This window comes from Papio anubis, chromosome 9 (genome assembly GCF_008728515.1).
Source record: "Papio anubis isolate 15944 chromosome 9, Panubis1.0, whole genome shotgun sequence".
NCBI lineage: Eukaryota > Metazoa > Chordata > Mammalia > Primates > Cercopithecidae > Papio > Papio anubis.
Window position 1 is genome coordinate 18435747 of NC_044984.1, and position 288358 is coordinate 18724104.

At 40.2% G+C, this 288358-nt stretch overlaps 1 protein-coding gene, 2 long non-coding RNA genes, 1 other non-coding gene and 2 pseudogenes across 9 annotated transcripts; 3 read left to right on the top strand and 3 right to left on the bottom strand.

Moving 5' to 3' along the window:
• The first annotated feature begins 2190 nt into the window (after positions 1–2190).
• Positions 2191–118733, top strand: AEBP2 (AE binding protein 2). Of its 5 annotated transcripts, none has more exons than XM_009180334.4 (9): positions 2191–3068; positions 25283–25490; positions 36327–36434; positions 58496–58682; positions 65409–65533; positions 77614–77681; positions 79963–80076; positions 83674–83700; positions 84261–87155. In XM_009180334.4, exons 1-9 carry the CDS (start codon positions 2401–2403, stop codon positions 84304–84306), a joined length of 1551 nt encoding a protein of 516 aa, XP_009178598.2. In that variant the 5' UTR covers positions 2191–2400; the 3' UTR covers positions 84307–87155. The 5 variants fall into 5 exon arrangements, with proteins under 5 accessions (XP_009178598.2, XP_031506187.1, XP_031506184.1 ...); XM_031650324.1 differs by lacking the exon at positions 84261–87155 and adding an exon at positions 117941–118733 and having other exon boundaries at positions 2197–3068; XM_031650325.1 differs by lacking the exon at positions 84261–87155 and adding an exon at positions 117944–118072 and having other exon boundaries at positions 2197–3068.
• LOC116269123 lies at positions 8652–8757 on the bottom strand. Its single transcript, XR_004176428.1, has one exon. It is a non-coding gene; the product is annotated as a U6 spliceosomal RNA (small nuclear RNA).
• LOC108580917 lies at positions 19064–20323 on the bottom strand (annotated as a pseudogene).
• On the top strand, positions 71718–75044 carry LOC108580918 (annotated as a pseudogene).
• A 91453-nt stretch (positions 118734–210186) lies between the features above and the next one.
• Positions 210187–269292, bottom strand: LOC103875659. 2 transcript variants are annotated; one of them, XR_004176018.1, is made up of 4 exons: positions 269116–269292; positions 267150–267304; positions 214317–214365; positions 210187–210268 (listed from the first exon to the last, which is right to left on the bottom strand). It is a non-coding gene; the product is annotated as an uncharacterized LOC103875659 (long non-coding RNA). The 2 variants fall into 2 exon arrangements; XR_004176017.1 differs by lacking the exons at positions 210187–210268; positions 214317–214365 and adding an exon at positions 238452–238488.
• Positions 230562–256504, top strand: LOC103875658. Its single transcript, XR_001892542.3, has 4 exons — positions 230562–231317; positions 231813–235940; positions 253556–253816; positions 255925–256504. It is a non-coding gene; the product is annotated as an uncharacterized LOC103875658 (long non-coding RNA).
• Positions 269293–288358: the final 19066 nt, after the last annotated feature.

Sequence of the window (288358 nt, forward strand, 5' to 3'; positions counted from 1 at the left end):
TCACATAAGACTGCCATTAAATTTATTTGTTACACTTTTCTCTTGTTAACCTGTCTTTGTTGTAGAAGTGTTGGCCATGACCCTTATGTTGGGTGAGGAAATGTATGGAGTGCAGGGGCATGATCATGGCTCACTGCAACCTCAACCTCCGGGGCTCAAGTGAACCTCCCACTTCAGCCTCCTGAGTAGCTGGGACTGCAGGTGTGCCGTAGAGACAGGTCTCGCTATTTTACCCAGGCTGGTCTCAAACTCCTGGGCTCAAGTGATCCTCTCACTTTGGCCTCCCAAAGTGCTGGGATTACAGGTATAAGCCACCCTGCTGGGCTTCTGATAGTTTTAAATTTACAGTTTACAGTGTATTTCACTTTAATACATTCCTTATCTAAGATTGCCTTTGAGGTTTAAAACGTTCGAAGTTAATACCTTACATTGTACGTGCCTCTGAAGGTATCTGTAAATGATAATGTCCCATGTAATTTATTATTTTTGCATTCCCTTAGAGGCAACATTTTATATAACAGCTGTCCAAAGGCCTAAGGCAGAGGATGTAATACTGGGTCTCACGGTATATGAGGACTTCCTCAAATGGGAAATGAACATGGAGGCTGTTTTCAGGCAGTCAGTTCTATCCTCATTTTCCTGGAGTAGAAGCATCCCTAAAATTGACCTGTCCGAAAAATGTATCCTTGGGTCAGGGTGTAATGTGGACTCTTTTCCAGTCTCCTTTATTCCAATGACCTCTACCCTACTTTACAAAAGAAAGGCATAATTCTTCCTTATGCTAAATCTTAGTAAGGTGCAATACCCGGGTATGCAAAAATCTCCAGGACACCAAAGAAAGGCACAATTGACTGGTGAATAAGAATGAGTAACACATCCTTTCACAAGTCAGGTGGTTTTCAGTTGCTTGCTTTCAACAAGTTGAAAGAGAACCTAATCAGAGTTGTCAGCTGACAGATCATTAAAAGTATTTTTTCTTTGTTAGATCTTTATGCGATTTTTGGGCATATAATTTGAAAGGCATTCAAAGAATTGTGTGGCATTACTATAACAAAACTCCATTCATTCTCATCTGCTTTTTTATGCGAACAAATTTTCTCAATACTTACATCCATGGAATTGAAAACTTGGAATAGAACTGATGCTGAACTGTTTCTCAAAAAAAATCCATCCATTGAAGGTCATAATGTATATTAGAAAAAAGTCCACCCAAGTTCATTTCTGCAAGATGCATTGCCAATAAAATTTTGCTTTTGTGTTTAGTACTTACAAACATTTGAAATAGATGTGTTTTGATCAGTTGAAATAAGAGCTGTATGATCACAGAAAATGTAAAAAACAACCCAGATACTTCAATTTATGTACACATTTTTATTACAAGGAAATGTAGTAAGACAACCAAAATAGAGTTCAAATATAAAATATATTATTAGGATAAAATTCTAGAGGGGATATGGAACGTCAATATGAGTTCCAGAAGACAATGTTTGGAAATTGTATTTTCCAAACTGCATTTTTAAAAAATGGATATTAGTGGGTATTAAATCCCTACGGTATTTAGAATCCATTGGCTATACAGTCTTTAAAAAATGCGACAGATGAAATATTTATAAGCCGGAAGAAATGTAGCTGTCATTTTAAACTGTTTAAGAACATACACGGCTTTACAAAATTGTTTTCGAAGGCTCATGAACTAAAAAGTTTGAGGACCTTGAACCAAGATGTTTGTTCTGGGTTCAGGATGTCAACATCCCCAGGGGTATTCAAACATAGGGTGTATTAAAACCTGTCGCCCTATGTTGCGCATATAAATTTAGTACCTTACACCCTAGTGTTTTTTGCCCATTTTAAACGGCTCTCTTCGTAGACTGTAGGCTCGTTCTATTCCTGGCTCAGCGCCTGTACAGAGGGGACACTCCCCAAACACCCCCGGAATGAATGAGTTTATCGTGAGAACTCGGAAGGCTGCTAAAATCCCCGGCCAGCGTTGGAGTTTTCAGTCCGCGTGTCCCTGGGCTTCGAAGCCCAGCACGGCGTGGGAAGGCCCCGAGGAAACGCTGAGCACTTGCCGGGGCCGGGCGGGGGCGGGGGCGGGCGCGGGGCAGCGGGGCGGGCTCCGGGCGGGGGCGCGGGCGCAGAACTCGCAGCCAGCTGAGGTGCCGCCTCGTGCCGCCGCGCAGGCGCGCAGCCGTCTCCGTGTGAGTGCGCGTAGTCGCGCGCCTGTCCCCGCGCGGGCTCCGTAGCGCGTGTGCAGGCTGACGCAGCTCGCGGGCCCTCCTCCTGCTCTGCAGCGGCGTCGGCGGAGTTTTGGGCGTTTGGGAGGGGGGCGAGAGAGCGAGAGTCGAGAGAGGGAGGCGGCGGCGGCGGCAGGGAGGAGGAGGAGGAGGAGCAGGCGCCGCCATGGCCGCCGCTATCACCGACATGGCCGACCTGGAGGAGCTCTCCCGCCTGAGCCCTCTGCCCCCCGGCAGCCCGGGTTCGGCGGCGCGGGGCCGGGCTGAGCCCCCCGAGGAGGAGGAGGAAGAGGAGGAGGAGGAAGAGGAGGCAGAGGCAGAGGCGGTGGCGGCGCTGCTGCTGAACGGCGGCAGCGGTGGGGGCGGCGGAGGCGGCGGCGGAGTGGGGGGCGGCGAGGCGGAGACGATGTCGGAGCCGAGCCCTGAGAGCGCCAGCCAGGCCGGGGAGGACGAAGACGAGGAGGACGACGACGAGGAGGAGGAAGATGAGAGCAGCAGCAGCGGCGGGGGTGAGGAGGAGAGTAGCGCCGAGAGCCTGGTGGGCAGCAGCGGCGGGAGCAGCAGTGATGAGACCCGGTCGCTGAGCCCCGGCGCCGCCAGCAGCAGCAGCGGGGATGGGGACGGCAAGGAGGGCCTGGAGGAGCCCAAGGGACCGCGGGGCAGCCAGGGCGGCGGCGGGGGCGGCAGCAGTAGCAGCAGCGTCGTCTCCAGCGGCGGCGACGAGGGCTACGGGACTGGGGGAGGCGGAAGCAGCGCGACCTCCGGGGGCCGGCGAGGCAGCTTGGAGATGTCGTCGGATGGGGAACCCCTGAGCCGCATGGACTCGGAGGACAGGTCAGTGCTCTGAAGCGTTTCCCTTTCCCTTCCTCCTCTTGAACTCCCGAGCCCCTCAAAGGGGGACCAAGGCGACTTTTTGCCGCGATCCCCCTGCTCCCCGAATCCTCGGCCCCTCCCCCAGGCTCTCAACTCGGAAATCTCTCGCCGCCGCCGCCGCGCCCCTCTCGCAGCGCATCGCGGCTTCCAACTCAAACCGTTCCCCCCCAACTCTCCTTTCCCCGCCCTCTTTCCCCTCGGCGCTTCGCTCCTCACGGACCTCAGGACGGCTCTAACTCGGAAACAGTCCCCAAACGGGCCCAGATCCTCTGGCGGAGCAGAAGAGGGCCTTGACGTACACACGTCGGTACTCAAGGTTAGCTTCATCCAACCGTGTTCGGGAACACTTGTCAGAACTATAATTGACAAGTGTTTCCAATATGGCTGGTCTCGCCTGGATTTAACAGAACTTCCTTGTCCAGAGGGGAGACCCCAGCTATCACTTTTCTCTACTTAAACAAAAAAGGATTGTTCTTTTGTATTAAATCATTGCTTTCCAAATCCTTCATTTGTAGTCAGTCATGTGGTCTCCAACGTGATTTTAACAATCTTTTCTGTTTTGGGAGCATATCTGGGAAAAAGTTTTAAACACGTATAAATGGTTGTGGAAAAGAATAGTGAATTGATGGCCTTTTAAGATAACTTTGCGGAATCAGAGAGTTGGAATCGTAACAAAATACAGTCTGGAAGGTGCAACGTAGTTTGCGGCTTTATAGTAATGCTTCAATGTGAGAGTCATGATTTTACATGATAATATTTAAAGTCATATATTGGAGAGATCTCGGAAGGAATGAGTATTATTTTTCTGACTAAAGCTTGTTAGAAGTAACTGGAGAGTGACAAAAATGCGCATTTTTTCAGAACATTTAAAAAGTGTGATAGTATACGTTTCAGTTGTCCTGTCATTACTTTTGGTCTGTTTGGGTTGGTTTTTAGTGTACTTTTAAAAAAACGAGAATCACATCATGCGTATTATGCCACTTCTAAAGTGTATTAGCATTTATTTTGACCATTTGCTTATGTTTTGACAATCAGTAAGATTTTTTTTTTTTAAACATGCTCCCCAGAAAAGTATAGCAATGGAAAATTTAGTGGTCGGTAGTGATTTTCATTTAAGAGTTTAATATTCTGAAGTTCTAGGAATTCCGATTAATTGATTAAAAACGAACATCTTAGTATTTAATGCTACAAGTAAGACAGAGTCCTGGAGATTTTGAAAATCTAGCATTAGATTCTGTTTGACATTAACGTCTAGTTAAGAAAGTATCTTGGGGTAAAGTAGACTGTACAAACCTTAGGAAAATTGTGTTGAACTGTGTAGGCATGAGTAGGAAGGAGAATGTCTTCAAGAAAATTAAAAATTGATGTAAACTGCACAATGAAGCATGTGCTATTTTTACCATTTTATTCTCCTCTAATACCATTACATATCTGAAAGTTGACATTAGTTTATAAAATCAGTGTTTTTCATTTACCCAGTATACACGTATACTTGCCTACCACTGTACAAATTCGATGTCTTCCATTTCTTTCCCACAACTTTGGTGCAAGATAGGTATTATTTTGACTTCGGTTTAACAGATGAAGCAGCAAGTTGAGTGTCTTACTCAGGACAGTAAATACAGCATGGAAATGGTGGGCTGCATATGAACAAAGGTTCTCAAGTCCCCTGTTACTTCCACTTAAGAGTTAGAATAATTCACCTTAAATAAGTGGAGGCCGGGCGCGGTGGCTCACGCCTGTAACCCTGGCACTTTGGGAGGCCGAGGTGGGCGGATCACCTGAGTCGGGAGTTTGAGATCAGCCTGGCCAACACAGTGAAACCTTACCTACGTTACAAATACAAAAATTATCCGAGAGTGGTGGCATGCGTCTGTGGTCCCAGCTACTTGGGAGGCTGAGGCAGGAGAATCGCTGGAACCCGGGAGGCAGAGGTTGCAGTGAGCCTAGATGGTACCACTGCACTCCAGCCTGGGCGACAGAGCGAGACTCTGTCTCAAAAAAACCAAGTGATGATATGTGTCAGAGTTTTGTTTTTAGTTAGTTTCTATTTACTACATCACTTCAGGAGACAAATGAATTATTGGTTAAGTACATTTAGGAAGTGGAATTTTGGCTTTTATTTGACATTTGTGAGATATTTACTTGAGTATATAATTTTTACGTCTTATTTCAGGATAAGAAGTAAAATATGGCTGTCAAATCCAACTGAAGTTAAAACTTGATAACCAAGCAAACTTGGTTTTCTTAATGCTTAATTTTAGAGACTACAAAATACTGTTTTAATGTCACTGTTTCAGGGTAATAGATTTGTCACTTGTATGAAGAAGTCTTACTAGTGAAACTGACTTGTGGTCTTAATAATCTTAATTCTGAAACACCTCTTTGTTGCCTTTGAGATTTTTCTCCCAGTTATTTTGAGTTTGGAAAGGATCTATAATTATTATAAATTACATCAATCTGTGGATTTTATAGATGGATATCATGGTAAGAAAACTTCATTTTTGTAACTAATGGAAGGATAATCTTAGTTTTAAAGTGCTCTATAACATTTTTAGGCATTCCTATTACAAGGATTCCATTATCATAATGCCCATTTACCTTCCTATTGTTTTGATTACATTATACTTTTTAGTTTATCTGATATGCCATAGAATTTGTTGAACCTCTTTGTTAAATATCTTTTTCTTTTTTTTTTTTTTGAGACGGAGTCTCACTCTGTCACCCAGGCTGGAGTGCAGTGGCACAATCTCGGCTCACTGCAGCCTCTGCCTCGTGGGTTCAAGCGATTCTCCTACCTCAGCCTCCTGAGTAACTGGGATTACAGGTGAGTGCTACCACCTCTGGCTAATTTTTTATTTTTAGTAGAGATGAGGTTTCACCATGTTGGCCAGGCTGGTCTCGAACTCCTGACCACAGATGATCCTCCCACCTCGGACTTCCAAAGTGCTGGGATTACGGGAGTGAGCCACCACCACAGGCCATGTTAAATATCTTAAGTGTTACTTTTAAAAAGATAATTAGGCTGGACATGGTGGCTCACCCCTGTAATTCCAGCGCTTTGGGAGGCCGAGGCTGGTGGATCATTTGAGGTCAAGGAATTCCAAGACCAGCCTGGACAACATGGTGAAACCCCATCTCTACTAAAAATACAAATAAATAAGCCAGGCGTGGTGGTGCAGGCATGTAATCCCAGCTATTCAGGAGGCTGGGGCAGGGAAATTGCTTGAACCTGGGAGGCGGAGGTTACAGTGAACTGAGATTGTACCACTGTACTCCAGCCTGGGTGACAGAGCAAGACTCCATCTCAAAAAAAGATAATTAAATATAAAGACATAGGTATTAGAGGTTGTGACCTGAGATGTCATTTATGGTATTGGAAGGTTTTGTGGTAAAAAGTGACTAATTTATGAAATGATTAAATACCACTTAGTACAAAAAGTTGATTTTTCTCCCCCCAGGAGAAAGTTATTCAAAACCAGTGTAAGTTTATAGCGTGTTTATTTTGGTAAATTTACAAAATCTTGAAATTTTATGTAATTTTATTTTTACTCTGATTATAAAGATAGGAGGGAGAAGTGTTTTGGTTTTAAAGATAGTAGGGAGAAGTATTTAGCTATGTGAAACTACTAAAACGTAGCTTTTTTTTTTTTTTTTTTTTACTTTGAACTTTTTTTCTCTTCAGTGAAACTGAGGTACTTTTTAAAAAGTTACGCTCTTAGGTTAATTTCAGAGGCTATGGTAACTTAAAAACAAAAAGAATAAAATTTTTAAACATAATTTTATTTTCATTCTTCGAACACAGTATCATGTAAAAATAGTTTAAAATATAGTTGAATGAATGAGTCATCCAACAAATGATCAAATGTCAACACTTGTTACTGAACGTGTATTTATGCTAAAAAAGTTAATGCCAAGAAAATAGAAGACAGTCTCAATTTCACGTAGTAAATTAGCTTTTAAATGGAATTTTAATATTTAAAATGCCCGTGGAATTAGTTTACAAATTAATACTAGCTATTGAATCAGTTAATATATGAAAGTATATATTGTCCAGGCATGTGGCTCACACCTGTGATCCCAGCATTTCGGGAGGCCGAGGAGGGCAAATCACATGAGGTCAGGAGTTTGAGACCAGCCTGAGCATGAGCCACCACACCTGGCCTAAATCTTAATATTACTACCTATATTTCGATGTTTGAGTAGTATCTTTGAACTTTAGTTCCTCAACTACAAAACAGAGTTAGGTATTACTCTGAAGTGTTGTTTCGTGGTTTAAGTGAAATAATTTGTTAAAGAGTGCTGTGAACTGTTTTGAAGAATCCATCCACGTTGCTTGAATGTGTGCATCTTTTCTGTTGTAGAATGGTATTTTGGAGGGCAGGGACATTTTTGCTTTTTTAGGATCTTTGTAAGTACCTAACATGTCTTGGGTGTGGTGAATACTCCATTAATTACTAGCATTAAATTGAAAATACCAAAAGTAGTATGTATGTATGCATTTATTTGTTTATTTTGAGACAGAGTCTTGCTCTGTCACCCAGGCTGGAGTGCAGTGGCGCGATCTCAGCTCACTGCAACCTCTGCCTCGCAAGTGGCTGGGACCACAGGCACATGGCCCAACAGTAGTATTTATTTAACGTCTTGCTACTTCAGGTCTGTGAAAGGGGGACAATAATGGTTCCTATCCTGTATGATTGCTATGTGAATTACTTGTAGAGTATTTGGTACACATTTATTAAGTGTTTACTATGTGATGGGTATATTCTGCAGATGTATATGGAATCCCTGTTACGTGACAGGTGCTTTATTTGTTTTGATATAGGGTCTCACTCTCACCCAGGCTGGAGTGAAGTGATGCGATCTTGGCTCACTGCAGCCTGGGTGACAGCCCAATGCAGCCTCTGCCTCCCGGGTTCAAGCAGTTCTCCTGCCCAGCCTCCTGAGTAGCTGGATTACAGGCACATGCCACTATGCCTTGCTATTTTTTTTTTTTTTTTATATTTTTAGTAGAGAGGGTTTCACCTTATTGGCCAGGCTGATTTTGAACTCTTGACCTCAAATGATCCGCTTGCCTCGGCCTCCCAAAGTGCTGAGATTACAGGCGTGAGCCACCGTGCCCGGCCTCATGCCAGATATTCTTCTAGATGCTGGGGATGCAGCAGGGTATAAAACGAAGCCCTTACCTCATGAGTGACAGAGAGAATCACTGCACAAATGAATTGATAGTAGTTAGCAACGTCTATTATTATGAAGTGCTATATGATCTGGAATGCCCAAAAGTACTGTATCAATCAGGTGTTAGATGTATGGCAAGAGTCTGCAAATGAGTGTTGCAGAAATTTGCAAAAGGATATGGTAGACTAAAATATTTGATTACAGCATGTACATTTTAATCAGTTTTCTGTGACTGTTCTGTGGTGGGCCTAAAAGCCTTCATTTTAAATTGTTTTTAATATGTATGTGCAGCTAGTTATAAAAAAAGATAACTAATTTTTTTTTTAGGCAATAACTAGCTGCACGTACATATTAAAAACAATTAGAAAAGAAATGGAATGCTTCATGAATTTGCGTGTCATCCTTGTGCAGGGCCATGCTAATTTTCTCTGTATTGTTCCAAGTTTATCATGTGTGCTGCTGAAATGAGCATGCCTGTTATCTATTGGTAAAAAGTTTTGGAATAAGTTTTCTAGTAATGGCAATGCATAGCAGTGGTCTAATCCATGATTAATTTATTTTTATGATGAATAGTTTGCATTTGTGAAAGTAATAATTATATTGGTCTTAAAAACTAAGACCCATTGCACCCCATTTAGTGATAAGAAATGTGATGGTATCTCCTCAGATATTTAGTGTTTAAAGAGCAGGCTAAAGAGATTATTGTATTCTGTTTTTTCTGTAAATTGTGACATGGTGCGTTCAAATTAGAACTGGAGGCAGGTATGGTTACTCACATCTGTCATCCCTGCACTTTGGAAGGCTAAGGTGGGAGGATCCCTTGAGCCTAGGAGCTCGAGACCAGCCAGGACAACATAACAAGATCCTATCTACAGGCTGGGCATGGTGGCTCACGCCTGTAATCCCAGCGCTTTGGGAGTCCAAGGCAGGCAGATCACGAGGTCAGGAGATCAAGACCATCCTGGCTAACACGGTGAAACCCCGTCTCTACTAAAAATACAGAAAAAAATTAGCCGGGCATGGTGGCAGGCATCTGTAGTCCCAGCTACTTGGGAGGCTGAGGCAGGAGAATGGCGTGAACCCAGAAGGCGGAGCTGGCAGTGAGTGAGCAGAGTTCGCACCACTGCACTTCAGCCTGGGTGACAGAGCGAGACTCCGTCCCAGCTACTTGAAAGGCTGAGGCAGGAGTATCACTTGGGCCCAGGAGTCTGAGGCTGCAAAGAGCTATGATCGTGCCACTGTAGTCAAACCTGGGTGACAGAGCAAGACTCTCTCAAGCACACACAAAAATAACAAAGCAAAAAAAGTAGAGTTGGAACGTGTTGTATAGTCAGTGACTAAGGATTTTGTGTGGGAAGGGGGCCAGATTTTAGGCTTGGGTAAATGATGAGAGAATTCTAGAAAGCCTAACTGAAACATATAGGCAGGAATGAGCATAGCATGTTCAGGAGAATAAAAATTCTTTTTATTCTCTTCACTTTCTGGCTGTATAACTCCCTAGTTCACATTCAAGTCTTACCTCGAACAGGCTGGTTCCTTGTTAGACGTATTGTCAACATTCCGAGTTCTTTATTACCCTCACCCCAATATGGGTAATTGTTTACCATTTATCTCCGCTGCTGGGTTGTGTGCTCCCTGAGAAGAAAAACCATGTCTGTCTTGATTGGCACTTTATCTGTAGCACCTGGCTATGTAAATGTTATTTATTTCTGAATACGTTTTCTTGAGGATTTAATTTGAACAATAGTTTGCATCGTTTTTCCAGACACAACTGTCACTAGAATAACTAAAGGAACATTGAGTAGTGAAAGAGCATGGATGTAATCTAACTTCTCAGAAGTTGCTTCTTTATCTGTAAAATAGGAGTAGTGCTAGGATTAAGTGAGATGACATGCAAAGGGGTTATGTATTTACTTCATAGAGTCATTTATATCCCCATTTCTCATGCAGAGAAGGTGCAGTGGAAAGAATACTCCAGCTGAGGATGAGTGATCAGTATTGTAGTCTTGACTTTATTGCCGTCAGGAAATGTGGCAAATCATTCATTTCTGTGAAGCTCAGATTGATTCTTTTTCTTAAAAATGAGGGTTTTTGACAAAACAGTATAAAGTAATTTGGAGCTCAAATGTGAGGGTACTGTTGTAGGGTTGGCAAGTACTTTAAATACAGTTAAACAAATAGGTAATGTATTATCTTCTTTAGACAAACTCGGAATATTGCCGTGTGTGGCTTTGTTATATCCAAGATCTCAAGGATATTTTAGGTAGGTTCTTTTGGGTTTAAAAGTCACCATATTTCTTTAAAAATTTTTTTTTTTATTTTTGAAAATAGAGATTAGGTCTTGCTATGTTGCCAAGACTGGTTTTCAACTCCTTGGCCTCCCAAAGTGCTGGGATTACAGGCATGAGCAACCGTTCTTGGCCAGAAGTCATCATATTTCTACTTCATATTTATGGCGTTGTATTGAAATATCCATTTGTGTTTATTTCCTCTAGGCTATAACATTTTAAAAGTAAAGATCCGGCCGGACATGGTGGCTCACACCCATAATAAAAATACAAAAATTAGGCGCATGCCTGTAATCCCAGCTACTCGGGGGGCTGAGGCAGGAGAATAGCTTGAACCTGGGAGGTGGAGGTTGCAATGATCTGAGATCGTGCCATTGCACTCCAGCCTGGGCAACAGAACAAGACTCCCATCTCAAAAAAAAAAAAGTAAAGATGAGGTCTCATTTATACTTGCAGAACTTGCCTTCTGCACTCACTTAGTATGTTGTTGCCTGTATTCATTCTCAGTAATTGGTTGAATTCAACTGAATGTGGAAATACCTGATTACATATTTCTTTCTCAGTTTCATTAGTGTGGCTGATGAAAGAAAAAGAAAACAGCTGTTTTTGTTTTGTTTGTACTTCGAGACAGGGTCTTGCTCTGTCACTCATGCTGGAGTGCAGTGGTACCATCACAGCTCACTGCAGTCTTAAACTCCTGGACCCAAGTGACTCTCCTGCCTCAGCCTTCCAGATAGCTGGAGCTACAGGCATGCACTACCATGCCCAGCGAATTTTTTCATTTTTTGTACAGATGGGGTCTCCCTGTGTTGCCCAGGCTGGTCTCGAACCCCTGAGCTCAAGCAGTCCTCCCACCTTGGCCTCCCAAAGTGCAGGGATTACAGATGTGAGCCACCACACCTGGCTATCATTACTTTTCGTAAATATTTTTTAAAGTACAAAGAGTAGATGAATTGGCCATAGATTTTTTTAGTGTTTTAAATTAATCTCGGAAATTGTTACTTCAACATGTGTTTTGAGGTGTTGAGTCAAGAATGACAGTAGTCATTCTTGTCAGAAATGTATACTGAAGTTACCTGATGTTTTTCCTCAGAATTTCCTTAGTAAAGTTCTTTTTATGATTTAATACTAATTAAACCTTCAAATGTAATTGCTTCTTTATTAAATGAGTGTTCTTCATAGTGGATTCTTTTTTTAAACATACCATCTTTGTGTATATACATTTCTCTGGAAATGTTTGTAAAAAGGTAAAGATAACTTCCTTAGTGTAATTGTGTTGAAGTGGAATGTTTCTAGTGTTTGTAAAGATATCAATGGCTGGCTGATACTTTAAGCTGGATGAAAAATGTGGGTGAAGTAATCTTAAAGGGTGATAGATTTGATAGGACAAATTTAAAGTAATGTGCTCAGTGCATAGTGTGATAAAAGAATGTAGCCTACTTGTTTTCCATAGACTATATTTCATCATTGTTGCATAAAGTCCCTTTTGGCCAATTTAATGAATGCTGCTGGGTCTTCAGGAAAAAAAAAATCGTTTGTCTTTAACCAGAGAAATAATTGTGAGGATAGAAAGTAGTCTTTTTCTTGATGATAAAAATTCATTCTAGCTTTTTAAATTACAGTGATAATAGCTTGTAATAATAGTGATAATATCTTGGTTTTGGCTAATGATTTTTAGTGTGCTTCCAGTTAATTTTTTTTTTTGAATTATTTTAGTGTGACAAAGCCATATATTTTACTTGCCTTAAAAAATACTACTTAAGTTTTTTGCTAAAAATGATGAGCATTTACTGTGTGCAAGGCGCTAACTAGGTTTGGGAGTTTACTCTGAATAGAAGTTTATAGGTGACAGTACAAATTAACTGGATCATGTGGGAGCAGAATTCCTTCCACCTTAGATGAATAGGAAGGGCCTTAGGGAAATTTGACTTATTTGTAACACACACACGAAACACATGTAATAAAATAGGCACTTGTCTTTACTTTTTTTTTCCTAATTGTTTGAGTTTATAGACCAAAAAGCCTACAGCACCACCGCAGTTTTGAAAGCAAAATCAGGTGGCCTTATAGAATCTGTTGTGTCTAAATTCCTTAATCCTGTTTAAGACCAGTTTTATAATTTGCTCTTTGTCCTTCGTAAATAGAAAAAGTGACTACCCCATTGCCTTGGGAAGGAATGTTTGGAGTTGGATTTGATGTTGTCATTGTTAGGCTCAAATCTGTTTCAGTGACCTAAGTTCTAAATTTGGGACAATTTCTTTGTACCCTCAGTATTGCTTTCTATGACTGACCTTGAATTTTTATGAAGCTAATTGACTTGTGGGAATCAAAATTTAATAGTTTATCTTGTTAGTAAAACTATCTGCCTGAATGGGTCAAATTTTATGTAGATGTTAAATATCTTTTGTATTATGCACTATGAATGTACAAAACCAAAGAACTTTTGCTTGTGTGCTACACTAGATGAAAGTTTTGCATACTAGATGAAAATGTCAGCCTGGCACAGTGACTCATGCCTGTAATCTCAGCATTTTGGGAGGCTGAGGAGGGAGGATAGCTTCAACCCAGGAGTTTGAGACCGGCGTAAGCAACATAGTGAGATCCCATCTCTACGAAAAAAAAAAAAAGAAAGAAAACAGCCAGATATAGTGGTGCATACTTGTAGTCCCAGCTACTCAGGTGGGAGGATCACTTGAACCTGGGAAGTTGAGGCTCCAGTGAACTATGATTGTGCCACTGTACAGAGTGACAGAGTGAGACACTGTCTCAAAAAAAAAAGAAAATGAAAGAAAAGAAAAATATGTCTTTTTTTTAGTTGCACTAAAGAAGTATTAGTGCCATTTTGATGTATACTATAGGCTGTATTTCAGTTATTTCGTCATTCAAGTTTCTCCTTTGAATGTATAGTAGTATGACAGTTTTTTTGGCATTACTGTTTTGCACTTGTTTGACTATGGGCAAATCTTAGTTTATCTGAAAGAAAAGGATATGAATAACAGTTTATTAGAGTTGTGAGCATTACAGAGTTAATACACATCGAACATTGTTCCAGTTATTTCGGCTGCCTGGCAGCCCTTTTCCAACATTTAGTGGTTTAAAACTACAGCATTTATTTAACTTACGAATCAGTGATTTGGGCCGGGTTCTGCAGGGTCAGCTCATTTCTGCTCTACTAGGTATCAGCTTGTGGAAGCAGCTTAAAGACTAGGGACTGGAATCAGAATGCCCACTGACTCATGTCATGTATCTGTCACATGTCTGGTGCCTGGGCTGGGAAGACTCAAAACAGCTGGGACTCAGAAACAGCTGGGGCTTCTCAGGCATCCCTCTCTAGCTCTGTGTATGTTCTTCACAGGATCTCTTTAACTTTGCGGCTTCAGGGGAGCCAGATTTCTTAAATGGTAGTTGAGGACCCCCAAGCTGAGTGTTCCAAGAGCGAGCCAGGCTGAAACTGTATTCCCTTTTGACTTAGCCTTGGAAGTCTGGCAGAAGTCTTAGGCCTCACCAAATTCAAGGGGAGGTAATACAGACAACACCTATTAGTGCTGTGTAATAAGAAGAGGAATAAGGATGCGGTCTTTCAAAAGTGACCATCTTTTAATTTTTTTTTATTTTTGAGAGACAAGGTCTCGCCTGCTGGGTTGACCAGGCTGGAGTGCAGTAGCTATTCACAGGCACAATCATGGCATACTGCAATGTTGAGCTCTGATACTCAAGCCGTCCTACCACCTTAGCCTCCTGAGTAGCTGGGACTACAGTTGTGCATCACTGCACCTGGCCTAAAAGTGGCCATCTTTTATTTTATTTATTTATTTTTGAGATAAATTCTTGCTCTGTCATCCAGATGGGAGTGCAGTGGCACAATCTTGGTTCACTGTACCTCCACCTCCCGGGTTTAAGCGATCCTCCCGCCTCAGCCTCCTAAGTAGCTGGGATTACAGGTATACTCCACCACACCCAGCTAATTTTTGTATTTTTAGTAGAGGTAGGGTTTCACCATGTTGACCAGGCTGGTCTCGAACTCCTGATCTCAGGTGATCCACCCACCTCAGACTCCCAAAGTGCTGGGATTTTTATTTTTTATTGAGATGGAGTTTCACCATATTACCCAGACTGGTCTTGAACTCCTGGGTTCAAGTGATGTGTCTGCTTCAACCTCCCATAGTGCTGGGATTACAGGCAAGAGCCACTGCTGCTGGCCAAAAGTGGCCATCTTTAAAAAAATACAATCTGAGGCCAGGCGCGGTGGCTCACGCCTGTAATCCCAGCACTTTGGGAGGTCGAGATGGGCGGATCACGAGGTCAGGAGATCGAGACCATCCTGGCTAACACGGTGAAACCCCGTCTCTACTAAAAATACAAAAAATTAGCCGGGCGTGGTGGCAGGCGCCTGTAGTCCCAGCTACTCGGGAGGCTGAGGCAGGAGAATGGCATGAACCCGGGCGGCAGAGCTTGCAGTGAGCCGAGATTGCGCCACTGCACTCCAGCCTGGGCAACAGAGCAAGACTCTGTCTCAAAAAAAACAAAAAAACAACAATCTGACACAAGCACATAGAACAATTCAGGATATATAGCAAATGCTCAGTGTTAGCTGTTAATATAAAAAGTGGAAACACGATTTAGAGTGCCTTTTGCTATTTTATATAGTAGGTTACATAACTGCTTTTTTTCGTTAATAGTCATAACTTGTAAGAGGCAAGGTTGTTCACGGTTTTCTTTTTCTTTTTTTTTGTTGTTGTTCATGGTCTTCTTGAAGTACATGTTTGTTTCATTTGGTTGTTTTAGCTTTTAATCCCTTTGTCAAGCTTAGAATAAATATTAGGGCAAATAATTATAATCTGTTTCAATGAATGGAGATGAGAAATGGTAACTCAAGTAAAGAATTTTTACTCTTAGAATTGTGCATTAGGTGTACAATTTCAGAGTTCTTAAGATATAGGGGATTCTTAAATGTTTTTGCAATGTTTTGAATTTTACCCTTTAAGAAATTGATTATAAGGGCGGGAGAGACATAGTGTAATTTTTCTAGTATAAGTGGCAGTTTTATAGATGAAAGGAATATCACCTGTTAGCTGAATGATAGTTTACCTGTTAATATGATTAGAATAGGATTTCCTTTGTATTGTTGTAATGTTTACCTAGTTGGATAAATAGGTTTTGAAAAACTATATGGACTTAACGTTCCTTTTTTAAAGTTTTTTTGTAGAGATGGGGGTCTTGTCATGTTGCCCAGTCTGGTCTCCAACTTGTGGCCTCAAGCAGTCCTCTCACCTTGGCCTCCCAGCGTGTTGGGATTATAGGCATGAGCTACTGTGCCTGATCTATCTATCTATCTATCTATCTATATATATATATATTTTTTTTTTTTTTTTTTTTTTTGAGGAGTCTTGCTCTTTTTCTCAGGCTGAGTGCAGTGGCTCGATCAGTCTCAGCTCACTGCAACCTCCGCTTCTTGGGTTCAAATGATTCTTCTGCCTCAGCCTCCTGAGTAGCTGGGATTACAGGCACGTGACACCATGCCCGGCTAATTTTTATATTTTTAGTAGAGATGGGGTTTTGCCATGTTGGCCAGGCTGGTCTCAAACTCCTGACCTCAGGTGATCCACCCACCTTGGCCTCTCAAAGTGCTGGGATTATAGGCGTGAGCCACCTCACCGGAACAAATGAATTTAAATTTGAAGTGGATGTTTGTGGATGATACATGTTTATGTCAGTTTTAGCATCCAGTTTCTTTCTTTCTTTGTTTTTTGAGACAGTCTTGCTCTGTCACCGGGGCTGGAGTGCGGTGGAGGTGGGATCACACACAGCTCTCTGCAAACTGCACCTCCGTGGCTCCAGTGATTTACCCCACCTCGGCCTCCCAAGGTGCTGGGATTACAGTCTTGATCCACCGTGCCTGGCCCCCAATTTATATTTTTATTCTGTTTTGGCTGCTTGGTCCTGCAAATCTGATTTGGAGATGTGGACAGTCTCCATGTGTATCTTAGTTTGTTCTTTTTTAAAAATAGGGGTGGGGTCTCGTCATGTTGCCAGGCTGATCTCCAATTCCTGAGCTCAATTTGTTTGCCGCCTCTGCCTCTCAAAGTGCTGGGATTAACAGGTGCGAGCAACTGCGCTGACCACATTAGTTCTACTGATTTAGGAACAGGGATTAGTAGTAAGGACATTTTATTTGGAAGACAACATTGCTTAATGACCTTAATTGTTTTTACTTCCTGTCACAAATGCAAAAGTGACTAGAACCTCACACTGAGACTCTTAATACTGTTTCATGTCAACTTGTAATTGTTACCCCCCCCCACACACACACTTGTCTAGACCTGTAAGTGAAGGGACGATTCACAAAGTAATTGTGGGGAAAGGCCTTTAGTTGGTTAAGGTATAAGGTATATGATTTGCAGGCATGATTTTATGTAAATGAAGAAGTGAAGGCGTAAATTAGGGTGGTAGAAACACCAGTGCAGCAGAGCCGTAGCCTTTTTATTCAGTGATGTAGAAAATTCTGAAATTCGTAGATTTTAGTTTTTTTGAATGTCAATAAATTATGCTTGATTTCAGGTTATACACTCTCAATCCTTCAAGTCCTTGTCCTCTACCTTCCTTTAAAGTTAGACATTTCAGTGTTTGCTTTGGTGGCACGTATACTAAAAAAAATAAAGTTGGACATTTCAGTAGGCTAGACCTCACTAAAGGTATGACAGGTGGGTGGAGGGGGGAGAATGACCCAAAATTACCAAGGAAAATCTACAACACAAATAAATTTGCTCATAGAACTGAAAAGAGGACTGCCAATAAGGCTTGCCCCTATCCATTTGACCTCAGACTGAATTTCAAATTCAGCAGTTAACCTCAGAATAAAATAAAAGTATTCCTGTTTAGAAACATATTCTTTTGATCTGTTTTAGGGAGATGCTCAAGCTTTGGTGGTTCTCAGATTTTTGTTGTTTTTTTTTTTTGAGATAGAATCTTGCTCTGTCATCCAGGCGGGAGTGCAGTGGCACAATCATAGCTCCCTGCGGCCTCGGACTTCTAGCAATCCTCCCACCTTAGCCTCCTGTGTAGTCGGGATTACAGGCACGTACCAACATGCCCAGCTAATTTTTCCTTTTTTTTTTTTTTTTGAGACGGAGTCTGGCTCTGTCGCCCGGGCTGGAGTGCAGTGGCCGGATCTCAGCTCACTGCAAGCTCCGCCTCCCGGGTCCACGCCATTCTCCTGCCTCAGCCTCCCGAGTAGCTGGGACTACAGGCGCCCGCCACCTTGCCCGGCTAGTTTTTTGTATTTTTTAGTAGAGACGGGGTTTCACTGTGTTAGCCAGGATGGTCTCGATCTTCTGACCTCGTGATCCGCCCGTCTCGGCCTCCCAAAGTGCTAGGATTACAGGCTTGAGCCACCGCGCCCGGCCTTTCCTTTTTTTTTTTTAGAGACAGGCTCTTGTTATGTTGCCCAGGTTGCTCTTGAAGTTCCAGCCTCTAGAAATCCTTCCGCCCCAGCCTCCCAAGTTGCTGGGATTGTAGGCGTGAGCCACTGCGCCTGGCAGAAGTCGTATTTCAATAGTCCTTTAAGAAAATGTGTTGCTGTTTGGTAATGAGACAACACTTGGGAAGCGGTAGTTTCTTAAAGATTATTTGCAGTGTGTATTCAGAAACCATATTAGTGAACTTTTCTCAGTTACTTTAAGATCATAGTTTTGTCCTTCTCAGTCATGGTAACATAAGCATCCATGTATTGTTTCCTATGCTCATGCACCTTAGCATTTAGCAAACTGATCTTTATAACTTTCTCAATATTGGCAACATTCAGAATCAGCCCTGGTCACATCCACCAAGCAGATACTTGCCTGGAAGTAATTTGAGTCTCAAAGATGGGGCTGTTCTGGATGTATGAGTGAGACAGTCTTCGAATTTCCAAAGGAAACTTTTTATAAAATCATGCAGTTGGTTGCTCTAGCTGTTGGGTGGAAAACTGGTCTGCTAGATAGTTTCTAAACTAAGGGAAAAGAGGAAAAGAGAATGTTGTTGATGTTGAAAATATCTCAGGTTGCTCCCTAAATATTCTACTGGCATCTCTAACAACGTGTGTGTACGTGTTTTTTAAACTTAAAAATTCGGTTTACCATTTTACCGTATGAAACAATTTCTTAGATGGTTTGGTCAGTTTCAGTTGGGTAACGACACTAGTCAAAGAGATTTTTTTTTTTTTTTCTCATTAAACTTTTTAAATGGGTCTCAAAATTCCATGACAAATTTTTGGTCAAGTTGTTTCCATTAAAAGGTACTGATTTTAAAAACTAATAACTTAAAACTGCCACTTGCAAAAAAGAAAACCAAAGTGGTCCACAAAACATTCTCCTTTCCTCTGAAGGTTTTACGATGCATTGTTATAACCAGTCTTTTACTACTAAACTTAAATGGCCAATTGAAACAAAACAGTTCTGGGACTGTTCTTCCACCACTGATTAAGACCAGGGTGGCAGATATTAGGGATAATATTCATTTAACCTTTTGAGCTTTCTGGGCAGATTTGGTGACCTTGCCAGCTCCAGCAGCCTTCTTGTTCACTGCTTTGATGACATCTACCACAACAGTCTGTCTCATACCACGAACAGCAAAGTGACCCAGAGGTGGATAGTCTGAGAAGCACTCAACATACGTGGGCTTGCCAGGAACCATATCAACAATGGCAGCATCACCAGAGTTCAAGAAGTTAGGGCCATCTTCCAGCTTTTCACCAGAACGGCGATCAATCTTTTCCTTCAGCTCGGCAAACTTGCATGTAGTGTGAGCCGTGTGGCAATCCAGTACAGGGGCATAGCCAGCACTTATTTGGCCTGGATGGTTCAGGATAATCCCCTGAGCAGGGAAGCCAGCTGCTTCCATTGGTGGGTCGTTTTTGCTGTCACCAGCATCGTTGCTGTGATGAACATCCTTGACAGACACATTCTTGACATTGAAGCCCACATTGTCCCCAGGAAGAGCTTTCCTCAAAGCTTCATGGTGCATTTCGACAGATTTTACTTCAGTTGTAACATTGATTGGAGCAAAGGTGACCACCATACCAGGTTTGAGAACACCAGTCTGCACTCAGCCAACAGGAACAGTACCAATACCACCACTTTCTGTAGACATCCTGGAGAGGCAGGCGAAGGGGCTTGTTAGTTGGACGAGTTGGTGGTAGGATGCAGTCCAGAGTGTCAAGCAGCGTGGTTCTACTGGTATTGCCATCCTTACGAGTGGTTTTCCATCCCTTGAACCAAGGCATGTTAGCATTTGGCTCCCACATGTTGTCACCATTCCAGCCAGAAATTGGCACAAATGCTGCTGTGTTGGGGTTGTAGCCAGTTTTCTTAATGTAAGTGCTGACTTCCTTAACAGCTTCCTCATATCTCTTCTGGCTGTAGGGTGGCTCAGTGGAATCCATTTTGTTAACACTAACAATGAGTTGTTTCACCCCCAGTGTGTAAGCTAGAAGGGCATGCTCCTAGGTCTGTCCATTCTTGGAGATACCGGCTGCAAATCACCAACACCAGCAGCAGTAATCAGGACAGCACGGTCAGCCTGAGATGTCCCTGTAATCATGTTTTTGATGAAGTCTCTGTGTTCTGGGGCATCGGTGATACTCACGTAGTACTTGCTGGTCTCAAATTTCCGCAGGGAGATATCAATGGTGATACCACATTCACACTCAGCTTTGAGTTTATCCAAGACCCAGGCCTACTTGAAAGAGCACTTTCCCATCTCAGCAGCCTCCTTCTCAAATTTTTCAGTGCTGCTTTTGTCGATGCTACCACATTTGTAGTTCAGATGGCGAGTAGTGATGAACTTGTCTGAATCTACGTGTCCAATGAAATCAATGTTGATATGAGTCTTTTCCCGTTTTGGCTTTTAGGGGTAGTTATCACGACACCTGTGTTCTGGCGGCAGCCCCCATTGCGGAAAAAAAAAAAAGCTAGTCAAAGAGATCTTTTCAGTTCCTGCTACTCAAAATGTCACAGCAGCATCAAGTGGGCACTTGTTAGACATGCTTTATCTCAGGACCTACCCTAAACCTACTGAATCAGAATCTGCAGTTAATAAGGGCCCTTTTGATTTATATATACATGAAAGTTTGAGAAATACTGCTTTAGATTAAGCTATCTGCATAGTGTGAGTGTATTGTCTGGCTTAGGTATTCTTCCAAATATCAGGCTGTATAGGTGTTCACGTTTCGTGAAATCAGTAGATGTTCATTGAAAAGGAGAATTAACTATGTGAAAAAATTTAACATCTATATGGTCCTAGAAATACTGTAAATTTAGGTGAGTTGTCTCTTGTTATGTAACGTATTATAGGAGGAAAGGCACTGCTTTCTGTGAAATCTCTATCTACCTCAGGGTCCTGTCACAATCAGAAGTTACCTGTCGTTTGTGTTTTCTGTCCTCTACTGTTGCATCAGGTCTATTGCCTTCATCATGAGAATGGAGAGGACCACTGGTGGCAGCATGGGGGGGGGGCCAAAAGGGAGCCTGGAGTTTTAGGATTGGATATTTTGTAGAAGTGGGAGGAGCCTAAGAGGGGTTGTGAAGCAGAACTTCTGTTGGCCCTTATCAGCTTGAGGGAGACTCTGTGTGTGGGATGTCTTGAGTGTCCCAGGACCTGCCTCTCACCTTGTCTACCATTGTATTCACAGCTTAGTCCCCAGTGGTAGGCAAAGCTCATGTTCTTAACATTTGTATTATGCTGTCTTTATCAGGAGCTACATGCACATGAAGTATTGTTTCAAGTATGTGATATCACGCATAGACTCAACAATGCTTACTCTTCCCAGATTTTGGACTTTTTTTTACGGTTCCTTTTCTTTGGTAAAGGTAATGAGCAAAAGTACATGAAGTACTATGTAGATAGATTCCATAATGATGTTTCACAGATGTTAAGAGATGTTATACATCTCTCTTAACCTTACTTTGTCCAGTTAAAAAAATTGATTTGGTTTTCAACTAATTTTGGACTTTTTAATAAAAGCAGTATAGGTACAACATGGTTAAAATGGTATAAAAAGGGTGTATACAGTGAAAGATAAGTTTCTCTCCCACTCATCCCTTCTCCCATATATTCGCTAGGTTTCATTTATCTTTCTGTGCCCTTGGAGACTAGCTATATCTCTGTCTCCCTCCCCCACTTAGGTATGCAAATTGGAACATTACTACCCTTCACTTGTGTTTGTTTTACTTAACTATACCTTGCAGATTGTTCCATGGTAGTTCATTGAGTTTTTATTACTTTTCCTGAGATTGTTTATAAATTGGTTATGATTGGTTGTTCACTTAGAATTATTAGTATTTGCCTTAGAGTTAAATTAGTATGGTTTATGTAAGTATGTGCTTTATAGTTGAATGTTTTAAAATATATAAAGCAAGCGGTAGGGAAAATAGGTAACCATTTCAGGATTAAGGGCCTCATGAAACTTGAAATTTTCTCACTCTGTCGCCCAGGCTGGAGTGTAGTGGTGCTTTCTTGGCTCACTGCAAGCTCCGCCTCCCGGGTTCACGCCATTCTCCTGCCTCAGCCTCCGGAGTAGCTGGGAGTACAGGCGCCCGCCACCACGCCCGGCTAATTTTTTGTATTTTTAGTAGAGATGGGGTTTTACCGTGTCAGTCAGGATCGTCTTGATCTCCTGACCTCGTGATCCACCCTCCTTGGCCTCCCACAGTGCTGAGGTTACAGGTGTGAGCCACCGCCTGGCCAGGGGAAACTTGAAATTTCTAGGGTTTAAATAAAATTTGTATTTCGGTGTAGAAAACCACCATACCCAAGGTTACTCCTGCAACAACAAACAATATATGCATATTCAGATATTCAAGAACTGATTCACATTTGAGAGTTTTACAGAGATTACAGAGTTTTAGAATGAAGCCTTAGAGATGCAATTTAGAATCTTATGTTGACTAGGCAGGTAAATATATATTTATTGCATTTAACTAACTAGGTAGATAGTTAGATGAGCTTAGATACTAGAATATCCTTTAAAGGAAAACCCAAGACATTTTTCATATCTGAAGCATCCTACAAAAATATCTGCTTTTAAAAATGGATATGTTTCTAGCGTGGGCTACAATACAAGACTCCGCCTCTACAAAAAAAAATAAAAAAATTAGCTGGGTGCAGTGGGTTATGCCTGTAGTCCTAGTACTTTGAGAGGCCAAGGCAGGAGGATTGCTTGAGCCCAGCCTGGGCAACATAAAGAGACCTTGTGTTTACAGAAATTTAAAAAATTTAGTCGACCATCGTGGTGCACACCTGTAGGCCCGGCTACTCAGGAGGCTGAGGTAGGAGGATCACTTGAGCCTGGTAGGTCAAGGCTGCAATGAGCTGTGTTAGCACCACTGCACTATAGGCGTGGCAACGGGGTGAGGATCCTGCCTTAACATCCCGCTAATCCCCCACAGTGGGTATGTTTGATGTTAGACACAGATCATTATAAAGCTTACTTAAGCTAACAAAATCCATGTAAATTTTCTCCGGTGTGAGTGAATAGGTTGTATTGGTATATAGGTGAATGTTCTTTTTAGTTTTTGAGACGGAGTCTCGCTGTGTCACCCAGGCTGGAGTGCAGTGGTATTATCTTGGCTCACTGCAACCTCCTCCTCCCAGGTTCAAGCAATTCTCTGCCTCAGCCTCCTGAGTAGCTGGGATTACAGGCATGCGCCACCACGCCCTGCTAATTTTTGTATTTTTAGTAGAGATGTGGTTTCACCATCTTGACCAGGCTGGTCTTGAACTCCTGACCTTGTGATTCACCCACCTCAGCCTCCCAGAGTGCTGGGATTATAGGCGTGAGCCCCCGCACCTGGCCTGAATGTTCTTTTTTTGTTGTTTTTTTGAGATGGAGTCTAGCTGTGTCGCCCAGCCTGGAGTGCAGTGGCACGATCTCTGCTCACTACAATCTCCGCCTCCTGGGTTCACGCCATTCTCCTGCCTCAGCCTCAGGAGTAGCTGGGACTGCAGGCACATACCACCATGCCTGGCTAATTTTTTGTATTTTTAGTAGAGACGGGGTTTCACCATGTTAGCTAGGATGATCTCAATCTCCTGATCTTGTGATCTGTCCGTTGCAGTCTCCCAAAGTGCTGGGATTATAGGCATGAGCCACTGTGACCTGCCTGAATGTTCTTTTTTTTAAGAAGGTATGTCCTGTGATTGACTGTCATGATGCCTGCAACTTTGAAATGATTCAGAGAAACAGATTATAGATAGCAAATACGGTAAAAATGTTAATTGAATTCAGATTTAGCTATATTTTGTGTCTTTGAAATTTTCCATGATAAAAACTTGGCAGGAGGGAAGCATACCTCTTTAAAGTTAATACAATTTTCACAACTTGACTTGTGTTATTTCTTAAATTGCAAGCAGATACACACCTTTTCACAGATTTAGTCTGAAAACATTCTTCCTTTTGACCCTTATGATTGAAGTGACTTTCATGTAATTTATTTATTGAGAAGATTGTGAAAAAAGAAAATAAGTGAATTGCTTTTAAAATTAAGGAAAAAGTGTGGTACATTTTATTAAGCTGTGAATTTTTGAGCATTTTGACCACTAATAATATAATTTTTTTAAATAAAAGAGTTACTACTATGTAATACTTTATTTTATTTTTTGAGACAGAGTTTTGCTCTTGTTGACCAGGCTGGAGTGCAATGGCGTGATCTTTAATTTAATTTAATTTAATTTTATTTTATTTTATTTTTTGAGACAGAGTTTTGCTCTTGTTGACCAGGCTGGAGTACAGTGGTGCGATCTCCACTCACTCCAACCTCTACCTCCCGGGTTCAAGAGATTCTCCTGCCTCAGCCTCCCGAGTAGCTGGGATTACAGGCACCTGCCACCACACCCAGCTAATATTTTGTATTTTTAGTAGCAATAGGGTTTCACCATGTTGAGCAGGCTGGTTTCGAACTCCTGGCCTCAGGTAATCTACCCGCCTCGGCCTCCCAAAGTGCTGGGATTGCAGGAGTGATCCACCACGTCCAGCCATATGTAATACTTTAGTAAATAAAAATTAAAAGGAATTGATTGACATTTTCAGTCTTGTTTTTATGGCTAGAGATGAGTTAAAAAAATAAAATAAAATTTTAGGGTCAGGAAAAGATTTTTTATTTGGACTTTAGAAAAATCAGAGACCAGTTTTCTCTCTTCTGCTTTTTTATTTAGCAGGGAAAATACTGCAAAATCTCCCCAGTTCTTTGATATGAAAAGGGAGTAGGATGTGGCAGCAGTTATATTTTCAGATTAATGATTAGAAGAGATTTCAGGTCAACAAGTGATTTGCAGAGCCATAAAGATAATGCTTTGATTATGTATTATTTACAGCTGGAAACGCTTACTTTCTCTTGCTGCTTTGAACTGTGGAAGGGATGAGATGTGATAAGCTATGTGTGGGTGTGGGTGTGGTTTGTTTTCTGTAAGATATAGTATTGAGTTCATGCCTGCCAAAAGTTGCTTAAATTATTCCATATCTGATTTTGAGGTACTGTCATGTTTCTGTCTTGATTTGTACTTCATTGCCAACTAATTAATATCAAAGCATTGTTGTTTTCTAATGGAGAATATGGTTACTATGCTTTGCTTACATGGAGCAGAATGTCAAGTGGTAATCTTAATTAAGTATTTATAAGATCATATTCATGTTAGTATATTTCTAGGAATAACACAGCCTTTTTTCTTCTTTTGTAGCATAAGCAGTACTATAATGGATGTAGACAGCACAATTTCCAGTGGGCGTTCAACTCCAGCAATGATGAATGGACAAGGAAGCACTACTTCTTCAAGCAAAAATATTGCCTATAATTGTTGTTGGGACCAGTGCCAGGCTTGCTTCAACTCTAGCCCAGATCTGGCAGATCACATCCGTTCCATACATGTAGATGGTCAGCGAGGAGGGGTTGGTTTTGTCATTTCTTTTTTTCACTCCCTGTTTTCGTTAGTTTTATTATAATTGCTAGTTAGGCTTTTTTGCTGAAAGTAATTTGGGATTAGTTTTACACAGGCTTAATTTTTTCAAGTGAATTTTTAATAAGTATTTCCCATATACTTGATAGAATCAAATAAAAATAGGATATGTGTTGGATTTTAGTTTGCTTTTAGATACGTTATTTTGAAGAAATTAGACTTTTAAAAATATAGTAGGTGACAGTATTATAAATGAATACAGTGTATTCCAGGGTTCTGATGTTTTGAGTTGAGAACATTTAGAATTAGCACTGTCTTGGTTTTCCTTTGTTAGAGGATCCTAAATTATTCCTGATGCTTAAATTAACTGGGGAGACTATTGGTACCAGGATTAGTATATGCAATTCTATTAAATGACAACCTGAACTCATTATTTGTGAGTGAGAGTTGATAATCTTTCCCAGGTCTTGACAGAACTGATTTAGATGGAAAGTTCTGATTCGTCAGTATTGACCTGTATCCTTTCAGGAATACATTTAATTGTGTCAGTTCATGTAACTTCTATTAGGTACTGAATAAAGAGCTAAGCAAATGGGTAAGCCAAAAGTAATGTGCCAGAACATTAATTTATACATTGTTTCAGCTTTACCTAGATTTTTGTTGAATAGTTATCACACTTAGTGCATTTTTCAGAAATTAATGTCACAGTGTAAGGGCAGGTAATTTATTAGTATTAGGCCACACATTTCTTATCAGCCTGCCATCACTATTGAAGAACAGATAACTAACATAGTAAAAACCATCATGGTTTAAGTTAGTGGATAACTGTTTCCAAGGTTCTGTTGATACTTAGAGTATAGTACTGATCTTTTTTTTTTAAACATCCAGCCAAGTCAACATTTCTAACATTTTAAGCAGTGATATCATACTTGAATTTTTTTTTTTATTTTTTATTTTGAGATGGAGTCTTGCTCTGTTGCCCAGGCTGGAGTGCAGTGGCGTGATCTTGGCTCACCATAGCCTCTGCCTCCTGGGTTCAAGTGATTCTCCTGCCTCAACCTCCTGAGTAGCTGGGATTACAGGTGCTTGCCACCATGCCTGGCTAATTTTTGTTTGTATTTTTAGTAGAGATGGGGTTTTGCTGTGTTGGCTAGGCTGGTCTCGAACTCGTGAACTCAAGTGATCCGCCCGCCTTGGCCTCCCAGAGTGCTGGGATTATAGGCATGAGTCACCGTATGTGGCCGAAATTTCTTTTAAGACATATTCTTCCCTGTCACAATATATTATAATGTGTCAGCAGTCTTTTGATTACTCAAACTTGATAAGTAAACACTTGTACATTTGTCTTCTTGTTAGAGTTAATAGGTATGATGTCTGAGTAACCAGTAAAATGTTATACTTAGCTATGATTTGTTAATTAACTGTGTCCATCATATGGTATTTTCAGTGTAAAACCCAGCTCAGTGGTTAGGCTACTTTGGTAACCCAGTCTTCTCCCCCAAGCCGTATGTCAGATACTTAGAGTGAAATATCTTAGCAAGTTGGTTTTCTGGCTTTTGTAGATCTGCTTTTTGTAAGCCAGTGCTTGATGTCTCTTGGTATATACCATTTTTGAGCATCATGGCATGATGCTTTTTTGTCACTTGACTTAGCAACTGTATATAGAATCATGAGCTATTTGGAAGATCACTGGGCTTCGCTTGATGTGGGAGATGTGGGAGCGGTAGATGTGGGAGCGGGAGAATTTCACATTTCTGAGTCTTGGAATCCCGCAAGTCGAGTTGGCATACAACCTGATGAGAATTTCACCCCTTTCCAGATTTTTAGAAAAAATGCAATTACAGTCTGATTTTTATTTTTTTTTAAATTAATTACTTTTTTTTTTTTTTTTTTTGGAGACAGAGTTTGGTTCTCGTTGCCCAGTCTGTAGTGCAATGGTGTGGTCTCAGCTCACTACAACCTCTGCCTCCTGGGTTCAGGTGATTCTCCTGCCTCAGCCTCCTGAGTAGCTGGGATTACAGGCGTGAGCCACCATGCCTGGCTAATTTTTTTTGTATTTTTGGTAGAGACGGGATTTCACCATGTTAGCCAGGCTGGTCTCGAACTCCTGACCTCAGGTGGTCCACCCGCCTCGGCCTCCCAAAATGCTGGGATTACAAGTGTGAGCCACCGCACCTGGCCAAGACTGATTTTTAAAATAAATACATCATGTAATCACAGTAACTATATACATGTACATTGCTGATATTATAGAATTAGACATGAAATGTTGGCATTTGTCCCGTAAGTGTAATATTGAAATGAAAAATCTCCCATGTCATTTCTTGAACCCTTATTCAAAATATCACTTGATTACCAATAATAAGATTCTGTAGCTGATTTTAAGAGTAATGCTGTTTGGCCAGGCGCGGTGGCTCGTGCCTGTAATCTCAGCTCTTTGGGAGGCTGAGGCAGGCGGATCACGAGGTCAGGAGTTTGAGACCAGCCTGGCCAATATGGTGAAACCCCATCTCTACTAAAAATACAAAAATTAGCTGGGTATGTTTGTGTGCCCCTATAGTCCCAGCTACTGGGGAGGCTGAGGCAGAAGAACCGCTTGAACCCGGGAGGCGGAGGTTGCAGTGAGCTGAGATCGCACCACTTCACTCCAGCCTGGGTGACAGAATGAGACTCTGTCTCAAAAAATAAAATAAAAAGAGTAATGCTATTTTGACCAAAGATAGGAGTCCTGATCTTTGAAGGACATTATTTGCTAAACTATAAATGTGAAGGATCAAATAATGTAGAAAATGCATCCCAGTTTTTTCCTACACACCAGTCATTAGGATATAGACTATGGTTTGTTTGTTTGTTTGTAGAGATGAGGTTTCACCATGTTGCCCAGGCTGGTCTCCAACTCCTGGACTCCAGCGATCTGCCTGTCTTGGTCTCTGAAAGTGCTGAGATTACAATAGACTATGTGTTTTGAATGATAAAATATGAATGAGAATTTGAAAACTTGATACTATTATAAAAGACAAGAAAACTCGATCTGATTTTGTGCTTTGAGATTGACTTTTGTGTTTGTTTTTTCTTTTCTTTTCTTTTTTTGAGATGGAATCTCTGTTGCCCCGGCTGGAGTGCAGTGGCACGACCTCAGCTCACTACAACCTCTGCCTCTCGGGTTCAAGCAATTCTCCTGCCTCAGCATCTCAAGTAGCTGGGATTACAAGTGTGCACCACCACGCCCAGCCAATTTTTGTATTTTTAGTATGGATGGGGTTTCACCATGTTGGCCAGGCTGGTCTTGAACTCCTGACCTAAGGAGTTCCTGAGGAGGACCTGATCATCCTCCTCAGCCTCCCAAGGTGCTGGAATTACAGGCGTGAGCCACCATGCCTAGCAGGTTTTGTGTTTTGAAGAGTAATTGTTGGTTGGAACATCAGATTTTTTTTCTTTGAAATGAACTTTAAGAAAACAAAAAATTTTCGGCTGGGCACAGTAATCCCAGCACTTTGGAAAGCTGAGGCAGGTAGATCGCTTGAGCTCAGGAGTTTTCAGGCCAGCCTGGGCAACATGACAAAATCCTGTCTCTACAAAAATTAGCTGGGTGTGGTGGCACACGCCTGTGGTCTTAGCCACTCAGGGGGATGAGGTGGGAGAATTGCTTGAGCCTAGGAGGTTGAGGTGCTGTGAGATCACGCCACTGCACTCCAGCCTGGATGACAGAGTGAGATCCTGTCTCAAAAAAAAAGAACAAAAAACAATTTTAATGTACAGTTCAGGGGCTTTAAGTACATTCACCTTATTGTGTAATCATCACCCATTGTCTCCAGAACTTGTAAATTATCATCCCAAATTGAAATGTATATCCATTAAACAAACTTACTGTCTGCTCCCACTAGCTCCTGGTAACCACAGTTCTACTTTCTATCTCTTTGTGTTTGACTGTTGTAGGTATCTAATACAAGTAGAAAACACCTGATTTTGTTGGCCTAATTATTTTTTTAGATTTCTTATTTCTTCTTTCTCTCTTAAGTGTTAAAGTGTCATCATGGAACAGAAACAGATGAGGAAAAAATTGGTAACCCTAGAATTTATGCTTCTGATTATTGAAAGATGACAATTTTACTGGAGCAGTAAGTTAGCAAGATGTAAACTATATTAATTTATGTTCTTTTTCTCATTCCACTATAATCTTTGCCCTGGGGAGAAAAGCAAAACCATTATATAACCACTTAGCATTGTTTTTTTCCCCCTTTTAAGCTGTTTATGTTGCTATGTTCATGTGGACTTCTTTGGAGGCTGAAGTCAAGTGGAGTTTAGATTTTCCTGGCCTGATTTCTACATTAAAATCAAACTAATCATTTAAACACCAAATTATGAATACACTTTTTTTTTTTCTTAGAGATGAGGTCTCACTGTGTTGCCCATGCTGGTCTTGCCTTGGCTTCCCAAAGTGCTAGGATTACAGGCGTGAGCCACCATGCCCCGACCAGTACACCTTTTTTAAAAAAAAATCATGAGAGTGCTTTCTACAATTTCAAAAATAAAAACAAAACAGGCAAAAAGAGAATCAAACTTATCTTTAGTGTTAAAGATGATAGAATTTTGCTCTTGTTGCCCAGGCTGGAGTGCAGTAGTGCAATCTCCGCTCACTGCAACCTCCACCTCCCAGGTTTGAGTGATTCTCCTATGTCAGCCTCCTAAGTTGCTGGGACTACAGGTATGCTCCACCACACCTGACTGACTTTTGTATTTTTAGTAGAGATGGGGTTTCACCTTGTTGGCCAGCCTAGTCTCGAACTCCTGACCTCAGGTGATCCACCTGCCTCTGGCTCCCAAAGTGCTGGGATTACAGGCCTGAGCCACCGTGCCTGGCCTAGGTCCGTTCTTCTGTGTGTGACTGATTTCTGAAGATTAGGCTCTGAGTTATCTTACTAATCAAATTTCAAATCCCAATGTCCTCTTAATGTACACCTAAGTCTTGGAAAGTGGGGAACTTATAGGACTTTAGAGGCTCAGTGTAAAATATATTACTGCTCTTTCTTTCTCAGCTATTTCTCACATAAAAACAATTTCTGGAAAGCTGTTTAGATTTCTTGATACAGGATTTATTTTCTGTGTCATTTCAGGTTTACTTTTGCATATATTCTTTGGTGTGTTTTTTTGCTGAGAGGCAAAGCGAGGCGATTTTGGGCAAGGGAGGAATATGATACAATGTTATTGGAAGACTTGAATGAGTCCAGTTAACTATAGCGCTCAGGAAGTCAAGGTTGCAGTGAGCTATGATTGTGCCTCTGCCTTACAGCCTGGATGATAGAGCAAGATTCTGTCTCATTTAAAAAAAAAAAAAAAGAAAAGAAAAATAAGGCTTGATGGTATCATGGAATCATCCGTCCACCCCCTCTGCCTGACTTTTGTGTTTTTTTTTGTTAATGAGACAGAGTCTTACTATGTTTTCCAACTCCTGGGCTTAAGCAGTGCTCCCACCTCAGCTTCTTGAGTTCCTGGGATTCCAGGCAAGTACCACCACACTCAGCTGGCCTACCTGACTTTAGATGGTGTCGCTCTTTTCTTTTTGTGTCATTTTACTGAAAACAAGACATTTACTCAGTATAATTAGGCCTTTATTTTGGCATGTAGATTATTCCGTTAACTTACTCTGCGTTTATATTTGGCTGATTTTAATTTACTGGTAATAACTGAATTTCCTTGTGCATACTTACTCAGGCAGGTTAACATTGCATTTTTTTGCAGTGGATTTTTCATTTATTTACAGAAAGATTTCATGGATTCATTTGTGCTCTTCAGGTGCATAGGTGTTTGTGCGTTTGTCTGTACTATCATACAAGCCATTTTAAGTATAGGCCATTCAAATACATTCAGATACATACACTGGTACAAGGATGCACTGGTTCATACACTGGTTCAAGGATATTGACCAAAGTGAAGGAGACTCAGACAACTCTTGGCTCCCAGGTTTGTACCGTCCTTACTCACTTTGGGTGTTTTGGAGAAGATTCCTGAAGGTAAAACCTATTCTGATAGAAACTCAGTACTTTGTAGAGTTCTTAACAGAAAGCCGAAACCTCCCTGTAACACTGAAATTTTAGACATCTACATCTCATGTGTGAGGCCCTTGTAAACTTGAAGATTTCTTTGGCAGTCCAAAATATATATGTATGTTTTTTGAGATGGAGTCTCTTTCTGTCACCCAGGCTGGGGTGTAGTGGGGCCATCTCAGCTCACTGCAACTTCCGCCTCCTAGGTTCAAGCAGTCCTCCTGCCTCAGTCTCCCAAGTAGCTGGGATTACAGGCATGTGTCATCACACCTGGTTAAGTTTTTGTATTTTTAGTAGAGGTGGGATTTCACCATGTTGGTCAGGCTGGTCTTGAACTCCTGACCTCAAGTGATCTACCCACCTCGGCCTCTCAGAGTGCTGGGATTATAGGTGTGAGCCACTACACCTGGCCCAAAGATACTCTTTTAATGGCTGTGTGAGTTAAAAATTTTTTTTCTTAGACATTCTGGCAGGAAAACCTGATGGCAGTTATTTTGAGAAGGAACCTTCGGTGTCTAATATAAACCCAGTTATTTCATTGACTGATCTTTCTGAGATAATATAACTTCTATTTTCATAGTGTTTTGGACTTACCAAATGTGTGCTCAGAGTATTTCTGATGAAAAGGGAAGTAGATGATTCTTCCAAGATTACATAGCTGCAAAGTGAAAGAGCTGGACTGAATTCAGTTTATCTTCTTTCAAAAAAATATTTATCTAGGATCCCACTGTTGGCTCCAGTCGGAGTGCAGTGGCATGATCTTAGCTCACGTAGCCTCAAACTCCTGGACTCAGGCAGACCTTTTACCTCAGTGTAGTAGCTGGGACTATAGGCATGCATCACTATGTCTGGCTACTTTAAACGTTTTCAGAGTTGGGATCTTGCTGTGTTGCCCATACTGGTCTGAAAATCTGTCTTGTAGCCATCATCTTGCCTCAGCCGCCGGAGCAGCTGGGATTCTAGGCACGAGTCACTATGCTCAGCAGGTTGTTTTCTATTTCTGTTATGTCTAATACAGCCTAATACGACACAATTTGCTGTATCATGAGAGACTAGACTTTGGACCCCTGTGTCTTATTCTGTTAAAATAGCCAGACCTTAATTCATTTCAAAATAGAACCATGGCAAATTATATTCTTGAACATACTCCTTCCAAATTTGGATATAATTGGAATCCTATGGTATTTGATTTTTCAGAGTTAATCTTAACAGTAGGAGAGTTTCTAAAAATAGTATAAAAATATTTTTCACATGTTATACATCTAAAAAGTCTCAGGTTTGAAGAAGACCCTTTCGTCAGATTTGGGAATATTTTTATCAAAACGTCATCCTAATACAGGTTAGGAAAGGAAATAATAGCCTCGAACAGTTTTGTGTTGTTTTTATTGTGGATCTTTCTTTTTTCTTTTTTAAGATGGAGTTTTGCTCGTTTCCCAGGTTTGAGTGCAATGGTGCAATCTCAGCTCACTGTCACCTCTGCCTCCCGGGTTCCAGCGATTCTCCTTCCTCAGCCTCCTGAGTAGCTGGGATTACAGGCGTGTTCCACCACACTCGGCTAATTTTGTATATTTACTAGAGACATGGTTTTACCGTGTTGGTCAGGCCAGTCTCGAACTCCTGGCCTCAAGTGATTCACCCACCTCGGCCTCCCAAAGTGTTGGGATTACAGGCGTGAGCCATTACACCAGGCCTTTTTTGGATCTTTCTAAACATTTCACCCCAATATAGCTAAACACAGTTAACTTTGATCTCTTTACACCTACTTCATTTGGTATAAAATTCACTAGGTTGAAGATTTTGGTTTTTCTTTGAATCTGAAGGTGTTGTCTTAATTGTGTTACTAGAGATTATTCCATGTAGAGTCTAGACCATAGTTACTAACCAAGGCCATATCAGATGTAATTTCAGACCTGCCATTATCTCTATAGTCATGTTTGCTCATAGGAAAAAAAAATAGAAGCCGGATACTTCTGTTTTCACGAAATTTAGTGATTGAGTATTGATAGGTAGAGGCAGTGCTTATTTCGAAGGAACTAAATTCTATCTTTAAGAGTATTGCAGAGTGGGGCGGGGAGGGGTCACTTAAGAATCCTTTTAACGTGGGCCGGGCGCGGTGGCTCAAGCCTGTAATCCCAGCACTTTGGGAGGCCGAGGCGGGTGGATCACGAGGTCAGGAGATCGAGACCATCCTGGCTAACATGGTGAAACCCCATCTCTACTAAAAATACAAAAAAAAAAAAAACTAGCCGGGCGTGGTGGCGGGCGCCTGTAGTCCCAGCTACTCGGAGGCTGAGGCAGGAGAATGGCGTGAACCTGGGAGGCGGAGCTTGCAGTGAGCCGAGATCGCGCCACTGCACTCCAGCCTGGGTGACACAGCGCGAGACTCCGTCTCAAAAAAAAAAAAAAAAAAAAAAAGAATCCTTTTAACGTTAAGGAGAATCCTTCTGTCACAAAAGTTGTTACAGGAATGATGTTGATATTGTTCCCAAATACTTTCTTTAAGGCATTTCTGTTTATGTATTAGGTTGGTGCACAAGTAATTGCCTTTTTTTCAGTTACATTAATGGCAAAAACAGCAATTACTTGCACACCAAACTAATAGTATGATTTCTGAGAGAATTTTAAACCAACCCCTGATTCCTCCTCTTTATTACTTGGATTGAAAAATAAGACTTTGAGTCTAGTGGTAGGTGTTTTTTTGTTTTTTTTGTTTTTTTTTTTTTTGGAGACAGGATCTATCTCTTACTGCCCAGGCTGGAGTGCAATGGCATAATCATAGCAGCTCACTGTAGCTTTGCCCTCTCTGGCTCAAGCGATTCTCCCACCTCAGCCTTCTAAGTAGCTGGGACTACAGGTGGACACCACCATGCCTGGTTAATTTTTGTATATTTTGTATAGACAGGGTTATGGCATGTTGCGCAGGCTGGCCTCATTCCTGGGCTCAAGCAGTCCTCCTGCTTTGGCCTTCCAAAGTGCTGGGGTTAGAGCTGTGAGCCACTGTGCATGGTGAGTCTAGTAGTCTTGATTTCAAAAATTGATAGCATTAATTACCCATGTGTGATTATTAAACAATATTGAATTAATTTCTATAGCATTTAAGTTTTTTGTTTTTTGTTTTTTGCTTTTTTTTTTTGGGAGAGAAGATCTCACTCTGTCACCTACACTGGAGTGCAGTAGTGCCATCATGGCTCACTGCAGCCTTCATCTCTTGGGCTCGATCAATCATCCTGCCTCAGCTACCGCACCCCCCCCTCTACCGCCCCTGAGTAGCTGGGACTACAGGTGCATATGCCATTATGCCTAGCCAATTTTTTTTGTTACTTTTGCAGAGACAGGGTTTTGCCATGTTGCCCAGGCTGGTCTCGAACTCCTGAGCTCAAGCCCTCCCCGTCGGCCTCCCAGAGTGCTGAAATTGCCGGTGTGAGCCACCACATCGGGTGCATATAAGTATTGCTTTGTATTTTTTTCTGTTCCTAGATTTATTTTTAAAAGTTACTTTTAACTCTGAGAACCTTGGCCATTAGTTTATAAACATGTTCTAGGGTTGGGAATTTTGAGTGTAAAGGAGGTAATGTTATGAGTTCCTTTATCTCATACTTAAAGAAACTAGCAAATTCGTTGTGGAGTCAGGATGTAGTGACTTCTCTAAACAGTCTTGTCAAATGGCAGTGTTGGTATTACCTTGTTATACCTATTTGACATAAGATGATATTGTTTTTGAGTAAAAATTGACCTCAATTATTTGTTTATAGACTGTCAGTTTTTCTAGTCTATTAAAAATTTTTATTTTAGGCTGGCTGAAGAAAGATTGTATATCTGTCTTGTGTTCTATATGTATGTAGTGTATTACAGTCTTCAAAGTGTGACTCTATGATTGTTCTTACCTTAGAAAAGAACAGAGCCTTTAAATGGTTCTTTCAAGATAATGATTGTGGTAGACCCTTTTTTTCCTGATGTTGGGAAGCAGTTTTCAGTGTTTGGTTTGATGGAAATATCATCAGTTAGGAAACTGACATGTCACTGGTAGGAAGATGATAAAGATTAGTTTGTTAGTTTTGGTGCTTTCCACACCTAGTTATACTTAGTACCCTGAACCTAGAATGTGGATCTGTGATGAAATTATGGTAGCTCATGTCTGTTGTTTTTATTACTATATTAACTTAATATTTTGTATTCAATTTGTTTCATAACAAAATTTCATATTTCAGACAGGGTCTCGAATATGTCTCTATGTCATAATCGAGATAGAAATAATTCTTCATGATTACAACAATATAAGAACAAATATTGTTAGTATGCTTGTGAGACCAGGATATCACCAGTAAAAAATTGTAATTTGATAATTTTCATTCATTCTTTGAAGTTGAAAATACCAGTGTCTTCCAATTAATATTTATTGGTCATTTCATTAATTTTTTATGCCTTTATATTTTCCTGCTATTTAAAATTAATAGATGTTTGTTCTTTTGTGCAGTAAATACAAAAATGTAAATAATGGCCCATGGTCTCAGTTCCGAGGGATATATTGCTAATGTTATATATGTTTCCTTCTGAATGGTATTCTGTGATGTGTTCCTATTCCTTACTGAAGGTGTGGTCAGTAGCATTAAGGGTGGCTCATACTAGGATGTTTTGACAGTTTATATTAAGCATTTTGATTGGCTTGTACATTCTATAGCTCTTGTCAGTTGAAGACTTGTAACATGTTAATTTGAATGTATGAGGAATCAAACTCTTCTTGAGATAAGTCATGAAAATTAATATGGGTTTGTTTTTCTTAACAGGTATTTGTTTGCCTGTGGAAAGGTTGTAAAGTATATAACACTCCATCTACCAGTCAAAGTTGGTTACAAAGGCATATGCTGACACACAGTGGAGACAAACCTTTCAAGGTAAGGATGTATGTGTATAAATTTTATTTATTTATTTGTTTATTTATTTATGACACAGAGTCTCACTCTGTTGCCCAGGCTGGAGTGCAATGGTGCCATCTTGGCTCCCTGCAGCCTCCACCTGTTGTGTTCAAGCGATTTTCCTGCCTCATCCTCCTGAGTAGCTGGGACTACAGGCGTATGCCACCACACCTGGCTAATTTTTGTACTTTTAGTAGAGATGGTGTTTCACCATGTTGGCCAGGCTGGTCTCAAACCCTTGACCTCAGGTGATTCTCCCGCCTCGGCCACCCAAAGTGGTGGGATTACAGGCATGAGCCACTGCGCCTGGCTGGCTTTTTTTTTTTTTTTTGAGAGAGTCTCGCTCTGTTGCCAGACTGGAGGGCGGTGGTGCGATCTCAGCTCACTGCAAGCTCCGCCTCCCAGGTTCACACCATTCTTCTGCCTCAGCCTCCCGAGTAGCTGGGACTACAGGTGCCCGCCACCACACCCGCCTAATTTTTTGTATTTTAGTAGAGACAGGGTTTCATCATGTTGGCCAGGATGGTTTCAATCTCCTGACCTCGTGATCCGCCTGCCTCGGCCTCCCAAAGTGCTGGGATTACAGGCATGAGCCACCACGCCCGGCCTGTTGTTTTCTTTTAAATGTTAGCTTAAGCTGACATGTTTCCTAATAGGCATAATTTTGCTCCTCTAAATTTTTTTAAAAACAACCATTTGTTTTAACATTCTTGTACATACATTGAATTTCAAAAGTAGATGGAGATTAAGCTCGTTTGATCTGTTTTTTTCTATTTGAAGTACAGAAGTGTTGCTGTTGGATTAGGGTCTTGAAAATAGCTAGTGGTAGACTAATGAATGGAAGCCATGTTGGTTTTTTTTAATACTTGGTGGTCTGGTTATGTTTTCTTACTGTCAAAGGTTTTGACATTTTCATTAGCAAACAACATTGACTATCATATAAAATAAATAAGTTGTAGGACATTAAAGGACTTGATTCTTTTCACTCAGTTTTGAGGTCACACTACTGAGTTTAGTTGTAATTAGTTGTAAATCACTTTTGTCAAATTAGATGTATTCTGGGAAGTCTTTATAAAGAGCAAGTTTCTGCAAAAATCTTTTCCATTTATCTTTATGAAAAATATTTTGGTTTCTATTTATGGAAAGTAGCATATACCATAGAGATTAAAAGTTTGTGTTTAAAGGAGTTTAATAGTTATTAAAACCACATTTACTGGAATGAATACTGTGCCAGTAACTTCCCTTGGGTTTTGTAGAGAGTGAGGTAATTCTTATGGAGTTGCTTTTAAAAACAACTTTTTTGGAAAAAACAATCAACAAAACATTATAACAAAAGTTTACAGTAAGAATTATTTGTCTCTCTCTTGTTCCTGTTTCCCCCCTTCCTCCCAAATATGTATTTATTATTTGTTTCTTGTGATTTTTTCTGGTACTTCCTTATGCATCCACAAGCAGATAAATACGTAGTCTCATTCTCCTTTCTTACCCAAAGTCTAGTAAATTACTGTCTGTACCTTGCTTTAAAAAGAAACAAAGTTAATTTTAGAGCAGCTTTAAATACACAGATTACTTGTTTTTCTATAAACCAAGTTTCTTCCATTCTTGAAATATTATATGGTATATATGTACCTTGCTTCTTTGTTTTAATTTGAATAGTCTCCCCCCCACCACAAGATGGAGTCTTGCTCTGTCGCTCAGGCTGGAGTGCAGTGGCATGATCTTGGCTCACTGCAACCTCCCCCTCTTGGGTTCAAGCGATTCTCCTGCCTCAGCCTCCCGAGTAGCTGGGATTATGGGCACATGCCATCACGCCCAGAAAATTTTTGTATTCTTAGTAGAGATGGGGTTTCACCATGTTGGCCAGGCTGATCTTGAACTCTTGACCTCGTGATCTGCCTACCTCGGCCTCCCAAAGTGCTGGGATTAACCACATCTGGCCCTAATTTGAATAGTTTTTGGGTAGCAGGTGGTTTTTGGTTACATTGAATAAATTCCTTAGTGGTGATTTCTGGGATTTTGGTGCACCTGTCACCTGAGCTGCGTACACTGTACCCAGTGTGTAGTCTTTTATACCTAACCACCCCCACCCTTCCCTCCTAGTCCCCAAAGTCTATTATATCATTCTTATGCCTACTCACAGCTTAGCTCCTAATTACAAATGAGAACAAAATGATACTTGGTTTTCCTTTCCTGAATTACTTCATTTAGACTAATGGTCTCCAACTCCATCCAGGTTTCTGTGAAAGCCATATTTTGTTCCTTTTTATGGCTTGAATAGTATTCCATGGTGTGTGTGTGTGTGTGTGTGTGTGTGTGTGTGTGTATCTATATCACATTTTCTTTATCCACTTATTGATTGAAGGACATTTACACTGGGTCCAGTTTTGCAGTTGCAAGTTGTGCTGCTATAAACATGTGTGCAAGTGTCTTTTTCATATAATGACTTTTTTCCCTCTGGATAGGTACCCAGTGGTGGGATTGCAGGATCAAATGGTAGTTCTACTTTTAGGTATTTAAGAAATCTCTGTACGGTTTTCTATAGTGGTTGTATTAGTTTATATTTTCACCAGCAGTGTAAAAGTGTTCCCTTTTCACCATATCCATGCCAACATCTATTGTTTTTTGCCTTTTAAATTGTGGCCATTCTTCCAGCAGTAAGGTGGTATTGTGTTGTATATCTTCTTTTGAGAAATGCTTATTCATGTCATTTGCCCACTTTTCGATGGGATTATTATTCTTTTTTTTTTTTTTTTTTTTTTTTTTTTTTTGAGACGGAGTCTCGCTCTGTAGCCCAGGCTGGAGTGCAGTGGCCGGATCTCAGCTCACTGCAAGCTCCGCCTCCCGGGTTTACGCTATTCTCCTGCCTCAGCCTCCCGAGTAGCTGGGACTACAGGCGCCCGCCACCACGCCCGGCTATCTTTTTTTCTTGTTGATTTGTTTTTAGTTCCTTATTGATTCTGGACACTAGTCTTTTGTTGGATGCATAGTTTGCAAATATTTTCTCCCATTCTGTGGGTCGTCTGTTTATTCTGCTGATTATTTCTTTTTATGTGCAGAAGCTTTAGTTTAATTAGGTTTCATCTGTTTATTTTTGTTCTTGTTGCATTTGCTTTAGGGTTCTTGGTCATAAACACTGTGCCTAAGCCAATGTCTGGAAGAGTTTTTCCAATGTTATCTTCCAGAATTTTTATGGTTTAAGGTGTTAGATTTAAGTCTTTGCTCCATCTTGAGTTGATTTTTGTGTAAGGTGAGAAATGAGGATCCAGTTTCATTCTTCTGCATGTGGCTTGGCAGTTATCCCAGCAGCATTTGTTGCAAAGGGTATCCTTTCCCCACTTTATGGTTTTTTGTGTTTATTTTTTAGAGACTCAGTCTCACTCTGTCACCCAGACCAGAGTGCAGTGGCGTGATCTTGACTCACTGCAACCTCTGCCTCCCAAGTTCAAGCAATTCTCCCGCCTCAGACTCCTGAGTAGCTGGGATTACAAGTGCCTGCCACCATGTCTAGCTAATTTTTGTATTTTTAGTAGAAACAGGGTTTTACCCTGTTGGTCAGGCTGGTCTCGAACTCCTGACCTGAAGTGGTCTGCCTGCTTAGGCCTCCCAAAATGCTGGGATTACACGCGTGAGTCACCAATATTTGACTTTAATTTTTGGGATCTCTATTATGTTGGTCTATGTGTCTATTTTATTCCAGGACCGTGTTGTTTTGGTAACCATAGCCTTGCAGTATAGAAAGTCAGATAATGTGATGCCTCCAGATTTATTCTTTTTGCTTAGTCTTGCTTTGTCTATCTGGGCTCTCTTCCGGTTCCATATGAATTTTAGGATTGTTTCTAGTTCTGTGAAGATTGATGATAGTACTTTGATGGGAACTGCATTGAATCTGTAGATTGCTTTTGGCAGTATTGTCATTTTTGCAATATTAATTCTACCCATCCCTGAGCATGGGATGTGTTTTTCATTTGTTGGTGGTGTTGATGATTTCTTTCAGCAGTGTTTTGTAGTTTTGTTTGTAGACATCTTTCACCTCCTTGGTTAGGTGTATTCCTAAGTATTTTATTTTTTTGTAGCTGTTGTAATAGGGGTTAAATTCTTGATTTTTTCTCAACTTCGTCATTGTTGGTGTAGAGCAGTGCTACTAATTTACGTTGGTTTTGTATCCTGAAAGATTACTGAATTTGTTTGTCAGACTACAAGCTTTTTGGATGAGTCTTTAGGGTTTTCTAGATATACGATCATATCATCAGCAAACAGCGACAGTTTGACTTCCTCTTTACCTATTTGGATGTCCTTTATTTCTTTTCTCTGATTGCTCTGGCTAGGACATCCAGTCCTTATGCTGAATGGAAGTGGTAAGAGTGGACATCCTTGTCTTCTCATTTCTCACGGTGAATGCTTTCAACTTTTTCCCGTTCAGTAGAATATGGGCTGTGGGTTTGTAATATATGCATTTTATTACGTTAAGGTATGTTACTTCTATGCCAGTTTTGCTGAGGGTTTTAATCATAAAGGGATGCTGGATTTTTTTGTTACATGCTTTTTCTGCATCTGTTGAGATCACATGATTTTTAAAAAAATTCTTCTTATGTGATACATCACATTTACTGACTTGTGGATGTTAAACCATCCCTGCATCCATGGTATGAAACCCGCTGATCATGGTGGATTGCCTTTTTGATAGGCTGTTGGATTCGGTTAGCTAGTATTTTGTTGAGGATTTTTGCATCTATGTTATCAGGGATGTTGGTCTGTAGATTTATTTTTTTGTTATGTCCTTTCCTGATTTTGGTATTAGGGTGATACTGGCTTCACAGAATGATTTAGGGGAGGATTCCCTCTTTCTCTGTCTTTTGGAATAGTTTCATTAAGAATGGCACCAAGTCTTTTTGAATGTCTGATAGAATTCATCTGTGAATCCAACTGGTCCCAGACTTTGTGTTGACAATTTATTATACTGTTTCAATCTCTCTACTTGTTATTGGTCTGTTCAGAGTTTTTATTTCTTCTGATGTAATCTAGGAGGGTTGTATATTTCCCGGAGTTTATTCTCTCCTTTAGATTTTCTAGTTTGTGCATGTAAAAGTATTCATAGTAGCCTTGAATCATCTTTGTATTTCTGTGGTATCGGTTGTAATATCTTTCATTTTGTTTCTAATTGAGCTTATCTAGGTATCTTTCTTCTTTTCTTGGTTAGTCTCATTAATGGTCTATCAATTTTATCTTTTCAAAGAACCAGCTTGTTCATTTATCTTTTGTATTTTTGTTGTTCTTTTGGTTTCATTTAGCACTGTTCTAATCTTTGTTATTTATTTATTTTCTTCTGCTGGGTTTGGGTTTTGTTTGTTCTTTCTTGTTTCTCTAGTTCCTTGAGGTATGACCTTAGATTGCCTATTTGTGACCTTTCAGACTTTTTTTTTTTTTTTTTCTTTTTTTTGAGACAGAGTCTCACTCTATCGTCCAGGCTGGAGTGCAGTGGCATGATCTCAGCTCACTGCAACCTCTGCTTCCTAGGTTCAAGTGAGTCTCCTGTCTCAGCCTCCCAGGTAAGCTGAGATTACAGGTGTGGGCCACCATACCCAGCTAAGTTTAGTATTTTTACAGGGTTTCACCATGTGGCCTAGATTGGTCTCAAACTCCTGACCTCAGGTGATCCACCTGCCTAGGCCTCCTAAAGTGCTGGGATTACAGGCGTGAACCACCTTGTCTGGCATTTGATGTAGGCATTTAATGCTTGAACTTGTCCTCTTAGCACCGCTTTTGCTGTATCCCAGTGGTTTTGATAAGTTGTGACATTATATTATTGTTCAAATAATTTTTTAATTTCCACCTTGATTTCATTGTTGACTCAAGGATTATTCAAGAGCAGGTTATTTAATTTCCATGTATTTGTATAGTTTTCAGGGTTCCTTTTGGAGTTAATTTCCAGTTTCATTCCACTGAGGTCTGATAGGATACTTGATATAATTTAGATTTTCTTAAATTTATAGAGACTTGTTTTGTGACCTGTCATATGGTCTGTCTTGGTCTATCCATGTCCTGATGAAAATAATGTATATCCTGGCCAGGCATGGTAGGTCTCACACTTTGGGAGGCCAAAGCAGGTGGATGGCTTTAGCTCAGGAGTTTGAGACCAGCCTGGGCAACATGGTGAAACCTTGTCTCAACAAAAAACAAAGGATTAGCTGAAGATGGTGGTGCATACTTGTAGTTCCAGCTACTCGGGAGGCTGAGGTGGGAGGATTGACTGAGCCTGGGAGGCAGAGATTGCAGTGAGCCAAGATTGCGCCACTGCACTTTAGTCTGGGTGACAGGCCTCAAAAAAAAAAAAAGTATATTCTACAGTTTTTGGGTAGAATGTTCTGTAAATACTTGTTAAGTTCATTTGTTACAAGGTGTAGTTTAAAATCCATTATTTCTTTGTTTACTTTTGGTCTTGATGACCTGTCTAATGCTGTCAGTGGAGTATTGAAGTCTCCCACTATTACTTGGAAAACTTACTTGAGGGGAATAACTGAGGAAAACTTACCCTGGCCTTGCTAGAGATGTAGACATCCAAATATAAGAAGCTCAAAGAACAGCTGAGAAATTTATCGCAAAAAGATCATCACCTAGGCACACAGTCATCAGGTTATCTAAAGTCAAGATACAATTATTATTACATTATTATGTTGCTAGGATTGTTATTTGCTGTGTTTATTGTGTTGCTGTCTGTCTTATTTCTTAGGTCTAGTAATTGTTTTATGAATTTGGAAGCTCCAGTTGGATGCATATATATTTAGGATTGTTATTTTCCTATTGGACTAATTCTTTTATTATTTAATGTCCCTCTTTGTGTGTGTGTGTGGTTTTTTTTTTGTTTTTTTTACTATTGTTGCTTTCAAGTCTGTTTTGTCTGATACAATAATAGCTACGTCTGCTTGCTTTTGGTTTCTATTTGCATGGAGTATCTTTTTCCACCCCTTTACTTTAAGTTTATGTGAGTCCTTATGTGTTAGGTGAGTCTCTTGAAGACAGCAGATACTTAGTTGGTGGAATTTTATCCATTCTCCCATTCTCTATCTTTTAAATGTAGCATTTAGGCTATTTACATTCGGCATTAGGATTGAGATACGAAGTACTGTTGTATTCATCATGCTTGTTGTTGCCTTAATAGCTGTTTTTTTTTTCCTTCATTGTGTTATTGTTTTATAGGTCCTGTGAGATTTATGCTTTAAGGAGATTCTTTTTTGTCTTGTTTTTGTCATGGAGTCTTGCTCTGTTGCCCAGACTGGAATGCAGTGATGCAATCTTGGCTCTCTGCAACCTCAGCCTCTCGGGTTCAAGCAATTCTGTCTGCCTCACCCTCCCAAGTAGCTGGGATTATAGGTGCCTACCACCACACCTGGCTCATTTTTGTATTTTTTAGTAGGGACAGGGTTTTGCCATGTTGGCCAGGGTGGTCTTGAACTCCTGACCTCAGGTGATCTGCCCACTTCGGCCTCCCAAAGTGCGGGGATTACAGGCATGAGCCACTGCGCCCAGCCGAGGAGGTTCTGTTTTGGTGTGTTTTGAGCTTTTATTTCAAGATTTAGAACTTCTTTTAGCATTTCTTGTAGTGCTGGCTTGGTAGGGGCAAATTCTCTTGGCCTTTGTTTGTCTGAAAAAGACTTGATTTCTCCTTCATTTATGAAGCTTAGTTTTGCTGGATACAGTATTCTTGGCTGATAATTATTTTGTTTCAGGCAGCTGAAGATGGGACCCCAGTCTCTTCTGGCTTGTAAGGTTTCTGCTGAGAAATCTGCTGTTAATCTGATAGGTTTTTCTTTATAGGTTATCTGATGCTTTTGTCCCATAGCTCTTAATATTCTTTACTGCATCTTGACTTCAGATAACCTGATGACTGTGTGCCTAGGTGATGATCTTTTTGCGATGAATTTCTCAGCAGTTCTTTGAGTTTCTTGTATTTGGATGTCTACATCTTTAGCAAGGCCAGGGAAGTTTTCCTCAGTTATTCCCCTCAAGTAAGTTTTCCAAACTTGTAGATTTCTCTTCTTTTTCAGAAACACCAGTTATTCTTAGGTTTGGTTGTTTGATGTAATCCCACATTTCGTGGATACTTTGTTAATTTTTTTAAAAATTATCTTTTCTTTGTCTTTGTCTTTGATTGGGTTATTTTGAAAGCCTTGTCTTTGAGCTCTGAAATTCTTTCTTCTACTTGTTCTAGCCTGTTGTTGAAACTTTCCAGTGCATCTTTTTTTTTTTTTTTTTTGAGATGGAGTCTCGCTCTGTCGCCCAGGCTGGAGTGCAGTGGCCAGATCTCAGCTCACTGCAAGCTCCGCCTCCCGGGTTCACGCCGTTCTCCTGCCTCAGCCTCCCGAGTAGCTGGGACTACAGGCGCCCGCCACCACGCCTGGATAGTTTTTTGTATTTTTTAGTAGAGACGGGGTTTCACCGTGTTAGCCAGGATGGTCTCGATCTCCTGACCTCGTGATTCGCCCGTCTCGGCCTCCCAAAGTGCTGGGATTACAGGCTTGAGCCACCGCGCCTGGCCCCCATCTTTTTTTTTGGGGGGGAGACCAAGTCTCACTCTGTTGCCCAGGCTGGAGTGCGGTGGTGCTATCTCCACTCACTGCAGCCTCCGCCTCCCAGGTTCAAGTGATACTCTTGCGTCATCCTCCCGAGTAACTGGGATTACAGGTGCCCACCACCACGCCCAGCTAATTTTTGTATTTTTTTTTTTAGTAGAGACAGGGTTTCATCATCTTGGCCAGGCTGGTCTTGAACTCCTGACTTCACGTGATCCACCCGCCTCTGCCTCCCAAAGTGCTGGAATTACAGGCATGAGCCACCATGCCTGGCCTCCAGTGCATTTTCTGTTTCTCTAAGTGTGCCTTTTATTTCTAGAATTTGCAAGTTGTGATTGTCCTTCCTTCCTTACTTTCTTCCGTCCGTCCGTCCTTTTTTAAATTTTTTTTATTTTTTGAGGCAGAGTCTCATTCTGTCACCTAGACTGGAGTGCAGTGGCACAATCTTGGCTTATGGCAACCTGCAACCTCCACTTCCTGGGTTCAAGTGATTCTTGTGCCTCATCCTCCTGAGTAGCTGGGGTTACCGGTGCACCCCAACATCGCTGGCTAATTTTTGTACTTTTAGTAGAGATGGGGTTTCACCATGGTGGCAAGGCTAGCCTTGAACTCCTGACCTCAGGTGATCTGCCCGCCACAGCCTCCCGCAGTGCTGGGATTACAGGCATGAGCTATGGTGCCCAGCCTCCAGTGCATTTTCTGTTTCTCTAAGTGTGTTTTTTATTTCTAGCAGTTGTGATTGCTGTTTCTTTATGATGTCTTTTTCTCTGGAGAATTTTTCGTGCATATCCTGTACTGTTGTCTTTAATTTAGTTTTCACCTTTCTCTCATATTTCCTTGAGTAGCTTAATAATCAACCTTCTGAATTCTTTATCTGGAAATTCAGAAATTTCTTCTTGGTTTGGATACATTGCTGGGGTTATAGAACCCTGTTTTGTTGTATTACCAGAATTTCTTTTCTGGTTCCTTCTCATTTGTTTAGAGTATTTCAGTGGAAAAGACCAGATCTCAGGGCTTGCTGTCTCCCACTTCCTCTAGGGATGGGGCTTCCTGAGAGCTGGACTGCGGTGATTGTTATTCCTCTTCTGGGTATAGCCATCCAGCAGCAGGGCTACCAGGCTCTGGGATGGTGCTGGGGAATGCCTACAAGGAGACCGGTGATGTGATTCATCTTCAGGTCTCCAAGCTTGTGGATACCAGCACCTGCTCTGGTGGAGGTGGCACAGGGGAGTGAAGTGGACTCTTTGATAGTCTTCGGTTGTAGATATGTTTAGTGTACTTGCTTTCTTGAATACTGGTTATGCTAGCAGTGAGCTTGTAATGTGGACACACTCAGGACCTCTGGCTGGCCAGGATGTTGCAGGCAGTGGAATTAGCTGCTGTTTTCCCCTTCTTGGGATCTGGGTTATTCTGTCATGAGTTGCTCTAATGGCCTCAGTTGGTTGGCCTCCAGCCAGGAGGTGACACTTTGAAGAGAGCACTAGCTGCAGTAGTAGTAAATAGGGAGATTGCTTGCCCTAAGTTGGTCTGGGCAAGTATTTTGGTTTCTTGGGAGATGGGTGGGGCTGTGTTTCCTGTTCAGCTAAAGGGGCAGGTAGAGAAATACCATCAGGTGGGAGCAGGGTTAGGTGGAATTAGGCTCAGACTCACTTTCCTTGGGTTCTGCTTGCCACAGCCACTGTGGGAGATAGGGTGTTGGTTCTCAGGCCAGTCGGGTTATGTTCCACAGGGGATTTTCGCTGCCTCTGCCGTGTCATATAGTTTACCAGCGAAATGGGGGATTGTGAGAGACCTGGTTGCGAGAGACCTCGTTCAGCTCCCACGCAGTGGGTGAAGCCACTCACTCCCTTGGTTTCCCGCTCAGACCTTGCCCCAGGCTTCCCTGCTGAGAAAGCAAGGCCTTCAGACCTCGCCCCTTCCCATCCGCCTACTCTGTGAGCAGCTCTGGCTGGTAACTGTTCCCACCCACCTCCCTTTTTTGCTCAAGAAAATCCATGTCCAGCTGAAATGGTTACTAATCTCATTTGAAGCTTCTTTTGCCCTGTGACCCTTCCCTAATTCTACTGGCTGTCTTCTGCTAGTACCCTTGTGAGATACAGTCAGGGATGGCTTCCCTGGGCTCTAGCTAGAGGCTGGGAATGCTTACAAGGCATTTCCCACTGCTGCTTCTACTTTTGTATTTTGCACGGTTCCCTTAAATCTATTTCAGCCCTAGGTAAGGTTGAATCCTTCTCCCATGATCTGGATTTTCAGATTCCCCAGTGGGGATGTGTGTTTGGAGGCAGGTTTTCCTTCTCTTACGTTTTGGGGACTCACAATTTTTTACCTGTCTCATGAAATTTGCAGCAGTGTACCGCTTCTTTCAAAGGATCTGTGAATTTTTTCAGTTTGCCTGATATATTCCTGGGGTGGTTCTTGAAGCAAAAGTTCACGGTGTGCGTCTCTACGTGGTGTTCTCTCTGCCAAAGTGGGAGCTGCATGGTAGACCTTTCTTCTAAATCCATCTTCCTCCTCCCGATTGTTTGTATCTTGCTTTTTGAATGTACTTTATGCTAGGATCTTTTCGTATCAGTTCATAGTGAATAGTCTCATTTTTTCAGCTGGAAAAGGCGACGAGCCTTCCATTGTGTGATTTTAGGACTGTACCCAAACTTTGTAGATACACTTGGGTTGCTTCTTTTCTTGCTGTTGGAAATAGTGCTATAGTGATGAATCCTGAATATGTGTCATTTTGTATATGTATAATTATGTATGTAGGAAATATCCCCTAAAATGATGTGAGTAGGTGGATCAAAGGTTAATGTAAACATTGGCAATTTTGATAACTTGCCAAATTGTCATTCCCTAGAGCTAGTGCCATCATCAGTAAAGTTAGAGTGTCTGCCTAATGTTGGAGTGTCTCCAAGGCTTTGCTGAGAGGGGATTGTCAAACTTTGGGATTTTTGCTAATCTCATGGGTGAGACATTATATCTTTTTTTTGTTGGTTTGTTTTTTGTTTTTTGTTGGGATACAGAATTTGGCTCTGTTGCCCAGGCTAGATGGAGCGCAGTGGCACGATGTTGGCTCACTGTAACATCCATCTCCTCAGTTCAGTTCATTCTCATGCTTCAGCCTCTGGAGTAGCTGGGATTACAGGCAGGCGCCACAATGCCCAGCCAATTTTGGGTTTTTTTTTGGTATTTTTAGTAGAGATGGTGTTTCACTACGTTGGCCAGACTGGTCTTGGACTTCTGGCCTCCAGTGATCCGCGCCCCCCTTGGTCTCAGAGAAATTACATCTTAATAGTTTTTTTTTTTTTTTTTTTGAGACGGAGTCTCACTCTGTTGCCAGGCTGGAGTGCAGTGGTGTGATTTCGGCTCACTGCAACCTCCGCCTCCCGGGTTCAAGTGATTCTCCTGCCTCAGCCTCCCGAGTAGCTGGGACTGCAGGTACCCACCATCACGCCCAACTAATTTTTTTATTTTTAGTGGAAACGGGGTTTCACCTTGTTGGCCAGGATGGTTGTGATCTCTTGATCTCGTGATCTGCACGCCTTGGCCTCCCAAAGTGCTGGGGATTACAGGTGTGAGCCACCATGCCTGGCCCATCTTAATAGTTTTAATTAGTATTTCTTTCATTATGGGTTAGGTTGAACATCTTTTCATATGTTTAACCATTCAGATTTTTTTTCTTTATTTTTTTAAAATAAGTGGTCTTTGAAGAAAAAAATGAAGCAGGTAGTAAATGAATGAATGAATAAATAAGTAAATAAATGGTCTAATTAATTTTCTGGGGCACAGGTCCTATTACTTTAACACCCCAGTGTTTCTTGTAGTCATACTACAGATCTTGGCCATGACATTTGCTAGAAATGTGACTGCGAACTGCTTTCTTAACTTCCTGTCTAATGTGTAGTTGGTAGTACTGTTTACCTCATGAAGTTCTTGTTCAGTGTGTGCACAATAAATATGAGGTTATTTATTAAAGTAAAAGAATCTTTTAAATCATTTACATCTTCAGTGTATTTCCATGTGTGTATGTGTGTGTAAGTATATTTTAAGGCTGCCATTCTGCTAGTTGATGATGATGTATATGCAGGTTAATTTCAAAGCCTGTACAAATGTTTTTTGTTTTTTGTTTTTTTCCAAATCCTCTTCTTAGAAACCGTAGATGTTTCCTATTGCAGAGGGGAAAGAAATTGTCTTTGAAAGAAAAAAAGTTAAGGTATATGATTTAGTGAGGTATTGTTCCATACATGAATCATAGGAATTATTTAAATCAACGAAACATTGATGTATAAAGTACATGGCACTATGCTGGGCATTATGGAAATGAGGTAATGAGAAAAACAGAGTAGGCAGGGTGCCATGGCTCATGCCTGTAATCCCAGCACTTTGCGGGGCTGACACAAGCAGATTGCTTAAGCCCAGGGGTTTGAGACCAGCCTGGGCAAAGTGACGAAACCTTGTCTGTACAAAAAAAAAAAAAATACAAAAATTAGCCACGTGTGTTGGCGTGTACCTGTAGACCCACCTACTCAGGAGACTGAGGTGGAAGGATCACTTGAGTCCGGGTGATTGGGGCTGCAGTGAGCTGAGACTGCACTCCAGCCTGGGTGACAGAGACAGACCCTGCCTCAAAAAAAAAAAAAAAAAAAAAAAAAGGGCAGGCCTCTATACTCAGGGAACTTGTAGTCTCTGGGTTTATACAGATCTAAAGAAACTTAAATAATGAAATGTAAGTTATTTAATAGCGACCTATGAAAGATTCTCTGGGTTAGGGATCAATTAAATTATAACAGGGGCTGGGAAAGGATAGTAGAAGATGAGTGGCAGGTGACTATAGAGAGTGGAAGTGATAAGGTGATGTTTGAGGTGAGTCTCTGTTTTTTTTTTTTTTTTCATTTTGTTTAAAGATATGTTATAATGTATAGTTGTGTCTAATGCACACTTGTTTAACAGTTTTAACGATTTGTTTCTTATGTTTGTGTGCACATTTGTAACTACCATCCTGATGGAGAATATTTCAGTAAGACAAGATTTCTAAGGTCCTTTGCTGCTCTCTCTCTTCTGCCCTCCACCCATCTGCGCAGACTATATTCTAATTTCTTTCATACTTACTTTATGAACTCAGTCGTGTGAACTCTTGTATCTGGCTTTTTGTTCAGTCAACAAAATATCAGTGAGATTTGTACAGATTTTATGAAGAAGTCATTTAAAAACATTGCTCTGTAGTATTCCACTGTACAGATAAATCCATTCACTTGCTGTTGGGCATTTGGATTGTTTCCAATCATTGGTTGCTTTTTTTTTTTTTTTTGAGATGGGGTCTCCCTCTGTCACCAAGTTTGGAGTGTAGTGGCTTGATCTCTACTGACTGCAGCCTCTATCTCCCTGGCTCAGATGTTACTCACACCACAGTCTCCCAAGTAGCTGGGATTACAGACGTGTGCTACCACATCCAGCTAGTTTTTTGTAGAGACGGGATTTTGCCTTGTTGCCCAGGCTGGTTTCGGACTCGCAGGCCCGAGCGATTCTCCCGCTGTGACCTCCCAAAATGCTGGGATTACAGGCATGAGGCACCATGCTCGACCATCTTTGGCTACTATTAACCAAGTTGCCCCATGGACGTTCGTTTTTAAATGTCGTCTGATTACACACACATATTCATTCCTCTTAACTATATAGTATCTTAATACTACCAGTCCTTTATTTTCTTTCTTTCTTTCTTTTTTTTTTTTGAGATAAAGTTTCTGTAACCTAGGCTGGAGTGCAGTGGTGCGATCTCAGTTCATGTAACCCACACCTCCCAGCCTCAAGCGATCTACCTGCCTTGGCCTTTCAAGGTGCTGGGATTACAGGCATCTACTGATCCTTTTAATTTTGGCCATTCTAGTGGATGAATAGTGGCATCTCATTGTGGCTTTAATTTTTGTTTCATCATTTTGCAGTGATGTTGACCACATTTTGTGCTATGGGTATCTGAATATTCTATTTTGGGTGAAGTGCCTATTCAAGTCTTTGCCAATTGTGTTAATTGGTTGGTTTGTCTTTTAATATTGACTTAATAGAAATTCTTCAGAAATTTTGAATATGTCTTTTGTTAGATATATGTATTGTAAATAACCTTCTCCTAGTCTTTGGTTATCCTCTTCCCTGTTTCTAATGGAGTCTATTGTGTTACGGTGACAAGGGGGATCATTTCAGGTATTTTTTTTTAAGTACATAATTTATACACATAAAATTTAACATTTTTAAGGTTACTACAGTTCAGTGATTATTTAGTATACTCACAGTTTTGTAAAATTATTACCACTGTCTGGTTATAGAAAGTATGTAGACTTTTGAAAGAGAAAAAAGGGACCAGGCACAGTGGTTCACGCCTGTTATCCGAGCACTTTGGGAGGCCAAGGCGGGTGGATCATTGAGGTCAGGAGTTCGAGACCAGTCTGACCAACACGGTGAAATCCTGTTTTTTCTAAAAATATAAAAATTAGCTGAATGTGGTAGCACGCACCTGTAATCTCAGGCATTTGGGAGGCTGAGGCAGGAGAGTAACTTGAAGCTGGGAGGCAGAGGTTGTGGTGAACTGAGGTCACGCCACGACACTGGTCTGGGTGAGAGAGCGAGACCCCACCTCAAAAAACATAAAAAATAGCAAAAAAGGGAGCATTTTAAAAAGTGAACTATTTAGGGAAGAGCATGTAGTTTCATATATATAAGCGATTATGGTAGCAGTTTGAAAATATTTAAAAACAAATATTTCTGATTAGTGAGTTTTGACTCTCTAGAAGTTAAATGTTAATGCAATTGGTGAAAAAATTTCTCATGTTTGTTTTGTGGTGAGCAAGATGAAGAAAGGGTCAGAAAGAATTATAGCAAATGATTGATGCATTGCAGAGCCTTTGACATTGCATATGTATATTATTATATTACATATTTTAACTAAATGAATTCTTACAGTAATTCTTTGAGTTAATTACTCTTGTTGCCCTCATTTTATAGATATGGAACTGAGGCAAGAACAGATTAAATTTTTTTTTTTTTTTGAGGCATAGTTTTGTTCTGTTGCCCGGGCTAGAGTGCAGTGATGCAATCTCAGCTCACTGCAACCTCTGGCTCCTGGGCTCAGGTGATCCTCCCACCTCAGTCTCCATAGTAGCTGGGACCACAGGCACATGCCACACGTCTGGCTAATTTTTGTAGTTTGTATATGTGTGTGTGTGTGTGTGTGTGTGTGTATATATATATACATTTTTTTTTTTTTGTAAAGACAGGGTTTCGCTATGTTGGCTAGGCTGGTCTCGAACTCCTGGGCTTAATCTTAAGATCCACTCACCTAGGCCTGCCAAAGTGTTGGAATTATAGGCGTGAGCCATCGCGCCTAGCCATATTAAATATTGTTTGTGGTCGTGGTCAGTGGCAGATTCCGAATTTCAGAGGCAGAATCTGGGGTCGTTAATTATGTTACTCTGGTGTATTTGTCGAAACCAATAAATCAACATTTCTATTTGGAATTTTTTCTTCCTTTGATCACCTCATTATCTGTAAAACTGGTGCTTTCCGATTTGTGTTCTGATAGCCCCTTGTTGATCTTCCTAGGACTTCTGGGAATATGAATACGATGATCTTAGTACTAACAAAGACAGTCTTAGGATTGCTTCATCCAAATAAATTTGTTTGGAAAAAGAAAAAACCAGTTCAGTAATTCTGTGTTTCAAATTTTAGAAAAGCTGCTTGGCCACTAACATATTTTTTTGTTGTTGTTTGAGACGGACTCTTGACTCACCACAACCTCCGCCTCCCAGGTTCAAACTATTCTCCTGCTGCAGCCTCAAGGTTGCTGGGATTGCAGTCACCTGCCACCACGCCCAGCTAATTTTTGTATTTTTAGTAGAGACATGGTTTCATCAAGTTGGCCAGGCTAGTCTCGAACTCCTAACCTCAGGTGATCCACCTGCCTCGGCCTCCCAAAGTGCTGGGATTACAGGTGTGAGCCACCATGCCCGGCCAACGTGCATAAATATATAGGGTATTTCAGTGGGAGATCACATTTAAAACAGTCAATGTTTGTATTAGTCTGTTTTTCGCACTGCTATAAAGATACTACCTGAGACTTAGTAATTTGCAAACAAAAGAGGTTTAATTGACTCAGTTCTGCATGGCTGGGGAGACCTCAGGAAAATTACAATCATGGTGGCAGTAAAGGGAAAGCAGTACCTCTTCTTCACAAGGTGATGGCAGAGAGAGTGCAGGGGAACCTGCCATTTTTTAAAACCGTCAGATCTCGTGAGAACTCTCACACTATGACAAGAACAGCATCGGGGAAACCACCCCCCATGATCCAGTCACCTGGGAGGTTTCCCACTCAACACATGGGGATTATAATTCAAGATGAGATTTGGGTGGGGACACAGAGCCAGACCATATCAGTGTTCAACAACCAGCTTTTCCCTCATCATTGAAATCGGTTTCTTTTTCATCATAACACCATGTGTAGTGGCTTGAGTTCAGTGATAATTGATATATTTATGAGTGAAAATATAAAACGTATTTGAAAACTAAAACCATACTCAGCAACATGAAATGCTCATGTAAAGAGGATGGTACTAGACTATTTGAAGCAACAGCAGATTTGTCTCTGCCTCATATTCTGTAGCATGTTGATTAATTGATGCCTAAAATTATTTTTTCCTTTAGCAGAGAAGAGTTTGTATTTAAGTGAAATATGTGTGATTCTATTACATTTTTCTTTAATATAAGCACTCTTTAGTTCTAAATTTTACTTCTTTTTAAAAATGATTTTTGATTGATAAATGACCAAAATAAAAGATAAAACAATTTTCTGTTAGAATTCTCATTACTGATTTCATTTCCAGGGACTGAATGATTGATGATTAAAATAAACTTTTTTTTTTTTTCCTGTTGGGGGAAGGTTAGAGATGGAGTCTCCCTTTGTTGCCCAGGCTAGTCTCAAACTCCTGGGCTCCAAGTGATTTTCCCACCTTGGCCTCCCAGAGTGTTGGGATTGTGTGTGCACTTGGACTAAAACTCTTGATGATTACTCTCTGAGTTCTAGGTGCTACTAGGGCCTATTCTTTGGTGTCTGGAAGGATGCTGGGACAGAATGACTCTAAGACCCTATGGGGACCATATACAGATAATCCTGAGTGGAGTCATCGCAGAATCCCTCTGAATAGTATACTGGAGGGTTTAAGTCTGAACTGTTGTTACCTCGGCCTTAATTGTAGTCAGCCATTCTAATATTGGAAATGTAGAGTTTTTTCAACAGATTTAGTTGAATAAACCAATACTAAACTAGGAACCCGGTTGCAAAGATTTTCTTATATTAATGTACAGTTATACAATAGGAGATAGAAAATACAGGCATAATAACTTCTAAAACAGTGAAGTAAGGAAAGTGAGTATTTTATGGCTTATTCTGTGGTAGCACTGGGTAATAGAAATATATGTGAACCACATGTCGTTTTAAATTTCCTAATGCCACATTAAAATAAAAAAACAGGTGAAAATAATTATCTTTGGTTTTACCTAATATATTATTATTTCAGCTTTATCAATTTACAAAATCAGTAAATTGTACTTTTTGATGCTAAATCTTACAGATATGGTGTGTATTTGAGACTTATAACATTTCTCGATTCAGACTAGCCACGTTTCAAATGCTCGGAAGTTACATGTATCTAATGGATATATGTATTGGATGGTACAAAACTAACCCATCAGGGTAAATAAACACTCTCAATTCAAGTATCAAGCAATTTTGAGTATCAGGTTTTATGTATTTATTTTTTACTTTTTTTTTTTTTTTAAATTGTGACTGAGTCTCACTCTGTTGCCCAGGCTGGAGTGCAGTGGCACGATCTTGGCTCGCTACTCTGCGTCCCAGGCTGAAGTGATTCTTGTGCCTCAGCTTCCTGAGTATCTGGGTTACAGGCTTGCGCCACCATGCCCATCCCAGCTAATTTTTTTTTTTTTTTTTGAGACAGAGTCTCACTCTTTTACCCAGGCTGGAGTGCAGTGGCATGATCTCAGCTCACTGCAGCCTCCCCGGCTAATTTTTATATTTTTATTAGAGATGGGATTTCACCATGTTGACCAGACTGGTCTTGAACTCCTGGCCTCAAGTGATCCACCCACCTCAGCCTCCCAAAGTATTGGGATTACAGGCGTGAGCCACTGTGCTTGGCTCAGGCTTTAAATTAAAAGTTAAATTGATCATTACAGAAATGCAGTTGAAAACCACAAAAAACCAACACCGCATGTTCTCACTCATAGGTGGGAACTGAACAATGAGATCACTTGGACTCGGGAAGGGGAACATCACACACTGGGGCCTATCATGGGGAGGGGGGATAGGGGAGGGATTGCATTGGGAGTTATACCTGATGTAAATGACGAGTTGATGGGTGCTGACGAGTTGATGGGTGCAGCACACCAACATGGCACAAGTATACATATGTAACAAACCTGCACGTTATGCACATGTACCCTAGAACTTAAAGTATAATAATAAAAAAATAAAAATAAAAAAAAAGAAAACCACAAGATACCACTTCACACTCACTAGGATGATTTTAATAAAAAAAATGAAAATAGTGTTGGCGAGAATGTGGAGCTGGTGATTATACAACATCGTGAATACACTAAATTCCACTGAATTGTACACTTTCAAATGGTTAATTTTATGTAATATGAATTTCACTTGGATGACTAATATTAATTTAAATGAAATAAAGTTAAAAATTCATTTACTCAGTAACAGTAACAATATTTAAAGTGTTGAGTAGCAGATATTTGGCTAGTGGTTCGTAGGGTTGCAGTGACCTTGGCAGTGGACCATGTAGTTCTGTGGCAACGTTGGTATTCCACAGAAGAGATGGCGACTCTAAAAAGCGTTATTATTTCTTGGTACTCAAAATATGTGGTAAAATTTTAAATTTTATATATAGAAATCATTAAATGCTGACTTCTCATGGTCAGAATCCGTAGGTGAAAATTCTTGTTGCAGCCTATTTGAGGACCATGCCATTCATCAGGTTGTTGTATGAATTAAATACTAATTTCAGAGCAATGAATATGGCTAATTGCCTCTATTCAGGGGTTCCCATAGCCCTGTGCTTTAATTAGGCCTTACTGTACTCCTTTGAAGTTACTGCTTTATATGTATGTTTTGCTGAACATATAGAAGCTCCTTTAGTATAGTAACTATATCATACTCATCCTTATACTTCTAGCATATTGTGTAATACTGGACGTAGATAAGTATTTGAACTAAAGTCTTGAATCATTTCTATCTCTTTTTTAACTTAGTATGCACCATAGAGTAAGTAAACATTTTTCATAGAGATGCTGAGGGCCGTAAGGAGCCCGCAGAATATATTTTGTATGTCAAAATAAAGAGAGTAATTATTAATGGATACCATTTAAGAAGAATGATTTTTTTTTTATCAGCATCAGTAAACATATAGCTGTTTAGTTCTGCTAATATACTTAGTAATATCTATGATTTGCAAGATGCTTCTGGAAATATAAATATTCATAAATATACATCTCTGTGTTCAAAATGGAAAGTGTGAGTTGGGATAAGCATATAGATATGCAGTTAAGTGTGAGGGCAGCCTCAAGGGAGAATTAGCCCTTGTCCATTTGGGGCAGATTTAGAGAGACTTTATGAGGAAAGTTACAATTTTTACAAATAAAGGGCTGTGTTGTGATTTTAGCAGCTTACAATTGGTAGAGGTACCTCAATTAAAGGAAAGAGCCTGAGGCATCCGATTTTTTTTAATGCTGTTATCTACATGAACTCTTACAAGATAAACCGCCTGGGGATAACATGATGAATATATTTGTTTTTTAACATGACAAATTTATATGCTTAGAGTTTGGTAAGTCAGAAACTAAGTAAATTGGTTAAATGACTAATAGAAAAGTTGTCATCCATCCATCTGTGGACGTTTCTGTTTTGTTTTGTTTTAATTACCAGGGTTCATTTGTTAGAAGACCTGCAAATTTTTTTCCCCCAAGATATAATTAGAAATCACACACTTACACCGTGGTTAATTTGTATATATTAATTCTGGTGCTACCTGAACATTTTGCATTCTTTGGCAAAATAGCACATCTGTCAGGTGACTCGGGTAGTTAACCTTTTGATTTCTTAATATTGCAAGTACAGAAGGCTAAAGAGGCAGTATTTGAAGGATATTGTAGAGCGCTGCATATGACCAACACTGAGCATGTCTTTTCTAAGAGAAAGGCTGGATCTAATTGTTTAACAAATTAATTTTATTTATTTTAAAAATATTAAATGTAGTCCGTATGGGTTTTCATCTGAAGCTTAAGAAATTTGGAAGAAAGTAATTTACAAAGACAAGGCAGGTGTGGTGGAGCACACCTCCTAGCTCTGTGGGAGGCCAAGGCAAGTGGATGGTTTGAGCCCAGGAGTTCAGGACCAGCTTACCCAACATAGTGAAACCCCCTCTTTACAAAAAATGCAACAACAAAAAAATATTAGTTGAGCGTGGTGGCATGTGCCAATAGTACCGCAACCTGGAAGGCTGAGGTGGGAGGATTGCTTGAGCCTGGGAGGTCGAGGCTGCAGTGAGCCGAGATCATGCCACTGCACTTCAGCCTGGGTGACAGACTGAGACCCTGTCTCAAAAAAAAAGAAAAAATACATTAAAAAGTCAATATTGAACTTTTCTGTCACCTGTTTTAATAGTGTATAACGCTAGGAAGTCGACTGAAGGTTTTGAAGTAACACGTATCATAAGAAAAATACTTCAGAAATCCAGGAATCCAGCTTGGCATGGTGGCTCACACCTGTAATCCCAGCACTTTGGGAGGCCGAGGCAGACAGATCACATGAGACCGGGAGTTTGAGACCAGCCTGGCCAACGTGGCGAAACCATATCTCTACTGAAAATACAAAAATTAGTCAGGCATGGTAGCACACACCTGTAATCCTAGCTACACAGGAGGCTGAGGCACAAGAATCACTTGAACCCAGGGGGCAGAGGTTGCAGTGAGCGGAGATCGCACCACTGCACCCCAGCCTGGGCAACAGCAAGACTGCATCTCAAAAAAATAAAAATAAAATTCAGGAATCCAGTCATTGTCAGGATATCTAATTCTTTGTTGCAAACACAGCTTAGTGCTCCTGCTATAAAAATGATTAATTCAAAACCAGATTTTTCTGGGAAGAAGATCCCACTATTTTTGTATTGCATATAGTGGAAATAGCAGTAAACTGGGAGGTCGTGAAACTTGTTGCATTTTCAAGCTTTGTCTAATGTATGTCATCTTACTTGGCAACTTCATAAAGTGAAAAGACTACTAGTCCCTTATGCTTCCTTTCTGGAATTAGTTCTATTGTACTAATTTACTTCTGAAAATACTAGATACTCATTTAGATTTTTCTCGTGCCCTACACAGTATGCCTGACATTATTTCTGTTTTATATTCTTTTAGTGTGTTGTTGGTGGCTGCAATGCCAGCTTTGCTTCTCAGGGAGGGCTAGCTCGTCATGTACCCACACACTTCAGTCAGCAGAACTCCTCAAAAGTTTCGAGCCAGCCAAAGGCCAAAGAAGAATCTCCTTCTAAAGCTGGAATGAACAAAAGGAGGAAATTAAAGAACAAAAGACGACGCTCATTACGTAAGTGTTACATTAAGAAAATCTGATGTATTTGATGGTTTTAAAAGATATCTTGGGCTTTTGTGCAAATCCACTTGGAACTTCAACTCCTCTTCTATTAAAAGTAATAAACAGGTAGGATGCCCATCTTTCAGTGTGAGGGAGAATTCAGTGGCACATGTTTATAGTAGCTAACGGAGTATATGTGGCCTTCAAATATAAACTATAGAATTAGATTTGGGGGCTTCTCTGATTCTCTTCTAAAATAACATTTAAAATATGGTAACATTGGTATTTCTAGAAATATTTTAGAAAATTTGAACATGTTAAAAGTAAATATCAAGTAAAAGTTAAGTAACCTGTCTACTCTAAAGTAGTGTGAGTACCTGAGCTATGAGGTAGAGGCTGCAGTGAGCCGTGATCACGCCACCACACTTGAACCTGGGAGACAGAGTGAGACCCTGTCTCAAAAAACCAACAACACAAAAACCACAACAAAGCAATGTGTGTGGATAACAAAGCAGTATTTTTTTTTTTTTTTTTTTTTCCTGAGATGGAGTCTCATTCTGTCATCAGGCTAGAGTGCAGTGGTGTGAGACAGGGTTTCACTATGTTGGACAGCCTGGTCTCAAACTCTTGATCTCAGGTGATTACCTGTCTCGGCCTCCCAGAATGCTGGGATTACAGGCGTGAGCCACCGCACCCAGCCCATAGCAAAACAATTTGAATGTAATGTGTGTCATAGTACCTAGTCTGTTGTAACATATATGTACAATGTTTATGTGCTTATTTGCCAAAATGTGTCCTTGATGTTTAGGATACAAAATAATTAGATGTTAAGGCTTGTAAATGCTGGGAGCAGGAACAGACTTTGAAACCTCGGAGTGTAGCTGGTCACTGCTTCTTTGCATCAGCTGGTTAGTTTGTGGCCTTTTTTTGGATGGAGTCTCACACTGTCGCCCATGCTGGAGTGCAGTGGTGTGATCTCGGCGCTCTGCAACCTCTGCCTCCCGGGTTCAAGGAATTCTCTGTCTCAGCCTTCAGAGCAGCTGGGATTACAGGCACCCGCCACCACGCCCGGCTAATTATTGTATTTTTAGTAGAGGCGGGGTTTCACCATGTTAGCCAGGCTGGTCTTGAACCCCTGACCTTGTGATCCACCCGCTTTGGCCTCCCAAAGTGCTGGGATTACAGGTGTGAGCCACTGTGCTCGACCAGCTGATTAATTTTAACTATATATCCTCAATGAAGAACTACCAATGGGTGAATGAGTGAATAAAGCTGTCATTGAAAGGAAGTCCACTCCAGGGGTGAATTAGAAAGAAAAAATAGATTGTACTTTACCCTTTCTCTGGGGATTGATTAGTATAGACAAGACTCCAGACACTAATTCCTGACTGTGAAATTAGTCTGTAAAATACTGAAAATCTTTTTGTTACTATAGAATTATAGTGGACAAATGAACAGACCAGAAAACTGTTTTTTTTTTTTTTCCTACCTCATTAACTGAGAAAAGCAAACTTTCCTAAAACTCTTAGTTTCATTCTTGCTTTTTTTTTTTTTTTTTTTGGATGCAGGATCTTACTCTTGCCCAGGCTGGAGTGCAGTAGTAAGATCATGGCTTACTGCAGCTTCAGACTCCTGGGCTCAAGCAGTTCTCCCACCTCAGCCTCCAAGTAGCTGGGACTACAGGCCTGAGACACCATACCTGGCTAGTTTTTATTTTTTGAAGGGATGGGGATCTCTCTGTGTTCTCCAGGCTGGTCTTGAACTCCTGGGCTCAAGTGATCTTCCCACTTCAGCCTCCCAAAGTGCTAGGATTACAGGCATGAGCCACCACACCTGGCCTTAAGTTTCTTTTTTGTTTAAGTAATCATGTTTATTTTTAGTCAATGTTGGCTATTTATGGTACCATTTTCATTTTGACCTCCTTTATAAAAACAGAAATTTAACATTGTAATTTTACTTGTGTTAATATCGAGTATCTTGCAGTTGCACACAGAAAATTGCTAAATATATATTATGGTACTCAAAAACCAGATAACTTCTCCACCAGTTTCACCTAACCTCATTATTATTTTAGTCTCAGTGTATACACAGTAATCATTTAAATTTTCTGACTTTTCACATTATATACTTGGCAATATCTATGCAATTTGCTACGCTTTGTCTTGTAAAGAGAAGACAGATTCAGTTAAATACCCAGTTCTTGCTTAGAAACAAAGTACTAGTGCCGGCTTAAGTATATGTTTCTTTTGACGGTGGTGTTTTTCCTCATACTAACTTAGCTTGTAAGGCAGGCTGCATAGGGAGAGTTGGCAGAGAGAGGTGGTGGATGAAAATACCTTTTTGGCGTCTGTTTTATTGAGGAGAATGGGGTTAGTCCTGAATATATTACTTTATGAACTTTAAACAGGATCTAAGGCCTTTTCACTGTGGGGAGCCATTGTTAAGACAGTGCTGTGATTTGAATTAGCATGGTTGTAGCTGCTGCAGTTCACTCTTTTTTTTTTTTTTTTTTTTTTTTTTTGAGGCGAGGTCACCAAGCTCTATCGCCAGGCTGGAGTGCAGTGGCCAGATCTCAGCTGCTGCAAGCTCGCCCACCTCGGAGTTCACGCCATTCTCCGGCCTCAGCCTCCCGAGTAGCTGGGACTACGAAGCCAGCCACCTGTGACTAGTTTTTGTATTTCTTAATAGAGGCGGGGTTTCACGTGTTATGGATGGTCTGAATCTCCTGACCTGCATTGATCCATGCGTCTCGGCCTCCCAAAGATGCTGGGATTACAGGCTTGAACTGCAGCGCTTGACCCGCGGATTCGCTCTTTTCTTTAAGTATACATATCTGTAGCGGTTAACTTTACCTAGTATCTTCCTCATGTAATTCAAGAAGATAGTTTTTATGTAACTGTGAAAAATATACCTTATAAATAGCAGCATGTAGTAAATGTAATTTTCTGTTTGATAAAAATTTTTTTTTTAACCTTTTTTTTTTTTTTTTTTTTTTTTCTTTAGACAGAGTCTCACTCATCACCCAGGCTGGAATGCAGTGGTGTAGTCATGACTCACTGCAGCCTCGACCTCCTGGGCTCAGGTGATCCTCCCACCTCAGCCTCCCAGGTAGCTTGGGCTACAGGCACACACCACCACACCCAACTAATTTTTGTATTTCATTTTTGGTAGAAATGGGGTTTTGTCTTGTTGACCAGAGCTCTTGAGCTCACATGGTCCACCTGTCTCAGCCTTCCAAAGTGCTGGGATTACAGGTGTGAGTCACTGCACCCGGTCTGATAAAATTTAAATAAATATATATATATATATATATTTTTTAATTTTTATGTATTTTTTCATTATTTTAAAACATCTTTAAAAAGCATTTTTAATGCTTTTCAAAATATACTTTAAAATGGAAAGAATAGTATAATAAATACTTGTATTTCTCTTCACTTAGAGATTTACCAATATGGTACATTTGTTTTATCTTCCTATCTATATACTTTTTTGGTCATGGACCCAAAATTCTTAAGATGCATCTCCTAAGCATAAAGATATTTTTCTACATAACCACGTCATCATCATTGCACCTAAGGAGAAGATAAATCATACAATATATGTAATTTTGAACCACGGGAAAATAGAGTTTCTATTTTTGTCGTTTCCAAAGTTTTTCTTTGAGGCAGAGTCTCACACTTACTGCCCAGGCTGGAGTGCAGCGGTGTGATCTTGACTCACAGCAACCTGTAATGTTAGGTTGTCAGTTTGTGATCTTTCAACCTTTTTGTTTCGTTTTTGTTGTTGTTTTTTTGAGACAGGGTCTCACTTTATTGCCCAGGCTGGAGTGCAGTGGTACAATCTTGGTTCACTGCAACCAGTGCCTCCCAGGTGCAATCAGTTCTCGTGTGTCAGCCTCCTCAGTAGCTGGGACTACAGGCACACACTACCATGCCCAGCTAATTTTTGTATTTTTAGTAGAGATGGGGTTTTACCATGTTGGCCACCAAGTCTCAAACTCCTGGCATCAAGTGATCTGCCTGCCTCGGCCTCCCAAAATGCTGAGATTACAGGCATGAGCCACTGTGTACAGCATCAAAGGTTTTAAATTATATATCTTATTAGTTAAAAAAATACCGAGCACACAGTCTTAACATATGTAATTTATACATTGTATACGGGTAATACTACTAATGTGCGTTATGCAAAATTGCCAAGAAGGAATATTGAAAAAGAATGAGATGAAGAAATTAACAATGGTGTTATATTCTTTAGTTACTCTGATGGATCATGACACACACCTACTTTGGAGACTACTGTTCTAGTTTGGTATTCGTGATATATACAGTGCAGATAGTGTGGTTAAGGTCTGAATGCACAGGCTGAAGATTGAGGGCTCCTTTCATTATTGTGAATTTAAGTGATGGCTTCAGTGTTTAAATTTGAGTGAGGAGTGGTCAATTTGAGTGATTTAGAGTGATGAGTTATTATTTTCCCCAAGTGTTTATTCTTCTTAGGAAAAAGCATGTATTTGGAGAGCTTGGAGAAAGTACACATTTTTTTTTCGAGTAGCCACTGATCTAACAGGAAAGTGATGTATTTCTCAGAACTCTCTCCTGCCCAGCCCTGCAAATGTCAAGTACTTTTTTCTTTCTGATTTCCCATTGTCACTGCATTCTTAGTCTTTTGGGTTCTGCTCGTTTTTTTCTTTCTTTCTTTTTTTCTTTTTGAGACGGAGTCTCACACTTTTGCGCAGGCTGGAGTGCAGTGGCGCAATCTCAGCTCACTGCGAGCTCTGCCTCCTGGGTTCACGCCATTTTCCTGCCTCAGCCTCCCGAGTAGCTGGGACTACAGGAGCCCGCCACCACGCCCGGCTAATTTTTTGTATTTTTAGTAGAGATGGGGTTTCACCGCGTTAGCCAGGATGGTCTCCATCTCCTGACCTTGTGATCCGCCCGCATCAGCCTCCCAAAGTGCTGGGTTTACAGGTGTGAGCCACCACACCCGCTGGGTTCTGCTCATTTATTACTAGTTGGTGTTTTGTTTTCTCTTGAGGAAATATCCAGAGAAAAGAGCTGTTTGTTTAGGTATGTTCTATTTAATGTGCCAACTGGTGAAAATATTCCCCCATAAAAGCTGTGGTGAATTTGTGTAGATGTTTTGAGAACTCTTTGAATAGCCATAGTGTGGGAAATCAGCATATATGTAATTCACAATATGCTGTACCAGGGAATCAAGCCAACCCTTTTATTAGTAAAATTGAATTTTCAATTACAGATCTTGAAAAATTACATGTATTAGTAGGCTCCACAAATGTAAAATAATCAACGTATGTATTTTGAGCAACTTTCTTATTAGGAATAAGAATAGAACAATGTATAATAATAATTAGTGGGATGAAAGTTGAAATTTGAAAAATGTTCTTACCAAATTAAATCTTCAGTGTATAATTTTTTTGATTACACTAAAATATTGCCTACTGTATATTTGTGAAACAATTTATTCTTTAAAAAAAATTCCATGGTGGAACATGCCTGTAGTCCTAGCTACTCAAGAGGCTAAGACAGGAGGATCACTTGAGCCCAGAAGTTAGAGACTGCAGTGAGCCATGATCACACCACTGGTCTCTAGCACCTTGGGCAGCAGAATGAGACTGTGTCTAAAAGAAAAAGAAAAACACCAGTGATATAAACTTATTAATATAAATGGCCTTATGATTTATAAGGCATTTTTATATGCATTTGTTTTATTTAATTACAATTGAAAATTGTTAACGATAATTTACATTTTACAAATAATGCACAGTGTAATGCAGGTTAAGTAGTTTGCCTGCAGTCACACAGCTGATAACTGGTGGAGTTGATTGGCAGCTTTGGTGGACTGATTGGTGTCTGAAAATTTTGTTTGTAATTTTATTAGATCATTGTTCGAATAGTTGTTCATAATCAAGAAAATACTTGTCAAAAACCTCAAAATAGGCTGAGTGCAGTGGCTCATGCCTGTATACCCAGCACTTTTGGAGGCCAAGGTAGGCAGATGACATGAGGCCAGGAGTTCAAGACCAGCCCAGCCAACATGGTGAAAACCCAGCTCTACTAAAAATACAAAAATCAGCCGGGCTTGGTGGTGTGCGCCTGTAGTCCCAGCTACTCAGGAGGTTGAGGCATGAGAATTGCTTGAACCTGGGAGGCAGAGGTTGTAGTGAGCTGAGATGGCGCCACTGCACTTCAGTCTGGGTGAAGGAGTGAGACTCTGTCTTTAAAAAAAAAAAAAAAACCTCAAAATAATATTATTGTCTTGTCAGATTTGTACAACTTGAAATTACATGGTAATACAGAATGTTCATGAAATTTATTTTGTATGTTTGGCAGTGGTGAGTTTGAGATCCTGATACGTAGATGATGTTCCTTAGATTGCTGAAAATACAGACCTTATGCTGAGGAGAGATGTTGGGGAGATGTTTATCTTTATCTACTAAAGATAAAGTTTTATGAAAAATGAAGTAGCTGAGATGTGGAATCATGAGGTTTAAGGTTAGAACTTAACTCACCAAGGGTCAGAATTAACCCACATTCACTCATTAGTTGAAATAATGCTTTTGCGTATTAGTCTTCTTATCTAGAGTCCATGTTTTGTCAGCAAATAATATCTTGCATTTAAATACTATTGATAGGTACATATTTGTTAATTGTGTCAGTCTTTATTGTTACTGTTATGTTTTTCTAAATATTCTTTACTTTTTTTTATGTTGACTTTTAGCACGGCCACATGATTTCTTCGATGCACAAACACTGGATGCGATAAGACATCGAGCCATATGCTTTAACCTCTCAGCTCATATAGAAAGTTTAGGGAAGGGACACAGTGTTGTTTTTCATAGTACTGTAAGTATTCTTTTATTTTTTCAAATTAAATATAAAGCTTTGCAAATTATATTTCCACAGTCATTTCTAAATCTCTCAAAATCTAAGAAAATACAATTTAACAAAAATCACAAAACCTTTTGTTTTATCAGTATTTAAAGTATTGTATTATTGGTTATAAAGCACACATTTCCTGTAATTTTACATATTTGTGATTAAACCGAATATGTTAGCCTTTAGTTTGAGCTACTTAGGAATAATGGGGTGACACATCATATAGTGCTACTAGGCATTACTGGACTCTGACATTAGGTAAACCAGGTGTCTTTTCTCACCTGGTTTCCTCATTTGCAAAATTAGAACATGAGACTCCTTTTACCTCTAAAAAGTTTCATTCACATTTCTGTGTACTGCATGGAGCCACCCCTTACCCCACGCACCCATCCAGAGTTTATGTTAAAGAGAAAATAAGATTATATTTGCTATCAGAGTTTCATGAGGGAAGGGATTTTAGTCTCTTTTGTTCCACTGATCTAGCCCAAGTGCCTAGAAGTTTGCCTGGCACATGATAGGCACTCAATATAGTTATTGAATGACTTATGTTGTCAACATAGAAGAAGAAAAGTACCAAATTTGAAGAAGAATAAATGCAGTTTATTTTTTGTTTTATTAGAAGTTGTAATAGAGAATTGTTCTTTCTTCCATGCCTCTTTTCATTTTGTTTTTCAGTCATTTTTAAATTGGTGTAGTTTGGTGTAATTAAGTTAATAAATGTACATTGTAGATCATACTTTTGGTGATTTGAATCTCTGAAAAGTATGTGTTTAATTTTGGCTGACAAAATACAGGCTGGGCTTGGTGACTCACACCTGTAATCCCAGCATTTTGGGAGGCCTAGGCAGGCAGATCACCTGAGGCCAGGAGTTCGAGACCAGCCTGGCCAACATGGCCAAAACCCTGTCTCTACTAAAAATACAAAAAATTACCCAGGTGTGGTGGGCACCTGTAATCCCAGTTACTCGGAAGGCTGAGGCAGGAGAATTGCTTGAGCCCAGGAGGCGGAGGCCGCGGTGAGCCGAAATCACGCCACTGCACTCACAATTGGCCTGGGCAGCAAGAGCGAAACTCCTTCTCAAAACAAACAAACAAATACAACCAGGCTTGGTGGCTCACACCTATAATCCGAGTACTTTGGGAGGCTAAGGCAGGCAGTTTGCTTGAACCTAGGAATTCAGTACCAGCCTGGGTATTGGCAAATCCCTGTCTCTACAAAAATATGCAGAAAATTAGCCAGGCATAGTGGTGTGCACCTGTAGTCCCAGCTACCCGGGAGACTGAGGTGGGAGGATTGGCTGAGCCCGGGAGGTCAAGGGTGCAGTGAGCTGTGATCGCGGCACTGTACTGCAGCCTGGGCTACAAAGTGAGACCCTGTCTGAAAAAAAAAAATTGTAAATACACTAAATTTGGGTTACTTTTATTTTTTATATTTCAATTGAAAAATGCATGAGAATTGAAATACAAAAGGTCCTTGTTGATATCAGTATCTTGTTTGGTTTGAATCTCTGTTTCCTTCATCTCCTATAATAAAGAGTTTTCTTTTCTTTTCTTTTTTTTTTTCTTTTTTTTTTTTTTTTTGCATTTTTATGTTTTCTTCTACATGCAGTCATCCCTCTGTATCCATAAGTTCTGCGACCATGGTTCCAACCAACCACGGATTGATAATATTTGCGGGGACAAGAACCACAATAAAAATCATACAAATTAAGAAGTACAATGTAACAACTATTTATATAGTATTGACTTAATTATATGGGAGATTTTGCATAGATCATATGCAACACCCTGTTATTTTATATAAAAACCTTTTAGAGCATCCTTGGATTTCACTATTCAAGGCAGTTGGAGATGTCCTTGCTAACTTCCCAATTATATATAGCTTTCCTGTTATTTCTACCTACTTGTTTTTCTTTTGAGACAGAGTCTTGCTCTGTTGCCCAGGTTGGAGTACAGTGGCATGATCTAGGCTCACTGCAACCTCCACCCCCTAGGTTCAAGCGATCCCCCTCCGTCAGCCTCCCAAGTAGCCAGATTACAGGTATATGCCACCACGCCCAGCTTCTTTTTATATTTTTATTAGAGATGGGGTTTTGCCATGTTGGCCAGGCTGGTATTGAACTCCTGACCTCAAATGATCTGCCTGCCTTGGCCTCCCAAAGTGCTGGGATTACAGGCATGAGCCACCATGCTCGACCCATCTTGAGTTAATTTTTTATATGGTGAGAGCTCAGGTAGAGGTCCAGTTTCATTCTCTGGCATATGGTTAGCCAATTTCTCCAGTGCCATTTATTAGGGAGTCCTTTCCTCACTGTTTATTTGTGTCAACTTTTTTGAAGATCAGTTGGTTGTAGGTGTGCAGTTTTATTTCAGGGGCTTCTATCCTATTCCATTGGTCTGTTTGTCTATTCTTTTTTTTATTTTTTTATTTTTTATTTTTTGAGACGTACTTTTGCTCTTGTTACCCAGGCTGGAGTGCAATGGCATGATCTTGGCTCACTGCAACCTCTGCCTCCTGAATTCAAGCGATTCTTGTGCCTCAGCCTCCTGAGTAGCTGGAATTACAGGCGTGTACCACCACGCCTGGCTACTTTTGTATTTTTAGTAGAGACAGGGTTTCTCCATGTTGGTCAGGGTGGTCTCGAACTCCCAACCTCAGGTGATCTGCCCACTTCGGCCTCCCAAAGTGCTGGGATGAACAGGCATGAGCCACCACGCCTGGCTGTTTGTCTGTTTTTGTACCAGTATTACACTGTTTTGGTTACTGTAGCCTTATAGTGTAGTTTGAAGGCTGGTAAAGTGGCGTCTCTGGCTTTGTTCTTTTTGCTTAGAATTGCCTTGGCTCTTTGGGCTCCTTTTCATTCCATGTGAATTTTAGGATACTTTTTTCTAATTCCATTAAAAAATATTGGTAGCTTGATAGGAATAGCATTGAATCTGTAAATTCCTTTGTGCGTTGTCACCATTTTAATGATACTGATTCTTCCAGTCTGTGAGCATGGCATGTTTTTCTATTTTATGTCATCTATGATTTCTTTTAGCAGCCTTCTGTAGTTCTCCTTGTAGAGATTGTTTACCTCCTTGGTTAGATGTATTCCTTGGGGGGTGTGTGTGTGTTATTGGTAAATGGGATTGCATTCTTGATTTGGTTGTCAGCTTGAGTGTTATTGGTGTATAGAAATACTACTGATTTTTGTACGGTGATTTTTTTTTTTTGTATCCTGAGACTTTGCCAAAGTTATCAGGTTTATGAGCTTTTTGGAGAAATCTTCAGGTTTTTCTAGGTGTAGAATCATATTGTCAGTGAAGAAAGTAAATTTGATTTTCTCTTTTCCTATTTGGATGCCTTTTATTGATCTTACCTGATTGATTGCTCTGGCTAGGACTTCCAGTACTATGTTGAATAGGAATGGTGAGAGGGGACATCCTTGGGGGGTTTTTTTTTTTTTTTTTTAAACATTTATTTTTATAGAGACAGGATCTTGCTGTGTTGCCCAGGCTAGTCTTGAACTCTTTGCCTCAAGCGGTCCTCCTGTCCTAGCCTCCCAAAATGTCAAGATTACAGGTGTGAGCCACCATGCCCTGCTAATATCCTTTGTCTTTCTTCCCCTTTCCAAGACAGGGTCTTACTCTGTCACCCAGGCTGGAGTGCAGTGGCACAAATATGGCTCACTGTAGCCTCAATCTCCTGTGTTCAAGAGAGCCTCTCACCTCAGTCTTCTGAGTAGCTGGGACCACAGGCATGAGCTACCACACCTGGCTAATTTTTTTTATTTTTGGTAGAGGCAGGGTCTCACCATGTTGCCCAGGCTAACCTTGTCTTGTTTATGGACTAAATTTAAATGGAGGCATGCTTGACATAATGTAGGTTATTAAATGTATCTTGTAAATTAATTTATGTTTTTAGTTACCACATAACCAGTGTTGTCCCCTAACTTGAATTTTTCAGATAATGAAACTAGGGACTAAAAAGGTTGTATTACCTTTCCTAGTGTGATCTAGTATAGTTGTGTATTGTTGTTTGTTTGTTTGTTTGAGACGGAGTCTCGCTCTGTCGCCCAAGCTGGAGTGCAGTGGTGCGATCTCGGCTCACTGCAAGCTCCGCCTCCCGGGTTCATGCCATTCTCCTGCCTCAGTCTCCCAAGTAGCTGGGAATACAGGTGCCCGCCACCATGCCCAGCTAAATTTTTTTGTATTTTTTTTAGTAGAGACAGGATTTCACCGTGTTAGCCAGGATGGTCTCGATCTCCTGACCTCGTGATCCGCCCGCCCCGGTCTCCCAAAGTGCTGGGATTACAAGCGTGAGCCACTGTGCCCGACCAGTTGTATATTGTTAATACATAGGGTTTATGGACCTTTACCCCCACGCCATTCTTGGATTCTAGGATGAGAACTCTTGTGGTATTTAGATTGATATGTGTGATACTACAGGGAAGATAGGTCCTGCTTGATGCTTGCATGGGAGCCTTGTTAGCAGCTCACCCTTTTGTTCCTCCTGTGTTGTCAATTTATTGACAGCAAATATACCAATTAAATGGACACTATTAAATAACTTTAAAAAAAAGGCAAGATAGAAAATGGAGCAATAGTTAGGTATCAGTACAACAAGTTTTAGAATATTTAAGGGTAGAATTGTGTATTTTGGAAATTAGATAAGGATATAAAGGAGAGAGTGATACAACAAAATTTGGAGTGAAAGGCAAGAAAGTGGAAAATTAAATGCAAAGGAAAGGAAACTTTCTGAGATTGGGAGACACGAGAGACATGAATTTGAGGAAAGGTATCCTTATTCTCTTTTAAAGAACATAGGAAATACATTTATCTAAACAAGGATGAAAGAGTTGAGGGGGGGAAATACAGGATTTGGAGACCAGAAACAGTTATTATGGCTGCTCTGGGGATTTTGTGGGGATTCAGCAAGGTTAGGGCCTTGCTCAGCAAGGCTGGTTGAAATCCTCCTTTGAAATTCGGGAACATAGTTTTATGATATGGTAGGTCTGTAATTAGATTTTTTTTTTTTTTTAAGAGGTCAGTAAGATGTTACCATGTCCAGAGTGTGGCATTAGAGCTAGTTCATTCACTTATTAAGTGTTTTAAATATTAAGGTGCTCATTAAAAATTGAGCACCTACTGTGAGCCAGGTACTAATGACATAGCAGTGAACAAAACAGATTAAAATCAAACAGCCAAACAAAAAAATACCATGCAGTTACTCTAATGGAAGAGACATGATAAAACAAGATAAATTAGTAAAATTGTAAAAACTTGTAATGAGAGCATGAACCATTCAGTTATTAGTGGGGGATAAGTACTTTAGCCAGAGGGAAGATGAGGCGTAACCTCCTGAAGTGGGACTATGTCAGGTATATTAGAACAACAGTGAGTAGGCAGAGTAGGCAGTGTAGCTGGAGGGAACAAGGGAAGAAGAGAGAGTAGGAGTTAAGTTTGAGAGGTATTAGGGAGAACCTTGGTGGACTAAGACCTTAGCTTTTATTTTGTGTGAGATGGGAAGCCATTGAAGGGGTTTGAATAGGCATGGTCTGATTTTATTTGTTTGTTTTATTTTTTTGAGTCAGAGTTTTGCTCTGTCTCCCAGAGTGGAATGTGGTGGTATGATCATGGCTCACTGTTGCCTCAAACTCCTGGGCTCAAGCAGTCCTCCCTCCTCAGTCTCCCAAGTAGTTTGGTCTGTAGGAGCACACCACCATGCCCGGCTAATTTTTTGATTTTTTTTTTTTTTTTTTTTATAGAAACGACGTCTTGCTAGGTTGCCCAGGCTGGTCTCAAACTCCTGGGCTCAAGTGATCCTCCTGGCTTTGCCTCCCAGAGTGCTGGAGTGAGCCACCGTACCTGGCCTGGTTTTTAAAATAATATATATAATATTTTTTTGAGACAGAGCCTTGCTGTGTCGCCCAGGCTGGAGTGCAGTGATACAATGCCGTCTCACTGCAACCTCTGCCTCCCAGGTTCCAGCGATTCTTGTGCTGCAGCTTCTTGAGTAGCTGGGACTGCTACTAAATTAGCGTCCCCATGCCCAGCTAATTTTTGTATTTTCAGTAGAGACAGGATTTCGCCATGTTGGCCAGGCTGGTATCGAACTCCTGACCTCTAGTGATCCACTCGCCTTGGCCTCCTAAAGTGCTAGGATTACAGGCATGAGCCACCGTGCCTGGCCCTTTTATTTTTCTCTTAGTAAAGAAACTTGCTGTCAATAATTTTTATTGAGGTATAATTTATATATAATAAACTGAACCCATTGAAAGTATACATTTCTATGAGTTTTGAAAGTTGTACTCACTGAGGCAAGCACCATCACAGTTAATAGAATAGTCCGGCACTCTGAAGTTTTCTGGTGTAGCTTTGTAGTACATTCCTACCTCCACCTCCTGCCCTAGAAAACCTACTGTTGTTCCTTTCCCTTATGCAGGCTTTAACATGTTCTCTTTGATTTCTGTGTTGAGAACAAATTGTTAGAAAGTCAAGGGTGAGAGTAAAGGGGAATTTGTCTTTTCAGTATTTCAAGAGAGAATGATAGTGGCTTAGACTGGGATGTTTGCAGTGGAGATAAGGGTTGGATTCTGTTTATCTTTTGGAGTTAGTGTGGACAAGAATTATGGATGGATGAGATACTGGATTTTAGAATAAGAGGCGATAGAAAATATGGGAATTTTTAGTGTATTTGTGGTATTTATAGGTATTAGACTGGGTGAGATTACCTAGGAAATAAGTGTAAATAAAGAGAAAGCATAAGGATTGAAGTGTTTGGGGCTCACCAAACATTTAATGATTTAAAGGGCAATAGATTTGGTAAACTGGTGATCTGGTAATGAACTAGTGTCTCTACAGATAAGGGAGTAGTGATGTAAAAGGGAAGCACTAACTTGCATACGCTTTCATTAGAGCAGCTCCTTTTGATGAAATCCTTAGCCTCACCGTGGAGGAATAGAGATGGCTCCAAAAAAAGGAAAATGAAGGAACCAAAAATAGTGGTAATAATATTAGAAGTCTAGAAAGAAAATAAAAAATTTGCTCAGAGTTAAAGTAGTCCATGAAAATGAAAAGTTTTTGAGCTATAGAAAACATCTGAGAGGACTTAAGAACATTGAAACTTACATATATTGTAAGCTTAAAAACCTAGGAATGAGCGATGTGCACCCTTAAGTCACAGTGAGGAGGCAGAGGCACCTTAACTGAGGAAAAGTCACAAAGGTGGAATGTAATCTGAAGAATGATTTTTTTCCTGGGGAAGGAAAGTGGAAGGAAGAGACATCCATAATGAGATAAGGTCTTCATTGGACACAATAGAAAGGAAAGGAGCTAGATGAGCAAATTCTCCGAAGTTCTATAACTGGGAAGGTTTTGATGGAGGCAGTACATGTTAAACAGAATCAATTCTGTTAGTAGTAAAAAACATTCAGTACTAACTGCAAATTTAAGTTACTTTGTTATCAAATTAACTTTTATAGAAAAGAATACAAATAATGAAACAATTGGGTAAAAGAAGGATGTGAGGTACTATACTGTTTGGTTTGCCTAATTAGCCTTATTTCATTAATTCTTTTGAGCGTTCTCCAGAAGAGGTCAGCAAAATCCTAGTTACCAATCAGTTGGCTTGCTGTGCTTGGTTGGCTTGCATTGTTTTTATGTATTATTTCATTGTAGAGGTATTTTGTTTTAACAGCTCTAGACCTGTGTTTGGGCTTTTTAATGTTGTTGCCAAGTGTAAAATCAGAGTATTTATTTGACTACAGACTTTTTTTTTTTGTTTTTTAAAAAAACATATTTAAAAAAATGAAAAATAGAATCAGGGATTCATCATGTTGTCCAGACTGGCCTCAAACTCCTAGACTCAAGCAGTCCTCCTGCCTCAGCCTCCTAGAGTGCTAGGATCATAGGTGTGAGCCACTGCACCTGGCCTGACCACAGGTTTTTATATAGTGGAGACAGTGTTTTATTTTTGCTTAAAGCTCTGCTTTCACTCAGTCCTAATATGTTTTCAGGATGACATTATAACATTATTTTGTTTGGGTGGTTGGAACTTGATTTAAAAAAATTGAGATTGAGATCATTAAAACACTAAAGTTCTAATTTTGTTTATATGGAAATTTTAAGTGTTCGACATTATTGTTTTGCCTGATTTTATTTTATTTAAGCATTACCTTAATTTTCAGAATTTGGTAATGAAAGGAAAGTATTGCTTTTCTTATACTTTTTTAGGTCTTTCTGTTCAGATTGATGTTAACTTGCATAGATTCCTTAAGCTTAAACCTAGACTGATTGGCCTACCTTTCATTTAAAATAAAACCAGCTACAACAAAAAACTTCAGAAGATAACACGTGCCTTAAGTCGTAAATTAGAGACTTTTCCCTCTCATTAGTATTTTTTCTTTACTGTTTATTCATTTGAAAATATTTCAAAGACTTTCTTCTTTCTCTTCTGGGATGTTGTCTGCAGGCACTCAGAATGGTCCAGCATTTGACATAATGTCATAGGGTTTTTTACAATACAGCCTCTAACAAAACAAGGCTGTCCCGGACCCTTGGTAATAGAGTTGTTTACCTTTTTATTAAGAACGTTGGGAAAGCACCAAAATCTGCATGTGGCATGTGCCCAGACAGACATTGAGGGGTTCGTGCTGTAAGAGCTAAAGTTCTCCATGAGATTGTCCAAAACAAAGAACATGTCAGCAGGGCCTGTGGTGGTTCCATGTGTGCTAAATGTGTTTGTGACAGGATCAAGCATGCTTTCCTTATTGAGGAGCAGAAAATTGGTGTGTAAGTGTTGAAGGCACAAGCACAGAGTCAGCTAAATTAAAAAATGCAACTTTTTTGAGTAATAGAAATGAAAAGACTTAAAAAAATTTCATCCACTATGAATGCTTTTGATTGGCTGAGCTAAGCCACATACTTAGATAGTAAAACAAATGGCATTGTCATCCCCTTAATTAATAATAACATGGCTTTGGCTTGATTTTTTAAAGCTTCTTTAATTATTTAAGCTCCTTTAGTTCACATGTGTTTCTGAAAATACATGATTAAAAGTGAAGTTGAGGCTAGGTGCTGTGACTCACACCTGTAATCTCAGCACTTGAAAGGGAGGCTGAGGTGGGCAGATCACCTGAGCTCAGGAGTTTGATACCAGCCTGGGCAAAATGGTGAAACCCTATCTCTAGAAAAAATAAAAAAGACATAGCTAGACCTAGTGGCCGTGTCTGTGGTTCTGGCTACTCAGAAGGCTGAGGCAGGAAGAACGCTCAAGCCTAGGAGACCGAGGTTGCAGTGAACCGAGATTATGTTACTGCACTGCCTGGGTGACAGAGTGAGACTTCATCTTGAAAAATAAAAGTGAAATTGAGACAAGGTTGTTGAAAAACCTTTTACTTTGATAATATCAGTACCATTGCTACTTTTTTTTTTTTGAGACGGAGTCTAACTCACTTTGTTGCTTGGACTGGAGTGCAGTGGCATGATCTCAGCTCACTGCAGCGGCATGATCTCAGCTCACTGCAGCTTCCGCTGCCCTGGTTTAAGCAATTCTCCTGCCTCAGCCTCCCGAGTAGCTGGGATTACTGACGTGCACCATGACGCCTGGCTAATTTTTATATTTTTAGTGTAGGTGGGGTTTCACCGTGTTGGCCAGGCTGGTCACAGATTTCTAACCTCAAGTGTTCTGCCTACCTGTTACTTGTTTTCATTAGTGTGTGTGTAAACCCAATGTTAAATGACTGCATAGTATTCCATTATATTGCATTGCATTCTCCATTTATTGGAAATGTTTGGGTTAGTACCTAGGGTAGAAACTGAATTGTCTACCATATTCTACACTCCACACTTGGCGAGGGAAGGTAGGCACATAAAGCAATGACAATATGGTGTGATACATGCTAATGTAGAGTAAGCACTCAGCATTTTGAAGACATGAACTAGAGACTTTTCACCCATTATTGGAGTTGTCGGGGAGGGGCAACGCGGAAAAGGTGATAACGCATGTGTCCTAAAAAGGAGATGTGTAATTGTGTATGCGCATGGGCAAACACGGCATATGCCAGGCAAGAAAGTGTTGGGATTGTGGGAGTAAAAATTTGGTATAAATTTTATTCGACTTAACCGAGACCTATATTTGCCTAGGTCTAATTGCCTGAGTTAAAATGAGTAATCAAAAAATGAAGCATACATAACTTAAATATTTTTGCTGAATATATAAATGAATGTTCAGTAATTTGTTTTATATAGAGCCAAAGTCATACTTTGGAGTCTAGATACGTTAATTGGGGTTTCTGGTCACATTTCTTGAATAAACCACATTTAAACGTGTACGTAATCTAATGGTTTGCAGCTTTTATTTATTTAAAGCAGAGCCAGAACTTGTAGACAATTGAAAAGCTATTAGAGATACCCTAATGAGACATGTTACCGTTTTTGTTCTCAATTTTTACTGTAATTCTGCAGTACATTGCTTTTTAAGGAAGTGACTTTTTTTTTTTTTTTTTTTGAGACCGGGCCTCACTCTGTTGCTCAGCCTGGAGTGCATTGGCACAGTCACAGCTCCTGGGCAGGTGATCCTGTCACCTCAGCCTCTCAAGTAGCTGGGACCACAGGCAAGCACTGCCATACCTGGCTAATTTTTTGTATTGAGACAGAATCTCCCTATGTTGCCTAGGCTGGTCTAGAACTCCTGGGCTCAGGTGATCCTCCCACCTTGGCCTCCCAAAGTACTGGGATTGCAGGCGTGAGCCACTGAGGAAATGACCTATAGTAAGCCTTCCAAAAGCTGTGAGCTCCGATTTTCATTTAAATAAGTGTGTAGTTTTAGTAGGGTGGGATTTGTTTTGTTTTACTGTTGTGTGCCCAGCACTCTAAAACGGTATGTGAATATGATAACTGTTCTTTTGTAAGACATTAATGCTGCTGGTGCACAGAAAGCCCCAGAGAGTTGGTTGTTTAAGTTAGAGATCAGGACAGTATTTCTATTATATGTTCCATAGTTTGGGAAACTGTTCTAAATATAATGCTAAAGGAGTTCAAGGCAGAAAACCATGAAATAGCTGAGGCCTAGAGAGGCCAGATCCTGAAGAGTTTTCTGCACCATACTAAGAGTTACCCTTTCCTAAGTGCTAGGGGGAACTGTTGAAGAGTTTGTCGGGAAAGTGATACTACCGAATTTGTCCTTTGGATAAAGCCTTCTGCGTACTGAGTGGAAAGTAGCTTTGATGACCTGAGGAGGTCCAGAAGAATGGAGACCTGAACTTGGGTTATGGCAACTTGGATGGAGAGAATAGGTATTAATGAGTACAGTTCCTAGATCTTAGTGTTGGAATATTTGCTGTCCCCTTTTTGGGCCTGTAGTGCTCAGAGGTGTTCACTGTAACACAAACATCCTTGGCCACAGAGTTTTTACTGAATCTAGGTTTATTTTTTTTTTAGGATAGATTTCCAAACATTTAATTAATTCATTTTATAATAAACACCACTATAGGTGGTATGACACAAAGGTTCATGGGGTAAGAAATATTCCTATGTCATTGAGTTTTCAGTCTTGTGGGAAAGACAGAGGTTTGAGTGCTACAAAGCAGGGAAGAACTACAAAGCAGACAGGATATAGTGGTGGTACTATCTCTTCCAGGGTATGAACACTTAAGTTCTTGATTAGAGGTAAAAGGTTTTTTTTTTTTTTTTTTTTTTTTTTTTGAGATGGAGTCTTGCTCTATCGCCCAGGCTGGAGTGCAGTGGCGCGATCTTGCTCACTACAGCTTTCACCTCCTGGGTTCAAGTGATTCTCCTGCTTCAGTCTCCTGAGTAGCTGGGACTACAGATGCCCGCCACCACACCCCAGCTAATTTTTGTGTTTTTAGTAGAGACAGGGTTTCACCATATTGACCAGGCTGGTCTCAAACTCCTGACCTTGTGATCCACCTGCCTTGGCCTCCCAAAGTGCTGGGATTACAGGCGTGAGCCACCGCACCTGGCCCCAAAAGTATTTTTTAACAATACATGAAAAATGATGTTTTACACATTGTTTTTATGATTTCTTTTCATGTCATTATCAGGTAATAGCTAAGAGAAAAGAAGATTCTGGGAAGATCAAACTTTTGCTTCATTGGATGCCTGAAGACATGTAAGTATTTGAAATACTATGCGTAAGTAATACGTTCATGTTTTAGTTTAAGTAATAAGTTCATGTTTTAGTTTTGTTAAAATCTTATGCACAAAAATTATTTGTTAAGTTCAAATAAAAAGAAATTACATTGTACAACGTTTTGAGGTTGTCAGGATTGAAGAGATAATCTGAAAGGTCTTAGACTATCTGGCTTATGTATATTACGCTTCAAAACTTAAGCCTTTTTTATTTTTATTTTTAGTTTTATTTATTTATTTTTTGCTGGAGGCAGTGGCTCAAACGCCTGTAATCCCAACACTTTGGGATTATAGCACTTTGGGATCAGAAAGTTGGGAGGCTGGGAGAGGCCGGGAGAGGCCGCCAGTTTGAGACCAGCCTGGCCAACATGGTGAAACCCCGTCTCTACTAAAAATACAAAAATTAGCTGAGTTGAGTGTGGTGGTGTGCACCCATAATCCCAGCTGCTCGGGAGGCTGAGGCACAAGAATCACTTGAACCCGGGAGGCAAAGGTTGCAGTGAGCCAAGATCATGCCACTGCACTCTAGCCTGGGCAACAGAGCCAGACTCCGTCTCAAAAACAAAAACAACAAAACAAAAATCTTAAGCTTTTTAAATCTTGTGTGGTGTTTTTTTGTTTGTTTGTTTGTTTGAGACAGGGTCTCAACCTGGGCATCAGTGAGACTCTGTCTCAAAAATGAAAAAGTATAGAAATTTTAAATCATTTTTAGCATTTTTAGTGACCTCCAAACAGTATGCAAGCAGCCATAGCTGTGCCTTTGTTTGAATCTTTTATTTAAAAAATTTGTAAATGTTCTCTAGTGCATAGTGAATGGTATTTTATAGAAAAAGCAATTGACTAATTTTCTAGCAGTGATTACATTTTTCTTTAAGCTTTTGTGCCCATTTAGAGCACTTCTGACCTAGATGTTCCTTAGTTCAGATATTTCATGTAATTTTCTTTTTATCTTTTTATTAAAATTTTCTTTTTATAAAAGAAAATGAGGATATGTTATAGAAATATTGGACAAAATTTATAAGCATCAAGAATATAATAAATTTCATTGAAAGAGATTTTATTATGTATGCCTAATTCACATATGTGGCCAATGGCTGGGCACAGTGGTTTATGCTGGTAATCCCAGTGCTTTGTGAGGCTGAGGCAGAAGGATTGCTTTTAAGGCAAGCGTTTGAGATCAGCCTGGGCAGCGTAGTGAATCCTTGTCTCTACAGGAAAACAAAAAACAAAAAAATTAGCTGGTTGTGATGGTGTCACCTGTAGTCCCAGATACTCAGGAGACTGAGGTGGGAAGATCAATTGAGCCCAGGAGGTTGAAGCTGCAGTGAGCCATGATTGCACCACTGCAACTCAAGCTTGAGGGACAGAGTGAGACCCTGTTCAAAAAAATCAAGTACAAATGTGTATATTCCTAATGTTCTGGAAATGGATTAATCCAAGTATCAAAATACATTCATTTGAATTTTATTGTAGAGTTGAATTTCTTTGAATTCAGTGTTAATGGCCACATGCATTTTTTTTTTTTTAATGGAGTTTAATCTTACAGGGGTTTTATTTATTTTGTTTAATGGACTTTAATCTTACAGGTTTTTTGTTTTGTTTTGTTTTTAAGAGACAGTCTCGCTCTGCCGCCCACGCTGCAGTGCAGTGGTGCACTCTCGGCTCACTGCAACCTCTGCCTCCTGGGTTCAAGTGATTCTTGTGCCTTGGCCCCTGGAATAGCTGAGAATACAGGCATGTGCCACCATGCCCAGCTAATTTTTGTATTTTTAGTACAGATGGGGTTTCACTATGTTGGCCAGTGTGGTCTTGAATTCCTGGGCTTAAGTTATCTTCCCCCCTTGGCCTCCCAAAGTGCTGGAATTAGAGGAATGAGCCACTGCACTGGGCCCTTTTATTTCTCTCTTAGTAAAGAAACTTGCTGTCAGATTTCCAACAAGTCAAAATCAAGTATGAATTTCACTAATTGAGTTAAAAGCTAGCCAGTGTGTTCTGACAGATTTCTAATTTGATAAGATGTTGCCACTGAAAATGTTTAATTTATTCCTGAATTCATGTTTAAAATTTAACACTGCCATTTCTTATCTGGAACTCCACGTCCTACTATTAAGGTTGATAGCTGAACTTCCCTGGCTTCTGGGAAACTTGTTCACTTAACGTGGACTGAGGAGAGTAGCAGAAAATGCCAGAATGTGAAGGCACATGAAGTGTAAATCTAAAATTAATGTTATTTTATTATTGACTTGTTTTTTAATTCATAGTCTGCCTGATGTGTGGGTGAATGAAAGTGAACGACATCAGTTAAAAACTAAAGTAGTTCATTTATCAAAGCTACCCAAAGATACTGCCTTGCTTTTGGACCCAAACATATACAGGTAATTTAATGCTTGCCTTTATGTTTTACTTTTTGATTTGTAATTTTCTCTCCCCAAATTTTGGATAAATTAGGACTTAGTTTTAAGTGCTGAATTTTGATACCAAGTATATCTCATTACTTCCTGGCTTGTTTTTTGTATGTGGACTCAAAAAGAGTTAAAAATTGTAGAATCCAGAAAAACAGTATTTTGCTAATAAAGTTTATATGCTTAATCCCAGATTTATCTTAAGTATGTTAGATTGTAATATACTTAGTAATTTGAAAATAAGTGCCCCAAACTTTTGTGGACCTAAGAATATGTTGCATGAGTCTGAAACACCAAAATTGTTTGATTTTTTTTTTAACTTACCCTTTCTCCAAACTTTCCAAAAGAGCAATTCAAATATTATTTGTTTTTTAAGACATAGCTTAGAGTGTTCACATTTCTAGTAATTTTATGTTTTGAGCTTTTTTTAGTGTGCTGTGCTTATGAAGGTATGTGGGGGAAGGAGAAGAGACCAACATTTCTCTTCTGTGCGCTGAGTCACTTTGCTAGGTGCTTTGCATATCCGTCATCCTCACGGCTGCTCTGTGAAGTAGGTTTTACTGTCTCTGCTTTACAGATTGGAAAACTGAGGCAAGAGGTTAAATAGTTAATCCGCCCAAGTTTCCACAGAATGTGGTTGAACTCCATAGTGCCTCTATCCAAATGATGTACACGAGAGTGATTAAAAAAGTGGTGGAAATGCTTAAAACCAGCTTTTAAAAGGCACTCTTACGGAAAGGACTTTATATCTTTTTTCAATGAAACTTTGTAAATTTTAGCTATCATAAAGATAGCTAATTTTACATTAATTAAATACTTTGAAGGACATATTCATTCCACGATGCACCGTTTTGGGGTGCTATTCACCTGGAGATTTCCTGTAATTTGGGACATTATTCTGTGAGTAAAATTCTAACATAATAGGCATTGCCATCTAGAAGCATAGTTTTCCCTATTACAAAAAAGGTGTTTTTTTTGGCTGTTCCCAGTGGCTCATGCCTATAATCACAGCATTTTGGGAGGCTGAGGTGGGCAGTTCGCTGAAGTCTTAAGAGTTCGAGACCAGCCTGAGCAACATAGTGAGACCCTGTCTCTACAAAAAATACACAAATTAGTCAGGCATGGTGGCACATGCCTGTGGTCCCAGCTACTCAGGAGGCTGAGGTAGGAGGATTGTTTGAGCTGGGAGTTCGAGGCTGCAGTGAGCCAAGATTGCACCACTGTACTCCAGCGTGGCTAACAGAGTGAGACCCTGTTTCAAAAAAATTTTTTTCTTCTCAAACATCTTTTGGTGAAAGTGCTAATTAATACAATAAAACTTGTTCTTTGTGGATTGAACTAGATCATCAAGGAGAAGATTGAGAGTAATCTACTACCAAAAATTTGGGAAGGTTGCAAGTTATCTCTCTCTTTATAAAGAAAAATAATTGAATGTTCTTGATTTACTTGTACCTAATTTAGAGTTATTTAAGTTTACTCTTTGGAGAGATGAATTAAAATTAGCATCCTAAAAGAGTGATATTTTGGGAGAGCCACTCTGCCTTTTAGAACTAGTTGTAAACCTCTCTTAGAGATCTTAAATTAAGATTAATCTGGTTTTCTGCCTGCATCCTATTTCCTTCTTTCCAACAGTTTTGCTTTCTCACCACATCAGCTTGGTTTTTTTTCTGTTTCTGTGCTATATAGGAAGCAATTTAGATATTTTAATGAAAGTGACTTAAATTTTAAGCTTAGAACTAATGTTCTGAAGTGCATAGGAACAGTGTTGCATATTCTCAAATTTATGTGTGTGATTCCACAATTCTTGCTGATTTTATTCTTTGAAATGAGGATGTTCTTAAGATATATTAGGTGCTTCTGTGGATTTGATTTTCCCTACTTGTGTCAAAAATGCCATCTTGGCCTGGTGAGGTGGCTGACGCCCGTAATCCCAGCACTTTGGGAGGCCGAGGTGGGTGGATCACTTGAGGCCAGGAGTTCGAGACCAGCCTGGCCAACATGATGAAACCCTGTTTCAACTAAAAATGCAAAAATCAGTCGGATGTAGTGGTGCACGCCTGTAATCTCAGCTAGTTGGAAGGCTGAGGCATGAGAATCACTTGAACCCAGGAGGCGGAGGTTGCAGTGAGCTGAGATCACGTCCTACACTCCAGCCTTGACTACAGAGCAAGACTCTGTCCAAAAGAAAAAAAAAAAAAAAAAAAAAAAGGCCATCTTAAAACTTATTGGCCGGGCACGGTGACTCAAGCCTGTAATCCCAGCACTTTGGGAGGCTGAGACGGGCAGATCACGAGGTCAGGAGATCGAGACCATCCTGGCTAACCCGGTGAAACCCCGTCTCTACTAAAAAAAAAAAATACAAAGAAACTAGCCGGGTGAGGTGGCGGGCGCCTGTAGTCCCAGCTACTCGGGAGGCTGAGGCAGGAGAATGGCATAAACCCGGGAGGCGGGGCTTGCAGTGAGCTGAGATCCGGCCACTGCACTCCAGCCTGGGCGACAGAGCGAGACTCCGTTCCCCCCAAAAAAAACAATTTTGACTCTAAACCTCTGTGCTTTCACTATTCTGGAAATCAGAATTGAGTGTACTGTAGAGTGGTATAGAGTCATAGAAGCCCCTACATTTGTCCTAGTATAGCAGTCTTTTCTTAAATTGCTGGATTTTGACTGGGAAAACTTGTGAAATTAATTAAAAGAAGAAAAACAATTATTCTTACTTGTTTTTAGGAGAAATAACTTCCTGCTTGTACATATGTCATAATGAAAGTATGGCAAACCTTCTGCAAAATAAACATATTCCTTCAAAATGAGACTGAAAGGAATATACAGTTGGCCCTCTGTATCCGCAACTTCCACATCCATGGATTCAACCAACTGTGTATCAAAGCTGTTTAGGGGGAAAAGATAGCAATACAACAATAAAAAATAATACAAATAAGACCAATATAGTGTAACAATGATTTACATAGCATTTACATTATATTAAATATTATAAGTAATCTAGAGATGATTTAAAGCATACAGAAGGATGTATGTAGGTTATTTGCAAATCCTGCTGTTTCCTTGGATTTTGGAATCTGCGGGAGATTCTGGGGATCCCCTACTCCCACTGTGCATGCTGAGAGACAACTGTATTTATTTGGGATTTAAGCATTGGGGTTTGTTGTTGTTTTTGAGACCACTTCTCTCTATGTTCCCAGGTTCATCTTGAACTCCTGGGCTCAAGCAGTCTTTCTGCCTTGGCTTCCCAAAGTGCTGGGAGAATTACAGGCATGAGCCTCTGGGACCCAGCCAAGCATCAGTTTTAAAGTATTAATTGGCTAAAATATATGTATTACACATGGAATTCTGTCTTAGAAATGCACTAGCAGGCTAAATTTAAAACTTTTATTAAAAACAACTGTATTATGTAACTAAGTATAGCTCCATATGTGTAAATGTTTTGGAAATAACATTTTTATTATAATCTATGATCATCACATTGCCTGTATCTTAATATTTTCAATGTCTCTTGAAGCACTCACATGTGTTTGATTCAGTTGAATAAAAGAATTTCTTTTTCTCTTTTTCTAGAACAATGCCGCAGAAGAGGTTGAAGAGGTAAAAAATAAATAAATACATAAAAAGCAAACAAGCGGGGACACCTGCAGTCTTAGTCACTGACAATGGGTTTAGGAAAAGTTGCACATTAGAGTCAACCCCTTCCTTTTTTTTTTTTTTTTTTTTTAATCCAGTATTTAGGATAATATTTATGCTTAGTGTAAACATTCTGTGAATGAAGTAGACTCTTCGGTGGAATATATTAATATATTACTGTATATCCACGTTTTCATGGAATGGTACTGTGGGAGACTGAGCAAACACTCTTTTGGCAACTTAGTAGAACAGCTTCTTAAAGGCTTTGCATGCTTGCTGCTTTAAGCTGCTTTTTTTTTTTTTCTTCCCTTTAGTGATTTCAGTAGTTTATATTGGAAAGAAAAACAATTACAACATGTGCCCTTACAAATACCAAAAGCACTGTAAGGATATTTGTCTTGACAGTGTTTATTGATTTGAAGTCATATTAGGAAATATTTAGACAATGAAAATTATCAAGAGATAATTTACCTTTCAATTATGATAAATAGATGTGATTGGTTGCCATTTGTGTTCTTTTGCAGAACTCTGATAAGAAAAGTGTTCAATTTGTATTTAAGCAAACAGTGAACGACGTTTGCAATCAACTAAAAATTCGTCTATCGAATTAGGGCTGAAAATTACTGTTAAAGAGTGTTGCAGTATGTCTGGTGGCTCCCTTTTCAGGACTAGGGCTTTCTCATGGAGTACAGTATGTTAATATTTACCTATATAACTAATCTGTTAACGGTTTTTGAAAAACCTTTCAAATTATTTGAATAATCTTCATATTTTCATTTAACCTATATGACTCTAATTTTTTTTCTGAGGAAATCATTTGGTTTTTGAGTTGTTTTTTCTTAATGTAAGAAAAATTGTATTTTTTTTACAAGTATCTTCAAACTGAATCTTTTATGCACCAAAGTTGGTTTTGAAAAGGAAAATAAAATCACTTTCTTGCTTGGTAAGCAAGAAGCCATATCGATTTTTTTTAACGTACAGAAATGGAAATATGTGTAACTTGTTAGTATTGTATTAAACAAATGTTGCATAGAGATAATAGAACATTGCTTGTAAATAATTCAGCAGATTTGTAATATATTTTTATATTTTGAAATGTACTGTAGATGTTTTTCTAGAGGCATGAAAGTTAAATGTATATATTATGGTAGAAATAATATTGAAGGATATTGTAATTCACTAGTGCTGCCAGAGGAATTGTTAATAAAAGCACCTTCTTTAACAATAAATGTCTTTCACAGACTTAAGGGACTATGTACTACTGTTAATATCTATAAGAACAAAACACATTGAACATCCTTCCAGAAAGTCTTTGAGGGAGGACCTATACCCATAATAGAATTATGGCACTCTTTTCTGACAGTGATCAAGAAATCAATTACTTCCTTACTGTTGGAAGGACATTGTAAAGTATGTGGTTATATGCAGTGAAACTGCAGAAAATACTCCTGATTGAGGAGTTTTCACTTTACTACAGTGATATAAAAACCAGCAGTTTTTACACTAAATTTTTTAAAGAAATATAGACAAAAATATAGAATTAAACCTTTGGTTCCAAAATGGGAAAGGTTCCATGATGCATAAATCGTTTCTCATTTGCTTTAAAAAAATTTAAAAATGTAAAAATTATGAGAGACTTTATTCGTTAACAATGGGGTAAAGAGCTATATACATGAAATGAGTCTTATAAAATTAAGTGAAGTGCAAATAAAAGCACTGCTACTATAAGACATTCTGGAATGGTTGTTTAATAAGGGTATTATCCATTTGATCTATAGCAATGTGATTTTATTTTTAAAAAGAAAAGCAGTGTGTTTTCTTTTTTTGTTGTTTTCTTTTGCTTAAGCACTTCATCAATTGCTTTCTTCTGTATCTGCGAAGTAATCTGCAATCTCTTTTGTTCTTTTTAAAATTTGATTTGTTATAAAATTGCCAAATAGAAGTGTTTCAGATACATAGTTTGTACCTGTATTTTTATTTTATTGCCTCATGTTCTTGTAAGTCATTCTTAATTGACCAATGATTGTAGACCTTGCTTGAGTATTTTTTCTAATAAAACAAAGCAAATCACATTTAGCTTCAAATTGTAACAATTCAATTAAATTTTCAAATTACACCTGAAAAGATACATCTGATATTTTCTATGTAGAGCACAGTAAATAAGTTTTTTCGTTGTGTAGAAATAATTAGATGTGAAAACCAGATTTCGTGATCGTTGATTAACTTCTGAGTACTCAATCAATCATAATCCTTTTGCTGCTTATCTGATGTTGGTTTGATACTGTTGATTAACACACCAAAAAGAATATGGAATTGAAATGAGCTAGCTTTATAACTTGTATGTATACATATATACACATAGCATCCAGTTATGACTGGGTAATAAGTGTGAAAATTTTAATTTGTGGTTTTCATTTATTAATGTCTACCCATCTGTATTGTTGCTCCTACCTTCAAATATGACATACGTGTAATATGACACCTGAAATAAGTCTGTTGTCCAGAATTTATGTATTGTTCAGCATCAAGCAAACTGCAGCTCACAAGCATACCCATTTATATGTTGTCTGTGCCTGCTTTCTCCTGCAGTGGCAGAATTGAGTGGTGAGACCTTAGGTCCTGCAAGCCCCCAATTTTTACTACAGGTTGGCAATCCCTAATCCAAAAATCTGAAATAAAAAATGCTCCAAAGTCCAAAACTGAGTGCTGACATCATGCCGCAAGTGGAAAATTCCACGCCTGACCTCATGTGACTGGTCATAGTCAAAACAATTAAGACTTTGTTTCATGCACAAAATTATTAAAACTGTTGTGTAAAATTACCTTCAGTCTCTGTGTATAAGGTGTATGTGAGATATAAATGAACTTTATGTTTAGTCTTGGATCTGATTTCTGAGTCTCATGTATATGCAGATACTAAAAAATCTGAAAAAATCAAAAATCTGAAATACTTCTGGTCCGAGGCATTTCGGATAAGGGATACTCAGCCTGTCTCTGGTCCTTTAAGAAAAAGTTTTTGGTTCCTTTGTCTAGTTGACAAAAAGTTTGGAAACATAAACTTAGACCACACAACTTGCATTTTAATATGATAATGTTGATCTTGGTAATAAGCCAGTACATTAAATTTTAGTGAAAGCTGTTTCATGTATTTTACAGTAAATATCGCCATATTAGGTACCTACAACAAATGGTGGTTTTTGGAAACTTTTATGTTGGGTTTTTTAAGTTATTAGTAGTCCATCATTTCATCATTTGTGTTTCTGTATTTATTTTACTAAGAACTAAGTAAGATTTTGTACATCAGATTGTGTTGGAACCATAAGGCACATCTGCTTTATCTAGAAGAATCTTAAGGTGAAAAATAGTGTAAAATTTAAAAATTTTTATATTTCTAATAAACTTTTTATATATAAATGTTACCTAAAGTGGACACATGTTACTTGTGAATTTCACGTAAGATGGACAGTAATTATCTCTCAATGAATATTTTAAGATTTGTTTTACTAATTGAAAACATTAATATGTCAGTAAATCTTTGGCCTTAATGCTTTTCTCCCCTTTTACACATTAATAAAATGTTTTAAATATGGTATTACTCTTAAAAAGGTAGAAATTGCCAGTTGTTTAAAGCATTTTTATTTTTTCTTTGAATTCTTAATTCATGATGAACAGATGTTGGATTATTCAAATATAAAAATGGGAAAATATGTATTAAGAATACCTGATGGAGGGTTTTCTCTTTAGTCACAACTTAAAAAAAAAGAAAACTTTAATACCTCTGCATAAGTTCTCTAAAAGAACTTCTTAGTTTATATGAAAACTGATATGTATGTCTGTTTAACAAAGCCTGTTGGGTACAGGTCTATAAGGAGATACTTCATTTCTAAAAAAGGAGTTAAATCGTATCATTTGAAAATTTTTTTTTGAGATAAGTGGACATTTTGGGAATTCTGGTTAAAACATATTTCTCTATTCTAAAAAATAATAGGATATGTATTCATAAAAGGGAAGAAATTGTTAGAAAATTTCCTGTGTACAGGGTTTGTTTTAAGAATCTTGGGACCTGGTGTAGGACATTTAGCAGTTCTAACACTGCAGTTTTAATATATTTGCTGTTTTTTTTTTTTTTTAAGATTAGAATATGTTTAAAATTTAATGGTTATGAGGCTCTGTAGCCTTAAAATGTGTTATAGTAGTAGGCCGGGCGCGGTGGCTCAAGCCTGTAATCCCAGCACTTTGGGAGGCCGAGACGGGCGGATCACGAGGTCAGGAGATCGAGACCATCCTGGCTAACACGGTGAAACCCCGTCTCTATTAAGAAATACAAAAACTAGGCCGGGTGAGGTGGCTGGGCTTCAGTCCCAGCTACTGGAGAGGCTGAGGCCGGAGAATGGCGTGAACCCGAGTGGCAGGGTGAGCTTGCAGTGAGCCTGAGATCCGGCCACTGCACCAGCCCTTACAGAGCCAGACTGCCTCAAAAAAAAAAAAAAAAAAAAAAAAAAAGTGTTATAGTAGTAAAATGTATTCTTATTTTTATCTTAAAAAACCTAAATATTTACATTGCATAATTTATTTATTGAATCAAGTTTGCGTGGTCTCACATGGTTCTGTTAATCTAAAAATTAAAAAGGATTTGTAAGCAGGTTAGAGCAGGAATTGCAACCCAGGTGTTTTTTTTCTAGGTCAGAATTCTTTTCACTGTACCACACTGCTGCTCTCAGTGTGAGAACGTGAATGTACATTGTGATACCACTGTGAAGTTGTGTCCGGTGTTTCTGCCACAGCCAGTCCCTAGCATGATCATTCGTGGCACAAAATAGTCTGTAAAATTTGTTGAATGAGTATTATAGGTGAGTAATTTTTATAGTAGAATACTTTGGAGAATGAATAGTGATAAAACAGTAGTAGGGTTGAAGTGACCTGGCTTAAGCCACATCTTGTGATAATATCAGATATGTTTTCACAAGAACCTTATATACTGGATATAGTGGCTCATGCCTGTAATCCCAGCTACTTGGGAGGGTAAGAAGGGAGGATTGCTTGAGGCCAGGAGTGCCACGCTACGGTGAGCTATGATCAGAGCACTGCACTCCAGTCTGTGTGACACAGCGAGACCCCACCTCTTTATTTTTCGCTAGGGAGTCTTGCTCTGTTGCTGAGACTGGAGTGCAGTGGTATGATCTCAGCTCACTGCAACCTCTGTTTCCGGGTTCAAGTGGTTCTTGTGGCTCAGCCTCCCAAGTAGCTGGGACTACAGGTGCGTGCCACCATGCCCGGATAGTTTTTGTATTTTTTAGTAGAGATGGGGTTTTCCATGTTGGCCAGGCTGGGCTTGAACTCCTTACTGCAGGTGACTCTCCCACCTCTGCCTCCCAAAGTGCTAGGATTACAGGCATGAGCCACTGTGCTTGGCCCCTGCCTCTTTAAACAACAACAAAAATCCTTATAAAAGGAACTATGCTTCAGTTTGTTTAAACATTCTTAGTGTAAAGGGTTATTGATGTTATGTTTTTATATACTTGGATGTAATATTTTGGCTTATTTGATTTTATTTAAAAATGTTTCTTTTTGTCAGAGTCATGTTTTATGATATAAATAACTTTTTTTTTTTTTTTGAGACAGATTCTTACTCTGTTGCCCAGGCTGTAGTGCAGTGGTGGAATTGTAGCTCAGTGCAGCTTCAAACACCTTGGGCTCAAGTGACCCTGTCGCCTTGGCCTCCCAAGCAGCTAGGCCTCCAGGCATGCGCCACGACACTGGCTTTTTTAATGTATTGCCCAGGCTGGTCTTCAACTCCTGGTATTACAGATGTGAGCCACTGCACCTGGCCCAACATTTTTTTTAAACACTATTTTGAAGGAGCTACCCAGTATTTGGTTTCTTGTTTTTTGAGATGGAGTTTCTGTTACTCAGGCTGGGGTGCAGTGGCGTGATCTCTGCTCACTGCAGCCTCCGCCTCCCAGATACAAGCGATTCTCTTGCCTCAGTCTCAAGCGATTGCCCGGCTAATTTTTGTCTTTTAGTAGAGACAGGGTTTCACCATGTTGGCCAGGTTAGTCTCGAACTCCTGACCTTGTGATCCATCCATCTCGGCCTCCCAAAGTGCTGGGATTACAGGCATGAGCCACCACGTCTGGCCAGTTTCTTTCTTTCTCTTCTTTTTCTTTCTTTCTTTCCTTCCTTCCCTCCCTTCCTCTTTTCTTTCTTTCCTTTCTTTTCTCTTTTTTCTTTCTCTCTCTTTCTCTCTTTCTTTCTCTTTCTCTCCCCCCCCCCCTGTTTTTTTTTTTTTTTTTTTGGACAGAATCTCACTCTTTTGACCAGGCTGGAGTGCAGTAGCACAATCTTGGCTCACTGCAACCTCTGCTTCCCAGGTTCAAGCAATTCTGCCTCCACCTCCGAGTAGCTTGGAGTACAGGCACGTGTTGCCATGCCAGGCTAATTTTTGTATTTTTAGTAGAGACTGGGTTTTGCCAGGATGGTCTTGAACTCCTTACCTCAGGTGGTTTGCGCCCCTCTGCCTCCTAGAGTGCTGGGATTACAGGTGTGAGCCACCGTGCCTGGCCTGGTTTCTTTATTTGAATGTTTTGTCTTGATCCCAGAGTGTTGCTGGTTTCAGATTACCTTTTTTCCTCTTCAGTGTTCAGATGCTTTTGCTGAAGAATACCTACGTTTAACTAGTTTTTAAGTTTATTATGAAATTGCAATGGACTTACATATATCTGTTGAAAACGGAATTTATATTTGGATGCCTAATGCATCTTGTGTATACATAAGATTATTATGTTTTGGGGCCTTTTTTGTTAGAAAAACTGTTTTTAGAGGAAGATGTGTAGCTAGGTAATAGCAATAGATTTAAAACCGTGATAGCTTATTCTTGAGAGCTGGGCTCAGTGCAAATAATTTAGTATAGACATCATCGAGCATTGCAGGAGAGTGGGTCATAAGGTTCCCAGCTTCTGTCCCCTTGAATTTCATAAATGAAAAGAGAGCCTAGTTATTTTTTTAATGCCAGCATAGTAAATGTCAATCCAAATTTGTAGAAGTTAGCTTATTTAAATTTCAGACTTCTATCTTCTTATGTGGCCACCCCAAATCTGAAAGATCTGATTTCCTTTTAAATGTAATTTCAGAAGTCCGCAGTTTTTTCACAATTTGTCCTAAGGATCAACAGTATTTTTTAAAGTAACTTTTTATATTAAGTTATAATGACCAAATTGAAGAAATTATAAATGTAGAAAATAGGAACAAAATGGGAGTCTTTACTTTCAATTAGCCACACCTTCCTGGTCTCCTAATTAATATTTTTCTTTTGTCCTTTTTAAAATCATTACATACTCAGTTACTATAATTTGGCCCTTTTTTTGGTCTTTTTTCTTTCTTTCTTTCTTTCTTTTTTTTTTTTTGAGACAGTCTTGCTCTGTTTCCCTGTCTGACTTGAGTGTGGCGTGATCTCGGCTCACTGTACCCTCCGCCTCCTGGGTTCACAAAATTCTCATACCTCAGCCTCCCGAGTAGCTGGGACTACAGGCACGGCTTACTCAGGGCATTGGCATAGATCTTTCTTCCTTTCCCTTTCCCTTTCCTTTTCCTTTTCTTCCTCCCCTCCACTCCCCTCCCCTGCCATCCTTTCCTTTCCTTTTTTTTTTTTTTTTAAGATACTGTCACCCAGACTGGAGTGCAGTGGTGTGAATATGACTCATTGCAACCTCCACCTCCCTCATTTAAGTGATTCCACCTCCCTCATTTAAGTGATTCTCGTGCTTCAGCCTCCTGTGCCTCAGCTGGGATTACAGGCATGTGTCACCATGTCCAGCTAATTTTTGTATTTCTGGTAGAGATGAGGTTTCATTGTGTTGGCCAGGCTAGACTTGAACTCCTGACCTCAGATGATGTGACCGCCTTGGCCTCCCAAAGTGCTGGGATTATAGGGGAGACACTGTTAACTGACTTAAAGAGTTTTGTTCATTATAAGTTGTGAGTTGATGCATTATAATTTTGGTATTGCCTAAATGTTTTCCTTAAAAGGTGGTACCAGCATAAACTTCCATCAACTGAGTGTGAGTAAATATTGCTGCTCATGCTGTGTTAATATTACTGTAGTCAGTCTAAGGTGGACAGATGACATCAGTATCTTTCAGTCCATTTAAGTTGTACAGTTAGATAAGTTTTGACAGATGTATATGTAATCACCAAAAAAGATATATAGAACATTTCCATCACCTTGCATAGGTTCCCCCATGCTTCCTTCCTTCCATCCTCAGCCCCAGGCAACCACTGATCTACTCTGTGGCACTATAGATTGGTTGCATTTTCTAGAATTTTATATAAATGGAATAATACAGTGTATACTCTTTTGTGTATGTTTTCCAGCATAAATGATTTTGAAATGCATCAATAATACTGTAAAAAAATTTGCATTTTTTATTTCTCCAGTGACATTGAACATATTTTTTCTGTAGCTTTTAGTTATTTATACTTGAAGTAGATACTGGAGACACTAAACATTATCTAAACTCTTCTGACTTCAGATTGCCCTTTAAGATTTACTAAATAAATAAAAAAAACTTCTTGTTCTGGAGTATGGCTGGGTAGCATTAAAGACATTAAGGCAGCTTAAAAAATGAATTTTTGTCTGTTTAATCAGTTTCAATTTATTATCAGTTTTTAAGGTATTTGTGTGGCTTATGATGGTCTTTATATGCTGGAGATGTTAAAACAAGTATAATTTGTTAACTGTTGTACCAGCAATGTTATTAAGTCAACTTTTAGCCTACAAAATAAAAATCGTATTAATAGAAAGAAAAATCTTATAGGACTTAGAAATACATTTGAAGACTTTCCAGAAAGATAATCCTCAAACTACCCAAATGGTAAATTGAAATATACATAGAAAAATGTACCCATTCAGTATCAAGCATCTGCAAATTGCAAGGCACTGCTCTAGATGCTACAGATTCAGCAGTTGCATCAAGAAATAAACATTCTTGATCTCATGGACCTTAGAATTGTGTGTATGGGAGATGGCAGACAATATGCAAGTGAGTGAAACATACATGGTGTAAATGCTATGAAGAAAAAACGGGGACAGTGAAAGGGGAAGTGAATTTGTGATAGAATTTTAAGTAGGGTACTTGGTAAGACCTTACTGAGCAAAGCACTGAAGGAGCCGAGTGAGAGTAAATGCAGGTATCTGAGTAGAGAACCCTCAGCTAAGAGAACAGCAACTATAAAGCCCCTTGAAGCAAGAACATTTATTAAAATGCTTTATGCTTGCTGTTCTCTTGTACTGTCCCAAGCATGATTACAGGTACTGGAGATGCTGCACTGAACAAAACGTTAAAAAATAATTCCACCTTTTTGGAGCTTAACATTTCATCATACTTGATGTGTTTGGTAAAGTTGAGGTTGATGTGAAGAGACTTTGAGGAGATGGAAAGCCTTAGGAGAGTTTTGAGGAGAGAAAGGTTATGATCTGAATTATATCTTAAAAGGATCACTGATTACTCTGAAGAATTAACTAATAATGGGAGCAAAGGCAGAAACAGGAAGAGCAGTAAAAAGGCTCTTAAAAAAAAAAATCAGTGGCTTGAACCAGAATGGATGGTGGTAAATAGTGGTTGGTTTTGCTGTGAACGTAAAACTGCTGTAAAGAACAAAAAAAGCGGTTGGGATTTGGATTTTCATTTGAAGGTAGATTTGTTGATAGTGTGGTTATAGTATGAGAGAGTCAGGGTGGCCTCCAGCGTTTTTGGCTGTAACTAACTGGTAGGATGGAACTGCTGTGAGATAGTGATGGGAAGGACTGCAGTGTGGAGCAGGTTTGGGGAGGGATGAGTTTCGGAATTAAGCTTTGAATGTTTTGTGATTGGGGTGCTTATTAGACATCCAAGTGGGGAGTATCATGAGTCAGAGATATATAATGGAAATGATGTCAGGAAGGCTGAGGATGTAATTTATATATATATTTGAAATCTGTGGTAAGTCATTACACATGCATAAAGGTAAGTTTATCATTTCAGCTCCAGTGAACAGTTTTAACTGCTTGGGAGTCAGCTTGAGCAAGAGCAGGACGCTAGACACTTGAGTTGCAAGCAGTAGGGGTTTAACCTAAGACCTAGGAGAAATATACTTTTGATAAGCTTATCAACTGCCAAGTGGTGGTCAGGAATGATTGGTCCATGGTTCAAGTTGCTGGTGATAAAAAAAATTAGGAATGGAAAGAAAACTGCTGAACTTTTATTTCCTGTGTACTGAATGCCAATTTAAATCAGCCATTCTGCCAGGCGCAGTGGCTCATGCCTGTAATCCCAACACTTTGGGAGGCCGAGATGGGTGGATCACTTGAGATCAGGAGTTGGAGACCAGCCTGGCCAACATGGTGAAACCCCGTCTCTCCTAAAAAATACAAAAATTAAACTGGGCGTGGTGGCTCAAGCCTGTAATCCCAGCACTTTGAGAGGCTGGGGCGGGTGGATCCGTACTTTGGGTAGTTTACAGGCGCCTGCCGCCATGCCTGGCTAATTTTTTGTATTTCTATTTTTATTTGTTTTATTTTTTTGAGACAGAATCTCACTCTGTCTTCCAGACTAGAGTGCAGTGGCACGATCTTGGCTGACTGCAACCTCCGCTTCCCGGGTTCAAGTGATTCTCCTGCTTCAGGCTCCCGAGTAGCTGGGATTGCAGGCATGCGCCACCATGCTCGGCTAATTTTGTATTTTTAGTAGAGACAGGGTTTCTCCATGTTGGTCAGACTGGTTTCGAACTCCCAATCTCAGGTTATTGGCCTGCCTTGGACTCCCAAAGTGCTGGGATTACAGGCGTGAGCCACCGGCCCGGCTAGCAGGAAGTAATTTTTCAAAAGATGTAGGAAGAATAAAGTGAAATTTGCAAGAGGAAACAGCAAGTGTAAAAAAATATAAAAAGTTTACTACAATTTTATGAAATTTTAGTACTCAGCATATACTTGGTTCTTGGGATATAAATGAGTAAGGTGTTTTGTTCACATGCAGATGTGGGCATAGGAAGAGCATAGTGACGTTAGCTTAATTTTTATACAGTGTGAAGTGCTCCGTTGGAGGTACGCCTGGAGTAATGTGGAAGCACAGAGAGCACTTGACCCAGCTCTAGAGCATTCAGGCAGGCTCCCCTCAGGTTACCTTTGAAGTAATACCTGGGACTCAGTGATGGAGAATGGAGGGGAAGATGGAGGCATTTAAGATGGGGGTTTCTGTGTGCTGTAGAGTGGAACAACAGCTTTGTGTCTAGGTAACGGCCAGGAGTGGTGGGAGCTAGGTCTGAAGAGGTAGAGAGGACCAGTTGTTGAGGGCCTTGTGTTCCATAAACTAGAGCTTGGGCTTTATGTGAAAGATTTACTGATAACTGTTTTGATGTACCTACGTGAGTGGTGATGGGGAAACTGGCCCAAAGGCTGCTGTTCTGCCCTGCTCCCCAGTGAGGGAGAAACATAAATCACTTTTCGAAAACATTCAAGACTTACTGAAGAGCAAGATTTGAAAATATTAGAATTCATTACTGTAGGAATTCATTTTTTTTAACAGTGCTTAATAAAATATGTTACCTATGAAATCAATTCCGACTTCCTTGGGTATGGTGGGGGGTACCTTAACTTACTCATGAAGGTGGTAGCCTTTCTAGCTATGTATTGGTCCTATAGTACCCATATATGTGTTCTTTTTATGTGGGATGTAAAAGTACTAGAATAAAGTACTAGAAAAAATTCCCCATTATATCTTTGTGAGAAGTAATAAAACACCAAAAACATCCTTAAAACACTAAAAAATACAAAAATTATGGTATGCCATTGTGGTATGTCATATTCAAACTGGTAGAGAAGTCCAGCCTACACATATTTCCAAACTGGGGGGAAACAGGCTCATTAACATGGGACTGAGCCAACAATTATTTTTTTTTCCGCCAGCATGATGGATGGTTTATTTTGTGACGTAGTGCAGATATTGCATAGGAACTTAGCAACATAGGAGATATTTCCTGAAATAGAGAATGACTTTTGGCATAGAGAGTTAGTTGATATTTACTGTTTATAAGGAAATTTGAACATTAGACATGTATTCCAAGCAGATTTTACAAATAGGAAATAATTGGTTTTTTTTTTTTGGTCAGAAAAGGGAAAAAGTGAAAGTACAGAAATGAATCATACAACAAATATGTGTGTACCAGGCACTTCCTGTGGCTGGGAATATGGACTAGCAGGCCTGCATTGGATACTTGATTATGAAGATTAGATGTTGAGATACTTCTAGAAGCCTTTTTCTGGGATTCTTTCATCCAGCTCTTGGAGAAAATTTAAAACATTAATTTGGTATCTTACCTTTTAATCTTCTCCCACCCCGAATTCAAAAAGGCTTCATGATACAGCAAGATAACAATTTAAAAAATGAAATAAGAGAAGAAAAAATTTAAGGCACAGCTGGAGTGATCTCCACGAAATGCATGCTCTTAAATTTTATATGCTTCTCAGAGGTTGGCCATAAACTTGTTAGCTTTAAGCTAATTTATGAGGAGTGCAAGAGGATGTTGCAAGATTCATGGTATTTATAACTGTAGTAAGCATTTAGAATTAGCTGGACAGTGGGCTAGGGGAATTTGTTTAGCCTTCACGTTTAGTCTTTACAGTTAATGTATGAAATGTGGGTTTTATTTTTTTGGTTTTACAAATGAGTTACTTGGGTAACTTGTCTAAGACATACAGCCAGCACGTGACTGAGCCCGGAGTTTGAACAAGTTCTGCTTGACTATAAATCCAGAAATCTTACTATTGTGCCTCTTTGATAAATAGTTAATTATTTGAATGTATTTTGCAAGGCTGTGTTAAAAGAATAAGCAACTTTGAAAGAAAATATATTAATCAGTGCCATATACATTTTAACCAAGCTTTGCTCATCTCTCTGTATGTTTGAAACTTTCCAGTTGTTATGCAACTGATTGCCTAGAGATTGAAATGACTTTTAGTTGATGACAAGATAAATATGTTGCAAAATCATTAAAAATACTTCCCTTTCACTGATTCCTTCTCTACTGCTCTTTTTTCCTTTATACAGACCTGAGTTTCTCACCTGTATCATTATCCTTCTCTCTGAGATACATCTTTTAATATTTGTTGCATGGCATGTCTACCGGCAACATATTCCCTCAAATTTTGTTTGAGAAGGTCTTTATTTCTCCATAATTTTTGAAGGATAATGTCACGAGATACAGGATTCTAGATTGGTGGGTTTTTTTCCCCCTCTCTCAACACTTTAAGCATCTCAGTCTCCTTGCTTACATGTTTTCTGAAAAGGATGATGTTGTTCTTATCCCTGGTGCTCTATAGATAAGGTGGATTTTTTCCTCTAGCTTTTTCCGAGATTTTTCTTTATCTTTGATTTTCTGCAGTTTGGAGATGAAATACCTACTTGCAAGTTTTTGGCGTTTATCCTGCTTGGTGTTCTCTGAGCTTCCTAGATTTGTGGTTTGTTGTCTGATATTAATTTTAGGAAATTATCAGTTATTATTGCTTCATGTATTTCCTCTGTTCCTCTGTCTCCTTGTATTCCCATTACATGTATTTTACACTTTTTAAATTAGGTTGGTGCAAAAGGAATTGCGGTTTTTGCCATTACTTTGAATAGTTGTCCCACGTCTTGGATATTCTGTTTCCTTTTCCTTTTCCCCTTTCCATTCCTCCCCACCGCCCCGCCGCTTTCTTTTTCTTTTCAGTTTTGGAAGTTTCTTTTGGCATAACCTCCAGTTCAGAGATATTTTCCTCACCTGTGTCCAGTCTCCTAATGAGCCCATGAAAGGCATTCTTTATTTCTATTATAGTGTTCTTGCTTTCTAGCATTTTTTATTCTTTCTTAGAATTTCCATTTTTCTGCTTATATTACCCATCTCTTCTTGCACATTGTTCACTTTCTCCATTAGCGCCCCTAACATATTAATTATAATTATTTTAAATTCTTATCTGATAATTCCAACGTCTCTGCTATATCTGAGTCTGGTTCTGGTGCTTGTTGTGTTTCTTAAAAATTTGTGGTTTTGGCTAGATGTGGTAGCTCACACCTGTAATTCCAGCACTTTGGTAGATCGAGGCAGGTGGATCACCTGAGGTCAGGAGTTCAAGACCAGCCTGACCACCATGGTGAACCCCGTTTCTACAAAAATACAAAAATTAGACAGGCATGATGGCGGGTGCCTGTAATCCCACCTACTTGGGAGACTGACACAGGAGAATTGTTTGAACCCAGGAGGCAGAGGTGGCAGTGAGCCGAGATCCTGCCATTGCACTCCATTCTGGGCAACAGAGCGACACTCTGCCAAAAAAAAAAAAAAAAAGTAGTTTTTGCCCTTTGGTTTGCCTTGTACTTTTTTGTTGAAAGGTGGACATTTGTTGAAAGGTGGTCATAAATAGGCCCTTAAGGTGGGGAAGTGTTGGGGGTGAGGAAGCATTCTATAGTCCTATGATTATGTCTCAGTCTTTTAGTGAACTTGTGCCCCTGGGCTGTGACCTTTACAAGTGCTTTTCAGTTTTTCCCCCTCTTTAATTGGGATAGGATGACTCGAGGGGGCTGCGGTTTAGATGGCCAAGTTTCAGTGTTCCCATCTGCAGGACTTTTCCCAAGTTGGTTGGTCTAACGTTAGTAAGTTAGGCTCTGGTTAAATAGTTTCCCTTAAAATTAAAGAATTTTTTTTCTTTGAGGGCAGGCCTTATTAAGAACAGAATGCTCTGGGTATATTCCAAATGGCTGGTTTTCCCATCCCTCTGCTGAAAATGTGTGAGGTTTTTTTTCTGTCTTCACTGTGAGAACCTGGTAGAATTTCTGGAGATGAACTCACAAAAGTATGTGGGCAGAGGGGGATGGTAGGCTCTAAGACTGGGCCCTTTGGGTTTTTAAACTTTTTAGACTTGTCCACATTGAGCCTCCAGCAATTTGACAGATTTAAGAAGAATTGTTGCTGGACGTGGTGGTTCATGCATGTAATCCCCAGCACTTTGGGAGGCAGAGGTGGGTGGGTTGCTTGAGTTCACGAGTTCCAGAGCAGCCTGGGCAACATGGTGAAACCCTGTGTCTACCAAAAAATAGAAGAATTAGCCAGGTGTGGTGTCATGCGCCTGTAGTCCCAGCTATTCAGGAGGCCGAGGTGGGAGGATGGCTTGAGCCTGGGAGGTAGAAGTTGCAGTGAGCCAAGATTGCGCCACTGTGCTCCAGCCTGGGCAATAGAGCCAGGCCTTGTCTCAAAAAACACAAAAAGAGTTGTTGATTTTCGGTTCAGTTTTTTACTTGTCGGGATAGATTGATGACTTCCAAGCTCCTTACGTGCTGGACTGGGAGCTGGAAGTTCACACCATTAGAAAGAAACAGTAGTCTGTTAACATCCATTACTGTGGCTTCACTAGTGTGAATGAGAGTTAAGCAGATACAAGGATCAGGGATGTATTTTCAGACTGTATGTTACGCAATTTATATCAGCTTAGATTAAGCATTCTCAGGCAAAATTAAAGTACAGTATTTCGGTTTTTGTGGTTGTTTTCTTTTCCACTCTTTAAAATACAGGAACTCGAAGAAGAAGGAGGAATCAAATGAGGAAAAAGGAGAAGTCAAATTATCTTAGGTAGTTTGAGCTGCCATAACAAAGTAGCATAGACTGGGTGGCTTATAAACAACAGAAATGTATTTCTCAGTTCTGTAGATTGAAACTCTGAGATCAGGGTGTCAGTATGCCCGGGTTCCAGAGAATGTCCTCTTCCAGGCTGTCTTCAGACTGCTATCTTGTAGTCTCACATTCTAGAAAGCTTATGGGAGAAGAGCTCTCTGGGGTGTCTTTCATGTCGCTAATCCTATTCATGAGGGCTTTACCCTCATGACACCTCCCAAAGGCCCCAGGAGGGCCTGCCTATCTTACTACTGTTACATTGTGGGTTAGGATTGCAACATGGCTTTTGGGGAACACAAACAGTCTATAATATCCCACCCCCCCATTCATGTTCTTGTGTGCAAAATACATGAATTCCGCCCAGCAACCTCAAATGTCTTAACTCATTCCAGCATCAGTTCTAAAGTCTAAAATCCAAAATCTCATCTAAATTAGATGGTAATCAGGTGGTAATGTCGGAGCAGGGACCTGAAGAGCATGAGGGAGCTAGGCCTGGGCTACATGCCAGAGTGAGTTCCAGGCAGGTGGTGCGAGCGCAAAGGCCTGAAGCGTGGGGGTGGGGGCAGGGGTGGTGGCTGGTGGTGTGGCTGGAACACAGCCAGTGAGGCACGACTAGGGGCACACCATAAAGGGCAGGCGTTGGCGAAACTTCTCTGCAAACTTTTTTTTGTAAAAATGCATTTTTTTTTTTTTTGCCAGGTATGGCTGGCAGGTAGATTGTAAAAGGGGTCTGTCTCCAGTACTCATTTCTGTCGTAGTGGAAAAGCAGCTATAAATGTTATATAGAAAAATGAACATGGCTGCATTCCAGTAAAACTTATATTTACAGAAGTAGAGAGTGAGCTAAATTTGGCACATTGGCCATGGTTATCTGCTTGCTGATTATAGGGGCTCATAAGCCATTGGGAAGCACCTTGGATTTTATTCTAAATATGATCGAGGTTTTTGGAGGGTTATGAACAAGTGAGTGAAATGACAGGATTTGTTTTGAAAGGATTGGCCAGGCACAGTGGCTCACACCTGTAATTTCAGTGCTTCGGGAGGCCGAGGCAGGAGGATCACCTGACGCCAGGAGGGTTTCTTTTTTTCTTTTTTTCTTTTTTTTTTGAGATGGAGACTCACTCTGTCCTTCAGGCTGGAGTGCAATGGTGCAATCTCAGTTCACTGCAACCTCCGCCTCCTGGGTTCAAGCAATTCTCCTGCCTGAGCCTCCTGAGTAGCTGGGATTACAGGTGCGTACCACCACGCCTGGCTAATTTTTGTATCTTTTTTTTTTTTTTTTTTTAATACGGGGTTTTGCCATGTTGGCCAGCTGGTCTTGAACTCCTGATCTCAGGTGATCCACCTGCCTCAGCCTCCCAAAGGGCTGGGATTACAGACATGAGCCACCGTGCCCTGCCAAGGCTAGGAGTTTGAGACTGCCGTGGGCCATGATAGTGCCACTGGACTCCAGCCTGGGTGACAGCGAGACCCTGTCTCAAAACAAACAAACAAACAAAAAACACCAAAAACCCCCAAACCAACAAAGGATTGCAAGTTGCTTTGTGGAGAACAGAACATATCCTCCACACAAATGGAAAGAGGAAAAGCCGTTTGAGGTTTCATATGAATCTAGGAAAAAGACCATGGTGACTTGGACTCAGGTAGTAGCAATGGAGTTGGCAAGAATGGGTAACAGTAGATGTATTTGAGATGAAGTGTTTGTGTATGGGCTAGCTAAATATGATGCTAACATTAGTGCAACTGAGTGAAAGATGGTGCATCTTACTAGTTTAGAAAAGACTTTACAAGAATGAGCTGTGGTGGAGAAATTAAGTTTGGTTAAGTTCGAAATGCCTATTAAGCATCTAAGTGACAAAAGGGAGCATGCAGTTGGGTGTATTCCAGTCTCCTCTCTTTCAAAGAAAGAGGAGAAGGTATGAAAAAGAATGATCTGGAAGAGTGAATGGAATAAGGAAATCTAATTGAAATATTGGACAGTTCTGAAATAACACATGAGGTTTGCTGTCAAATTTAGAATGAGAGTAAATACCATTATATGTTTTTCCCCTAGTTATAATGAGCTGTGTCGGTACAAGTATGGAGTAGGTGGAGAGCTGGGTTTAACTGGAACTGAGGTTTTATTAGGCAGATACAGTGAAGGGAAAGAGGTCCTAGGAAAATATGTGCATTGTACCAATTTGGATGAGGAAGGAAGTGAGGTCATGATAGTGAGACTGAAAGAATGAGAGATATTACGTACTGATGGGGTTGAAGAATTGCTGGACTTACTAGAGGAAGTGAAATGGAAAGTCAGAATTTTGGTCAGAGATGCTTAGAATTAAGATTTTGCTCATGATACATCAATTGCCAGCACAAAGATCCAACATATGACCGTGAGAATGGGTGATGGTGGGGGCTGAGCCTGTGATCAATGGATTTAAGGGAGTTGAGTAACTGAGAGGTCAGAGTGTGGCATTAATCCCCTTAATGTGCATTTCAGAATCAGCAGAAATGATTGTAAGAGTTGTAGAGATCAACACACAAAGCTTGGAAGCAAGTGTAAAATCTTCAGTGAATATGAATGATCGGGAGTGAGCAGGAAGATGGTTGTAAATGCTAATTCCAAGCAGCCTTGTGACTTTAGGCCAAGTCACTTAACCACTCAGGTGTCTGTTTCCTTGTGTGTATAAATGATGAGTGAAGACCCATTTTTTTTAAACCTGAAAACCTGGACTGTAGTATGTATTGGAGGAAGCAAGAGTGGCTTGGGAAAGGAAAGACGGGGGATTTTCTTCGAGTGCTGTGATTACCTCTGTGTATTCTTTACCTCTGGCATCAGTTTAATAAACCCTGATCCACGATGTTCTTCAGTGGCACAGTCACAAAGTTATCACCAAAGTCAAAAGACCACTTGCCAAAATCATGAATACTTTTCTGTTATAACCAGCTATGTTAAATTTGTCTATATTATTTGGTCTTTACTGTTATATTTTAGCAGATCTTTACTAAATTAAGTGACTGTAAAAGACTTCCTAAAATAGCTGTTTTTAGGAATGAATTGATCACCCTTTATGCAAATATGGCATGATGAAAGTAGAAAGTAGTGGTAGTAATTCTGCATATTAAGCTTAAAGCGTGGGGCATTTACTATATTTTTTATGCAAATCTAATGGTTATAAAGTCTTTCAGTTGTTAAGGATATTGTAATCGATTCATCAAGCAGTGTGTGTTTTAGCTGAGATTTATTTATAACAGGATATGATAGTAGGAAAATGAATCCATTTCTGATGAGATTTCTGCAATTTGTCCTTCACTCTTTAGAAAATATCGCAATCTCAGATATAAAGTATTTCTTCCTTTAAGTAGCTTCTAAAAAGTGATTTCTAGCTGGGCGTGGTGACTCATGCCTGTAATCCCAGCACTTTGGGAGGCTGAGGCAGGTGGATCACCTGAGGTTGGGAGTTCGAGACCAGCCTGGCCAACATGGTGAGACCCCATCTTGGGTGTTCTTGGGGGGGTGTCGCTTGAGCCCAGAAAGTCAAGAATGCAGTGAGCCATGATCACGTCACTGACCTGCAGCCTGGTCAATGGAGTGAGACCCTGTCTCAAAAAAGAAAAAAAAAACTATAAAAGTAACAAAAGTTAGACAAATGCCGTTTGCAACATATGACAGAAAAAAAGGATTAATGCACTTACATAGGGCCAGGCACGGTGGTTCATGCCTGTAATCCCAGCGCTTTGGGAGGCCAAGGCGGGTGGATCACCTGAGGTCAGGAGTTTGAGACCAGTCTGACCAACATGGTGAAACCCAGTCTCTACTAGAAATACAAAAATTAGCTGGGCGTGGTGGCGGGTGCCTGTAATCCCAGCTACTCAGGAGGCTGAGGCAGAAGAATTGTTTGAACACGGGAAGCAGAGGTTGCAGTGAGCTGAGATTGTGCCATTGTACTTCAGCCTGGGCAACAGAGCAAGACTCTGTCTCAAAAAAGAAAAAAAAAAAAAGAAAAGAAAAGAAATACACTTACATAGATGAATAGTAAAACCAAGCACTGTGGTTCATGCCTGTAGTCTTAGCACTTTGGGAGGCTGAGGCAGGAGGATGACTAGAGCTCGAGCATTCATGACCAGCCTGGGCAACATAATGAGATCTTGTCTCTACAAAAAAAAAACTTTAAAAGTTAGCCATATGTGGTGGCACGCACCTGTAATCCCAGCTACTCGAGAGGTTGAAGTGGAAGGATTGCTTAAGCCCAGTGGGTAGAGGCAGCAGTGAATATATATATACACACACACACACACACACACATATATATATGCCAATAAACAATATATCCAGCCTTTGTTGTAATAAAATAAATATGAATTTAAAAAATGAACTGCACTTTTTACCTGTCAATTTTTCTTTTTAATGGTAATATTCAGGGTTGGAAATGGGACTTAAAACAATGCCACATAACATTTCTAGAAAGGAAATAACAAAAGACACTAAAGACTAAAAAATGTTTCTCCTTTTTGAGTAAATATTTTTCACTGTAGGAAATTAAATACAAATACAAGGATGTTTATTAAATCTTTATTGATACTGGGAGACACTGGAAACTATAATATTCAACAATAGATAACTGGCTAACTATAGCACACACACACAATGGAACACCTCATGGATATCAGGAGTCCAGTGACGTGCGGATGCTCAACACATACATTATATGTTATGAACCCAATTGGGGAGAAAAAATCTTGTCTGTACATGAAAGGAAATATCCTAATATATCACATACTAATATATTAATATGTATTATTAAGACATGATTATGATTATATATATTTTTTGAGACAGAGTCTTGCTCTGTTGCCCAGGCTGGGGTGCACCATCAGACAGCAGGCACCATCTGCTGTCTGAAACCTCCGCCTCCTAAAGTGCTAGGATTACAGGCGTGAGCCACCGTACCTGGCCATCTTTATGTGTTTCTATGTATAGAGTTTTGTTTGTTTGTTTATAAACAGGGTCTCACTCTGTCACACAGACTAGAGTGCAGTGGTACAAACAGCTCACTGCCTCCTCTACCTCCTGGGCTTAAGTGGTCCTCCTGCCTCAGCCTCCAGTGTTGCTGGGACCAGAGGCATGCACCACCACACTTGGCTAATTTTTTTATAATTTTAAAGACAGGGTCTTATTTTGTTGCCCAAGCAGGTCTCGAACTCCTAGGATCAAGCAATCCTTCCACCTCCCAAAGTGTTGGGATTGCAGACGTGGGCCACTGAGCCCAGCCTATAGAGAGATTTTGAAGAATACATTTTAGAAGTGGGATTCCTGGGTCAAAATTGATACATACAGTGCTGGCAAGTTACCCTCCCAAAGGGCAATACCCATTTGTAGTCTCAGGAAAGGGAATATTTATTTTTTTACACTTTCATCAATCTTGGATATTATCGGTCTTTTAAAAAAATTTTTTTTGTTAAATATGAAGGTCAGAGATTTTTACTTCCTAAAGTCTATGAAAAGAAAAACCTTAAAAACAGTCACCACGGGTAGGTGGATTGTAATAATCAGCTGTGATCCTTACTGTAGCTGCTTGATGTTTTTAAAATGAATTCTGTTACAGTCATCTCCAAGCATTTTTCCAGTTAGATAGGCTATGCATTTATCTCTTTTCCCCGTATCCCTCCCCAAAATTAGAGATTCATATCATTTCGCTTCATCTGGGGAGTGTCAATTATCCCGTTAGACTTTCATTCATTCCCATGATGAATACGTCAGCCAGCTCAGTGCTGCTTTGCAGGAGGAGGACTTGAACGGGATTTTGGCCTCTTCCCCATTTAGGCTAGGCCTGCAGTCAAATTCAAAGTACAACTGACAGAAATTTCTTGCGTATTTAAATTCCAGGCCTTGTGCTAGACATTAGGGTTATGGAAGTAAACAAGACACACCATACTGTCTTCATTGGAGTTATAGTCTTGTCAGGAAGACATACATATTGAAGTAATTAAAGTCGGGTGAGTATGAACAAAAGGGAAGTTAGCAAAAACAACTATGGAGTTACAAAGCAAGGACAATAACCTAGTCTCTGATGAAGGGATTAGCCAGGCGGAAAAACAGTGTGTGCGAAAGATGGGAGTGACCATGGCAAGAGTGAGAGTGGCACAAAGCCTGGCTGGAAAGTTAGGTGCTAGATCATGCAGGGCCTTAGAGGTCACAGGATTTCAGCCTGAGACAGCCATTGCAGGGCATTTAGTATGGTGGGGCATGATCAGATGTTACTTTACAATGTTATGAGAATAGATAGGAGGAAGTGTGTGGATACAAGGAGGCCTGTGGGATGGCCATTGCCATGGGCCAGGTGAGGGAAGATGTTAACTTAGACTGGTAGCAGTAATGATGAAAAGAAATGAATGGATTTAGGAAATACTTGGGAAATATATCACTAGGATTAGGTGAGGTTTCTGGCTTGAGCAACTGCATGACTTGGTCCCATTGTATTGAGATAGGGAAGCAAGCTCTGGAGGACTAATCCCTAGGTTTGGCCTACATTGATTGTTTGTAAACAGCGACCAAGAGACAGACTAGTTGGAGGATTTTTTCCATTGTCCCTTTGTTCTCTACTTAAGGCAGAGAACCTTAATCACCAATCAGATATTACCTGACCTGCTTTTCAGCTCTCTGACAAAGATGTATGTGAATTACAGAGTGGGTGGTTTTTTTTGTCCCATTTGTTTTTTCTTTCTCTCTGACTCAGTTCCCCTCATTATAAAAAAAAAACTCTGATTGATACTTAATAATTGTACATATTTGTGAGGTATAATGTGATGTTTTGATATATGTATACATTGTGTCATGAACAAATCAGGGTAATTAGCATATCCCTCATCTTAAACATTTATTTCTTTGTAAACATTTGAATAGCTGTCTTCTAGCTGTTTTGAAATATATCATGCATTATTGTTAACTCTAGTTATTCTATCGTGCAATAAAACTCCAGAACTTATTCCTCCTATCTTACTATAGCTTTATACCAGTGGACCAACCTTCCCCGCACCTCCGTATCTTCCGGTAACCACTATTCTACTCTGTACTTCTGTGAGAACAACTTTTAAGATTCCACACATGAGTGAGATTATACAGTATTTGCCTTTCTGTGCCTGACTTATTTCACTTAATGTAGTGTCCTCCAGATTCATTCCTGTTGTCACAAATGACAAGATTTCGTTCATTTTTTTTATGGCTAAATTGTATTCCATTGTTATTTTCTTCATCCATGTATCCCTTAATAGACATTTAGTCCTGATTTAATATCTTGGCTATTGTGAATAGTGCTGCAGTAGACATAGGAATGCAGATATCTGCATACTAATTTCATTTCCTTTGGCTATTTACCCAATAGTGGGATTGCTGGATCATGTGGTAATTCTAAGTTTTTGAAGAATCTTCATCTTGTTTTCCATAATAGCTGTATTAATTTACATTCCCACTAGCAGTGTGTAAGTGCTCCCTTTCTTCATGTCCTCACCAGCACTTGTTATAGTTCATCTTTTTGATAGTAGCTGTTCTAACTGGAGTGAGGTAATATCTCAGTTGTAGTTTTGATTTGCATTTCCCTGGTGATTAGCAATATGAGCATTTTTTCACATATCTGTTGGCCATTTATATATCTTTTGAGAAAAGTCTATTCAGGTCGTCTGCCCAATTTTAAATCAGGTTATATATTTTTTGTTGCTGAGATGTTTGAGTTCCTTATATATTTTGAATAATTAACCCCTTATCAGGTATATAGTTTGCCAATATATTCTCCCATACTGTAGGTTGCCCCTTTACTCTGTTGATTCCTTCCTTTACTGTATAGAAACTTTTTAGTTTGATGTAATCCCACTTATCTATATTTGCTTTTGTTACCTATGCCTTTGAGGTTTTATTTAAAAAAATCTTTTATGCAAATGGACTAAAAAATAAAAATAAAAATAAACTCTTGCCTTGGTCAATGTGATGGAGTTTCCCCTTTATGTTTTCTTCTAGTAGTTTTATTGTTTTAGGTCTTACATTTATGTCTTAAATCCATTTTGAGTTAATTTTTTTTTTTTGAGATGACGTCTCGCTCTGTCGCCCAGGCTGGAAGATCTGGGCTCACTGCAAGTTCCGCCTTCTGAGTTCATGCCATTTTTCTGCCTCAGCCTCCTGAGTGGCTGGTACTACAGGCACCTGCCACCACGCCTGGCTAACTTTTTTGTATTTTTAGTAGAGACGGGGTTTCACTGTGTTAGCCAGGATGGTCTCGATCTCCTGACCTTGTGATCCACCCGCCTTGGCCTCCCAAAGTGCTGGGATTACAGGCGTGAGCCAACGCACCCGAAGGAGTTAATGTTTTTTAGTATGGTGAGAGATTGGGGTCTAATTCCATTCTTCTGCGTGCCCTCCCACATATTTTGTTGAATAATTTGAGTGTTAGTTGTAGATATCACTCCTAAATGCTCCGGTTTGTATCTTGTAAGATACAATTATCACATTCACAAAGTTTAATATGAATACCACACATATCTAGTGAGTAGCTCATGTTCAAATTTCCCTTTCTCATCCTAATGACCTTTATAGCTGTTTCCCCCTTTATTTTTTTGAGACAGGGTCTCACTCTGTCATGATCTTGGCTCACTGTAACCTCCACCTCCTAGGTTCAACTGATTCTTGTGGCTCAGCCTCCCAAGTAGCTGGGACTACAGGTGCGTGCCACCACTCTCAGCTAATTTTTGTATTTTCAATAGAGAAGGGTTTCACCATGTTGCCCGGGCTGGTCTTGAACTGACCTCAAGTGATCCGTCCACCTTGGCCTCCCAAAGTTCTGGGATTATAGGCATGAGCCATTGCCTCTGGCCTATAGCTGTTTACAAAATGAGGACCCAATCAAGGAGGAAGTGGTATATTTACTTACTGTATCTCTTTAAATCTCTTTTGATTTATCTAGGACAGTTCCTTAAACTAATTATTTGTCTTTTATGACATTGATAGTTTTTGAAGTATCCAGGCCAGTTGTTTTACAGAATATCCCTCAATTTAGTTTTGTCCAACAGCTTTCTCATGATTCAGCTAGTAGTACATAGGCGATACTTTAGCCATTTCGGTGTAATGCAAGAAGAGGCACATGATATCAAGTTTGCCCAGTTATTGTTGGTGCTAGTTTGACGATTTGGTAAGCTGTTTTCTGCCATGATTCTCTATATCCTGTTCGCCATCAAACTTAAATCCAATGGTTTTAGTGTCCATTGATAATTATAGCCTGAATCAGTTATTATTTTTGTGATTATAAATGGTGATTTTCTATTTCTATCATCTTTCTATACTTATTTGTTGGCGTGCTTTCATCTTCCTTTCCCCCTTTCTGACATATCCCCATTAGTTTTCTGAGCACTTCCTTTGTGGCACGAGTTTTTCTAGGCTTACTGTCTACTTTCCCTCTTCATTTTTATGCTTTCTCTGATGATTTCCAAGGAGGAGTCTTGATGACTTCTTAAGTGAGAAGAGTATTTAGAAGCCAGTGTTTAGATCTGGGTGTAGAACATTTCCATCATTCCAAAAAGTGTTCTTATCTCCCAGTCTATCCCTCACCCCTGATCCCCAACAACATCTTATCTCCTGTCACCATAAACTCATTTCTAGAGTTTTGTGTAATTGGGATCAGGTATTGTGTACTCTTTTGTGTCAGACTTCTTTTGTTCAGCATGTTCTGAAATTCATCTATGTTGTTTTCATCAATATTGCTGCATAGTATTCTGTTGTCTGGATAAACACAATTCACATGTAGTGGACATTTGGGTTTTCAGTTTTTGGCTATTATGAATAAAGCTACCATGAACATTTGTGTATAAGTCTTTGTGTGGACATATGTTTTCATTTCTGTGGGGTAAATACCTACGTTTGGAATTGCTGGGTCATATGGTTAGTGTAAGTATTTTGTTGTTATTGTTTATTTGTTTGTTTGTTTTTGAGATAAGGTCTTGCTCTGTCACCCAGGCTGGAGTAAAGTGGTGCAATCCTAGCTCACTGCAGACTTGAACTCCGGGGCTCGCTCAATCCTTCCGCCTTAGTTCACTGAGTAGCGGGGCCAACAGGCACATGCCACTATGCCTGGCTAAGCAAAAAGAAATTTTATTTTTGCAAATACGGAGTCTCACTATGTTACTTTGGCTGGTCTTGAATTCCTGGGCTCAAGTGATTCTCCTGCTTTGGCCTCCCAAAGTGTTGGGATTACAGGCATGAGCCACCATGTCTGGCTGGCCTGCATTTTTTATTTAACCATTCTAACTGTGTAGTGTTGTCTCATTGTGAATTTATTTTGTATTTCCCCAATGACTAATGAGGTAGTGCATCTTTTTACATGTTCATTGGCCATTAGCATGTCTTTCTGAAGTTGACGTTCAAATCTTTTGCTGTTTTAAAATTAGCTTTTAAAAAGTTATATTGTAAAAGTTTACTGTATGTATTCTGGATACACTTTCTTTTTGGTCAGATCTATCTATATATCTGTTTGTCTGTCTGTCGGTCTGTCTGTCTGTCTTATCTGTCTGTCTGTCTTTATCTATCTATCTATCTTGAGTTTGGTTTTTCATTTTCTTTACAGTGTCTTGAAAGGCAGAACTTTTCAATTCTTTTGAAGTCTGGCTTTTTCTTCATGATTTGTATTTTTTGTGTCTTGTCTAAAAATATTTTTGCCTACCTCAGCATCATAAAGATTTTCTTTTATATTTTCTTGTAAAGTTTTATAATTTCAGCTTTTGTATTTAGGTCTTTGATCCATTTCAAGTTAACTTTTGTGTGTGGCATGAGGTAAAGATTGAGGTTTCTACATTCTTTTCTTTTTTTTCTTTTTGAAACCAGGTATCACTTTGTTGCCCAGGCTGTAGGGCAGTGGTGCAATCATGGCTTACTGTAGCTTCTACTTCCTGGGCTTAGGCGGTCCTCTTGCTTCAGACTTTTGAGTAGCTGGGACTACAGGTGTGCGCCACTACACCTGGCTAATTTAAAAAAATTATTTGTAGAGACAGGATTCCCCTGTTTTGCCCAGGCTGGTCTTGAACTCCTGGGCTCAAGCAGTCCTCCCGTGTTGGTCTCCCAGAGTCCTAAAGTGCTGGGATTACATGCATGAGCCACCATGCCCAGCCTTTAAATTTTATTTTTATTTTTATTTTTTGGTTTATTTTTTCTATTTGTCTACCCAATTGTTCTAGCACCATTAGTTGTAAAGGCTATCCTTTCTCCATTGAATTACCTTAACACCTTTGTCAAAAATCAATTGATCATATATTCAGATGCTTCTTGACAAGATGGGATTATTTTCCATTGTAGGTTGAAAATATTGTGAATTGAAAATGCATTTAATACACCTAACTTGCTGCACATCAGAGTTTAGCCTAGCCTACCTTAAATATGCTTAGGACACTTATAGTAGCCTACAGCTGGGCAAAATTATCTAACACAAAGCCTATTTTATAATAAGGTTTTGAGTATCTTGTGTCATTTGTTGAATACTATACTAAAAGTGAAAAACAGAATGGCTGTATGGATGCTCAAAGTACAGTTTCTCCAAAATGTGTATAGATTTTGCACCATCATAAATGTGAAAAATTGTAAGTTGAACCAGTGTAAGTTGGGGACCATCTGTATGTGGATCTCTTTCTGTATAGTCTATTCTGTTCAGTGATCTCCATGCCTATCTCTTTTCCAATACTGCAGGTTTTGGTTACTGAAATTTTCAAGTAAGTCCTGAAATCAGGTGATAAGTCCTCCAACTTTGTTACTCTTGTTTAAAGATTGTTTTTGGCTCTTGTTCCTTTGCATTTCCATATACATTTTAGAATCAGCTTGTCAGTTTCTATAAATAGACACTGAGAGTTGGATTGAAGTTGTCCTGAATCTGTAGGTTAATTTGGAGAAAGTTGTCAGTTAACGCTATTGGCTTCCAATCCATGTATATACCGTATCTCTCCATTTATTTAGGTGTTTAAAATTTCTCTCAGCTATACTTTATAGTTTCTTCTGACAGGTCATGCAAGTATTTGGCTAAATGTATCCCTAGGCATTTCCTAGTGCTTTTGTTAGTGATATTTTTAAAAATTCACTAAAATTTTAAAATTTTTAAAAATATTTTTAAAAATTCTGGCCAGCTGTGGTGGCTCATGCCTGTAATCCCAGCACTTTGGGAGGCTGAGGTGGGAGAATTGCTTGAGCTCTGGAGTTCGAGACCAGCCTAGACCACATGGTGAGACCCCATTTCTACAAAAAAATACAAAAATTCGTCAGGTGCAGTGGCTCACCTGTTATCTCAGCACTTTGGGAGGCTGAGGCAGGTGGATCACAAGGTCAGGAGATTGAGACCATCCTGGCTAACACGGTGAAACCCTATCTCTACTAAAAATACAAAAAAATTAGCCAGGCATGGTGGCGGGCGCCTGTAGTCCCAGCTACTTGGGAGGCTGAGGCAGGAGAATCGCTTGAACTGGAGAGGCAGAGGTTGCAGTGAGCTGAAATCGCACCACTGCACTCCAGGTTGGGCGACAGAGCAAGACTCCGTCTCCAAAAAAAAAAAAAAAAAGCTGGGTGTGGTGGCGTGAGCCTGTAGTTTCAGCTACTCAGAGGCTGAGGTGGGAGGATTGCTTGAGTCTGGGAGGCAGAGGTTGCAGTGAGCCGAGATTGCACCACTGCACTCCACCATGAGTGAGAACTTGTCTCCAAAAAAACAAAATAAATAAATAATTCAGTTTCCAGTTGTGTGGGTTTTAAAAGAACCTACTTTTATTTAATTTGGAATATATAAAATTTAACATTGTTCAGTCAAAACTAATATTTTAAAAAGTAGTAATTGGTCCCATTTCATTCTTTTTCTTTCTACCTCTTTCCCATCCATTGCCTATATGTAATAATCTTTGAAGGTAGACTTACTTTGAAAGTTTAAACACACTAGAAACTCTTGGTCTCGCATGGCTCACTTGATTTTGAAGGGTAGACAGTTTGGACTCAACATGTAGCTCTTTGGAAAAAAAAACATTGGGAGGGTTTGGTACCTTTTCTGTCTCCTTTGAGGTAGAGGTGATGACCCAATACGACAGGTTCAAATAATAGGCTTTTAAAAGTATACATATACATATACAGGAGGTGAGCATAATTTCTGGACAGAGAGATTTCTTTTTTTTTTTTTTTTTTTTTTTTTGAGACGGAGTCTTGCTCTGTCGCCCAGGCTGGAGTACAGTGGCCGGATCTCAGCTCACTGCAAGCTCCGCCTCCCGGGTTTATGCCATTCTCCTGCCTCAGCCTCCCGAGTATCTGGGACTACAGGCGTCCGCCACCTCGCCCGGCTAGTTTTTTGTATTTTTTAGTAGAGACGGGGTTTCACCGTGTTAGCCAGGATGGTCTCGATCTCCTGACCTCGTGATCCGCCCGTCTCGGCCTCCCAAAGTGCTGGGATTACAGGCTTGAGCCACCGCGCCCGGCCTGACAGAGAGATTTCTTACAGGAGTTTTGGATGCATTTTGTTTTCATCTTTGTGGCAAATATATATATAATATAAATTGTATATTATATATAATAGATTTTATATATAGATTTATAAATTTGCTATATAATATACAATTATATTTTATGTAACTATAAATTATATATTATATATTATATTATAAAATATATAATTATATAATTTTATAATATAATATATAATTATATACATTATATATTATAATTATATTATTATATTTTATTATATAATAATATATAATAATATAATTAATTAAATAAATAATTATTTTGGCAAAATAAATAATGAAATAAAATAAATGAATAAAATATATAATAAGTATATATATAGTATATAATTTAATCCTCACAAAGTATATAATTATATAATTTATAATATATAATTATATAAAATATATAGCATACATATTATATATAATTTATTATATATTATATATTTTTAGTATTTTATATATCTATTTTGTATATTATATATTATATATAATTTTTATATCATATATAACATAAATAACATACAAATATATAATATATGATATATATTATATATCATATATTATATATATATATGAAGACATACTTGCTTCCTTTTCACCTTCCACCATGATTGTAAGTTTCCTGAGGCTTTCTAGCCATGCTTCCTGTACAGCCTGTGGAACTGAGTCAATTAAACGTCTTTTCTTCATAAATTACCCAGTCTCAGTTAGTTCTTTATAGCAATGTGAGAGTGGACTAATACAGTCAGCAAAATATGAGTGGAGGGACATATACTTTCAGATGGAAACATTTAAGAACTGGTGGAAATTTTTCCTTTCTTTCACTACATCTCATTTTCACTGCTGCTATGACTAATACTATTCCAAATGGCAGAGACTCTGTCAGCCTGGGGTCCTAATTGAGGAGACATGGAGCAGAGGCCTCACTAGCATGCAAAGGATATATAAGTTGAGTAAGAAATAAATCCTATTGTCTTAAGCAATTGACAGTTAAGGGTTATTTGTTGCTGTAGCATAACCTAAAGAAAAATTGAACCAAGAATCTCAGAACAGTGGTATGGAGATCTTGAGTTCAGTTTTGGATAGTAACCATTAAGTAGCAACAGTCTGTCTAAAAGGTGAAAATTGTATGTATTTAAAATATAGGTTTATTATTCTAGAAATATAAATGAGCCTAAAGTTTAGTTTCTCATGCTGGTAAGGAGTGAATGGAGAGGAAAAGATTGAGATGGAGTCTCTCTCTCTGTCACCCAGGCTGGAGTGCAGTGACACGATCTTGGCTCAGTGCAACCTCTGCCTCCTGGGTTCAAGCGATTCTCTTGCCTCAACCTCCTGAGTAGCTGGGGACTACAGGTGTGCACCACCATGCCCGGCTCATTTTTTATATTTTTTAGTAGAGACAGGGTTTTACTTTATCGGCCAGGTTGGTCTCGAACTCCTGACCTCAAGTGGTCCACCTGCCTTGGCCTCCCAAAGTGCTGGGATTACAGGCATGAGCTACCACATCTGGCCAGAAATTCTTGGTGAATTCACTTTTCTCTTAGAAATTGGAGATTAGGTCATCTACTGAGATTGAAGATGGAGGTGAAGTGGAAATAGCTTTTCCAAAACTCATCCATCCTCATCCTCAAAACCTCTTCAAATTGAAAAAAAAGAAAAAACACAAACATATTTGACAAGGGCAATGAACATATTCTCAAACTTATGTAAAGTACAAATGAAAATGCCTTTCAAAGGCATTATTTTAGTTGGTCTGTAACATACAATCTCTGTACAAATCGTGTGATTCCTGTGCAAACTCTGCTCAAGATAATTCTTTTAGCCTCTCCATCATTCACATTGGTGGTCCTAAGTCCCTCTTATGACCACATTTCTGAGCTATTACTAGTGGAGAAGGTGTGAAGATTTGGAGAGATTGCGAGTGAGCGCTAACCAGGAAAAGCCAGGGTTCTCCTCACACACACAAGGCTTCTCAGCCCCTTCCTTTAAAGTTCTCTCCCTAGAAGTTTTTATAAGGTTGCCCATGTTGATAAGAAAAGTCACTCTCAGAAACATCTTTTTATTCCTGGTTAATCAAAGCTTCCCTCTCTCGGCATAAAAATTTGTGGTTTTTAAGTGCCTATGTTTTCTTCCTTCCTTTCTTCTCTTTTCACAGTTGAACGTATTTCATTTTTTTTAATTTGGTTTTTTATCTCCTGCCTCAGTGGTTATTTCTTTAGAAACATAGGATGGCCCACTTTCTGCTAACTAAATGGATCTTATGTGTCTATTAAGGAAGTGAACATAGAAGGAGAATTTTGGCTCCAGCAATATGACATATTAGGCCATCCTGCATGTCCTTCTTAGCATAAGTTGATGTTGCCCTGGAGAATGACAGTGGTGATGGTTTCCGTGGCTGTGTGTATGCTTGTCTGTGTGTTTGTGTGGGGGTGGAGTGCAATGGGATGGTGAGTCAGTCTTGATGATTTGAACAGAAGTCTTATCTTAGTTTCTTTTTTCTCTTTTTCTTTTCTTTTCTTTTCTTTCTTTTTCTTTGAGACAGTCTTGCCCTGTAGCCCAGGCTGGAGTGCAGTGGCATGATCTCAGCTCACTGCAACTTCCGCCTCCCGGGTTCAAGCAGTTCTCCTGTCTCAACCTCCTGAGTAGCTGGGATTACAGACACACGCCACCAAGCCCAGCTAATTTTTGTATTTTTAGTAGAGACAGGGTTTCACCACGTTGTCCAGGCTGGTCTTGAACTCCCGACCTCATGATCCGCCTGCCTCGGACTTCCAAAGTGCTGGGATTACAGGCGTGAGCCACCGCGCCTGGCCAGAAGTCTTAGTTTCTACCATCCTTTGAGGGCATAGGAGATCAAGAAAGCCTAGATGAGTTTGGGAATTAGAAATGAGACCCTTGCATCCAGGTAGAACTCCTGAAGGGAGTTGGATGAGTCTCATAGGATTAATTCAGTCAGCTTACATGTGGCATGAATGGGAAGAATGAATACAAATAGGCATGGAGAGCCACGATGGAGAGGGAATGAAAACGAGTTAATGTTTATATTGAACTAGTATGTGACCATGTGTTTGTGGAAATAGTTTTTGGTTTATGGAGAAATGTTTCTGTAAAGAGATGTTGGAAATACCTCTGTCACAGCTGTGAATTATTAAGGAAATTAAGAAAATAAGTAACTGACATTTAAAATTTTAATTTTGCTGCTTTGTTTCTACCTAGGAAGCAGAATGCATCTCCTGTTACCATTCTTATCCCTAAGGAAGGGCACAGCATTGTGTCTTAAAGGTTTGAGTAGTTGTACAACCTGTTTTTACCTCAGTCCCAATGGAAAAAGTGTTGGGTTTTGTATTTCAAGCCCACCGATGTGGTCCAAAGTGATGACTCAGAGAATAAGAGGATGGAGGCAGGGCTGGTTGAAGGCTTATTCTAGGAAGACACTCCCTTGATGTTGGGAAGGGTGGTGAAAACCTGTAACCATTGGCCTGTGGCCCCCATGATTGTGTGTGTAAGAATGACTGTAGGAAGCCTGTGGAGGCTAGACATGGTGGGCCTTGGTTTTGAGGATGTTTCTGAATATCTCTCTATAGAGCCTGAGAGAAGAGGAAAGGACAGCTGGGACTACATCTCAGAGGCCCCTGACGTGATGGTGGGCAGTGCTTGTAGTATCTTCAGGTGCAGGAGAAACAGTGGTAACCATGACAAGCACCACAGTCCCCTATTTTCCAAGCATGATGAACTCCCCGAATTCTTATATGATCCTGGACAGATTGAATGACCTTACTCCAAATAACAAGAGAGAGAACCCCTCCTTCTACACCATGTTAAACTGAGTTTTCCATTAGCCCTACTAGCTAAGGGTAGATTGGGACCAAAGTTAATTTGACTAATAAAAATACAGAAATGAAACATTGTCTTATTACCAAATATCATGAAGCAAATTCATACCTACTCACCTTTTTATAATTAAAACCTACGGGAGTCAAATGAAAACTGCTTTGCAAATGATGCTTTGCAAAGCACTTTGCTTTTGAAGTATTTTTTTAAATGATTAATTTCTCTCATTCCTTCTCTAATTAAGAAAAAAAATCCCACCCTCAAATATATAACATGTTCATTAATTTTCAGCCTTAGAGTGAAACCAGATTATTCTGGTCTCTTTTTGGAAATATATCTTTTTTTTTTTTTTTTGAGATAGAATCTCATTTTGTCGCCCAGGCTGGAGTGCAGTGGCACTGTCTCAGTGCACTGCAGCCTCTGCCTTCTGGGTTCAAGCGATCATCCCGCCTCAGCCCCCCAAGTAGCTGGGATTACAAGTGCGCACCACCATGCCTGGCTCATTTTGATATTTTTAGTAGAGATGGGGTTTCATCCTGTTGGTCAGGCTGGTCTCAAACTCCTGTCCTCATGTGATTCGTCCACCTCAGCCTCCCAAAGTGTTGGGATTACAGGCGTTAGCCACCGCGCCAGGCCAGAAATCCAACTTTTGATAGAGGGGCTGTCTGTCATATTCATTTGCCAGGTGATGGCAAGTGTTCCTGGCTGAATGATGCCTGCCAGAAATGTATTTAGGCATTTATTTGTTTACTTATTTGCACTTTTATAGCACTTGTTACGCTCCTTATAAAGTTGAAAATCTTCATCTATCTGGGCATATGGGTTATGTGGGGATTCTTGCTTCCTCCTTTTGTCCTCCCTATATGAGTATTTAGCTAGTGGAGAGAAGCCATATTGGATTTGTTTCTGTTCTTCCAGCATTTTCTACCCTTCTGCTTTTTTTTTTTTTTTTTAAATTTTTAAGAAAATACAATGATATTTGTTGATGGTAAATACATTGTTATGCTTCTGCAGCTTTGAGCATGCTCTTCCTTCTGCCACTCTCCACAGCCTTTCCTTCTGGAAACCTGGCCTTGATCATTCATCCTTCTGATCTTGGCTTGAGTGTCGCTTCTTCAGAACAGCCTTCCTTGGTGCCCTTTTGTCTGGGTTAGTCCCCCTGTTTTAGGTTAATGTCTTGTGGCACCCAAGTACCATATTTGTTTCTATCTGTCAGCAGTCTGAGTGGAAGAGAAAGCCCCCCTGGGCAGAAACGTACAACCATGGCTCTTTCCGGGCAATGTGGAGGACGCTGGGCTTTGGGCCAACATCCTGGCATGGCACAGTGAGCACGGCCTCTTCCTAGACCGTAAGTTCCATGAAGCCAAGGGCCTATTTCTCTTGTCCTCCCCTCCCCTTTCCAGTGTTTGTGTTGTCTGGCACTCAGTTGGCATAAAACAAACTGAAGTGAAGTTGCCAATAAATGTTATTTTCACCGGTATTCTTGCCTTTTATTATGGAGACCTTCAAAACTCAGTTTTCAGTTACCACAATGGCAGATAGTTTTTGACCCATAAGACAAAGGTGGAGATGGGTGTGACCTGGGCCTTGTTCACAAGCGTGGGATGTGATTTGATTCTGAGCTCATTGCAGGTGGTAAGTTCATTGATGAGGTTATTGGAGCTCAACTCCCTGATCACTTGAGCAAAGATAACACTGTTGAGAATCTGTTATTAGTTGCTGTGGTGAGAAAAACCAATCGTGTCTAACCAGTATTCTGGTTTTACTAGGGCAGGATATATTTTGGTGTCTCCTGAGTATCTGAAGAACTGGTCTATTTCTCGATAATGGGATCATCTAGGAATTTAGTCAAAGTATGGTCAGCATGGTCTGGGAGCTTATTAGAAATGCAGAATCTCAGACCCCACCTCAGACTTCCTGACCCAGAATATGCTTTGTGTTTGTTTGTTTTTGGTTTTAGACAGGGACTAACTCTGTTGCCTAGGCTGGAGTGCAATGGCACGATCATCGCTCACTTCAGCCTCAATCTCCCAGGCTCAAGTGATATTCCCACCTCAGCCTCCTGAATAGCTGGGACTACAGGCATGCTCTACTGCGACCAGTTAATTTTTTTAAAAGTTTTTAGTAGAGATGAAATCTTCCTATGTTGCCCAGGCGAATTCCTGGCCTCAAGTGCTCCTCCCACCTTGCCCACAGAATGTGCATTTTAACAAGATTTCCAAGTGATTAATGTGTCCCTTAAAGTTTTTAGTATATTGATTATATTTCACAGGCAATTGAGGGTCCCCAAGGAGAAATGTTTGTAAACATTCATTCATTCATCCACAAAGCAAATATCTTTTTAAGCATGTAATTTTTATTAGGCATTAGTAGTACTGGTCATAATAATAATAATACAAGGAGAGTGATATAATGAGCCAGGCATTTTACGCAGTATATTATTTCTAATTGTCACACCAACCTTGAAAGGAAGATGATATTAATTTTATTTTACGGTGAAGTTCCTGGGGGTTAAGTATGCATGCCCATAACTCAGCAAGTGCATGACGGAGCCATGATTTCAGCCCAGTCCCATCTCACATGACCCCTGTCTTTCTACCAGTTCTGTCCTAGAAACAGAGGTTGTGAGATCTTATGCTGTGAATTCCTTCATAAGCACACAGCTCATTTTTGGTATGTGTGTATGTGTGTGTGTGTGTATATATATACACACACACACACAAAGATGAAACATGATCTGTTTACTTATGTTCCGGGCTAAGGCTTCAAATAGAAAGGAAGTAGAGAGGAGAAAACAAACTCCTATGTAAAAATGTTAACACTTCTGTGTCCATACCAGATGTAATAAATGGCACAAAATACCCATTTGCCTCACAATCTTCTTGTGGAGGAGTAAAGTATTTCAAAACATTGCATCTGAAAAGTCCCTAGAGAACTTTGCATTTCTCAATGTTTTGCAGAAAATCCTTTGTTTGACCTTAAAATCTCAGTGGTAATTTCAGGTGAAAATCAGAACAGAGAGCAATGTGATACGTGATAAATTCATCTGCATGACTATGAGCTGGTCACTGATTTCTCTGGCTCTCGGCGCATATCATTCACTAGGAGGTAAATAGAGAACACTGCTCTGGATGCATCTCCGTGAAGTGAGACAAGATTATACTTTTTATTACCAGTCACAAATCAGCTTGCTTCACATCCTCAGAATGCTGCCTGAGATCCTGCTCTGTGTCTTCATCTCCTTGTTTGCCTGCAGAGATTCCAGCTACAGGCCATTCACGCAATGAAATGCCTTTTATTTCTATTCCAGAGTATTGGGACATGCATGTTTGCTGGACAGTAAGCATAGTTTTCACAGTTATAGTCACATTTGCCAATGCTACAAGAGAGACCATTTATGGTTTTAGCACCAAATACCCAAGAAGATTGTTTTCTTATTAGCCTTATTAGCAATAAGAAAAAAAAAGAAAGAAAAGAAAAAAACCATTACAAAATATTGGCTAGTTCAGGTGAAGATGTTTGAGGTAAAATCATTCTAATTGTTTTAAAGCTAAAGCTGAGGAATTGGGCTATGTAAACGTAGCGTTAGCATTGCCGTCGGTTGCACGAGGTTGCTTTCTGTTTGCGAAGGAAAACTTGCGTGTTGAAGAAATGCGGCACACAAGCTGTAACATAACAGGAAAGGAAGGCTTTTTGTGCCAAGAAATCACTCACGTGAGCTGGGATCCTTTTAACAAATCTGGTGGCAAGCTCTTTCTGAAAGCTTGAATGAAGAAGGAGATAATCTAAAATTGTGTTCATGGCAACCACCCCTCAGCCTTTCATGTGGAGTTCGCAGAGCCTGTCTAAAGCACTAATTCAGCCCTTGCCGTTCTGCTTTTGTGCAGCCAAATGATGGTACAAAGACCATCTGGCTAATTGGAATAGCTTCCAGTGGGTGGTGATGGTTTTGACATTTATAGCAAGTTCTAGATCTGACTAGAGATACAGCACGCCCCCCAAAATGTGCCGTCACTTCTTCTGGGGTGGAGTTAACAACCAGTGCCTCTCGGAGTCAGGTTCAAGTTCAGACCTGCAAGAGCATGTAGTTCAAGGAGGGGAACAAGCTCCCTCAGAGTTGTTTCTTCCCCCTACAACCAAGGACTGAACTTTTTCCTTTATCACATTTGGCTCCAGACCTTTTTCTTAAGTAGTGGCCGCATTTGCAAATAATGTTTTACTTAGGATATTTTTACGTTGCTGGAAACTCAAAAGCTTGCAGCCTTTAACTCCCTGAGCCTGGGTAAACCTCCACCCTTCTTCATATTTGCAAGTCTGTTTTCTCATCCTGTTAACATTCCTCTTTGAAAGGGAAACACACTGTTTCCCTCTCAGCCCTGCATACTTGACCTTCCATATCACTGATGATTTGAGAAATAAAAAAGGAATTGCTGCTCCTGCATTCTTTTCCCAATTCCAGTCCTTTCTCAGTGAGGTCCCTTTGACCTTGACCTCTGGAGAGAATTCAACAAAGGCAAGAACTGGGCCAAGCATTAAGTTGGATCAGACTTCTGAACAGTGTCCAAAACACTATACTGGGGCTTCTATCATCCTGAATAAGGACCAAAATGACCCCTAAAATTTACTGTCCTCAGCAGCACAAGCATGATAGGAAATATGGGGGGGGGGGGTGTTACTACTTTTTTCTTCCTTTTAAATAAGTATAATATCCCAGGGTAAAAAAAAGTATTATTTTGTTCATATAGAAAGTGGTAGAGATAAATCCTCCATTTCTGCCTGCCTGCCTGCCTGCCTTCCTTCCTTCCTTCCTTCCTTCCTTCTTCCCTCCCTCCCTCCCTCCCTTCTTTCTCCCTTTTTTCCTGGAGCAACAGAACAGTTTTGTTTGAAGTTTGCTTTTGCCATCATGAGAGGCAGATTTTAACTCTTCATCTGAATAAATAATACATAATTTTAGATTTATGATAAATTCTAGACCTGTCTAGATGAAAATTGATGGATGGCACTTTATGAACTTTTAATTTATCTTTTGATTCTGAAGCCGACCTGAGGTAGGACGAATCCAACTGGCGTCCGAATCGACTCATTGACGCGTGCGCGAAGCGCGGAAGCCGCCGCGCCGCCTCTTTTTTCCTTTCCTTTCCTTCCTTTTCGCTCTTTCCTTCTCTCTCTCTCTCTCTCTCTTTCTTTTTTTTCCTCCCAAGTCTCACACTCTGTCACCAGGCTGAGTAGCTACATTATCTCAGCTCACGGCAACCTCTCTTTCTGCTTCCCCGGGTTCAAGTGATTCTCCTGCCTCTGTGCTTTTCCCTCCAAGTAGCTGGGGAGTACAGGCATGCACCACCATGCCCACAAACTCCTGCCTGCAGATGGGGTTTTACCATGTTGGGCTTTTGTAGCTAGTCTCAAAATCCTGACTCAAACAATCTGCCTGCCTAGGCCTCCTAAAGTGCTGAGATTACAGATGTGAGCCACCACAAATTTTCTTGTGGTCTTGGGCAAGCCATTTTCTCTCCCTTTACACCTTAGTGAACCAATAGGTAAAATGAGGTGGTGTAACTATGCAGTGAATGTATTTATTTATTTTGAAATTTCCATTTTTATTTTTAGGATTCAGAAGGCATGTGCAGGTCTGTTACATGGGCATATTGTGTGATGCTGTGGTTTGAACTTCTTTTACATATATATTATACTTAAGTTCTAGGGTACATGTGCACAACGCAGGTTAGTTACATTTGTATACATGTGCTAAGTGTTATGTGTTGCACCCATTAACTCGCCATTTACAATAGGGTATTCCTAATGCTATCCTCCGCTCTCTCCTTCCCACAATAGACTTGGTGTCATGTTCCCTTCCTGTGTCCGCTAAGTGACCATTGTTCAGTTCCCACCTATGAGTGAGAACATGCGGTGGTTTGGTTTTCTGTTCTTGCACAGTTTGCTGAGAATGATGGTTTCCAGCTGCATCCATGTCCTCCTGCAAAGGACACAACCTATCCTTTTTTATATTGCATAGCATTCATGGTGTATATGTGCTTACATTTTCTTACTCCAGTCTGTCACTGATGGACATTTGGGTTGATTCCAAGTCTTTGCTATTGTGAATGGTGCTGCAATAAACATACGTGTACATGTGTCTTTAAAGCAGCATGATTTATAATCCTTTGGGTATATACCCAGTAATGGGATGGCTGGGTGAAATGATATATACTTTAAGTTTTAGGGTACATGTGCACAACATGCAGGTTTGTTACGTATGTATACATGTGCTATGTTGGTGTGCTGCACCCGTAACTCGTCATTTACATTAAGTATTTTTCCTAATGCTATCACTCCCCCTTCCCCCCACCCCACGACAGGCCCCAGTGTGTGATGTTTCCCACCCTGTGTCCAGGTGATCTCATTGTTCAGTTCCCACCTATGAGTGAGAACATGCGGGGTTTGGTTTTTTATCCTTGTGATAGTTTGCTGAGAATGATGGTTTCCAGCTTCAACCATGTCCCTACAAAGGGGATGAGCTCATCCTTTTTTATGGCTGCATAGTATTCCATGGTGTATATGTGCCATATTTTCTTAATCCAGTCTATCATTGATGGACATTTGGGTTGGTTCCAAGTCTTTGCTATTGTGAATAGTGCCACAGTAAAATAGTGTGCATGTGTCTTTATAGCAGCATGGTTTATAATCCTTCGGGTATATGCCCAGTAATGGGATGGCTGGGTCAAATGGTATTTCTAGTTCTAGATCCTTGAGGAATCGCCACACTGTCTTCCACAATGGTTGAACTAGTTTACAATCCCACCAACAGTGTAAAAGCATTCCTGTTTCCCCACATCGTCTCCAGTACCTGTTGTTTCCTGACTTTTTAATGATCGCCATTCTAACTGGTGTGAGATGGTATCTCATTGTGGGTTTTGATTTGCATTTCTCTGATGGCCAGTGATGATGAGCATTTTTTCATGTGTCTGTTGGCTGCATAAATGTCTTCTTTTGAGAAGTGTCTGTTCATAACCTTTGCCCACATTTTGATGGGGTTGTTTGCTTTTTTTCTTGTAAATTTGTTTAAGTTCTTTGTAGATTCTGGATATTAGCCCTTTGTCAGATGGGTAGATTGTAAAAATTTTCTCCCATTCTGTAGGTTGCCTGTTCACTCTGATGGTAGTTTCTTTTGCTGTGCAGAAGCTCCTTAGTTTAATTAGATCCCATTTGTCAATTTTGGCTTCTGTTGTCATTGCTTTTGGGGTTTTAGTCATGAAGTCCTTGCACATTCCTATGGCCTGAATGGTACTGCCTAGGCTTTCTTCTAGGGTTTTTATGGTTTTAGGTCTAACATTTAAGTCTTTAATCCATCTTGAATTGATTTTTGTATAAGGTGTAAGGAAGGGATCCAGTTTCAGCTTTCTACATATGGCTAGCCAGTTTTCCCAGCACCATTTATGAAATAGGGAATCCTTTCCCCATTTCTTGTTTTTGTCAAGTTTGTCAAAGATCAGATGGTTGTAGATGTGTGGTATTATTTAAGAGGGCTCTATTCTGTTCCCTTGGTCTATAGCTCTGTTTTGGTACCAGTACCATGCTGTTTTGGTTACTGTAGCCTGGCAGTATAGTTTGAAGTCAGGTAGTGTGATGCCTCCAGCTTTGTTCTTTTGGCTTAGGATTGTCTTGGCAATGCGGGCTCTTTGTTTTGGTTACATATGAACTTTAAAGTAGTTTTTTCCAATTCTGTGAAGAAAGTCCTTGGTAGCTTGATGGGGATAGCATTGAATCTATAAATTACCTTGGGCAGTATGGCCATTTTCACAATATTGATTCTTCCCATCCATGAACATGGAATGTTCTTCCATTTGTTTGTGTCCTCTTTTATTTTGTTATTTCATTGAGCAGTGGTTTGTAGTTCTCCTTGAAGAGGTCCTTCACATCCCTTGCAAATTGGATTCCTTGGTATTTTATTCTCTTTGAAGCAGTTGTGAATGGGAGTTCACTCATGATTTGGTGCTCTGTCTGTTATTGGTGTATAGAAATGCTTGTGATTTTTGCACATTGATTTTGTATCCTGAGACTTTGCTGAAGTTGCTTATCAGCTTAAGGAGATTTGGGGCTGAAACAATGGGGTTTTCTAAATATACAATCATGTCATCTGCAAACAGGGACAATTTGACTTCCTCTTTTCCTAATTGAATACCTTTTATTTCTTTCTCCTGACTGATTGCCCTGGCCAGAATGTCCAACACTATGTTGAATAGGAGCAGTGAGAGAGGGCATCCCTGTCTTGTGCCAGTTTTCATAGGGAATGCTTCCAGTTTTTGCCCATTCAGTATGATATTGGCTGTGGGTTTGTCATAAATAGCTCTTATTATTTTGAGATACATCCCATCAATACCTAGTTTATTGAGAGTTTTTAGTATGAAGGGCTGTTGATTTTCATTGAAGGCCTTTTCTGCATCTATTGAGATAATCGTGTGTTTTTTCTCTTTGGTTCTGTTTATTTGATGGCTTACGTGTATTGATTTGCATATGTTGAACCAGCCTTGCATCCCAGGGATGAAGCCAACTTGATCGTGGCGGATAAGCTTTTTGATGTGCTCCTGGATTTGCTTTGCCAGTATTTTATTGAGGATTTTTGCATCGATGTTCATCAGGGATATTGGTCTAAAATTCTCTTTTTTTTGTTGTGTCTCTGCCAGGTTTTGGTATGAGGATGATGTTGACCTCATAAAATGAGTTAGGGAGGATTCCCTCTTTTTCTATTGATTGGAATAGTTTCAGAAGGAATGGTACAAGCTTCTCTTTGTACCTCTGGTAGAATTTGGCTGTGAATCTGTCTGATCCTGGACTTTTTTTGGTTGGTAGGCTATTAATTATTGCCTCAATTTCAGAACATGTTATCGGTCTATTCAGGGATTCAACTTCTTCCTGGTTTAGTCTTGGGAGGGTGTAAGTGTCCAGGAATTTATCCATTTCTTCTAGATTTTCTAGTTTATTTGCATAGAGATGTTTATAGTATTCTCTGATGGTAGTTTCTATTTCTGTGGTATCTGTGATGATATCCCCTTTATCATTTTTTTATTGTGTCTATTTGATTCTTCTCTCTTTTCTTCTTTATTGGTCTTGCTAGTGGTCTTTCAATTTTGTTGATCTTTTCCAAAAACCAGCTCCTGAATTCATTGACTTTTTGAAGGGATTTTTGTCTCTGTCTCCTTCAGTTCTGATCTGATCTTTAGTTATTTCTTTGCCTCTGCTAACTTTTGAATGTGTTTTGCTCTTGCTTCTAAATTCTTTTAATTGTGATGCTAGTAGGCACAATTTTAGATCTTTTCCTGCTTCTCTCTCTTTGTGGGCATTTAGTGCTGTAAATTCTACACACTGCTTTAAATGTGTCCCAGAGATTCTATATGTTGTGTCTTTTGTTCTCATTGCTCTAAAGAACATCTTTATTTCTGCTTCATTTCATTATGTACCCAGTAGTCATTCAGGAGCAGGTTGTTCAGTTTCCATGTAGTTGAGTGGTTTTGAGTAAGTTTCTTAATCCTGAGTTCTAGTTTGATTGCACCGTGGTCTGAGAGACAGTTTGTTGTAATTTCTGTTCTTTCACATTTGCTGAGGAGAGCTTTACTTCCAACTATGTGGTCAATTTTGGAATAAGTGCGATGTAGTGCTGAGAAGAATGTATATTCTGTTGATTTGGGGTGTACAGTTCTGTAGATGTCTATTAGGTCCGCTTGGTGCATAGTTGAGTTCAATTCCTGGATATCCTTGTTAACTTTCTGTCTCGTTGGTCTGCCTAATGTTGACAGTGGGATGTTAAAGTCTCCCATTATTATTGTGTGGGAGTTTAAGTCTCTTTGTAGGTCTCTAAGGACTTGCTTTATGAACCTGGGTGCTCCTGTATTGGGTGCAAATATATTTAGGATAATTAGCTCTTCTTGTTGAATTGATCCCTTTACCATTATCTAATGGCCTTCTTCGTCTCTTGATCTTTGTTGGTTTAAAGTCTGTTTTATCAGAGACTAGGATTGTAACCCCTGCTTCTTTTTGTTTTCCATTTGCTTGGTAGATCTTCCTCCATCCCTTTATTTTGAGCCTGTGTGTGTCTCTGCATGTGAGTTGGGTCTCCTGAATACAGCACACTGATGGTATTCAGTCAGCATGCTGACTCTTTATCCAGTTTGCCAGTCTGTGTCTTTTAATTGGAGCATTTAACCCATTTACGTTTAAGGTTAATATTGTTATGTGTGAATTTGATCCTGTCATTATGATGTTGGCTGGTTATTTTGCTCATTAGTTGATGCAGTTTCTTCCTAGCATTGATGGTCTTTACAATTTGTCATGTTTTTGCAATGGCTGGTACTGGCTGTTCCTTTCCATGTTTAGTGCTTCCTTCAGGAGCTCTTGTAAGGCAGGCCTGGTGGTGACAGAATCTCTCAGCATTTGTTTGTCTGTAAGGATTTTATTTTTCCTTCACTTATGAAGCTTAGTTTGGCTGGGTATGAAATTCTCAAAAGAAGACATGCATACAGTCAACAGACACATGAAAAAATGCTCATAATCACTGACCATCAGAGAAATGCAAATCAAAACCACAATGAGATACCATCTCACACCAGTTAGAATGGCAATCATTAAAAAGTCAGGAAACAACAGGTACTGGAGAGGATGTGGAGAAACAGGAACACTTTTACACTGTTGGTGGGATTGTAAACTGGTTCAACCATTGTGGAAAACAGTATGGCGATTCCTCAAGGATCTAGAACTAGAAACACCATATGACCCAGCCATCCCATTCCTGGGTGTATACCCAAAGGATTATAAATCATGCTGCTTTAAAGACACATGCACACGTATGTTTATTGCGGCACTATTCACAATAGCAAAGACTTGGAATCAACCCAAATGTCCATCAGTGACAGACTGGAGTAAGAAAATGTGGCACATATACACCATGGAATACTGAGCCACATAAAAAGATGAGTTTGTGTCTCAGGACATGGATGCAGCCGTTCATCATTCCCAGCAAACTATTGCAAGAACAGAAAACCAAACCCCATGTTCTCAATTACAGTGGGAAATGAACAATGAGATCACTTGACTCTGGAAGGAACATCACAATAATCGGCCTATTATGGGGAGGAGGAGGATAGCATTGGGAGTTATACCTGATGTAAATGATGAGTTGATGCTGGTGCTGGACGAAAGTTGGATGGGTGCTGACGAAGTTGATGCAGCACACAACATGACACAAGTATACATATGTAACAAACGTACTGTTCACATAAAATTCTAGAACTTAAAGTATAATAAAAAATAAAATAAAATAAATTAAAAAAATTTCTTTAAGAACGCTGGAACATTGGCCCCCACTCTCTTCTGGCTTAGAGTTTCTGCCGAGAGATCCGCTTGTTAGTCTGATAGGCTTCCCTTGTGGGTAACCTGACCTTTCTCTCATTGCCCTTACTCCTTCATTTCAACCTCTTTGCTGAATCTGGACAATTATATGTCTTGGAATTGCTCTCTGAGGAGTATCTTTTGTATGTTCCTCTGTATTTCCTGAATTTGAATGTTGGCCTGCCTTGCTAGGCTGGGGAAGTTCTCCTGGATAATATCCTGAAGAGTGTTTTCCAACTTGGTTCCATTCTCCCCATCAGTTTCAGGTACACCAATCAGATGTAGATTTGGTCTTTTCACATAGTCCCATGTTTTTTGGAGGGTTTGTTAGTTTCTTTTTTTTCTTTTTTTTGAGACGGAATCTTGCTCTGTCGCCCAGGCTGGAGTGCAGTGGCCGAATCTCGGCTCACTGCAAGCTTCGCCTCCTGGGTTTACGCCATTCTCCTGCCTCAGGCTCCCGAGTAGCTGGGACTACAGGCGCCCGCCACCTCGCCCGGCTAGTTTTTTGTATTTTTTAGTAGAGACGGGGTTTCACCGTGTTAGCCAGGATGGTCTCGATCTCCTGACCTCGTGATCCGCCTGTCTCGGCCTCCCAAAGTGCTGAGATTACAGGCTTGAGCCACCGCGCCCGGCTTGTTAGTTTCTTTTTACTCCTTTTTCTCTAAACTTCTCTTCTCGCTTCATTTCATTCATTTGATCTTCAGTCACTGATACCCTTTCTTCCAGTTGATCAAATTGGCTGCTGAAGCTTGTGCATGCGTCACATAGTTCTCGTGCCATGGTTTTCAGCTCCATCAGGTCATTTAAGGACTTCTCTACACTGTTTATTCTGGGTAGCCATTCATCTAATCTTTTTTCAAGGTTTTTAGCTTCTTTGCGATGGGTTCAAACGTCCTCCTTTGGCTCGGCGAAGTTTGGTGTTACCAATCAGCTGAAGCCTTCTTCTCTCAACTCGTCAAAGTCATTCTCTGTCCAACTTTGTTCCGTTGCTGGCAAGGAGCTGTGTTCCTTTGGAGGAGAAGAGGCTCTCTGATTTTTGGAATTTTCAGCTTTTCTGCTCTGGTTTCTCCCCATCTTTGTGGTTTTGTCTGCCTTTGGTCTTTGATGATGGTAATGTATATATGGGGTTTTGGTGTGGATGTCCTTTCTGTTTGTTAGTTTTCCTTCTAACAGTCAAGACCCTCAGCTGCAGTTCTGTTAGAGTTTGCTGGAGGTCCACCCCGGACCCTGTTTGCCTGGGTATCACCAGTGGAGGCTGCAGAACAGCAAATATTGCAGAACGGCAGATGTTGCTGCCTGATCCTTCCTCTGGAAGCTTCGTCTCAGAGGGGCACCTGTCTGTATGAGGTGTCAGTTGGCCCCTACTGGGAGGTGTCTCCTAGTTAGGCTACTTGGGAGTCAGGGACCCACTTGAGGAGGCAGTCTGTTCGTTCTCAGATCTCAAACTCCATGCTGGGAGAACCACTACTCTCTTCAAAGATATCAGACAGGGACATTTAAGTCTGCAGAAGTTTCTGCTGCCTTTTGTTCAGCTATGCCCTGCCCCCAGAGGTGGAGTCTACAAAAGCAGGCAGGCCTCTTTGAGTTGCAGCTGGCTCCACCCAGTTCGAGCTTCCCCACCCCTTTGTTTACCTACTCAAGCCTCAGCCATGGTGGATGTCCCTCCCCCAGCCTCACTGCCACCTTGCAGTTCAATCTCAGACTGCTGTGCTAGCAGTGAGCGAGGCTCTGTGGGCGTGGGACCCTCCAAGTCAGGCATGGCATATAATCTCCTGGTGTACCATTTGCTAAGGCCATTGGAAAAGTGCAGTATTAGGGTGGGAGTGTCCTGATTTTCCAGGTACCATCTGTCACAGCTTCCCTTTCTAGGAAAGGGAATTTCCCGACCCCTTGCACTTCCCGGGTGAGGTGATGCCCCACCCTGCTCTGTGGGCTATCTGACAAGCCCCAGTGGGATGAACCTGGTACCTCAGTTGGAAATGCAGAAATCACACATCTTCTGCATCACTCACACTGGGAACTGCAGACTGGAGCTGTTCCTATTCGGCCATCTTGGAACCTCTGTGGTTTGAACTTGTATTGATCCCTTCTCAGAGATAGTGAATATATTACTCAATAGGAAGATTTTCAGCCCCTGGCCCCCTCCCTCCTTCCCTTCCTCCTTTTAGAGTCCCCAGTGACTATAGTTCTCATCTTTATGGCCATGTATGCCAAAGATTTAGCTCTCACCTATAAATGAGAGAATGCGGTATTTGGTTTTCTGTTTCTGTGGGAATTGGCTTAGGATATGGCCTCCAGCTGCATCCATCTTGCTCTAAGGCAGTGAACTTAAACTCTCTTTTTTAATTTCATTGTTTTCATTATAGTGTCCTCTTGTCAAATGCAATTTTACATAAACTCTAGTATGTAACAGATTAAAAACTATATTTTATTAGATAATTTATGAATTCAGAATTGTGTATTCAAAAGTTAGGCAGTGAGAACAGAGGCTGTTTTGATGTTCATAAACAGTTGAAATGGAAGTTGCATTCATTTCCCAGGGCTGCCCTAACAAACTACCACAAACTGGTGGCTTTAAGCAACAGAATTTTGTTCTTTACTCATTCTGGAGTCTAAAAGTCTAAAATCAAGGGTTGTCAGGCCATCTGCCATCTAGAGTCTTAGCGGGGAATCTTTCCTGGCCTCTTCCAGCATCTGGTAGTGCCAGACTTGGCATGTCATGTGGCAGCAAATCTCAGATCACTGCCTTTATATGGCTGCCTTCTCTGTGTGTCTGAGTTATCATGGCATTCTCTCTGTGTCTCTGTTTTCTCTTTTTTTTTTTTTTTTTTTTGAGGCAGAGTCTCACTCTGTTCCCCCGGCTAGAGTACAGTGGTATGATCTCTGCTCACTGCAATCTCCACCTTCTGGGTTCAAGCAATTCTCCTGCCTCGGCCTCCCAAGTAGCTGGGTTTACAGGTGCGCATCACCGTACCTGGCTAATTTTTGTATTTTTAGTAGAGACGGGGTTTCACCATGTTGGCCAGGCTGGTCTCCAACTCCTGACCTCAAGCGATCCACCCGCCTTGGCCTCCCACAGTGATGGGATTACAAACATGAGCGACCGCGCTTGGCCCTGTTTTCTTTTCTTATAAGGATACCACTCATATTGGGTTAAGGGCCTATCCTAATTGACTGTCACCTCATCTTAACTTGATTATATCTGATTCAAGTTAGGAATGCAACATATTGTTTTGGAGAACACAAATCAATATACAGTAAGAGTTATAGATAACAACTGCAGTGTTATACTAACATTATTATCTGACTTATTTTGGTATTTTGTTTGGTGGTACCATATTGAGAAAAATTTTGGCCCACAGTGATAATTTAAAATGGTAGTTTTGTTTTTTTTTAAAAAACATTTAACCATGTCACTTTGCAATCTCCATTTCAATTCCTTCAGTCAGATTGATCCAGAAGTCTGAAAGAACATTAGGGAATTTATATACCAGTGTTAAATTACTGACAATATCTTTAAAAACACTCTCCTTCCTTACTGGGGAGTATTCACTTTTTAAAAGGAGTTGATGAATGGATTCCCGGGGAAGCTTAAATCATCATCGTATTTGGCCGACGCTGTGTGTTCAAATGTCATAATAGCCTGAGTTATTCAATGGTGACTTTTTTTTTGAGACAGGGTCTCACTCTGTTGCCCAGGCTGGAGTGCAGTGATGTCATCTTGGCTCACTGCAACCTCTGCCTCCCAGGTTCAAGCAATTCTCCTACCTCAGCCTCCCGAATAGCCGGGATTACAGACACACACCACCATGCCCTGCTAATTTTTGTATTTTTGGTAGAGATATGGTTTCACCATGTTGGCCAGGCTGGCCTCAAACTCTTGGCCTCAAGTGATTCACCTGCCTCGGCCTCCCAAAGTGTTGAGATTACAGGCGTGAGCCACCGGGCCCAGTCTCAATGGTGACTTTTGAAAACATCTTGTTAGTGGCATGTTCTGTCAGACGTTCCCTTGAGATTTCAAAACAGCAATAATAGTTTTGTATTTTGAGTGTAAACTTGGTTTCAGTTGTGTTGCCGACACATTCCTGCTGTTGTGAGCAGTGATGTGGAAACCATGTACTGCCAAATGAGCCCATCTGCTGAATTGAAAATAGCATCTAGGTACTTCACCTGGTACAGCTATGTTCCAGAGATGTTTACTTACTGGGTTTTTTTTAAAAAAAACAAAAATGTTATTTATATTTTTATTTGAAATATCTGTACCAGAACCTTGTCTTGAAACTATTAAAAATTTCAATATTAAAACATACATTCTAGAACTGACCATCCTTATCAGTATAAATAACTCTGAAAGGTGCTCAGTTTATAGGCAATGCCTTAATAAATTTAACAATTATGAAGCTTTACCCAACATCTTTAAAAATGTTGCAGAGACAACTATTCAGCACAAATACAATGACCATGAGCGTATTTCAGCAACTGCTTTATCTGAGCAAGTCTTTTCACTCCACCGGAATAGACTTGGTTACATTTTCAACAAGTTAGTCAATGGTATATTAAAACTGAATCTAAACACTTTTTACCCCTCCAGTTTTATTTTAAATAATAACTCTTCTTTATGCTCATTTGTGTGGCTAAATATAAAAACAAGCAAAATACAGACATCAGCAAATCCACATTTTCATCCAGGTGAAGTGAAATTTAAATTTTATTTTTTGAAAAAAATTAAGTTTTAAAGGAATTCATTAGATACGTATTTTTGTTTTGTTTTGTTTTCAGATGGAGTTTCACTCTCGTTGCCTACGCTGGAGTGCAATGGCACAATCTCAGCTCACTCCAACCTCTTCCTTCTGGGTTCAAGCGATTCTCCTGCCTCAGCCTCCCAAGTAGCTGGGATTACTGGTGTGTGCCACAATGCTCGGCTAATTTTGTTTTGTTTTGTTTTGTTTGAGATGGAGTTTCGCTTTTGTTGCCCACACTGGAGTACAGTGGCACAATAGCTCACCGCAACCTCTGCCTCCTGGGTTCAAGCGATTCTCCTGCTTCAGTCTCCTGAGTAGCTGGGATAACAGGCATGCACCACCACGTCTGGCTAATTTTGTATTTTTCGTAGAGACAGGGTTTCTCCATATTGATCAGGCTGGTCTCGAACTCCTGAACTCAGGAGATCCGCCTGCCTCGGCCTCCCAAAGTGCAGGGATTACAGTCATGAGCCACCGCACCTGGCCTGTATTTTTAGTAGAGACGGTTTTTCACCATGTTGGTCAGGCTGGTCTTGAACTCCTGACCTCAAGTGATGCACCCACCTGAGCCTCCCAAAGTGCTGGGATTACAGATGTGAGCCACTGCACCCAGCAGATATTTATTTTGGATGTGTATTTTTGGATTAGATCAGTGATACCAGCCAGTATGATATGGTCTCTCAAGGATATTTGCAGATACGTGGGGGCAATTTTGGTTGTCTTAATACCTAAAAGTGCAACTGGGGCTTAGTTTTCTAGCACCAAGGATGCTGGGTGACTTGTACTTGTCCCACCTTAAATGCCAACAGAGCTTGGACTTTATCAGAAAATGAGAGTAATTATGTTTTTGTAAATGTCTGTTTATTTAACATAGCCCAGATTTTAATAAGTTTTTTTGATAGAATAAAGAGCTTTCATTTTCACATTTAAATTTTGTTCATATAAAATTTTTGTTGATAACACTGAGTAGTTCAATTAGGCAGGAACATCTGAGTTACTTACTTTTGAGCTTACTGTGTTTTGTTTGAAAATCATGTAATTTGGGGGGACTATGGAACTACTGTGTAAGATTTCACTGCATGAAATACAAGTTGAGCAGTTTTAGTCACACTAAAAATGAAACTGCGTGACAGATCATTCTCATTTACTTTCTTGCCTTCAAAAGATTTTCTGTGAAACTTACAGGCACTTGCTCTCTTAGCGTATGATTTGTTAGAGTGGTGTGGTTGGCCAGTAATTGAGTAACAATGCCAGATTGCATTTCTCATCAGGAGGTGCAGTCTTGCTTTATTTATCATCATATTTCTTCATTAACTTTAATTTTCTTTTTCTTTTCTTTTGTTTTTTGAGACAGAGTGTCACTCTTGTTGCCCAGTCTGGAGTGCAATGGCACGATCTCGGCTCACTGCAACCTCTGCCTCCTGAGTTCAAGCGATTCTTCTGCCTCAGCCTCCTGAGTAGCTGGGATTACAGGCATGCACCACCACACCTGGCTAATTTTGTATTTTTAGTAGAGACTGGGTTTCTCCATGTTGGTCAGGCTGGTCTCAAAATCCCGACCTCAGGTGATCCACCCGCCTCAGCCTCCCAAAGTGCTGGGATTACAGGCCTGAGCCACCTCGCCCGGCCAAGTTTAATTTTTAAACCAATGATTCATTTCTGCTTTTACAGGTGATTACTTTATCTCACTAGAAAAAAAAATGTAAACATTCAAACAAAAAGTATCTAAAACTTATGATAAGCCTTAATCTTGAATAATTATCGTGACATGTGTTACTTGTGTGCTTATTGCTGTACAGCCTTCCTTGGCTTTCTGACAAGAGCAACTGCTAAGCAGAAGTACTTGAGCCTCATCTGGCATTTGATGAATTTGATTAATGTGTGCTATGGTGAGTCTACTCCCCTGTATAATTTTATGGGAGAGGCCATGTGCAAATCTGAATTTAAAAAAAAGAAAAAATGGCTCGTGCAGAATTATTACCTACTCAATCAATACATTATATCTATGCCAGAGATGGCTAAAGCAGCTATATTTCAAGGTCTGCAAAAACATGAAGAAGCTGGCATGGAAATTAACACGTTGGTAGTCTGCAATGTGTTCAAAGTTGGTGTTTTTAATGACACTTAAAAAATAGCTAAAATATATAATGGCAGATTTCTGACCAGACTAAACTCTCAGCCTGTCTAATGTTAGACAGCTTGATCTCATCAATTTCATCCTTTTCTTTTCCTCAGTCCAATCTTGCAATTGCTCTGTCAGTTTCAGTTCACAACAATACCAAGCCCAGACATGGCTCCCTACGATTTTCTCCTTTTCCCTCACGTAGGTCCCAGTTCTAAATTCCCAAGGGCTGACACAATTGACATTTGCCATCGCCTGAGGAGGGACCACTTCCTTCTGTGGTCTTTCCTTGGTTTGTTTTATTGGGCAGTGAATGGCAAATCTGTCTGTGTTTCTTTGCTTCACCCCAAACACCTTGGCAAAAATGAAAGCCTTCTAATTTAGCTGTGTCCTCCTTTACTTATGTCAGGAGGCCTGTGCCACAACCTTTGATTTAAAAAAAAATTTTTTGTTTTTTGTTTTTGAGACAGGGTCTTGCTCTGTCACCCAGGCTGAAATGTAGTGGCATGACTATAGCTCATTGCACCTTTGACCTCAGTGGAGTGTAGTGTCATGTGCAGTTCACTGCAGTCCCAAGTAGCTGGCACTTACAGGCAGGTGCCACCATGCCTGACTAATTTTTACATTTTTTGTAGAAGCAGGGTCTTGCTGGCTGGGCATGGTGACTCACACCTGTAATCCCAGCACTTTGGGAGGCCAAAGAGGGCGGATCACGAGGTCAGGAGTTTGAGACCAGCCTGGCCAACATGGTGGAACTCCATCTCCACTAAAAATAAAAAAATAAAAAAAATAAAAAAAAGCTGGGCGTGGTGGTGCATGCCTGTAATCCCAGCTACTCTGGAGGCTGAGTCAGAGTCAGGATAATTGCTTAAACCCAAGATCACGCCACTGCGCTCCAGCCTGGGTGACAGAGCAAGACTACGTCTTCAAAAAAAAAAAAAAAAAAACCCCAAAACAAAAAACAGACAGACAAAAAACAGGATCTTGCTACGTTGCCCAGGTTGGTCTCAAACTCTTGGGCCCAAACAATCCTCCTGCCTCAGCCTCCCAAAGTGTTAGGATTACAGGTGTGAGCCACTGCACCTGGCCTTTTAACAAAATTTTCAATTTTAATGTTTGTGAATACATAGTAGATACATATATATGGGGTACATGAGATAGTTTGATACAGGCATACAATGCATAATGATCACATTATTATGATTATGTAAATGAGGTATCTATCACCTCAATACATTTATTGTTTTGTTATAAACAATCTAATTATACTCTTTAGTTATTTTTAAATGTACAATTAAATTATTATTGACTATAGTCACCCTATTGTGCTATAATAAATACTAGATCTTATTCATTCTTTCTGTTTTTTTGTACTTACTACCCATTCCCACTTCCTCCCCAATCTTCCCCCTCTACCCTTCCTAGCCTGTGGTAACCGTCATTTACCCTGTTCTACTCTATATCTCCATGAGTTTAATTGTTTTAATTTTTAGCTCCCAGAAATAAGTGAGAAGGCAGAGTCTGTCTTTCTGTGCTTGGCTCATTTCACTTAACATAATGACCTCCAGTTCCATCCGTACTGTTGCAAAAGACAGCATCTTGTTCTTATTTTATGGCAGAAGAGTACACCATTGTGTGTAAGTACCATATTTTCTTTATCCATTCATCTGTTCGCAGACACTTTGGTTGTTTCCAAATCTTGTGAATAGTGCTGCAGTAAACATGCAAATGCAGATATCTCTTTGATATACTGATTTGCTCTTTTTTTTTTTCTTTTTTTTGAGACAACGTCTTGCTCCACTGCCTAGGCTCCTGGAGTGCAGTGGTGTGATCATGGCTGACTCAGGCCTCAACCTTATGGGCTCATGCAATCCTCCCGCCTCAGCTTCCCAAGTAGATGGGATTATAGGTGTGCAGCACCACGCCCAGCTAATTTTTTATATTTTTTGCAGAGATGAGGTTTTGGCATGTTGCTCGGACTGGTCTTGAACTCCTGAGCTCGAGCAATTCTCCTCCCTTGGTCTCCTACAGTGGTGGGATTACAAGCGTGAGCCACTGCGCCCAAATGGGATTTCCTTTCCTTTGGATAGAAAACTAGCAGTGGGCTTGCTGGATCATATGGTAGCTCTATTGTTAGTTTTTTGAGGGCTCCAAACTGTTCTCCACAGTCGTTGTACTAATTTACCTTCCCACCACCTGTGTACAAGGGTTCTCATTTCTCCACATCTTTGTCAGCATTTGTTATTGCCTGTCTTTTGGAAAAAAGCCATTTTAACTGGAGTGAGATGATATCTCATTGTAGTTTTGATTTGCATTCTCTGGTGATAATGATGTTGAGCACTTTTTCATATATCTGTATACTTTTTGTATGTCTTTTGAGAAACATTGATTCTGATATTTTGCCCATTTTTAATCGGATTATTAGATTTTTTCTTATAGAGTTGTTAGAGCTCCTTATATATTCTGGTTATTGATCCCTTGTCACATGGGTAGTTGAAAATATTTTCTTCTATTCTGTGGGTTGTCTCTTCACTTTTTGTTGATTGTTTTCTTTGCTGTGTAGAAGCTTTCTAACTTGATGTGATCCCATTTGCCCATTTCTGCTTTGGTTTCCTGTACTTGTGAGGTATTATTTAAGAAATCTTTGCCCAGACTGACGTCCTGGAGAGTTTCCCAATGTTCTCTCTCTCTTTATTATTGTTATTATAATACATCACAGTATTTAAAATATTTTCTTTTAGTAGTTTCATAGTTTGAGATCTTAGATTTCAGTCTTTAATCCATTTTGATTTCATTTTTGTATATGGAGAAAGATAGGGGCCTAGTTTCATTCTTGTGCATGTAGAAATCCAGTTTTACCACACCATTTATTGAGGAGCTTGCCCTTTCCCTAGTGTATGTTCTTTGTACCTTGTCAAAAATGAGTTCACTGTAGATGTATGGATTTGTTTTGGGATTCTCTGTTCCGTCCTATTGGTCTATGTGTCTGTTTTTATGCCAGTACAATGCTGTTTTGGTTACTGTAGCTCTGTAGAAGTCAGGTAATATGATTCTTCTAGTTTTTTCTTTTTGCTTAAAATTTTCTGGTTTTTTTTTTTTTTTTTTTTTTGTGGTTCTGTATAAATTTTAGGATTGTGTTACTTTTTTTGCTCTTTTTGAGACAGGGTCTCACTCTGTCACCCAGGCTAAAGTGCAGTGGCATAATCTCGGCTCACTGCAACCTCTGCCTCCTGGGCTCAGATGATCCTCCCACTTCAGCCTTCCAGATATCTGGGACTACAGGCCTGTGCCACCATACCCAGCTAATTTTTGTAATTTTTTCTTTTAGTAGAAAGGAGGTTTTTCCATGTTGCCCAGATTGTAATTTAGGATTGTTTTTTCTTTTTCTGTGAAGAATGTCATTGGTATCTTGATAGGGATTGCACTGAGTTTGTAGATTGCTCGGGTAGTATGGACTTTTTAACAATATTGATTCTTCCAATCTATGAACATGGAATATCTTTCCACTTTTTGATGTCCTCTTCAATTTCTTACATCAGTGTTTTATAGTTTTCATTATAGAGATCTTTCATTTCTTTGGTTTAAATATTTAATTTTATTTGTGGCTATTGTAAATGGGATTACTTTCTTGATTCCTTTTTCAGATTTCACTGTTGGCATATAGAAATGCTACTGATTTTGGTATGTTGATTTTGTTTCCTGTAACTTTATTGAATTTATTTAACAGTTTTTTGGTTGAGTCCTTAGGCTTTTCCACATATAAAGATATCATCTGCAAACAAAGGTAATTTGACTTCTTCCTTTCAATTTGGATGATCTTTCTTTATTTCTCTTGTCTGATGCCTCCAGTGCTATGTCAAATAACAGTGGTGAAAGTGGGCATCCTTGTCGTGTTCCAGATCTTAGAGAAAAGGCTTTCAGTCTTTCCTCATTCAATATGATACTAGCTGTGTGTCTGTCATATATGACTTTCATTATGTTGAGATATGTTCCTTCCATATCCAGTTATATAAGGGTTTTATCATGAAGGGATGTTGAATTTTATCAAGTGCTTTTTCAACATCAGTTGAAAGTATCATATGGTTTTTGTCTTTCAATCTGTTGATATGATGTATCCCACTGATTGATTTCTATATGTTGAACTATCTTTAAATCTCTGGAATAAATTGCACTTGTTAATGATGAATGGTCTTTTGAATGTGTTGTTGAATTAGTATTTTGTTGAGGATTTTCACATCAATGTTTATCAGAGATATTGACCTATAGTTTTCTTTTTAAATGTGTAATTGTCTGGTTTTGGTATCAGGGTAATACTGGCCTTGTGGAATGAGCTTGGAAATATTCCTTCCTCCTTTGTTTTTTGGAATAGTTTGAGTAGGATTGATGTTAGTTCTTCTTCTTTTTTTTCTTTCCTCCCCTCCCTGTCCCTCACCAATCCCCTGCCCTACTCAGATGTTAATTCTTCTTTAAATGTTTGGTAAAATTCAGCAGTGAATCCACTGGGTCCTGGTCTTTTCTTTGCTGGGAGACCTTTTATTACGAATTGCTTTAATCTCATTATTTGTTATTGGTCTGTTCAGGTTTTGGGTTTCTTCATGGTTTAATCTTGGTAGGTTGTAAGTATCTAGGAATTTATAAATTTCTTCTAGGTTTTCCTATTTATTTATTTATTTTTAATTATTTATCCAATTTTTTTTATTTCCATAGGTTTTTAGGGAACCTACGGTATTTGGTTTCACGAGTAAGTTCTTAAGTGGTGATCTGTGAGATTTTGGTGCACCCATCACCTGAGCAGTATACACTGAACCCAGTTTGTAGTCTTTTATTCCTCACCCACTTTCCACCCTTTCCCCCTGAGTCCCCAAAGTCCAATGTGTCATTCTTATGTCTTTGCATCCTCATAGCTTAGCTCTCACTTATGAGTGAGAACGTACAATGTTTGGCTTTCCATTCCCAAGTTACTTCACTTAGATTAATAGTCTCCAATCTATCCAAGTTGCTGTGAATGCCATTAATTCATTCCTTTTTATGGCTGAGTAGTATTCCATTGTATATATCTGTGCTAAAAATGTGTGTGCCAATCAATGAAAAATTTGTAGCTTAAAAAGACTACAAAAACAAGAGCTCCGGCCCTCTTGCCTCCCCACTTCAAAACAATGAGAACTTACAATTTAAACTCACAAAGCTTATAAAACCTATTACTAATGAGACAGGAAACATACAGAATTTTGAGAAAAACATAGCTCAAGGTAAAAAAGGCCTTACTCACATATATAATATTAATCCTGGCAATAGAAGGGGAACAAAAGATTGTAGCACTAAAATTAAGAAAAAATCCAACATGAATTAAACTTTATTAAATAAGATAATGAGGAAAAGTTTATTGGTACCACTTTCAGTAATACCAGATAGTCTATTTTTTTGAGAATAACTGGAAAACTAGACAGAATAAAAACAAAGTATACTGGCTGGGTGTGGTTGCTTGCTTACATCTGTTAATCTCAGCAATTTGGGAGGCTGAGGCAGGCGGATCACTTGAGATCAAGAGTTCGAGACCAGCCTGGCCAACATGGCGAAACTCCATGTCTACTAAAAATACAAAAATTAGTTGGGTGTGGTGGTGCATGCCTGTATTTCCAGCTACTCGGAAGGCAGAGGCATGAGAATTGGTTAAACCCAGAAGGTGGAGGTTGCAGTGAGCCCAGATCACGCCACTGCACTCCAGACTGGGCGATGGAGTAAGACTCTGTCTAAAAAAAAAAAAAAAAGAGGAAAAGGAAGTATGCTTGATAGCAATGGAGAGCTAATGAGGCAGTAAAGGAATTATGGGACCAAGATTCAGGAAAAGGAAATTCAAAGAGCTGAACCCAACATTGCAACATTGGGACATATTTTTTCCCTGAAAGCATCAGTGGATTCCAGAAGGGACAGCTGAGAGGCTGAACAGAGAATTGACCCTCTTGTGAGGTTGGTGGGACACAAATTGCAGTCCAGATCCACTGAGGGGGATGCCCCGCAAGCTTTGAGTTAGAGCCTAAAGAGCTACACAATAAGACTAAGGTCCAACCAGAAGTGGAACAATTCTTGTAGAGAATGAAGCCCAGGTTTTAATAATCTCAATTTCTGATAAATTAACATGATTAGGTATTGCTGTTGTCTATAGCCTTATGTCTATGGCAAATGTAAAATTTTCTTTGGGGGAAGATAAAATTATTTTAAGCCTTAAATAATTTTTGCAGTTTTTTACATATATGATGTCTTGCACTTAATCACAAATAACTGGTAGACACACCGAAGGCAAGACAATATGAGTGAAAAACAAGAGACACAATAGACAATATCACTGGGCTCACAGAGGATTCCTATAACGGATATACATATTTAATACACATATTTAAAACTATGCTAATTCTGCTAAAAAAGTAAAAGACAAGTTCAAGAACTGTGACAGAAAGCTGAAAAATATTTAAAAAGAACAAAATAGAAAATCTAGAAATAAAAAAATAACCGAAATTAAGAACTTAATCAATGGGTTTAGTAACAAATTAATCACAGCTGAAGAGGAAGTTAGTAAATTATAAGATAAGTCAGACACAATTATCCAGAATTATGTACAGAAGGAATAAAAGATAGAAAAATGTGTATGAACAAAAGAAACATAAGGAATAAAAAGAGACATAAGGAATACAGTGAGAAGATGTAACATGAATATTCTCTCTCTTTTCCATTTCGCTATTACATACAGTTATCCTGAAGCTAGGAACTTATCCACAGGGCAAAAATTGGAGAATGCTTCTCTAACACGGTTGAAAGAATGATCCAGTGAGAACTAGGTTAGTTAATATTTATGCTAACCCCTTTTTAATAGGCCATCTGTAATTAGATAAGTGTTAAGTATTTAAAGACAATTCATAAAAAATTAGAAGTGATGTGCAGATTCTAATGTGAGAATCTTTTTCCCTTTAGGTGCACAGATAAGGCTTCTGTGCAATGAAAGTGAAAGAAACAAAATGGCAAATATATGTGATAAATGATTGATTAAGACCTAATATAAAAATATTTATGAAGAAAAATACTAAGGAAAGCATTAAGTTAATGGAAAAATGGACAATGGTTATGGTAGTAGAGAAAGATTCCATAAAATAACTTACAAATATTAATCTAAAATTTAAAAATCGGTTAAAAAAAAAACTAAGAATAATATAAACAAAAATGAGGAATTCAATATTGACAAGATGTTGGAGACACTGGCAATATTCCCTTTTTCTGGAGGCACTGTAAATTACTTCACTCTTTTTCAAAAGTGACTTGGCAATAAATAATGAACCACAGAATTTTAGCTTTTTTCCCTCCAGTAATCGTAATTACAATAATTTTTCCTGTAGTTATAATTCCAAGGAAAAATAAGCTATGTTTAGAGAGATTATCTTAGCATCTCTATTTATTATAGGAATAGAACCTATAGTAATAAGGGAGGAAATAAAGCAATTTACATTTTTCTAATTTAACTATTTTGCAATCATGAGAAAAAATAGTTTTAAAGAATGTGAGTGTATGTGTGTGTATATAGCAAAATAATGTTAAAAGTTTTATCAACAAATATTGTTTATGTAAAGAAAGTTCTCTCTTTATCCCAGGGTAGCTGGGATTCTTTGGTGTGGTTTCTTAGGAAAGGGTTCCTGTAAATAAAAGTGGCAAGTTGTCTGACAACCATATACACTGCATATGGCTGATGGGACAGAGGTAGGATAACCACAATGGGCAACCCTGTTTAAAAGGTGGAAGAAAGGAGGCAAGTAGCTGTTGTTGGTCTACAGCAATTTTGAAACCAAGCTGGGCACATGTCACCATTCCTACTTGCTCTGGGAAGAGGGAATACTCACTCATTCTTGCTCCTGTAGAGTGGTTCTCTGTGGCTCTGGGGTCTTCCTTCAGAGTTCTGGGTCAAACTTCTGAGTCACACTTACTTTTTCATAAGAAATGGCCTGTGCTTGCATCTGAGTAGCATTCTCAGCTTGATTTCATTTTGAGATCTCTTTTTCATTTTGAACTGTCATTGACCCATTTAGTCTAAGCTTTTGAAAAACTTTGTAGGCTTCCTGTATATCAAGTTGTGATCTGCTGCTTTAGACAAAAACCACAGCTCAGAACTCTCATCAGCAGAAAATTATCTCACTTCAGGAAAGAAACTTATTGGCACTTTTGGGACCAGATGCCTATTCCTTGGTCAATTACTGTAATTAAGGATCAGGTACTTTATCCAACTTGAGTCCTACAACCTCCTTTGTAGTCCAAGGCATGGGCCCCTTGATTGAAAAGCACTACAGATACACATGGAGTGTAGGAGGAAGGTACAATTTGCAAAATGAAATGGATATGGGGAAATTAAATTAATAAATGTACATAATTTTCGGCGTGGTTGGACTCAGGCCATGCCTTGTGGCATAAGAGCTGGATTTCTGCCTACAACTGCATAAATTGTTCACTGTAAAATAACACCCTGCCTAGTCAGTGAATGCGGGCTGATGTACAGCCTTTGCCTCGCATATTAAACCATAGCATGCCTATAATCCTCCCAGAGGTGTCCCTTTAACTGATACCCACAAATGTTCCATAGTAGCCCTGAACGAAGAACCTCTGAGACCTCTCTATCAGTTTAGTGTATGGTGCAATATAAGAGTTTGATTTTATTCTTTTGCATACGTATATGTATATTCAGCTTCCCAACATCATTTATTGAGGAAACGATCTTTTCCTCATTGTTTATTATTGGCACCTTTGATGTGATTTCAGTCTTCTTAAATTTGTTAAGACTTGTTTTGTGGCCTTATATGTAATCTATCCTGGAGAATGTTCAATGTGCCCTTGCAAAGAATGTGTATTAAATGGAATGTTCTGTATATGTCTGTTAGATTCAGTTGGTCTATAGTGTTGGTCATGTCTGCTGTTTCTTTATTGATTTTTTTTTTGGTATGGATAATATATCCAATGTTGAAAATGAGGTACTGAAGTTCCTCTGTTTACACTGTTATTGTATTACTGCCTATTTCTCCCTTCAGTTTTGATAATATATATGATAATATAGATTATATATATATATTCTATGGTGTATAATGTATATGGTGGTATTCTATGGTGTATAGGTACCACATTTTCTTTATCCAGCCTACCATTGATGGACATTTAGGGTGATTCTATGTCTTTGCTATTGTGAATAGTGATGCGATGAACATACGCGTGCATGTGTCTTCATGATAGAATGATTTATATTCCTTTGGGTATATACCTAGCAATGGGATTGCTGGGTCAAATGGTATTTCTGTTTTTAGCTCTTTGAGGACTCACCACACTGCTTTCCACAATGGTCGAACTGATTTACACTCCTACCAACAATGTATAAGCATTCCTTTTTCTCTGCCACCTTGCCAGCATCTGTTATTTTTTACTTTTGAGTAATAGCCATTCTGACTGGTGTGAGACAGTATCTCATTGTAGTTTTGATTTGTATTTCTCTAATGATCAGTGATATTAAACTCTTTTTCATATGCTAGTTGGCCACATTTATGTCCTCTTTTGAAAAGTGTCTGTTTATGTCCTTTGCTCACGTTTTAATATGGTTGTTTGTTTTTTCTTGTAAATTTGTTTAAGTTCCTTACAGATGCTGGACATTAGACCTTTGTCAAATGCATAGTTTTCAAATATTTTCTGTCATTCTGTAGGTTGTCTGTTTACTCTGTTGATTGTTTCTTTTGCTGTGCAGAAGCTTTTAAGTTTAATTAGGTCCTATTTGTCAATTTTTGTTTTCATTGCAGTTGGTTTTGGTATCTTCATCATGAAATCTTTGCCAGGGTCTATGTTCAGACTAGTATTTCCTAGGTTATCTTCCAGGGTTTTTATAGTTTTATATTTTATTTCTAAGTCTTTACTCCATCGAGAATTGATTTTGTATATGGGGTAAGAAAGGGGCCCATTTCAATCTTCTACATATGGTTAGCCTGTTATCCAAGCAGCGTTTATTGAATATGGAGTCCTTTCCCCATTGCTTCTTTTTGTCAACTTTGTCAAAGATCAGATGATTTTAGGTGTGCAACATTATTTCTGGGCTCTCTATTTTGTCCCTTTGGGCTATGTGTCTGTTTTTGTACCAGTACCATATGGTTTTGGTTACTATAGTTTGTAGCATAGTTTGAAGTCAGGTAACATAATGCCTTTAGCCTGGTTCTTTTTGCTTAGAATTGCCTTGGATATTCAGGCTCTTTTTTTGGTTCCATATGAATTTTAAAATGTATATTTTTTCTAGTTCTGCGAAGAATGTCATTGGTAGTTTGATAGGTATAACATTTTTGCTATAGACAGTATGGCCATTTTAATGATATTGATTCTCCCTATCCTTGTGCATGGAATGTTTTTCCATTTGTTAGTGTAATCTCTGATTTCTTTTAGCAGTGTTTTGTAATTCTCATTGTAGAGATCTTTCAACTCCCTGGTTAGCTGTGCTCCTATGTATTTTATTCTTTTTGTGGCTATTGTGAATGGGGCTGTTTTCTTGATTTGGCTCTTACTTTAGTCATTGTTGGTGTATAGAAGTACTACTGATTTTTGTACATCGGTTTTGTATCTGGAAACTTTGCAGAAGTTGTTTATGAGACCAAGGAACTTTTGGGCAGAGACTATGGGGTTTTTTACATATGGAATTATTCTGACTGCAAACAGAGATAGTTTTACTTCCCGTCTTCCTATTTGGATGCCTTTTCTTTGTTTTGCATGATTGTTCTGTATACCAATTCCAGTACTGCATTGAATAGGAGTGATGCGAGTGAGCATCCTTGTCTCATTTCAGTTTTCAAGGGGAATGCTTCCAGCTTTTTCCCAATCAGTAAAATGTTGATTGTGGATTTGTCATAGATGGCTCTTATTACTTTGAAGTATGTTCCTTTAATGCCTAGTTTGTTGAGGATTTTGAATATGAAGATATATTGAATTTTATTGAAAGCTTTTTCTGTGTCTATTAAGATGATCATGTGTTTTTGCCTTTAGTTCTGTTTATGTGATAAATCACATTTATTGATTTGTGCATGTTGAAGCAACCTTGCATCCCAGGCATAAAGCCTACTTGACTGTGGTGGATTCACTTTTCAAAGGGCTGCTGGATTTGGTTTGCTAGTATTTTGTTGAGGACTTTTGCATCTATATTCATCAAGAATATTGGGGCTGGGCGCAGTGGCTCACGCCTATAATCCCTGCACTTTGGGAGGCCGGGGCAGGTGGATCACCTGAGGTCGGGAGTTCGAGACCAGCCTGACCAACACGGAGAAATCTCATCTCTACTAAAATATAAAATTAGCCAGATGTGGTGGCACATGCCTGTAATCCCAGCTACTTGGGAGAGTCACAAACCCGGGAGGTGGAGGTCGTGGTGAGCCGAGATTGAGCTATTGCACTCCAGCCTGGGCAATAAGAATGAAACTGTCTCAAAAAAAAAAAAAAAAAAGGCCTAAAATTTTCTTGTTTTGTTGTGTCTTTGTCAGATTTTGGTATCAGGATGATGCTGGCCTCATAGAATGAGTTAGAGAGAAGTCTCTCCTCCTCAATTTTTTGGAATAGTTTCAGTAGGAATGGCACCAGCTCTTCTTTATACATCTGTCAGAATTCAGCTATGAATCTGTCTGGTCCAGTGCTTTTTCTGTTTGGTGGGCTTTATATTATTGATTCAATTTTGGAACTGATTATTGGCCTATTGAGGGATTCAGTTTCTTTCTGGTTCAATCTTGGGAGGTTGTATGTTTCAAGGAACTCATTCATTTCTTCTAGGTTTTTTAGTTTGTATACATTGAGGCGTTCATAGTAGTCTCTGAGGGGTTTTTATATTTCTATGGGGTCATTGGCAGTGTTCCCTTTGTATCTCTCGTTGTGTTTATTTGAAGAAGCCTCTTATTTGCTTTATTAGTCTAGCCAGTCATCTATCAATCTGATTTTTTTTTTTTCCAAAGAGCAAACTCCTGAATTTGATCATCTTGTATGTTTTTCTTTTCTTTTCTTTTTTTTTTTTTTTTTTTTTTTTTTTGCGTCTCTATTCCCTTCAGTTCAGCTCTGATTTGGTTATTTCTTTTCTCCTGCTAGCTTTGGGATTTGTTTGCTCTTGTTTTTCTAGTTCCTGTAGGTATGATGTTATGTTTTTAATATGTGTTGCAGGAAGTCAGGGACCCCAAATGGAGGGACCGGTTGGAGCCGTGGCAGAGGAACATAAATTGTGAAGATTTCATTTTAATATGGACATATATCAGTTCCCAAATAATACTTTTATAATTTCTTATGCCTGTCTTTACTTCCATCTCTGAACATAAATTGTGAAGATTTCATTTTAATCTTAATTGGGAATTTATCAATTCCCAAATAATACTTTTATAATTTCTTATGCCTGTCTTTACTTTCATCTCTTAATCCTGTTATCTTTGTAAGCTGAGAATGTATGTCAACTCAGGACCACTGTGATAATTGTGTTAACTGCACAAATTGATAGTAAAACATGTGTTTGAACAATATGAAATCAGTGCACCTTGAAAGAGAACAGAATAACAGCGATTTTCAGGGAACAAGGGAAGACAACCATAAGGTCTGACTGCCTGAGGGGTCAGGCAAAATAGAGCCATATTTTTCTTCTTGCAGAGAGCCTATAAATGGATGTGCAAGTAGGGAAGATATCACTAAATTCTTTTCCTAGCAAGGAATATTAATAATTAATATCCTGGGGGAGGAATGCATTCCTGGGGGAAGGTCTATAAACGGCTGCTCTGGGAGTGCCTGTCTTATGCAGTTGAGATAAGGACTGAAATACACCCTGGTCTCCTGCAGTACCCTCAGGCTTATTAGGGTGGGGAAAAAACTCCACCCTGGTAAATTTGTGGTCAGATCGGTTCTCTGCTCTCAAACCCTGTTTTCTGTTGTTTAAGATGTTTATCAAGACAATACGTGCACAGCTGCACATAGACTCTTATCAGTAGTTCTGATTTTGCCCTTGTCCTGTTTCCTCAAAAGCATGTGATCTTTGTTCTGCCTTTTGCCCTTTGAAGCATGTGATCTTTGTGACCTACTCCCTGTTCGTACACCCCCTCCTCTTTTGAAATCCTTAATAAAGACTTGCTGGTTTTGCGGCTCAGGTGGGCATCACGGTCCTCCCGATATGTGATATCACCCCCGGTGGCCCAGCTGTAAAATTCCTCTCTTTGTACTCTTTCTCTTTATTTCTCAGCCAGCTAACACTTCTGGAAAATAGAAAGAACCTATGTTGAAATATTGGGGGCGGGTTCCCCCGATAGATACGAGATCTTTCTAATGTTTTGCTGTGTGTTTAGCACTATAAACTTTTCTCTTAATATGGCTTTAGCTGTGTCCCAGAGAATCAGGTATGCTGTGTTTTTGTTCTCATTAATTTCACAGTGTTTCTTTATTTTTACCTTAATTTCATTGTTTGTCCAAAAGTCAATCAAGAACAAGTTGTTTAATTTACATGTAATTATATAGTCTTGACCAATTTTCTTAGTGTTGATTTCTATTTTTATTGCCCTGTGGTCTGAGAGTGTGTTTGGTATGATTTTTTAATTTTACTGATGATTACTTTAGGGCCAATTCTGTGGTCAATTTTAGAGTATATGCCACATGCAGATGAGAAGAATGTATATTTTGTTGGTTTTGGGTGGTGAGTTCTGTAGATATCTATTTGGCCCATTCGGTCAAATGTCAAGTTGAGGTCCCGTATTTCTTTTTAGCCTTCTGCCTCAGTAACCTGTCTAATACTGTCAGTGGGGTGTTGGAGTCTCTCACTATGATTATACGGTTATCTAAATCTCTTCATAGGTCTCTAAGAACTTGTTTTATGATTCTGGGTACTCCCAGGCTGGGTGCACATATGTTTAGGATACTTAGGTCTTATTATTGAATTGAACCCTTTACCATTATGTAATGCTCTTTTTATCTTTTTTGATCATTATTGGTTTAAAGTCTGTTTAATCTGAAATTAGGATAGCAACCTCTGCTTTTTTCTGTTTGCTGTTTCCTTGGTAGATTTCTCTCCATCCTTTTACTTTAAGCCTATGGTGTCATCGCATGTGAGATGGGTCTCTTAAAGACAGCAGAGTTGGGTTTTGCTTCTTTATCCAACGTGCCACTCTGTGTCTTTTAACTGGGACATTTAGCCAATTTACATTTAAGGTTAATATTGACGTGTAGATTTGATGCTGCTATCTTATTGTTAGCTGGTTATTATGCAGACTTGATTGTATGGTTGCTTTGGTTGCATTATAGTGTCAATGGTCTGTATACTTAAGTGAGTTTTTGTAGTGGCTGGTAAAGGTCTTTTGTTTTCAGATTTAGCACCTTCTCAGGTACCTCTTGTAAGGCAAATCGGGTGATAATGAATTCCCTTGACATTTGCTTCTGTGAAAATGATCTTATTTCTCCTTCACTCATGAAGTTTAATTTGTCTGTTTATGAAATTCTTAGTTGTAATTTCTTTTTTTAAGGAATGCTGAATATAGACCCCCAATCTCTTCTGGCTTGCAGAGATTCTGCAGAAAAATCCACTGTTAACCTGATGTATTTCCCTTTGCAGGTGACCTGCCTCTTCTCTCTAGGTACCTTTAATATTTTTTCTTTCATGTTTACCTTGGATAATCTGATGATTATGTGTCTTGGAAGTGGTCATTTCTCTGCATTTCCTTAATTTGAATGTTGGCCTCTCTATTAAGGCTGGGGAAATTTTCCTGGATGATATCCTCAGATACGTTTTCCAAGTTGTTTGTTTTCTCTTCCTGTCTTTCAGGGATGGAAAGCGAGTCATAGGTTTTCTCTCTTTACATAATCCCATATTTCTCATAGTTTTTGTTTATTCTTCTCTATACTTTTTCTGACAGTTATTTTTGAGAACCAGTCTTCAAGCTCTGAGATTCTTTCCTCAGGTTGGTCTGTTCTGTTAATACTTGTGATTGTATTATAAAATTTCTGTAATGTGTTTTTCAGCTCTATTAGATCAGTTTGTTTTTTTCTTATAATAGTCGTTTGATCTTTCAGCTTCTGGATTGTTTTACTGCAATCCTTAGATTCCTTGAATTGGGTTTTGACTTTCTCCTGAGTCTTGATGATATTCAGTCCTATTTATATTCTGAATTCTGTCTCTGTCATTTCAGCCATTTCAATCTGTTTAAGAACGCTTGCTGGGGAACCAGTGCCATCATTTGGAGGAAAGAAGACACTTGTCTTTTTGAGTTGCCAGAGTTCTTGCACTGGTTCTTTCTCATCTGGGCCGATGTTCTTTTGTTCTTTTATTCTTTTATCTGTGCTGTAATTTGAGTACAGTCAGTTTTCTAGTTGTTTTTGGATGGCCGAAGCTTTGTGCAGGGTCTTTATTTGTATTAATAGCTGAATTCTTGTCTTTGGTTTCACAGGAGGATATATTAGCAAAACGTTTTTGGTGTTGAAATTTGGGCTGTGATCCAGCAGATGGCGCTTAAGTGTAACGGCCAATTAGGTAGGCCCTTGCTCAGCCACGAGGGCACTCTGTGTTTCCCTGTGTTTGTAGTTGTACTCCCTCTCAGCGCGCCCCATGTTTGGGCTCCTCTACTCCTCGAGTTCTGGCTGCAGATCTCGGCTTTGCCACTCCCGGGCTGCGCCCTGAAGTCCTGAACCGAGCTCGGGCTTTATGTTCCCTCCGCAGCTTGGAGGAAGCCGGGGCAGGGATCTTGGCGGTGGCTGTGGGAGAGGTCCTTCCAGTTGTCTCTTGGGGATCCATCCCAGAGAAATGCCGAGCCGCTCCCAATCAGCGGGTTTGGCTCAGGGTAACATGGCTGGCTTGTGGGCCTAAGCGAAGGGGCCCGGCCTTGGTGATGAACAGGGGGGCCGGTGGCTCACAGGAGAGACAGACTGGCCTCTTTTCCTTAGGACGGCTGTGGTGTGCTGGAAGTGTGGGTAAAGCACTCAGGGTTTTTGTTCCTTTCCCAATCTGAAGGCAGCAGGGGCAGCACCGCTGTGGTGGCAGTGAGAGAGGGGCTTCTGGTCGCCTCTGGGAGCTCTACCTTGGAGATACGCAGAGCTGCTGCTAATGGGAATGTTCAGCCAGTGGGTGAGACGGCTGCGCTGCTGGCCTGAGCCGGCCCTGCTTGGTGAAGAGTGGGGGCCGAGGGCTCACAGGAAAGGAGACTGGGCCCGTCTCTCTGCGGCGACTGTGACGTGCTGGAGGCGCCAGTAAAATTCCCAGGCTCGGTTCCTTCCCCAGTCCAAGGGCAGCAAGGGCAGAACCGACGCAGTGGCTGCGACAGAGGGGCTGTCGGTTGCCTTTGGGATCCCCCTCCCCAGGGAAACTCAGAGCCCCCAGCAAAATGGGTGTGTTCAGCCAGGGGTGGGGCGGTTGCTCTGTGGTCCCGAGCCGGGGGCCCTGCCTGGTGAAGAGTGGGGGTAGGGGCTCTCAGGGAAGAGAGACTGGGCCTCTCTCTGCATGGTGGCTGCCACGCGCTTGCTCGAGGTTCCAGGGTCGCTACCAGGCCCTTTGTTCCTTCCGTAGTTCAGGCTGGTTGTGCTGGGGGCCCAGGTTGGGAGGCCCTGCTCAGTGAGGAGGAGCAAGGGCTGCCACCCCATGGAAAACAGTCTGGCAGCTTTTCCATGAAGGGCTGCTGTACTGGAGGCCTGTCTTAGTGCCTAATCACAGCTGCCCTGGGAACCTGGGGGGCAACACGAGAAAGGATGGCAGAGCAGCAAAAATGGTGGCCTGCTTGCATCCTCTAGGAGCTGTGACCCAGGGAAGTGGAGAGCTGCCCCCCACCCAAGAGCCTGGCTGCGCTAGGGTCCCAGGTCAGTGGGTCTTGTCCAGTGAGGTGCAGTGGCGCGAGGCTCAAACTCATGGGCTCACGCAATTCCCTTGCCTCGGCCTAAGTGCTGGGATTACAGGCATTAGCCACTGCGCACCCTACCTTTTCTTTTCTTTTTTTTCTTATGTTTTCTTCCAAACAGTATTTTGAGAGCCAAAAGAAAGGACCTGAAAGAATCGAGGCACATTATACTATAGCTATATAATTAGCAAGAAACTTGAGGAAGAATGAGATTGCCTCATCTGTGGCCTTGGGGAGAGGAGAGGAGGACATCCGGGTTATGGGATGTAGAGTATTACTTACAGGAAATTAGAGTTATGGGGTGATAAGCTCTCTGCTGGAGGGTGGAGAGAAATCAGTTGGGAATCAGGAACCTGATGAGTTTCACTGGTGGCTGTCTTGAGGTAGAAAATGGGAGCCACGCTGAAGCTTACAGAGAATTCATCATCCATCAAAAGTGGACCATGCGCCGTGTGTGGTTTGTGCAGTGGACCACCTGCCCACACACCGAGATTGACAAGCTCTATCAAAATTGTGCAGTCTGTACGTTTCAAGAGTTCAGGGTACTTCTCTTCCTGTTTTTCCCCTCTTCTCTTCAAATGCAAGGAAAGAGTAATTTTTTTTTTTTTTTTTTTTTTGAGACAGAGTCTCGCTCTATCGCCGGGGCTGGAGTGCAGTGGCCGGATCTCAGCTCACTGCAAGCTCCGCCTCCCGGGTTTACGCCATTCTCCTGCCTCAGCCTCCCAAGTAGCTGGGACTACAGGCGCCCGCCACCTCGCCCGGCTAGTTTTTTGTATTTTTAGTAGAGACGGGGTTTCACCGTGTTAGCCAGGATGGTCTCAGTCTCCTGACCTCGTGATCCACCCGTCTCGGCCTCCCAAAGTGCTGGGATTACAGGCTTGAGCCACCGTGCCTGGCCAAGGGTAATCTTAAGATTTAGAAGAGTGATTTGTTTTTCCCCATGTAGTGAGCAATTTTCTCACCCCCAACTAATAAACCATCTATTCTTTTCTCATTAAGCAATTTATATCACATGAAAAATTTCCTTTAGAAATGAGCCTGTCTCTGGCAGATTCACCATTTATAATAAGAGGGTCTGAACTTTTCCACACTTTCCATGAAAGCTAAAGGTCATTCGAATAGAATGAAAAGAAAGAGTTGTGAAACATATCCATACTCTGCCAATGACCTGAGGTGGGGTAGGCAGTGCAGCAACTACAAGACTCATCAATTGAACGTATGTAGGTTTTTAGTATCTAGTAGATTACACAAAACACATACAGGACTTGGTAAATTTGAAAGAAGTCTGGAGAATATGGCAAAGTAGGATCATATTCATACTAGTCAGTTAGGAAAAACAAGCTGGGAAAAAATGAGAACAGAGTAGATGAATTACATAGGAATTTCTGAAATATTCTCAGAATGCCGTGGATTAAATAGGATTTTATGAACTTGCCTGGGAAGCTAATGATCGTTTCTATGAGAAAATGTGTTTCACTTTTCAACTCAGGATATCTGGAACATATCTCTCTTTCTCACAGTTCCAGCAGGATTCCCAGGAATTTAGCTTTCCCTTTAATCTCAGAAGAAGGAGCCCTCTTTGAGGCTCCATAGAGAGAAATAGGAACAAACTTACCCAAAACAGATGGGGGGTGGGAGTGCTGACTTTTATCCCCATGGAGAAAGGGAATTTTACAGCAATGAGCGCAGGGTCTCTGGTGAAAGGTCATATCCATACATATCTTTATGGAAAAAACAAAGCTTGGAAATGGAACAGAGCCCAGAGCCCAGGGCTTGGTGGGAAAGCAGGCCCCGGCTCCCCGTCCTGCATGTCAGTCTTGACTTCTTCCTGTGCTGGTCAGGGCTGCAAATGGCTGATAATATCACTGAAGCCTGGACTATCTTCAAAGCCTGACTGGCACAAAATGACATATTAATGTAGTATCTCATTTCCTTTGCGTTCTGGGGACAAGTGGGATTGGCTTGATGCCCAGGGATACCCTGTGAACTCATGGAATAGGACTGGGCTAAGCCTGGCTAGCACCTGACGGATCCTGTCTATGAAACTGGGGACATTGTTTCTCACTGATTGAATTGGTTGGAACATAAAACTAAAATGGCATTTGATCTGTCTTGCAAGATTTGGTTCAGAAAACCTTACAAATATGCTGATAGTAACTAAAATTTTCTCTGCATCTGTTGCTTAGATGCAATAATTATGTGTTGAAAATTGTATATATATCATATTTATATATTTTAGCACATAGAAATGGAAGTATTTAGTGTTATGGAAAAACAGATGGATAGATGGATAACCTCTCTCTCTCTCTCCTCTATTTTGCTTTCCCCATTTTCTCCTTTTAGAAGTTAATTTAATAGGTAGATTAAAGACATCTTTAAATGACTGTAAAACCAAAGTTCACGTTTAGACAAATTTCCCAGTTGGAATTCTCTGTTTAAAGCACTCTGTTTTCATGACCTGCACTGTTTATTTTACATTCAGAGATGTGGGCACATGGGAACCATTTGCAGAAAATGTCTCTGTTTACTTCTAAAACTGATACAATACAGAAGCAGTGAGTAGAGGTTCAACAAACTGCCTTTCTACAGCCAGTTGTACAATCTTTCTTTTTATTACTACTGACATACATTTATGAGAAGAAAGTGGAAGTTATGGAGTGTAACGAAGAGATAAATTCATGCTCTCTCTGAAAGTCTATGTAATACCCAGCATTTACAGAAATAAGGAAGTTCATAGTGATCATTTGTGGTTGAATTTTAGTAAGAAATGCTCAAAGCCATTTTACCTCTTTGGACTGAAAAAGAATGATTATAAAATAAAATGGGCAGTCCCAGTTTGGACTGTCTGCACATCTACTACCAATGGTAGATTGTAAGAGCCTTCCAACTCGTCTGTCTACACTCAGTTGCTCCCCCCACAATCAATCCATCGTACAGCCTGCTGCCAGAGTGATCTTTAACACTGACCATAGCTTTCCCTGTATTAAAATGTTGTAATGTTTGTTCCCTATTGGTTTTGGGAGAGGTGAAAACTTGAGGTCTGTTGGTTAAAACTAGCTGAAGCTAGTTTGCTTAAAAAATGTGTATATGTATGTGTAGTTTACTTAAAAAACGTGTGTGTGAACGTGTGTGTGTGTGTGTGTGTGTGTGTATAATACACACAGAGACACTTTTTCCTCCATACACTGTGAGCCTGGAAAAACATGTAATAGTAGTTGCCAAGTGGGGAATTTGACAGAAAATCTAGATAGCCTGCTCTTATAAAAAACAAACAAACAAACAAATGAAAAAACAAAACACAAAACCTAGAAGCTCTGGTAATGCTAGCCTTACATTTTTGCATAAGAATAATTACATTGTTCCATTTGGAAGGACATGATTTCCCCTGTTTTTCACAGGATTCTATACTTTCTATTCTTCTTCTCGTTAATATGATCTCATTTTGCTAATTTACGTGATCTATTTGGTATTTACAGGCATTTAAGTGTTGGGCTCAAGTCCAGGTCCTTAGACTTGTGTATAAGAACCATCTGGTTTACATTAACTTTTAAGGCTCATTTCTCACATCTTCTCCTCTTTAATTTTATTCTCCAAAAATAAGGTTGTTCTTAGACACTATATGATTTTTACCATTTCTAGGTCTTTCTATCTGAAAAGGCTTCTCTAGTTACTAAATTGTTTCTTCCTTCTTGAATGTGTTTCCTGATTTCCTTAGCATTAGACTTTCTTTCTTGGTATGTATTTTTTGACATTAAACATACTGTACTTTCATTATCGATTATATGACTCTATATTTTACTTACTTGTATAAAATAAGGAGACACTTTCTTTTATATGAGCAGCAGGTATAAAATTCCTTGTGGGGAAATCCAAGCCTTTGAAGGGGAGTAGCTTTGACCAGCTTGTTCAGGAGCTGAAGTGGAGCCTCCAGGCTGAGGTGGGAGCTGTCCTGGGACTCAGAGAACCAGAGGAACGTCTGCATGAGTTACTGTTAGGGAGGCGAACAGGAGGCTATGGACTGAGGCTGGAAGGTAAAATTGAAGAACACAGAGAGGAGACGGAGACTTGGGAGGAGATAATAATTTTTTTTTTTTTTTTTGAGGTGGAGTCTTACTCTGTTGCCCAGGCTGGAGTGCAGTGGCACAATTCCAGCTCACTGCAGCCTCAACCTCCTGTGCTCAAGGGATCCTCCCACTTTAGCCTCTTGAGTAGCTGGGACTATAGTCATGGATCACCAAGCCTGGTTAATGGTTTTTGTATTTTTTTGCAGCAATGGGGTTTTTCCATGTTGCCTAGGCTGGTCTTAAACTCCTGGGCTCAGGCGATTTGCCTGCCTTTGCCTCCCAAAGTGTTGGGATTCCAGGTATGAGCCACTATGCCTGGCCACGAGAACTTTCAAATGGAGGATTTTAAAATAAACACCACCAGAAGAAGAATTAGTTGAAAAGAATTAAAAGAAGCTGACCCTGGAGAATGGAGTAGGAATAGAAGGCAGGTAGGGTGAGGCAGTCGTTTTTCACTGTAAGCTGTTTATAGTTTTTGAATTTCAAAACTCAAGTACATGTAGTAGTTTGATACATTATTTAAACATTACTTTGAGGAAAACCTAAATGTAACAATTCATTGTGTGGAATGTGAACCACGTGCATGGTGTAATAAATCATCAAATTTGGAGTGGTTGTTTTTTCACGAAAACCAGTGAAGGAGCTGAGGACTGACTGATGTGAGACCAGAAGTGTGACGGTAAGAACGCAGCTAATCTCTTAGCCACATTTGTATTTTTCTAAGTGTCCTCTTAAAAAAATTATCAAAGTAGTACATGCTCTTGATTTAAAAAATTACAGAAGTCTGGCTGGGCGTGGTGGCTCATGCTTGTAATCCCAGCACTTGGGAGCTGAGACAGGTGGATCACCAGAGGTCATGAGTTCGAGACCACCCTGGCCAACGTGGTGAAACCCCATCTCTACTAAAAATACAAAAAATTAGCTAAGCTTGGTGGTGGGTGCCTGTAATACCAGCTACTCGGGAGGCTGAGGCAGGAGAATCGCTTGATCCTGGGAGGTGGAGGTTGCAGTGAGCTAAGACTGTGCCATTGCACTCCAGCCTGGGTAACAAGAGCAAAACTCTGTCTCAAAAAAAAAACATATATATATATATATATTACAGAAGGCTTGAAATTAAAGACATCACAGTCCCTGTCAGCCCCTCTCTGCTACTGTTTTCCAGCTATAGTCTCATCCTCTAGGGTCAACTTCTTTTAATTCTTTTAAACTTACTCTATATTTAGCTCTTCTGTTTGTTAACTTTATATCTCCAAATAATATGTTAAGGTTACTGACGCAGATTATATTTTCTGAAGATCATCACAACGATACCTCCGTTTTCCACATAACTCTCTAGAAATTGGCTTTTCTCCTATCAAGAGGTAGAGTATTTGCCCTTCCTTTGAATCTTGGAGACAGCCTTTTTGACTGTCTTGACCAATAGACTATTGGAGAAGTGATATTATGTGACTTCCAAGGTTAGGTCCTAAAAGTGTTATGAGCTTCTGCCTTATTTTTTTTTTTTTTTGAAATTTTTGTCCTTGGCACTTAGCCACCTTGCTGTGAGGAACCCTAACACACAAGTAGAATGATCCAGGTTGAGGGAACTGAGCCTTTGGCCCTCAGCTCTGGAGCCCCAACTGAGTTACCAGTTCTCATTGAGCATCAACTTGTCATACATGTGCATGAAACATTTTATTTTTCTTTAAGGCAGAGTCTCACCCTGTCACCCAGGCTGGAGTACAGGGATGTGTTCTCGGCTCACTGCAACCTCCGCCTCCCAGGCTTAAGCAATTCTTGTGCCTCAGCCTCCTGAAGAGCTGGGATTACAGGCATGTGCCCCAATGCCTGGCTAATTTTTAAATTTTTAGTAGAGATGGGGTTTTGCCATGTTGGCCAGGCTGGTCTTGAACTCCTGACCTCAAGTGATCCCCCCTCTGAACCTCCCAAAGTGCTGGGATTACGGGCATGAGCCACCATGCCTGGCCTACCTGTGCATGAAACATTTATAACATGCATTGTTCCAGATCGAGTTTGATCAATATCAGTTGATGATGCCTTGAAATAAGCTCCTGCCAAATCCTGCCTAAATGGCAAATTTATGAGCAAAATGATTCGTTGCTGTTGTTTTAATCTACAGATACGTTGCTATTTCTTGACTTATTGGTTTGAGGGTTTATCTTTTACTGCTGTGCTAGATTTGATTTAGTATCCTTATAGTTTTTTTTTATTATTTAGTCTATTGTACCTTCTTGTGGAGTGTTATTTCATCTTTCTGTTTTCTGTTCTCTTTTCTTGTGACTACTCCTGGTAGGATGTTTGACTTCTTGAATTGATCTGTAGTGTCTCTTGTTTTTTTCTATACGTTTTTTTGGGTTCTTTTCTATGGAAGATTTTCTCAACTTTGTTTTCCAGTTCTTCTATTGACTATTGTGGTAGGCTAAATAATGACACCCAAAGATGTTTATTCTTAATCCCTGGAACCCATAAATATTACCTTATATGGCAAAAGAGAGACTACTCTCTTATAAAGTAAAAGGTGTGATTAAATTAAGGATTATGAGATGGAGAGATTATCCTGAATTATCCAGGTGGGCCTAAGGCAATCACAAGTATCCATAGAAGAGAAGGCCATATTATGAAAGTGCTATAATTTGGATATGGTTTATCCTCACCAAAACTAATATGGAAATTTGATTCCCAATGTGGTGATATTGGAGGCAGGGCCTAGTGGGAGGTATTTGGGTCATGAGGGTGGATGCCCCATGAGTGGGTTGGTGCTGTTCTCACAGTAGTGAGTTCTTGTTCTGATGAGACTAGATTGGTTCTCTTGAGAATGGATTAGTTCCCTCAGGAGCAGATTGTTATATTATAAAGTGAGGTTCCTCCTCCTGTTTGGTCCTCTCCCTTTGAATGTGTCACCTTCTGCTTTGGCCTTCTCTGCCACGTTATGATGCAGCATAAAAGAAGCACTTCTGGCTTTGTCAGAAACCAAGGCCATGCCCTTGAACTTCCCAGGCTGCAGAATCACAAGCTAAATACACCTTTTTTTCTTTATATATTATCTAGTCTCAGGTATTCTGTTATAGCAACACAAAATGGATTAAGACACTTGCTGAACCTAATTTTAGCTCAGTGATACTGATTTTAAATTTTGGGCCTCTAGAACGATGAGAGAATACACTTCCATCATTTTAAGTCATCAAGATTGTGGTAATGTGTTACAGAAGCCATAGGAAACTGTTATAGATGGCAAAAGAATACATGAAAAGATACTCAACATTGTTACTCTTGAGAGAAGTGCAAATTAAAGCCACAATGAGATATCACTTTACATCTATTCGAATGGCTAACACTGAAAAAATAAATAAACTGAACAGTGTGCATTGTATACTAATTTTTACTGAAAATGGGATATGCAAACATTTTCTTATATTTGCATGAAAATTCTAGAATAATAGTCAAGAAATTAATCAGAAGAGTTACCTTTGGGGTGGAAGTGGGTGGGAAACAGTGAGAGAGAGTTTGACTTTTTATATTATTTTAAAATTCTGAACATGTGCATATATTTGATTTCTTAAAAATGAAGACTTATGCAATAGAAAATTAGTTCTGGGTGCCTATGAGTGAGGCTTTTTGACTGGTAGGTTTCATATTAAAGGGCATGGCCAGTGAGCCTGTGCTAAGCTGGGGGATCCCTAAGTTCCAGAAGAGATTCGTTGAGGGGCAACAACATTGACACTGTCTATTCTGGTTCTTCTCAGATGGTTCAGTCTTATTTCATTGGAGATAAGTCAGTCTTTCTCCTGGTGATGGAGGTGTGGGGGTTGTGTGACTGCTGAACACTCTAGTGAAGGAGGTAGGGACAAAGGGAAAACCAACGTATGCACTTTCAACCAATTCCAGTGTCCAGCCTGGGCCCTTTCTCTCACCCTCCATGGTAATCAGTGTTTCTGAGTTTGTAGACCTTCTGGGGGCTTTGCTGGGCAGACCTTCCATCCTTATCCTTAGCCCTCTGATGTGGTTTGTCTCTGTGTTCCCACCCAAATCTCATCTTGAATTGTAATCCTCATGTATCGGGGGAGGGACCTAGTGGGAGGTGATTGGATAATGGGGGTGGTTTTCCCCATGCTGTTCTCATGATGGTGAGTTCTCACAAGATCTGATGGTTTAAAAATGTGTGTCAGTTCCCCCCATTTCTGTCTCTCTTGCTGCCTTGTGAAGAAGGTGCTTGCTTCTTTGCCTTCCATCATGATTGTAAATTTCCTGAGGCTTCCCTAGTTATGCAGAACTGTGAGTCAATTAAACCTCTTTTCTTTATAAATTACCTAGCCTCAGGTAGTTCTTTATAGCAGTATAAAAACAGACTAATACAGAAAATTGGTAGTAGGAATGGGATACTGCTATAAAAGACACCTGAAAATGTGGAAGCAACTTTGGAACTGGGTAATGGGCAGATGTTGGAAGAGTTTGGAGGCCTCAGAAGACAGGAAGATGTGGGAAAGTTTGGAACTTCCTAGAAACTTGTTGAATGGTTTTGACCAAAATGCTGATAGTGATATGGACAATGAAGTCCAGGCTGAGGTGGTCTCAGATGGAAATGAAGAACTTATTGGGAACTGGAGAAAAGGTCACTCTTGCTGCTTTGACAAAGAGACTGGTGGTATTTTGCCCCTGTCCTGGGGATCTGTGAAACTTTGAACTTGAAAGCGATGACTTAGGATATCTGGCAGAAGAAATGTCTAAGCGGCAAGGCATTCAGGAGATGCCTGGCTGTTTCTGAAAGTTTACAGTCATATGCATTACAAAGAGGTGGTCTGAAATTGGAACTTATGTTGAAAAGGGAAGCAGAGCATAAAAGTTTGGAAAATTTGCAGCCTGGCCTTGTGGTAGAAGGAAAAAAACCCATTTTTTTCTGGGGAGAAATTTAAGCCATCTGGCTGCAAAAATTTGCATAAGTAATGAGGAGCTGAATGGTAATAGCCGAGATAATGGGGAAAATGTCTCCAGAGCATGTCAGAGACCTTTGTGCTAGCCCCTCCCATCACAGGCCTAGAGGCCTAGGAGGGAAAATTGGTTTCTTGGACCAGACCCAGGGCCCCACTTCTCTGTGCAGCCTGGACACATGGCACTCTGTGTCCCAGCTACTCCAGTTCCAGCCATGGCAAAAATAACCAAGGTACAGCTTGGGCTGTTGCTTCAAAGGGTGCAAGCCCCAAGCCTTTACAGCCTCCACATGGTGTTGGACCTGAGGGTGTGCAGAAGGCAGGAGTTTAGGAGCCTCTGCCTGGATTTTAGAGAATGTATGGAAGTGCCTGGATGTCCAGGCAGAAGTCTGTTGTAAGGCTGGAGCCCTTATGAAGAACCTCTACTAGGGAAGCACAGAGGGGAAATGTGGGGTTGGAGCCCCCACACAGAGTCTGCACTGGGCACTGCCCAGTGGCCCTGTGAGAAGAGGGCTACTATCTTCCAGACCCAAGAACTGTAGATTCACTGACAGCTTGCACCATGTGCCTGGAGAAACCATAGGCACTCAGTGTCAGCCAGTGAAAACAGCCATGGAGGCTGTACCCTGCAGAGCCACAGAGGCAGAGCTGCCTAAGACTGTGGGAGCCCACCCCTCACATCAGCATGCCATCAATGTGAGACATGGAGTCAAAGGAGATTTTTTTGGAGCTTTAAGATTCATTGACTGCCCTGCTGGGTTTTGGACTTGCATGGGGCCTGTAGCCCCTTTGTTTTGGCCAATTTCTCCCATTTGGAATGAGAATATTTACCAAAAGCCCATGACCCCATTGTATCTTGGAAGCAGCCAATTCATTTTTGATTTTATAGGCTCATAAGTGGAAGGGATTTACCTTGGCTCAGATGAGACTTTGGTCTTGGACTTTTGTGTTAATGCTGGAATGAGTTAAGACTTTGGGAGAGTGTTGGAAAGGCATGATTGTGTTTTAAAATGGGAGGACATGAGATTTGGGAGGAACTGAGGCAGAATGCTATGGTTTGGCTCTGTATCCACCCAAATCTCATCTCAAATTATAATCCCCATGTGTTGTGGGAGGGACCTGGTGGGAGGTGATTGGATCATGGGGCTGGCTTCCCAATTCTTTTCTCATAATAGTGAGTGAGTTCTCATGAAATTTGGTGGTCTAAAACTGTGTGGCACTTGCCCCTGCCTTCTCCTGTCACCTTGTGAAGAAGGTGCTTGCTTCTCTGATATGGTTTGGCAGTGTCCCCACCCAAATCTCATCTTGAATTTTAACTCCCACAATTCTCTTGTGTCGTGGGAGGAACCCAATTGTGGGGGGGTGGTGGTGATTGAATTATGGGGGTAGGTCTTCCCGTGTTTTTCTCATAATAGTGAATGAGTCTCGTGAGATCTGATGGCTTTAAAAATGGGAGTTTCCCTGCACAAGCTCTCTTTTTGCCTGCTGCCATCCACGTAAGTTGAGACTTGCTCCTTCTTGCCTTTCACCAGGATTGTGAGGCCTCCCCAGTCATGTGGAACTGTAAGTCCAATAAACCTCTTTCTTTTGTAAATTGCCCAGTCTCGAGTATGTCTTTATCAGCGGCATGAAAACGAACTAATACATTCTCCTTCACTTTCTTCAGTGATTATAAGTTTCCTGAGGCTTCCTCAGCTTTGTGGAACTGTGAGTCAATTAAACTTCTTTTCTTTATGAATTGCCCAGGCTAATATACCCTCTCTATGTATATTCCAGGATATGGTTTCCTCTGCCCTGCTTAGTCACTAACACATCTTATACTGTCTAACCTCCAGAATTTTGTTGAGATTCTCTGCTGATGTGTTTCCTTTTTTCCTGTTCTCTCTATCATTTAGGGTTTGTTGTTTTTAATTCCTTTGCTATCATTTTATTATGGTTTTGGGTGGGAGAGGAAATAAAATGGCCAATCCACCACCTCGAAAATAAATTAGTACATTTATTTGCCTATCTTCATCTCCTAACTAGTCTGTGAGCTCCTTAAGGGTAGGGAAGGTTATTATTCATTTTTATATACTCAAAGTATATCAGTCACTGCCCAGCCAGAAAAATAGAAACCACAAGGAAGATTTCGCCAGAGAGAATTTACTAGAGGAAATAGTTTACACACGTATTACAGGATAGAAAGGACAAAAGGGAGCACTGGGTTCACCTGGAGATATTACTGAGGAAGCTGTTACCAACCTAGCCCTGGGGGAACCAAACAGGGGAAACTGCGGTTGTCAAAAGCTCTAGAAACTCAGAGTAGGGGACCTATGTAGTGGGAGCTCAGGCCACTGAGGAGTGGTTATGACCAGGTTGTAGTCGTACCTCTAGGGCCCAGTGATGATGTTGTAGGGACCTCTGAGGGCCAGTGATGAGGCTAGATGTGAGTTGCCAAAAATGTTCAAGCAGAAGCCAGCTATTGCAGCTGAGGCTAAGTGCCACTGACGGGTACACTAAGCAAAGAGAAGAAGGAAGAAGGAAGGTGCTTGTCTCTTGGTCCTGCCTGCCTTCCCATCTCTCTCCAGAATTTAACAGGAAGCCAGCTGGCAAAGGGGTCTCGGAAATGTAGTTTGCAGAGTCCCTGTCCCAGCATGACAAAGCCCAGTATGGAAGAGTGAATTTGGAGTTGAGACACAATAGTTGAAAAAGGGCACAGAGGATCTAACACAATATATATATTTCTAGGCAAAATCTTTCTTAACAGTTCCAGACTTTATTTCTAACCATTTGTCAGTCATTGCTTTTTGTTGTTCCTTGGCAATATCAAAGGCAAACATGGAAAATTAGTTACCAAGCACAAATCAGTTTTCCAACATTGCACTGTACCCCGCAAATGCTTCAACTTAAAATGAAGAAACCAGCAACATGGTGGGAATGTAAAGTACAACCACTGTGGCAAGCAGTATGGAGATTCCTTAAAGAACTAAAAGTAGAACTACCATTTGATCCAGCAATCCCACTACTGGGTATTTACCCAGAGGAAAAGAAGTCATTATATGAAAAAGGCACTTGCACATGCATGTTTATAGCAGCACAATTCACAACTGCAAAAATATGGAACCTAAATGTCCATCAACCAATGAGTGGATCAAGAAAATGTGGTATATATACACCATGGAATTTTACTCAGCATTATAAAGGAATGAAATGATGGCATTCACAGCAACCTGGATGGAGATGGAGACTATTAGTCTAAGAGAAGTAACTCAGGAATGGAAAACCAAATGTCCTATCTTCTCACTTATTAGTGGGAGTTAAGCTATGAGGACACAAAGGCATAAGAATGATATAATGTACTTTGGGGACTCGGGGGAAGGGTGGGAGGGAAGTGAGAGATAAGAGACTACACATTGGGTACCGTTTATGCTGCTCAGGTGATGGATGCACCAAAATCTAAGAAATCACCCCTAGAGAACTTATCCATGTGACCAAACACCACCTGTTCCCCCAAAACTATTGAAATAAAAAAAAAAGTAAAAAAAGAAAAAAAAAAAAGAAAAAGAAACCAGCGACAAAGTGTTGTTTTCAGAGGAAGGATAATTACCTAAATGGAATGAATCATGTGTTTACCAAAACTTGGCTTCTTCTTCGGTCTTCTTGTCTCCAAAAAGGTCAACATTGCCCAGCTACCAAAACCCAACTCAGGGGGTAATTCTCTACAACTTATTCTGCTTCAACCCCCACATTCCAGTCACTGAGTCTTGTCAGTTTCACTTCACAGAGTCTCTTAATTCCATCTTCTCTCCTCAGCTGCCTTTGCGATTGCCTCGATCTGGCCCTGACTACATTTCCTGTGGACCACTGCAGTTACGTCCAAGTGGTCTCATCTTATCTTTCTTTTTGTTTGTTCTTCAGTTGATGACTAGAGTGATTTTAAAACTTTTAAAAATTATGCAAATCTGATCAGATTAATGTCAAGGTTATATCCTTCCATTGGTAAAGACGTTAGTGTTGTTTAATTCTTCAAGGTCATTGAGAGCAGTGTCAGCGACTGATGGAAGGGAGAAAGAGAAGAGGGCTACACATGCCTGTGGGCATGTTTGAAATGACTGAATTTCCATTTTGTGCAAGTGCTAGAGGGTGGTATGGAGAAGTAAAGGACAAAGATTGATCTTGATTCTCAGCATTTGAAAGAGTGAGATAAAAGGAACCTGAGGTAAAGATTGGAAGAGAAGAGAGAAGAGTAAAATTTAGAATCATAACTTTTATTTCTCATGACTTGGCAAGCAATGGAATTTTTGCATTAATGTGAAGGAAATTAGTTTTATAAATTCCAGAAGTATCTATAACAATTCCCTAAAAAGATATAAAGGAAAAGACCCTAGATGATATTGTAAAGGAGGAGAAAAAAATGTAAAACAGAGAATGAACTTATTGTTCTTTTTTGAGTTTCAAGAGAATACCAAAAAAAGTCACAAAAATTTTTTCACAGTTGCTCTGCATGTGTGTGTGTGTATGTGTGTGTGTGTTTAATATCAAGAGAATCACCACTATTTTCATAAGCCTATAATAGCAGTTTCTGACATCTGCAAAGCATCCTGAAATAAGAACAGTGCAGACCTGGTTGGAGGCATAAATCTGTGAAATATAGGTAAGGTTTGCCTTTTATTTTATTTTATTTATTTTATTTTATTTTAAAAGACAGAGTCTTGCTCTGTTGCCCAGGCTGGAGTGCAATGGTGTGATGTCGGCTCACTGCAACCTCTGCCTCCCATGTTCAAGTGATTCTCCTGCCTCAGCTTCCCAAGTAGCTGGAACTGCAGGTGTGCACCACCATGCCCAGCTAATTTTTGTATTTTTGTTTAATAGAGACGGGATTTCACTATATGTTGGCCAGGTTGGTCTGGAACTCCTGACCTCAGGTGATCCACCCACGTCAGCCTCCCAAAGTGCTGGGATTATAGGCGTGAGCCACCATGCCTGGCCTAGGTTTGCCTTTTAAATGGTTAAGTCTGGTACATCCTCTATTTGAAGCAAGAGAATTAAAAATGAAGAAAGAAGGTGGTGGATTGTTCCTGTAATCCCAGCTATTTGGGAGGCTGAGGCAAGAGGATCATTTGAGCCCAGGAGTTCGAGGCTGCAGTGAGCTATGATTGCATTACTGCACTCCAACCTGTGCAATAGAGTGAGACCCTGTCTTAAAAAAAAAAAAAAGAAAAAAGAAAATTTGGAAAATTGGCAGTCAACAAAAGAAAACATTCTTACTTCTCACTCTATTAGAAACAGCTATAAGTGAATTCATTAAAATCCAACCAAACTGAAATAAAATAATAGAGGCAAAGTTATTTTAATTTCCTGAACTGGGAAATCTACGTTTTCCAGCAAGACAGAAGATTGATGAGAAAGAGATTATACATCTATCCAGACTTATCTGGCACAGTTCTTTAAGCATTTGAAGATGATGGTGATAGGAAGAATAAGAAACTAAAATAGCTATTTTATTGTGATGTGAATAAAAATATTGCCATCAAAGCTTACTCAATAATGTTTTGAGTTTAGATACATTATAAAGTCAATCAGGAAAAGCATTTTACAGTATAAATACCTTATAGAATTAATAAAACCCTGTATAATTTAAAAACAAAATCATAAGGAATCCCTGAACTTAAGTTTACAGACAGGCTATAACAGATTGCATGATGTGTACACGTCTGTATGATTGGGTAGGATAGACTTTGCACAGATGGCCTGAGCCCTGGTGGGACTGACTTAGCCAGGAGGAAGGAGGGCTGTTTTCCAATTTATTTTCTTTGAGGAAATAACTTTTTATAATCCATCCCGCCAAAGGGGGCACTTTTTCCTATTTCATTAAAAGTCTTGCACTAAGTTGCTAGCATAAATGTTAATAAAGACCAAGAAGAGTCCTGGGATAGCTGTAGTAGAACATTGGTCTAGAAATATGTAGGCGCAAGTTTAAGTCCTTCCTGGGTCACTAACCATGAATGTGGTCTTAGCATCTCTTAGTCTCATTTCCTCATTTGCAAAATTACTTGGATTACCTCACAATGTTGCTGTGAGCATTAAATGTGATAATATATTTAAAAGTGCTTTGCAAACTCATAAAGTACCATTCAGTGTTCATTTAGTGAACATACATTGAGCACTTACTATGTGCCAGGTACTTTGTTAAGCTTTGCAGATACAGAGCTGCAAGAGACATAGTCCTTTAGTCCTTGTCCTTGGAAAGCTCTGTGGGGAGTCAGATGAACCCGTAGATTATAATGCATTACATCTTTAACGTGAAAGATGCTATGGACTTATAGAGGATTGAGAGGCCCAAGATCCTCTTTTTTGTTGTTGTTGTTGCCTGGGCTGTAGTGCAGTGGCATGATCTTGGCTCACTGCAACCTCCACTCTCCAGGGGTTCAAGCAATTCTCCTGCCTCAGCCTCCTGAGTAACTTGGATTATAGGCACCCACCACCAAACCACGCCCGGCTAATTTTTTTGTTTGTTTTTAGTAGAGACAGGGTTTTGTGATGTTGGCCAGGCTGGTCTCGAACTCTTCATCTCAAGAGATGCACCTGCCTCAGCCTCCCAAAGTGCTGCGATTACAGGTATGAGCCACCGTGCCTGGCCGAGAGGCCCTCTCTATGTAAGACCCCCAGACCTCCAATGCTACTTACCAGAAATTTATACAGTTAGATGACTTCAGATCTATAGTACTACATGTATCTGGATAGGAAAATAAAAGACACCAGTACAGAGCTACCTCTGCCACAAAGTTACCTTCCTGCAAATCAGAAAGAGAAATCCCTTCTAGACAGAGAAGTTGCAAAACATGGCTCTTCCGCAAAGACTAGTCAGAAGAAGGCATCCCTTTTGGTGGGCCAGGGCATAGGAGGACCAGATTGGAGTCATCTCTTATATACAGGGGCCACTGTATCAGGCACAACCTCAGCCAGTAAACATGGTGGCTTGGCAGTGTAAAATACTGCAGGATACAGCATGCACACATATATGTGCATGCAATTTAGGGGGAGGAATTAATTCTGTGAACTTGGCCTATGTAAACAGACTGATACACTCCTGGAAGGGATGGGAGTTTGCAAACACTAAGAACTACATGCCAGCTTTACCATGTGAACAAAAGAGGATTTTGTAGAGGGGTATGAGAGCCCACCAGGAACACAGAAAATTCTGGGGACTTAGAACAGAGGAAGTTTAATGCAGGAATTGGTCACCAAGGTGATGGGATTGCTAAGAAGTCAAATAGGAGATGCTGAGTCAACCTAGACCCTGGCAATGGCAGGAAGCTAATGTCACTCTTAGGTGGGGGTGACAGAGAGAGGAGTCAGTTATGCTGGAGTCCAGAGGCCAGGACCACTCTATGGAAAATGAGGCCACAGTAGGCCTGGGTGGTGTGAGCTGACACTGCAGAGAGACAGAGCCACTGCTGGAGATGCTGGTAAGGCAGAGAAGGAGGGGGAGAAACCCACTAGCCTCTCCTTTACTTCTTCAGTGTCACTAGGTACTTCTCCTGGCTGATCCCAGATCCTCCAACTGCAAGGAACCTTGGAAATGCAGCTCGCACGGCTCAGCACTCTGCTACCCAAAGCAGGCCGGGGAAGTGGGTGGAAAGACATCTGAGGGCTCCAGATTGGTACAGAGAGTGGGAAGAAAATATGAGACTGAACGGAGTAACCACAGAATGATACGAAGTTCTTTTTAATAAAGCTGTATAAAAAGAAGCAACATAGGCCCAGCGTGGTGGCTCATGTCTGTAATCCCAGCACTTTGGGAGGTCAAGGTGGGTGGATTACTTGAAGTCAAGAGTTTGAGACCAGCCTGGCTAACATGGTGAAACCCCATCTCTACTAAAAATACAAAAGTTAGCTGAGCATGGTGGCATGCGCCTGTAATCCCAGCTGTGTGGGAGGCTGAGGCATGAGAATCGCTTGAACCCAAAAGGCAGAGGTTGCAGTGAGCTGAGATCGTGCCATTACACTCCAGCCTGGTGACAGAGAGATACTCTAAAAAAAAAAAAAAAAGAAGCAACATAGAGGAAGAAAAGTTTGATATACAATGCAATCTCTCGGAAACCACCCATTACGCCTGTTGTGAGACCCTCTGGCCTTTAGTTCTCTTGGATACTGAAATGAAACCCAGTTACTGCAGTTGTGAATCTGGATACCCAGTGCCAATATCAGTCATCCACTGATCCTACTGTTTGCAATCACAATGTCTTTAGTGTACCCACTTTGCTCTCTCTTATGCAAGTATCCTCTAAGACAGTGCCATCCAATACTTTTCTGTGATGATGGAAATGTTCTATGTCTGTGTTGTCCAATAGCCTAGCCACCCACCACATGTGGTCATTGGACACTTGAAATGTGTCTAGTGTAACTGAGGAACTGTATTTTAAACTTTATCTAATTTTAATTATTTATTATTTGAACTGAAATCTCCATATGTGGCTAGGGGCTACCATATTGGACAGATTTTCTCTAAGGTATTGGGACTGAGCATTTGGATAATCTCACTGGTTTATTCTACAAGGGAGAACTGTCTTTACTTTCCAGATAATCCCAGGAATTAAACTAACTCAGATCATCAGAACAGGTTGAAATTTCACTGCACCCTCAGGCTTTGTTGATAATTCTGTTGTGTCCTCAATGCTTCATGCAACCAGGGAGATTCCAAGCCTCTCTTCCTGATGAAGTCAGGGGAGACAGAGAGACTTGTGGAAAGGTTCCTTTGCCAATATGCACCTGGGGAGAGCACGGAAGGCAGCACTCCCATTGCTCCATGGCCACAGAGTGGTGTGGAGGCATCTGGAAGGTTCTTTTTGTTTCTGTTTTTTTTTTTTTTTTTGGCTTCTGAGAGAGGCACAGAAAAGGCTAAAAGGGGCAATTATAACATCTCAGAGGCTGCCACCAAAGAAAATGGCCCAGACCAAAACCAAAACAATAACAGTAACAAAACCAGGATGACATACATCCCAAAGATGCGAAAAAGACAGAGTATGACGGCGGACCTGAAGCCTGCTTGTATTACAAAATTATGGCTCCTCCTAGGGCCACCTGGAGTACATTTGACCCCTTTGGATGACAAGATCAGAGCAAAAAACCCTGGATGCACTGAGCTTATGTCTAAACAGAGAAAATACAAAAATGACTAAAATTACGCCCCAGAAAACCTGAGTTACAGACAAAACAATAATAGTTATTATTGTACATAGATAATGTAGGCATAGTCAAGCATATTCACAGCAGCTTTGTTTGTAGCAGTAAAAACAAAAAAAAAAAAAGAGAGGGAGAGAGACAGAGAGATTAGAACAATAATAAAAACAACAACAAAATAAAATCCTGTCAATGGAAGAGTGGGTAATTTGCAGAATCACTGAGAAAGTAGCACTATACCATAGTGAAAATATGTGCATTAGTGTGGAAGAATTTCCAAGATAGTGAATGGAGGAAGCAAGTCCCAAAACAATATTTGAAAACATTATATAAGGTAGCAGGCAAAACTGAGTAATATTTGATTTAGGGATACATACGTAAGTGGTAGCAACTATAAAAAAAAGTAGAGGCCAAGCTTGAGGGCTCACACCTATAATCTCAGCACTTTGGGAGGCTGAGGTGGGGGGATTGCTTGAGCTCAGGAGTTGGAGACCAGTCTGGGCAACATGGTGAAACCCTGTCTCTACCAAAAATACAAAAAAATTAGCCAGGCATGGTGGCACATGCCTGTAGTCCCAACTACTCAGGAGGCTGAGGTGGGAGGATCGCTGAAGCCCAGAAGGTAGAGACTGCAGTGAGCCGAGATCACACCACTGCACTCCAGCCTGGGCAACAGAGTCAGATCCTGTCTCCAAACCAGGCTGGGTGCTATGGCTCATGCCTGTAATCCCAGCACTTTGGGAGGCTGAGGTTGGCAGATCACCTGAGGTCAGGAGCTTGAGACCAGCCTGGCCAATATGGTAAAACCCTGTCTTTACTAAAAATACCAAAATTAGCCTGGAGTGGTGGTGCACGCCTGTAATCCCAGCTACTTGGGAGGCTGAGGCAGGAGAATCACTTGAACCTGGGAATCGAAGTTTGCGGTGAGCCGAGATTGCGCCACTGCACTCCAGCCTGGGTGACAGAGCAAGACTTCGTCTAAAACAAACCAAAAATCCCAAAAAACAAACCAAACCAAACAAACAACTCCCTACCCCCATAAACAAACAGATAAACAAAAAACCCCCCAAGCCTCAAAAAAGGAGAGAAGCAAGGCAAAGCCAGGACAGTGGTTACCTCTGGGAGGTGAGGGGAAACGGAATCAGGAGTCGCTCACTCGGGACTTGCATGGCAATAGGAATGCCCTTTTTCTTAACTTGTGTCGTGGGGACAAAGTTTTTATTTTCTTCCTCTTATTAAAGTGACCTATAATGCTCAGCAAATAGCATATGTACAATATGATACCTTTTCTGTAAAGTTTAAAACCAAGTAGAACCATATACTCTTTCTGAAATCATATTAAAAGCATACAGAGTACCCCAAATTCCGGGGAGGAGTTGATTCAGAGGAGAGAGAAGTACAAAGGATCATGCAGAGTTCACAGGGGCTTCAACTGAGGCAGGCATTTTTATTTTTTATTTCTTTAGCCAACTGGGGCTTGTTATATTTTGATATGCCTGAGATATTTCAATAAAATTATAAAAAGCTGACGCCACTGCGGCTTCATGGGAGAATCTGCGGGTAATGCAGACCTGGAACTGCAGATGTACTGCAGAGGAGAGCAAACGAGGAAAGAGGAACGCTAGATGACCTGTAGGTACATGACAGGTGCCAGAGATAGGAAGAAGCCCACAGAAAACCTGCGTTCAGAGCAAGGAGACCAATAGGGAAGCATTAGGCCTGCTGGCTGGGAATAATAACGGTAGATGGCTGAGAGAAAGCAGAGGGGCCGGGTATCTCATTCGTTCATTGGGCACATTTTAATGGACTGTTTCCACACGGAAGGCTTTGTTTTGCTCATCTCCTATTTTGTGTGTCTTCTTTAACAAGCGGAGACCACACTGAAGGGATTGAAACATTTCTTTTTTTTTTTTTTTTTTTTTTTGAGGCGGAGTCTCGCTCTGTCGCCGGGCTGGAGTGCAGTGTGATCTCGGCTCACTGCAACTCCGCCTCCCGGGTTCACGCCATTCTCCTACCTCCCAGCCTCCAGTAGCTGGGACTACAGGCGCCCTTGCCTGCATGACTAGCTTTTGTGTATTTTTAGTAGAGGCGGGGTTTCACCGTGTTAGCCAGGATGGTCTCGATCTCCTGACCTCGTGATCCGCCCGTCTCGGCCTCCCAAAGTGCTGGGATTACAGGCTTGAGCCACCGCGCCCGGCCGATTGAAACATTTCAAACATAATCAGTGTAAAATAGGAAAGGGGTTATTAAGAGACCACTTGGTATCTTGCATTTCTTTTTGTTTGCTTGCTTGGTTTTGAGGAGCAGCCTAGGACAGGAGTTAAGGGTGTGGGCTCTGCAACCAGACTGCGAGGGTTTGAATTCCAACCAATTTTAGCTGTGAGTTCTTGAGCCAGTTGCTTTACTTCTCTATGCCTTAATTCCATAGTCTGTGCAAATGTGGACGACAGTATCAACCTTAGGAGTGGGGTTGGGAGGATTAAGTGAATTAATATACACAGAGAGCTCAGAACACATACCATATAAGGTTTCCTATTATTATTAGTTCTAGCATCCCTAAATTTACTTACGTTTGAAGGAAAATTAATTAACATCTTAGAAACAATGTCAGAAATGGTCATGGCAATTGGTTACTCAAGAGGACATGAGTGTGGAGAAATACGGTGGGGCTGGAATAGGAAAGGAAGATAATGAGGTATGTCCAGGTAGAGAAATAGACTGGAGATAAAAATTCAGGATCAGTAGCAGATCTCAGTGGGTGACCTTAGAAACACATATTAAACTCACTGGATACATTTCATCATGAATAAAAGCTCTCCTTATTTGACTACTATTCAAGCGAGAAATTTTTATCTTTGCTTCATAGCTCCCATATACTTTCCTTGTAGGATAGCCTAAGTTTGGAGTTCTAGCTTTCTTCCTGTAGTCCATTTCTGAAGTGACTTGAATGGACAGCATTCAACATCGAGGAGGGAGAAGATAATGTCATCTATAAAAGTTATTACTAGCACACATGGGACCAAATAACATAATTTGGAAAGGGGATACAAACTTGTTTTGAAGAAGGAAAAGCAAATTCCAGCACGATTTCCTTCTGATTCATCACAAAAAATTTTATGGGCATTTAACCCTCTAGTTCTCTGCTTCATTCACTGATAATGAGGTCCAGAAAGTATGTATTAACATTTTGTCACTTTATATTTTTTCCAGGTTTATTTCAGTAAGTAGAGATCTGAAAACAGTATTTTTGAGGTACTTCTATACAGCATTTCTTATATCTGGGATTTTTTTCTTTTTTCTTTTTCTTTTTTTTTTTTTTTTTTTTGAGACGGAGTCTCGCTCTGTCGCCCAGGCTGGAGTGCACTGGCGCGATCTCGGCTCACTGTAAGCTCCGCCTCCTGGGTTCGCGCCATTCTCCTGCCTCAGCCTCCCGAGTAGCTGGGACTACAGGAGCCCGCCACCTCGCCCGGCTAATTTTTTTGTATTTTTTAAGTAGAGACGGGTTTCACCGTGTTAGCCAGGATGGTCTAGATCTTCTGACCTCGTGATCCGCCCCCCTTGGCCTTCCAGAGTGCTGGGATTACAGGCGTGAGCCACCGCGCCCGGCCATATCTGGGATATTTTAGTATCATTGAAATGTATATAAATTCTAGATGCATATGTTACTGTGCTGAGGATCATTCAAAGCAGCGTAAGTTGATGTTGTCCTCGGGAGGCCTTGCCAATTATGGTCTGTGTCAGAGGCTTGTGTTCATTTTTCTTTTTCTTTTTGAGACAAGGTCTTGCTCTTTTACCCAGCCTGGAGTGCAGTGGCACGATCATAGCTCACTGCAGCCTCAAACTCCTGGGCTCAAGTTATCCTTGCATCTCAGCGTCTCCAGTAGCTGGAACTACAGGCATGCACCACCTTGCCCAGCTTATTTTTAAAAAATTTTCTTCCCTTGAGATGGAGTCTTGCTATGTTGACCAGGCTGGTTTTGAACTCCTGACCTCAAGCAATCCTCCCACCTCAGCCTCCAAAGGGCACGGACTACAGGTAGGAGCCACCGCGGCTGGCCCAGGTGCTTGTTATTTTTGCACTTCTTTAGCAATACCAGCAACTTTCTCTAACCCTAAAGGCCAAGGGTGTAAAACTAAATTTCTGGAGAAAAAGAAACTTTGAATAATTTTGCAGGCTGGCTAAGCTTTCCATTTTATTTATTCAATTATTATTGAATGCCTAAGTCAGGTGTGTCATATTGATTCTGAAGACACTGAATCTAGTGGTAGATTTTTGGGGGAACACTTCATTAAGGTTCTAATTTAGTTGGTTTCTTGTGTCACTATGTTCATTGTCATTGACTTTCTCTTTCTGCCTATTGATTTCTTGGACTCCATGTGCTTTTTCCAATAGTGTCAATCTGAAGTGGTTTTCTTCTAATAAGAAATGCCAGGTCATTGTCTGGGGAGCTGTAAACAACTTAATGGTGATTGTGCTTGGAAGGTGTTTTAGGCAAGGAGTTGGCCTAAACAGGGCCACCTCATCTTATTTTGCTTGGCTCACTTCTCATTTGTTTTGGTCTTGGAAACAAGAAATCTCAATATCCATCTTAGTGTGTGGTCTCTGATTTGGAAGGAATGACTTGGCAAGATTTTTAGAAATAGTAAGAGCTCCTCTGGATCATGTACCTACTCAACATAATGGAAAAATGGGACAAAATTTTTTCTGCAATTGCAGCTAATTTATAAGAATAATGAAGGGAGATGTACTGAGAGAGAGCATTTCACTACTTGGTGATAATTAAGCTTTTAAAACTATGTTAAGAAAGAAATCACTAACCAAAGCAATAGCAGCAACTTTTCTACCAGAACAGACATTTCTAATTAATTCCTTGGCCATTAAACCCTTCAGGCCAATCCAGATGAGCAATAAAAAAGCAGCGAGAGAAGAGTGCTGGAGAAAGTTTTCTTTGACTGTCAGCACTAACAGTCATATTTTTTCACTGTTCTAAGTAGGAAATTGTGAGTTGCAAAAATGGCTAGGGGAAAATTTTAAAGTCTGAAATATTCGTTACATGCTTATTAAAATAGAAATTCCATCTGTGTACTATAAAATTAAGTGATTCTAAGGAAAGTAATAGCTTTTAATATTCCTTCAGTAGGTCCTTTGTGACAGTTTGTGAGTTTGGCTAAAGAGAAGCAACACGGCTCTGATTTTCTTTCCAGAAGATGATGATTTTGGAATGGGAGCATTCATTTCCCTTTTGAATTATGTACACAGTCACTTTCCCAAGAACACTGAAACTGAACATATCTTGTCCCTATTTTCCTTCTGATTTCAGGACCTATAATGATTTGCCTTCCGTAACTGCAGATGGGCAGGGCTCTCCTGGTTCCCTTAGCACCCTTCTTAAATTCTTTGCTTGGATTACCATTAAGCCTAATTTGAATAGGAATTCACTCTCCTGTGTCGGTGGCCAGCAAAGCCGCAGGTTCTGCTGCTTTTCACATTAAATGGTGACAAAAATTACTGGAGCTGAGGATGAGTATCTTTCACCGCGTAGATGGAAAATATCTAGGACTGCGCTGGATGCATCCTGGCCCAAGGCAACCGCTCTAAATGTGCGTGCACAAAAACAATGCCTGACTTTCGTGAGTTCTTCACAATTTATAAGATATATTGACATATATGCCTTGACATATGCTAAGATCTTAATGTTTATGCTCCCCCATCCCTAATTCATATGATGAACGCAAATCCCCAAACTGATGGTATTAGGAGATGGGGCCTTTGGGAACGAATTAGGTCATGGGGACAGAGCCCTCATGAATGGGATTATCTTTTATAAAAGAGGCCAAGGGGAGACTCTTAGCTTCTTCCACCATGTGAGGACACAGCCTCTAGCCGTGCTGGATCTTTGATGCTGAATCTGCCAATGCTTAAATATTGGATGGCTCAGCTGCTAGAATTATGAGATATACATTTTTGTTGTTTATAATCTACCCAGTTTATTATACTTACTAAGAAAATAGTCCAAATACAATAAATATATAGTCCAAAAACAATAAATGTTTTCTTAGCTTGAATGGACCAAGAAAACATAGTTTTTATTATTGTATCCTAAAACAATTGAGGTAGGCATGGCAGAGATTACTGTCTCCTCTGGATAGGACGAGGAAACTGAGGTATGAAAATAAAATTAAAAGAATTTTCCAAGTTCACTCATCCAGTAAGTGGTGGAAACAGAATTAAAATGCAAGCTTCTGAATCCTCTTTTTTTTTTTTTTTTTTTTTTTTTGAGACAGAGTCTCACTCCGTTGCCCAGGCTGGAGTGCAGTGGTGAGATCTCAGCTCACTGCAGTGTCCACCTCCCAGGTTCAAGCGATTCTCCTGCCTCAGCCTTCCAAGTAGTTGGGATTACGGGCATGCACCACAATGCCCAGCTAATTTTTTTTTTGTATTTTTAGTAGAGATGGAGTTTCACCGTGTTGTCCAGGCTGGTCTCAAATTCCTGACTGCAGATGATTCACCTACCTCAGCCTCCTAAAGTGTTGGGATTATAGGCGAGAGCCACCGTGCCTGGTCCCAAATCCTTTCTAGGTTTTCTTCCCCCCAATTAAACCACATTTGTTGTATGCCACATTGTGTCATGCTATCATGGGGCTTTTTAAAATTAATTTGTTTTTTACACCTTAAAAAAATAGAGATGGAGTCTCACTATGTTGGCTAGGTTGGTCTTGAACTCCTGGCCTCAAGCAGTCCTCTTGCCTTGGCCTCCCAGTGTGCTAGGATGATAGGCATGAGCCACCACGCCCAGCACTATAATGGATTTTTAGATATCCACAAAGATGCAGCTACAGCAAAAATCAAAATGATGACAACAGATTTGGGAATGAGAATGAGGGCTCAAGGTGCAATTCTACTGCTTTTTTGTTACGTGACCTTGAAACTTTTGTCAAGTGATTTTGTTTTTCCAAGGGAAGCATCCTCCTCTCCACAGAACCCCTGCAAAGTGTTATACCCCAGAGTTTCACAAGCCTTTCTCTCAGTTATGGGTTAGAAAATCTGACTACTTTGTCCCAAATGAATGAAATAATTTTTTTTCTATATTTAAATTTTTTTTTGACTCAATAAGTTAATTATCATTATACCTTCATTTTATGAATAAAGAAACAAAAGCTTAGGACTTCCACATGTACTCCTCTCCTCTCCTCTCCTCTCTTCTCCTCTCCTCTCCTCTCTCCTCTCCTCTCCTCTCCTCTCCTCTCTTCTCCTCTCCTCTCCTCTCCTCTCCTCTCCTCTCCTCTCTTCTCCTCTCCTCTTCTCTCCTCTCCTCTCTTCTCCTCTCCTCTCTTCTCCTCTCCTCTCCTCTCCTCTTCTCTCCTCTCCTCTCTTCTCCTCTCCTCTCCTCTCTTCCCTTCCCCTCCCCTCCCCTCTTTTCTCCTCTCCTCTCCTCTCCTCTCTTCTCCTCTCTTCTCCTATCTTCTCTTCTCTTCTCTTTTCTCTTCTCTTTTTTGAGACTGAGTCTTACTCTGTCATCCAGGCTAGAGTGCAGTGGCTCAATCTTGGCTCACTGCAGCCTCAGCTTCCTGGGTTCAAACGATTCTCCTATCTCAGCCTCCTAAGTAGCTGGGATTACAGGTGCATGCCACCATTTTTATGTTTTTAGTAGAGATGGGCCAGGCTGTTCTCAAATTCCTGACCTCAAGTGATCCACCTGCCTCAGCCTCCCAAAGTGCTTGAATTACAGGTGTGAGCCACTGCACCTGGCCACCACATGTACTATTTTTAAACTTTTCTGATTTAAACACACTGTACTGATATATTATTAGGGCAATACACAAAAATAAAAATTCCAAAGAATGAGATTAAAAATATAAATAACATTTCTCATATTTTCTTTTATGTCTCCAGCAAATCAGTTGATTTACTGGAGTATGTGCAACCCACATTGGAAATTGCTGTTCTAAAATATGAAGAAAATATTAATAGCAGACTGTATTTATCAAGAACATATAAAACTTGTCACATGTTTTTGTGACTCAGTTTCACTAATTCAAATCAAACACGGATTTCCAAGTATGCATATTAAGAATTAGAGCCTTTAGACCTGCTTCATTCTGAAGGGAGAATTGTTACAATGAAGTAACTTGAAAACACTAAATATATCAATATTAACTAATAATTTGGAGGTACTTTAACAAGAAGCATATAGAAAAAGTCCCTATGCATAAGGCTATATGCCAATAACCAAGACTGATTATAAGATTGAATGTTTATGTTCTCTTAAAATTCATGTGTTGAAACCTACCCCTCAATCTGATTATATTAGGAGGTGGAGTCTGGGAGATGAGTAGGTCATGAAGACAGAGCCCTCAAAAATGGGACTAGTGCTTTACAAAAGAGAACCTGGAGACCTCCCTTGCTCCTTCTGCCACCTGAATAAGAAGATGGCCATCTAGGCTGGGCATGGAGGCTCACGCCTATAATCCCAACATTTTGGGAGGCCAAGGCGGGTGGATCACTTGAGGCCAGGAGTTCAACACCAGCCTGGCCAACATGTTGAAAACCCGTCTCTACTAAAAATACAAAAATTAGCTGGGCGTGGTGGCACGCACCTGTAATCCCAGCTACTCAGGAGGCTGAGGCAGGAGGATCGCTTGAACCCGGGAGGCAGAGGTTGCAGTGAGCCATGATCGTGCCATTGCACTCCAGCCTGGGTGACAGAATGAGACTCCATCTCAAAAAAAAAAAAAAAGAAGATGGCCATCTATGAACAAGAAAGTGGACTCTCACAAGACAGTGAATCTGCCAACACCTCGAGCTTGAACTTTCTAGCCTCCTGAACTGTGAGGAATAAATTTCTGTTGTTTATAAGCCAGCAAGTTTATGGTATTTTGTTATAGTAGTCTGAATGGATCAAGACAGAAATCGGTACCAAGAAGTGGGGGTGTTGCTATAACAAAGACCTGTAAATGTGGAAGTGTCTTTGAAACTGGGTAATGGTTAGAAGCTGGAAAAGTTTTGAGGTGCATGCTAGAAAAAGCCTACATTGCTGTAAATAGTCCTTTAAAAGCAATGTTGGTGAGGGCTCAGAAAGAAAAAAGAACTGTAGAGAAAGCATCAGTCTTCTTAGAGAACACCTAAATAATCTTGAAGAGAAGGTTGGTAGAAATATGAACAGTAAAAGCTGTTCTGATGAGGTCTCAGACAGAAAAGAAGAACTTGTTATTGAAAACTGGAGGACGGTGGTCTCTGTTGTAAAGTCTTAAGGAACTTGGCTGAATTGTGTTCCTGTCCCAGTGTTTTGTGTAAAGTAGAACTTGCAAGAAATGAAACTGGATATTTGGCTGCAGAAATTTCTAAGTGAAGCGTGAAGGAGTGGACTGGTTTCTTCTGATTGCTTATAATAAAATGAGAAAAAAGAAATTATTTAAAGTTGGGATGGTTCATCAGAAGGGAGGCAGAACTTAAAGATTTGGAAAATTCTCAGCTTATCCATATTGGAATGAGAAACCTGGTTTAAGAGAGAAAACTAAGGGGGTGGCCAAACAGCTGTTTGATAAGGAGATTTGTCAACCATCTCAACAGAAGCTACCAGCTCTTCTCCAAGAGAATGGAGAACGCCTGGAGGCAATTCAGAGACCATCAGGGTTATCCCTTCCATTTCAGGCCCACAGTACAAGGGTTGGGGGCAGAGAGAGAGAGAACGGTTTCAAAGAAGAGGCTTGCTGATGCCTGGTGTGCATAGGAGTTCGGCATACAGACCTTGCCTCACATCAAGGACTCCATTCCCTACACTCCAGCTCTGTTCTCCTCAGCAACCCTGGGTAGCATTCTGGTGGACCTCAGTGTGGCCTGAGCTATGTTCAGCACAGCTGTCAGGGTATGGTTGTCCCCACCTAGATTTCAAAGGATGAGGCCTCCTGGTAGAGTCATGGACTTGGGACCCCAGCCCTGGAAAGCTGCAGGGTCAAGGCAGAGAACTGCCATGGGTACAGAGCTGCCTGAAGCCTTGGGTCAACCCCTGCCCAACAAGTCTGCAGGGGTCAGACTGCTGCCTCAATGGGTCTGGTACATGGGATCCATCCTCAGTGGGCCTGGAGGGCAGAACATCAGGTCAAAGATTCTTCTCAAGCTCTGTTACTCCTTTCTTCTTTCCTATTATTTTCCCTTTTAGAATGGGATTGTTTATCCTATGCCTATCACACCACTGTATTTTGAAAGCACAGAACTCATTTGGGTTCACAGGTTCACAGTGGACAGAATGAATTGCCTCAGGGTTGTACCTTGACTCCCTCCCATATCTGATTTAGATGATATTTAGAGGAGACTTTGGATTTTAGACTTTAGAATTAAAGATGGAACGAGTTAAGACTTTTGGGGCTGTTGGGATGCAGTGAGTGTATGTTACATGTGAGAAAAACATGAATTTTGGGAGGCTAAGTATGAAATGCTGTAGATTGAATGTTTAGGTGACACCAATGTTTGCGACTCAAAATCTAACCCCCAATATGATGGTATTAGGAGAGGAGGCCTTTGAGAGGTGATTTGATCCTGAAGGCAGAACCCTCATGAATCAGATTTGTGCCCTTATAAAAGAAACCCTTAAAAGCTCCCATGCCTCCTCTGCCATATGAGGACACTGTGAAAAGATGGTGGTCTGTGAACCAGGAAGTCAGCCCTCACCAGAATCTGCCGGCAACTTGATCCTGGACATCCTCATCTCTAGAACTGTGAGAAATAAATTTGGGTTTTTTTTTTTTTTTTTTTTTTCTGAGACAAAGTCATGTTCTGTCTCACAGACTGGAATGCAGTGGCACAACTTCAGCTCACTGCTACTTCTGCCTCCTGGGTTCAAGCAATTCTTGTGCCTCAGCCTCCCAAGAAGCTGGGATTACAGCAGTGTGCCACCATGCCCAGCTGATTTTTGTATTTTTAGTAGAGACGGGATTTTACCACGTTGGCCAGGCTGGTCTCAGACTCCTGGCTTCAAGCAGTCTGCTCGCCTTGGCCTCCCAAAGTGCTGGGATTACAGGTGTGAGCCACCCTGCCTGGACTCTGTTTTTCATAAGCCACCTAATTTAGGGTACTTTATTATGGTAGCCCGGGTGGACTAAGACAAGGATCTAAAGCCTTCTCTCATGTACTGTTTAAATGACTTCCATAACTCAGTATCAAAGAAAGTATTCAGAGAGCATGAGAATTAAAATTTTGTGGAGAATGAAAGTGAGCACACGAATAATTTCTCACCCCATACAAAGGGTATTTGCAACCTCACTGTTTTATTTGTTCTTTACCACAGCTTTGTGATTTTGGCACATTTTTTCCCCTTTTTTTTTTCTTTTGCTAAGAAAAATGAAGTTCAGAGAGATTAAGTGACCGGGGCAAGATTGCCCAGCCAGTGAGGGTGGATTCAACACTGCTCATGGTAAATCTGGACTCTTCTCTGTGACAGTCTGCCAAACACCTGGTTATGCATCCTTCCTTGTCATTCCTCAAGTGAAAAATGAAGGCCAGAAGTGTTCCTGAAGTGAGGAATTGGGTATTTTTTCCCTCCAAAGGACTAAACCTAGTAGTGTGGCTAAGAATCCATAGGAAACGTGGCAAAAGACCAACAGAGGCAAAGCAAATTAGTGGAAGACGCAGGAAGAAAAGTATGGAGGACTCAGTAAAAACCTTGCATGAAGATAAGAAATATAAATTATGTTTTGTCAAAACCAACATTTTTTTCCAATATAGAAGAAAGGGCAGAGTGGAATTTGGATTTATATCCAAATCTCTAGGGCCTGTGCTGTTAACCATTTGCTATCGTGAGACTCAGGGGAGAAGAAGAGCCTCTGCAGTGCTGAATCGTTTGACCTGATAGGACATGGCGGATTTTGGCTCTGTGGAAATTCTGTTGTTTCAATGCCCATACAATCAACAAGTGACAATCAAATCGATGGCTTAGCTGTCTAAAAGCACCTCATGGACATTTCTGCTTCCTTGTGCACTGTATATGGAAGTGCACGTCATCTTGTTCGCTGGTGATTTGTGCTTTCTGGGTTCCGATGTTCTAGCACACTCAGATAGGAAAGGCCAAGAGAAGTGAAATGATGGGTGCCTTCTCCAGTTTCGGAAGGAGATAGATTACAAGGGAGGGGCAGGAAAGAAGTGGGAATAGGGTTGTCTGAGGAGGTGGAGAGAGTTCCTAGTAATTGCTGGGCTTCAGGTGTCGGGGTAGCTCTCTGTATCCCAGTAACTACTCAGAACAGGTAAGGGGTAGCCCCTCAATTGTTCTTAACCGGGCATGGGTCATCCTCATCAAGTACTTGGAAATGAATGGAGAATTTTTTTGTTGCCAATGACTTGGGTATGCTATGAAATTTAATGCCCAGGGTCAGAGAAGGTAAACGTCCTGCCGTGCCTAAGTCAGGCTTACATAAAGTAGAATGATCTTTCCTCAAATGCTGATATCACCCCTGCTGAAATTCGCTGTGAGCTAGCCCTACCAACCTCAAAGACACTCTGGTGTCAGTAGTTGAGGAATGAGGGAAAAGCATAAAGAAGGTTTGAAGAGATTCTGGGAAGAAATTAGATATATCTTTAAAATGTTTTATTCATATGGTTAGAGTGTGTGTGTATAAGAGAGATCTTTTTGACCGGGCACGGTGGCTCATGCCTGTAATCCCAGCACTTTGGGAGGCCGAGGCGGTGGATCACAAGGTCAGGAGATCAAGACCATCCTGGCCAACATGGTGAAACCCAGTCTCTACTAAAAATACAAAAAAAATTAGCTGGGCGTGGTGGTGCGTGCCCATAATCCCAGCTACTCTGGAGGCTGAGGCAGGAGAATCGCTTGAACCCGGGAGGCAGAGGTTGCAGTAAGCCGAGATCACACCACTGCACTCCAGCCTGGCAACAGAGCGAGACTCTGTCTCAAAAAAAAGAAAAATATCTTTTGGAAGGATCTTGTGTTATATTGAGAAAATTATTAAATTCTCTCATCCATGTTTACATTTATATGATCTGCTAACATGATTTAAAATTCAGTTATTATGTTGATATGGTTTGGATTTGTGGCCTTACTTAAATCTCATGTTGAATTGTAATCTCCATTGTTGGAGGAGGGGCCTGGTGGGAAGTGACTGGATCTTGGGGTTGGTTTTTACTGGTTTAGCACCATCCCCCTCGTGCTGTCTTGTGAGAGAGTTCTCACAAGATCTGGTTGTTTGAAAGTGTGTAGCGCCTCCTCCTTTGCTCTCTCTCTCCTGCCCATCATGTGAAGGTGTATCTACTTCCCCTTTGCCTTCTGCCATGATGATAAGTTCCCTGAGACTTCCCCAGAAACAGAAGCCTGTACAGCCTGTAGAACCATGAGCAGATTAAACCTCTTTTCTTTATAAAATTACCCAGTCTCAGGTATGTCTTTATAGCAGTGTGAGAATGGACTCAAACAGGTGAATTGTTCTTTTAATGCATTGTCAAAATTCATTTGATGTCTTATTTATTTATTTATTTGTTTGTTGAGACGGAGTCTCACTCTGTGGCCCAGGCTGGAGTGCAGTGGCCCGATCTCGGCTCACTGCAAGCTCCGCCTCTCGGGTTCATGCCATTCTCCTGCCTCAGCCTCCCGAGTAGCTGGGACTACAGGTGCCCGCCACCATGCCTGGAAAATGTTTTGTATTTTTAGTGGAGATGGGGATTCACCATGTTAGCCAGGATGGTCTCGACCTTCTGACCTTGTGATCCGCCTGACTTGGCCTCCCAAAGTGGGATTACAGGCATGAGCCACAGCGCCTGGCCCATTTGATGTCATTTTTAAATGTTTGCATCTTTATTCATAAGTGAAATTTGCCTATAGTTTTCTTTTTTTGAATTATCTTTATTATGCTATGTTAATAACATGATAATACACAACAAATAAAATGAATTATGTGGTTGAGAATAGAGAAAATAAATTAGGAATTATCTGTACTTTAACATTTAAATATAATTCAGCTATTATATTTTCTGGGCCTGTTATCTTTTTAAAAATGGCAGACCTTTACTTAGCTTTCCAGTGTTTTCTGTGATTATTGATCTGGCCAGATTTTCTATCTCTTACTTGGCAAAATATAGTAGTTTTTATTTGGGTAGAAAACTGACCATGTCCTCTAAATTTTCAAATTTATTATTGTCCCTAAAAAACAGAGGCTGAAGCAAGACAAGTGGTAAGGTTTTATTGAAAGATGATATCCTGGAATATAGAGAGAGGGAAAAGGGAAACGAGAGAGAGAAGGATGGAAAACAAATGGAAATTGGCGTGTTACCAAGCTGGCCACCACCTCATGAACTGTGAAGAATATGATACTCACTCAGACAAGACAATACCAGACAGGCTGTACATACAGAAAAGACATGTTGGAATAGTCCACTTTAATATTCATGGGAGGGGGAAGGGGAAGTGGATTGCTCCATCACCTTCCTCCCATCTCACTTCTCTCCTATTGGTCAATGTTTGCCTCATGGCGAGTTGAGTGCATGCACTTTTAGGCGGTATCACCTGCCGTCTTTGGGCAGCTGCTGCGGAGGCCACGTGCCACCCTGTGGAATGCCAATTCTCTGGAGTCTGCGTTGTAGTCTAGAAGTGGCAGGAGGAATCAGAACCTACATGGGTCCGATTGAATTGGGCCAAGAGGTGCCAGAGCTTCTGCAGCTTCTGACATGATGGGAAGGCATTAGGAAGGCCATGTTTCCAGAGCCTGGCATTCACCTTAGGACAGAACGAGATGGCCAGAGATGTCGGTAGATGCGGGGTCGGGGCAGCAGGGGCAGTCGTGTGGCTGAGAGACAGGTGAAGCTTTGGGAATCTGAGGTGACCATAACGTGTCTCTGAAATAATTTCCATAGATTTGCATGTATACTTTTGACGGAGTTTTGCTCTTGTTGCCCAGGCTGGAGTGCAATGGTACGATCTTGGCTCACTGCAACCTCCAGCCTGCGAGTTCAGCGATTCTCCTGCCTCAGCCTCGAGTAGCTGGGATTACAGGCATGCGCCACCATGCCTGGCTAATTTTGTGTTTTTAGTAGAGACGGGGTTTCTTCATGTTGGTCAGGCTGGTCTCAAACTCCCGACCTCAGGTGATCTGCCTGCCTCAGCCTCCCAAAGTGTTGAGATTACAGGCGTGAGCCACTGCGCCCAGTCGCATGTATATTTTTTTGATTGTTAAATCACTTAAAAATATGTGTTTTATCATGATTAAAAATAAACTTTTAAAAACACGTGTTTATCACCTTGTTATCTTAAAGGTTGTATGTTTTTGCCTTTTCTCTTTTTCCACTAATCAGGTTTGCCAAGTTTATCTGTGTAAAAAAATATTTCTGGGGAAATAGCTTTCTGTTTTATGTATTCTTTATAATTGCTTTCTGAACAAATTTAACATTTTATCTCTGATAATTCTCTCCTTTATTTTAGTTTGTTATTTTTGAGGCTATATTTTAAACTTCTTACATTTATTACTTGTTTTGTTTTTAATATTGATGGGTTATTAAGGCATTTAATGGTATAATTTTGGATTTGAGTATAGTTTTACCTGTGGCCCATGGGTTTGCGCATGAAGACTATCTGTTACTTAGTTGTTTTTTTTTTTTTTTTTGAGACAGAGTCTTGCTCTGTCATCCAGGCTGGAGTGCAGTAGCATGATCTCGGCTCACTGCAACCTCTGCCTCCCAGGTTCAAATGATTCTCCTGCTTCAGCCTCCCTAGTAGCTGGGATTACAGGTGTACACCACCATGCCTAGCTCATTTTTTATTTTATTTTATTTTATTTTAAGTACAGATGGGATTTCACCATGTTGGTTAGGCTGGTCTCGAACTCCTGACCTCAAGTGATCCACCCGCCTCTGCCTCACAGAGTGCTGGGATTACAGGCGTGAGCCACCATGCCCGGCCTCCTTTTTGTTACTTTTGAGACAATATACAAGATACAATTATAATTTTGAAACAGGGTTCTGGAGTGACAATTTCCAATTCAAAGATGACATCAGAGAGCTTCTTATGAAAGATTTGGGTGTGTCTATAGGTCTTTCTGTGGCTTGAACCAAACTTTCCCTTAGGAAATCAATGTAAAGGTAATTTATAACAATGATAAATTTAGATAAATACTTGAAATAACCTTAACCCAGTTTTCAGTGTGAATAGACACAGAACGTCCACTTGGAACAAACCTTCTTTGTTTAGGGGAATAATCTCTTATGTTGTCTTCCATATTCGGGACAATTGTCCCGGTCACGCTGACCCAAGTTTTAACTCCAGAGCTGTTTTTACTCTGCCAGTATTTTGACCTTGTATGCATGACTATAAACATTTTAGTCAGTCTTATACAGACATTGATGAAGTCATTAGTAAAACAGTTTTTGGAGTAAACTCTATAAAGCAAATTAAATTCTTGTCCACTTTAGCCGTACTGCCTATTACGGTAAGCAGACCCGCCCTATCTCTTGTGTTTAAGTGACTCTCTTGGCCCCTTCCACTCTGGGTGCCATAATCTTCATATCTTCATTGAAATAATGAGGCCCATTGCAAGCTTTTCCCACTTTATCTTGATTCATGGAGTTCAACTACCAAAGTTTTTTTTGTTTGTTGGTTTTTGAGACTAAGTCTCGCTCTGAAGCCCAGGCTGGAGTGCAGTGGTGCGATCTTGGCTCACCGCAACCTCTGCCTCCCGGGTTCAAGCGATTCTCCTGCCTCAGCCTCCAGAGTAGCTGGGATTACAGGCGCGTGCCACTGCACCTGGCTAATTTTTTGTATTTTTAGTAGAGACAGGGTTTCACCATGTTGGCCAGGCTGATCTTGAACTCCCAAACTCAGGTAGTCCGCCTGCCTTGGCCTCCCAAAGTGCTAGAATTACAGACATGAGCCATTGTGCCCGGCCTAAAGTGCTTTTCAAAAGAACTGGTACTTCTCTTAGTCTTTAAATATTTCTCAGTGCCCTGGTAAAGACCTGGAGACCTGGACCTTTTTTAGGAGACAAATCTGGGGACAGATAAGTTAGTTGCATATGATAATTTTAGTTTATTACTCTCATCTCTCTAGATCTTTTTTTTTTTTTTTTCCTTCTCATTACCCCATCTGGGAACTCAGCCTCATTTAGCATAGGTCACGACTGACTCCAGATTTGAGTTAAGTAACCAAGAAAACAGCTGAAAGCAATGTGGGTTACCTAGAACTCGTATATTGGATCCAGAATTTTTGGCATTTGTTTTCATGTTTATAAGTTTAGAAAATCTAAAATTATGTTCGGTTCCCTCTAATCTATCATTCCCAGAATCAATTTTTACATTTATTCTCCAGGTTTCTGGTGATATAAATTAGTCAATTCTTGTAATTTGTTGTTGTTGTTGTTGTTGTTGTATATTCCATGGTTTGACTTTGTAACTTATCTTAAAGGGCATGTTGGAATATGTCTTTAGTTGTGAGTATAGAAGCAAGGAGGAGAGAGGCTTGGGGGGGAATTGGCACCCCTTGAGAAGCAACTACCTTACATGAGGTATTTAAAAGTCAAGGCTCCTGTATTGTCAGAAACAGACTTAACTTAATGGATGAGGAAACTATTTCATCTGGCAAGAGAGGCTTAGTAGTTTTAAGGGTTTTGGGTATCAGTGGACTCCATTCTAACTCTTAGGACCCCACTGTTTCTCAATCAGCTCCTTAACTGCTGCTTAACAGAGGGCTGTGAAAGCAACCTACTTCGCAATTGGGCAAATTCTGTCTGAGTTTCAATAGTCTCGGCCAAACAACTGCAAGATATAGAGGACTCTTTTTTAAGGTAGTCATGGAAACCCTTTAATCGTGATTGTGCCTTGAGCTGAGAACTTTAGTATTGAGCTTGAGATTTTCTTTCTTTAAGCTTTCCTGTGTGGAAGCAGGAGTCACTGAGTCTTGCCAGTAGAAGGTTACCTCATTCCAGGTTACCGCAGGTGATCATGTAAGGAACACTTTCGTCCCATGTAAGATGAACCACCAGTCCTGTCATGGTAATAGGATTGTCACTGCTTTCAAATCCAACTGAGGAAGAAAAGTTAGTCAAAGATTCTTACTTCTTTGTGTATCTGTTGACAGCAGAATCTTTGGCCTTATTCTGCGGTTTACTGTTCTTAGTTTGAATCCGCTCTTGCTAGTTGTAACAGAAAGGGCTTTGTTAAAGGATGTTAAGTAGCTCACAGAATTTCTGCAACGACCAGATAATCAGGCTTTGACATTACAAATGCAAACATGTTTCAAGTTCTACCAATTATATTTAAAGGAATCCAACCTGTCCCAATTTCAGGGCCCTAATACGATTTCCTTTTATCCTGAGGGTAATTTCCAATGAAGACAGTTTTGCAGATATATGTTATCCAGTGGTTTCCTTAATCCCTTTGGCTTATGTTACTATTATAAGGGTTAGGCAAAGATAATAAAACTAAAAGGCAAATCCTACACTCACCTTTAATTGGCAAGGAAACATTGCATAAAATGTTTTATAAATACTATCCTATAACAACAGGATTGTAGCCAGCAACTTACATATTTGTTCTTGCTTTTCCCTAAAAAGACTGGCAATTGATTCTGATTTACCTTTAGGTAAACTTTTGCTTTTGGTAGTAAGCAGACGTTTTTTGCGCTGAGGTTGAAGAGTTGGTGGTTTTACTTTTAATTTTTAAGGAAAATAACTACCCTAGTGCCTTTTGATTGTCTGGAAACCCAAGGCCTGTTTTATTAAAGCCAATTCTTCAGTAAAATTGAAGATTCAGTAAAATTGAAGTAAAATCTTCAGTAAAATCTTCAGTAAAATCTTCAGTAAAATCTTCAGTAAAATTGAAGATTCAGTAAAATTGGCAAAGGACTATTTTCTGTACTTCTTTCAAAATGACCTTGGGGTCCCATGCATAAAGTTTTTGGAATTAAAAAAAAAAAAACAAAACTCCGGTAATTGATGATTTTAGGTTAAGTGAACAGAGTCCCGGCAATCAGATTTTTTAGGCAAAGAAACTCTATTTTTATTTCCAAAACACTCTTTAATAGAACAGGAAACAAACATGAAAGGAAGGCCTGAAGGAAGCTTGGCTGTTTATTCTGTTTATGTTGTTCAAATAATTTTTCCATTCTTTCCCTCCCTCATTTGCTAATGCTGATGCCCCAAGAACGATTATTTTGTTCTCTTAGAAGACCATGGTTTTAGAAAATTTACACAGTTCAGGAGAGGTAAACTCATACAAAATCTTTACCTAATATGTTGTGAGTTTACTATCCCATGAGGTTCCATCCCATCTAGGAAGCGTTTCAAGAGACTTATCTTTTTTTTTTGAGACGGAGTTTCACTCTTGTTGCCCAGGCTGGAGTGCAATGGCATGATCTTGGCTCACTGCAACCTCTGCCTCCCAGGTTCCAGCGATTCTCTTGCTTCAGTCTCCCGAGTAGCTGGGATTACAGCCACCACACCTGGCTATTTTTCGTATTTTTAGTAGAGACGGGGTTTCACCATGTTGGTCAGGCTGGTCTTGAACTCCTGACCTCAAGTGATCCAACCACCTTGACCTTCCAAAGTGTTGGGATTACGGGCGTGAGCCACAGCACCCAGCCTGTATTAGTCCCATTTTAGGCATTACTGCTTGAATGTTCTGCATAAAAAGTGAGTCAGTGATTCATCAGTTTTTCAGGTTATTTTATTGTCGCTTCATTTTGTAAGTTTCTGGGTTCTATCCATAATGCTTCGTGTCTTAATTGATTTGTTAGAAGAGGAAATCGGTTTCTTGAATTGGTTTGAAAACCTTACGGATAAAAACTCAAGTTAAAAATTTTTATCAAGGACATAAATATGTACAGGGCTACTGTGTTAGACTTTTGGAAACAGAAAATAATTTATGATTTAGTAAACTTGATAGGAGCAAGTGAAATAATAAACAGTTGCCTAGGTGAAGATAATCCTTTGCTTTGAAGATTTTCAGGCTAAATCAACTCATTAAGGACTGGTCTTATGATTATTAAAAACATATAATTACCCATGAGGTATGATAGGAAAGGTATTCTGAATATGTTCACACAATGTGTGCTCCATGTCCCCAGTTCCCCAAGCTCAAGGCCTTGTAATTTTTTTACAGTTAGAGTTTCATTCCTTTGAGATCTAGTAGCTTTTTAGACTTTATGAGTGCTCTATTAAAGTTCAAGACTTTTTTTTCTCTCTTTCCAATTTTTATTTTAGGTTCAGAGGGTAAATGTGCAGGTTTGTTATATGGGCAAATTGCATAACATAAGGGTTTGGTGTGCAGATTATTTTATTATCCAGGTAACAAGCATAGTATCTGATAGGTAGTTTTCCAATCTTCACTCTCCTCCCAGTCTCCACCCTCAAGTAGGCACAGGTTTCTGTTGTTCCCTTCTTTGTGCCTATGTGTACTCAATGTTTAGCTCCCACTTACAAGTGAGAGCATGTGGGGTTTTCTGTTTCTGTGTTAGTTTGCTCAGGATAATGGCCTCCAGCTCCATCCACATTGCTACAAGGGGCATTATCTCATTCTTTTTTATGGCTGCATGGAATTCCATGTGTATATGAACCACATTTTCTTCATGCAGTCTACTGTTGATGGGCATTTAGATTGATTCCATGCCTTTGGTATTGTGAATAGTGCTGCAATTAACATACACATGCATGTGTCTTTATGGTAGAACAATTTATATTCCTTTGGGTACATACCCAGCAATGGGATTGGTGGGTCAAATGGTAGTGCTGTTTTAAGTTCTTTGAGAGATCTCCAAACTGAATTCCACAATGGTTGAACTAATTTACATTCCTATGAGCAGTGTATAAGCATTCCCTTTTCTCTGCCACCTTGCTGACATCTGATATTTTTTTGCCTTTTTAGTAATAGCCATTCTGACTGGTATGAGATGGTATCTCATGGTGGTTTTGATTTGTGTTTGTCTGATGATCAGTGATGTTGAGCATTTTTTCATCTGCTTGTTGGCCACATGTAAGTCATCGTTTGAAAAGTGTCTCTACATGTCTTTACCCATTTTTTAATGTTTTTTTTTCTTCTTAATTTGTTTAAGTTCCTTATAGATGCTGGGTATTAGACCTTTGTTGGATGCATAGTTTGTAAATATAGGTTATTTGTTTACTCTGTTGATAGTTTCTTTTGCTGTGCAGAAGCTCTTTCATTTAATTAGGTCCCATTTGTCAATTTTTGTTTTTGTTGCAACTGCTTTTGGAGTCTTTGGCATGAAATCTTTTCCAGGGCTGATGTCCAGAATGATTTCTCCTAGGTTTTCTTCCAGGGTTTTTATCGTTTTAGGTTTTACATTTAAGTCTTTAACCATCTTGGATTGATTTTTGTATATGGTAAAAAGAAGGAGTCTAGCTTCAATCATCTGCACATGGTTAGCCTATTATTCCAGCACAATTTGTTGAATAGAGATTCCTTTCCCCACTGCTTGTTTTTGTCAGCTTTGTCAAAGATCATATGGTTGTAGATGTGCAGTATTATTTCTGAGTTCTCTAACCTGTTCTATTGGTGTATGTATCTGTTTTTGTACCATTACCATGCTGTTTTGGTTACTGTAGCTTTGCAGCGTAGTTTGAAGTTGGGTCGTATGATGCCTCCAGGTTGGTTATTTTTGGTCAGGATTGTTTTGGCTATTTGGGCTCTGTTTTGGTTCTACATGGATTTCAGAATAGGTTTTTCTAATTCTGTAAAAATTAGAATTTTTCTAATTCTGTAAAAGTTTGATGGGAATAGCACTGAATCTGTAAATTGCTTTGAGCAGTATGGCCACTTTAACTATATTGAATCTTCCTATCCATGAGCATGGAAAGTATTTCCATTTGTTTGTGTTGTCTCTGATTTATTTGAGTGGAGTTTTGTAATTCTTGTTGTAGAGATCTTTCACCTCCCCGGTTAGCTCTATTCCTAGGTATTTTATTTTTTGTGTGGCTGTTGTGAATGGGATTGTGTTCTTGATTTGGCTCTTAGCTTCGATATTGTTGGTATGTAGAAATGCTACTGATTTTTGTACATTGTTTTTGTATTCTGAAATTTTGCTGAAGTTGTTGATCAGATCTAGGAACTTTTGGGCATACAGTATGGTGTTTTCTAGGTATAGAATTGTATCATCTGCAGAGAGAAAGATAGTTTGACTTCCTCTCTTTCTATTTGGATGCTTTTTATTTCTTCCTCTTGCCTGATTGCTCTGGCTAGGATTTCCAGTACTATGTTGAACAGGAGTGGAGAGAGGGGGCATCCTTGTCTTGTTCTGGTTCTCAAGGGAATGCTTTGAGTGTTTGCCCATTTAGTATGATATTGGCTGTGAGTTTGTCATAAATGGCTCTTATTATTTTGAGGTATGTTTCTTCAGTGCCTAGTGGTGGATTAGCAGTAGGTAGGGGCTGCAGGTGAGTGTGTGCCAGCAAAGTGGTGGAGGGAGGCCACGGGTGGGTGTGCGCTGTGGTAGGTGAGGTCAGCCTGTGAAGGAGCTATGGTGGGGCCAATGGGAAGTGCTCCCTTCTGGTATCTGAGGCTGCCCTGCAAATGGGTACTGCTGAGCAGAGAACCTGAAAAAGGCAGGCAGACTGCGGGCTACTCAAATCAGATGGGCCCCATCCCATGGATAAGATAGCCATGTTCTGTCCAGGTCCATCAGTCAACAACAGCCAAACCACCTGGAGGAGCTTGGTGAGCCTTGGGAGATGGGTGTCCCTAGCCAGTGCTCCACTTCAGCTGTTCCGTGCCAAACCTTCTGGCCTCATCACAAGCTAGAGTTCTGTCTCTGCCACCTCTCCAAGCAGCTCTCTTTGTCAGTTCAAATGTCCATAAGGGTCATGGAGTCTCCTTCAGCTAGGATCCTGGAGGTTCCTGGTAAGAGTGGGCCACTCCTCGCCTATTTAACTCACACCATCCCCAGGAGCTGCTGGGGGTCAGAAATGAGTCCTGGTACTCTGTAGTTTGGTGCAGGGTTCCCAGCTTCCTTCCCCTTCAGCCCAGGGTCTATGTCTTCCCTTGGTACACCCTCAATGCCTTTCTTATTTCCTATGATCTCCTGGAAGTGTACTGATCTGCTTGATGGTCTTGTCTTGTAGTAGGCGATGCTCTTCATGGCAGTGTCTAGTTGACCATCTTGGCTTTTTTCCCGAATAAAAGTTCAAGACTTTGACTACATCTATGTGAGTTCCCAGTAGGAAATACCTTAAAGACTTTGCTCGCACCTAAGGGAGGAGAGTAGACAGCTAGCTGAGAGCAGCATTGAGGATCCAGAGGCTCTCTGGGATGGAAAGGAACCTGTTTTCTATCTTGGAACTCTTAGTTTTGCCCTTCTTAAATGTGTCTTACCTGAACTTTGAGTTTCTTTAAATTTTACTATGGAACATACTGTTTGCATTTCACATTTGTTTCCATATTGCTGTACAATTGCTCCCTAGCTCTGTTGAAAACATATTTTTGTTTTTGACGTGCGCACATGCACTTGTCTCAAACCCAACAACCAACGTGGGAATGGAGATAGCGGTGATCTCTTGGACTTCAGTGTCTAGCGCAGTAGTAGTTAGAGGTCAGAGTTCAGAATAAATGACTTTTATATCCTGTCTTGAATTATAATTTGATAACGTAGTGAGTAATTTAATAAGTGGCAAAGTTATGTTTCTATCTCTAAATCCAGCTTTTTGATTGGGTATGAAATTCACTTTCATACCCAAGAAACTGTCTGTTTTGTTTTGTTCACAGGAAGGAAACAAAAGGATCAGGGCCCATAATATAAGCTTCACCTATTCCGTAACTCATCTTACCTTTTCTCTACGTGTGTAATAAAAATTAAACCTTTATTTTCTTCTGGATATCCTAATCTCTGATTTTTCTTGGAACTCTGGAGGGATAGCATCCTAATTGCCTAAAAGTTGTTTCTCTCAGAATCTCTGTTTTTTTCTTCAACCAGTAGGATTGGGGCAGCATTGTGTCAGAAAAGCTGGACATTCTCATCCAGCTGGGTCTTTGGAGGAAATGCTATTTTTTATTGATTGACACCACTGGAGAGGAACCCCTTGGAAATGACAGATTTGGGATGTAAGGCTTACATTTGCTTTTGTTATGATGTCTGACTTTTATGATCCTTAAGACTGAACTGTGAAATAATTTTTTATTTGAAATCAGCTCATTTTTGTAAACACTTGTTGCTCTTAAAGTAATAATTTAATACCACATTAATTATGTTGCAGCAGTAATTGTGTAGGAATGCTAGGCTGGTATGATTGGTATTTGTATGATCCTTCTATTCTTTCCATGAGGGTATTATCAGGTTCATTCATAGCAGTGATTTAGGGTGCCCCACATCAAGTGTTTTTCTTTGCCCCGTTGCTTCTTCCATTCATTCTCTCCTTCTGCACTGTCCTTTTCCGCTACCCTTGTTGAGTCTTTAAGCTGAGGCTGGAGTCATACTGTTAATGTCTTTGTGCAAATGGATCTCTGACCACATTTCACAGTGAAATTAAATCAGAGGGTTTCATAAGTTTGTTTAATCTATAGCTGCTCTTGGTTCCTACTATGAAAATGAACATTTAAATAATTGGTCAATTGACTGGGCATGGTGGCTCACGCCTGTAATCCCAGGACTTTGGGAGGCCAAGGTGGGTAGAACACCTGCAGTCAGGAGTTCCAGACCAACCTGGCCAACATGGCAAAACCCCATCTCTACGAAAAATAGAAAAATTAGCTTGGCGTGCTCATACACACCTGTAATCCCAGCTACTCAGCAGGCTGAGGCAGGAGAATCGCTTGAACCCGAGAGGCAGAGGTTGCAGTGAGCCGAGATCACACCATTGCACTCCAGCCTGGGCAACAAGAGCGAAACTCTGCCTCAAAAAAAAATAAGAAATAAAAAAAAAAATAAAAATAAAAGGGTCAATTATATGATGTAAATAAAATAAAAGATTTCCATTTAGGTAAGGGTTCAGTCAGCCTTAAAAAAATACCTTACTTGCAAAACCAGTTTTCATTTAAGAACCAGAAAGCACCAGAGAGCTTTGAGTCACATGTGAATTTTGCATTTAAAGATTAATCTTCACACTCTGATTTTATTGAGGCCCAGATGAATCCCATCTCCATGACTGTGGCTTGAATTCCAGGAATATAGGCATGCCTTTTTTGTTTTCTGCCTTTTCACGGATATATTTGAAAATCACTGTGGTCTAAATGTTTAATTCTGGAAGAACCAAAGTGATAAAGAGCTGGAATTGCTTTATACTCTACCATCTGTTTTGCCATTCATCTTCTGTAATGAGAACATTACATCCGGCCTCCCTACCTATTTCTCTTTGAGGCTCTGATTTAGTGCATACCAGCAAGAAATGAACCATATGCAGGTCTTTCTGGCCAGTGAGATTTTGTTGCCATTTAAAAAAATAACGGTCTTCTATTGAGCAATAAGTTGTATCAGAGGGCAATTCACTGATCTCTAGTCCCAATTTGTGTACAAACTATGTAGTAGAATATTGATGAGTATACCACGTGGTGAAATGAAGTTACCTGTTGCATAGACAGCAGGCTACATTTGGATGGGACTTCCTTGTGTTTGCTCATTTGGTTTACCATCAAACGGGTTAATGTTTTCAGAGTGTTTTAGAAGTGAAACAAGGGAAAACTTAGAAAAATATGATTTCTAAGGCTCTTACTTCATAGGGGCACACAGCAGGCTGTGGGTTTGGCTCTATGCATGTGAACACAAAAAGAAGACAGCTGCTAGATGCTATGAAATAGTTAAGTTCTCCATCTGGTTTGCAATATGGGTGAAGATTTGCTGCAAATCTGGATTGACTGCCATGCTCCAGTCAGTTTACAAATACACTGGTCCTTTTAGTTATAGAACATAAAGAGTGGTCCTAAGTGCTCACGTATTAAACTCTTATACAGGCATTCAGCAAAAATGGGGCAAAGACAAAAGCAATATACCACTTTATTTAAAATGTGCTCCACTTAATTTCTAAAAGCCTGGCAAAGAATAGAAAAATCTTAGGTCTAGTTTAAGTTGGGGATGACAGTGAAATGAAAAGGAACACACATATATTTGTGTTAGAATTGAAGCTGGCCTAATACATAAGATTTAGCGCTTTGAATATAATGTATTTTCCTTGAGAACATTATTTTTCTTAACAAAACAACTGACATTTTTATAATTTATAATTAATATATGACAATCGCTGTAATTTTGGTATCAGAAGATCTTGTAAAATCTATTGTGTTCTGTGTAAGATTTTTACTCTCTGCATATAAATAAAGTCATAGTATCATCGAATGCTTTTATTCATTCGAAATCAGTTATTGAAGCAATCTCTGGGTAGCTGAGGTAATGCCGGCAGTCTAAATTCAAATGTCTTCACGAATTCTCCAAAAAACAATAGAGATTTATGAGAAAAAAGAAATCCATGCATATCCCAAGCTTGCAGTATTATTCAAAGACTGAAGGCACTACAAATTTCAGATTACTTGAGTGTACAAAAATGAACGCCGATTTCCCATAGAAATGGGAAGCTATTTCTCTGAAGCTCTGTTGAAAGACTTGTGGACAGTTGTGGATGGGGCAAGGGGTCTAAAACATCGCACAGAAGATAGAAGAGGAAATTAGATAAAATCACTTCCAGAAATAGAAAGTCCACCCTAAATTTTTTTTTTAAACCTGAAAAAAAGTCTAAAAACCAACAACCATGAAGCAAAAAACATATTCTAAACTGAAATAAATATTCCCAAACATGTACTTCAAGATATTAAAAGGCATCTTGAAACAGAAATTCAAAAACTAAGAATAAGAATGAGCAAAAATTGTTCTGTGGTGGGCAGGTGCATGAAATCATATCCCCAAAGGTGAGGGAGCTTGAGAGGCTGAAGAAAAGAGGCTGACAAATTCAGTTTCTGAACAAGAAATATTTTATAGGGACTTAAGAACAGAAGCAATGTCCTGGGCAATCGGGAGGTGGTGGATCCCTGCACCTACTCTCCGGAAAGTACTCTTTATAGAAAAAGCATTTACAGTAAAACGCGTGCAGCTGGTTATATCGTCAGACTTTTTTTTTTTTTTTGCCATGATATGTGACCACTATGTGGATTAGATCAGCAGCTTTCTGACGAGTAATCTATGCTCCAGGCATTGACGACCTTGCTGCAGAACACCTTAGTAGGGGGGGTTAAACGTCCGTCATCATGGTGGTGTCCCCTCAAGATGGCATCTCTGGCCTGGCACTGTGGCTCACGCCTGTAATCCCAGCACTTTGAAAGGCCGAGGCGGGCGGATTACTTGAGGTCAAGAGTTCGAGACCAGTTTGCCCAACGTGGCGAAACCCCGTTTCTACAAAAAATACAAAAATTAGCAGGGCGTGGTGGTGCATGCCTGTAATCCCAGCTATTCAGGAGGTAGAGGCAGGAGAATCACTTGAATCCAGGAGGCGGAGGTTGCAGTGAGCCGAGATCGTGCCACTGCACTCCAGCCTGGGCGACAGAGTGAGGCCGTTAAAAAAAAAAAAAAAAAAGAAAGAAAGAAAGAAAAAGAAAGGTGACATCACTTCTACCATACAACATGCTGTTCTTCTACAAAAAGGGAAATAAAATTACAGGTGCTTGAATCTAGGAAAGAAAAAGAAGCAGAAAATACCAAATATCAGAAAGGAAAGACTAAATTCTTAGATATAAAAAGGCACCTAAGAGAAAATATATTTGAGTGAAAATTCAGCAAAAGGAAAAGTAGATAAACAACCAAGAGAGTGAAAATGAAATAATAAAAGAAATAAAAAGGATTAGGGTAAATGATTGGAATGGAAGATAAGAAAAAAAAAAAGTTGCTCTAGGCATAACTGGAATTCCAGAAGAAGAACAATAAAATAATGGAATCATATAAAATAATTAAAACCGTAATTCTAGAAAACTTTCTAGAAATAAAAAAAGGACTGACTTAATATATATGTACACACACACACACACACACATATATATGTAAATATATATATATTTTTTTCAAGACAGGGTCTCGCTAGGTTGCCCAGGCTCGTCTCAAACTCTTGGGCTCAAGTGATCCTCCTGCCTTGGCCTCCCAAAGTGCTGGGATTACTGGCATGAGCCACCACTCCCAGCCTGACCTTATATTGAAAGAATTTAGTAGGTACCTGGGAACAATGACCTGGAATAACAAACTCTGAGGCATGTCCTAGTAAAATTATTTATTTCAAGATAGAGACAAAAATCTTCATGGCTTTTAGGCAAAAAGGTCAAAGGACAAGAGAATTCTACTGGCATCAGATTTCTCACAAGCAACAGAGAAAACAAAGCAACTGAACAGCATTTTCAAAAAAATCAAGGAAAGAAAGTGTGAACCAAAGTTTTATATCCAGTTAAGCTCTTCTTTAGCTGTCAAGGCTATAGAAAAGCAATTTTAAACACAGCGGAATGAAGGGACACTCTCCTAATGGGCCATTTTTGAAGAGTCCACTAAAGGATAATTTTCATCCAACCAAAATTATGACTGGAAAAACTTTGGCAAAAGGACTGAGGGTAAGAAATTAATATCTTTCATGAATCATTTGGAGAATAAGTTGAGACATCATGCCGCTTTAGCTCTAAATACTTGAGGGTACATATACTAATAACAAAAATTTTGTCTTTCATAGCCTCAGTACAATTGCCAAAATTAGGATCGTAGCATGGATTCAAGTACTGTATACACGTACTTGAATGAGAGAGACTGATCCGGAGTCCCGGGTCACAAATCGCTGTTAGCACTCATGACTTTTCTTTCGTCTGCAACCACTCTGTAGTCTTTTTTTGGGTCTTTCATGACCTTCATGTTTTTGAAGAACACAGGCTAGTTATTGCATAGAATGCCCCTCAATTTGGGTTTGCCTGATGTTGGGCTAATTCATGATATTTCTTCACGATTAGATTTGGGTTATGCTTTTCTTTTTTTCTTTTCTTTTTCTTTTGAGATAAAGTCTTGTTCTGTTGCCCAGGCTGGAGTGCAGTGGTGCGATCTTGGCTCACTGCAACCTCCGCCTCCTGGGTTCAAGCGATTCTCCTGCCTCAGTTTCCTGAGTAGCCGGGACTACAGGTGCGCACCACTATGCCTGGCTGATTTTTGTATTTTTGTAGAAACGGGGTTTCACCATGTTGGTCGGTCTGGTCTTGAACTCCTGACCTCAGGTGATCCACCCACCTCAGCCTCCTGAAGTGCTGGGATTACAGGCGTGAGCCACCGTGTCCGGCCTAGAATTTCTTTTAGTGTTTTAAAAATTTATGTTTTCTTCTAGTATTTGATCTTTTATTCTTTTATGCATTATTTTAATGCTCTTGTCCCATTTTTAAAAAATATTTTAAATGAGATGGGGTTCTTGCTAGGTTGCCTCAAACCTGGCCTCAAGCTATCTTTCTACCTCAGCTTCCCAAGTAGCTGAAACTGCAGGTGTGGGTCACCATGCCTGGCTATTTTTATTAATCTTTTTTTTTTTTAATGAGATGGGGTCTGTGTCCCCTGTTTTAAAAATCTACTTTGACTTTGGTTTGCCAGTTTCTTTTTAAACTTTTCCTTTGGTGCAGCTGGTTTGCCAGTTTTTAATGGTTTCTTTGACTCTCACCTATTGCTTGTATATCAATCAATGAACTTATTTCTATTTTTACCCTTTCTCTCTATTCTCCTTCAATTTTAAATTAAATTAGTAATTTATTTCTATGTCATCAGAACATACAATACGTACATATTATGCTCCTGAGTTTATCCCCTTCTATTTTTTCCCTTAAATCTACCTTCAATGTATTAATTTTTTACCCTCAATCTTTTTGCACAAATTTTTCCAGTCGTATTTGGTTGGATGAAAATCACCCTCCAGTGGACTTTTTATGGCTCATTAGCAGAGTGTTCCTTCATTGAGGGGATTTGTGTTGAGTCTGTTAAAATCCTCACTTTGGTGATTATGCTGTGGTTACGAAAGACACAATCTTTGTTATCAGGAAATACACCCTGAAGTATTTAGGGGCAAAGAACATGATGTCTCCACTTATTCTCAGATGATTAATGAAACACACACAGACACACACAGAAGTAAATAATAGTAATTGTGGAATCTGCTGAAAGGTACATAGAATTTCTTGGAATTGTTTTGGATTTGAAATGATATCAAAATTATAGAAACAATAAGTATGGCACAGGTCCGAGTAGACAGGCGGTGGACTCAGTGCGTAAGCCCTGTGGCATGTGCTGTCTCAGGGTGACGGGCAGAGGACACCACACCCTTCAACAACCTGGGGCAGACAACACAGTCAGCGGAGGAGGAAGTACAGTCCTTACTTGCTTCATAAAAAGTTGAGGTAGGAGAATCTCACCAGCGCGGTGCCCCTTGGTCCTACATTAGCGAGTCTGCAGAGGTGGCCACGGCACAGGCTGTGGAGCATAAGCTGTGCTGGGTCAACAGCTGGTAGAAAGCATGAAGAACCAGGTCAGGGCTTTCTTCGCTGTGTAATTCAGAATTCTTGATGTGTTTTCCTTGTTGTTTGGTTCTCTTCTTATAATAAAGAGAATGTATGTACAGACTAAAATAAATTTTATATGGAATTTAAAAATCACATACATATGTTATTATCTAATATATTTAATAGTTTCTACAACTGCTAAGTGAGTTGATTATAGCTGCTCTTGCCACAGGAGGGAAAATGGGTAACTATATGAGATGATGCATATGTTAATTTCTTTCACTATAGTAACCATTTTACTATATGTGTATCTCATAACAACGTGTTATATACCTTAAATATACACAATAACATTTATTTTAAAAGCCCCAAACCCTACATCACATTGTACACCTGAAAAATTATAATTATATATAGTTATATATTATAATTGAATATAGTTATATTTACTTTATATAAATTATATACATTTTATATAAAATTTAATAAGTTAATTTTAATAAAGTAAATTTAATTGTATTGACTCTCTCGCCCACCTAAGCCCTGGCAACCACTGATCTTTTTACTGTCTTCATGATTTTGCTTTTTCCAGAATGTCATATATAGCAGTTGGAATCATGCAGTATGTAGCCTTCTCACATTGGCTCCTTTCACTCAGTAATATGCATTTAAGGTTCCTCCATGTCTTTTCATAGTTTGATAACTCTTTTTTTATTGCTGCATAATATTCCATTGTCTGGTTGTACTGCAGTTTATGTACCCATTTTTTTTACTGAAGGACATCTTGGTTGCTTCTAAGTTTTGGCGATTATGAATAAAGTTACTATAAACATGCAGGCTTTTGTGTGGATGTAAGTTTTCAACTTACTTGGGTAAACACCAAGGAGCACAATTGCTGGATCGTATGGTAAGAGTGTGATTAGTTTTGTAAGAAACGGCTACACTGTTCCAAAGTGGCCGTAACATTTTACATTCCCATCACCAATGAATGAGAATTCCTGCTGCTCCACATCCTTGCCAGCATTTGGTGTTGTCAGTGTTTTAGATTTTGGCCATTCTAATTGGTGTGTGGTGGTACCTCATTGCTTCAACTCGCATTTTCCTAGTAACTCATGATGTTGAACATCTTTCCATATGATTACTTGCCATCTGTATATCTTCTTTGGCAATGTGTCTGTTCATTGCCAAAAAAAAGACCAAAAATTGGTCTTCTGCCAATTTTTAATTGAGTTGTTTGTTTTCTGATTGTTGAGTTCTAAGAGTTCTTTGCATATTTTAGATAATAGTGCTTTATCAGATAAGTGTCTTGCAAATATTTTCTCCCAGTCTGAGGTTTGTCTTCTCTCTTAAGGATTTATGCTTTTTATCAAATCAAAATGCAAACAGAGGCCAGGCGCAGTGGCTCACACTTCTAATCCCAGCACTTTGGGAGGCTGAAGCTGGAGGATTGCTTGAGGTCAGGAGTTCAAGACCAGCCTGGGCAACATAGTGGGATCCCATCTCTACAAAAAATAAAAAATAAAAAATAAAATTAGCCAGGCATGGTGGTGCATGCCTGTGGTCCCAGCTACTTGGGAAGCTGAGGTGAGAGGATTGCTTGAACTTGGGATGTGGAGGCCACAGTGAGCCGTGATCATGCCATTGCACTCCAGCCTGGGCAACAGAGTGAGACCCTGACTGTATTAAAAAAACGCAAGGAGAGAAACTTTATCAAATACACAAATTAGAATGTCTATAGGTAAAAGCAATCCAATTCCTTAAAGAGAAACATCAGCATCGTTGCTTTTAAGAGTGCAAAGGCATTTATCAGAAGGTCTTCAATAAAGGGGATTTTATGCAATGTGATAAAAGATACTTACCACCGGCTTCTCTCTCCTATCCACCAAACCATATAATGACCTTGCCTTTGTTTTGAAGGAACCTTAGAGCGTTGACTACTGTGTGTTAAGATTATAAAGCAAGAAGATATTCCTAGAAATAGAATTTATTTTTTATTTTTTAGATGGAGTCTCGCTCTTTTGCCCAGGCTGGAGTGCAGTGGTGCGATCTCGGCTCACTGCAACCTCCTCCTCCCGGGTTCAAGCAATTCTACTGCCTCAGCCTCCTGAGTAGCTGGGATTACAGGCGCCCGCCACCACGCCAAGCTAATTTTTGTATTTTTAGTAGAGATGGGGTTTCACCATGTTGGTCAGGCTGGTCTCAAACTCCTGACCTCGTGATCCACCCACCTTGACCTCCCAAAGTGCTGGGATTACAGGCATGAGCCACCACGCCCGACCCTAGAAATAGAATTTATATAAGAAATCTAAGTTGGCCTTTACAGCTATTCTTTTTTTGCTCTCTCTCCCTCTGTTCTTTGTCTTAACCTCTCCTTCCTCTTTTTAATTTCCTGTCTCCTCACCTTCTTTCTTTCTTCTTCCACTCTCTATATTTAACTATCGAGAGGAAAAGAAAAAGGAAATAGAACTCCTTTTCTTGGGTCTGTGTTCTCTCACTTCACTTCCCAAGTGGCCTTAGGCTAAAGTTAATGGCGTGGACTTCTATTCACAATCATTGCATGAAATGTGCTGTCTTCCCAAAAAACCTTATAGTAAATATAACTCCAATGTTTGCAAATGAATTTCTGTATGATCTATTAATATAGATCAATAACATCACATGAATATAGCATCTCAACATCTTTTTCTGCATCCCTTGTCTTTGCCTGTGCCAGCCACATTGGTGGGCATCTGCTCTGGATGGCATCTGAAGGGCATCTCCCTTCTTAAGGGAAGAGAGAGTGTGACTCTGCCCTGGAGATGTGGTGGGAGTTGGACTGTGGGTGTTACTTAGGGCTATGGGAGTTTGAAATATACATGGCCATAGATCCATGGGGGTAATGAGAGATGATTAGGAGTAAGGGAGAAAGTGTCTGGGCACAAGAGAAATGGTAATTGCATTTATCAGGTTCAGAAAAAGTCCTTAAAAAGTTAGCTGTCCCATGGGATTTGTATCAGAAATCACCTTGCCAATGATTTACTGAGGGGAAACAAAGCTAACGTCTCCATTGTACTGAATTAGTATCTCTAATGATGTACTGTGTGCTTTTTAGGAAAACAAATACAATTCAGGCCATAGGTTCACTTTAATCTTGTTCTCTGGCTGCTGGAGCCTGTCGTTAGGGCATTTTATATGAACTCCAGAGAGAATATCTGAAAGCACATCTCAGTAACAATGTATCACCACTGGTCCTGGTGTAGAACATCTAGATAACACCTTTCTACTTACCCCTCTTTCCCAACAGGAGGGAACTTTGGGAATAAAATATTGTCCCTCTGCTCTGCCTATTGGAGTAGACAACCAGGTAACTGTTAGCACAGAAGCCTTCTTTCTCCCTTCATCCTGCAAACTTGGTGAGTCCTGGGGAGTGTAGTGAATAAATAAATATCCCTGAATATTGGTTTAAGCCAGGAGGTGTAGTGTTGTTTTCTTTTGATAACTAACAGAATTGCGTGGCCCCTTCTGTTGGTTATCAAAAGAAAAACTAGCGTGCAGGGGTCGTGCTGCAACATGTAGCAATTTTGGCTGCATAGTCGGGGACTCATAAATGACTATCAGCCTCCAAAGCCTTGGCACCAGGCCTTGGAGGTGACATGTGGGCCAACAAATGACGTCCTAGTAATCGAGTTATCCTCCATCTTATGTTTATAGTCATTTATGCAGTATTTTGATGTATCTGACAGTAATGAAACTCTTGGGCTTTGGTGTTCTGTAATAATTCACCATATTGTTGAATCTGTAGGCAGAAAACAGACTCAGAAACATTTCCTAGTGCTTACTATGCAGCAAACATCTAACAATGTCTGTCACTGCCTAAGCCACTGCCTCCAACTCTGGCCTTCTATCTTCCCCGCACTTTGGGAGGCCGAGGCGGGAGGATCAACTGAGGTCGGGAGTTCGAAACCAGCCTTGCTAACACAGTGAAAACCTGTCTCTACCGAAAATACAAGAATTAGGCAGGTGTGATGGCACACACCTGTAGTCCCAGCTACTCAAGAGGCTGAGGCAAGGCAGGAAAATCGCTAGTACGATTTTCACAGTCAGTACCCAGTGAGACACTACTTCTATAATGAGATGGTAGAGATGGGAAAGAAGTGAACTTAGTTACTTAACTATACGCAACCAGAGAGAATTTGCCTTACATGGAATTAGTAGAAACAGATAGAAAACGTGAAATGTTATGTCATACTCAGGATGTGGAAATTGCTTGGTTGTATTGAACATTCTCTTGAAATAATCCTTGCTTCTCCAATACAGCTGCCCTTAGTGGATATTAATTTTGCCCACAATGACAAAATGAGTATAAATATCATGTAACAAGCAGTGTCGTGTGGACCTTTCAAAATTGGAGTTAATCGGTTGACTATCAGCAGGACTCCACTTTCAGGAAGGGCCCAACTTTCCCTAGTTGGTAACGCCTTAAGCAGAGAAGAGGTACATGTGGTCTTGAAAAAATGTGCTCATCATCTGTTCTCTTCCTTCAGTCAGTTTGGAATGTGCTGACCTCGCTTTCGTCTGTTGAGTCTTATGAAGTATCTGCAGGGGTTTTCAGGGCCAGACAAGAAAACGCTCTGAAGGCAGATGAAAGGGAAGTCTGTGCAGGGAGCCCCGGCATAAGCCAGAGAAAAGTATCTGTATCTAAAGGCAATCTTCTTTATTGCTTCTGAGCAGGCTCTGAGTGGGAAGGGAAACATTTGCCGCCTTCCAAATGGAAAGGGCCGTCGTGTCAAACTCTTGTTGGCATGAGCTGTCCTAGTAACACCTTTGTCCCTCCCCAGCCATGAGTAAAGATGGAAACAACACAAACTACAGCTCTTCATTTCCACCTGCCTCTTCTAAAATACCTTCAATTTGGGGCGGGGAGGGCTTTGTGTTTTATCTAGAAATCAACTATTGTGAATTTGTAGTTGGAAATATTTGGTTTCTATCAAATATGAAATATAAAAAACGTAAAATTAACTAGAAAGGTAATGAAAAGTATAAGTTAAACCTTACAAGAAAACGCAATGCATTTTTAAAAAATTCCATTTTAGACCAGGTGCGGTGGCTCACGCCTGTAATCCCAGCACTTTGGGAGGCCGAGGCGGGAGGATCAACTGAGGTCAGGAGTTTGAGACCAGCCTTGCTAACACAATGAAACCCTGTCTCTACTGAAAATACAAGAATTAGGCAGGCGTGATGGCACACACCTGTAGTCCCAGCTACTCAAGAGACTGAGGCAAGGCAGGAAAATCGCTTGAACCCGGGAGGAGGAGGTTGCAGTAAGGGAAGATCTCTCCACTGCACTCAGCCTGGGTGACAGAGTGAGATAGAATAAGTCTCATGAGATCTAATGGGTTTATCAGGGGTTTCCACTTTTGCTTCTTCCTCATTTTTCTCTTGCCACTGCCTTGTAAGAAGTGCCTTTCTCCTCCTGCCATGATTCTGAGGTCTCCCCAGCCACGTGGAACTGTAAGTCCAATTCAACCTCTTTTTCTTCCCAGTTTTGGGTGTGTCTTTATCAGCAGCATGAAAATGGACTAATACACCATCCTAATGTCCATATATACCCAAAATTTAGCTCCCACTTATAAGTGAAAACAGACGGTATTTAGTTTTCTGTTTCTGCATTATCGCTTAGGAGAATGGCCTCCAGCTGCATTCATATTCCTGCAAAGGACATGATTTTATTCTTTTGTTTGGTTGTATAGTATTCTATTGATGTATATGAGCCACATTTTCTTTGTCTGATGTACCGTTAATGGGCACCTAGGTTGATTCCGTGTCTTTACTATTGTGAATAGTGCTGCAGTGAATGTATGAGTGAGTGTGTCTTTTTGGTAGAATGGTTTATTTTACTTTGGGTATATATCCAGTAATGGGATTGCTGGGTCAAATGGTAGTTCTATTTTTAGTTCTTTTAAAAATCTCTGGCCGGGCGCGGTGGCTCAAGCCTGTAATCCTAGCACTTTGGGAGGCCGAGACGGGCGGATCACGAGGTCAGGAGATCGAGACCATCCTGGCTAAAACGGTGAAACCCCGTCTCTACTAAAAAATACAAAAAACTAGCCGGGTGAGGCGGCGGGCGCCTGTAGTCCCAGCTACTCAGGAGGCTGAGGCAGGAGAATGGCCTGAACCCGGGAGGTGGAGCTTGCAGTGAGCTGAGATCCAGCCACTGCACTCCAGTCTGGGCAACAGAGCAAGACTCCGCCTCAAAAAAAAAAAAAAAAAAAAAAAAAAAAAATCCCCAAACTGCTTTTCATAATGGCTGAATTATTTTATGTTCCCACCGACAGCATATAAACATTCCGTTTTCTCCACAGATTTATGAACATCTGTTATTTAAAAATTTTTTTAATAATAGTTATTTGACTGGTATGAGATTATATTTCATTGTGGTTTTGACTTGCATTTCTCCAATGACTAGTGAGGTCAAGAGCCTTTTTCATGTATTTGTTGGCTGCTTGTATGTCTTCTTTTGTGAAGAGTCTGTTCATGTCCTTTGCCCACTTTCTAATGGTTTTTTTTTTTTTCTCTTGATTGTTTAAGTTTCTTATAGATTCAGGATATTAGTCCTTTGTTGGGTGCATAGTTTGTAAGTATTTTCTTCTGTTATGTAAACCTACTGGTGCTAGTTAGTCAGTCTTCATAGAAGAATAAGACCTTGCCCTCAGGGAGCCTAAGCCCAGTGAAGCAGTCACACTACCCAGTGCAGTATAAAAAGTACTGGAATGGAGTCACATACAACATGCCATTAGGAGGCAGATGAGGCAGGGGCTAAATGTATCTGGAGAAGCTTGGAAAAGTGTCCCTTAGGTAGATGCCTTTCTTAAACAGGTGTAGAACAGAGGAAAGGACATTGTAATCAGTGGAATGGATGCAAGCAAAGACAATGATGCTTGCACAGATGACTTGTGCTGGAACAGTGGAAGGCTTAAGGGACTAGAGCTTTTAGGTAGAGGTGGCATGAAGTGAGTCTGATCTCCTGGGGTTGGGTAAAAATGGGAGGTTGGGAGCATGGAGATAGGATGAGGGTTACGGGGCATTCCTCAGTCTGAAGGGGGTTCAGTCTGAAGGGGGGCAGTGCTGGGGCACAAGAGGCAAAAATGCTGCCTATAAATAGCTTGAATGTTGAATAAGTAAAATAGGTTAGATGTCAACACAACAAAAATTTATTTTTGTCTTCTATCACCCTGTATAATTTACTCAGTGGGATAAGACCCCCTTGCTTTGGGATGGAAAACCCAGGCAGGCCCATGACTTTTCTGCTTGCTCTTAGTAAGGTGACTCTTCTGCTTTAGTGTAACTGCATCAGACCAATCTGTTTCAACTTTTATGTACAAAGTTGTGAGTTGTTTTTCAGTTGCCATGCCCACCCCCACCCCCGCCAAGTTGAAGGTCATATAATCTGAGCATGCCCAGAGAAACCAGCATGTAACCAGTAGTAGAACCTAAGCGCTCAGACCGAGGAGTGGGGACTGCATTAAGAAGTGGACATTGTCTGGCAGGATCCAGTCCCTTATGCCTACTGGCATCACCTCATTGTAAGATCCAATCGGATCACACCTCATTGCCCTCTTCTGTAAAACTTGCCCCAGTCCTCAGCTCAGGGAGACAGATTTGAGCATTTCCTCGTCTCCTTGCTAGTCAACTCACAATAAATCTTTCTCTTTGCAAAAGCCTGGTGCTTTGATGTTTGGCTTTCCATTAGGCTAGACAAATGAACCCAGTTTGGTTCCGTGACATTACTTCGCATACACTCAGTCCCAGTTTAGTATTTTAAAATGTCCAGTTTAGGCTGGGTGTGGTGGCTCATGCCTATAATCCCAGCACTTTGGGAGGCAGAGGTGGGAGGATTGCTTGAGCCCCGGAGTTCGAGACCAGCTTGGACAACATAGTGAGACCCCTGTCTTTGCAAAAAATAAAGAAATTGTCTGGGCATGGTGGCATGTGCCTGTGGTCTCAGCCGAGGTGGGAGGATCACCTGAGTTAAAGAGTTCGAGGCTGCAGTGAGCAGAAATCATGCCACTGCACTCCAACTTAGGCGATAGAGAGAAACCCTGTTTCAAAAAACAAATGAATAAACAAAAAACAAAAATGTCCAGTTTAATATATTAATTAACACTTAAATCTTCATTCAAAGATAAGACCACTCCCCCTCCACCTTCCAGGAGGGGTTCTTATGAGTTCCTTCCCCAACCTTAGGTGGTCTGGGGCAGGTGCGAGGGAGCCAGGAGTCTCTGAAGGGGAGGCCTAGGCAGGTTCTTCTGTGGCTCTCCATTCTTCTCCTCTACTCTCTAGACGCCATTTTGACCCCAGGAGATGGTGAGTGCTTTCTGTGCCTTGATGGCATCACTCTCTCCAGGCTTGACAGATGTTTAAAGCTGTCTTTCTTCCTTGTGATACTTTTCTGAGCCCAGCGACTGCCCATGCATTGCACGTAGTAGCCTGCTAGATGCGGATGATGCTTCTCCTCTGGCTTGCTGATGCCCCTCTGCTGCTGGTCCTCACAGCATACCATTCCTTACAGACTTTCCCTGTTGGAAGCACCTTGTCCTCCTAGGTGGTCGCCTTGTTTGGGAATTTAAATGGCTCCAAGTCCACCTTCTCTGGCCCTTGGTCCCCAGGGATCCCCAGGAGACCTGTATACATCTTCGCCTTGGCAAACTCTGGGCATGTAGGCCCCTCCTGTTTGGGTGCAATTGCCTCTGTCCTGCTGCTACAGGCTGCATTATTTCCCGAGACACAAGTTGGACACACATCTCTGGTGGCTCACAAGACATTTCCTACCCTCTGAGTGGTCCCTTGGAAGCCCCACATTGGGCTTGAGGTGAAGATGGAAGAACCTCATAGGGTGAACAGGGTTTCAAATATATCTCATTACAGATTTTCTATTTCTCCACCTCAGTCCTTCTGTATTCTAGAGGCGAAGGCTTCTAAGGCTGGCGAAGAGGAGGAAGGGGTCAAGAGTTTGGAAACCAGTTTTGGGACTTTGCATTTGTAAATTTTGGCTATGGTCACATGGCACCTCTCTTTGAAGTTTTACAATTGTTATTTCTTGGGATATCTATGAATATGTTAATTTTAATGTCCTGTTAAGTGTGTAACAATCTGGCTGTGTGGAGTATAAAAAGCTGGCTTGGAATATGTTGGGGAAAGGGAGGATGGCATGGGTAGTTAACATAATGAAGTCATTGAGAATTCATAATGTGTTAGGTGCCGTTCTAAGCATGTTGTAAAGAATAACAATCTAAATGGTCATAACTCTGTGAGTTGATTTGAATATTCCCTCCCCCGCTTTTTTTATAGATTAGGAGAGAGGTACAGAGGAGTTAGTTAACTTGCCCAAGATGGCGTAGCTGAACGGCGTAACTGGGATTCCAGTCTGGGCAGTCTGACCCCACAGAACGGAGTCTAAATTGCTATGTATCATTGGCTGCCAGAAATTATGCTAAGTGCTTTACATAGATTCCCTCACTGAATCCTTTTAATAACTCTATGAGGCATGTGTTACTATAATCCATATTTTATATGAAGAAACAATCTCAGGGAGGTGGAGGTCATCTAATCAATGAGTGGTGGGACTGGAATACTAATCCAGGTGGAACTGATTCCCGAGGCTTGCTTGTCGCTGCTGCATTACTGGTTTCCCCACAGAGAATGAAGATGTGCGACTTTTCCAGGAAAATGCAAAGGTGTAGGCTCTGCATCCAGACACCCTCAGGTTCAAGTCGTGACCCCTCACTTCCCAGCTGGGGGGCACTGGTGTCTGGCTCCAGAATGTCCTCTTAATTGATCTGCTATGTAGAGCTCCTGCTCCGTGCCTCAGTCAACTTTGCCTGCAAACTGAGCATAGTAATTATACAACAGTCATTATGAAGATACAATGAGTTAATATGGGTCAAATGCTTAGAAGAATGCTTAGTGCATAATAAATGCTCTATAAATGTTAGCTGTTATTGTTACACTCATTCAAGATGGAATTGGAAAATTGTGCTGGGTGCAGTGGCTCAAACATGTAATCCCAGCACTTTGGGAGGATCACTTGAGCACAGGAATTTGAGACAAGCCTGGGCAACATAGTGAGACACCATCTCTAAAAAAAAAAATTAGCCAGAGGTGGTGGCATGTGCCTGTAGTCCTAGCTACTTGGAAGGATGAAGCCAGGGAATAACTTGAGCCTGGGAGATCCAGGCTGTAGTGAGCAGTGATTATGCCACTGCACTCCAGCCTGGGCAACAGAATAAGACCCTGTCAAAAAAAAAAAAGAAAATTTTACTGTTAGCATGTGTCTGTTCCTAGACTATTAGTACACAGAAAGTACAAATTTAGGTTGTGGAAATTATGCTTTGTTCCTCAATGTTCCCAGGGACTAAGAGCTTCTGTACAGAAGTAAATTGGCTCTCTGTCAAGGTGGTGATAATTATCAGGTTTCTTTTACTGTTTGCTTATCCTGTCACCTGAGTATACCCATGAGCAATTACATAGGAATCAAGAACTTCAGTTATCCTTGTAAAGAGCAAATTTGAATAGTCAGATATCTTGCTCTGATCAAAAGCTTGGCTGAGAAAAAATGATGTTTATGAACAGGATAGAGTCTTCTCCTAAATTTCTTTTTTCTTTCTTTCTTTCTTTCTTTCTTTCTTTCTTTCTTTCTTTCTTTCTTTCTTTCTTTCTTTCTTTTTCTTTCCTCTCTCTCTCCTTCCTTCCTTCCTTCTTTCCTTCCTTCCTTCTTTCCCTCCTTCCTTCCTTCCCTCCTTCTTTCCTTCTTTCCCTCCTTCCTTCTTTCCCTTCCTTCCTTCCTTCCTTCCTTTCTTCCTTCCTTCCTTCCTTCCTTCCTTCCTTCCTTCCTTCCTTCCTTCCTTCTTTTTTTTTTTTGACAGAATCTCGCTCTGTTACCTGGGCTAAAGTGCAATGGTGAGATCCCGGCTCACTGCAACCTCCGCCTCCTGGGTTCGAGCGATTCTCCTACCTTAGCCTCCTGAGTAGCTGGGATTACAGGTGTGTGCCACCATGCCCGGCTAATTTTTTGTATTTTTTAGTAGAGACAGGGTTTCACCATGTTGGTCAGGCTGGTCTTGAACTCCTGACCTCAGGTGATCCACCTGCCTCGGCCTACCAAATTGTTGGGATTACAGGCATGAGCCACTGCACCCAGCCCCCTAATTTCATCATATGGATCCAATCTGTTCTTTTGACTTAGATGGATTCATTTATTCAGGTGGACTATTGAGTGCACAATTCTAGATACTGGGGATACATCCGGGAACAAACAAAACAGACAAAACCACCTGCCATCAGGGAGCTTATGTTGTAGTAGGTAAGACAGACAATGAACAAATACGTGAAATACATAGTAAGTCAGAAGGAAATAAAGGAATAGAGAAAGATAGGAAAAGAGGGGAGGGAAATGCTGGGGGTCTTGCAATTTTGAATAGAGTAGTGTTGGCTAAAAGGAAAAGGCTGAGGCCCAAATAATAATTGAAATAGTCTACTAGATGCAAAGTGAGGACAGTTGCCCAGGAGGCTCAGAGCCACATAACCTTGGACATGAGCTTCCTTTGGCCTTTGTTACAAGTAGGTTTCTAAGGGCAAAAGGGGACAAGGAGTGTATCAGTGGACAACTGATGCAAAGTTTTTTGTCAGGAATTTTCACTGGTTTATAGAAATAATATTGGTTTGTGATTAGCTATCCATGGTTAAGTTATAGGGTGGGTTATAAATGTCTGGTGTGGCATTATTAGGCTAATTTATATCTACTTGTGGCAACAGCAAACAGTTTCAAGAGATGAATACACAGTTCAAAGTGGGAAGTAGAGTGTGATTGCTGTCTGATTTTAATGTCTTTCTGGGCCTGAGATATATACATACGTACATATAGATATACACACACACACACATATATATATATTTTTGAGATGGAGTCTTGCTATGTCTCCCAGGCTGGAGTGCAGTGGTGCAATGTTGGCTCACTGCAACTTCTGCCTCCCGGGTTCAAGCAATTCTCCTACCTCAGCCTCCTGCATAGCTGGGATTACAGATGCGCACCACCACAGCCAGCTAATTTTTGTATTTTTAGTAGAGAGGGGGGGGTTTCGCCATGTTGGCCAGGCTGGTCTCGAACCCCTGACCTTAGGCGATCCGCCCTCCTTGGCTTCCCAAAGTGCCGGGATTACAGGCATGAGCCACCGTGCCCAGCCAGGCCTGATAATTTAAAAAGACTAGCCTTCTTCAGATAAAGGTTCTTTACTTTTCTCAGTGGTTAGATTTGGGTGTGCTGATATAAATGTGATTTTGTTAAGAAAACAAAAAGCCTTTACCATTCAGAGATATATGCAGATGTACTATGGTAAAGTCTACTGAGGTATTAATAGTAAAAAAAGTCTGAGGTTTATAATAATCCAGAATTGGGGGAGGGGCACCAGGAAAAGGGGTTAAAGCCTAAACAGGGAGGCTGCCTCAAATGTCGCAATAGTGTGACAGGTTTGAGGGGGGCTTCATTAATCTAGTTGCTCTACTTTTGTGTGTTTTTGGAAACCTCCATAATAAAAAGTTAAAAAATAAAAATTAGAACATCTTAACCATGCACCCAAATTAAGACAACAGGATTCCATTGTAAAACAGACAAAAATCCTTAATCTACAAAGTTACAGATTAAGAAGATAATTGAGGGTCATGGAAGCTTTCACTGAAAAAGTACCATCAGAGACCTGCTGGGGGCGGGATGCTATCCTTGCACAGGGGCAAACGGTTTATGACGATGCCGTTTATTTATATTGTTCTTTGCAGTTTCGGAAGGTCTTTACAAATCTACATGGCAGGGCCGTGTCTTATTCATCATTGCTTCCCCAGTGCCTAGCAGAGATCCTGTGCTCCCTGAGTGTCAAACATTCATTTTCTCATTTCTTCTCCTACAACAAACCTATAGGACAGACAGGCAAGAAATCTTGATTTCCATTTAATACAGATGAAGTATCATTTAGGATCATTAGGAGTCAAATCACAGAGCTGCCTGCTAAGTGGTGAAGCTACTGGACTTTAAGTCCTGTGGGTCTTTCCCTTCTATCTTGGAATGTATGAAGAAGCCCAATCCTTTCCTATAGAATGATTGGCAGATAATTAACTTTTTGGTGGTGCCGTTTATTTGAGAGTTAAACGAAACCAGTAGTGCCTCATGCCTAGAATTTGAGGGCCAAATTAAATTTTCTCCTATCGTGTATGGCTAGAGAAAATAAGAAATCCTGTGAAAGTATAAACCCAGGCATGAAAGTGTTGTTCTGAATCATTTAACATTGAACAAAGCAAACCAGAACAAGACATGCAAAGGCATTTTATATGCTGCTTAAAGTTACACACCCAGGAAATCATATGCATGTGTCTGTGTGCACATACATTGAATTGCAAGTTCAGTGGCTTTACATTTTCTTTCCATATGTAGAATTTTTATAACCAGCAAATACGATAGATGTGACTTTGGGGTTTAATGAAAAGATTTGTATGGATAACATATGTTTCCCTTTGCAGTAAACAATCTCAGCCTGTTGAAATTGCCTGAGTTTTCAAGGGATCATGGAATAATTTGATTTGACTCTTAAGTCTTAGTTTCCTTCCCATCTTTTTTGGTGTGTCATGGTTCCTGGGAGAGTCTTATTTTTAATTCTGGAGGCCTGTTCTAAATAAGAAAAAGGAATACTTCTGTATTTTTAGTTGATTCTATGTAAATATGTCTTTGACAAATGTTCACAATTCAGGTTCACGTTTCAGGTGCTGGGAGGTACATAGTACATGTAAAATTGTAACTTCATGTTCTTTGCTTCAACTTTGGGGGACAGATGTAATTAGCAGCCTAACTGAGTTTCTTTGCTCTTAGAAGAGTATGCTTGAGGGAAATTACCTTAGAATAAGTTAGAAGCGAGCCTGCAATTTTCTTGATCTTAAATGCCCTGTGGGAGAAATGGTATGAGTTAATATAAAGTTACTCTATTTGAGGATTCATCATCTTTCAAACACACACCTTAAAGAGGCCATAAATTTCTAATAGAACTTACCACGGGGTCTGATTTTATATTTTAGTCTCATCTTGGACGTGCCCTAAACTCTGCAATATGTCTCCTGTAGCTTTTCTAAAGGATCAGCAGTTTGAGATTTCTAAGGAAACCAAACTAATTTTAGCAGAAATAAAGCCATGGTGATAATGGGGTTCAAGACACTCTACCCCAAAATATGGTACCTTTTGGTACTGAATATTTTAAACTGAGGGGCTTGGAGAAAATGGCAGAAGTAGGAGGGTCACACTGGTCTCCTCCCATTCTGCTCTTACTCTTCTCCCATGGAGCAGGTTATAAAACCCAGGTAGGATTTTCTGATGTTCCTCTGAAGCAGGTCGTAAGCCCCTCATGTGAGAGGCGTCTTCCCTGTACCTGGAGGAAAGGAGCATTCTTATTTCCTAAGGCACAGGGTCACAAGAGAGGAATCTGTATGAACAGGCCTTGTTTACTTATGCTATGGAGCAAATGGGCTTACTGCCTGATGCATGCAGAATTGAAGAATGATGGCACCAGCTTTTGAGAAAAGAAGGCCTTTATTGCAAAACCAGTCAGCAAAGGAGGTAGGAGGGGGCTCAAATCTGTTTCTCTAATTTGAGGTCTGGGGCAAGTTTTAAAGAATCAGAGGGCAAGGGAAAGGATTGAAGAGTGTTGGCTCAGAGGGGTCTGTTTGGAGGTCTTCACATTTGACCATTTACAGTAAGATACGTTATGGCAGATTTTAGCCCCGGATCTTCGGGGCCAGCAGACCTCTTGCTTCTGAAAGAGCTATGTGTTTAGGTTCTGGTCATGTTCTAGAACTTCTTGGTTCTGAGCGAAGGGAATCATTGGTTCTGGGTGTTAGAGGCGAAAGCTTTTTCATTTGCACATGCACGTGCTATAGAATTTGTAGTTTTTGGCTCTGTTATACCCAAAAGGTAACTTGCCAATTTGTTATCAACAGAATAGGCCCAGTTTGGGCTCGTTTTGTGGTTACACTTACACCCTTTATCCTATTACGTTATTCTCCCATGACTCTCCATTTTTTCACCAAAAACCTACAATAAAAAGCACTCAGATTTAACTGTTCCTTTGGGTCTTTGTTTCCTCATGAAGAGTCTCATGACACATAAAACTTAAATGAAAAACATTTGTATACTTTTCTCTTGTTAGTCTTTCTTTTGTTAGAGGGTCCCCAGCCATGAATATAGAAGGGTAGGTAGGGGAGAAAAAGTGATATTCTTTCTTCCCCCATTGCAAGGTTCATGGCTGACACCACCATAACAAAAGACAGACTAACACAATAAAAGCATGGCATATTTAAAAAATATTAGTTTCACATGACCTGGGAGTCTTCAGAAATGAAGACCCAAAGACCCAGGGCAAACTGTGTTTTCGTGCTTAGGTTCAATGAACAATGGACACTTGTGTAGAAGAATGACCGGACAAAAAGGGGGTATGATTTAATCTTAATAACCTAGGGGGCGTTGAGCAAAACATGTTTGTTCAGATTCTCCTTGTCCTTTCTGGGTAACATTCCATCCCTGTAGGTATAGGGCAGAACACTGTCACATGTGGGTCTTCAGAAGATAGGGGGATAGAGGAGGTCAGGGATACATTTCTGCTTAGGCAGTTTTTTCAATTTCCTTCATCTTAAAACACTCAGTATGCCAAGGTGCCATGATTTGCGATAGCATTTCCTGCATCCTATCAGGTAGAAGAAAAAAAACGTTTTTCCTTCAGTGACTTTTTTTTTGTGTAAATAATAACAAGAAAACCTTTTCTGAAGTTGTAGTTAAAAATATGATCATTACCTGAAAGTCATTTGGACAGATGCATTTAAGTTGACAAATCTTTTTGGCTTATACTTTATTACTTTCTACTTTTACAGCATTATGGTCACCAACTGTGGCCTGGATTATTTTTTGAATTTTGCATTTATGAGGTTTTCTTTTTCTCTTACTATATAGTTGATTTTTGTAAATGCTACCTGATGGCTTAAAAAGTGACATATTATCTGCTTTTAGTGAATGTATCTTTGTGTGTTCGTGTGGAATACCGTGTGTGTATTTCTAGGCAACACAAATATACGTTGGTAGAATAACACCTGATTTTGGCAATATTATATTTCTCTTTCTGTAAAAATATGTGACACTTTACCCCAAATTCTCGCCTGGTATAAAAACATATTTGTTAGATAAAGGATATTTGAAAATCTCATTGACAGACACAAAGGCTACTTGGGTTGTGGGGAGGTATGTCATCCCCTCTGCAAATTATGAGTACTTTTAGATCATCTGTAGCTGGGGCGGGAGTCTTTCAAAGGAGAGGGGATGTGTGCTATAGTGAGGAGATTTCTCAAATTCCATGTGAATCTCTGGCCTTCAGGGGCATTTGATATGTGAACATGGCTAAAGGATCTCAAGAAGAGAAATTTGCTTCATTGTTAAAGTTATGGGCTCAGCTGTCAGGGTCATACTCTGCACAGAGCAGGAGGAGAGCTCCTAGGCACTCCTGCCTGCCAGCAGGGCCAGCTGCTGGTGCTGCAAAATGGGTCCTTAGAAGATGGACCTGGAAGAGAAGGCAAGTAGACTTTTTAGCAGGAGTCTGCTGGGAGACGGGAGTGCCATTCTCTCTGGTATAAAAGAATCTTCATAGCTGGGTGTGGTGACTCATGCTTGTAATCCCCAGCACTTTGAGAGGCCGAGGCGGGTGGATCACTAGGTCAGGAGTTTGAGACTAGCCTGGCCAATATGGTGAAACCCCATTCTTTACTAAAAATACAAAAATTAGCCAGGCATGGTGGCAGGTGCCTGTAGTCCCAGGTACTCGGGAGGCTGAGGCAGGAGAATCGCTTAGACTCGGGAGGTAGAGGTTGCAGTGAGCTGAGATCATGCCACTGCACTCCAGCCTGGGTGACAGAGTGAGACTCTGTGTCAAAAAAAAAAAAAAAGAAGAAGAAAAAACAAAGAATCTTCATTTGGTACTATGACTAATATGGAAGAACAGGGATATTTACCCCATTGACATTGAGAATGTAGGTACATTTAGGTAATTTTTGACCTCCTATTAATGTTTGTTAATTTTTCTTTCTAGTAAGATATCTTTTTTGATACATATATTGGTTACTGTGATAAAAAAATTTTAGGGAAATAATGTTATACTATTGTGGCTGTCCAGTGGTAAAATTGTCCTGAAATTTCTTAGAAGGGTTCCTCAGGCAAATGAAATATGAAGCCACCTTAAATAAAATCACATGGGCGTCTTTGACAAGAGGCCACTCTGATCTTGATTTTATTTTTTAGCATTAATATTTTCCTACTGTTTGAAGTCCACCATTTTCTTAAGACTTTTAAAGTGTGAAATGGCACACCTGCACCCAAAGGATTCGACCAGTGGGGCACCTGCTGCATTTAAAATCTAGGGCTCTCAAATAAATCCAGCTTTAGTTTAAGCCTGACCAAATAGGTATTGAAAATCTTAATGAAAAGGAGCTTGATGTTATTGGCTTATTTTCCACTTTATTGAGTTTCTGTCACAGTTGCCTGAACAATGTTCGATGACTTAATTTAATTTACTTTCTTTCTGGGGGACAGGCAGGAAAGAAATTCACACAGAAAGAGGAAGACCTTAAAGGTAAACAGATGTATGTAGGAAATTAGAATGTGGACTGGGAAATCTAAGATAATTGTACTGAAATACTGATTAGATATTACAAAAGGGGCTGAGTTCTCTGATAAGCTTACTTGAAATTATAAACGCTTTAAAACGTAGGTTGAAGAAAAAGTGATGTACTAGAAAAGAACACCAGCCAGGAAGCAGGAGACTTGGTTTGTGTTTTAAAAAGCCCACAAATTCATGGGCTTCAGAGTTTAAGCCTTAAAAGGACTACTTCCTAGCGCTGTGACTTAGGGCAGGTTGCCTTCTTTTTCTGCAAAATGGGCATGGGAATTGTAACCTACCTGATAGACATTTTACGAGAACAAAATGAGTAAATATATGTGAAATGCATAGAACAGTGCCTGGCAAATAGTTAAGGACTCAATAAATATTGAAAATTATGATTTCCAAGTAATTTAATTTTTTTAGAGCTCAGCTTTCTCGCTTGTGGAATATTTTTTCTGCCCTTCTTGTGTGGGTAGTAAGAAGGTTTTACCCTCATTTGTTTAAGAATAGTTTTTTCCTGCCCTTCTTATATGGGTAATAAGAATAGTTTTTCCTGCCCTTCTTGTATGGGAATAAGAAAAGATCACTTGCCTGAAAGAATTTTCTCTCCAGGAGGAGAGAGAAAACATTAAAGTCAAGAGCTCAAAGCAAAGTAAAAGATGTCAAAGGTCACTTTGGTCTGGGAGGATAATCAAAGTCTTCCTAACCTTGGTGCCAGCACTGGTTGTTGAACTTGAGTACATAAAGTAATGACATTTAGAAAACAATTCTGGAAACGAAATACAGATGTCCAACTTTATTTTGCTAAATAATGGGCAAAATTTAAAACCTCTCTCTAGGCCAAGCATGGTGGCTCATGCCTGTAATCCCAGCACTTGGGGAGGCCGAGATGGTAAGATCACCAGGTCAAGGGATCGAGACCATCCTGGCCAACATGGTGAAACCCTGTCTCTACTAAAAATGCAAACATTAGCTGAGCGTGGTGGCGGGCACCTGTAATCCCACCTACTTGGGAGGCTGAGGTAGGGGAATCGCTTGAACCCCTTAGGCGGAGGTTGCAGTGAGCCGAGATCCCACCACTGCACTCCGGCCTGGCGACAGGGTGAGACTCTATCTCAAACAAAACAAAACAAAACAAAACAAAAAAAACCTCTCTCTCGTCATCAAATATCACCATTAATTTATGATAGAAGTCACTTGAATATGGAAAGAGTTATCTCAGCCCAAAGACAGTGCTTTAAATTGAATATATTTACTTTTATGGAATCTTGTTATGTTGCAATTTTTCTTTTACCCCTTTGATTTAGGTGGAATTTAATCATGGACCAAACAACCTACATACCAGCATTTGGGAAGGTCTACTTTCAAGAGTGAGGATTTCATTTTTTTTTTTTTTTTTTTTTTGAGACAGAGTCTCGCTCTGTCGCCCAGGCTGGAGTGCAGTGGCCGGATCTCAGCTCACTGCAAGCTCCGCCTCCCGGGTTTACGCCCTTCTCCTGCCTCAGCCTCCCGAGTAGCTGGGACTATAGGCGCCCGCCACCTTGCCCGGCTAGTTTTTTGTATTTTTTAGTAGAGACGGGGTTTCACCGGGTTAGCCAGGATGGTCTCGATCTCCTGACCTCGTGATCCGCCCGTCTCGGCCTCCCAAAGTGCTAGGATTACAGGCTTGAGCCACCGCGCCCGGCCTAAGAGTGAGGATTTCAATAGCCAAAGGTCACGAATAGGAAGAGGAGAAAGCATTTGAACAAAGGCATCTGTATAAACAAAGATACAGGGCTGCAGCATTGGGACAGTAAACGCTAGCTGCTTCATTAGGCAAATCCCGAATTCCAGTGATGTAATAAAATACCTGTATTTTTCACTTACGTAAAACCTCATACAGGTCAGACAATCCTTCTTCATCATATAGCTATGCCATTTGAAGCATGTGGCCTCCAAGGTGATTGGCAGGGGAGGAGAGAGGTGAACGCACTTGGCTCACAACTGCATTCACCTAGAAATGATGCCTGTCATGAGCAGAACCAGTCATAGGGCCCCATTCTTAGTGCCCAGGAGCCTGGAAGAGTGGACATTTCCATGGGTATTGGTGAGCGTCAGACTGACCAGCATGTTGGGAAAGTAGGAGGAACACTGCTCAGTTGGGAGTGTATACAATTCTGGAAGGGGGTGATGTGAGGTAAGAGCTGGGAAAAAACAGCTGTAATAATTACAGCAAGAATGTGAACTCGGGGCTGAGGATTTTAAGGGTTAATAGGAATATATTAATGTTTTTCAGCAGGGATTAATACTAGACCCTTCTTCACAAATAGTAGTTACTGCAGGAAATAAATTTAAGGAGAAACAGCATAAACGAGGCAGTGATTCTGAAGTTAAATTTGAAAAACACTATGGTAGTAGAATTGATAGAAATTCTCAACAACTTCTTATACGTAGGGGAATAGAGAAAACTAAGAAGAGGGAGACATTGAAGACCAATCTGAATCCTCTTGTCTTGAAGGGTGGATGGCTGATGTTAAACGAAATAGAATATCATAGGAAAAGCAAGCTTTGAAGAGCAGCATGATGATTGTGCCAAGTAATTCACTGCTGCACCTGCTGGGTTTTATGAGCCAGAGGGATATCTAGATGCAGATGCCCAAGAGACAAACATTTCAGTCTGGAGAGAAGGCGGAGACTGGGATCGACATTCAGAAGAAGATAGCTAAAGGTCTGGGAGTGAATGAGGTCTCTGAGTGGCGTAAGTGCAGAGGTATAGGAGCGGGTGGCAGAGAAAGAACCTTCCACACTACATTTGGGTTCTTTTTTTTTTTTTTTTGCCCTTTTTTTTTGGGGGGGGGGTTTTTCTCTTTTTTCCCCGCCGGGGGGGGGGGGCGCGGCCTCGGCTCACTGCAAGCTCCGCCTCCCGGGTCCGCGCCATTCTCCTGCCTCAGCCTCCCAAGTAGCTGGGACTACAGGCGCCCGCCACCGCGCCCGGCTAATTTTTTGTGTTTTAGTAGAGACGGGGTTTCACCGTGTTAGCCAGGATGGTCTCGATCTCCTGACCTCGTGATCCGCCCACCTCGGCCTCCCAAAGTGCAGGGATTACAGGCGTGAGCCACCGCGCCCGGCCCATTTGGGTTCTTTTGTTAGTGCAGAGGGGAGAGAAAGTTAAGACATGAAGAAGCCAGAGGAGTGATAAGAGAGGCCTGGGGACAATAGGGATGGAGGGGAGGGTTGGGGGTGTGGCTCAGACCTGCCTTGCTTGCTGGCATGTGACTAGAAGAAAAAAAACCAACATGTGCTGCCAGGAATCAGTTTAAACTTTCAAACCCCGGATGAACCTGCGGAGCTTTCCTGAAATCCTCCTGTATTCTCCCTAGTGAATTCACCTTCCCACTTCCAAAAAGGAATATTCTACACTTCCTCCTCTCTCATTAAGCTTTCAACACTCTCTCACATTCCTTACTCTTGGTCGATGACCGTGTTTCTTGTGTCATTAAGAAAAATGGGCCGAAGCAGTGGCTCACACCTGTAATCCCAGCACTTTGGGAGGCTGAGGTGGGTGGATCACTTGAGGTCAGGAGTTGGAGATCAGCCTGGCCAACATGGTGAAACCCCGTCTCTACTAAAAATACAAAATTAACCACGCGTGGTAGTGGGTGTCTGTAATCCCAGCTACTTGGGAGGCCGAGGCGGGAGAATTGCTTGAACCTGGGAGGCGGAGGTTGCAGTGAGCCGAGATTGCGCCATTGAACTCCAGCCTGGGCAACAAGAGTGAAACTCCAACTCAAAAAAAAAGAGACAACGACCTCATCTTCCCACCACCACATCTACCTGGGGGTCCGTGCTCCCTCCGTGCCTCCATGTGTGCAATGATGTCCTCCTTGTCTGGTTCCCCCTGCATCACTGTGACCTCCTCTCTCCTGGATCGTCTCTATCAGCACATATGTGTGCTGAAATATCTCCCATCTTGAAAAGCTCTTCCTAGCACCCCAGACCCTCTTGTTTCTACCTCAGTTTATCGCTTCTTGACAGCAAAACTCCTCAGCAAGATTTCTCGGCTCAATGGCCTTCGCCTGGTGTTCTCTATTTCACACTAATCAATCCTCTTCTCACATTCTGCTTAGCGTGCCCTTGCCAACATCCGCAATGATGTTCATCTTGCGAAATCCAGTGGTCAGTTCTTGGTACTCATTTACCTGAATGCTTACAAGCTTCTGACAAAATTGTTCACTTCCCCCCTATTGAAATGCTCACTTCTGGGACCCCTAACTGCTGTGGTTTCCTCTTTCCCTTGCTTGGCCTTCCTTCGTGGTTTCCTTAGCTGGCTCCTCAAAATGCGGGAGCGCCCCAGGCCTCTGTCCCTGGATTGTTCTCTACCCACACTTGCTCTCTGCATGATCGTATTCAGCTATTTGGTTATGTGTAGGATCTACATACACAGGACTTCCAAGTTTTCTCCAGTTCTGACCTTTCCATTGAGTTTTAGATTTCTGTATCCATCACCTAGTTGACATCTGTAACGGAATGACTAATAGCAGCTTAAACCCAACTGCTCAAAATAGAACTATTGGCTCCCTGCCGCACCACTTCCAAATCCTCCCAGCACACAAGCCCTGCCCGTCTTCCAGCTCTCAGTTTCCCTTCCTCCCCCGCAGACCACACCATCCCTCCACTGGCTTTTGCAACAGCCTCTGGACTGGCCTTTCTGTTTCTCTTGCCTCTTCCCATACTTAGGATCCACTCTGTGCCATAGCCAGAGTGATCCTTTTCAAATGGAAATTAGGCCATGTTACTTCACATGAAGGTTTTCCATAACCTTTATGATAAAACCCGGCACGCCTTCTGGGGACTCCAAGGCCCTATGTAGCCCTCTTCTTTCTGACCTCATCTCCCTCTGGCCACTCTTCACTTTGCTCATCCCGTTCCAGCCACACCAGCTTCCTCTTGTTCCTCCAACAACCAAGGATGCCTGGATGCCACAGCCTTTGCATTGCTGTTCCCTTTGTCTTAGTTTCTCCCAGGTGCCGAGTAGCTCCCTCCCTCACTTGCTTCCTCGGGTCTCTGCTCAAATATCACCTCCCAAGAGAAGCGTGCCTTGATAATCCTGTCTAAAACGGCCACCCCCTACACCCTTTCTAGCCTTTTTGTTATGTTTGATTTTTCCTCATGGTCCTTGTCACTACCTAAATTTATATCTGTTCCCTTTTAAATTGTCTGCCTCTAATACTAGAACATGAGATCCGCAAGAGCAGAATAGGGAGAATGATCTGCTTTATTTACACCTGTGTCCAGTGTTGACTGCAGCCCTGCAGCTGTCTGGACTGTCTACTCTCTTACTGTGTCTAGCACACAGCAGGAAATCAATAGATATGTACTGAATGAACGAATTAGCACATTTTATTGTGCAGAATCTTGCGAGTAACAGTGAGTGGGATACGACAGGAATAACCCACGAACAGCCTTCATTTCCCGTTTTTAAGATTTTGCCTTTGTTGCTGTTGTAAAAGGGTTTCGCTCTGTCACCCAGGCTATAGTACAGTGATGCCATCACAGCTGACTGCAGCCTTGACTTTCCCCTAGCATATTCACCTTCTCACTTCCAAAGTGATCCTCCTGCTACAGCCTCCCGAGTAGCTGGGACCACAGGCACGCACCACCATGCCTGGCTAATTAAAAAAAATTTTTTTTTTTTTTTTTTTTTTGTAGAGATGGTGTCTCCCTATGTTGTCCAGGCAGATCTCGAGCTCTTGGGCTTAGGCAGTCCTCCCACCTCAACCTCCCAAAGTGCTGGGATTACAGATGTGAGCCACTGTGCCCAACCTCCCCCCCATCTTTTTTATTTTTTTAACCTTTTTGTTTAACTTCTCCCTTACCCCATCCCAGTCCAGCTACATGTATGCACACTTATTTGGAAAGTAGGTTTGAGGTAAAAACAAAGACCTTCAGTATATTTTGTTTTGACAGAAGGAAAGAGGAAGAGTTTCTATTACAATCTATCACATGAATAGTATCATTTAAGTCCTGTTTCAGGAGATAAAAATAGCTTTCTGGACTGGTTAAAGTCCCCCAGAAACAATACAGTTAATTTAATTTATTTTTTTGAGATGGAGTCTTCCTCTGTCGTCCTGGCTGGAGCGCAGGGGTGCGATCTCAGCTCACTGCAATCTCCGCTTCCCAGGTTCAAGTGATTCTCGTGCCTCAGCCTCCCGAGTAGCTGGGACCACAGGTGCCCACCACCAAGCCTGGCTAATTTTTGTATTTTTAGTAAAGATGGGGTTTCACCATGTTGGCCAGGTTGATCGCAAATTCCTGGCCTCAAGTGATCTGCCTGCCTTGGCCTCCTAAAGTGCTGGGATTACAGGCCGGAGCCACTGTGCACAGCTGACAATACAGTTAAGAACGATTTGTATTTACAATACAGTTCTTATCACTCTGTAATTTTGACTCAATCCTTTTCAGGACCACTTTTGTTAATAAATATCAAAATATAAAAAATAAAATTTCCAGTTACCACATAGATGTCTATCCATCACCTATTTGGCATCTGTAATGGGATAGTGGTAGATGTGGTAACTGGAAACACTCAAATTCCACACACAAATTCTGGCTCCTCCATTTTTCATACCTTCACCCTCAATGGCTTCTCTTTCCCCTCCTAATTGTTCCAGCTCCTCAGTACTCCCTCAGAAAATTAAACCTTTTTTTCTTTTTTTTCCCACAAGAATTGCATAACTTGGGAAAAAAAGCTGTGAAGTGTTAGAGATCATGCTGCCACCTAAAGGACAGAAACGGTAGGAGGCTTGCCTAGTTAGCAAAAGCCAGAGACACAGCTGGGAATTTCATTAGCGGAGAGGCAGGTAAGAACCGCTCAGCCTGCTCAGAAAAGCTCTTGTTCTCTTCGGTGACTTAAGGAAATGAAGGTTGCTGGGTAATTAGCATAAGTGTCTGCAACAGATTTAAAGGCAGGAAATCACATTTGGATCTGCTTTTACTCCCCTTTTTTATGTTTGGTGGTTGTGTGTGTGTGTGTAGTAGTAGGGGAAGGAATTTTTTTTTTTTTTTTTCTCACAGAAAAAAGAGTTTAAAAAGATTGTTAACATGGTTGTCTTTGGGTGATGAAAATGTGGTATTTTATCCCTCTTTGTTTCATTTCTCTGAAGTGGCTTCAAAGTATATTATTACTTAGGTGATTTTAAAAATGATTTAATTTTTTGGCCAGGCGCGGTGGCTCACGCCTGTAATCCCAGCACTTTGGGAGGCAGAGGCGGGTGGATCACGAGGTCAGGAGATCGAGACTATCCTGGCTAACACGGTGAAACCCCATCTCTACTAAAAACACAAAAAACTAGCCGGGCATGGTGGTGGGCACCTGTAGTCCCAGCTACTCGGGAGGCTGAGGCAGGAGAATGGCGTGAACCTGGGAGGCGGAGCTTGCAGTGAGCCGAGATTGCGCCACTGCACTCCAGCCTGGGCGACAGAGCGAGACTCCGTCTCAAAAAAAAAAAAAAAAAGATTTAATTTTTAAATTTAAATGGGGTAGGTAGGAGCAAGGTTGTTTCAGAAAAGTCTATGCCTTGTGAAGATCGAATTAAAATAAATCTTTGATCATATTGAAAATCAATTACATTGAAGGGTTAATATGACATCTTGTGTTTTCATTCTTTGAAGAGGCCTATTTCCTAGGCTCCGCTTGAAAGAAAAATGCAGAAGTTTAAATTGGAGAACAAATTCAATACCATTTAATGTGTCCATTAGGGTGAAAAGTTAGAATTCCAGAAAATAGTTGGATAGTTCAATAACCTCAGATTTCTGTAGATAGAAGTCTTGAGAGAAACAGTTTGCCCTGTGAGGGATGAGCAGCCCCAGGACGCTCACAGAACTGCATTTGGGCTGACAAACAGGAGAGTTTGAAGACAGCCCACACATGCCAAATGACAGGAAAACCCTCAAAATGTTTACCAGAGTGAACATGCCTGGTCTGCAAGGCTTACAGCTGAAACAGATAGATGAAGAAACTTGAGGGTTCCAATGCTAGAGCACTTTATGGAGGAAAACTGGAGATAATACACATTATGAACTGAGGTTGGGATTCAGGACCAGTCTTTTCGTGTCTAGCCGTGGAGCCTCAGGGATTTACTAAGAGAGAGGATCAGAGAAAAGCTAATCAGGCAACACAAGGCTGGTGTGAGTTCTTGCATTTATAGGTCTTCGTGGATTTATGTTCTACAACTGACGTTTGCTGAATAATAGTAATACCTGGCATTTGTTGAGGAGTTATTCTATGCCAGAAATTGTGCTAAGTGCTTGGCAAATATTATGTCACTTAATCTACCTCCAAATCTGATCAATAGGTACTAATAATATAGCATATTAAACAACATTCCCTGAACCAAGGAATTTCATTTATTTCCCTAAATTCACACAGCTAATTTGTAGGTACAGTACAATCTGAGTCCATAAATTTAGGAACAATACTGTAAGGCCTCACTAACAACATCAATATGTTCCTGGAAACTTCAACTTTTAAGTGAAAGGAGGTACAGCAAGTCCTCAAATAATGTTTCCTTCAATGTCTCATTTTGTTACAACATTGATGAGAAAAAAATTGATTTTGTTATATGTAATTTCACTTAAAGTCAGTTTCCAAGAACCTATCGATAATGACAAGTGAGGACTTACTGTAGTCTGTTATCGTAGCTAGAACTTGTCTTCAGTTTCGCTTGCATAACCCCTACTGGAATTTTGATAATCAATACTTGCATACTTGTATGTACTTTTATGTTGACATATACTGTTTTTCATCGTAAGTCAAAAATCTTACAAAAGATGTAATATGTGTTTTAAAACACTCTTAAAAGGCTGGTCACAGTGGTTCATGCCTGTAATCTCAACACTTTGGGAAGCTAAGTTGGGAGGATCTTTTGAGGCCAGGAGTTCGAGACAGCTTGGGCAACATAGTGAGATCCCATTTCTGCAAAAAATTTACAAAAATTAGCCGGATGTGGTGGTGTGTACCTGTAGTCCCAGCTCCCAGGGAGGCTGAGGTGGGAGGATTGCTTGACCTCAGGAGTTTGAGCTTGCAGTGAGCTTTCATGGCTTCGTTGCACTCCAACCTGGGCAACAAAGGGAGACCTTGTCTCTAAAAACACAAAAAAGATTAAAAATAAAACACTCTTCAAATATTTGATATTCATGATATTAAAAAACTGTTTTTACTCCTTGAAATTGTACTTTTACTCTACTCTTACAGAATTCTATCATAATGTAACATATTTTTTGCACTTCTATGGTTGTTTACGGCGATGGTTAGTTTTTTGTGTCAACTTGGCTAGGCTATAGTTTCCAGTTGTTCAGTCGACACTGTCTAAGCATTGCTGAGAAGGCATTTTACAGAGGCTGTTAACATCTACAATCAGTTGACTTTAAATAAAGGTTAACATCTACAATCAGTTTGCTTTAGTTAAAGGAGACTATCTTTGATAATGTGGGTGTTGAATTAATTTGTACTTGCACTGCTATAAAGAAATACCTGAGACTAGGCAATTTATAAAGAAAAGAGGATTAATTGGCTTACGGTTCTGCAGGCTGTACAGGAAACATGACTGGGGAGGCTTCAGGAAACTTACAATCATGGTGGAAGGCGAAGGGGAAGCATGTACCTCTTACATGGCTGAGCAAGAGGAAGGTGGGGGAGGTGCCACTCACTTTTAAACAACCAGCTCTCCTGAGCACTCTATCAGGAGAAGAGCACCAAAGGCGGAAATCCATTGCCATGATACAATCACCTCCCATCAAACCCCACCTCCAACATTAGGGATTATTATTTAACATGAGAGTTGGGTGGGGACACAAATCCAAACCATATCAGTGATGATTCATCTAATTAGGTGAAGGCCCTAAGAGCGAAAATTGAGAAAGATTTTCTGAAGAAGAAAACTCAAGACTGCAACATTAACTCCTACCTGAGTCTCCAGCCTGCCAGCCTACTCTACAGATGTGTTAAAAGATAAACTAAGTCACATTCAAATCTATAGTTTGAGTGGACAATGAATCAGAAGTTGGGCAGCTCCAGACCATAGGCAGTTCAGGGATCCAGAAAAGGAGAATAAGGGGGAGCTTTTATAAGGTGAATGTGGAAGCAAGGCAAAGCAATCATTTCAGTGGAAAGTCCCTAGCTAGAGGTGAGATGGTGGTTTCTGATAGGCCTGAACTTACATCTAGTTGGGTTTCAGTTTGCTTACATAGGAACCCAGGGTGCTGGAGCTGCCTTGGTTTAATGGCCTTCCAAAAATTATTTTAACAGATTTCAGGATTCCAAGACTCCACAATCAAATGAGTCAATTACAAAAAATAAATCTCTCTCTCTCCCTCTTTCTGTCTCTCCATTATCTTCTGTTTCTCTTGAGTCCCTGGATACATTCACCCTAGTAAACTGAAACGCAAAACAACAACAAATATGTAAAATTGAAGTTAAAAACTACCTATAATTTTTTGTGACAGTAAGGTTATAAGTGTTAAAATATTTCTTTGGCATCAAATTATCACTGTAATTATTAATAGTCTGCAGCTACTCAAAATGGTATAAATGTATTAAAACATTTGGTAATTATTTTTAAAAGGAGAAATATATAGAAAATACATCTCAATTAGATTCACTGAGGGGTATGTTTGTGAAACTATTTATGGGGGCTTGATTAAAATTAACTTAAAATTGTATCTTTGGTTCTAGAACCGGCTTCAGATGGGTGAGAGGTGGACCCGTTTTTTTTTTTTTTGTAAATTGGGAGAAAAGTGACCAAGAAATAGGAGAGTGTATTATCAGGCTGTTAAGAGTTATAGGAAGAGTACATGTAAAAGCAGAGGATAGGAAGATGGATTACTTTAAAACCCTCTGGGACCTAGTAACTATTCTAAAATCTTTTTGCATCTCTAGAGCAAGTGTGCCCTCCTTGGAAGACTGTTGCTTATTTCTCTGGGTTTCAGAGTTACCTTGTTTCTCTCAAATAGCCTAGTCGTGGACCTGGTTTTAATTTAGCAATTTTGGCAAATCTCTGGTTTTTGACTGTTTTCTGACTTTGTTAATTTGGGTGCATTGTCATCCTTTGGGTTTCATGTCCATGCTGGGTCTGGACCATCTCCCTTATTTGTTCTCAAGGCTCCTGTTCAGGGAGTTTCCTTGGTTTCCCAGCTTTTTCCCTTCACAGCTTGATGTTCTGTTATTCACATCCCTGAATGGTGTGATTGCGTCTGATCACCTCAGCAGGGCTGGACAGCTGCTGGAGGCTGTGGCTGGATCTGTCTGTCAGCCATCTTGCTTTTATTGATTAGTTCATGAAGGACCAATTACATTAAAAAACATCACATTGTTCTTCTTGGAAATCTGGCCCCTTTGTCTGCTTCAACCTGTTTCCATTTTTCCTGCTTTATTTTTATATACCTTTTGGTCTTCTGTCCCTTTTAAACTTAATTGCTTTTGTACTTCCTTCCTTCGCTTTAGATTGCTTTGTTTTATGATTCTCTTGATTAAAAAAAAAAAAACTTAAGCCAAATTAAATTTAAAGGAGTTTAATTGAGCAACGAACGATTCGTGAATCAGGCAGCCTTCTGAGCGGTAGTAGGCTCAGAGACTCCAGCGTAGCCATATGGTGGAAGATTTATGGGCAGAAAAAGGAAAGTGACATACAGAAAGCAGAAGTGAGGTACAGAAACAACTAGATTGGTTACAGCTCAGTGTTTGCCTTATTTGAACATGGTTCAAACAATTGGCTACATTTAATTGGCCAAAACTCAGTGTAGGCTAAGGTCTGATTATACCTCCACTTGTTATAGTTCACGAAATGCAGAAAAACCTTTAGGGGAAACTTAAAATATGGAAGGAGGCAGCTTTAGGCTAAACTTGATTTAACCTCTAAATGCCAGTACGATCAAACTATAAAAAATAATATTAAAATTTACTAAAATTTTGAGATTGAAGAAACACCATAAATCATAACTCCTGCATGTGTGTGAACTATATTTTGGGACTGTGCAGAAGTTATTTAAGCCTGGGGGTTCTGAGGGTATGAGAGAAGCATTTGAGAACCAACATTCCTCTAGGACTTTCCAACCTAGATGTGATATGGCACATTACACATGTGCTTCTCTCATGCCTTCCATCTTGTCAACCATGCTACTGACCCCAGTGGTTGAAACAGGATGGAGGAAGAAGGGGTGGTGGTTTGCAATATTTAACCTGAACCCTTTCTCTCCTGGGATGCTTTTTTTTTTTAAATTTTTAATTTTTTTTTTCAAGACAGAGTCTTACTCTGTCACCAAGGCTGGAGTGCAGTGGCGCGATCTTGGTTCACTGCAACCTATGCCTCCCGGGTTCAAGCAATTCTCCTGCCTCAGCCTCCTGAGTAGCTGGGATTATGGGTGCGCACCACTACGCCTGGTTAGTTTTTGTAGTTTTAGTAGAGATGGGGTTACACCATGTTGGCCAGGCTGGTCTCAAGCTCTTGACCTCGTGATCCGCCCACCTCAGCCTCCCAAAGTGGTGGGATTATAGGTGTGAGCCATGGCGCCTGGCCTGGGATGCTTTCTTTTGTCCTGTAGGCAGCAACTTCTCCTGATGGTGGATTTCTAATCTGTAGTTCTCTTGTTCCAACGGAATGCTCTTGCTTATTTCATCTTTAGATCCTTACAATCAGGGGGTCTACCTCTGGCTTCTGTTTGCTGAGGTTTCATTAGCTTCTCTAGGTAGCTCTATTGAATGGGATGAAAAACAACCTCTCTGCTGGCTCTTTCTCTCACACACGAAACTCACATAGTGCCCATGCTTGTCCATGTGGTTCTTTGTGTTTATTAGAAAGAGGTGCCCGTTTCTCAAGATACTTTATTTCTGCCTATGGGGAAATTGTTGTAATACACACTGGTTTTGTTAGAACAAGAACCTCTATTGCCGTCTACCAGAAAGTAAACATAAAAACTTACGATGACTACCATGTGATTAAATGTTGACATTAGATGTTGTACCCTTGACAGCATACAACTTGCACACCATGCCTGGTGACCCTAGGCTCACACATCGTATACAAGAAACACATGATTTGCCTGGATGAACTTTGGAAATGAAGGCTGATTCCAACACAGAAGCAAACTCTTCTTTATCCAGCTTTCATCAGTTAGGAGGATTGCCTTACTCTCAGAGTAGTCTTCTTGAAGCTCTCTCTTGCCCTCATGAGGTAAGGGTCAGGTTTTCCTTAAACTCCTTCACGATGTTGCAGCACTGGGATTCAGAGAGGGGCAACAGCTGTTCTCAAATTATTTTCACAAATTCTCACCAATATTTAACAATATGCCCTTTTATAACCTTGATGTACACGAAGGATTTTAAGAGCTATTGTTAAGGACTTTTGGGCTAATTCCTTTGCAACTTCTGCGTATGATCTCATACTTTATCATCTATTTTTTTCCTTGGTGTTTCAGTTGTAACTTCTGTTTTCACTTCTTATCACAAACAAAATAGAAAATGGAAATATTTCTCCAAAGATGTTAAACATCTTTCCACTTACTCCAATGAGAATAATTTAATACGGATAGAATTAATCTTCACTAGAAAACTAAAATTTACCAAAGCATATCTTTTATGGGTTTGGTATAAGAGCAGCAGGGAAAATTTCTTTCAGAACAATTTATGATGGAGAGTATCATGAGAGTCTTATCTCTGTCCTTTCTAGAAGACACTAAGGATCATGTGAAAGAGCTCCCTGAGGACAGATTAAGAAGAGATGAGTTAAAGCTGCAAATACCAAGATTTAACGTTAAGTATGAAGAATTTCCTGACACAGAAAATTCTTTAGCCCTGGAATTGAATATCAAAAGACTCTTTCCCCAACGTTGACCTCCAAACAAACTTTACTAGGTTGTTCAAACCGCTTTGTTTCCTGTAAGTGTTCATTGATCTCTGTGAGTGGATGATGGTTGATTACACACTTTGTCCGTGATTAAACTAGGAAACTTCTGTTCAAAAGATTCAGTATAATTTCTCTTTCCATGAATATATGGAATTATAGTGATTTTAACCTATATAGACCAAGATAACTTTGTGATCCAAATGGTCAGGTGTCATATTTAAAAAATATATGCATATAGTTTAAAGCAATTAAATATCCTTACTCAGTTTCTTATGCGGGTATGTAAGAGTAGCAACTGGTCGTGAGGGTCCATCTTCTATGGCTCTTTCACACGTCTGTGTGTTTTGTGAAGCAAAGCATCGACTTCCCCTTGTTCTAAACTATCTTTTGAAGGATGCTTGTATAGTATAATTAACAGCTTTGGACAATAGAGATTGTATCTCCCTCTGGAACAGGAGTGTCTGATCTTTTGGCTTCCCTGGGCCACATTGGAAGAAGAATTGTCTTGTGCCACATATAAAAAACATACTCACTATAGCTGATGAGCTAAAAAAAAAATCGCAAAAAACCCTCATAATGTTTTAAGAAAGTTTACCAATTTGTGTTGGGTTGCATTCAAAGCCATTCTAGTCCACGTGTGGCCCGTGGGCTGCAGGTTGGACAAGCTTGCTCTAAAACAAAGGGCAGATTTTCTTATTGTTTTGTGTGGTAGGCAGTATAATGGCTCCCCCAAGATGTCCAGAGCTTAATCCCAGGAACCTGTGAATATGTTACCTTGCATAACAAATGAAAATTTATGTTACAGATGAAATTAAGAATGCTGATCAACTAAAGGACCTTCACATACAAAGGTTATCCTGGATTATTCAGGTGGGCTCAGTGTAATCACAGGCATCCTTTAAAGTGGAAGAGTGAGTTCAGAGTGATGTGATGTGAAAAGGACTCAATTTGCCTTTGTTAGTTTTGAAGATGGAAGAATGGGGCTATGGTCCAAGGCATGCTGGTGACCTCTAGAAGCTAAAACGTTAACAAAATGGAAAAGAAATTTTAGTGCAGTGAGGCCCACTTTGGACTTCTGACTCCAGAACTGCAAGATAATACATTTGTATCCATTAAGCCACTAAATTTGTGCTAATTTGTTATGGCAGCAATAGGAGACTAATTCACCTTGGCAGGTAGAGGTAATATCCTCCACTGGGGCAAACATATAAGCATGCTTACTGCACAATATAATAAGGATGACATCTCTTTCCAGGGCATAAGCAGGCATGCTTATTTCCTGCTATAAAATATTCAGGTTTTCTAAGTTCAGGTTTTTTTTTTTTTTTTTTTTTTGCCTTATTTGCATTACCTTGTGGGTACTGGGGTTTGGAGGAATTGGCTCAGATGCTGATACTCTGGCTACTACTATCGTGGTGAGTAATAACCTCTCATTTGTCTATAATCCAGGAGTCTCATGTCTTCTGCCAGCATCCATAAACTCTAGCAGGCTAACTTCTTAGTTTGCAAGTAGGCCCTTTATGGTGTGCTCGTTTTGACGCACTTCTGCAAAATTTATTTAACAATTTGCTAGACCGGGGCTAAGCAACTCTGTAATTATTACCTTCCAGATAGTGTTTGCTCTCTTTCCATACTTTAGAGAGGAAGTGTTATGATGTCTCTCTCTACCTTTACAAAGATCAGAGATCAGCTTATAACAAGATTAGAAATAAAAAACAAAACAGGTTGTTTACCATAGTTTGAAAAGCATCTCTCTATTGACAATTTACGACTAGGGCAGGTGCTAAGAAGTTCCCTGTCTTTTTTCTCATCTATGGAATTTTCTTACTGCCACGTTTCTCCATTTATCTTTCTTTCTCCACGACGTGCTGTTTGAAGAGAAAATCCTTGGGAATTAGTCTCTCATTCTTTTCTCATGAGAAGCACTCCCCTCTCTGAATTTTTGGTGAGTTAGATTTCTCTCTTGGCTATACCGTAAAGGGTCCTGGCTTTTATAGCTACTTTCTTGTTTCTAGCTTGAACTCTGTGGCAAAAGTTAAGTCAGAGTGTCAGAAGTCATTTAGACCAAGGATTTTGTTTTACAGATGTGAAAACCAAGGCCTCTGATGACAAGAAGAGCTATTGCTTTGTTTAAGCTTCTCCTGACCTAAATACCTAGTGTTTTGGAAGAAATTGTCTTAGCCACTGTCAGCCCCCATCTTTCTGACACAAGGCCTGGCTCAGTTGCTAGTTTGGCCTAACATGATTGCTTCCCCTCAACTGCTCTAGAAATACAATTGTGAAATTGAAATTATCGTATTTGCAGGCTGACTCTGGCCAGAGAAACTGACCTGTGGACGAGCTGAAAATAAGCTTATAACAATGCTCGTTTTACAGTTAATTAATTTAGGGCACAGGTATGAGAGCCCAACATGTGCCAGGGCCTCTTGAAACAATGCCTGGAGTGAGGCTGGGAGGGAAGCTTCCTAAAAGGTTGAGGACTTTATTTGGGAAGGAACTGAGAGTGGGGCTCTGGGGCCTGGACTCTGTGAGAGTTTGAGGACTCTAAGGAAAGGAGAATATTATGGAGTTCATCTTTGATTTTTGTTTTTTAATCAGTAACTTGTCATTTTTTCCATAGTCAGAAATGTAACTGAAACATTTCTTCCTCTTAACAGGTATGAAGAGAAAAGGATAGATTTTCTTTTTCTCCTGCAATTTTCCTCTTTAAGAAACAGAAAGAACAAAAGATCTTATGTCCATGCTCCTGGAAGTCACCAATAAATAATACGGGCCAGGGCTTTGTCTTTTCAGCAGTGGGCTGATTAAATCCCTATGCTTGTTCTGGGTTGTGTGTCTGAAATTTGTGTTCCTTTTGTTCTGAGGAGTACAAAATAATCAATTCCTCTAATGGAGATTACCAGCTTAATAGATAATCCTAACGTATTCTTTGTAAAATACATTGTATATGATATTTAAAGTTGAAGGAAAGAAGATTGGGCCATGTAGAAATTTGGTTCTTAATAGAACCTCTTCTTGATTGAAGAAATGTAAGCAAAGAGTTTTATATATTCTGGTAAGGGTATGTAGTATTTGCATTTTCTGTTCTAAGTATTACAAAAGGAAAAAGGAAAAAAAGCTTCTACATATAGCAGAGAGATATGCTCCAAAAGCAGGAGACTAGTGAAGCCCTGGAACCCTGCTCTCTTCCAGCCTTCAAGGAAAAAGAGAGTCCACATAACAACAGAAGATGCTTCAGAACAAATTATGAGTCCATAAGAGATAAATTAATGTCTTTATTCATTGCAAAGGAATGGTTATTATTAAAATAAAATCCCTGATGCTGTCTCTCAGACAGAACTTACATATAGGCAGGAGACCATGTGTAATTTATTGACTGATAAAACTGTAGGTAAGAATACATATGGCTTCCATAACTTGTATAAAAAATGAAACTACATTTAAATGTAGGAGCAGTATATTGGTTGCTATTTAACTGGTTGAATAGTTAACATGTAATATTTTAAATAATCTTCTTTTAATAGGCGGTTTAAGTTAATGCTTATGGGCTAATTTTTACTTGAAGACATTTTGCTACAGCAGAAATATAGTTGTGATTCATATACTTATTCTTGATATTAGCCTGGCCATTCGTCCTGTGATGCTTAAGCTAGTTACCACCATTTATCTGGTAACTGTTTCCAGAACTGAAGGGATGATGCCTGGAAGGAGATAAACTTCAGGAGTTCACCTTTAAGCCAAAAAAGTACCAGCAAAATTCAACGACAGGATAAAAAGTTTGTCATAAGTATTTTCACAAGATGGAAGACAAGAAAGCAAAGAGCAGGATAGAAAGAATGAAGGAATAAATAAAAATAAGTGAAAATGCTGCGTTTTCTCTCATGGGATGGATTTTTCAACAGCTCCTGAACGATGACCTCTCAAGTTCTTTTGCAATTCTGTTCTAAGAAAGTAATTACATACATTTAATATTCCTGTCTTTTCACAACATTAATTCATTCCTACTTTAGCCTTAAGAATTTTAGTAGAATTTATTGTTTATTCATGTGTATAAATATTGTGGAAAAATATCTTTAGATGAGTTAGTATATATGAGACACTTAGGCCAGGATTTGGCACATCCCTGTACTTCATAAGTGTTTGTTATTGTTATTTTTTAACAAGAGTAAAAAAAGATCTTATGACGCATCTAATATCATTTAAGCTGTTTATGGTTAGTCCTTGGAATGTCTTCTGGTCAAAAGTTTCTGCAGCCCAGCATGACATTAATTTGAACGCATTGAGCCGGTTTCCCAGAGGGCTGGATGACATTTTTGACTTTTTAGGATTTTTGAGGCTTTTTCTAATGGCTAAGGTCAAAATCTCTCTTTCCTCATCTCTTGAGTTTTAGGGGGCAACCAGAGATGTTTTGAAGTAAACCAACCATTAGATGTCGCTTTCTTCTCACTGCTTTTGGTTTTAGGAACTATGACCTGGGTTTAAGCCTTTTGATTTTCTTCTTTTTTTGAATGTCTATAAATAGTCTCTATGTCAAAGCTAAACGGGAAATTTAATTTTAGATTAGTAGATAAGAGAGAATACTCAACTCCTTGGAATGATGAAATTTTGGGCTGGTTTTAAATTGGCCTGACTCAATGTCCCTAGTTGACTAAATTTGGAAATGTAGTATTTGTGTTTTTCTCTCTCACTGAAGTTAGCATGGCATTGTTTCTACACCAGACACTTATGCTTGGGTGTATCCTTATTCAGGTCAAAGCTTACGAGCTTTTTTTCCTTAGCAATCACTGAACGAAAAACATATTCTTCAGATATCTGTTTAGAATTGCTTTTCCAGAAAACTTTTGTGATCTCCCTCCCCCAACAGAAGAGCTCAGAAACACATATCGGTTTGAAAACGAGAGAAAATACTGCTGCTATGGTCTGAACATTTATGTCTCCTCCAAAATTCATGTTGAGACTTAATCCCCATTGTGGTGGTATTAGGAGGGGTGCCTTTAGCAGGTGGTTAGGCCATGAGGGCTCTGCACTTGTGAATGGATTAGTGTCTTATAAAAGGACTGGAGGGAAGTGGCTTAAGGTCCCCTTACTCCTCCTCCTTCTGCCATGTGAGGATGCCACTGCAAGAACATGCCACTGATGGAGCAGCCCTCACCAGACGCCAAACTTGCCAGCACCTTGACCTTGGACTTCTCAGCCTCTAGAGCTGAGAGAAATACATTTCTGTTCTTTATCAATTGCTCAGCATCAGGTACTTTATTATAGCAGCACAAATGGATGAAGGTAACTGCCAATCATGATTTTAGGAAAGAACCTGATTCAAGAATATCATCTTTCCAGTCTTACACCTTTTGCTTCCCCCTCATCATTTCTATCCTGTAGAAGCCTGACACTGAGCAGTGGCCAGAAGGAGGTTTTGAGCTCTTTGAGACTTGTTTCCTTGGTGGCCATACGCTTTGCTCTGTTGAAGTCCTTTAACTAGTAAAGGTTATTCGTAACTTTGGGTCTGAGAATGTGTCCAAAAATCTGTGAAGCACTCATCCTATATGACAGGATTAAAATGCCCAAGGATGTCCAAAACCAAAAAACAAACAAGTAGCTTTTTACATTTTATCTAACTGACATTTCATCTTGCTTTTGCTCCTACTGATACGAAATGAAAACCCCACAACCCTTAAAATGCCGTATTAGTTTGCTATGGCTGCTGTAATGAAATGCTAGGGACTGGATGGCTTAATCAACAGAAATTAATTTTCTTATGGTTTTAAGGGCTGGAAATCCAAGATTCGGGTGTTGGCAGTCCTTGTTTCTCATGAAGCCTCTCTCCTCAGCTTGCAAATGGCTGCCTTCTCTCTGTGTTCTCACCTCGTCTTTCCTCTGTGTGTGGGCATCTGGTGTTTCCTTGTATGTCCAAATTTCCTTTACTTATAATACTAGTCCGATTGGATTACTGTCCACCCTTAGGGCCTCATTTTAACTTCATCACCTCTTTAAAGGCGCTGTCTCTAAGTACAATTACATCCTGGGGTATCAAGGGTTAGGGCTTCAACACACAAATTTGTGTGTGTGAGGGCACAATTCAGCATATGTCCCTGGTCAATAAAAAGTAACCCAGTTTCTTCTGTTTCAAATCAATCTCTTTCTGCTAAATACTCATTAAAAGTTAAGCTTTTCCTATCTCTCAAGGGGTCTCACCTCATTCCTCCTTCCTAAGATGGTACCTGGGTTCATGGAGAAGCTTAGTATCTTGATGAGAGTGGAAGAGGCCTTTGCCCTCTGGGCTTTTGCTGGGCTCTACCAACTGGACCCTTATCCCACCGTGGTAACCAGGCCTTCGGTGCTGGTGTTCCTCATAGTGGGCTGGTTGGATCCTATTTTTGGTCATTCTCTTGACTGTCACCACTACTGGCTGTGAGATACGCCATTGCCTCGGGAGGCAAGGTCTCTGTAGACTCTCATTTTTTCCTCCAGATCACAGGCATCTTCCAATCATTGCAAAAGACTGTAAAATGAATGAAAAGATTATTGCGAGTCTTTAATGGAAAACAAAGCATAGTCTAGTGTATCCTTCTAGTTATCTGGTTCCTTTCATTGTGTTTGGGCTATTTTACAATTCTGTAAGTTGTAGAAAACTAAAAATGATATATACGATTCTTGTCCAATTCAAATTAATTGTATCTAGTGGAATGCAGTAATTTATTGCCCTGCAGACAGCTCCATTTTACATCTATTTGTAAATTTGTTGCAGCATTTATGTATATATTCTTTGAATTCTTTTTAGAGCCAGATGTAGTATCTTAGCAGTCTCTTCATTAATTAATGAGTTAAAAACAATCTTTAAATTGTGTTCAGTTTGTATTTGTATGGGAGTCATTATTATACTTCCCTTAAAAAATGAAATTACCCTTTAAAAAGTCTATTGTTCTCAGAATTTCCATGTTACCCATGTGAGCATATGGAAATTTCAGGATCTACTGCATGCTGTTCTCAAGTAATGGACTACTAGAAATGCTAGCTCCAGCTCATCTAGCTAGCCAGGCATGGAGATTTGGGAAATTTTTTTTTTGGCAGGAGTGTGGTAGTGGTGGTGGTGGTGTTTCTCTCAGGTTGTAGCCCAGGAAGGTGGTATGTAGGCCCTGATTTCTTTCTTGGAGTCCCAGGCATTATATTACTCTAGCTTTACCTTTTCAATTTTTAATATTTAATATTTTTTGAGAGGTTGCTTTCTCTGTCACCCAGGCTGGAGTGCAGTGGCATGATCTTGGCTCACTGCAACCTCTGTCTCTTGGATTCAAGCGATTCTCCTGTCTCAGCCTCCCAAGTAGCTTGGATTACAGGTGTGCATCACCATGCCCGGCTAATTTTTGTATTTTTAGTAGAGACAGGGTTTCACCATATTGGCCAGGCTGGTCTCGAACTCCTGATCTCAAGTGATCCTCCGGCTGTGGCCTCCCCAAGTGCTGGGATTATAGGCATGAGCCACTGTGCCCGGCCTAGCTTTAACTTTTCAGTTCTTTCTACTTCTTGCCTTGCTACTTGAGCTTTTACATCCTTTCCTATGTATAGGAAGCCACTTTGATATCATAATCTGCATTCTTTCTATCTTGTCTCATAAATTCTACATTCTGAACTTAATAAAAGATTTTAGGATTAAAACAATTCATTTCTCTGAAAGTAAAACTTGTTGATTCTATTGTGTTCAAATATAACCTAAAACTTAAAATTGACTTCTTTTTTTTTTTTTTTTTTTAGAGACAGAGTCTTGCTCTGTTGCCCAGGCTGGAGTGCAGTGGCGCAATCTTGACTCACTGCAACCTCTGCCTCCTAGGTTCAAGCAATCCTCCTGCCTCAGCCTCCTGAGTAACTGGGACTATAGGCACACGCTGCCACACCTGGCTAATTTCTTTTGTATTTTATTAGAGATAGGGTTTCACCGTGTTGCCCAGCCTGAGCTCAGGCAATCCACCCACCTCGGCCTCCCAAAGTGCTAGGATTATAGGTGTGAGCCACCGTGCCCGGGCAAAATTGATTTCTTTTAAGTAATTAATACCTTTGATTCAATGTGAAGGAGACCCCTGGGAAAACTGGGAACTAGAAATTCGTGTAAGAAAATATATTGCCTTTATATTTAAAAATATTAGTTATTTTCTATGATGGTGATTTTTCGTCTGCATTGAGTATTTGTTCATATATAATGCAGTGTATTCTTTGGTATGAAAGAAAATGCTCCTATAGCAATATGCTAAGTTAATGATATATCTCATGTGCACTTCGTATTTCTGGGAAAAATGCTTTGTTCACACTTTGAATCTACTTCTATTCACAGCAAAGGTCAGTCCAGTGCCCTCACTCTCTATTGTTTCCCTGCAACTTAAAAAAAAAAAAAAATAGTAAGCTTCTAGCTTTTTCCCAAAAAAAAAAAAAAGGTAAGCTTCTAACTTTTCCTCTAATCACGTTTACCCTGAGTCATCTGTTATACATCCCTTTATTTTGTAAGTTGAGCCCTTTTTTGATTTAAAATATGGTTTGATTTCTCATATAGAAGCAAAGTTTGCATTTTGTTGGAACACTCCTTGAAACAGTCTAAAGAATGGCTCTTTCTTGTTTTTATATAGAGCATCTGGTGAACTTTACATCATGCATCCCAGCTTTGGCTGAGTTTAATATTTTGTCCTTTAATTTATCCAAAACTTACATTTTCTGGCTTCCAATCATCCGTTTCTTAAATTTATTTACTTAATATTTTCTTACATCAACAGCCAACTTTTTTAGGGGGAGTGGGTTGCAAGGGTATTTTCCACAGAGAATCAAAGAAAGTTTTATTACTTAATAACCCATTGGTCAGGCTGTTGGAAGCCATGTTGAAACTAGAGTTTGGGCCATTGTCCAGGGCCACTCATACTAAAATCATACTCATATTGTACTCAATTTAATTCCTTCCTTTGCAAAACTAGACATTATTAAGATGGTATGAAACTTTAGTGTTTCTCACATATTGCTGAACCCATGCGTGCTAAATGTATGACTGTAAAAACTAAAAGTAATTGTCTTAGACTGTTTCTGCCACTGCAACAGAACGCCAAAGACTGGGTAATTTATAACAAAGAGAAATTTATTTCTCACAGTTCTGGAGGTTGGGAAGACCAAGAGCATGGTACTGGCATCTGTTGAGGGCCTTCTTGCTGCATCATAACATGGTGCAAGGGCAAGTGATCGTGTGCGATGGCAGGACGGAGACAGGAAATTTGGCCAAACTCACTTTTAGGACAAACCCAGTCTCAATAAAACTAATCCACTCCTGTGGTAATGGTATTAATCCATTCATGAGGGCAGAACCCTCATAAACACAGACGGCAGCCATCTGCAGAGCCCTCATGACTTAATCACCTCATAAGATCTCACCCCTTAATACTGTTACAAAGGCAATGAAATCTCAACATGTGTTTAGGAGGGACATTCAAGCCATAGCAGTAATCCATAGTTTGCAAAGTATACTGGTTTAAAATGCTATATATATATATTTTTTTTCCTGAGACAGAGTCTCCCTCTGTTGCCCATGCTGGAGTGCAGTGGCATGATCTTGGCTCACTGCAACCTCCACCTCCCAGGCTTAAGCTACTCAGGAGCCACAGCTTCCTGAGTAGCTGGGATTACAGGCATGTGCCACCATGCCTGGCTAATTTTTTTGTATTTTTAGGAGAGATGGGGTTTTGCCATGTTGCCCAGGCTGGTCTTGAACTAATGAGCTCAGGTGATCCACCTGCCTCAACCTTCCAAAGTGCTAGGATTACAGGTGTGAGCCACTGCACCCAGCCTAGAATGCTAATTTTAGAATACATTATTTTATGATTTATTATTAATCCTCATAAAAATACCGAAGAGCTATTAAATGTGCCCTACATATTGAGTACTGAACTCAATATTTTCTATATATTAATTATTTTCGTAACAGTTTGTTTGAGGCAGGTGATATTATTTTCACTGTAAACATGTGGAGACTGAATCACAGGAAGGTTAGGAAACTCCCCCAATATCATAATTTAAAAATGTATCTGGGATTTGTTTTAATCATGTATGGTAAGACATGCAGACATGGAAATGACTGTCATGGAGGAAGACATTTTTACTCACAGTTCCAAAAACACAGGAGGCACAGCATGCCACACAGGGCCATATGAGGGAAGCACCAGGGTCACTCAGGAGGCAGAAGGAACAGGACGAAAGCATGAGCAAGAGCCTTTATTGTGAGTCCACAGGAAGGAACAAGGTACATGGGCCTAGGATTGGCTAGTTTGAATAATTTCAACGGGCTCCAATGTGTAGGGACTGCCCCTGGTTTTCTGGTACGTGGCTCTGGTATGCTTAGGGCAGAAGAATAATGCCTTCTGGAGTGGAAAAGCCAGAGAGAGGAGGCGGTTTGAAGTAAGGACTCTGGATTAGTTGGGTTGCATATGAAAGGCACACTTGCAGGGGAGGTGGCCCACGCCTGTAGTCCCAGCTTCTCGGGAGGCTGAGGCATGGGAATTGCTTGAATTCGGGAGCTGGAGGTTGCAGTGAGCTGAGATCACACCACTGCATTCCAATGTGGGCAACAGAGTGAGACTCTGTCTCAAAAAAAAAAAAAAAAAAAAAAAAAAAGGGACAGACGGATTAAAATCCCTTCCAGTGTTATTACTGTGTTCCTGTATGACTGAACGGAGAGTTCAAAAAGCTTTCTAATGCTGCTCTAAAGCATTATTTGCTATTTGTTGGGTCCCAGCAGTGTTCTTGGTGTGTCTTCACATACTGAGGTAGGGGCAGGGGCTGGTCTGCCCCCTTTGCAGTCAACTTTGCAGACTTTGGTTGACCTGCGTTGTGATCATCCTCAGCCTGGCCATAATGGACAAAAAGCTAATAGAATCAATGATCTTTTCAGTTATGAAAACCACTATAAAAATAATAGTCTTGACTTGCATTTCAATGCAAAGCTTTAATAGATCAGTTGTAAAAGAGCCTTATATGGATTTATTTAAGTGACTTTTATGCTAGAATGTTTACATATTTATGCTTTTCCCAGCTCTTTGCAAGATGCTGTAGAAAAAAATTAAAGAAAATATTGCTTTATTTTGTTCCCCAATTTGGGAGATATGGTGATCAGAAGGACAATAAATGAATGTCAAGCTTTGGATAATACAGACTAAAAGTGCAATGTGAATTTAGATAAAGGAATTTAGATTGCTTTGAAATGAGCTACTTAATATCTTTGGGCCTTAGTTGCCTTATTTGTGAAATCAGAATAATTAATTTCCAGTACTGTAGTGAGATGTAAGTGAAATAATACATGTAAAATAATTAGCAAAGTCCTGACTTGTACTTATAAATAAACAAATATGGGTTGCAATTATTATAAGTATTAAAGAGGCAAGTGCTAACAAGAACAGTGTAGGATAAACTCTAGATATCCATACAAAAACTTTCCCCCACACCTTCTCTCTTATTTCTTTTTTTTTTTTTTCTTATTACTATAGTTTAAGTTCTCTAATACATGTACAGAGCATGCAGTTTTGTTACATAGGTATACACGTGCCATGGTGGTTTACTGCACCCGTCAACCTTTCACCTATATTAGGTATTTCTCCTAATGCTATCCCTCCCCTAGCCTCCCACTCCACAACAGGCCCCAGTGTGTGATGTTCCCCTCCCTGTGTCCATGTGTTCTATTGTTCAACTCCCATTTATGAGTGAGAACATGCGGTGTTTGGTTTTCTGTTCTTGTGATAGTTTGCTGAGAATGATGGTTTCCAGCTTCATCCATGTCCCTGCAAAGGACATGAACTCATCCTTTTTTTATGGCTGCATAGTATTCCATGGTGTATGTGTGCCACATTTTCTTTATCCAGTCTATCATTAATGGACATTTGGGTTGGTTCCAAGTCTTTGCTATTGTGAATAGTGCCACAATAAACATACATGTGCATGTGTCCTTATAGTAGCACGATTTATAATCCTTTGGGTATATACCCAGTAATGGGATGGCTGGGTCAAATGGTATTTCTAGTTCTAGATCCTTGAGGAATCTCCAAACTGTCTTCCACAATGGTTGAACTAGTTTACACTCCCACCAACAATGTAAAAGTGTTCCTATTTCTCCACATCCTCTCCTGCATCTGTTGTTTTCTGACTCTCTAATGATCACCATTCTAACTGGTGTGAGATCTTATCTCTTATTTCATGCTTACCTGTCTTGCAACTTCCACTTCAATTATGCTGGGTGAACTAGACCGTAATGTAATGTTTCTCTGTGCTGTGTCTCATGTTGTTTCCTCCTGTGGAAGTGCCCCTTCCATGACGTAGCACTCCAAGAACCTCAGTCTCTCTCGAACCCTCCCACTGGTCACTCTCCCTTCTTTGCTATTTCACTGTATTTTTCAAATATTACTAAAGGTGCCTGTAGCATGAATCTGTGGTTTGAATATTTGTCTCCTCCCAAACTCAAGCTGAAGTTTAATCCCCAGTGTGTCAGTATTGAGAGGTGGAGACTTTAAGTGGTGATTGGGTCATGAAGGCTTTGCCCTCATGAATGGATAAATTCATTAATGGAATAATAAATTAATGGGTTAATGGATTAATATGGTATCATGGGAGCAGGACTGATGGCTTTGTAAGAAGAGGAAGAGAGACCTGAGTAACCATGTGAGGCTAATCAGCTCCTTCCTCCATGCGATGCCCTGCATTGCCTTGGGACTCTGCAGAGTCCCCACCAGCAAGAAGACCCTCACCAGATGTGGTCCCTTGACCTTGGAATTCTCAGGCTCCATAATTGTGAGAAATAAACTCCTTTTCTTTATAAATTATCGAGTTTTAGATACTCTCTTATATGAAACAGAAATGAACTAGGACAGAAAATTGGAATTGAGAGTAGGGTGGTGCTAACAATGAATACCTGAAAAGGTAAAAGTGGCTTTTGAACTAGGTAATGGGCAGAGGCTGGAAGAATTAGGAGAAGTAGGTGAGAAAAAGTCTATGTTCTGCTAAGGGCTTAGAATTGGCTAGTTTGAATAATTTCAATGGGCTCTGGGGTCTCAGTGGGCTCCTAGAAGACTAGGGAAAGCTTAGAACTCCTTGGAGACTGGTTCAGTGGTCATGGCCTGATTGAAATCTGGATAGTAAAGGCCATTCTAGTGAGGTTTCAGATGGAACTCAGGAACAAGGTTTTGAAAACTGTAGTAGCTGGGTGTGGTGGCTCACGCCTATAATTCCAGCACTTTGGGAGGTCAAGGTGGGTGGATTGCTTGAGCTCACAAGTTTGAGACCAATCTGGGCAACATGGCAAAACCTTGTTTCTACAAAAAATACAAAAACTAGTTGGGTGCGGTGGGGCATGCCTGTAGTCCAAGCTACTTGGGAGGCTGAGGTGGGAGGATGGCTTGAGCCTGGGGTTGCAGTGAGTGAGGTTGCACTCTAGATGACAGAGCCAGACCTTGTCTCAAAAAAGAAAAAAAAAAAAAAAAAAAAAGAAAAAAGGAAAAGAAAAGAAAGAAAACTAATAAAGACCATCCTTGTGTCCTTGTTATAAATTGGCAAATAACTTGGCAGATCTGCATCCATGGCCAAGGGCTTTGTGGAAGGCTGAACTTGAGATTGATGAACTAGGGTAGCTGGCAGAAGAAATACCCAAGTAGCAAAGCATTCAGGCTTTTGCCTTACTGCTTTTAATTACTTATGCTAAGCTGCAAGAGGGAAAATATGACTTGAAGATGTAATTTATGATCAAAAGAGAAGCAAAGTAGAAAGATTTGGAAAGCTCAGCCAGGCCATGTAAAGGGTGAAAAAGCATGTTCAGGAGAGGAAACCAAGGGTATAGTCCAGCTACCTTTGCCAAAGAGACTAGCATGGATAGGAGGGAGCCAGGTGCTATTTCTTAAGACAATGGGAGACAGACCCTGAAGGCATTTCACAGATCTTTGAGTCTGCCCCTCCCATCACAGGCCATCACAGGCCCACAGGCCTATAAGGGCACAGTGATTTCAAGGGAGGGACCCAATGCACACTCCACAGGCTTGCTGCCCAGGGCCACCTTGGAACTCTGCTCCCCAAATTCTGGTGCAGTGTTTCTTGGCCACTCTAACTGGAGTTCGAATGGCCCAAGGTGTTAAGTAAGCCTTGGCAGTGTCCATGTGGTGCTAATTCTGCAGGCTTGCAGAAAGCAAGAGCTGTGGAGGTTGTCAGCCTTCAGCCAGATTTCAAGGCATGTTCCTAAAACAGGGAGAGACCTGTTGCAGGGGCAGAGCCACTGCAGAAGGCCCCCACTAGAGCAATGCCAGAGTGAAAATGTGACGTTGGAGCTGCCACAGAGTCCTCACCTGGGCAATGTCTAGTACAGCTGTGGAAGTGAGGCCTAGTGGAGCCATGGGAGCCAGACAGCCATCAGGACCCCAGAACTGTTGAACCACAGGCGGCATGCAATCGCTATCTGGGAAAATTACAGGTACTGGACTCTAACCCTTATGACCAGCCATGTGGACTGCTTCAAGTAAAGACATAGGGATGGAACTGCCTTAGGCCTTGGGGGCCTAATCCCCAACCCAGTATCTCCAGGAAGTTGCACATGATAGCAAGAGATTATTTTCCAGCTTTGGGGTCTGCCCTGCTGGGGTTTGGACTTTTTCGGGGCCCATGACTCCTGTATCCTGGCCTATTTTTTCCTTTTGCCATGGGAATGTTTACTCTATGCCTGTCTCACCATTGTATCCTGGCAGTAAATAACTTGTTTTGATTTCATAGGCTCATAGATGAGGCTCTGGAATTTGGACTTTTGAGTTGGTGCTGGAAGTAGTTTAGACTGTGGGACTATGAGGATGGAATGAAGGTATTTGTATAGGAGGAGGACATGAGTTTTGGGGGGGCCAGTAAAAGAATGCTATGATTTGAGTATTTTTCCCATCCAAAACTCACGTTGAAATTTAATCCTCCATGTGGCAGCATTGAGAGGTGGGAGCTTTAAGAGATAATTGGGTCATGAAGGCTCTGCCCTCATGTATGGATAAATCCATTAGTAGATTAATGGAATAATGAATTCATGGGTTATTATGGGAGTAGGACTTTATAAAAAGAGACAGTGAGACTTGAGCAGGCATCATCACGTAATGCCCTTTGCTCCCTCCTACCAGCGAGAAAACCCTCACCAGATGTGGCCCTTCAACCTTGGACTTAGACTCCATAACTGTAAGAAATAAATTTCTTTTCTTTATAAATTACCCAGTTTAAGATATCCTGTTATAAGCGACAGAAAATGGACTTAGACACATACTCTTTCACATTCTTAAGTGTCTGCTTTCTCTTACTGGACTGTAAGTTCTCTGATGGCAAGGTCTCTATCCCTCTGTGTCCCCAGTGTGAAACAGATGCTTGTGAAGTAGGTGCAAAAATGCTGTAGAAGCCCAAGGGACAGAGAGCCCAATTTTTAGCAGGAGAAACCTGGATATCTGGACATAATCTGAGAAATAATAGGGCTTCTTTATCAGGGGACTATGTGATGATCACAATGTATGTAAAGTTTTTTCCTGGAGGTGCACGTTGTGGGTGAGATGGGAACTGTTAAGTGGGGAGACTAGTTTTATGGTGAGAGCCTGGATTGGGCAGTGGAAATTGACAAGGGATCAATTTGGGAGACTCTGCAGAAGCTACTACTATATAGGATCAAATGAGAGGAAAGAGCCAGATGTCCCTTTATGATGGAGGCCAATGGCCAGCTTGCGTCCTGGCTTTGTCACTCATTGGTTGTACGACTTTGGGAAATTTACCTAGATTTCCGTGCGTCAGTTTCCTGAGCTCCAAAATGAGAGTAAAAGCTACTGTGGAAGCTGATGCAATGAAAAGGTATTTAAAGCCAACAGAGTCTAACACTTAATAGGTGCTATATAAGTTAATCTAAGCCTATTTTGAAAGAGTTTGTATTATCTTTTGGAAATTACATGGGGATAATGCAAACGTGTGTGTGTGTGTGTGTGTGTAAGAGAGTGGGTGGGGCTGGAGGACCAGATATGCTAGCTTGTAATATTCTAGGAAACTAATTATCTGAGAGAATTTATTTAAATTTGGGGAGATTTTGGTGCCATAAACGCCAGGATAAATTTATATATGAGCTGCATAAATACGATGGAGAAGGAGGTGGCTAAGCCTAGTGTGGTGGGGTATAGGACGAAGGGGAAGGAGTGAGAGCAGCAATAAAAGTTTAAAAACAATAACATGGAGACCTTAAAAGAATTTAAAAAAAAAAAAAAACAGTAAACAGTATATCACAACTAAGGATCTCCAGGATCACTCAAAAAGTGTTCAGTGAAATCAATAGCCCTAATTACTCCAAATAAAGGCATGAAAGGACCTCAAGATGGCAGAGTTCTATTCACAGCGAGAGAGCAGCATGGTCAAAGGCAGTGGAGAGATAATCTGGAATTTTCCAGGATGGTAAGGGGATAAATGAATTTTAATAAATGGAAATTTTGGGACAGAGAGAGTAGGTGGTTAGAAAATATTTTCTTTAAGAAAAATTTACACATTTTGTTTTTAATTGAAGGTTAGGGCACTTTTCTTTATGTTTCTTTTTAGGTTTCCATTAAGAATTGTCTGAATTCTGACATTTGGATTGTTTGATTATTCCATATGGAATTGTGTGTTAGGGTAAGACTTTGCAACTTAAGCACACAAAGAACCTTAGATTGCCACACTGACAGGTTCAAGATGAAGAGTAAAGTTTCAGAAAATATTGATTTGGTTTCTACTTCTTTGAATCTTTACATCTACTCCTATAATCCTCATTATTAATTAACTTCAGAAGTGGTTTTGCCTACGAACCTGACAATGATCTCTCTGGTTATACATTTTCTAATTAGAAATATACATATGGACATACATTCTATGTATAATAATATATATATAGTATGTGTATCTATATTCTTATATATAACAGACTATAATTATATAGTCTATATGTGTATAGATTTATATATACATCAACCAATTATGTACAGATAGAACATCTTTACTAAGATGTTAACTCTCCTTTTTCCTTCCTTCCTTTGTCCTTCCCTTCCACTTTAAAAAAAAATATTCTTGGTCAGGCACAGTGGCTCACGCCTGTAATCCCAGCACTTTGAGAGGTCAAGGCAGGCAGATCACGAGGTCAGGAGTTTGAGATCATCCTGGCTAACACAGTGAAACACTGTCTCTACTAAAAATACAAAAACTTAGCCGGGCGTGGCGGTGGGCGCCTGTAGTCCCAGCTACTTGGGAGGCTGAGGCAGGAGAATGGTGTCAACCCAGGAGGAGGAGCTTGCAGTGAGCCAAGATCATGCCACTGCACTCCAGCCTGGGCAACAGAGCAAGACTCTGTCTCAAAAAAAAAAAAATTCTTTCATATCAGTAAGGGCAAAGGTATATTATTTCTGATGTCACAGTTGCTTTAGATAATTCTAAACAGCTGCTACAGATACCTTCTTTACCATGACATGGAACGAAGAATGGGAATTGGTAATTGACAAGATTACAAATTCTCTGATTTTTTTAAATCAAAAAATGTAATAGCAATAGCTATTCTGAATTGCAGCAGATAAGAGATCCTGCTGGTTACAATGGAGGGTTAGTGTCACCATTCTGACTTTCTGGAGAGGTCCTGTCTCCTCAGGTATGTCCTGTCTGCCTGAGTCATCATGGGACAGAGAACGTCCTTGGGTTCTAGGGATCCTCTAGATCAAGGACTCTTAATCTGGTGCATCAGAAAGACCTTGAACTCCGTAAAGTTAATGCAAATATTATAGCCACTTTTTTGTGGTAAAATACTTATAACTTGAGATCTACCCTCTTAACAAAATTTTAACTATAAGCATAATGTACAGCAGATATTTAGAACTTTTTCATCTTGTACGACTGAAACTTTATACCCATTGAACAGCAACTCCCTACTTCCACCTTCCTCCAGCTTTTGCAACCACCATTCTACTTTTTGTTTCTATGAGTCTGACTACTTTAAAAACCTCATATAAATGAAATCACGCAGTACTGTCCTTCTGTGACTGGCTGATTTCACGTAGCATGATGTCCACTTTTGTGGAAAACAATATGGAGATTCTTCAAAAAATTAAAAAATAGAACTACCACCCAGCATTCCCATTTCTGGGTGTTTATCCAAAAGAACTGAAATCAGGATTTGGAAGAGATATTTGAACTCCCATGTTCATTGCAGCATTACTTACAATAGCCAAAAGGTGGAAACCACCAATGTTTATTGATTGATGACTGAATAAAGAAAATTTGGTACACGCATACAAGGGAATATTATTCATCCATACAAAGAAGGAAATCCTGTCACATACTATCACATGAATTATAGCCATGCCTGAAGGGAAAACTTTTGGGAAAACTTAGCTTTCTATCACGTTCTGGAAGGAATCTGCCATACAAACAAGGTTAAACATCACTGCATTAAGGCATGCCTAACACACTGAACAAACTGAAAGAAGTTAAACTTGACTGACTTTGTCATTCCATGTTTGGGCCTGCTCCAGATAATTAATGTGCTCATGACACTCTCCCTGCCCAGCTTTTAAAAGGTCTTTTTCTGTAGGTGCTCACTCCAGTCTGGTCTTGCTAGGTAGAGTTCCAGTAGGGACACTAACATCCTATCTCTTTTTTTTTTTGAGACTGAGTCTTGCTCTGTCGCCCAGGCTGGAGTGCAGTGGCATGATCTTGGCTCACTGCAAACTCCGCCTCCCGGGTTCAAGCGATTCTTCTGCCTCAGCCTCCCTAGTAGCTGGGACTACAGGCACCCGCCACCACGCTGAGATAATTTTAAATTTTTTTAGTAGAGACAGGGTTTCACCATACGGGCCAGGCTGGTCTCGAACTTCTGACCTTGCAATCCCCCTGCCTTGGCCTCTCAAAGGGCTGGGATTACAGGCATGAGCCACTGCACCCGCCTAGTAGCATCCTATCTTATGGAAACATACTTATTCTATTTTCTCAGAGCACTGCTCTTTGCTAGGGAGTAAATAAACTGAGCTGACGTGTCATGGTTTGTCTTTCTCAGATGTGAGTCTTTCTTCAGGGAATTTCAATGGTCTGAACAGATAAAAGCAAACAGTAGAGATTTGGGGCTCAAGAGCAAGTTAGAGTGGTAGATAAGATTACAACAGTGATGTTCTTCTCAACTCTTCTAAAGAAGTCATTGAACATGTGCCTTCTCTATACGCAAGACTGATCTACCTACTTAAAAAAGAAGAAAACAAATCCATTGGACAATGCCACATAAGATTATTTTTTGCATCTTTAAGAAAGTCTTCTTAAAATTAATGTTTTTTTTGTTTTGGTAGGAAATGTAGCCATTAAGATAATTGCCTTTCTTAGTACCAAAGTCTCAATCGTTAAAGGTTAAGGGTTCTGTTGGTTTTTCTTCTCTATAAGATCTTGTGGTGGATTTCTGTTACATATGACTGAAGAATAAATAAGAAATCCTGGATGAAAGTTTAATTTTTTTTCAAAACAGGACACTTCTCATGGTCCTAACTATTTTTGAAGCCATTCTCTATTAACATTATGACAGGGATTTGGTAGTGGGAAAAGATGTTCCAAATTTATTTGACACATAGCTCCCATCTGGCTTTTAGTAAGTTTTATTTTATTTATTTATTTTTTTAAAGGTGTCTTGGTCCATTGTGCTGCTATAACAGACTACCTGAGACTTGGTAATTTAAAATGAACAGATATTTATCGGCTCAGAGTTCTGGAGGCTGGGAAGTACAATATAAGTACAATATCAAGATGCTGGCTATTTGCAAGGGTCTTTTTGCTACATCATCACATGGCAGAAGGGGAGAGGATAAGAGAGAGCAACAGGGGGCTGAACTTGCCCTTTTATAATGGCACCAATTCCACCCATGAGGGTGGAACTCTCCTGGCCTAATCACCTTTGAATGGTCCCACATCTTTAAAACTGTGATAATAGCAATTAAATTTCAACATTAGTTTTGGAGAGGCAAACACTGAAAGTACAGTGGAAAGGAGACCTTACCGTTTTATATAATCCTTAGTAAAACTTGTGTAATTCATGGAATGGAGACTGCTAATATATGGTTAGATTGGGAAATTAGATATTTCCTATAGATTTTAAGTATTGGATAAACTTAAGAATATTCTGTATAGAATTCTTTCTCCTTGTAATCTAAATCAGTTTTCTGATTTAGAAACTAAGGAGAAGCCTGTAGTCATTGGCTTAAAAATGGATTACAAATGAATTTGTAGAAATAGTGCTCCCATCCCAACTTCACTTCTATTTTACATCAGTCTTTTTTTTTTTTTTTTTACATAACAGATGTGACATTTAAATATTTCTCTAATGTTATGGTGCATTGAACTTTGTCAAAGAGTCATATGGTTTATGCAAACACAAAGATAATCTTGGAACATTGACATATGTAAGCTTAATTTGAAAAGTCTGTGAAAATAGTGAAAAGCAGATGGAGAGTTGCCATGGAAATTACTAACACTTGGAAGAAAAATATTACTTTAGGGTCATTGTGATTTCTAAAGGAATGGTCAGACTTGCAAAATTTTTTCCCTACCCAATTGTCAGTAATAAAAACAGATATTGGCAGGTAAATATATTTTTTTATTTACCTGTGATTTTATGATTTCATTGCATTCTGAATATATTACAAGTATGCATATTTTTATTGGTAAAGACTTTTTAGTAGTGGAAGAAAACCTAACTATGTACCACTACTTTAAATAAGAAATGTTCTTGTCAATTATTCTGAATGAAAGTACAAGTTGTGACTTATTAGTCTTTGTTCTCCTTATGTAGGTTTTTATCTTGATATAAGATAAAATTAGTATCAGAATTACATAGTCTTTAAAGGAAGATGACTAAAATTTGCTCTTATAGATTAATTGTACCAATTGTAAAAAATAGAGACAAGTCTAGATAGCTCAATAAAAGTAATTAAAAAACCTTTTAGGCCAGATTCTTTATTAGAAATTATAATTGGTAGACACTGCTCTTTACCATAGCTTAATCGTAGAGAAAGTTAAAAAATCTCAGTAGGAAGTCATTTGCACTGCTCATTTTGTACCAGCAATTATTTATCACCTGATTGTTTTATATATTCATTACCATGACCTTTGGAAAAGTCAATAACTAAATTCTACTTCTGTCTCTTTTCTTCTGGGGCAATTTCAGTTGCTGTAGTTCTCATGGAATAGACTAATCAAAAGTGGGAAAGAATTAACGTGGGGGCCAGGGGGTTTTGGAACATTGACATAACATTTGGTAAAATGTGAAGTTGAATTAATACTGTTTTTGACGTTGAAAATGAAATATCAAGAATAAAGGGATAAATATCTAGGATTCCAGCCTGTAGGAATTCATAAAAACTTGGTTCTTTGCAAAACACTAAAATTACACAATAAGATTCAATGGGAATTTAAAATGAGGATGCTGGGATCAAACAATGCAGATGGATTAGCATTTAAGTTGTTTTTTCCTTTGTTCTTTCTTTCCTTTCCTTTTTTTTCTTTTCTTTTTTTTTTTTTTAAAGATTTGGATGGCAAATTGTCTTTCTGCAATTGTATTATGGCTGCCATTGCAATTAAGAAATGGAAAATACATTTCTGAAATCCAACAAAGTCTGATCTTATCAGCATCAGAACCATGTATGGAAGGAGAAAACAGAACTCACACTTAAGAGGATGGCCAAATAGAAAGACCAGCCGAGTGGAAAAAGTCCTCCTAAGTGGAGCAGTTGAACCTTGGGAATGTATCAGCCTTAGAAAATTGCAGCTGGAGACATCTGTCATTTGTGAGTGTGAAATGGTTTAGTTGGCCTCATACCTGAGCTAGGGGTGCTTGAGATCCCGCATTTGTTTTAGGCAAAGAGAAATCGGTGTTTCTCTCTTGCGAAATGCTTTGGATGTTTGAGGAAAAATACATGTTTATTGAAGTATAACAAATATACAGAAAAGTGTTCAGACCACAGGGCATAGTTTTATCGATTTCCACAAAGGAAATTATCAATACCCTGAAAAATAAATACACTATTATTAGAAGCCCAAAGTCCATTCTAGTATAACCATCCAGTCTTTACGGCCCCAAATGTAACCACCACCTTGACTTTTTTTTTTTTTTAAGATGGAGTTTTGCTCTGCTGCCCAGGCTGGCTTGCAATGATGTGATCTCGGCTTACTGCAACCTCCACCTCCTGGGTTCAAGCAATTCTCCTGCCTCAGCCTCCTGAGTAGCTGGGATTACAGTTGTGCTCTACCATGCCCGGCTAACCTTGTATTTTTACTAGAGACGGGTTTTCACCATGTTGGTCAGGCTGGTCTCAAACTCCGGACCTCAGATGATCCGCCCGCCTCAGCCTCCCAAAGTGCTGGGATTACAAGCATAAGCCACCGTGCCCGGCCCACCTTGACTTCTAAACTGTGGAATAGTTTTGCCTGATTCTGGAATTTATATAAATGTAACCAAAGAGGATGTACTTTTTCGGTCTGTCTCTGTTAGCTGGATATTATGTTTGTAAGATTTATTCCTGGTGTTGCACATAGCAAATCTGTGTCATCCTTGGTGCTCTATAGTACTAACTATTCTGTTGTATGAAAAGTCCACCATTTTTTCATTAATATTAACAGTGTTTCTATAAACATTCTTATATATGTTTTTTAGGGAGGATAGATACACATTTGTGTGTGTGTGTGTGTGTGTGTGTGTGTGTGTGTGTGTGTGTGTATACATACCAAGGAGTGAAACTGCTGGAGCATATGGTAATCATCTCTAGTGGAAACTGCTGAATAATTTTTCCCAAGAAGTTTTATGTGAATTTCACTTGCTTTTCATCCTTGTCAACTCTTGGTACTGTCATTTTTATTTTTACCCTCAGTGGGAGATGGTCATGGTGTCTCATTCTTGTTTCAACTGAAGAAGCTGAGTGCCTTTAGATATGTTTACGGACCCTTTGGATATCCTCTTTTGCAAAGTGTCTATTCAAGTTTCTTGCCCAGTTTTTCTATTGGATTGTCTGTATATTTCTTATTGATTTTAGGAGTTCTCTTGTATTCTGAATCGGAGTCTTTTGTCAGTAAGATGTATGGAAACATCTTCCACTCTGGGGCTTAACTTTTCACTTCTTAGTGATGTCTTTGATGAACAGACATTATTAATTTTAATGTAATATAATTGATCAATTTTTGTTTCTTTTATGGTTAGTCCCTTTTAAATTCTGTTTAATAAATCTTTTTAATAAATTTTATAATATTTTGTTTTATAAATTTTATTAAAATATTATTTTATGATTTATTCCAGAAGTCCTTTTTTTAAAAAACAAATTTAATTGATATATAATAATTATACAGTCAGGTGTGGTGGTTCATGCCTGTAATCCCAGCACCTTGGGAGGCTGAGGCAGGCAGATTACTTGGGCCTAGGGGTTCAACATGGTGAAACCCCATCTCTACAAAAAATGCAAAAATTAGCCAGGTGTGGTAGCATGTGCCTGTAGTCCTAGCTACTTGGGAGGCTGAGATGGGAGGATTGCTGGAGCCTGGGAGGTCGAGGCTGCAGTGAACCGAGATCGCACCACTGCACCACAGCCTGGGCAACAGAGCAAGACCTTGTCTCAACAAAAATAGTTACACATATTTTTGGGGTACATGTGATATTTTGATACATGTATACATTGTGTAACAATCAGGGTAATTGGGATATCCATCACTTCAAACATTTATCTTTTCTTTGTGTTGGGAATATTATAATTATCTTCTAGCTATTTTGAAATGTACAATAAATTATTCTTAATTGTAATTTCCCTACTGTACTATTGAATGTTAGAACTTATTCCTACTGTTTAACTGCACTTTTGTACCTATTAACTAACTTCTTATCATGCCCCCTTCTCCCTTCCTTTCTCAGCCCCTGGTAACCAGCATTCTACCCTCTACCACCATGGGATCCACTTTTTTAGCTCCCACAGATGAATGAGAACATGTGATGTTTGTCTTTCTGTGCCAAGAAGCTCAGTTGTTTTAGCTTTCACATATAGATAGATCTACAGTATATCTGGAACTGATATTTGCATATGATGTGAGGCAGAAGCTCAAGATCCACATTTTCACCTGTGTTTACCCAACTGATTCATATCCAGTTGACCTAGCAACACTGACTAAAAAGAATATCCTTTTCCTAACTAATCGTATGTTACTTTTATCATGCATCAAGTGGACTCTTTTCTTTTCCACTGACTAATATCTATCCTTTCACCAATTCTCTTAATTACTGCAGCAATATAATAAATCTTGATACCTGAAAGTGAAAGTCTGACTGTTCTTTGTATTACTATGCAAATATTTGAACCAGCTTGTTAAATTCATTAAAAATATATTTAGCTGGGATTTGGACTGGGATTGCATTGAATCTATAGATCAATTTGGGAGAAAATGGTATTTTTACAATATTGAGTCTTCTAATTGATGAATAGAATATCTGTCTCCCAATAATTTTTGTTATTTTTTATTTTATTTATTTTATTTTTTGGGGACAGGGTCTTGCACTGTCATCCAGGCTGGAGTACAGTGGCACAATCATCTCTCACTGGCAATCTTAACCTCCTGGGTTCAATCAATTCTCCTACCTCAGCCTTCCAAGTAGCTAGGACTACAAATGTGTGCCACTAGGCCCGGCTAATTTTTTTGTTTGTTTGTTTTGGAGAGATGGGGTTTCACCATGTTGCCCAGGCTGTTCTCAAACCCCTGGGCTCTAGCAATCTGCTCACCTTGGCCTCCCAAAGTGCTGAGATTACAGGCACGAGCCACCATGCCCAGCCGACATTCTGTATTTTTTTGGAGTAGAGATGTTACACTTCACTCATTAGATTTATTTCTGAGTACTTGATGATTTATTCCAGGATAAATTATTTATTTATTCATTTTTGTGATAAAGTGACTTGTATTTAGTAAAACTGTCACGAATGCGCTGTCAAGCTCCATATAGCAGTGTGGTTACCCAGTCAATTCTGTAATGCAGAAAAACTTGGAGTATGTCAGTCATGTCTTTTCCCAACCTTCTGTTTTCACAACAGAAGCAGAAGAGGAGGGATTGTAGGGTAATCTTTTTTATTTTGAAATTTATTTTTCCATATGTTATTGGGGTACAGGTTGTATTCGGTTACATGAATAAGTTCTTTAGTAGTGCTTTGTGAGATTTTGGTGCAGCCATCACCTGAGCAGTATACACCGTACCCTATTTGTAGTCTTTTATCTCTCGTCCCGCTCCCACCCTTCCCTTCAAGTTCCCAAAGTCCATAGTATGACTCTATGCCTTTGCATCCTCATAGCTTAGCTCCCACATATGAGTGAGAACATACGGTGTTTGATTTTCTATTCCTGAATTACTTCACTTAGAATAATAGTCTCCAGTCTCAACCAGGTCACTGCAAATGTAATAAAAGATGGCTTTTATTACACTGAGGTATGTCCCTTGTATGCCAATTTTGCTGAGAGTTTTAATCATAAAGGAATGCTGGATGCTGTCAAATGCTATTTCTGCATCTTTGAGACGATCATGTGATTTTTGTTTTTAATTCCGTTTATGTGGTGTATCACATTTATTGACTTGCGTATGTTAAACCATCCCTGCATCTCTGGTATGAAACCCCCTTGATCATGGTGCATTATCTTTTCGATATGTTATTGAATTTAGTTAGCTAGTATTTTGTGAAGGATTTTAGCATCTATGTTAATCAGGGACATCAGTCTGTAGTTTTCTTTTTTGGTTATGTCCTTTCCTGGTTTTGGTATTAGGGTGATGCTGGCTTCATATAATGAAATAGGGAGAGTTCCCTCTTTCTCTATCTTGTGGAATAATGTCAAAAGGATTGGAACCAATTCTTCTTTGATTGTCTGGTAGAATTCTGCTGTGAATCCATCTGGTCCCGAACTTTTTTTTGTTGGTAATTTTTAAATTACCATTTCAATCTCGCTGCTTGTTATTGGTCTGTTCAGGGTATCTAATTCTTCCTGATTTAAGGTAGGAGGGTTCTATTTTTCTAGGAATTTATCCACCTGTTCCAGATTTTCTAGTTTATGTGGGTACAGGTGTTCATAGTAGCCTTGAATGATCTTTTGTATTTCTATGGTATCAGTTGTAATATCTCCTGTTTTGTTTCTTATTGAGGTTATTCAGATTTTCTCTCTTCTTTTCTTGGTTAATCTTGCTAATGGTCTATCAATTTTATTTATCTTTTCAAATAACCAGCTTTTTGTTTCATTTATCTTTTGTATTTTTTTGTTTGAATTTCATTTAATTTTGCTCTGATCTTTGTTATTTCCTTTCTTCTGCTGGGTTTGGATTTGGTTTGTTTTTGTTTCTCAAGTTCCTTGAGGTGCAACCTTAGAGTGTCAGTTTGTGTTCTTTCAGTCTTCTTGATGTAGGCCCTTAGGGCTATGAACTTTCCTTTTAGCACCGCCTTTGCTGTATCCCAGAAGTTTTGATAGGTTTGTCATTGTCATTCAGTTTGAAGAATTTTTAAATTTCAATCTTGATTTTGTTTTTGACCCAATGATCATTCAGGATCAGGTTATTTAATTTTCATGCATTTGCATGGTTTTCCAGGTTCTTTTTAGAGTTGATTTCCAGTTTTATTTCACGGTGGTCTGAGAGAATGCTTGATATAATTTCAATTTTCTTAACTTTATTGAGGCTCATTTTGTGGCCTATCATATGGTCTATCTTGGAGAAAGTTCCATGTGCTGTTGAATAGAATGTGAATTCTGTAGTTGTTGAAAGAAATGTTCGTGTATACCTGTTAAGTGCATTCGTTCTAAGGTATAGTTTAAATCCATTGTTTCTTTGTTGACTTTCTGTCCTGATGACCTGTCTAGTGCTGTCAGTGGTGTATTGAAGTTCCCCACTATTATTGTGTTGCTGTCTATCTCATTTCTTAGGTCTGTTAGTAATTGTTTAATAAATTTGGGAGCTCCAGTGTTAGGTGCATATATGTTTAGGATTGTGATATTTTCTTGTTGGACAAGGCCTTTTACTGTTACATAATGTCTCTTTTTAACCACTGATGTTTTAAAGTTTTTTTTTTTTTCTAATATAAGAATAGCTACCCCTGCTTGCTTTTGGTGTCTATTTTCATGAAATGCCTTTTTCCATCCCTTTACTTTAAGTTTATGTGAGTCCTTATGTGTTAGGTGAGCCTCCTGCAGGCAGCAGATAGTTGGTTAGTGAGTTCTTATCCATTCTTCAGTTCTGTATCTTTTCAACGGAGTGTTTAGGCCATTTACATTCAATATTAGTATTGAGATGTTAGGTACTGTTGCATTCGTTTTACTATTTGTTGCCTGTGTACCTTGGTTTTTTCGTTTTTGCTTTTTAACTTCTATTTTTGTTTTATAGGTCCTGCATGATTTATGCTTTAAAAAGGTTCTGTTTTGATGTGTTTCCAGGATTTGTTTGAAGATTTAGAGTTCCTTTTAACAGTTCTTGTAGTGGTGGCTTGGTAGTGGCAAATTCTGTCAGCATTTGTTGGTCTGAAAATGACTGTATCTTTCCTTCGTATATGATGCTTAGTTTCACTGGATACAAAATTCTTGGCTGATAATTGTTTTGTTTGAGGAGGCTGAAGACAGGGCCTAAATCCCTTCTAGCTTGTAGAGTTTCTGCTGAGAAATCTGCTGTTAATCTGATAGGTTGTCTTTTATAGGTTACCTGGTATTTTTGTCTCACAGCTCTTAAGGTTCTTTCCTTCATCTTAACTTTAGATAACCTGATGACAATGTGCCTAGGCAATGATCTTTTTTTGATGAATTTCCCAGGTGTTCTTTATGCTTCTTGTATTTGGATGTCTAGGTCTCTAGCAAGGCTAGGGAATTTTTCCTCAATTATTCCCCAAAATATGTTTTCCAAACTTTTAGATTTCTTTTCTTCCTCAGGAACACCGTTTATTCTTAGGTTGGGTCATTTAACGTAATCTCAGACTTATTGGAGGCTTTGTTTGTTTATATTTCTTGTTTATATTTTCTTATTATTTTTTGTCTTTGTAGGATTGGGTTAATTTGAAGACCTTGTCTTTGAGCTCTGAATTTCTTTCTTCTACTTGTTCAATTCTATAGCTGAGACTTTCCAGAGCATTTTGCATTTCTCTAAGTGTGTCCAATGTTTCCTGAAGTTTTGATAGTTTTTTGTTTTTGCTATTTCCTTGAATATTTTTCCCTTCACTTCTATCATTTTTTGGATTTCTGTGCATTGGGCTTCGCCTTTCTCTGGTGCCTCCCTGATTAGCTTAATAACTAACCTCCTAAATTCTTTATCAGGTGAGTTAGGAATTTCTTCTTGGTTTGGATCCATTGCTGGTGAGCTAGTGTGATTTTTTTGGAGGGTTTTGAAGAGCCTTGTTTTGTCATATTACTAGAGTTGATTTTCTGGTTCCTTCTCATTTGGGTAGGCTCTGTCAGAGGGAAGGTCTAGGCTGAAGACTGTTGTTCAGATTCTTTTGTCCCATGGGGTGTTCCCTTGATGTAGTACTCTCCCCCTTTCCTGTGTATATGGCTTCCTGTGAGCTGAGCTGCAGTGATTATTATCTGTCTTCTGGGTCTAGCCACCCAGCAAGTCTACCTGGCTCCAGGCTGGTACTGGGGGTTGTCTGCACAGAGTCATGTGATGTGAACCATCTATGGGTCTCTCAGCTGTGGATACCAGCACCTGTTCTGGTGGAGGTGGGTGGGGAGGAGTGGGGTGGGGAGGATGAAATTGACTCTATGATTCTTTGTGCTGGTTGGCCTCCTGCCAAGAGGTGGCACTTTCCAGAGAGCATCAGCTGTGGTAGTATGGAGAGGAACTGGAGGTAAGGGGGGCCCCAGAACTCCCAGGAGTGTATGCCCTTTGTCTTCAGCTACCAGGGTGGGTAGGGAAGGCCCATCAGGTGGGGGCAGGGCTAGGCGTGTTTGAGCTCAGGCTCTCCCTGGGCGGGTTTTGCTGTAACTGCTGTGGGGAATGGGCGTGAGGTTCTCCAGGTCAATAGACTTGTGTATCTAGGAGGATTATGGCTGCTTCTGCTGAGGTCATGCAGGTTGTCAGGGAAGTGGGGGAAAGCCAGCAGTCACAGGTTTCACCCAGCTCCCGCGCAATCTGACCGGCTGCTCTCAATCCCACCGTGCACCCTAACAGCCCCAAGTCTGTTTCCAGGCAGTGGGAGAGCAGGGCTTAAGAACTTTCCCCAGGCTACTCGCCTCCCAGCTGTGAAAGAAAAAGGTTTTGGTTCTCCCCCACCTGTGGAGTATGCACACCGGATTTGCATCATCCCCTAAGTGCTGACCAGGAGGCTTCTCGCCCCTGACCAGGAGGCTGCTCACCTGATTCAAATTGTTACAAAGTTCAGCTGGAGACTTCCTTGTCTCTTCGCCATTTTCTCCTGTGCCTCTGGCCGCCCTCCCAGAGGATCCCTGCGGTGCCAGGCAGGAATGGGCTGCCTGGGGGTCCAGCAAGCTCCCAGGGCGTTTCCCACTGCTTCCTCTACCCCTGTGTTCCGCTCGGCTCTCTAAATTGACTCAGCTCCAGGTAAGGTCAGAAACTTCTCTTGCAAACTAGATCTTCAGTTTCCCCAGTGGGCGTGTGTGTTCAGGGGTGGAGGATCTCCCTTTCCCACGTCTGCAGTTTGGGCACTCACAGTATTTGGGGTGTCTCCCGGGTCCTGCAGGAGCAGCAGTCCACTTCCTTCAGAGGTCTGTGGGTCCTGGGGATTCCTAGTTTGTTCTTGCAGTTGTTTCAGAGGTAAAATTCACAGTGCGAGCCTCCACACGCTGCTCTGTCCGTCTGAATCGGAGATGCAATCTAGTCCTGCCTCTCGTCCGCCATGGTGATTCTTTGATGCTTTTTAAATGCTATTTTTCAAATTATATTTTCTATTTGTTGCCAGTATATATAATAATCTATAGTCATGCTTTTTCTAAAATGATAAGACTTTAGTAAGGAGCAAATATTTACTTCTAATATAGAATATTGACTGTTAATGGCATACATATTCAAAAGGCAACAATTAGAACAACACCTAAAATCCGCAACTGTTCTCAGCCTTTGCCTAGTCTGATTACGATTCTTGTTCCCCATTGAGCAGAAGCGTAACAATTCCTCTTTCCAAACCTCGTTGATGGTAGAAGATCCCTAGATCTGTGCATGATTTCCCAGATACTTTAAAAGTTGCTACAACTTTTAGCTGTTGTCTGTTCCATATTGATGATGACCAGTGACCAGCTCTTGGTAGCTACGTAGATCCTTTTTGTATCTTCTCTTCCTCTTTGCCTGGGGTATTATTTTCTGTGTAGAAAGTCTACAGTTTTTTTTCCCTCAGTAAGAAAAGATTAGGAGCTTCATTTTCATCACATGATCCTCCTTTGATCTAAGCAGATTTCTTTTTCATATACATCCTCTCTTTCTCACTGAAGTCTTTAAAATGCAAGCTTGTATATACAATATTTGTTTCATTTGAGTGTATATTATATATATTCACTGACTGTTTTAAGATTATATTTTAATTCATTTTTTTTTCCTCAAAATGTGACTGGGAACTACCTGTGTCACAACCAGTCATGGTGCTTGTTAAAAGTGCAAAGTTTTTAGTTTCTCTCCAGAGCTATGAATAAGCAATTCTGAAGATGGGGTTCAGGGACCATTTTATTTTATATTTTGTTTTGTTTTATTTATTTTTGAGTCTGTCTTTTAACTTTGAGATAGGTCTTACTCTGTTGCCTAGGCTGGAGTGCAGTGGCGCTACAATAACTCACTACAGCCTTGAACTGGGCTCAATTGATCCTCCCTCCTCAGCCTCCCAAGTAGGTATAAATCTTTTAAACAAACAAAAAAGACCAGTTGTTTGGAAGCAACTTATCCTGATTTATCAAAACTGCAGGCATGAAGAACCCTAAGAAGTGCCATTTAAGGCATTAGAAATAATTCCACATAGAAATTCATGCTTCATTTTAGTGGTGAGTCATTCCATAAACATCCAGTGCTTGAACTGGGAGGAAGTGAGAGATAGTAATGTGCTCTTTTCGGTGACTTAAAAACTGTTCTCTGCTGAAGAATGCTTGGGTTTAACGCTTGCCATCTTTTTTCCTATGAAGAGGGGTGAAGTGGATGTTGAGAAGTGCACTCAAATTCCCCTTCAGCACTGAGGGACTTTATTCCCCCATTGGTTGCCCTCTGATGAAGAAGGCCACTTTGCCAAGGTCATGACCCCTTCCTGAGGTAGCCTGCATCCAACGACAGGTTGATATCTGGTGTAAAGACCCAACCACCCGTCCCAACTCAGAACAATGTCACAGAACTAGTCCAGCCTCAGAACTGCCTGTGAGTCAGCTGAGGGCTTTCTTGAGATGGCATCTCTGCCCAGTTTCTCACTCTGCCCAATCCTGCTTCATTTCCTTATCCCATAGTTATCAATCACTCCCAGACAAACTTCCTGCGTGCTAACCTCTGACTCCAAGGCTGTTTCCCATGGCATCCAACCTGCAATATGGGGTATCGAGAAGGCATATTTTCATAGTTGTAGGGTGGAAGTCACAATTAGTGTACACAGTGGGTTTAAATACTGATAAGCATAGTAACGATTCCCAGTTGTAGAATATTAAAGAGACCCTAGAGATTCAGGAGTTATTTAGATCAGTAGTTCTTAAACTTGTACCAAGATATGTACCAGAATGTCTTCAACAGAGTGTTTTTTTTTTTTTTTTTTAAGTTTTAAAAATATGATTTCCTCAGCTTTACTCCAGACTTTCTGAAGCACGATCTTTAGGGGTGGGACCCAAGATTAAAAAAAGAATTTGCGGCAGGTGTGGTGGCTCACACCTGTAATCTTGGCACTTTGGGAGGCTGAGGTGGGCGGATCACTTGAGGTCAGGAGTTCGAGACCAGCCTGCCCAACATAGTGAAACCCCGTCTCTACTAAAAATACAAAAATTACCTGGGGGTAGTGACGCAAGCCTGTAATCCCAGCTACTGGGGTGGCTGAGGCACAGAGAATTGCTTGAACCTGGGAGATGGAGGTTGCAGTGAGCCGAGATTGCACCACTGCACTCCAGGCTGGGTGACAGAATGAGACCCTGTCTCAAAATAATAATAATAATAATATAATAATTTCTTGGTGATTTTGGTGAAAACAGTCTATAGATCAGCACTTTAAAAATGGTTGGCCAGGAATAAAAAGTTTGTAAGTGAGAAAAAATTACAACCCCAAGTGCCTAAGCCCTTACTTTTGCTACATGTATTTTTAATGACTGAAGATTAGGGTCCTACTGAATATGGAGACACGTAAAAAGTGCTGGGTAAATGGAATGAATGAGAGAACAAACCTGCCATCCTCATACAGTTTAATTATTGCCTCTCTTGTGGAGGTGGTCATGTCTAATAACCCATGGAACATTTAGACAAACATTAGCCGACTCCATGACCAATACAGGAAAAAACTTATACTAAAGCTGCTCCTGCAATGCACAGATTGCCTTAGGAAGTACTAGTGAGTTTTCCATCATTAAAGGCCATTCAAGCAGAATATGGATGGCCTGTTGTTCCTTCAGCAGGGATTTCTGCACAGGGAAAGAAGATTAGATTGTCTGGAAGAGTCTATGATGCAAAAGACAGATGGGGAATCTATATCATCAGAGAGGAGAGAGGACAATTTCAGTGGGAATGCTTAAGTAAGGCTTGAAAGCATTTAGCTATGATTTTTAGTACATCAATCTTGGAAGAGAGTATGTATGACCTTTGCTGGGCTTATAGAGAAAAAGGAATGAGTGCTGTGATAGTTCTTCAAAAAAAATTAACACTGGTTAATCTTACATGGAAAGGATACTATAGGAAGGCTGTGTGTGTGTGTGTGTGTGTGAGATACAGTATGAGTGGTCTCTTTCCCACCCCCTACCCAGGACAGTTCACATAGTCAAATTCCACTGGGACTCTAATTGAGAGAGCAAAGCTGTTTTTCTTAATGAAATTCAAGTTTTTCCCCCAGAGATGAGCTCAGAACAAAAATGGGATTATGTTGTCTTATAGAACAACTCAATACAGGTCACAGTGGGGTAAGTTTCACATACTTAATTGAATCTTTTTGTGAATGGCTTTCCTTAATGAATTTTTAATAGAAGATACAGTGTTTTCATTTAGTAGCAACAAAAATAATTGCTTCATAAACATTTTAATAGAGAATTTATATATTGAAAGCTGTAATGCTTACTCAAGAGGTTATAGCATGTTTATTCCCTAAAAGCAGATGGCATCAGTATGTGGCCTCCAGGTATTGTCCTTAAAGTCTCCAGTGTCCAAGTTGGGTGAATGGACAGAGGAGCTTGTTAAAATTCCTTTTTGAAAAGAATCCATTTGGGGAAGAAGTACATTATCAGGGTAATTTTTGAAGGCAAATATTCAATCATTTTGATCTAAACTCGGTGATCAGGAAACAAAGCATGCTGTAGTAGAATAATGAAACGATATTTCTGGAATTGGTGTTATTACCTTTAACAAGTTGTGTGATCATTAATCTCTTTTCTCTCTGAATACTGAAATCTTCTTGATATAGTTTGGCTCTGTCCCCACCCAAATCTCATCTTGAATTGGAATCCCCCGCTGTTCAGGGAGGAGGTTATTGGATGGGGGGTGGTTTCCCGCTTGCTGTTCTTGTGATAGTGAGTGAGTGCTCATGAGATCTGATGGTTTTATAAGGATCTGGCATTTCCCCTGCTTGCACTTCTCTCTCCTGCTGCCATGTGAAGAAGATCTTTGTTTCCCCTTTGCCTTCTGCCATAATTGTAAGTTTCCTGAGGCCTCCCCAGCCATGCGAGACTGTGAGTCAATTAAAACTCCTTTGTTTATAAATTACACAGCCTTGGGTAGTATCTTTATAGAAATGTGAGACGGGACCTATACATTCTGCATCTGTGAAATATTAGGATAGCTAATCTTTAGGGGCACTTTCAGTTGTAAAATAGAACCTGATATTACCTGAGAATTTAGTTTAGGACTCATCAGCAAACCTACTTTCCTGTTTCTACTTATTACATGTAGATGAAAATCCATGAATCCATGCTCTTAACTACCTGTGCAAATGATGAAATCTCGATCATAGAGTTACTCTGAACATTAAAATGAAGAATGAGATAATATATTTAGAGTAATTAGCACAGTGCCTAGGTATAGCATAGAAAATGTGTAATAAATGTTCCCCCCAATCTCTTTATTATTTAGTTCTATAACCTCAGTGACAATGAACCTAGGTGCTTTCTAGGCATAAACACTTAATATTCCAAATTAAACATTTCAGGTTTTTTTTTGGTGGTTATGACTATAGTAAAATTAAAGCTAAAGTCCCTATTCTTCAAGGCTTTATTTGAAATTTAGTGGAACTTCTCTTATGGATAAATTGTATTGGTATTTATATTCAAATATGAAATGTTTTTCGTTAAATTTTTTTCACTGTAAAACTAACTTAAGGCCAGGTGCAGTGGCTCACACCTATAATGCCAGCAGTTTGGGATGCCAAAGCAGGAGGATTGCTTGAGCCCAGGAGTTCAAGGCTGGCCTAGGCAACGTAGCAAGATCATGTCTCTAGAAAAAAATACAAAAATTAGCTGGGCATGGTAGTGTGTGCTTGTAGTCCCAGCTCCTTGGGAGGCTGAGGTGGGAGGATTGCTTGAGCCACAGAGGTTGAGGCCGCAGTGAGCCATGATTGCATTACTGTACTCTAGCCTGGGCAATCGTATTACCTTACTCTAGAGAAAGACCCTGTATCAAAAAACAAAAACAGAAGCAAAAAAGCCTAACTTATATGTATAAAATAAAACTAGGAAGTAGGAAAAAATTTTTCCTCCCAAATATAATGGCCATTAATGTTAACATTTTAGTATATTTCTTTAACATTTATTTCATATTTAGGTTTTTTAAAACTTTGATTATACCATATGGTAGATATAATTTAAAATTCTGTTTTTATGAACTAATAGTATAAGCACATCTCACATAATTTGGTATCTTTACATACATTTTAATAGATGCAAACATTTTAACAATTGCTCCAAATGCTTATTTGTTTTTCAAATGACTTTTTTGGAATTTTCTACAGTTATATTGTCCCCAAATATAGATTTTACCTTTTAATAACTTAATGTTCTCCAGAATTGTCAGTGGTTTGGTGTAGTTGAATCAAGGCTTCACAGGGTGGCAGTCAGAGATAACACAGGAGAGATAAAGTGGATCTTGATCACGAAGTCCCCTGAATGTTATGCTAATATTTTTGGGCTTTATTCTGTAGAAATGAAGAGATGCGAACAATGAAATTAAATTCTTACCTTACTTCATACACAATATCAATTCCATATGGATTAGGAATTAAATGTGAAAGGCAAAAATGTAATACAATTAGAAGAAAAGAGGACTACCTTTATGACTTAAGCATATGGAATAATTTATAAAACAAACATAAAAGACATAATCCATAGATTTTCACTAACAAATATTTATTGAATGCCTACTAAACCAGACACTATTCTATGTACTTTTGATGTATCAGGGGACTAAACAGAAAAGACAAAAATCTCTCCCCTCATGTAACTTTCTATTCTTAGGCTTTATAAAAAATAAACATAATATGTAATAAATTATATAGTATATAAGAAGAAGATGAAGCCAGATGTGGTGGCTCATACCTGTAACCCCAGTACTTTGGCAGCCTGGGGTGGGCTGATCACTGGAGCTCAGGAGTTTAAGACCAGCCTGGGCAACATGGCAAAACCCTGTCTCTATGAAAAATACACAAATTAGCTGGGCATAGTGGCATGTGCCTGTAATCCTAGCTACTTGGGAGGTTGAGATAGGAGGATGGCTTGAGCCTGAAAGATCAAGGCTGCAATGAGCCATGACCATACCACTGCTCTCCCGCCTGGGCAACAGAGCAAGATCCTGTGTCAATCAATCAATCAATTAAAACAAGAAGGAATCTTAGATCTTCCAGGGCCTCACAAGTGTGTTCAGGAGCTGAGGGCATCACTTCCAGCTCTGGTGTTTTGGACCCTTTCCACAGCTTACTCAGGTGTGATGTATCCAGCTGGCAATCTCTGGTAGTTTAATGAGGTCGAGTTGCACTAAATATTTCACCTGTGGAAGGTATCCAAGTCACATGGTGGCAAATCTGTCTGCAGCAACCTCAACTCTTGCCTCCTCAGAAGAAAGAATTCAACTTCTCCTGGATATCTCTCCAAAACTCAGTCCTGGTTGTCTTCATTTTTCTATCAGTTTCCTTGTTTTAGTGCTCTGACTCCCGTTCCCTGGATGTAAGTACTATCTATATGTTGATGGTTTCCACATTTGGTTTCTGGCCCAGAACTTCAGGTTTATATATCCAACTGCCTACATGACAACTTCACATGGATGTACTATAAACATCTTAAACATCAAATATTCAAAACTCATTTCTCCCATCAAACCTACCTCAATCAGTCTTCCTCTATTCAATTGATGCCAATTCCATTCTACCAGTTACTCATAATTTGATTTCCTGTTGCAACCTGACTCCATCATGTAATTTTCCTCATCATGTTCCAGCTTCACTGGGCTGCTTTTTGTACTTCTTAACTCTCAGACAGATTCCCACTAAACAACCTTGGCACTGGTTGTTCCCACTGCTTGGAATATTCGTCCCTCAGATATCCATATGGTGACCTGCCTCACTGTTTTCAAGTCTTTGCTTAAATGCAATTTTCTCAGTGAAGTCCTCTCTTACTATACAGTGGAACTTCACAGTCATTGATCATTATTGCCTAGGTATTTTATTGTGTGTTTTTAAAAAATTTTTTTTAGAGATGGGTTTTTGCCATGTTGTCCAGGCTGGCCTCAAACTCCTGGGCTCAAGTGATTCTCCCGCCTCAGCCTCCTAAAGTGCTGGGATTACTGGCATGAGCCACAGCACCCGGCCTAGTGATTTTTTTTCCCTTTGTTTTAGAGCAGGAGTGGAAGTTTATTAAGAAGCTTTAGAACAGTAAGGAAAGAAAAGGAAAGAAGGAAAGTACACTTGGAAGAGAGTCAAGTGGGTGACTTTAGAAACCAAGCGTGCCGCTTGACCTTTTGACTGGGGGTTTTATACGCCGGCATACTTCCGGGATCTTGCGTTCCTCCTCTCCACTCCTGAGATCTTACTGGGAAGCTGCTGATCAGTTTCAGGTGTTTCCTATCTACATCTATTAGTAGACGGACTTTCTCTGGCACTGGCTGTGACCAATTATTACTTTACAGAGAGAGTTAACAACTGCCTGACCATCACCTGATGGTCACCCAGCACTCCTGGTGCGCCGGTGCGTGTGCGCGCATGCGTGTGCGTGTGCGTGTGCGCGCATGCGTGTGCGCCCTCTCCTGGCCTGCTCATACCTGACTAGCTATCCACTGCACCATTTCCACCCTCGGGATTCCAAGACCCCAAATCTTTGGGGGAAAATGGGCCAAGGTCAGTCTTCTATAACTGCTTTCTGTTGACAGACGGGTGCTGGTGGTGGTTCTGTGGCTTTTGTCCTCTTGCTAGCTGTCAGGGCACCGTTGGTTCTGTGAGTTGGTGAAAGCAGTATTCATCCAGGTTCAACGGAGACGGGGCAGAATTTCGCCTCTGTCGTGTCCCACTGAGAGGCAATCTAGAGGCCCCCTGTAGGCAGGTGACTCTTGAATATTGAGAGGACGGTATTCCTCACTGAGGACCATCTGGAGCTTGATGGGCGCAACTTTGAGGTGAACAGACATTACTTTCTGCTTAAAGAGGAACCTCAGATCTTCCAGGGCCTCACAAATGTGTTCAGGAGCTGAGGGCGTCACTTCCAGTACTGGTGTTTTGGACCCTTTCCACAGCTTACTCAGGTGTGATGTATCCAGCTGGCAATCTCTGGTAGTTTAATGACATTGAGTTGCACTAAATATTTTACCTGTGGAAGGTATCCAAGTCACATGGTGGCAAATCCGTCTGCAGCAACCTCAATTCTTGCCTCCTCAGAAGAAAGAATTCAGCTGAGGATCATAGGCAGAAAAAGAGACAGAGGCAAGTTTCAGAGCAGAAGTGGAAGTTTATTAAAAAGCTTTAGAACAGTAAGAAAAGGAAAGGAAGAAAAGGAAACGTGGCAGAGGGCCAAGCAGGTGCCTTGAGAAACCAAGTGTGCCCCTGGTGATATTTTAATTCTATAAATTATTTCTTGCTTATTAGCTAGAATATTTTTATAAAAATGAATGGCCCTTCATCAATTACTTGATTATCCTGAGGTATAATTTTTACAGCAAAGGTGGGATGAATACTTGATTCTTTTATGAGAAAGACTATTAACTATTGATTGAATATTTTTAATGATTATAAGATCATTCAGCCTTTCAACTCCCTTCAGAGTTATACTCTGATTTGTGACACATTTTATTTTTCTTTTAATTTTAACCCCATAACCTAGTTACTATAATAATTTTAATAATTATATTTTATATTATTAAAATAGTTTTAATGTTGCTCCTTCCTTACATTGGAGGTATTTCTCTTATAATCAGTAAAGGGCTGTTTTTGCCTTTTAACAGAATAATCAATTCCATATGTCTTTATTGTAATTACTGATATATTTGTATTCATTTCTATCATCTAATTTTGGGTTTTTAATATAGCCTGCTTTATTTCTCTGTTTTCTTCACTATTTTTGCCTACTTTTGGATTAACCTCTTTTTCTTTATTATTTCCCCCTCTATTAATAAAGATATTATACATATTCTTGTACTCTTTTTGTAGTTGCCCTTCTGCTGAACATTACAAAGACACAGAATGCTTAAATTGTGATCAACCTGCTTACAAATGAGTCTAGCATTTGTATTTCACTTCTTAAGAACTAAGATTTTAATATTAGTTTTCTTAAGAAGTAAAATATTAATATTTGAATCCCCAAATTAGATATTATTGCTATTGATTTATACGTGCTTTTTCAGATTCATCTCATGTTTACCATTTTCTTTGATTGCTAGCATATTTTGCATCTCAGACCTCCCTTAAATGCTGTTTTCTTTTTCATGAAGTTCGCATTTTAGACATTCCTCTAGTCATATCTGTTGATAATAAGCCCTTTGAGTTTCTGTTCTTTTGTAAATGCCCTTATTTCAACTTAATTTTGGAAAGATAGTGTTAATGGAAAATATAGTTTTACCTGAAAGTTTCTCTCTTGGCATTTTGAAGATATTTCACTATTCTTTTAGCTTCTGTTGTTGCTCTTGAGAGATTAGTCCTCAGTATGTTGTCCTATTGTAGGTAATATGATTTTTTTTTCTCCTCTCTGGTGGCCTGTAAAATTTTCTTTGTCTTGGAGTTTTACAAATTCACAACATGTGTTATAGTGTGAATTTCTTCCTTTATTTACCTTCTTTGGATTTGTCGTCTCTTGATTCTGAGGACTTATAATATCCTTAAAAAAATTCTGGGAAATCATTAGCTTTTACGTTATTTAAATATTGTTTTCCCCTTTCTAATCTCTCTTGAAATTGTAATTATTAAATTCTTTGATTTTTCATCTCATGGTTTCTCTGTGATGTCTCTGTACATTTTCTTACTCTATTTTCTCTCTATTCTTCCTGTTTCTTAATCATCTTTTCTTTTTCATATTTTCCATCTGAGAAATTTCTAAATAATTTCTTCAAAAATATTTCCCAGCTCTCTAATTCTCCCTTCAGATTTGTTTATTTACCTATTTAACCTGACATTAAATTTCTAATTTCAATTGTATTTTCATTTGTAGAAGTTCTATTTGGTTCTGTCTTCAAGTCTGCATGATCAATTTTGATAGTCTCTTCTGCCTTAATTTATACATTCGTATAATTTTTTATGTATTTTTCTGTCTCTGGTTATTCAAAAATATGTAATTGCTGCATATATGATCCTACATCTTCTTGATTCTGCTGATTTTGAGTTATGATTGCTTGTTTTTCCATTGTGTTGTTTATTGTTGAACTCCTAACCTTGAAATTTTATTTTTGGAAATTATTTGAGAAGTGAGTTTAAATGTGTTTCTCCAGAGATAATATGTGTTTGCTTTTGCTTTTGCCAGGTGCCTGGGGGGCACTACTGATCTAGGACTATTTTAAACTTACTTTCAGTTTGGAATTTTTCCAATGGCAGAGGCAATAGAAATTCTATTCTTGGTCCCATACAAGGGAAGGCCTGTAATTATAAGATCCTAGGTGAGAATTTTTATCCCTCTTCTCCCAGAGTCAAGGCTATGGCAGTAAACTTATTGTATCTTCCTATAAGGCTTTGCACCTAATTCACTCACTTATGCCTTTAGGCAGGATTATATGATCTGATTCTCCACTTCGTAAAAAATTAAAAAAAAAAAAAAATTCAGGCATTGTCCTTTTCCCCTTGTGTGTAAGTTCCATTAAAACCCAATTTCCAGGCAACCAGGGATCAATCCAGCTGGATTCCTAATTTCATTTTTTTGAATTTCAAATTCCCACTTTCAAATTTTGGTCTCTTAGAATCTATTTTTGTTCTGCCACCTTACTCATATGTTTTAAAAGTTGTTTTTGCTGAAACCATAAAGATTCTACATTGGCTTAGGCAAAGACTTCATAACCAATAACCCAAAAGCAAATGCAACAAAAACAAAGATAAATAGATGGGATTTAAGTAAACTAAAAATCTTCTGCACAGCAAAAGAAACAATCAGCAGAGTTAACAGACAACCCACAGAGTGGGAGAAAATCTTCACAATCTGTACATCCAACAAAGGACTAATATTCATAAGCTACAAAAAACTCAAATCAGCAAGGAATAAAAGACAATCCCATCAAAAAGTGGGCTATGGACATGAATAGGTAATTCTCAAAAGATGATGTACAAATGGTCAACGAGCATATGGAAAAATGCTGAACATCACTAATGATCGAGGAGATGCAAATCAAAACGACAATGTGATGCCATGTCACTCCTGCACGAATGGCTGTAATAAAAAAATAATAGATGTTGGTGTGGATGTGGTCAAAAGGGAACACTTCTACACTACTGGTGGGAATGTAAACTAGTACAACCACTATGGAAAACAGTATGGACATTTCTTAAAGAACTAAAAGTAGAACTACCATTTGATCCAGCAATCCCACTACTAGATATCTACCCAGAGGAAAATAAGTCATTAGATGAACAAGATACTTGCACCTGTATGTTTATAGCAGCACAATTTCTGATTGCAAAAATATGGAACCTGCCCAAATGCCCATCAATCAATGAGTAGATAAAGAAAATGTGAGATAGATAGATAGATAGATAGATAGATAGATAGATACTACTCAACTATAAAAAGGAATGAAACAATGACATTCACAACAACCTGGATGGAATTGGAGACTTATTCTGAGTGAAGTAACTCAGGAATGGAAAACCAAACATTGTATTTTCTCACTCATAGGTGGGAGCTAAGCTATGAGGATGCAAAGGCGTAAGAATGATACATTGGACTTTGGGGACTTGGGGGAAAGAATTAGGGGTGGTGAGGGATAAAAGACTACACATTGGGTATAGTGTACACAGCTTGGATGATGGGTGAACCAAAATCCCCAAAATCACCACTAAAGAACTTATTCATGTAATCAAATACCACCTGTTCCCCAAAAACCTATCAAAATAAAAAAAAATTTAAAAACGCATGCTTCAAATTTTTAAAAAAGTTGTTTTTGTATTTTATCTAGATAAACCTGGTATGGAAGAAATAAAAAATCTAAATAGATGAGAAACCATGGAAGAAATGTAATATTTTAAAGAACTATCTTAAAAAATGAATTCTAGATTCAGAAGATTTTGAGTGAGTACTAGAAAATTGTTATGAAACAGATACTCTTCATGTTCTATAAAATTTTCCAGAGCATAGGAAAAGAATATCCTAACACAAAACCCAGTGAAGATGTTCCAATAAAATTTCTGGGTCAATTTCCTTTGTGCATATTGACTTCGAAATCTTGAACAAAATTCTGTCAAGCAATATGTTAAAAAATAAATACAACATCAGGCTGGGTGCAGTAGTATACCTATAGTCCCAACTGCTCAGGAGGCTGAGGTGAGAGGATCACTTGAGCCCAGGAATTTTAATTCAGCCTGATCAACATAGTGACAGCCCATCTATTAAAACAAACGACATCTTTAAACAGGATTTATTTCAGGAACATAATCAGGGAATCTAACATTATAGTACAACATGTTAATAAAAATCTATATTATCTCAATAATTCCAGAAAAGGTATTGAGAATATTCAGCACACATTTAGCATAATTGTTTAGTTCCCGGGAGTAGAAACACTCACAGCATAATTAAATGTACTTATTTTGAAATCAATAATTAATGTATTACTTCGTGGTAAGATGTGGTTTAGAACTAAAGAAAAATGTCAAATTGGTGATTTCATTTAAGAATCATAATTTTTGTAGCTCGAAATGGGAAAAAATGGAATCACTAAATGAGAGGAAGGTTGTAGTTGGAAGAGAAAGCACTGGAGAACAGAACTTTGGGAGTGCCTGCAATGGGTAGGTAGAAACTGAGAAAATGTGGTGAAAGAGCTTGTGGCGAGAGAGAACCTGGGCAGTATAGCTTATTGGAAAATGTAGTGAGGAAAGTGTTTTAAGAATAAGACAAGGCCAAATGATGTAATACCATAGAGCAGTTGAGAAAGAGAAGGACGAAGGAAAAGCCATTGAAGTTGGCTATTAGGACGTTATTGGTGACTTTTCAGAGAGGTGTCTTAATAGAGAGCTCTGGATAGAATCCAGATTGTAGTTTATTGAGATATAGCCTGAAAATGAAATACAGCCATTATAGACTTCACCTTGTTTAGTGGTAAAGAGTAGGAGAGCAACAGATGCACGTTAAGGACAAAAATAGACCTCAAGGTTTTGTTTTTGTTTTTGTTTTTGAAACAGGCAATGGTATTTATAGATTAAAAGGAAAGAAACTTTTTTAAATGGAGAGATTAAAGATTTTAATGAAATAAAGTCTTAGATATTTATAAAGTAAAAGGAAGGAAGCTTTCAGATGGAGAGATTAAAGACTTTGATAAAATATTGTTTTGGAGAAGTCAGGAAACCACAGGGTAAAGTACTAAGTAGTATGAATTAATCTTAATGGAAAGAGACACTATTTTCTAAGAAAGGAAGAAAGGAGAAAAGTATGTGTGAGCATACAAAGAAATTTAGGAGTGGGAGGAGGAAGGTTAAGGGAAATAATATTTAGCCTTGATTTCTGTGAAGTGAGGTCATTTATTGAGATTAAAGATAGCATGAGTAGGCTTTTAGAGACTTAAAAAATGTAGGAAACATTCTCTAATTTTCTTTGGGAGTGTCTGATGATAAGTTAATCAGGGATGATTAAAACACAACTTAGCAGAATTAAGTGATGAGCTGAAATGCAGTGTCATCTGAAATTTGTTTCTATTATGGTATAATTATATATATTTTAGGGCGGGTCTCCCAGAGAGCAAAACTCTGAAATAGAAATTCGTAAGCAGGAAGTTGACTGGAGAGTACTCTCAGGATTAACACCTGTGGTGGAAGAGAAGGAAGCAGGATTGTGCAAAAAAGAGTTGATTAGGTTATGATGCATTCTTAACACAGGCCAATGGTTGGGGTGGGTGTCCTTGTGTTGAGGTGAGTGGGCCAGGCTGTTAAAAGCCATGTTGATCTATCATTGATGCAGGCAGCCCCTAGTAAGGAAGTGTGACTTGGCAAGGAACCTCTTCTTAGTTGAGGGCTGCTAGCTGGCAACACTTCTGCATCAGGGAAAATAAATCTGAGCACCGGAGGGACTGGGTTCCATATCACAGCATACACTTTGGACCACCCCTTCTGCCACTCAAAACCAGTTTTATTTTCATATAACTTCTGGGAGCAGGTCCTCTATGACTGTGCTGGGCTCCTTTCCATGGGAGAAGCTTACAAGAGGAAAGTTAGTGGGATGGAACTGCTGTCTCTTTCACTGAGCTGGGTTTGAGTGGCAATGGATTTTAATCAACTCCTTTCTCTGTTATCCATGATAGGTTCCCCTTGTCCTCAGCTTGCATCTCTTTTGGTTTTAGTGGCTTATCTTTTGGGATACTTAGGTCCTCATCTCTGAGATATCTGAGCTCCTGGTTACCATGCCCCTTTCAAGCAATAGCTGCTGGACTCACCAATTTACCTTCAAATTTGGACAAAGCACACATTCAGAGATGCCCAGATGGATTAGCTGGATGCCAAATATTATATTCCTTCCCACCCTCTTTCTGATAATCAGAGTCAATTATTCTTGACAGGACAATGTTTGTTCTTCTTGTATACTGCTTCCTTGGCATGAAGATTCCAAAGTGCCTGATTATCAACCATAGATTAAAAATTACTGGGTCTTGGCCAGGTGCAGTGGCTCATGCCTGTAATCCCAGCACTTTGGGAGGCCAAGGTGGGTGGATCACCTGAGGTCAGGAGTTCTAGACCAGCCTGGCCAACATGGTGAAACCCCATCTCTACTGAAAAATACAAAAATTAGCTGGGCATGGTGGCAGGCGCCTGTGATCCCAGCTACTCAGGAGGTTGCAGCAGGAGAATCGCTTGAACCCGGGAGAAGGAGGTTGCAGTGAGCTGAGATCGTGCCATTGCACTCCAGCCCAGGTAGCAGAGCAAAACTCCATCTCAAAAAAAAAAAAAAAAAAAAATTGGGTCTCCTTTGGGATCCAGGAACCTCTAAACCTACAGAAACCAGCATTGCAAGGATGGGAAGTACAAGTTCCACAGATGGGGCACTGGGATTAGGATTAAAGGTAAGTGGAACAACTCCTACTTCAACCCCTTGGTTCCCAGATCACTGAGTTCCTCCCTTAGGAGACAGCGTACCATATAAGGGTCACTGATTTGGAGTACATGGAGTCCTCACAGATGGTGCCCTATCCTTGCAAGGTGTTGTCTCTGAACCGGAAGCTCAGCTGTGACATTAACAGCCTCTTGGTTGCTCTGTTAGGCCAACAGCTTCTGGATGGTATGGTTGGTAGTGGTATAGGGAATTCCACTGCCACACTTTTGCTGTGAAGTGGGTCTCTGAGTCTACTGTGAGTTAGGTGTTGGCAGATCATATACACTGAAAACCCTCATATGATGATATTAGCTCTTGCCCTGTAGGCACAGAAGTCAAACTCATACTCATATTATGTGGCTATTGTAGTCAAAATTAATCACCGTCCTCTTCAAAGTGGAAAGGGTTCATTGTTTCTATTTGCTATCAGATGTCTGGTTGGTTTCTTTGAGAAATGGAGTTTAGTATTGGTGGAGGGTAGCACATTCTGCAGTGGCAGAACGTAGGTTACCCTTGGCGAGTGGGAGGCATCCTGTTGGAGCCTTCATAGTCTCCTTCTACTATTGCTACTACATTTATACACCCATAATTCAATACTGGGCGGGCCAGTGACAGACTCTGGCTGATACCATCTGGTTGACTGATTCTATTTGGTTGTTGAATTGTCTTTCCTGTGTTGAATGCTCTTTGGAGGGCATTAATAATGCAAATATATTTACGCTTAATGCCCATTCCTGTAAGTATATCCAAATGCCTTTTCCTCTCTGAAGATTTTCTGATCCTTCAAATTTTCTGCAATCAGCTGTTTACCAACTGGTAACTGTTTACTAACTGGCCAAGCCATATGCTGCTGCCCACTTCTCTTTTTCACACAAAGTATATGACCAGGCACACTGATTGCAGCTTTGTCTATTAGGATTTCCTTTCACTGCTGTCTTTTAAGATCACCCTGTTATGCAGCTGCAGTCTATTTTTTACTGTCTGTCACAGAGTGAGCTGGCTATCTGTGAACCAAGCTCAAGTTTGATTCCTTCATCAATCGTCATCCACTGGGTAAGCTGAAACTCCAGTAAACAGTAGCAGATGATAAGGAGCATCTGGGGCGCAAGTAACATTCCACCAGCCCTGCTTTCTCCTAATCCTGGATGGACCATTTCCATCTAACTCTGGGACAAGGTGGCAAATGTATACTGTTGTCCATTCTCAGTGAAGTAAAACTTCTGATTCTCCTTTCAGGTAAGTATGGAAAAGAATAAATTCATCACATCAAAGTCAGATATCACATCTGACACAGCATCTTCAAAGACAGCCTTCAGGATCGCTCTAGGATTTGTACAAACTACACTGGTAAATTAAATGAAGCTATAGGATGGGGAGCGTTAGCCCTGCAGGTCTTTAAAAATGCAGTAACCTCTATCATTCTGTTAGGGACATGATACTATTTTAACTGGCCATCTTGGCCAGAGAGTGGGCAAGGCAGTTTCAGAGACTTTCACTTGGCCTTCCTTTTCACTACAATAGTGCTTGCTCCATAGGCCAAGGAACAAACATTGGGCTTCTGCAAACTACCAACTGTATTTTAGTATATTTGAGGACCAGGGAAATGACCATTGTGCAGATCCGTGAACCCACTGGACCCGTATAAACTGGAATGGGCCAACATTGTATTTATTACCTGGCCTCAGATACCATCCTCTAACCGATTAAAGTATTGTGATTCCCTGGGTACAGATGTTGTCTCAGACTCTATCCTACAGTCCTCAAAATGTTCCAGTATTTCCTTTTCCTCAACATATGATTGCCCAGATAAATGGTGGAAGCTCCTTTGCAGAAAGGCTAGGAGAATTGTTGCCATTTACAATTGTCATGTTGCAGGGTTCTTCCTCTTGGAAACCCAGCCTCTACTCCAGTGAATATAGTGAGTCTGAAAACAGGACAAGGGATTGTGCCTTTTTATTCAGTTGGCTGCCCTCAGTGTCCTGATCCTTCATCTTAGTTGTTTATATTTTTTGCTTGTACAGATTGAACAATGATCTTTTTGGCACCCTATCTACTTTGCTTCAAGGGATGCATGTTTTATGAACCATCTCCATAACTCTGTGTCCACCTAACTTGTCACTAATTATTAAAATTACCTATTCACCTCTGGTGAATAAGCGGTGCCACCTGGCCTTTATTATTTTGAGATTATATCATTCCCATTACTAGCAATGAACCCAGTTTTGTAACTTCTTCCTGTACCATCAGCCATGGCCTATGGATGAGTGCCACCACTGTGCTTCTCAGTGACCCTGGTGTCCCTCTTACCAGTACATATTTTATTTCTTTGGTAAATGGAGTAATGCTTGGGTCTTTCCACAGATAATAGTTACTTGGTGGGTTTTCTGACTTCATCTCCTCTTGCATCCTCACTTCTCAGAGCCACGTGCCCCTTCTGCTATCTGACATGGGAGTTCTGACAAATCTACTTTACTAAGTGTGGGTCATCACTTTCTATAAACTTCTGAGAACCATACTTGCAGCATAGTAGTACCATGTCCAAGAGCACTGCCAGAATATTAACTTCTATATCCTAAGCAAAGCATACCAATATTGATGATCTCTTCCATATGTTCTGGCCCCACCCCCATTGATTTTTGTATTTATTCTCCTTGATACTGACAATACATGTAGGCTAGGTTCCACAGTTCCTTTGGGATATAGTCTCTTTTCTCCTTTAGCAAGTCTGGCTTTTCCCTGGATGAGAAATGTTGTGACTTAATCCTAGTTATTGACTTTATAGCCGGGGAAAGTGGAGAGACATCTTGGAGTAGGAACATGTGTTTTCTTGCACAAGGGAGGCCTCCACATTGTCTTTGAGCAAGGCAGAAGTATTTGTCCTTAAGAGGGAAGAGTGCATGCCTCTCCAGTCTTGGAAAACTCAGAGGAATCTGGAGATTTCAGATTTGTAATACATCAACCCTGATGACTCCAATTCTGTATCTTAGATGCTCATTTTTTTTGCTATTCATGGTCTTGACCTTGACATAGCAGATTTACCTAGGTTGAGAATTTCACTTTCTTTGGAATTTTGCTAAGTACTGGGCCTGTTTCTTAGCTTTCTCTGCCCTCCAGGTTCAGGAGATAAAATTCTCTTTAGTAAAGGAACCAAGATGGCTGACTAGACACAGCCAGGAGGAAGCTCTCCCATTAAGTGACTGGGACGTCTCAGGAAGACTGGCACACTCCGAGCAGGTCCTCAGAGGGAAGGCATTGAGAAGAGATGGAGGGAGATGCAGATGCTGGGCCAGAGGAGGAGGAGCTGGGAATTCTGCACAAGGCTACTGAGCACTGGAACTTGTTCCTGACCCCCACAACTCCTGGTGAAGGAATGAGTTGAACAGGCGAGGAGCAACCCACTCTTGCCATGGACCTCCAGAATCCTGGCAGCAGGAGATCCCATTACTCCTGTGGACACTTGAGCTGGCAGAGAGAGCTGCTTAGAGAGGTGGCAGGGGCAGGACCGTAGCCAGTAAGAAGCCCAGATGGTTGCCACTCATGGGGCAAAGTGGGAATGTCTGCAATAGAGTGAGGCCAGGGATGCCCATCATCCAATGCTCACCATGTTCCTCCAGGACACTTTAGCCTAGGATGACTGTCAGACCTGGACAGAGTAGGGCAGCCTGGCTCATGAGATGGGGCCAGTCCAATCTGAGCACCTCACTGTCTGCTGACCTCTCCTGGGGCCCCAACCTGCCCATGCCTGCTTGCAGCGTGGCCTCAGATGCCCAACTGGGGTTCTTCTTTGGGTCTCTTCTCATAGCTCCTTTGCCAGCAGACCTTCCTGACCATTAGAGAGCTCCAGCATTGTGGCACCTGCTGACATTGTGGCACCTGCCGACACACCCTCCCCCGACTGCAGCTTCCCCTTGCTGCTTTGCCAACATGCAGTTGCCCATGGCTACCACTTACTGCTTTGCTGGTGCGTGGGCAGACCTTGCCTCCCCTCCCTGGCTGGTGTATGTGCACACCCCATCACATCACTGCTGCTGGTGGTGGTACATCATACCAGCCACCCCACCCACTGATGTGCAGGCACCTGGTTATGCTGCTGCCACAGGTGCAAACGTGTGCACTGATGCTGGCAACCCTGCACCCCCTCGCACCACCACTGCCACTGGTGCAAACGTGTACATGGATGTCAGCAGCTCTGCCCCCACCAGCACCCTGCCCCTGCCACAACTGTTGATGGTGCAAGGGTGAATATAAATGCTGGGAACCCCATCAGCATGCTGCTCCCACCACATGCTGCTGCTGCCAGCGTGAATGCCCATAGGAATGCCACAGCCCCACTCCTGCTGGTACCCTGCCCCAGCCAATGTGGATGCACCCCACTGCACTGCTGTGGTTGCTAGCAGGTACAAGTGAGCACAGATCCTGCTGCCAGTATCCTGATGAAGCTCTTTATCCAGCACCCTTCATTGGAGTGTTGTGGCCAGGGGACCATGAACGCTTCATCCCCTGCCCCTTGGTGCAGCAGGTTCCTAACCTTGAGGGGCTGGAGAACAAAGCTGGGGGCCCAATATCAGCCTCCTAGGGATAGAGCACACAGCCCAGGAATGGTGAGCTGAGCCTTGGCCTCCTAAAATCTTCCAGAAATGAAGGCACCCTAATGAACCCACCTTATACCATAATCAAATAGCCAAGGATATAAAATAAGATAAAAGCAAAAAACCCCCCAAAAACCCCATCCAAAGGACAATAACTTCAAATATTGAAGGAACACCAGCCCACAAATATGAGAACTCAAGAACTCTGGCAACTCAAGAAGCCAGAGTGTCTTCTTACCTTCAAACAACCGCACTAGCTCCTCATCAATTGTTCTTAACCAGGCTGAAATGACTAAAATGACTGAAATTGAATTCAGAATATGGAAAAGATAAAAGATCATTGAGTTGAAAATCCAAGGAATCTAAGAAATACCATAAAATGATACAGAAGCTGAAAGATGAAATGGTCATTTTAAGAAAGAAACTGATCTGATAAAACTGATAAACTCACTTTAAGAATTTCATAATACAATTGCAAGTATTAAAAGCAGAATCTACTGAGTGAGGAAAGAATCTCAGAACTTGAAGACTACTCTGAAATAACTCAAAGATAAAAAAGCAAAAAGAAGAATAAACAAAACTTCAGAGAAATACGGGATTATGTAAAGAGATCAAATCCATGACCCCTTAGTGTCCCTGAAAGATAAGAAGAGAGAGAAATTAACTTGGAAAATATATTTGATGATATTATCTCTGAAAATTTCCCCAATCTTGCTAGAGAGACCAACATTTAAATTCAGGAAATGCAGAGAACCCCTGCAAGATATATACAAGGTGACCATCCCCAAGACACATAATCAGATTCTCCAAGATCTAAATGAAAGATAAAAAAATGTTAAAGGCAGCTAGAGAAAAGCAGCAGGTCACCTAAAGAGGGAAACCCATCAGGCTAACAGTGAACCTTTCAACAGAAACCCTACAAGCCAGAAGAGATTGGTCATTCCTAAGAGAAATTCCAACCAAGAATTTCATATCCAGCCAAACTAAGCTTCATAAGCAAAAGAGAAATAAGGTTCTTTTCAGACAAGCAAATTCTAAGAAAATTTGTTGCCACCAGGCCTATTTTGCAAGAGGCCCTTAAGGGAGTACTAAATAACAGAAAGACCATTACTGGCCACCATGAAAACACACTTTAGAACATGAGCACTAAAATAAACAAATAAAACCAAACAACAACAACAAAACACACAATCAAGTCTGTATTATAACCAGTTGACAACAAGATGACAGCATCAAATCTGCACATATCAATATTAACCTTGAATGTAAATGGCTAAATTCCCCAATTAAAAGACATGGAGAGGAAAGTTTGATAAGGAAGCAAGAACCAATTTTGTGTTGTCATCTATCTGTACATGCTACTTACTCTACAATTGACCACCCAATCAGACATAAAACAAGCCTTAGCAAATAGAAATTATATCAACCACACTCTCAGACCATAGCGCAATGAAAATAAAAATTAGTACTAAGAAGATCAATGAAAACCTTACAATTACATGGAAATTAAACAACTTATTCCTGAATAAGTTTTAGATAAACAATGAAATTAAGGCAGAAATAAAGAAATTCTTTGAAAATAATGAAAGCAAGATACAACATACCAGAATTTATGGGACTCAGCTAAAGCACTGTTGAAAGTTTATAACACATAAGCACTCAACGTCAAAAAGTTAGAAAGATTTTGTATCAACAACCTAACATCACACCTGGAGGAATTAGAAAAGAGCAAACCAACCTCAAAGCTAGGAGAAAACAGGAAATAACCAACATCAGAATTGAACTGAAGGAAATACGGACACTAAAACTAAAAAAAAAAAAAAAATTCAATGATTTTAGATGCTAGTTAGACTAAAAAGAAAAAGATCTCCCCGGCCAAAATGCGATCAGAAATGACAAAGGGGGCATTACCATTGATCCCACAGAAGTACAAAAAACCCTCAGAGACTATTATGAGCACTTCTATGCACACAAACTACAAAACCTCAAAGAAATGGATCAATTATTGGAAAAGTACAACTTCCAATGATTGAACCAGGAAGAAACTGAATCTCTGAACAAATTAATACTGAGTTCCAAAATTGAGTCAGTAATTAAAAGCCTACCATCCAGAAAAAGTCCAGGCCTAGCCATATTCACAGCTGAATTCTACTAGACATATAAAGAAGAGCTGGTGCCATTTCTATTGAAACTATTTCAAAAATTGAGGAGGACTCCTTCCTAACTCGTTGTTTGAAGCCAGCATCATTCTGATCCAAAAACCTGGCAGAGACACAACCAACCAACCAACCAACCAAACAAAAAAAAAACTTCAAGAAAATATCCTTGGTGAACATCAATGCAAAAATTCTCAACAAAATACTAGCAAACTGAATCCAGAAGCATATAGAAAAGCTTATCCAGTAAAGTCAAGTAGGCTTTATCCCTGTGTTGCAAGATTGGTTCAACATGTAAATCAATAAATGTCATTCATCACATAAACAGAACTAAAAATGAAAAACGATCATCTCAGTAGATGCAGAAAAGACTTGATAAAATTCAACACCACTTCATGTTAAAAACTCTAAAAAAAAAAAACAAAACTAGGCATGGAAAGAGTATACCTCAAAATAAGAGCCATCCATCACAAACCCACAGCCAACATCATACTGAACAAAAAAGCTGGAAGCACTCTCCTTAATAATCAGAACAAGACACCATGCCTATTCAACATAGTATTGGAAGTCCTAGTCGGAGTAATCAGGCCAGAGAAAGAAAGAAAAGGCATCCAAATAGGAAGAGAAAAAATCAAACTCTCTCTGTTTACAGATGATCTGATTCTATACCTGGAAAACCCCGTAGTCTCTGCCCAAAATTCCCTTGATCTGTTAAACTTCAGCCAAGTTTCAGGATGCGAAATCAATGTATGAAAATCAGTAGCATTCCCATACACCAACAACATCCAAGCTGAGAGCCAAGCCAAGAATGCAACCCCATTCACAAAAGCCACAAACAGAATAAAATACCTAGGAATACAGCTAACCAGAGAAGTGAAAGATCTCTGCAATGAGAATTACAAAACACTGCTGAAAGAAATCAGATGATACAAATGGAAAAATATTCCATGCTCAGAGATAGGAAGAATCAATCTTGTCAAAATAGCCACACTGCTCAAAGCAATCTAAAGATTCAGTGCTATTCCTATCAAACTACTAATGACATTCTTCACAGAATTAGAAAAAAAACTATTTTAAAATTAATATGGAACCAAAAAAGAGCCTGAATAACCAAAGCAATCCTGAGCAAAAAGAACAAAGCTGGAGACATCACACTACTCAACCTGAAACGATACACAATGCTACAGTAATCAAAATAGCATGGTACTGGTACAAAAATAGACACATAGAACAATGGAATAGAACAGAAAGCCCAGAAATAGAGGTACACATCTACAAACATCTGATGTTTGACAAAGTCTGCAGAAACAAGCAATGGAGAAGGACTCTGTATTCAATAGATGATACTGGGGAAACTGGCTAGCCATATGCAGAAGATTGAAACTGGACTCCTTTCTTATATACCATATACAAAAATCAACTTGAGATTTATTGAAGACTTAAATGTAAAATCTAAAACCAAAAATCCTAGAAGAAAACCTAGGAAATACCATTCTGGACACAGACCCTGGCAAAGATTTCATGATGAAGAGATGAAGATGGTAAAAATAATTACAACAAAAACAAAAATTGACAAGTGGGACGTAATAAACTAACTTCTGCAAAACAAAAACAAACAAGCAAAACCTATCAACGGAACAAACAGGCAACCTACAGAATGGGAGAAAATATTTGGAAACGACATATTCAACAAAGGGGTTATATCCAGAATCTATAAGAAACTTAAACAAATTTGCAAGCAAAAAACAACTCCGTTGAAAAGTAGACAAAGACATGAACAGACACTTTTCAAAAGAAGACATACCTGTGGTCAACAAGCATATGAAAAAATCTTCAACATCTCTAATCATTAGAAAAATGCAAATCAAAACCACAATGAGATACTGTTATATACCAGTGAGAATGGCTGTTATTAAAAAGTGAAAAAATAACAGATGCTGGTGAGGTTGTAGAGAAAAGGGAATGCTTATACACTGCTGGTGGGAATGTAAATTATTAGTAGTTCAGTTGTTGTAGAAAGCAGTTAAGCCTTTCTCAAAGAGCTTAAAAGGGTATATACCCAGTAATGGGGTATATTACACAGGCATGTATATATATATGCACAATGGAATACTGTACAGCCATAAAAAAGAATGAGATCATGTCCTTTACAGCAATATAGATTTTTTTTGGAGGCCATTATCCTAAGTGAACTAATGTGGGAACAGAAAAGGAAATACCACATGTTCTCAAGTATAAGTGGGAACTGGAGGCCATTATCCTAAGTGAACTCATGCAGGAACAGAAAACCAAATACTACATGTTCTCACTTATAAGTGGGAGCTAAATATTGAGTACACATGGACACAGAGATGGGAACAACAGACACCTGGGCCTACTTGAGGGTGAAAAGTGGGAGGAGGGTGATGATAAAAAAAATCCACCTGTCAGGTACTATGCTTATTACCTGGGTGATGAAATCTGTATACCAAATAATTTGTATACCAAACCTCCTTGACAGGCAATTTACCTATATAACAAACTTGCACATGTACCCATAAAGATTTTCTTTATGTGCTGCCAAGGAGACACTGGCTTTCACACTTAGTTAATTTTTCCCATTAAACCACAAATTTGACAAAATTGAGGTATAATTCATATGTCATAAACCCACCCTTCATAGTATGAAATTCTGTGGTTTAGTATATTCACAAAGTTGTACAGTCATCATAACCATTTCCAAAACATTTTCATTACCCCAGAAAGAAACCCTGAGCCCATTAGCAATCAGTAATTCTCTCCTCCTCCCAGTCTCTGGAAACCACTAATCTAGTTTTGTCTCTATGTGTTTGTGTATTCTAGACATTCCATATACATGTATTCATAAAATATGTGGTCTTTTATGTTTGGCTTCTTTCACTCAGGATAATGATTTCAAGCTTCATCCATGAAGCATGTGTTAGTGTGTCCAGAGTTAGTTCCTTCCGGTGGGTTCTTGGTCTCGCTGACTTCAAGAATGAAGCCGCAGACTTTTGTGGTGAGTGTTACAGCTCTTAAATGTGACTTGGGCCCAAAGAGTGAGCAGCAGCAAGATTTATTGTGAAGAGCGAAAGAACAAAGCTTCCACAGTGTGGAAGGGGACCCAAGCGGGTTGCCGCTGCTGGCTGGGGTGGCCAGCTTTTATTCCCTTATTTGTCCCCGTCATGTCCTGCTGATTGGTCCATTTACAATCCTCTAGCTAGACACAGAGCGCTTATTGGTGCGTTTTTACAGAGTGCTGATTGGTGCATTTACAATCCTTTAGCTAGACACAGAGTGCTGATTGGTGCATTTACAATCTTCCAGCTAGACAGAAAAGTTCTCCAAGTCCCCACTTGACCCAGGAAGTCCAGCTGGCTTCACCTCTCATTACTACTTATTTTTATGATTGAATAGTATTCTACTTTATGGACATACCACATTTTTTTCATCAGTTGATGGATATTTAGATTGTTTCCACTCTTAGGCTGTTATGGATGATGTTATGAACAGTGATGTACAAGTTTTTTTTGTTTTTGTTTTGGTGAACGTGTTTTCAGGTCTCTTGGGCATATACATAGGAGAACTGCTGGATCATATGGTAACTTAATGTTTGACTTTTTGTGGAACTGCTAGAATGTTTTCTAAAGTGATTGCATGACTTAATATTCCCAACAGTGATATGAGAGAGTTCCAACCTTTCTACATAATGGCCAACACTTGTTATAGTCTGTTTTCTGACCATAGTCATCCTAGTGGATGTGAAGTAGTATTACATCAGAGTTTTGATTTGCATTTCCCTGATGACTAATGATGATTAACATGTGCTTATTGTCTATTTATATATCTTCCTCAGAGAAACGTCTATTCAAGTCGTTTGCTCATATTTTATTTGGGTTGTCTTTTTGTTGTTGAGTTGTAGACATTCTTTGGATATTAAACTTTTGCAGATATTTCATTTGCAAATACTTTCTCTCATTCTGTGAATTGTCCTTTTGCGCTCTTGATAATGTGCTTTGATGCACAAAGTTTTTAATTTTAATCAAGTTTAATTTATCGATTTTTCTTTTGTTATGCTTTTGGGTCCATATTTAAGAAACCATTTCCAAATCCAAGGTTATGAATGTTTACCTCTATGTTTTCTTTTAAGGGTTTTAACATTTTAGCTCTTAAACTTAAGTATTTGATCGATTTTGAGTTAATTTTTGTTTATGGTATAGGGGATCTACTTCATTCTTTTGCATGAGGCTATCCAGTTGTTCCAACACCACTTGCTGAGGACACAATTTTTGCCCCATTGAATGGACTTGACACCATGGTCAAAAATCAATGGCTAGAAGTGTATGGGTTTATTTCTGGACCCCATTGATCTGTATATCTATCTTGTACTACATTGTCCTGATTACTTTATCTTTGTAGTACGTTTTGAAATTGAGAAGTGTAAGTCCTCTTTGTTTCACATTTGGATTTTTTCCCCCCATTGGTTTAAGAAAATTGTGTGGTAAGACCAATTAATGTGAGATCTGCTCTGTTAAATTTTTAAGTGTACAATACAAAACAATATTGTTAATTACAGGCACAGTGTTGCAGATCTCTAGAGCTTATTTGTTTTACATAACTGAAATTTTATACCCATTGCAAATGTCAACTCTCTGCAACTTACCTTTTTTTTTTTTTTTTTTTTTTTTTGGAGACTGAGTCTCGATCTGTCACTCAGGCTGTAGTGCAGTGGCGCAATCATAGCTCACTGCAGCCTCAA

What these genes read in the sequence shown, in the direction of transcription:
- AEBP2 (XM_031650324.1), top strand. Translation starts at nt 2,401, where the DNA reads ATGGCCGCCGCTATCACCGACATGGCCGACCTGGAGGAGCTCTCCCGC. An exon ending in TAGATGGTCAGCGAGGAGGG is followed by an intron (nt 25,491 to 36,326) that starts GTTGGTTTTGTC and finishes TTTTCTTAACAG; the next exon opens with GTATTTGTTTGCCTGTGGAA. An exon ending in CAAAAGACGACGCTCATTAC is followed by an intron (nt 58,683 to 65,408) that starts GTAAGTGTTACA and finishes GTTGACTTTTAG; the next exon opens with CACGGCCACATGATTTCTTC.